The sequence below is a fragment of the Zingiber officinale genome, chromosome 4B (genome assembly GCF_018446385.1).
Source record: "Zingiber officinale cultivar Zhangliang chromosome 4B, Zo_v1.1, whole genome shotgun sequence".
Taxonomy (NCBI): domain Eukaryota; kingdom Viridiplantae; phylum Streptophyta; class Magnoliopsida; order Zingiberales; family Zingiberaceae; genus Zingiber; species Zingiber officinale.
In genome coordinates this window covers 70,619,072-70,907,429 of record NC_055993.1, presented here as the reverse complement: position 1 = coordinate 70,907,429, position 288,358 = coordinate 70,619,072, and the positions used below count along the sequence as shown (strand labels likewise).

General features: G+C 38.8%; 1 protein-coding gene and 1 pseudogene across 1 annotated transcript; one reads left to right on the top strand and one right to left on the bottom strand.

Annotated features, from left to right (window-relative positions):
* Positions 1 to 14,448: 14,448 nt before the first annotated feature.
* Positions 14,449 to 14,520, bottom strand: LOC121978932 (annotated as a pseudogene).
* A 1,093-nt stretch (positions 14,521 to 15,613) lies between these two features.
* Positions 15,614 to 16,312, top strand: LOC121978305. Its single transcript, XM_042530668.1, has one exon. It carries the CDS (start codon positions 15,614 to 15,616, stop codon positions 16,310 to 16,312), a length of 699 nt encoding a protein of 232 aa, XP_042386602.1.
* The last annotated feature ends 272,046 nt before the right edge of the window (positions 16,313 to 288,358 follow it).

The window sequence follows — 288,358 nt, the reverse complement described above, 5'->3', positions numbered from 1 at the left end:
CAACACTTTGTCTCCAACCTCTCAAGAACTAGCATCTTCAATTTCCTTTGAAACCCTATTTTAAATGTTGTTGTTTGAGCTAATTTTCATCTACCAATCGATTGCTAGATTTCATCAATCGACTGTCATGTCGGATACGACTATTTAAATCTATAGAACAACAATGTCCATGTAGTTTTACTGTTATTAGTTGATTGTTGAACGATAGCAATCGACTAGTAACCTCCTGTCAAATCGAACAAGAATGATCCATTTCACAACATTCTGTTCATTGCTACAGTGCTAGTAATAAATTACTTGAACTCAGCAACCGATTGCTACTATAGCAACAAACCCTAAACTTGGTACAGTAGCAAACCCTAATCATCGTAGTAAACTTTAATTTTTGGGGTCTACTATTTGCAACGAACTCTAGCTAATGTAGCAACACTAGTTATTGTAGTAGTAACCCTAATTATAGTAGTAAACACCTCAAACTCCAATTTTGGAGTTTAGAGTTCATCGATTGATTGATTCATCCAATCAATAGACTACTACTCATGTTTCAATCTTACCAAGGCTAAATTCTCATCTTTCCAGGTATTCGGTTGACCTCAACCTATTAGGACTTCCTTTTGTAATATACCAAAACTATAGCTAAGAATTTAAAATAATTAAAGGTTGATATAGTTAAATTATTTCAAGGAAAATAAATATATTTTAGTGGATAATATATTAGGAAATAAGTTTATATGAATTTATGAAATTTATTGAAATTTTTGTGGATTTTAAAGGAACCGTTTTAGGTTTCTAATATTATAAATGGGTAAGAAAAAGTCTATTTGAAATTTGATGTGTGTAGATATTATGATCGTTTATGCATGTTTTAATGCACATTCACTTGCTTTATTTGTATATATTCTTCGCACGATCATTTCTCCCATTGTTTATTTAGTAATAATTACTCTTTTATCGGAGATCTGCTCTTTGTTTGGTTTTGTGTTGATAGGGATAACTCTTGGAGCGAAAACGACGATTGTCGACGCATCGGAGCAAAAGAAGCAAGTTTGACACCGGTCGTGTAACCCTGCACAACTGTGTGGCCATTCCCGAGAGAGAGCAGCACACGACCATGCGACCTTGCACGACCGTGCCTCACGACCAGAGACAAAGGATGACATGGCCGTGCGGATCTCGCACGGCCGTGCCACTCTACCCAAAGAAGGAGAGGAGCTGGCCGTGCGGATCTCGCACGGTCGTGGCACGGGTCATGCGACACCCGTGCCCTAGCCTATAAAAGGGCTCTTAACCCTTCCCCTTTGGGAGAGAGACGGAAAAAGGGAGATACACCTTGCTGTTGTTCCATGTCGTCCTGAACCTCTGTTCGATGATCTGAGATCACCTCCATCACCGCATCAACTCCAGAAGCAAAGGATTGGAACCGAAGATCACTCGACGTCATTGAATAAGCATCTCTATTCCCTCTCTCTTCTTGCCTGGGGATTGAATGTTAAATTATACTATGTCTTTGGGTTTTTCTCCTATGTCTATGGAGTAGATTCTTTGTTTTAGGATCAGGGAGTAGTTGTGGATGAGTTATGATGTAAGATTCATGCTTATGCTTTCACTCTTTGAATGATTTCGCTTGTCTTGTTTCAATTTGATATGCATGAGACTTATTTGCCATGTCGTATTAATTAATTGTGTTGGGATTGCTAATTTTGTAAAGAGAGGATCTTAGATTGTATACCCAAGGGGCCCTAGTGACAGGTGTAAGGAACTATAGCGTTAAATACGTCGAAAAGCGCAGCGAAAAAATAAGTTCCTATCCAGAAGATCCATGCAAAAGGAAACCATATACTAAGTACTAATTTTCTACATGAGTAAGTTATACCTTTGTTGCGTGCCCTTCGCAATCCCGACAGCAACGTTTCTTTAGGATGTAGATCTCAGCACGATCAACACGTCTGCGCCTCTATGGTATCCACATGAACACATTCTCCGTCCATCTCATGAACTCACGAAATGGAGAAAGAAACAACCAAAGGTTGTGCTAGCAACCTCTTGTGGAAGTTTTGGCCAAGAGTGGAAGAAGGAAGAAGAGCAAAAGCCAAGAAGAGCACACCCACCCAAAAGGTCACTTCATCTATATAAGGTGACTTCACAAAAGGGTTACTTTACCAAATAGGTTACTTCACCAAAAAGGTTACTTTACCAAAAAGGTTACTTCACTTAAAGGTTACTTTTACAAATGACTTTTTGTATTCATCCAATGAATACAAAATATTTTTTTCTCTTGATCTTCCATTTGATTAATGATATATTAATCTCTATTAATATTCATTAATCTTAATGGGTTGGATTTATAATATTGGATTAAACATTAACTCAATAAGCCATTAACCCAATAAACCAATGAGTCTAACCCATTACTCAATAAGTCTAATCCGAATTCACTCGAGTCTAACTCAATGTGTATAATTCGAATTAAACTGAACCCCATAATCCATCTCCAAATCAACATGTTCTTTATGTGTGACTCAATAGGCTCTCATAACATTGGCAATGTATCTAAAACCATTTTAGAAACATAAGCAATGAGTGGCATCTATCAATGCATCATTGCTACTCAAGTGAAGAGAATGTCAAGATCCGACCTAACCTTTCTGTGTCTATTATCTTGTATGACTCAATCCTTTTATCCTTGATATCTAGATTGATCAATGAGGTATAGAACGTGTCATCCTCTTATCAATCTTTGTGTTTCTTGATCTCTAAGTAGACACACTCAATCAAATAAGCTCAATATCGTATATTTACTCATTTGAGCATGGCCATGCATTCTTTTGTCCTACTAATCAAGGGGCCCACAGATATCGCTTCCGTCATATGGAAGGGATAGATCTCATCTACATCACTCACATCCCTCCACATAATTCATTGCATACCCAGTGATCGACTTTATTGTCCACCTTGTTACAGGTGACGTTTACCGATACCAAAGTACACAACTCCTTTTGTAGGGAACTGTAGTGACTTCAGGTCTAAGGACTATTCAAACCAATAGCCACATGAGAATGTTGTAATGTATACTAAAAGCCTAGCTTTTGTAAATATTTATTTTGAAATAAAAAATCACATTGGTAAAAAATATCTACATTTATGTTAAGTGTAGTTATTCAATTAATTTATATCATAGATAACATGGTGTGTGGTGTCACACACAGAAGATCATGTTATCAGTTCTTTATAAATTATAAACAGTTGCTCACGACTAAGATGGAAAGGAACAAACCGTCGGTAAAGTCGTAGTGTGATTAGGGATTAGTTTATCTTGACTAATAAATTACACTAGTATACTCTAAGTGTATTGAGTAGGACCATTTTAGGTAAGTTCTTTTTATACTGACTTGATAAAAGAACTAGACCTTAGTTATTATGGAAGTGTGTGCTCTTAATCCTAATATAATAACAAACTATATATTTAGTATTTATTTCTTTGACTTATCAATGGGTGAGATTTAGCTCGATAAATCAATAAGCCCGATAAGTTGGGAAATGATATTACTTATAGTGTGTGTTGTTGATTATAGAAGGAAACTGTGTCCTAGTAATCTAGGTTGAGAATGACCCCAAGAGGAGCTCATAAGGATTGTCATGTTAAACCCTGCAGGTGGACTTAGTCCGACATGACGATGAGGTTGAGTGGTACTAGTCTTGGACTAAGATATTAATTAAGTGAGTTGTTAGTAACTCATTTAATTAGTGGGCATTCGACATCTTAAACACAGGGAGACTAACACACTCATAATAAGAAGGAGCCCAAAATGTAATTTGGGATTGGTGCAGTAGTTTAATAATAATTCTTTAGTGGTATGAATTATTATTGATGAAGTTGAGTTGTGTGTTCGGGGCGAACACGGGAAGCTTAATTTCATCGTAGACTAAAACCAATTCCTCCTCTCGGTCCCTATCGTAGCCTCTTGTATATAGAGATTTATACCCACCACATACCCACTTCTTACCCAACCCAAGGGGGCCGACCAAGCTAGGGTCGACCAAGACCAAGTGGTTGAGCCAAGTTGGTGGCCGGCCAATGCTTGGAATCCAAACATGATGTGGCCGGTCACATTACATTAAAAGGGATTTTATTTATAAATTTTTCTTATGTGGATTCCATGATTTTAAAAGAGAGTTTAAAATTTAAATCTTTCCTTTTATACCTTTCTACAAAAGATTAAGAAAAGATTTGAAATCTTTCCTTATTTGTAGATTGAAAGGTAGATTTTAATTTTAAGAAAACTTTCCTTTTTTAACTATGTTCATGATTTAAAAGAGAGTTTAAAAATTAAATATTTCTTTTATAAGTTTCTACAAAAGATTAAGAAAAGATTTGATATATTTCCTTATTTGTAGATTGAAAGGAGATTTTAATTTTTAGAGATAACTTTCCTTTTTGGAAATCATCCACATGTTTAAAAGAAAGATTTTAATTTATAAAATTTCCTTTTTACAAACCACCATGAAGGGAAAAATTATTGGAGAAATTTTTTATAAATTTCTGGAAACAAATTAGGAAGTTTTAATTCTTGTGTTAATTAAAACTCTCCTTGTTTTAGAGATTAAAGTGGCCGGCCATTATAATTAAGAAAAAGATTTTAATTTTAATTAATTAAATTTTACCTTTTCATGGCAAAAGAATTAAGGAAGTTTTTATTTAAATTTTCTTATTTGCCAAGACCAAGGATTATAAAAGAGGGGGTAGAGGTGCCTTCATGGTAACGACTCTATTCTTTTTCTTCCTCTCTTTTCCTCGGTGTGGCAGGCCGTAAAGGTTCTCCCTCTCCTCTTCTCTTCTTCTTTAGTGGCCGGTTTCATCCCCTCTTGGAGCTCTTGTTGGTGGCTGGTTCTAGCTAGGAGAAGAAGGAGAGAAAGGAGGCTTTGTTTCTTGCATCCCTTGGAGCTTGGTGGTGATGGCCGAAATTCTACATCCTTGGAGGAGTCTTGGTTTGGCCGAAACTTGCAAGGAGGAAGAAGAAGGACTTGGGTGGTTCTCATCTCGGTAGATCGTTGCCCACACAACGTCCGGGATAAGAAGAGGAATACGATAGAAGGTCAAGAGGTCATTGCATACAAAGGAAGGTATAACTAGTAATTATTTTCCGCATCATACTAGTTTTTCTTTTGTATGAATTCCAAACACAAGAGTCATTAGATCTAGTTTTTCGAATTAGTAATTCGTGTTTGTGTTTTTCTTTATTTTTCAAATTTGTGATTCGATTGTTCTTTTTGGTTAAACCTAGAGTTATATAAGGAAATTAAATATTAGCTTTCCTTAAAAGACTTTGTCTAGGAAGTGGTGGTTGCTCCCATATTCAAGAAGGCCTTGTGCCTCGCCATGTTTAACTTGGAAGCTAATTTTGGAAATTAATATTTAATGAAATTTATAACGTAGGTGGATTTGAATCAATAGTGTTAAGTTCCGCTTGTGATTCAAATCTAAACCATTAAGAATAGATAAGTTAAATTTGAAATCAATGATGTTAAGTTCCGTCTGCGATTCCTAATTTAACTTCTAAAGAACACAATAGGTTATTTAGGAAATGTTCGACACTTGTACAAAATTTTTGTATAGTGGAACCGGTACGATCTTCCTAGGACTAACCAACAGAGAATGTTTATGACACTCATATAACGATCCATGAAACATTCTCATGGCGGGTCATTCAGTATATATTCTCTAATATATACCCATGTGTCAACCTTATATCTCATATGCATGACTTGTGAGATTAAATCATTTGTTGACCTACATGCTAGTCTCAACGCATTAATATTGTCCTTGCATATTAATGCTTGACTAGGAATAGTTAAGAGTAGTGTTCCATGTATATCTACAATATCTCACTATCAATTCAACCAATTGATATGTTATAGATAAGAACCTACTACCCAAGGACATTATTTTACTTATTCAATTGGCACTGAACTGAAATAAATATAATAATCAACTTTGTCTTTTATTAATAATGATATATGATACAAAATGAGCCTTTTACAATCATCTCATAATTGGTACTAGGGCTAATACTAACAATCTCCCACTAGTACTAGTGTCAATCACTAAGATATCGAATACCCATTGACCTAGTGTGACCATCATGTTTCCTCCGTGCCAAAGCCTTGGTCAAAGGATTTGCAATGTTAGCATCGGTCGGGACTCTACATATCCTCACATCTCTTTTTTCGATGATCACTTAAATGAGATAGAATCGCCATAGTATATGTTTGGATCTCTGATGAGAGCGAGGTTCCTTAGCCTGTACAATAGCCCCATTATTATCACAATAGAGGTCTATTGGGTTCGCTATACTAGGAACAATACCAAGCTCTATGATGAACTTCTTGATCTAAACAACCTCCTTTGCTGCAGCTGAAGCAGCAATGTACTCGACCTCTGTTGTAGAATCAGCTATTGTGTCCTGCTTTGAACTCTTCCAACTCACAGCACTACTATTTAAGCAAAACACATACCTTGACTATGATTTGTAATCATCCTTGTCAGTTTGGAAGCTAGCATCGGTGTAACCCTTTACAACAAGCTCTTCACTGCCTCCAAAGATCAAGAAGTAATCTTGAGTCCTTCTCAAGTACTTAAGAATATTTTTGACTGCTGTCCATTGACCTTCACCTGGATCTGATTGGTATCTGCTCGTCATGCTTAAAGCATACGAGACATCTGGGCGAGTACAAAGCATAACATACATGATAGACCCTATAGAAGATGCATAAGGAATCTGATCCATACGATCCCTTTCTTTATTAGAAGAGGGGCATTGAGTCTTCGAAAGACTCACACCATATGACATCGGCAAGAATCCTTTCTTGGAATTCTCCATAGCAAAACGTTTAAACACCTTGTCAATATATGTACTCTGGCTTAGGCCAAGCAATCTTTTAGATCTATCTCTATAGATCTTAAGGCCTAAAATGTAGGATGTTTCACCTAAGTCTTTCATTGAAAAATAATTTCCAAGACAAGTCTTCACTGACTGAAGAGTAGGGATATCATTTCCAATGAGAAGTATGTCATCTACATACAATATGAGAAAGATGACTATGCTTCCACTAACCTTCTTGTAGACACAAGGTTCATCTTCATTCTTAATGAAACCAAACGTTTTGATTGCATCATCGAATCGAAGATTTCAGCTTCTAGAAGCTTGCTTTAATCCATAAATGGATCTTTGTAGCTTACAAACCTTTCCAACATTCTTTGGATCTATAAAACCCTCAGGTTGTGTCATGTACACATCCTCGAGTAGATTTCTGTTAAGAAATACAGTTTTGACATCCATCTGCCAGATCTCGTAATCATAGTAAGCTGCAATAGCAAGTAAAATCCGAATAGACTTAAGCATCGCAACTGGTGAAAAAGTTTCATCATAGTCTATACCATGAATTTGCTTGAAAATTTTAGCTACCAATCTACCTTTATAGGTATGCATATGCTCATCCATGTCAGTTTTCACTTTGAAGACCTACTTACACCCAATGGGTTTAATCCTTTCAGGTGAATCAACCAAAGTCCATACTTGGTTACTATACATGGATTCCATTTCAGATCTCATGGCCTCTAGCCACATCTCAGAATCTGGGCCCTGTACAATTTTCTGATAAGACATAGGCTCATTGAGACCAACTAGCACTATATCACCGTTGTCAGACAAGAGAAAAGAATATCTCTCAGGTTGATGACGGGCCCTATCAGATCTGCGTAGAGCTTATGCTACTTGAACAGGTTGTTGCTCCACAATTTCTTATGGTGTAACAAAATCATGATCCACAATATCTTGTGGTACCTATTCAGTTTCCATTAAGGCTTCGGTGCTAGTTTATGTATCTTGAATTTCTTCAAGATCGACTTGACTCCCACTAGCTTTTTCTAGAAATGAATTCCATTTCTAGAAAGACACCAGTTCTGGCAATAAACACTTTACCTTGTGTGAGATTATAGAAGTAATATCCCTTTGTTTCCTTGGGATATCCTACAAAGTAGCACTTTTTTGATTTGGGTCCTAGTTTATCTGAGACTTGCCATCGAACGTAAGCCTCACAACTCCAAATCTTCATGAAAGACATCTTGGGACTCTTCCTAGTCCATATTGTATATAGTGTCTTTATGACAACCTTAGATGGAACGCGGTTAAGTGTGAAAGCGGTTGTCTTTAGAGCATATCCCCAGAAGGAAGTAGGAAGTTTTGTTTGACTCATCATCGAATGTACCATATCTAATAAAGTATGATTTCTCCTTTCTGATACACCATTCCATTGTGGTGTGCCAGGTGGAGTAAGTTGAGATATGATCCCACACTCAACGAGATGGTCATGAAATTCTTGGCTAAGGTATTCCCCACCTCGATCTGATCGAAGTATCTTAATACACTTACCAAGTTAGTTTTATACTTCATTCTTGAATTCTTTGAACGTTTTAAAGGATTCTAACTTGTGTCTCATCAGATACACGTAGCCATATCTACTAATATCATCAGTGAAAGTAATAAAGTAATGATAGCCTCTTCTAGCTGCTATCTTGAAAGGACCGCATACATCAGTATGTATGAGTCCTAACAAGCCATTAGCTCTTTCGCTATGTCCACTAAATGGAGTTTTTGTCATCTTGCCTTGAAGACAAGATTCACATACTTCATATGATTCAAAATCAAATGAGTCCAAAAGTCCATCCTTATGGAGTTGGGATATGCGACTCTCATTTATGTGACCTAAGTGACAATGCCAGAGATATGTTTGGTTCAAATTATTAGACTTGAACCGTTTGGTATTTATGTTATAGATAGGATTGTCAAAGTCTAGAACATAGAGTCCATTCACGAGATGTGCACTACAATAGAACATTTCATTGAAATAAATGGAACAAGATTTGTCCTTTATTACAAATGAGAATCCTTGCTTGTCCAAACAAGAAACAACGATGATGTTCTTAGTTAAGGCATGCACATAACATCACTCTTCAAGTTCTAAAACAAGCCCAGTGGGCAAAGATAAGGAATATGTTCCTATAGCTATAGCAGCAACTCTTGCACCATTGCCTACTCGTAGGTCCACTTCGCCCTTTGTCAAAGATATACTATTTCTCAGCCCCTACACATTAGTACAAATGTGAGATGCACACCCGATATCTAATACCCATGAAGAAGAAATAGATAGATTGACTTCTATAACATTTATACCTGAGGCAGAAGTCTCACTTTTCTTCCGTTTTACTTCCTCTAGGTACAACTTGTAGTTCCGCTTCCAGTGTCCTTTTTCACCACAGTGGAAGCAGGTTCCTTCCTTAGCTACCCCACCTTTAGGTTTCAGTGTATGAGTCTTGCCTTTGCCTTTGGCTTGGGTTTTACCCTTACCTTTAGGCTTCCACTTGCCTTTTCCCTTTGGCACCATTAAAATGGTACTAGGCTTTATCTTCTTAAGGTTGAGTTCAGCAGTTCTTAACATGATCAACATCTCAGGCAATGCCTTGTCAATTTCATTCATGTTATAATTCATGACAAATTGACTATAGCTTTCAGGCAATGATTGCAAAATAAGGTCAGTGGCTAATTCTTGGCCTAGTGGAAATCCCAATCATTGTAGGTTCTCCACATACCCGATCATTTTGAGCACATAAGGCCCTACGGGGCTTCCTTCTTGCATTCTGCATTGAAATAAAGCCTTGGAGATCTCAAATCTCTCATGCCTTGCTTGTCCTTGATATAGTTATCTAAGATGTTCAACCATATCATAAGCATCCATATTCTCATATTGCTTCTGAAGCTTAGAGTTCATGGTGGCGAGCATAAGGCATGGTACATCTAATACATCATCATGTTGCTTCTTATAAGCATCCTTATCAGCTCTAGTAGCAGTTGTGGGGGGTGCTTCAGGAATGAGCTGCTCTAGGATGTACAATTTTTTTTCTTGTTTGAGAACTATTCTAAGGTTTCTATACCAGTTCAGGAAGTTAGCTCCATTGAGCTTGTCCTTATCAAGGACAGATCGCAGAAAGAGAGTATTTGACGTATTTGATAACATGGTGATCTACAACAATAAAATGTAGAAATAAGTATCATATTTTGATCATTTAACTAGGACTTTAATTAAATGATTCTTCCACTAAATTGTAAAGCTTTGGTAGAAGCAAGTCATGGATGTGGTTTTACCCACACCACCAACTTCAAATCCAATTGTATAATATTCATGTGGGACAAGATCCATATTATACCTCATCTTGAGTTAGCTTTGGCTAATCACCCAAGACTTAGTATAACTTAGGTAGGCAACGTGTACCAATTGGACAAGATCCATATTATACCTTTTCTTGAGCTAGCTTTGGCTAATCGCCCAAGATTTGTATAACTTAGGTAGACAACATTTACCAATTACATCCTATGTAACTCTTGTATCATTAGGTGAACAAGACTACTTGTTCATTTCCCCATCTTATGAAATCCACATTATAACACATCTTGAGTTAGCTTTGGCTAATCGCCCAAGACTAGTATAATTGAATTACATTGTATGGGATATGCCTCTAAGTTCTCAACTTAGTTAAGTCACACCCAAAGTTCAATAGTCGGACATCATTATTGTCCTATCGTACTCTACCAAGATAAAACGAGTCACTTTGCTTTGGAAAACCTTACTACAAATGATCGAGGTAGTAGTGAGTATCGAACTTTGGTAGGCATATTTAAAAAGACCTAATCATGATTAAACTACACATGCATCGCATACAAAATTAGCATATCATGGCATACATCTCATATATGCATAAAATAAACGTGACATGGTTATGACCCCATTTTTTATAATCTTCTCAAGCCAATGAGAAGATTGTAAGGTCAACCTAGGTCAAAGCATCTTCTTCAAGTGTTTCCTCGGTCGTCATGTGTTGTTGTCCTCCTCCCTTTTCACCGTCGTCCAGTAGACTTGTTCTTCTCTAATTTATACATTACAAAACCTAAAGAAACCTCGAGTTACATTCGAGGGTAGTCTAAATTTACAACAGGAGTGAAAGAGGAGAGGTACGACACGTAGGCCGTATTATGAATTACAACACACATCCAATCACATCGGGGTAAAGGGTCATAACCATGCACCATGTCACATATCATTCACAATATTTTATGACATAAAATCTACTATGATTTAAACAAAGACTTATGAGTCGCAACGCCACGACGGTCCCGCTAGCCAGTTAGCGGGTGGGTTCAAGGAGGCAGCGCCCCTTGCGAGGTGAGGGGGTAGCACCCCCAGAGTTGGATACTCATTGTATGAGTTGCTGCCATGCCCGAGACCCCACTACCCACAAAACTTTAGTCGAGACCATTGGCCTAAATCTTACTCATAATCATCTAAATCATAGTAAAATCTCATGCATTTCTATATCGCATATCAAAATCTAGTACAACTTAGTATATGCCTTTGCAAGTGGCTCTGATACCACTGTAAGGAACTATAGCACTAAACACGTCAAAAAGCACAGAGGAAAAATAAGTTCCTATCCAGAAGATCCATGCAAAAGGAAACCATATACTAAGTACTAATTTTCTACATGAGAAAGTTATACCTTTGTTGCGTGCCCTTCGCAATCCCGACAGCAACGTTTCTTTAGGATGTAGATCTCAGCGCGATCAACACGTCTGTGCCTCTATGGTATCCACATGAACACGTTCTCCGTCCATCTCACAAACTCACGAAATGGATAAAGAAACAACCAAAGGTTGTGCTAGCAACCTCTTGTGGAAGTTTTGGCCAAGAGTGGAAGAAGAAAGAAGAGCAAAAGCCAAGAAGAGCACACCCACCCAAAAGGTCACTTCATCTATATAAGGTGACGTCACAAAAGGGTTACTTTACCAAATAGGTTATTTCACCAAAAAGGTTACTTCACCTAAATGTTACTTTTACAAATGACTTTTTGTATTCATCCAATGAATACAAAATATTTTTGTCTCTTGATCTTCCTTTTGATTAATAATATATTAATCTCTATTAATATTTATTAATCTTAATGGATTGGATTTAGAATATTGGATTAACCATTAACCCAATAAGCCATTAACGTAATAAGTCATTAACCCAATAAACCAATGAGTCTAACCCATTACTCAATAAGTCTAATCCGAATTCACTCGAGTCTAACTCAATGTGTATAATTCGAATTAAACTTAACCCCATAATCCATCTCCAAATCAACATATTCTTTATGTATGACCCAATAGGCTCTCGTAACGTTGGCAATGTATCTAAAACCTTTTTAGAAATATAAGTAATGAGTTGCATCTAGCAATGCATCATTGCTACCCAAGTGACGAGAATGTCGAGATCTGACCTAACCTTTCCGTGTCTATTATCTTGTATGACTCAATCCTTCTATCCTTGATATCTAGATTGATCAATGAGACATAGAATGTGTCATCCTCTTATAAATCTTTGTGTTTCTTGATCTCTAAGTAGACACACTCAATCAAATAAGCTCAATATCGCATATTGACTCATTTGAGCATGTCCATGCATTCTTGTGTCCTACTAATCAAGGGGCCCACAAATATCGCTTTCGTCATATGGAAGGGATAGATCCCATCTACATCACTTACATCCCTCCGCATAATTCATTGCATACCCAGTGATCGACTTTATTGTCCACCTTGTTACAAGTGACGTTTACCGATACCAAAGTACACAACTCCTTATGTAGGGAACTGTAGTGACTTCAGGTCTAAGGACTATTCATACCAATAGTCATATGAGAATGTTTATGACACTCATATTACGATCCATGAAGCATTCTCATGGCTGGTCATTCAGTATATATTCTCTAATATATACCCATGTGTCAACCTGATATCTCATATCCATGACTTGTGAGATTGAATCATCTGTTGACCTACATGCTAGTCTCAACGCATTAATATTGTCCTTGCATATTAATTCTTGACTAGGAATAGTTAAGAGTAGTGTTCCATGTATATCTACAATATCTCACTATCAATTCAACCAATTGATATGTTGTAGATACGAACCTACTAACCAAGGACATTATTATACTTATTCAATTGACATTGAATTGAAATAAATATAATAACCAACTTTGCCTTTTATTAATAATGATATATGATATAAAATGAGTCTTTTATAATCATCTCATAATTGGTAATAGGGCTAATACTAACAACAGGGGTAACCCGTTCACGGACTTCTAGGATACTCCCTCGAAAGGAGAGGTAATTCCTCCACAAGGAAGTATGAAACCAAACCAAACCCCTATCTCTATCCTTAATGATACCGACCAGGTTTGCATTCTTGTGATCTACCGAGGCGCCCTAGTGACAAGGGTTAATCATAACAGGATTTTACAATGATCTTCTCTGTTTAGTGCTTAGGGGTAGTAGCTATAACTTCCGACGAGTACATGTTGATTGACAATGAGGAAAGGATTGAACATGATGCATTAGTTACCACCACAACGAAACTGAACTCCTAAAGCTCTTCCCTAACCAAGTAAAACTCTCTTTCTCTTGCCAGTTCTCACATATACTTCCCAAGTTCTTTTCTTCTCAAAAAATAATTCACTTACAACCATCGGGAGTTTAGCTAATTCTATGTGAACAATCACTAATGCTTATAACCAATCCTTGTGGGATCAATAATCTTTTATTACTGACGACGTATCCGTGCACTTGTGGAAGCATAATAAGTTTTTGACACCATTGTCGAGGACTGCTCTTATAACATTAGTGATAATCATATTGGATTAGACTATACCTTATTTTTTTTATTTCACTCTACTTTCTACATTTTTATAAAAAAATATATACATATATATATTTTAACTCTTTCTTTTATTCTGCACTTGGATTATTCAATATTCTTTTATATATACTTGTGCATGCGAAGAGCTAATCTTTCAAGAAAACTTCTGTCGTTTGATCCAGAAATTGATAGAACTTTCCTGAGGAGAAGAAACTTGCAAAAACTCCAAGCAGAACAAGAAACTTCAGAAATGGCTGACAAGCTTTTGAAGGACTATGCAACACCTTATGCACAAGGGCTTTGGTCTAGCATTACCCGACCACCAATTGAAGCTAACAATTTTGAAATCAAGCCTGCAGTGATCCACATGGTTCAGAAAAATCAATTTGGAGGAGGATCGCACGATGATCCAAATCATCACTTGGAGCTTTTCAATGAGATCTGTAGTAATATGAAAGTGAACGGGGTCCCTCCAGAAACAGTAAGGCTACTTCTTTTTGGATTTTCCCTGAAAGACAGAGCCAAGTAGTGGCTTAATTCTTTACCAGCAAACAATATTACATCTTGGGAACAGTGTGAGTAGAAATTTCTAGACAAATTTTACCCGGCAAGTAAAACTGCACACATGAGGAATTTAATTGCAAGCTTTAAACATGCAGACTCAGAATCGTTATTCAAAGCATGGGACAGATTCAAGAGTATGCTGAGATAGTGCCCCCATCATGGCCTCGAGAAGTGGTTGGTGCTACACTCGCTCTACAATGGAATCAATTATCACACGAAAGTATCCCTTGATTCTACAGCAGGAGGGGCGTTGATGAACAAGAGTTTTGATGAAGCTGAAGACATAATAGAGAATGTGGCCCAGAACCATCATCAGTGGGCAACCGAAAGATCTGGAGGTTCCTTTTCTGGGAATCCAATAAAAGCATCAAGAAAATTTGATGTAGATGCAGTCACGCTCATGTCTGCAAGGCTGATGCTCTGACCAAGAAGCTTGAGACCATGGGGAACAACATAGCCAATGCAATAGTGTGTGTATGCGAAACTTGTGGAAATTCGGATCATGCTCAAGATACTTGCCCCCTCGGGCCAATACAAGCATAAATACATCAACTTGAATGATGTGATGCGATAGTCGATTATAACCAAATGCAAAACAATCCCTACTCTAACACATACAACTCTGGGTGGAGGAACCACCCAAAATTTTCTTATCGGGGAAATCAAGATCAAGAACTAGTAAAGCCAAGCTACCAACCTGGGCAACAAAACCACCAATCTGGACCATAGACTTATCAGCAACAGCAACCTTCACAACTGTCCAGAATTGAAAAGATGCTTGAAGAAGCTCGCTTGGAGCAAAAAGAGATGAAGAATGAAATCAAGCAATTGAATCAAAGAATGGAGAATTCTGAAAAGCATCAAAAGATGCAAGATAGCCAAATCGCTTAGATAGCCCAGTCCTTTTCAAGAGCACCGGGAGCATTTCCGGGAAAGCCCAACATAAACCCGGTGGAACATTACAACCACATTGAGCTGAGGAGCGGGCGGACTTTGGGAGATCCCCAAATGGGTGCTCAGAAAGGAATTGATTCAGAAGAAGAGCTATCTCCTCTCATGCCTACTTTAGTCCAGAACAAGGATAGGGAGGAAATTACCAAGAAGGTTGGATGGACCCTTCCGCTTCCCCCCACAAAATCAGACGATTCCTTTCCCTCAAAAGCTAATAACATCCCAAAAAGATGAAGAGTTCCACCGATTCCTAAAGAAGATTAAAGAAATCTGCATTGAAGTACCTCTAAAAGACACACTACACCAAATGCCAAAGTTCGCCAAATTTTTAAAAGGTATTATTTCTAACAGACGACAGAAGAGTGACTTCGAGACTGTAGCATTGACGGAGAAGTGCAACACTCTTCTTACGGCAGACACTCCCCCGAAGCTTCAGGATCCAGGAAGTTTTTCTATACCATGTAAGATTGGCTCTGAGCTCATACACAAGGCTTTCTGCGACTTGGGAGCGAGTGTTAGCCTACTTCCATACTCGTTATGCAAGAAACTAGGACTCCAGAACATCAAACTTACTACTATAGCACTACAATTGGCTAACCATTCACGTAGACACCCAATGAGTATAGTGGAAGATGTGCCAGTAGAGATAGGTGGATGTATCGTTCCCGCAGATTTTGTTGTCCTGGATATGGAGGAGGATCCCAAGATTCCAATCATCCTAGGAAGACTATTCCTTTCCACCGCTGGAGCCCTCATCGATGTGAAACGTCATAATTTATCCTTGGAGATCGATAAAGAAAGGTTAGAATTCAATTTATCTGATTCTCCTAATTACATCTCTTCTTTTCAGGAAAATGCCAGCAAGTCAAATGTACACAAAGCTGAGGAATGCAGTTTCCATGGAAGGCCGCTGGACATGATGCATGATTCGGCAAAACTTGAGAGGTCACCCCCAACAAGCAATAAAAAGTATATTTGTCCTGCACGAGTGAAACTGAAGGCGTAAACTGGAGTACTAACCTTAGGAGGAGAGCCATGCTTCCATGGGTTTAGTACACATTAACTGATATGTGGTCGAACTAAAGACCTAAAATAAGTGCTTCTTGGGAGGCAACCAAAGAGTTTCGTTTCAATTCGTTATCCATCTGTCGTTCTAGTTTAGTTCAATCAAGTATTTTTATTCTTGGATCTTTATTTTTAGGGTGTGCATTAGCCTCCATGAACTGGCCGTGATCGTTTCATGGGTGTGGGGGCGTCGGAGGGGTTAAAAAGGAGGAGAGCGAGACACTACGTGCGTAAAGGAGTCGGCTATGTGACGTCACACGGCAGTGCGAAGCTGACAGAGGAGGAAAGGTCACAGGTCGTATGAACCCACACGACCGTGTGGCCTTTGTAGAGGAGGAACAATACACGGTCGTGCGGATCTAGCATGATTGTGCAAAGCTACCCGAGGAGAAGAGTGCACGCGTCGTATCGATTGACACAACCATGTGATCTGGGCCGAGAGGAGGAAAGAAGGGGTCGTGACAATAGGCACGGCCGTGCGGTGACCCCATCAACCAGGTCGTGTCTTTAAAACACGGTCGTGCCCTACCCATGTGCGCCGCCAACCACTCTAAATAACCCTACTTCCCATCTCTTTCTCTCCAATAAACCTTTTCTTTCCCACTACACCTCATCAACCTTCATTACCTACATCTAAAACACATCTTTACTGAGATCTAGATATAGATCTAAGTTTTCTTCAAGCCCCAAATCCGAAAAGAGAAGAGCAATTCCCCTATCCTTCTTCTCTCTCCTCCTCTATCTTCAAGATCCACATCCACCCACAAGAACGTCCTCAAATTCGCCTTGCATATCATGTCTCAAATCCTTAAGAGACTCCGACGAGGAAGCAGTGGAGCTGGTGAAGGAGATGCACCGGGAGGAGACAAAGGCAAGCAAAATGCTTCTTCATTCAAAGGCAAAGGTAAAAGGGTGGCACACGACGAAGGTAACGACAACGAATTTAATATTATTTTTAGAAATTAAGAACATAAAGCTAGATATGATATTCTTGTTGCTATGAAAATTGTCTGCACTAGATATATGGATCCAACCACCATGGATATGATAGGGATTAGAGATGACGTGGATTGGATGATTAACTCCTTTGATTGGTATGACATAATGTACACACGTCTACCGACTTACCCCCGCCTAGTCCTAGAATTTTTAAGTTCAATTGATGTTAAATTTTCTTCTGAGGATGTCTACATCGGGGCCATAACTTTTAGGTTGATGAACAAAGAAATTCGGTAGGCGTTTAGTGATTTTAATATTTATTTTGGTTTACCTACTGGAGGTGCTCGTGGATTTGATGGTATTATAGACTAGAATGGATTTTGGGCTTCAATCATGGAATCAAAGAACCCTAATGAACCCTCTAGAGCAAAGGCATCATGCATGCAAAACCCTACTTTTAGATACCTTCACCATGTGATGAGCAAAACAATCTTTGGTCGAGGTGAGAGTGATGGGGTGGTTCGGAAGGTGGAGCTTTATTCTCTTTGGGCGATGCTAAACAAAGTTAACTTTGATTCTGGGTTTCATTTCTTACAAAACTTGTTAAGAGCAGGTAAAACATCTTTGGGGATGATAGTGTTTGGTGGTTTAATGACCCAAATAGCAATAAATTTGGGTTATGAGCATAATGGTCTGGAGTGTTGGTTGGTCCTAGGAAGATCGTACTGGTTCCACTGTACAAAAATTTTGTACAAGTGTCGAATCTTTCCTAAACAACCTATTGTGTTCTTTAGAAGTTAAATTAGGAATCGCAAACGGAACTTAACATTATTGATTCCAAATTTAACTTATCTGTTCTTAATGGTTTAGACTTGGATCGCAAGCGGAACTTAACACTATTGATCCAAATCAACCTATATTACAAATTCAATTAAATATCTATTTCGAAAATTGGTTCCCAGGACAAACATGGCGAGGCACATGACCTTCTTGGGTATGGGAGCATCCACCACTTCCTCGACAAAACCTTTTAACGAAATTAAATATTTAATTTCCTAAAATAATATTAGGTTTAACCAAAAAGAACAATCGAATCATAAATTCAAAAAATAAAAAAACACAAACACGAATTACAAATTCGAAAAACTAGAATCTAATGCCTCTTGTGTTTGGAATTCTTATAAAGAAAAATAACTAGCATGATACGGAAAATAATTACTAGTTATACATTTTCTTTGTATGCTAATAACCTCGAGATCTTCTGTCGTATTCCTGGCCTCGCCTTGGATGTCGTGTGGGCAACGATCCTCCAAGATGAACACCACCCAAAAGTCTTCTTCCTCCTTCTCTAAAATCCGGCCACCACCACAAGAGAACAAAAGAGAGCAAGGGGAAAAAGAGAGGGAGAGGGCCGACCACAAGAGGAAGCACTAACTTGAGAATAAGAATTGATAAATCATGAGGCCTCTCCTCCCCTTCTTTTATATTACTTGCCCAAGGAAAATAATCAATGATTTTTTACAAAAATTAAAATCATCCGCTTGTTTTTCCTTTTCCCTTGTAATTTTTCCTTTTCTTTCCTCTTGATTGATTCAATCATCAATCATGGATTGATTGGCCGGCCCCTTGCTTGGGGTGGACGGCCACATCATCAAGGAGAAAAATAATTTTTATAAAATTTTATAAAAGAAGAAATCCTCTTATAAAATTTTACAAGCTCTCTTTCCTATTGTGGAAGTTAAAATAGGAAAGTTTTAAAAATTTAAAACCAAGTTTTAAAATTTAAAACTTCTCTTCCAAAATTTCCTTTTTTAACATGGTTACAAAAATAGAAAGTTTCAAATTTAAAACTTATCTTCCTTTTTTCTAAAAACCATGAGGATGGTTAAAAAAGGAAAATTTTCAAACTTTTAAACTTTCTTTTAAACCATGTGACCTAATTCAAATAAGGAAAGTTTTTAATTTTAAAATCTTTCTTTTAAAACTTGTAGATTTCTACAAAGAGAATATTTTAAAAATTTAAAACACCCCTCCTATTTGAATTTATTGTGGCCGGCCCCCTCTTTGCTTGGACACCAAGCAAAGGGCCGACCCCTTTGAGAAGGAATTGGCCTTTCATGAGTAGACTTGAGGCATTAATGAGGCTACGACAGGGACCTAGAGGAGAAATTGGTTTTGGCATTCCGATGAGCTTGAGTATCCCGTGTTCGCCCCGAACACATAACTCAAGTTCATTAACAATAACTCATTCCACTAGAGAGTTATTATTGCACTACCGCACCAATTCCAAATTACATTATGAGCTCCTTCTTATCATGAGTGTGTTAGTCTCCCTGTGTTTAAGATATTGAATGCCCATTAATTTAATTGAGTTACTGACAACTCACTTTAATTAATGTCTTAGTCCAAGAGTAAGACCACTCAACCTTATCGTCATGTCGGACTAAGTCCACCTGCAGGGTTTAACATTACAATCCTTATGAGCTCCTCTTCGGGACATTCTCAACCTAGATTACTAGGATACAGTTTCCTTCTATAATCAACAACACACACTATAAGTAATATCATTTCCCAACTTATCAGGCCTATTGATTTATCGAGCTAAATCTCACCCTTTGATAAGTTAAAGAAATAAATACTAAATATATGTGCTTGTTATTATATTAGGATTAAGAGCACACACTTCCATAATAACTAAGGTCTTGTTCTTTTATTAAGTCAATATAAAAAGAACTTACCTTAAATGGTCTTACTCAATACACTCAGAGTGTACTAGTGTAATTTATTAGTTAAGATAAACTAATACTTAATTACACTACGACTATTCCAACGGTTTGTTCCTTTCCATCTTAGTCGTGAGCAACTGTTTATAATTTATAAAGAACTGATAATATGATCTTCTGTGTGTGACAGCACACACCATGTTATCTGCAATATAAATTAATTGAACAACTACACTTAGCAAATAAATGTAGACATTTGACCAATATGATTCTTTTATTTCAAAAATAAATGTTTACAAAAGCTAGGCTTTTAATATACACTCTAACAATCTCCCACTTATACTAAAAAACTAAGCTGCCATATCTGTTGCCATATATCTAATTCCCATCCCCTCCACATGTCGATCAAAAGCTTTCGCTGGAAGGGCCTTAGTGAAAGGATATGCCAGGTTATCTGCTGATGCAATCTTAGCGACGACAACTTCTCCTCGCTTGACGATGTCTCGTATCAGGTGGTACTTGCGCTCTATATGCTTACTCGCCTTATGAGCTCGTGGTTCCTTCAAGTTTTCAATTGCACCGCTATTATCACAATAAATTGTGATGATTTTGGCCAAACCAGAAATCATGTCTAAATCCATCATGAAGTTTCTGAACCATTCATCTTTTATGGTTGCCTCAGAGGCTCCCACATACTCAGCTTGCATGGCGGAGTCCGAAAAGCATCTATGCTCAACACTCTTCCATTGTTATGACTTCACTTCTAAAGTAAACACAAAACCCCGAGGTCGACTTACTATTGTCCCTCTGGAATTCTAAAATCCATGTAACCTACAAGGATCAAATCTTTTACCTTGTAAACTAACATATAATCTCTTGTGCCTCTAAGGTACTTTAATATATGCTTTACGACAGTCTAGTGTCCCAGTCCTGGGTTACTTCGATATCTGCTAACTATGCCCTGGGCAAAACCGATATTCGGTCTCGTGAACAACATAGCATACATTAGGCTTCCGATAGCCGAAGCATAAGGAACTGCCTTCATGTCCTTTTATCTCCTTTGACATCTCTTTAGATAAAGCTACTCCATGCTGAAATGGTAAGAAACCTTTCTTGGAGTTTTACATGCTAAACGAGCTAGAATAGTACGAAGCTCGGGATAAGCACAATAATCTTTTCTTGTGATCATTTTGATCCCGAGAATATGTGCGCATTCTCCCATGTCTTTCATATCAAATTGCTTGGACAACCATACCCTTACTTCTGACAATACTTTGATATCGTTTTCAACTATCAAAAATGTTATCTACGTATAGTACAAGAAATACCACCACGTTTCCATCATACTTTTTGTACACAAGACTCATCCGATTATTAAATAAATCCATACGATTGGATTACTTCATTAAACCGGATGTTCCAAGACCTTGAAGCTTTGCTTTAGTCCGTAAGAAGACTAATTGAGCTTACATACTAGATGCTCTTTGCCCTTTGCAATGAACCCCTCTGGTTTCTTTATATGGATGTTTTCTTCAAGACTTCCATTAAGGAAAGCTATCTTGATATCAACTTGCCAAATCTCATAATCCATATAAGTAGCAATAGATAAAAGAATCTGGATAGACTAAAGCATGGCTACTGGTAAAAGGTTTCCCTTTTTTCAATAAGCCTTGCTTTGAAAGTTTAAACCTTCCCGTCTGTCCCTCTTTTTCTATTGTAGACTTATTTTCACCCAATGGCTTTTACACCATTTGGTGGTTCTATAAACTCCCAGATTCTTTTAGAATACCTAGATTCTAAATCTGTATTCATTGCTCTTCGCCAAGATGCTGCACCTTTATCTTGAAGTGCTTCGTCATATGTCCGGGGATCAGGTTCATGTTCACTAGGGATCAAGTCCGAAGACTCCCAAAACATGAATCTTTCAGGTTGCCTAACAACCCTCCCACTATGACGAGACACTGTCTGTAATTGTGTATCATTTATGATATGTGTTACAGTTTCTTGTGATATTTCACCTTGTACAGTTGGTACTAGATTAGATGTGTCCTCTATTATTTTCTTAAGAATAAATTTACTTATGAGCTTGTGGTTCATTACATGGTCCTCTTCTAAAAATCAGTCATTGATGCTAACAATGACCTTCTGATTTTTAGAACTATAAACCTCCTTTCATTTCTCTAGGATAACGCACAAACAAGTGAACTCCTATTCCAACTTATCAGTGTCTCCCTTCAGCACATGTGCTGGACTACCCCAAATATGAATATGCTTTTAGACTAGGCTTACGCCTATTCTACAATTCTATGGGAGTAGAGGGTTCTGACTTAGAATGTACTATGCTCACTTCCATTTTCAGTGTATATCCTCAAAATGAATATGGTAATTCTGAATAACTCATTATTGACCTAATTATTTCCATAAGAGTCCTATACTTTCTTACTACACCATTCTGTTGGGGTGTACCAGGTGAATTAGTTGGGATTGAACCCCGACTTCTGATAAGTGATTACTATACTCTCCCAAGAGGTACTTGCCACTACGATCTCAGCGTAGTGTCTTGATACTTTTACCTTGATGTTACTCCACATCAGCCTAATACTCTTTGAACTTATCAAAGCACTTAGACTTGCGGCGCATTAAGTAAATGTACCCGTATTTTGAATAGTTATCTATAAAATAGATGAAATATTCGAAACCACCTCTTTCCTGGATAGTCATAGATCCACACAAATCAGAATGAACCAATTCCAACACATCTTTGGCTCTATACCCCTTAGACTTAAAAGCATCTTGGTTATTATTCCTTCCAAGTAAGACTCGCAGGTTGGAAAAGTTTCCACTACCAATGAACCCAAAAGTTCATTGACTATTATCCTTTGAATCCTACTTAAGTTAATATAACCTAGCCTTAGATGCCAAAGATATGATTGGTTCATTTATGAAGGTTGCTTTCTCTTATTAGAGTTAGAAGATGTGTTATTAATTTCTAAGTTGTTGCATCGTGGAAGTTATCAATTGCCAACCAACGTACCAAAACAGATGACTTGCCTCTTTTTCTTGATAACAACTTTGTTATCTGATATGGGTTAGGTTTAGTAGGTCCCCAGAGAAAAGGGAAAAGAAAAAAGATAGCAGAATTAAGCAATGTAAATATCAGCCGGGATATCGGGCTTAAGAAAATATAGGCTAATATTGTCCGGGACAACATGCTTAAGGAAACATAGGCAAATATCGGGCGAGGTAACACGCTTAAAAAAATATAGGTCAACACCGGCCGGGATAATACCTTAAAGAAAAGATAGGCCAACACCGGCCGGGGTAATACCTTAAAGAAAAGATAGGCTAATATCGGTCGGAGTACATCTTGAGAAGGGTAGGCTAATATCGTCCAAGAAAGACAACATTCTTAAGAAAATATAGGCAAATATCAGACAAGGTAACACACTTAAGAAAATATAGGTCAACACCAGCCGGGACAATATCTTAAAGAAAGGATAGGCTAATATCGGTCGGGATATACCTTAAGAAAGAAAGGCCAATATCGGCCAGGATTGTCTGAGCTAGCACATGCGAATATAGACTAATATCAGGCGGATGTATATGATCGTCCGAGAATGAGCAACTACAAGACCGTTCAGGATTTATAATATATTATCAGACAAAGAGGACATGCGTTGAATAAAAATAATAACCCGCCTATACGAAACCTAGGGTCAATCCCGACCGATATAAACCATAGTAAAATATCGGGCTGTCCACAACATGGTGAAGACATGATAACCAAACAGGGGTGATAAAATATAACTTATAGGACAGGACGAGAATAAACATTTTAAGGATATTTATGGATAGCTTATGAAAATATTTGCTTTATGTAATCATATAACAGGTTGACTAACTTGGCAGGAAGAATATTTCTAGATTCTTCTGCAGGTACTAGACGAAAAAAAGGTATATCTGGGGTACAAGAAAGATTCCTTAAAAGCCATTTTCTGCAAGTACGTGGCTTACATCATCTCATAACAAACTCTAACAAACCGGAGTCCACTTCATGACTACGGAGGTTATATGAAGTTGTATAAAAGGGGGAATCCTCTCCGTTGGCCAGGTATGCTCGCGTTGAGGCTCACACTCACAACCCTAGTTTTCAACTACTGTTCATCTTCTTCTTCTTTCTGGTTTTTCTACACAAAAAAAGAGAGATCACTGACTTGAGCGTCGGAGGGCCTAGCTAGGGATTCCCACCCCGGTCTTAGGTCACTGACAATAGTGTTGGTTGGTCTCTTGTGCGTAGGAAGACTTGGAAGCTCCAGATCTCGGTTTTCTTCATCAAAGCTTTCCTTTCGTCTTCGGATCTTCACACAAGGAGGGCATCCTGTGACTTCATTCTCCCAGATCCACTTTGGGTTTCTCGGATCGTTATTCTACAGGTATTATTCTTTATCAATAGTAGGTTTTCTCCCAGCTTTTCGTTTTGTCAGGCTTCTCAGACAGGATCAAATTTGGCGTCGTCTGTGGGAACTTCACCTGAATCTGAGGCTGTAAGATTGAAGACACTGGAAAATCAAACTTACTCACCATTAGTCATGAAGATCTGGATTTCCTCATCAACACTCATGTACAGAAGGCTTTACAGCAACAACAGCAACAACAACAAGCTCATACTGGAGCTACTCTGCCAGTAGCTCATAATCCGGCAATCTCGACTACTGAGCACCGCAGGGGAAAGGAGCCGGAAGAAGAAGATCATGCATATTTCCCTCCGGCCACTGCTTTCCCGACTAGGCATCCTCGAGCTTTCCTTCGTACTCCTTTGGAACAGGGGGGACGAAGAGCTGTATTTCAGGAATCCTTTGGCCAAGCGCCAGACAAAGAAAAGCGCAAAGCTAAGATGATGGTAGCCAGTGATAGCTCGCCGGAAAAAGTCATTTCTCCATTTTCCCAAAGTGTACTAGATGATCAGTTTCCTAAGCGGTATCAAAATCTGCAGATCGACGAGTACACTGGGACTATAGATCTAGAGGATCATTTGTTGAAATTTAAGAATGTAGCGTTATTACAACAATTTTCTGACGGAGTAAAGTGTCAGTTCTTCCTTACAACACTAGGAGGAGCTGCACAATGTTGGTTCAAGAGATTGCCAGAAAAATCTATCCGAAAGTTTAAGGATTTCAAGAAGGTTTTCCTACTCCATTTTTCCAACAACAAAAGGTATCACAAAACTCCCTGGAGCTTATTTTCAATTAAACAAGCATCTAAGGAGTCCATCAAAGCCTATATTAAAAGATTCAACCAAGTAGCTATTGATGTGCCCAATGCTACCATAGAAATATTAGTAAGTGCTTTCTCTCAAGGCTTAAATGATAATGATTTCTTTAAATATCTGGTGAGAAATTCCCCTGCCAATTTCGACTCCTTAATTGAACATGCCACTGAGGTTATTAATGTTGAAGAAGCTCAGGCTGCGCGCAGAAAAGAAGGTACTACTTCTTCTCCTATCTCTGTTAAGGAGAAGGCCCCCGCTCTTGTTCCTCCACCGAGGGGACCTCGAGTAGTTCATCCGCCCCATCGTCATCCAAATTATCATCCACAAGCAGTACAACATGTGGAGATACAGCAAGAAGCACCAAGGAGATGGTGCACCTATCACAAGACTAGCAGTCATCACACAGAAGACTGTTTTGTTTTGAAAAATAAAAGAGCATATAGGGATCGATATCAGAGACGAAATTACTATCAGCAACAATATCCCAGGCAGCAAAGTCCTCTCAAATTAGAATATCGCTCGATCGAACCTCAGCAGGGTATATCATCAACCCCGGCCAGTACATCTCAAGTGCCTGAGAAAGCTCAGCCTGAAGCTATGACAGCTCGACAAGAAGAAAATAGGAGCAATGCCGCCCGAGGCAGCATTAATATGATAGCGGGCTGGCCCATTGATGGAGATTCCAACAGGGCCAGAAAAGCACATGCACAGAGACTCGAGATCCATGCCGTAGGATGTAGCATGGAGAGAGCAGCAGGGCCGGAGATTAGTTTTGGGCCCAGAGATCTTGAAGGGGTGGAAATACCCCATGATGATGCATTAATAATCAAGGCTGTGATAGCCAATTACACTATTTCTCGTACCTTTATAGATACTGGTAGTTCTGTAAATATTATCTTCAAAAAAGCTTTTGATCAACTGTAAATTGACCCAAGCGAACTTCAACAGATGATGACTCCTTTATATGGATTCACTGGCAACAAGGTACAACCTCTGGGTCAAATAAAGTTGGCCATATCTCTAGGGGAGGAGCCCCTCATGAGAACGAGAAGATCGTACTTTATGGTGGTGGATTCCCCCTCCTCCTATAATGTGATACTGGGTCGACTGACCTTAAATGAGTTTAGGGCGGTCGTTTCCACTTTTTGCCAGAAAGTCAAATTTCCTATTGAAGACCAAGTTAGGGAAGTACGTGGTGATCAGAAGATGACTCGCAAGTGCTATGTAGAAATCGTCAGAACCGAAGCCAATGCCGCCTGAAAGATTCAAAAAATGGAGGTTAATGCTATTCAAGAGAGACCCCCTGTCCTGGTTTACAAGGAGAAGGAAGAGATCCAGATACAGACCGGTCAACCTGAAGTTGTTACTTATGTTGCGGCCGATCTTGATCCTACGCTGAAAACCGAGCTGGTCCAATGTTTAAAGAAAAATAATGATGTCTTCGCTTGGACGCCTAAAGAAGTCATGGGCATTTCTCCTTCAGTGATGGAGCATTCTTTACATGTCTTCCCAAACGCTCGGCCTATCATGCAGAGAAAGAGGAATTTCAGTATTGAGCAAAATCAGATCATCAAGGGAGAAGTGGATAAATTGATGGAAGTCGGCTACATCAGGGAAGTGCAATTCCCTAGTTGGCTAGCTAATGTTGTCCTGGTCTCTAAACCAAGAAATAAATGGCGGGTATGTATTGATTTCCGTGACCTTAACAAGATTTGTCCGAAAGATTATTATCCTTTGCCCCGGATTGATCAATTAGTAGATTCTACGACCGGATGTGAATATTTCTATGCTGGATGCCTATCAAGGCTATCATCAAGTCCCTCTTGTTAAAGAGGATCAAGAGAAGGTCAATTTTATAACATCTAAAGGTACTTATTGTTATAATGTTATGTCGTTTGGACTAAAAAATACAGGAGTAACTTATCAAAGGCTTATGAATAAGGTCTTCCAGAAATAGATTGGAAGAAATATGGAAGTATGCGTTGACGATATTTTGATTAAGTCTCTTCAGGCTACTGATATATACAGGGATGTAGAGGAGACTTGCAAAACATTGAGGCAATATAGGCTCAAGTTGAACTCGGGAAAATGCTTGTTCGGAGCAAAGGGCGGAAAATTCCTGGGGTACTTGGTGTCTGAGCAGGGAATAGAGGCCAACCCGAGCAAGGTCAAAGCACTTCAGAACATGGAGCCACCACACAACATGAGAGAAGCCCAAAGACTCATCGGCCGGATTACCGCCTTGTCTAGATTCATTTCAAGGTCAGCTGATCGTAGCTTCCATTTCTTCAAAATACTCCAAAAGGCTAACAAATTTCATTGGAATGAAGAATGTGACAAAGCTTTCCAGGAATTAAAAGATTACCTGACCACCCTTCCTATGTTGGTGATGTGCGTAGATTATATACTCTTTTATGCATGTTTTTACGCACATTTACATATTTTGAGCATGCTTGATCTATGCATTTTTATACTTCCAGCTTTCCTTTTAGCATATTTACTCTTTTGGTTTGGAGATTTGCTTTTTGTGTATTTTCTGTACACAGGAGTCGATTTGGTGAAGAATCTACATCTTTGGGCAAGCCTTGGAGGAAACGTAGGGAGAAAGCACCGGGCCGTGTACCTCACACGGCCCTGTACTGGTATGGAGCTCGGGCCGTGTGCAGTTTGGCACCAACAGAAGAGGAAGATGACATGGCCGTGTGAACCTCGCACGACCGTGTCAAGATTTGAAGCCAACCAGAGCAGAAGCCTTACAAGGCCGTGTGGATCTACATGGCCGTGTGAGGTTTCCAGAGACCAAGCAGACTGTGGCCGTGTGCACCACACGGCCGTGTAGTATTTCCAGTGAGCAGAAGGGTTCTGGCCGTGTGGAGTCACATGGCCGTGCAGCTTTGGCAGAGAAGGAACTGGACATGGCCGTGTGAATCTCACACGGCCGTGTCACGGGGCCGTGTGGCGCCCGATTCCCTCCTCTATTTAAACCCTCCTTCATGAATTGAAAGGGGATCTCTCCCCCTTTGGGAGAAGGCAAGATTTGGTGGTTTCCTCCCAATCTTGGGAGGATTTCTGGGCGATTCAAGGGGAGCTCTTGACGATTTTGGCTCCGGAGCGAGGATTGGATCCGAAGACGAAGCTTCTTCGTAGATAAGTTTTCTCTTTCCCCCTTTTCTTGGTTTCTTGGATCGGGGATTTAAGAAATGCTTGTATTCTTTATTTCTTCGGATTTTCTTCCTCGATGCATGGAGTAGATCTTGTATTCTAGGATGAAGGGAGTATTTGTATGATGGATTGATGTAATCTCTTATGGATTTGCCATTTTCTTGTTTCAATGACATTATCTTGCTTGTATCGATTAGATCTTGAATGATTAATGGTGATTCGTGCATAATTCTCATTCTTGATTAATTGTTTGGATTTCTTATGGACTTTGTAAAGATAAACTCTCACTCGATCATCCGAGGGATCCACGTGACAGGTGCAAGCCCGTGTAAGGACGTTTGAGAGAAAATCTTGAAGAGGAAATAGGAATATTCAAGAGAGTAGGATGGATTTTGTGATTAGTTTCTTGTATCTTGATAGATTAATAAGTCATGGGCTTCTACGTTGATATCCGAGGAAGGCATAGTAATAGGTGCACTTCTGTGTAAGGACAACTTAGGTTCATGTCTAATTAATCCTATTTAGATACATTTCTCAGTCCTTAGCCGGTTGTCTATTGCAAGAGAGAACCGGCAACTTTCTACATGTTTGGCAATTGAGGGATAAGAATTGGTGAACCATTTACATTCGAGAAATCCTACAAAGAAACCGAAACTCCTAGAATCTCCCTTTATCATAACCCAAAACACTAAATTCTTGTTTGTTGATCTTTAAGATTAGATTTGTTTACCTTTACTTTGCTTTTGAAACGATTGGATAGTTGTTTAGCTAATTCGCATTGAGACATTTCTAGTGCTTATTCCAGTCCCTGTGGATACGATAATCTTTTATATTACTTGCGACATTTCCGTACACTTGCGGAGAGCGAACAAGTTTTTGGCGCCGTTGCCGGGGACTGCGCTATAACATTAGGAATTATCAATTGAGTTAGACTAAACATAACATTTGTTTTCCTTTCATATTGCATAGTTGTAACTAATCATTAGATTTCTGTTTTTACTTTCTTGTATAACTTTCACTTCTTGTTAATTCTTTTTGTACAAATTCAATTCTGCATTTTTGATTCTTCTATTTTTCTTTTTCTGTCGAATTGCTAGTGTCACGGGGCCGTGTGGCGCCCGATTCCCTCCTCTATTTAAACCCTCCTTCATGAATTGAAAGGGGATCTCTCCCCCTTTGGGAGAAGGCAAGATTTGGTGGTTTCCTCCCAATCTTGGGAGGATTTCTGGGCGATTCAAGGGGAGCTCTTGACGATTTCGGCTCCGGAGCGAGGATTGGATCCGAAGACGAAGCTTCTTCGTAGATAAGTTTTCTCTTTCCCCCTTTTCTTGGTTTCTTGGATCGGGGATTTAAGAAATGCTTGTATTCTTTATTTCTTCGGGTTTTCTTCCTCGATTCATGGAGTAGATCTTGTATTCTAGGATGAAGGGAGTATTTGTATGATGGATTGATGTAATCTCTTATGGATTTGCCATTTTCTTGTTTCAATGACATTATCTTGCTTGTATCGATTAGATCTTGAATCATTAATGGTGATTCGTGCTTAATTCTCATTCTTGATTAATTGTTTGGATTTCTTATGGACTTTGTAAAGATAAACTCTCACTCGATCATCTGAGGGATCCACGTGACAGGTGCAAGCCCGTGTAAGAGATAATCTTGAAGAGGAAATAGGAATATTCAAGAGAGTAGGATGGATTTTGTGATTAGTTTCTTGTATCTTGATAGATTAATAAGTCGTGGGCTTCTACGTTGATATCCGAGGAAGGCATAGTAATAGGTGCACTTCTGTGTAAGGACAACTTAGGTTCATGTCTAATTAATCCTATTTAGATACATTTCTCAGTCCTTAGCCGGTTGTCTATTGCAAGAGAGAACCGGCAACTTTCTACATGTTTGGCAATTGAGGGATAAGAATTGGTGAACCATTTACATTCGAGAAATCCTACAAAGAAACCGAAACTCCTAGAATCTCCCTTTATCATAACCCAAAAGACTAAATTCTTGTTTGTTGATCTTTAAGATTAGATTTGTTTACCTTTACTTTGCTTTTGAAAATATTGGATAGTTGTTTAGCTAATTCGCATTGAGACATTTCTAGTGCTTATTCCAGTCCCTGTGGATATGATAATCTTTTATATTACTTGCGATATTTCCGTACACTTGCGGAGAGCGAACAAGTTGGCTAACCCGTAGTCGGAAAAACTCTCTGGGTATATCTGTCAGCCAATGAAAATGTTGTAGGCTCTATGTTAATTAGACAGGAAGGGAAAGAGCAACAACCTGTATATTTTTCTAGTCATTTATTAAAAGGAGCCGAGTGTAGATATACTACACTCGAAAAGTTGGCTTATGCACTAGTGTTAACTGCCCGGAGGTTGCACCCATATTTTTCTAGCACATACAATTATTGTGTTGACCAACAGTATTCTCGGGCAGGTCTTGCTTAACCTAGAGGCATCTGGTCAGTTAATCAAATGGATGACCGAACTTAGTGAGTATGACATCCAATACCAACCTCGCTCGGCCATCAAGGCACAAGCTCTTGCAGATTTCATCATAGAAGTTCAAGGTCCTGAAGAAGAAAATACTTGAAAAATTTATGTGGATGGATCTTCAACCAGACAAGGTAGTGGGATTGGCGTTCTTCTTATATCTCCAAGAGAAGATAAGCTTCAACTTTCTATTAGGCTGAATTATAGGGCCATTAATAATGAAGCAGAATATGAAGCATTGATAGCAGGATTACAAGCTGCTCGGCATGTGGGAGCAGCCCGGGTTTACATTTATTCTGATTCTCAGTTAGCAACCCAACAATTATTAGGTAACTTCAAAATTAATAATGATAGACTCAAGTTATACGTTGAGGCATTTGATAAATTGAAGGCTCAGTTTCAAGAAGTAAATATACAAAAAATTCCTCGAGCTGAGAATCAAGTAGCGGATGAATTAGTTAAATTGGCCTCTGCTATAACGTAATAGAGTTTGGATCGGCCAGTTGAACAGACATTGTTAGTATCTTGTATTGAGAGACAGGCTGATGTAGAGATACAAGGTGACTGGAGGGCACAAATTATATTATATTTACAGCAAGGTATTCTTCCAATTGATGCAGAACAAGCAAGGATATTTAAGAAGAGGGCTGCTCAATAACTATGATAGGGGAGCAGTTATATAAAAAGGCTTTCTCTAGACCTTTACTTAAATGTATTGGGATGAAAGATATACAATATATCCTGCAAGAGGTTCATCAGGGCTCATGTGGTAGTCATATAGGTGGGAGGTCCTTAGCCCGTAGAATCTTATTAGCGGGATATTTCTGGCCTACTTTACAAGAAGATGCCGCTAAATTTGTAAGAGTTTGTATTTCTTGTCAGAAACATCAGAATATTCCACATCATCCTACATAATTATTAAGAACCTCTATAGTTTCCTGCCCCTTTGATCAATGGGGCATGGATATAGTTGGTCCATTTCCTATGGCAACTGCACAGAGAAGATTTTTATTAGTAGTAGTGGATTATTTCTCTAAATGGGTAGAAGCAGAATTACTAGCTTGAATTACTGAAGATGCGGTTATTAAATTTTTGTGGAAGAATATTGTTTGCAGATTTGGTATTCCCCATAAATTAGTCTCTGATAATGGAAGGCAGTTTCAAGGAGACAGAATCTTAGATTGGTGTAAAAGCTATGGTATCACTCAAGCATTCACCTCTGTGGCGTATCCACAGAGCAATGGCCAAGCAAAAGTAACCAACAGAGAGATTATCAGAGGTCTAAAAACCAAACTGGATCATGTTGGAGGCAGCTGGGTAGATGAATTGTCCAGTGTTCTTTGGGCATATCGTACTACACCCCGAGAAGCTACAAGGATTACTCCTTTCCAACTAGTTTATGGAGGAGAAGTTGTGATTCCTATAGAGGTGGGAGTAGAATCCGACAGAAGACAACTATATGATAATGAGAATGCAGGTAGATGACTTATGGAGCTAGATTTGATAGAAGAGATTCGAGACAAAGCTGTAACTCGTCTCACATCATACCGACAACGAATGAGGCAGAATTATAATAAGAGAGTCATCCCAAGATTCTTTCAGGTGGGAGATTTAGTATGGAAACGTGTCAAGCCTGCTGGCGATGTTAACAAATTGGCACCACAATGGGGAGGACCCTACAAGGTGGTAGAAAAACTTACATCGGGTTCATATTATCTCCAGGACACTGAAGGAAGAATTTTCGAGCGTCCATGGAGTGCAAATCATTTACAGCCCTACCAAACTTAACAAGCTCATATCAATCAAGAATACGTCCGAGAGAACAAATCAAATTTACTTGAAGTAGTTTCCCTGCGAACAAATAACAAGTATGCTCATAATTTATGTACTTTATTCAATTTGATAAATACAATGAAGACCAAGAATTGCCCAAAAAATAGACACGGTTTTAATAACATAATGATCACCAGATAAACCTTCTTACTCAGCTCAAGTAGCTGTTGATCGGGAGCATTAAGGAAGGACCTGCTAGGCTTCCTTAAGAAAATCTCAAAGGCATTAAACCATCATAAAGTTAGTTCCAGCATCTTAGTTTTACATAAAGCATAGTCGATCGGGAAATCTCTTGAAGTAATCCGGACGGGTCTTCTTGGGAGGAACCAGAGACTTTAAACTATCAAGAGCATAGTCGATCGGGAAATCTCTTGAAGTAACCCAGGCGTGTCTTCTTGGGAGGAACCGAAGACTCTAAACTATCAATAATATAGTCGATCTGGAAATCTCTTGAAGTAACTCGGACGGGTCTTCTTGGGAGGAACCGGAGACTCTAAACTATCAAGAACATAGTCGATCGGGAAATCTCTTGAAGTAACCCGGACGGGCCTTCATGGGAGGAACCGGAGACTTTAAACTATCATAAAGCATAGTCGATCGAGAAATCTCTTGAAGTAACCCGGACGGGTCTTCTTGGGAGGAACCGGAGACTCTAAACTATCAAGAACATAGTCGATCGGGAAATCTCTTGAAGTAACCTGGACGGGTCTTCTTGGGAGGAACTAGAGACTCTAAACTATCAAGAATATAGTCGATCGGGAAATCTCTTGAAGTAACCCGGACGGATCCTTTTGGGAGGAACCGGAGACTCTAAACTATCAAGAACATAGTCGATCGGGAAATCTCTTGAAGTAACCCGGACGGGCCTTCATGGGAGGAACCAGAGACTTTAAACTATCATAAAGCATAGTCGATCAGGAAATCTCTTGAAGTAACCCGGACGGGTTTTTTTGGGAGGAACCGGAGACTTTAAGCTATCAAGAACAGAGTCGATTGGGAAATCTCTTGAAATAACCCGAATGGGCCTTCATGGGAAGGAACTGGAGACTTTAAACTATCATAAAGCATAGTCGATCAGGAAATCTCTTGAAGTAACCCGGACAGGTCTTCTTGGGAGGAACCTGAGACTCTAAACTATCAAGAACATAGTCGATCGGTAAATCTCTTGAAGTAACCCGGACGGGTCTTCTTGGGAGGAACCGGAGACTCTAAACTATCAAGAACATAGTCGATCGGGAAATCTCTTGAAGTAACGCGGACAGGTCTTCTTGGGAGGAACCGGAGACTCTAAACTATCAAGAACGTAGTCGATCGGGAAATCTTTTGAAGTAACCCAGACAGGTTTTCATGGGAATAACCGGAGACTTTAATCTATCATAAAGCACGGTCGATCGGGAAATTTCTTGAAGTAACCCGAACGAGTCTTCTTGGGAGGAACCGAAGACTCTAAACTATCAAGAACATAGTTCATCGGGAAATCTCTTGAAGTAACCTGGTCGGATCTTTTTGGGAGGAACCGGAGACTCTAAACTATCAAGAACATAGTCGATCGGGAAATCTCTTGAAGTAACCTGGACGGGTCTTCATGGAAATAACCGGAGACTTTAAACTATCATAAAGCACGGTCGATCGGGAAATCGCATGAAGTAACCCGGACGGGTCTTCTTGGGAGGAACCAGAGACTTTAAACTATCAAGAGCATAGTCGATTGGGAAATCTCTTGAAGTAACCCATACGGGTCTTCATGGGAGTAACCGGAGACTTTAAACTATCATAAAACATAGTCGATCGGGAAATCTCTTGAAGTAACCAGGACGGGTCTTCATGGGAGTAATCGGAGACTTTAAAATAAAGCACAACCGATCGGGAAATCCCTTGAAGTAACCCGGACGGGTCTTCTCGGGAAGAACCGAGGACTTTGAACTATCATTAAAAAAGTCATGCAAGATTGAGTACCTAATTAAAATATGATAGAGCACAGGACGCTATTGACTCAAATTGATCGGGATTACACGCCCGACCGAAAACTCTAAGGTCGATTCTTCATATTAAATCGGTCGAGATTATACGCTCGACCAGAAGTTGCTGAAATTCTTCATATTAAATCGGTCGGGATTATACGCTCGACCAGAAGTTGCTGAAATTCTTCATATTAAATCGGTCAGGATTATGCGTTCAACTTGAGGTTGATGAAATTCTTCTCGTTCGGGATTATATGCCTGGTCTAGATTCAAAATCATCTGAATTTCTTTATAAAGATCATTTGGTATTACACTCCTGACCAAGATTCAAAGTTCAGAGGGAATTCTTTATATATATAATCCTTTAAAATTACATTCTCCATCAAAAGTCGCAATCATATGAAGTTCTCTATTTAAAATCGCTCGAGACTGTATGCACGATCGAGAATACATAAGTCCTATGGAGTTTTTCAGATAAAGTTACTCGAGATTACACATCCCTCGGAAGCACTGAGGTCTTTGAAATTCCTTATCTACAGTCAGGTCTTAATAGAGATCAAGGAGTTTATGGAAAGCCTCATTATTCAGAACTATAAGCTCCATGAAGATATCACAAAATGGATAATTCTTATTCTTAGCTCTCATATTCACTTCAGAGGAATCAGTAACAAAGATAGCACTTATTCTCGTCCCTCATAAGAGGCGATATCAAGCTAACAAAGGCTAGCAAAGCAAGTAAGTACAAATTTTTACAAATATGGCAAGTACTTAATTACAAGTCTTTTATTTACAAATATTGCAAGTACTTAATTACAAATCTTTTATTTACAAGTCTTTTTGAGTACATGATCATGCCTACCTAAAATCGCCTGTCAAGTCTTGGGGTAATTCATGATTAAGTCTGCGACGATTTATGAACTGAAGGGGAGGTTCGCCGGGTAGATAACCACCTTCCCTCAATTGTTGAATAACTCCAGTCACGGAATGGTTTAAAGTTCCTATGACCCGGCGGATATATTCATTAGTGAATGTTGGGGACCTTAGATAAGCTAAGTGCCTATCCTCCCATCGATCCTCCTCCTGCTCCCTATAACTTTGAAATTCGGTTTGTAGTGTGGCAGCTTGGGCTTTGAAAGCATCTCTGTCTGATTTAAGCTGCTCTATCTCCTTCTGAAGTGAGGATCTCTCGGCATCCTGAGCCTTTCTTTGTTCTTGCTCTTGTAGAATAGAAAAATCTCTTGAGGCTGAATCTTGAGCCTGATCAGAAAGAAAGATATTATGAAGCCTCTCTATTTTCTCTAGGACACGCTTTTATGAGAAATATCTGAGAGGGCATTTTCTTTCAAAGCGGTTTCCACCTGAAGGCTGGAATGTAATCGGTCCACTCGTAATTCCAAGGTTTTCCTTTCAAGCTCTTTGTTTAACAATAGCTGTTGCTGATGTTGCAGTTCCTTCTTCAGACCCTCTATTTGTTGGGTCTGCATGTCTATCTTCTCTCGCAATTGAGAAAGCTCAGTGTGTGAGAGAGGAAGATTGGCTTTTAATGCCTCCACTTGAGCTTTTAACTTGCTATTTTCCCGCTCTAGAGCAATGAGTAGATGGTTTAGGTGAAAACTTGAGGCGAAAAACTAAAACAATAATGCGGTTAGCAGGAAATAATAATACGACAACCATATATAATGAAAAACACTTACGGCAACAGCTTGGCGACTATGACTATCAACACGGTGGGACATACTCGTGCCCCTTAATAGTTCTTGGCTATGCTGCCAAGACTCAGCAAAAGGGCCTTGTAGTTGCAGAAAACCATAACTAGGAGGGTCCGAAGCTTGTCCCAGTTGAGAGGGCAAACCTAAAGCCTGCCTAAAAAGAGGTGTGGAGGCAGAAGGAGAAGAGGGTCGTGTAGAAGAAGATGGGAGAGAAAGGAGGGGAGTAGTAGAACCAGGAATGACAGAGGAAGAGCTAGAGGGGACGGAAGATGGTAGAGCAATGAAAGTTGATTCAGTTGTCGAAGCATGGATAACTGATAGTCCTAGACTCGGAGAAGATCTCCTGCAAGGCATTCTTTTAGCTCGGGGTATAGGAGCCAGAGGAGGCAAGGCCAAGGTAAGAGGTTGAGAGGAGGCCGAAGTAGTAGTAGCTATCTGAGGAGTAGAAGTAGATGAAATGATAGCAGAAGAGGAAGGAATGAGTAGATCTAGTCTTATCATTCTAAGAGAAAGATTGGAAATAATGTGGGTAGGGAGCATTGGCGCCTTACATCTCTCAAAAGAAATAGGTAAAGGAGCAACAGGAGTCTGCACAAAGGTACCAAAAGTGTCACGAAAGGGAACATCCTCAGTCAGCCTGGGTTTCTTGAGTAGGGTAACAAAAGGTTGTTCCTCTTCCTCTTCCATAGAAGCAATAGCTTCCGCCGTTTGTTCTTCTTTAGATAACAAACCCAAAGTAGAAGCAGTAGGATTGGCTCAACAAGCTTTCAGTAATTGCTCTCCAAGTTTATTCAAAAATGACTTGGTCATGGTGGTATTCTTGTACATGAAAGCGGATAGAAGAGCATCAGCTGAAACATAAAAATTGGGCATCATTATAGAAAATAATTAACAAATAGTTGATAAACATAGCCGAGAATGTTTAGACATACCAAAAGAGACATCCAAGGGAGTGTCGATGCAACTTATTCCAAAGGAAAACATTAAACCCTCCGCAATCAATGCCGATAAGCTGAATTTAGCCCCCTTTAGCTTGGATAAGGTAAGAGAGATAGAAGGATCATTAAGGAAGTTATTAGTGTTAGGAGCCTCGGGGATATTGTGTATCCAAGCAATAGGAAAAGGAACAAAAGAAGGGAGATGCATAAAGAAAAATTTGTGACGTCATTCCTCCTGAGGAGGAATCCTGCTAAACAAAAGGGCCTTAGGACGAGACTGAAATTTAAAGACACCAATGTCCACTTGGCGAGGAATGAAGAAGTAGTGAAAGAGACGAGGGTATAAGGGGAAATCTAGTAGTTTAGACACCCCAACAAAACCCACAAGGATAGAAAAAGACTGAGGAATAAACTAATTAAGAGGAATATCAAAATAAAGACTAATATCAGCAAAGAAAGGGATGGAGGGGAAATCAGAAACCTTGTAAGGCTTGAGCCTAGAAGATCGATATACTTCCTACAGGAGGAAGATGCGGACTATCATGAGGGGTAGGGCGAACTAGATAGGAAGGAAAACCATAGTTTACTTGTAACTCCAACTCCTCTGGCTCGGTAAGGCTAGAAGCGCACGAAAGAAATCACGCTGTGGAAGGAGTGGTCATGGCAGAATAGCAGAAGGGAAGCAAACAAAGGAAGAGGAAGGGATAGTCGGAGAGAAGAAGATAGCATTTTAAACCTTCTTTTCTCTCTCAGGGCCTTATACCCAAAAACCCTTAAATAGGGGAGGAAGAAGAACTGGAAAAGGGGAAACCCGAAAGCATAGGGATATATAAAATAATAAGATCAAAAATAGTTTGTGTAGAACTTAAGTATAAAAGTGGGTATGGAAAGAAAGAGTATGAATCCAATAAGGAGGAATACCCGGAATCATAACTGCCATAAAGAGGTAATGTCATCGAAGGATGGGATTGAATTCAAAAAGAAGGATGAATCCCACAAAAAAGGTTTTAAGTTTGGCGATCTTCCTCGAAAAACGTGACCAAGTTTTTCTCTCTCTCTATGCGCTTGATTCTTAAAGAATCAAAGAAGTATGAAGAAAATCAGTTGGGTACGAGGTTGATAGGATAGTTTCAGATTATCTATTTTATTAAAACAACAAACCCGGACGATCATACTGGACCGGACGAGATTTAGTTAAGTGGGAAGTACCGGATGATACTTGTAAGCCTAAGTATAAATCAAGCAGTTATGACAGACCGGTCGAAATGGATGATATTATAATATATTGATCATGGCTTTATAGTCGGATAGTTATACCGAATTGGGTAAAAACTAGTTAAGTATAAAGCACCGGTCGATATGTGCAAGCCTAATGGTAAATCGACCAGTTATAAAAAATCAAGCGATATTGAAAATATTATATTATAACGTACCATATTATATCGGACGAGACTTGGTTAAATACAAAGTACTGGACAATATTTGTAAGCCTAAGTATAAATCGAGCGGTTATGACAGACCGGTCGAAATGGACGATATTATAATATATTTATCACAACTTTATAGTCGGATAGTTATACCGAATTGGGTAAAAACTAGTTAAGTATAAAACACCGGTCGATATGTGCGAGCCTAATGGTAAATCAACCAGTTATAATAAACCAAGCGATATTGAAAATATTATATTATAACGTGCCATATTATATCGGACGGGACTTGGTTAAATACAAAGTACCGGACGATATTTGTAAGCATAAGTATAAATCAAGCGGTTATGACAGACCGATCGAAATGAACGATATTATAATATATTGATTACGGCTTTATAGTAGCAAACCGAGTGACATTCAACATGCTTGGATAAGATGAATGAAAAGAAGCAAATTTAGTGGTAGGAGGAGAAGTTTAACCTTACACAAACAAGCCAGATTGTCGTGACAAGTTCTAGTTAACTTTACAATGATCCAGACTCTAACGAAAAGATTACTCTAGAGATAGCTGAGGAAACAAATCAGCAGGCCTGTCATCCAGGAGCTTGCGTCGGTTCAAGAAGTTAGGAGGAGGATCACGAGATAAGAAGTTTTCTTCTCGCAATTGCTTTACTGCTCCTTCAGCTCCAACGGTATAGGCAGCCAAAATAGATTTTACGATCGACTTGTTGAAGTCAGTAGAATTGATCAAGGTGGTAGCCCGCTCCTTGAAGCGATCGTCTTCACCATTTTTGTAAACCACCAGAGCTGATTGGGAAGACTTCAACTCAGCATCTTTGGTGGAGCCCTCTGTCTTAGCCGTATTCAAGGAAGTGTTTAAGGAAGTTATTTCATCATCTTTCAGACGTAGAGCCTTTAGTTTATTAGCTAATGCCGACTTATAGTCAGACTTCAACTTGCTAGTCTCAGCAATCTGCTTCTCTAATTTGGAGGATAACTCAGTATTAAGATCTGTAGCCGATTTAAATTGAGTCTGAAGGCTCTCAACTTGAGCTTCATACTATTTTTTGGATTCATCTGAAAGCGTGGCAGAAGACAGCTCAACAACTTGTTGCTTCAGCTTCTCATTCTCAGAATATAAGTTATGCGCTAGGCGAGCTAAACCCATATTGACCATCCACCGCTACGAACATAAGAATGGGTCGTAAAACAGTCACGGATAAATAATAAATAAATAATAGAAAACATATCTTGGTTTCCTCATGCAAGAATTGGTCAATTGTCTTGGAAGGGGGAAGCTCTCCAAAGAGAGTGTGAATTTCCTCTCAAGCAGTAGCAAAAGAACCTCCCAGTAATACCGGGAGGACAGGAATGGTAGAAGAACTAGTGGAAAAAGGAAGAGGTTGGGATAGAAGGGGGAGCAAAAATCAAGTAAGAAGAAAAGGAAGAAGGCAAAGACCCAGATTCTGGAATAGATAGAGGGAAAGTAAAAGAAGCACTGCCAGGGGCAGTACTGCTGGAAGAAGGAGAGGAAGAAAAAAGAAGGGAAGGATATAAATCAGCCAAAGTAGGCTCATTAGGAGAAGGGGCAGCAGAAGCAAAACCTTCTGAGGTGATTCCTCAGCAAAAAGAGTGAGTCTCCTTTTTGAGGTGGGAGCTCTAGTGAGTTTGCGTCCCGGGCATTTACCAGGGGCAATCTCAGCAAGGGATCTTCCTGAGCTTACATGGGATGTAAGCTCGATAACAGGAAGGGAAGTGGCTAGTGGAGCAGCAACTGCCACTGATGAAGAAGCAACTGGCAAAGAGACAGTAGTAGTTTCTGCAAGAGGACCCTCAGAACTTCGGGAACCACCTGAGAGCTGGAAGCTTCAGTTGGAGGAGTTGGGACTTCAATTGACGAAGGCTGATTAAGTGCAGTAAGAAGCTCTTGTTCTTTAGCATGAAGGGCAACTTCTTTTAGACGCAACTCTTCATCAATCAAAGCAGCATAGAAATTTATCACTGTACAAAGGGAAGAAAATGTTTTAATTAGTAAAAATTGATGAAAGAGGAAATAGAACTTTACCTAAGGAGTCGCGTATCCTGCATTTGTCCGGGCTCAAACCAAACAAATATAGAAGATTGCTCCTTAGCCATGCGGTGATAGAAAGACGACGACAGAGCAACTTTTCACAATAAAGAGGAAAAGAAGGGTGAAGATGAAATTCCTTGACATCAGGTAAGGGAGGTAGAGAGGATCTTCAAGCATGAGACCAAGGAATAAGTCCCGAAAATTTACAAAAAGAAGCGAGACTTCCAAGCTTTAAGAGAAGAGGGCATATCATCAAACAGGACCATCTTAATCCGAGATTGAAAAAGAAAAACACCTGGTTCTACTACTTTTGGATAAGAAAACATGAAAATATTTTGAGGAGTAGGAGGAATATCAAGTGTGCGAAACAACAAGTATATGCCGTACAGATAACGAAAGGCATTAGGCACTAATTGTTGAAGAGGAATGTCGAAATATTGGCTTACCTCGATCAAAAAAGGAGGAATGAGAAACCTTAAACCCCCTATCAACTGATCCCTAAAGAAGGTTACACAGTTAGCAGGAGGGCGGTAAGGATGTTCATCTGGGTTAGGAATTATGATGTCATATTCCATAGGAATCTCATACTGCAGACGAATGACAAGCTGAGCATCCTTGTCGAAAGAGGATGAAATTTGAGTATACCAAGGAGCAATCGTCTCTTTAGCCATAGATAGAAGTAAGGGTTATCGGAACGACAGATTACTTACTAGGAGCTAAGAAAGATGATCACTGGAAGACGGTGAGCATGAGGATTGATCAAAGATGGCAGCAAAGAAGAAACGCCAAGGTAAGAAAAAAAGAACAAAGTCGACAAGAAGATGAAGGGTTTAGGGGAATGAACATATGGTCACCGTTAGATCAGAATGCCTTTTATCAACAGACATCGTTGATTACAGAAAGGTGCAAACGCTGGTGTTACGAGAGAGAGAGAGAGAAAAGACACATGTCATACAACCATAAATAGGCATTTATAATGGATGTGACAAATCGAATCGTGTAGGGGTTGGTGGCGCCTTGTCACGCACCCCCAACATTCTTTTACCGTTGAAGAACCAATCATAATCAAGGAAATTCTGAAAAGGCGTGGTTTACTATGTGTAATAAAAAAGGACGGACTAGATTTTATAAATCCCGGGCCAAAAATGGAAAATATGAAATAATAATAGTCAATCATGTGGGAAGCAATGTTTGAATTAATGTAACTATAGTAAACAGGATAATATCGGACAGGATAACAATTGTAACGCCCGCCCTCCCTGCTAACCCTAAGGGACGGGGCTACGATACTCCATGTACAAATTTTTCTTTTTAAGACAACGGAAGACTTAAAATAATTTTCTTAGTTTAATAAAACTTTTCTTTTGTTTTTCTTTTCATCAAATCCGAACTACACTATCATGGTATCAATAACATGATATCAAAATTAGTAGAAACATAACATCAAATCACACATACGGTACTACAATTCATGATACCAAAGCATAATTCTTTAAAAGTTTTTAAAGCAGGTTCTTATTTGGTTGCCTAGCCACTGCCACACACATCTCCTTGCCTCTCCTGCTGCTCCTTTAGCTCATCCAACTTTTTCCTTTATCTGTGGTACAAGGAAAGTAAGCTATGAGCACTCATGGCTCAGTAAGTTCCTTTACTACTCACTAAAACCAAAAATCATCACATGATCAAAGAATGTCTCAACATAACATGATCTCAACTAGTCATGGCATAACATATCATACTCTTTAAGCATATCATGCAACATAACAAAATCATAACTAGTCATGGCATATCATCTCTTAAAGCATAGCATGAAACATAACATAATCATATCTAATCATGGCATATCACAGTATCATCATAAGGTGGCATGGCATATCAAGCTCTTAAAGCATAGCATGAAACATAACATAATTGTATCTAGTCATGGCATATCATAAATCATAGCATCATCACAACATGATCATAAGGTATATGCAATATGATTTTGAAAACATGTATCCGAAAAACATGTGTATGTCTCATGACCTTTAAAACCATTTCTTCTTACATATATACTTGAATATAATATCAACATAATCAGGGCCCCGGCTTGTAACACACATAGATAAATCACGTAGATATGCGTGCTTCCTAAGTATATCCAAGGTAGCAAGTCTTGAATCATACTAGGAACCAGGTACGGATCACACAGCCATAGACCTAGGGGCGTACTAAGGAGCCCATCCCTTTGTTTTTACTAGGCTGGATCACACAGCCAAAGGCCTAGGGACTGATTAGGAGCCCACCCTTGGTACAAGCCTTACAAAGTAAAGTAGCATGTATAAAAATGCATCATTTAGTCACATAGCATATCATAGAAGTATGCATCACTTAGGCATACGTTATGTCATAAAAGTATGCATCACTTAGGCATACATCATATCATAAATAGTATGCATCACTTAGGCATACATCATGTCATAAAAAGTATGCATCACTTAGACATACATCATGTCATAAAAAGTATGCATCACATAGGCATACATCATGTCATAAAAGCATGCATATTTTCACCACATAGCATATCATGAGAGCATGCATATTTTAGGCACATAGCATATCATCAAAGCATGCATATTTCTATCCACATAGCATATCATGAAAGCATGCATATTTTAAGCACATAGCATATCATCAAAGCATGCATATTTCTATCCACATAGCATATCATGAAAGCATGCATATTTTAAGCACATAGCATATCATCAAAGCATGCATATTTCTATCCACATAGCATATCATGGAAGCATGCTTATTTTAAGCACATAGCATATCATCAAAGCATGCATATTCCTATCCACATAGCATATCATGAAAGCATGCATATTTCTAAGCACATATCATATCATGGAAAGTATAAATCACAAGCATACATGTTTAAGCATAAGGGTGTATCATGTGATTATACTATCATAAGAAACATGGTAACATAGTTAGCTTGGGTTCTAAGCTTCCTAATCCCTTGAGTTCTTATCATGGCCGAACCCCTTAGATCTCAATTTAGGTAAAAACAACCTCCAAGCATGTGGAACCTAAATTATCATCACATCAATTTCATAGGAAGCATTATAAGCATGATTAACTTGGTTACTAAGTTCTCCAAGCCCCTAAACTTCATGTGGTCGAACCCTATCAGGTGTGAAACAAGGTCCCAAATGTCATGAAAGCATGGAAACCTTAAACCATATTTATAGCATTTTTTTCAAGTAACATAGTAAGCATATTTGAGCTAGTTCCTAAGTTCTTCAAGCCCTTAACATATGTCATGGCCGAAATTTTACAAGTATTCATTAGGGCTAAAAGCAAGCATACAAGCATGTGAACTTGAACTAACATCATGTATAAATTCATAATAAGGCATCATACAATGGGTATGGCTGAAACTTACCCTAGCCTCATTTTAGGTCATTAAACAACATATAGCATGAGAACTTTGGCTTTCTACTTATCATATTTCATGTAGAGTGACATGAGCATATTTAATTTTTGTTCTAAGGGTTTCTAGGGCATCTATCCCTTCATGGCCGAAACATACAATGGTCCATTTAGGTCATGGAAAAATTATACAAGCATGTGACTCAATCAACATATTATCATATTTCCATAAGAAGCATTTCTAACACAATTGGTTTCAATTCTAAGGGCTCTAGGTCATTTAAACCCTACTTGACCGAGACTCATCAGTGTTTAAACTTGCTTCAAATAGCCTAAAAGCATAGGAAGTCATACAAGTTTCATAGCATGTACAAAGACAAGCATAATAAACATACATGTGAATTGTATCTTAGGCTTCCTAGGTTTCTTTCTTTTTTTTTTCTTTTATTTTTCCTCATGGCCAAAACCTACCAATCTCTAAACTAGGTTTTAAGTGGCCTAAAGCATGGAAAACCTAAGTAAGTTTCATGGCAAAAATTACTAAGAACATCATATACAAATTTGGTTCATAAACAAGCTAGGACCCTTGTGATCTTACATGTCATATATCATGTAACTAAATTCTCTATACCCTAATTAAGCATGAGAGCATTAAACAACTTTCATATCTTAATATCACAGAGGTCTTGAGCATGTTAAAATTTTGTTTAATCTTTTCTAAGCTATCCATCTTATCATGGCCGAAAATCTTAATGAAGAGTTCATGAATTTCTAGCAATATTCAACATGCAATTCTTTAAGAGAACTCTATATTCTATTATATAAACATGGTTACTTAAATTTAAAGGTCTTCCTTACCCTAAGCTCTTTTCTTGGCCGAAACATATGAGTGGATTTTCTTTTGGTTCCAAGTAACTTTTAAGCAAGAAAAACCAACAAAAGACCCTTAGTAATTCAAGGAGGGGATCTTGTACTAGTTTGGTTAAACAATGATTTCTCTAACCTCTTTAAAATATTTTTTTTGGCCGAAATTCTAGGGTTAGGTACTCCTCTGACCAAGCATCATATAGGTATAAAAACATGAAGGAAAACCTTCCTACATAGCATAGAAAAATATCATGAAATGAGGACTTGTTTAAACCTTCCTAGATTTGAAAACTCTTCTTTGGCCGAATTTTCTTAAATTCTATTCTAGGTTTTCTAATCCTCATAAAATCCGAAAAGCACATAAAACGCCTTGTACCACAGGTGAGGGGAAGCTTACTTCCTTTTCGCTTGTGGATCTAAGGTGTGGTGATGGAAGAAGTAGCCTCTTCTTCTAGTTCCCTTCCCTTGATTCCTTGCTAAGTCCTCCTTGTATCTTAGGCTTTCTTAGGAGAAAACCTTGGCTTGGGCCAAAGATGGAGGAGAGGGGACTGAGGTTCTCAGTGAGGGAGAGGGGAGAATGAGAGAAATGAGAGAAAAATCCAATCTTCTCTTCACATGTTCCCTTTTATGTTAAGGGAAAAGAGGTAGCAAACTTGGTTTTTGCTTTCCTTCTCCCTTAGCCCTTTTTTCATTTTTTTTATTTTTATTTTATTTATTTATTTGTTCTCATCATTCATGATGAAACAAGGGGGAATGAATCCCCTTAATGGTCCTCTTTAAGTCCACGGCAAAAAGAAGAAGAAGAGGGAGAGAAAAGAAGGAAGGCAAGTTGCCTTTCTCTTGCTCTTTTCTTGTTTTCTTTTGGCTAGCTTTTACTCTCACCCTTATCATGAGTTTCTCTCCTTTGCTATCAATATATTATTCCTATCCCAACTGGTTATTACCCATTAATCCTATCATTCACATCATGGGAGGTTCAAGGTTCAATCCTTGACCATTCCCTATTTTTATTTCTTTTTATTTCTTTTTGGTTCAACATTCTACTAATATTTTTGTATGGCAAATTCATCATTCTCATATTCATCTTAAAAGCTTAGTGGGTGTTACAGTACCCTGTACCTCATAAAAAGTTCATCCTCGAACTTTAAAATAGCTCCGGGTACTTTTGCTTCATATCGTCCTCGCGTTCCTAGGTGGCTTCTTCAAATCGTTGATTCCGCCATAGAACCTTTACTAAGGGTATTTCTTTGTTCCTTAACCTCTTGACTTCTCGGTCCAAGATCTGAATAGGTCTACTTTCGTAACTTAGGTCCTCTTGAACCTGTACCGACTGTGGCTCAATCACTTGATTTGTGCTGGGAGTACACTTCTTGAGCATCGATACATGGAACACATTGTGAATGGCTGCCATGTCTGGAGGTAGTTCTAGTCTGTATGCGACTTGGCCCACTCTTTCTAAAATCCGGTATGGTCCTACGTATCGTAGGCTTAACTTGCTTCTCTTTCCGAATCTCATTATTCCTTTCATGGGGGATACCTTAAGGAATACCAAATCTCCGATGTTGAATTCTAGCGGCCTGCGCCGTTTATCGGCATAATTCTTCTGTCGACTCTGAGCAGTTTCTATTCGTTGGCGGATCTTCTGTATAGCTCGGGTGGTGTCATCAATAAGTTCCGTTCGGAACCCCATTTCCTTCTTTTCACCACTTTCATACCAGCATATAGGAGATCTACACTTCCTCCCATACAGAGCTTCGTAAGGTGCCATTCCAAGAGTAGCTTGGTAACTATTATTGTAGGCGAATTCTGCCAGGTATAGATATCGGCACCAGCTTCCCTTGAAGTCCAGGGCGCAAGCTCTTAACATATCTTCCAATATTTGGTTCACTCTTTCAGTTTGCCCATCGGTCTGAGGGTGGAAAGTTGTACTAAATAACAACTTCGTGCCGAGGCCTTCTGAACGCACTCCCAAAAGTGCGAGACAAAACGTCCGTCTCTATCAGAAATAATGGTCTTAGGGATACCATGTAATCTGATGATTTCCTCAACATATATCTGAGCTAGTTGTTCAGTTGAATAAGTCATCTTGATCGCCAAAAAGTGTGCAGACTTCGTCAATCTATCCACGATCACCCATATATCATCTTATCCGTTTGTCGTCCTGGGTAGACCTGAAATAAAATCCATGGAGATTTCTTCCCATTTCCATTCTGGAATTTGGACAGGTTGTAGTAATCCGCCGGATCTCTGGTGTTCAGCTTTTACCCTTTGGCAGGTCAGACAAGTACTGACGTACTGAGCCACTTCTCTTTTCATACCGGACCACCAAAATTTCTTTTTCAAGCCCTGGTACATCTTAGTGGAACCCGGGTGCATTGCATAAGGCGTTGTATGGGCTTCTTCCAGTATCTTCTTTCGCAACTCTGGATCCTCTGGAATACATAATCGATCCCTGAGGTATAATATTCCATCGTCTGCGATACGGAACCCGTCATTCTTTCCTTCTGCGGTCTCTTGTTTAATTCTTTGAAGGCTCGGGTCCCTGGTTTGCTTCTCTATCATGTTCTCGAATAACGTTGGTGTTATGGTGAGGGTAGAGAGTTGTCCGGACATGGTTTCAACTAACGGATACGAAACATGTCTCAGTTTCTCGATGGATTCCCTCATCAGTTCGCTTTCAGCATTGAATAAAATTCTAGCATACTGACTGAAATTAGATAGCTGACCTGTGACGACAGTAGAGGCGTTCGCCACGTCTTCCTGGGTAAGGGAGTAGACTCTGGCATTTGTCACAAGGGGAGGGGCTTCCAATCTTCCTTGGCTGATTGAAGTCCCTTCTATGGCAGCTTGCATCTGGTGAAGCTGTGCGGGGGCACTCCTGTTCTGAAAGTTCTGCGGAGGTGGTGCCTGAGGCTGAGTTGGGCAATTTCTCGCTAGATGACCTTCCTTTCCACAGCTATAGCACTTCCTGGTGCTTAGGAGGCATACTCCGGAATGCATTTTTCCACAAGTGGTACACTGAGGGTATTTAGTTTGCTTATTGGCCGGACCACCTTTTGTGTTGTTCCACTGTTTCCTTTTTCCACCTGAGTTTCCTTTCCAGTCGGTTCTGGTATTGTGCGATTTTTGTCCTCCGGTCAGTGCTTGGTTCTTGCCCTTGTTCATTACTTTCTGGTAGTGCTCGGTAATCAGGGCACTGCTGACTAGCTCCTCTGCAGTCTGCGGTCTATTAACTCCGCCGGCTACGTTCAGAGCGATCTCGGGTCGGAGCATCTTTAACATTAACCGGACCCTTTCTTTTTCAGTACTGATCAGTTCTGGGCACAGACGTGCTAGGCGGTTGAACTTCTTGACGGCTTCGTTAACTGACAGATCACCTTGCCGGAACTCAGTGAACTCGTCATAGTGCTTGTTGGTCACTTGCATATGGAAGAATTCTTCTAAGAACTCTGTCTCAAAATCCGTCCAATACATCTGGTTTATTTGTCTTTTCGCTTTTACTCGGTCCCACCACATCCGGGCATCTCCGGTAAGGCAGAACGACGCGCATTTGACCTTCTCGTGTTCAGGCCAGTCCGGTAGTTCCATTATGCTCTCCACGGTCTTAAGCCAGGCTTGTGCATCCCATGGTTCGCAGTTTCCTGAGAATGCTTCCGGCTTAAGCCTTTGCCACTGAATCAGATAGGCCTCTTGTCGGACCATCGGAATAGGGGCTGCCGGGGGTACTGGCGCGGCTGTAGGTATAACCGGTAATGTATTCTGATTTGCCGGTGGGGTAACCGGGTTGCCTTGCTGACCCATTAAGGTAGTGATCAGCTGCTGTTGTTCTGTGATCTGATGCTGGAGGTCTACGACTACCTGTGTCAGGTCTGGTGGAGTCACTGTCCCCTCGGTTCGGGCATTGCGTGTCCTAACCATGTTGATCTAAATAATGACAAATAGACTAGTATAAGTGGTTATCATTTTTTAGCCAATCTAACGTACTGTTTTGTTTGTTTCTATCCATTTGTGAGATTGTTCTGGTATAATTCCTAACCTACCAAGATGCAATCCTAGTATAAAACTATGACTAAAAATAAAGAATAAGGTAGCAACCATGCATCATAAATAAAGCATAAGCAATATAATAAAGCAAAGAAATAAATAGCAAGCAAATAATATAACACAAGAAAATAAGCATGAGCATATAAAATTAAGCATAAACATTCTTACTTGGAGCCGCAGGTTGGAGGCTTGATGTGTGTGTAGTGAGCTGGCAAAAAAAAAAAACTTTGGCTCTGATACCAACCTGTAACGCCCGCCCTCCCTGCTAACCCTAAGAGACGGGGCTACGATACTCCATGTACAAATTTTTGTTTTTAAGACAGCGGAAGACTTAAAATAATTTTCTTAGTTTAATAAAACTTTTCTTTTGTTTTTCTTTTCATCAAATCCGAACTACACTATCATGGCATCAATAACATGATATCAAAATTAGTAGAAACATAACATCAAATCACACATACGGTACTACAATTCATGATACCAAAGCATAGTTCTTTAAAAGTTTTTAAAGCAGGTTCTTATTTGGTTGCCTAGCCACTGCCACACACATCTCCTTGCCTCTCCTGCTGCTCCTTTAGCTCATCCAGCTTTTTCCTTTATCTGTGGTACAAGGAAAGTAAGCTATGAGCACTCATGGCTCAGTAAGTTCCTTTCCTACTCACTAAAACCAAAAATCATCACATGATCAAAGAATGTCTCAACATAACATGATCTCAACTAGTCATGGCATAACATATCATACTCTTTAAGCATATCATGCAACATAACAAAATCATAACTAGTCATGGCATATCATCTCTTAAAGCATAGCATGAAACATAACATAATCATATCTAATCATGGCATATCATAGTATCATCATAAGGTGGCATGGCATATCAAGCTCTTAAAGCATAGCATGAAACACAACATAATCGTATCTAATCATGGCATATCATAAATCATAGCATCATCACAACATGATCATAAGGTGTATGCAATATGATTTTGAAAACATGTATCCGAAAAACATGTGTATGTCTCATGATCTTTAAAACCATTTCTTCTTACATATATACTTGAACATAATATCAACATAATCAGGGCCCCGGCTTGTACGACACATAGATAAATCACGTAGATATGCGTGCTTCCTAAGTATATCCAAGGTAGCAAGTCTTGAATCATACTAGGAACCAGGTCCGGATCACACAGCCATAGACCTAGGGGCGTACTAAGGAGCCCATCCCTTTGTTTTTACTAGCCTGGATCACACAGCCAAAGGCCTAGGGACTGATTAGGAGACCACCCTTGGTACAAGCCTTACAAAGTAAAGTAGCATGTATAAAAATGCATCATTTAGTCACATAGCATATCATAGAAGTATGCATCACTTAGGCATACGTTATGTCATAAAAGTATGCATCACTTAGGCATACATCATGTCATAAAAAGTATGCATCACTTAGGCATACATCATGTCATAAAAAGTATGCATCACTTAGGCATACATCATGTCATAAAAAGTATGCATCACTTAGGCATACATCATGTCATAAAAGCATGCATATTTTCACCACATAGCATATCATGAGAGCATGCATATTTTAGACACATAGCATATCATCAAAGCATGCATATTTCTATCCACATAGCATATCATGAAAGCATGCATATTTTAAGCACATAGCATATCATCAAAGCATGCATATTTCTATCCACATAGCATATCATGAAAGCATGCATATTTTAAGCACATAGCATATCATCAAAGCATGCATATTTCTATCCACATAGCATATCATGGAAGCATGCTTATTTTAAGCACATAGCATATCATCAAAGCATGCATATTCCTATCCACATAGCATATCATGAAAGCATGCATATTTCTAAGCACATATCATATCATGGAAAGTATAAATCACAAGCATACATGTTTAAGCATAAGGGTGTATCATGTGATTATACTATCATAAGAAACATGGTAACATAGTTAGCTTGGGTTCTAAGCTTCCTAATCCCTTGAGTTCTTATCATGGCCGAACCCCCCCTTAGATCTCAATTTAGGTAAAAACAACCTCCAAGCATGTGGAACCTAAATTATCATCACATCAATTTCATAGGAAGCATTATAAGCATGATTAACTTGGTTACTAAGTTCTCCAAGCCCCTAAACTTCATGTGGCCGAACCCTATCAGGTGTGAAACAAGGTCCCAAATGTCATGAAAGCATGGAAACCTTAAACCATATTTATAGCATTTTTTTCAAGTAACATAGTAAGCATATTTGAGCTAGTTCCTAAGTTCTTCAAGCCCTTAACATATGTCATGGCCGAAATTTTACAAGTATTCATTAGGGCTAAAAGCAAGCATACAAGCATGTGAACTTGAACTAACATCATGTATAAATTCATAATAAGGCATCATACAATGGGTATGGCCGAAACTTACCCTAGCCTCATTTTAGGTCATTAAACAACATATAGCATGAGAACTTTGGCTTTCTACTTATCATATTTCATGTAGAGTGACATGAGCATATTTAATTTTTGTTCTAGGGGTTTCTAGGGCATCTATCCCTTCATGGCCGAAACATACAATGGTCCATTTAGGTCATGGAAAAATTATACAAGCATGTGACTCAATCAACATATTATCATATTTCCATAAGAAGCATTTCTAACACAATTGGTTTCAATTCTAAGGCCTCTAGGTCATTTAAACCCTACTTGGCCGAGACTCATCAGTGTTTAAACTTGCTTCAAATAGCCTAAAAGCATAGGAAGTCATACAAGTTTCATAGCATGTACAAAGACAAGCATAATAAACATACATGTGAATTGTATCTTAGGCTTCCTAGGTTTCTTTCTTTTTTTTTTTTCCTCATGGCCGAAACCTACCAATCTCTAAACTATGTTTTAAGTGGCCTAAAGCATGGAAAACCTAAGTAAGTTTCATGGCAAAAATTACTAAGAACATCATATACAAATTTGGTTCATAAACAAGCTAGGACCCTTGTGATCTTACATGTCATATATCATGTAACTAAATTCTCTATACCCTAATTAAACATGAGAGCATTAAACAACTTTCATATCTTAATATCACAGAGGTCTTGAGCATGTTAAAATTTTGTTTAAGCTTTTCTAAGCTATCCATCTTATCATGGCCGAAAATCTTAATGAAGAGTTCATGAATTTCTAGCAATATTCAACATGCAATTCTTTAAGAGAACTCTATATTCTATCATATAAACATGGTTACTTAAATTTAAAGGTCTTCCTAACCCTAAGCTCTTTTCTTGGCTGAAACATATGAGTGGATTTTCTTTTGGTTCCAAGTAACTTTTAAGCAAGAAAAACCAACAAAAGACCCTTAGTAATTCATGGAGGGAATCTTGTACTAGTTTGGTTAAACAATGATTTCTCTAACCTCTTTAAAATATTTTTTTTGGCCAAAATTCTAGGGTTAGGTACTCCTCTGACCAAGCATCATATAGGTATAAAAACATGAAGGAAAACCTTCCTACATAGCATAGAAAAATATCATGAAATGAGGACTTGTTTAAACCTTCCTAGATTTGAAAACTCTTCTTTGGCCGAATTTTCTTAAATTCTATTCTAGGTTTTCTAATCCTCATAAAATCCGAAAAGCACATAAAATGCCTTGTACCACAGGTGAGGGGAAGCTTACCTCCTTTTCGCTTGTGGATCTAAGGTGTGGTGATGGAAGAAGTAGCCTCTTCTTCTAGTTTCCTTCCCTTGATTCCTTGCTAAGTCCTCCTTGTATCTTAGGCTTTCTTAGGAGAAAACCTTGGCTTGGGCCGAAGATGGAGGAGAGGGGACTGAGGTTCTCGGTGAGGGAGAGGGGAGAATGAGAGAAATGAGAGAAAAATCCAATCTTCTCTTCACATGTTCCCTTTTATGTTAAGGGAAAAGAGGTAGCAAACTTGGTTTTTGCTTTCCTTCTCCCTTAGCCCTTTTTTCATTTTTTTTTTCTTTTTATTTTATTTATTTATTTGTTCTCATCATTCATGATGAAACAAGGGGGAATGAATCCCCTTAATGGTCCTCTTTAAGTCCACGGCAAAAAGAAGAAGAAGAGGGAGAGAAAAGAAGGAAGGCAAGTTGCCTTTCTCTTGCTCTTTTCTTTTTTTCTTTTGGCTAGCTTTTACTCTCACCCTTATCATGAGTTTCCCTCCTTTGCTATCAATATATTATTCCTATCCCAACTGGTTATTACCCATTAATCCTATCATTCACATCATGAGGGGTTCAAGGTTCAATCCTTGACCATTCCCTATTTTTATTTCTTTTTGGTTCAACATTCTACTAATATTTTTCTAAGGCAAATTCATCATTCTCATATTCATCTTAAAAGCTTAGTGGGTGTTACAACAATGTTTATGATATACAAGTTAATATTGGTCGGGTCATCGCGTCTATTCTTATGAACCAGAAGGATTCAAGAAAGTCACCCAGTTCGATACAAAAGATCGTTCGATTTTACACTTAAAACATGATCAGATACATAACATTACATTTTCCTCTCAAAACATTAAACCTCGAAAGGTCAACAAAAGTTATAAACATGAGATCTTAGACTCCTTAGAAAACTTCAACCCCACTAAGTATAGATTTTACCAAGGCATGAAGGAAGCTTGCCCGGGTTGAAGAAGTGGAAATATATTACCCGGACGAAGAAAACTATGAAGCAGAGTGGTCTCATGAACAAGAAAGCACAAACTTGTTCATACCCTCTCCAACATGTGACTGAAAGGTCCACCTCCTGCCTGAGCCTTTTGAGCTCTAATTCCGGAACACCCACCTTAGCCTGAAATCAAAGCAACCTGGGCTGCGATGGCAACATTAACTGATCACTAATAGCAGGTCGGGTCATCAAGCCTTTCCACCCTGGGGTCTTACGCTCCGGATCCCGACAAACTTTATTCTTTAAGGTCGTTCTTGACCTTGTTTGAAACTGGGTGACCGACAGAAATACCTCTAACTCTCGTGCTTGAGAGTTAGCTGGGTCTGGAGTTTGAGCAACTGCATTGATAAATCCTATCTTCGCCAACAGAGGTTTCTCCCAAAGAGAGAGGCCTAAAGCCATACTCTCGGTAAGAGAAGACAAGCAAAAAGGAGAAGAACTGAAGTGAGTGAAGAAGAAAGGAAGGATCACAACCCTATTAAAAGGATCGAGGGACTCACGGGATCACTATACTTGGACTCACGGGATCACTATACTTGGGTTCACGGGATTGCTGTACTAGAAGTCACGAGGACTACTTCAGAAAAAGTCATGAGGCTACTGCAGAGACCATGGTAGGTACATGATCAAAAATAGGCAAAGAAACAAAAAATAGACTTAGTATAGTCAGTCGGCTACACCTCCTTTGACTAGACTTGGAAGGAAGGCTAGTGATATGGGTTAGGTTTAGTAGGTCCCCGGAGAAAAGGGGAAAGAAAAGAGATAGCAGAATTAAGCAATATAAATATCGGTCGGGATATCGGGCTTAAGAAAATATAGGCTAATATCGTCCGGGACAACATGCTTAAGGAAACATAGGCAAATATCGGGCGAGGTAACACGTTTAAGAAAATATAGGCCAACACCGGCTGGGATAATACCTTAAAGAAAAGATAGGCCAACACCGGCCGAGGTAATACCTTAAAGAAATAGGCTAATACCGATCGGAGTACATCTTGAGAAGGGTAGGCTAATATCGTCCGAGACAACATGCTTAAGAAAATATAGGCAAATATCAGACAAGGTAGCACACTTAAGAAAATATAGGTCAACACCAGCCGGGACAATATCTTAAAGAAAGGATAGGCTAATATCGGCCGGGATATAACTTAAGAAAGAAAGACCAATATCGGCTAGGATTGTCTGAGCTAGCACATGCGAATATAGATTAATATCAGGCGGATGTATATGATCGTCCGAGAATGAGCAACTACAAGACCATACAGGATTTATAATATATTATCAGATGAAGAGGACATGTGTTGAATACAAATAATAACCCGCCTATACGAAACCTAAGGTCAATCCCGACCGATATAAACCATAGTATAATATCGTGTTGTCCACAACATAGTGAAGACAGGATAACCAAACAAGGGTGATAAAATATAACTTATAGGACAGGACAAGAATAAACATTTTAAGGATATTTATGGATAGCTTATGAAAATATTTGCTTTATGTAATCGTATAACAGGTTGACTAACTCGGCGGGAAGAATGTTTGTAGACTCTTCTGCAGGTACTAGAAAAAAGGTACATCTGGGGTACAAGAAAGATTCCTTAAAAGTCATTTTCTGCAAGTACGTGACTTACGTCATCTCATAACAAAGTCTAACAAACCGGGGTCCACTTCATGACTACGAAGGTTATATGAAGTGGTATAAAAGGGGGAATCCTCTCCGTTGGCCAAGTATGCTCGCGTTGAGGCTCACACTCACAACCCTAGTTTTCAACTACTGTTCATCTTCTTCTTCTTTCTGGGGTTTCCACACAAAAAAAGAGAGATCACTGACTTGAGCGTCGGAGGGCCTAGCCAGGGATTCCTACCCCGGTCTTAGGTCACTGATAATAGTGTTGGTTGGTCTCTTGTGCGTAGGAAGCCTTGGAAGCTCCAGATCTTGGTTTTCTTCATCAAAGCTTTCCTTTCGTCTTCAGCTCTTCACACAAGGAGGGCATCCTGTGACTTCATTCTCCCAGATCCGCTTTGGATTTCTCGGATCGGTATTCTACAGGTATTATTCTTCATCAGCAGTAGGTTTTCTCCCAGCTTTCTTTTTTGTCAAGCTTCTCAGACAAGATCATTATCAAAAGAGATAGTATATCAATCCTTAAATAGTTTTAGAAACTGAAATCAAGTTCTTTCTAAAACTTAGTACGTCAAGACAATCAATGTTTTATTCCTTTCAAAGGATAAACATCTCCCACTACAACATCTGCTACTTTTTCAGTAGTGCCCATGTAGACTGTATTTTCCCTTTCACATAGTTGTCAAGTTTCCTAGAACCCCTGCAATGAATTGTAGACATGATCAGTGGCTCCCATATCTACATACCAGGTACCGATAGATAACACCACTAAACATGTTTCAACAACTAATGAATTAAATACACTTTTATTGTTCTCATTTCTGAGAGGACAGTCCACCTTAGAGTCCAAGTTTTGTTTCCAATCATAATTGGGACTACTAAGTCTATTCTATAGTATAACATCTAGGGGATTGACAAGCATTTGAAATCCTAAGAATCACAAAAATATTTAGTCAAGACCAACACCTCAAAATCCTAGTGATTTATCCATTAATTTTATTATCTTGTCAACCTAACTTTATGACAAATAAAATTAATAGTTGGTCTACCTTTGATCAAATATTTGGTTAAAACTTTTGAATTTAAAATAATATTGATTCCTCAAAATAATATCATTTAAATTCACCAACACCTCTAACACCGTGAATTTTGTATGCCACGTTAGTGTGGACGTATATAAAATCAAACATTTGTAAGAGGAGGGTCTTACTCATTAATTATCTTGTCAACCTTAAATTACCACAAACACCATGAATTTTATATGTCACGTTAGTGTGGACATATACAAATTCAATTGTTTGTAGGAGGAGGTTTTACCCATTTTATTTTGTCAACCTAACTTTATGGCAAATAAAATTACTTCAAACACCGTGAATTTTGTATGCCACGTTAGTGTGGACGTATACAAATTCAGACATTTGTAAGAGGGGATTTTACCTAGCTTTATGACAAATTAATAGTTGGTATTCCTTTGGTCCCGTAAAACAATAGCAGTGACTCCGTTGGGGAGGATACTATTGAATGCGTCTAAGTGTATATCATTACTTGATACTTAGTCGATTAAATAGGATTATGCCCCTTTAGTTGCAGAAGATCACACGCTCCTAAATAATTTCCTATAACCATCCATAAAGGAAGTTTGATCTAGTGATCCGCAACAAACCCATCCGTTGTGGAGGGAGGCACTTAGAGCCAACACACAAGCTTGTTGCATCACTTACAAACAAGTAATGGAGACTGTGGAATTTATTTAAAAACCCCTCTCCCACTTAGTTATTTAAGGTGAGGAATTTTAACCTATACTAGCATATATCACATGAACACACACACATCACAGTAAATAAAAGCAATAAATGTGAAAATTAATTTTTCAACTATTATGACCTTTTCCATCACTGTCCTCCATGTGTTCCAACCCTAGTTGCTGCCATCTTTAGCCACCGCCATCGGGTCCAGTCATCGCATCTATCTTGCTTCTTATTCCGCTGCACCTCTCGTCCTTCAATAGCACCACACCTCGGAAGGATATGATCCGCGACAAATATAAAATTTTACATATATCGATCATATATTCCATAAAGGAATATACATGTATTCTAGATTGAACAAAAAAGTAAAATTCTAAAACTAATACATCTCCTGCTGTATTTGATACATACAATCATGCACACACAAAATAATGCCCTTGACATGTCCAAGGGTCCAATCTCACACAACATCTATAAGCCATAATAGTTGGAGCCTGCAACAACAAAGTTAGCATATCCTACTATTATCCTGCCTAAATTATGTATGGCATGTGCATAATTAATTGAAAACCAAAACATATAGAGGCAAACCCTAACTCTGATACCAATTGTTGGTTGGTCCTAGGAAGATCGTACCGGTTCCACTATACAAAAATTTTGTACAAGTGTCAAACCTTTCCTAAACAACCTATTGTGTTCTTTAGAAGTTAAATTAGGAATCGCAAACGGAACTTAACATTATTGATTCCAAATTTAACTTATATGTTTTTAATGGTTTAGACTTGGATCGCAAGCAGAACTTAACACTATTGATCCAAATCAACCTATGTTACAAATTCAATTAAATATCTATTTCGAAAATCGGTTCCCAGGACAAACATAGCGAGGCACATGACCTTCTTGGGTATGGGAGCATCCACCACTTCCTTGACAAAACCTTTTAACAAAATTAAATATTTAATTTCCTAAAATAATATTAGGTTTAATCAAAAAGAACAATCGAATCACAAATTCGAAAAATAAAAAAAACGCAAACACGAATTACAAATTCGAAAAACTTGAATTTAATGTCTCTTGTGTTTAGAATTCTTACAAAGAAAAATAACTAGCATGATGTGGAAAACAATTACTAGTTATACCTTTTCTTTGTATGCTAATAACCTCAAGATCTTCTGTTGTATTCCTCGCCTCACCTTGGATGTCGTGTGAGCAACGATCCTCCAAGATGAACACCACCCAAAAGCCTTCTTCCTCCTTCTCTAAAATCCGGCCACCACCACAAGAGAACAAAAGAGAGCAAGGGGAAAAAGAGAGGGAGAGGGCCGGCCACAAGAGGAAGCACCAACTTGAGAATAAGAATTGATAAATCATGAGGCCTCTCCTCCCCGTCTTTTATATTACTTGCCCAAAGAAAATAAAGAATGATTTTTTACAAAAATTAAAATCATCCTCTTGTTTTACCTTTTCCCTTTTAATTTTTCCTTTTCTTTCCTCTTGATTGATTCAATCATCAATCATGGATTGATTGGCCGACCCCTTGCTTGGGCACCAAGCAAGGGTGGCCGGCCACATCATCAATGAGAAAAATAATTTTTATAAAATTTTATAAAAGAAGAAATCCTCTTATAAAATTTTACAAGCTCTCTTTCCTATTTTGGAAGTTAAGAAAGGAAAGTTTTAAAAATTTAAAACCAAGTTTTAAAATTTAAAACTTCTCTTCTAAAATTTCCTTTTTTAACATGGTTACAAAAATAGAAAGTTTCAAATTTAAAACTTATCTTCCTTTTTACTAAAAACCATGAGGATGGTTAAAAAAGTAAAGTTTTCAAACTTTTAAACTTTCTTTTAAACCATGTGGCCTAATTCAAATAAGGAAAGTTTTTAATTTTAAAATCTCTCTTTTAAAACTTATAGATTTCTACAAAGAGAAGATTTTAAAAATTCAAAACACCCCTCCTATTTGAATTTATTGTGGTCGGCCCCTCTTTGCTTGGACACCAAGCAAAGGGCCAGCCCCTTTGAGAAGGAATTGGCCGACCCCTATGGCTTGGTCACCAAGCTATGGGTCGGCCCCCTCTTGGACACCAAGAAGGTCTTTTCATGAGTGGACTTGAGGCATTAATGAGGCTACGACAGGGACCTAGAAGAGAAATTGGTTTTGGCCTTCCGATGAGCTTGAGTATTCCGTGTTCAAGTTCATCAACAATAACTCATTCCACTAGAGAGTTATTATTGCACTACCGCACCAATCCCAAATTACATTATGGGCTCCTTCTTATCATGAGTGTGTTAGTCTCCCTGTGTTTAAGATATCGAATGCCCATTAATTTAATTGAGTTACTGACAACTCACTTTAATTAATGTCTTAGACCAAGAGTAGTACCACTCAACCTTATCGTCATGTCGGACTAAGTCCACCTACAAGGTTTAACATGACAATCCTTATGAGCTCCTCTTGGGGACATTCTCAACCTAGATTAGTAGGACACAGTTTCCTTCTATAATCAACAATACACACTATAAGTAATATAATTTCCCAACTTATCGGGCCTATTGATTTATCGAGCTAAATCTCACCCTTTGATAAGTAAAGAAATAAATACTAAATATATGTGCTTGTTATTATATTAGGATTAAGAGCACACACTTCCATAATAACTAAGGTCTTGTTCTTTTATTAAGTCAGTATAAAAAGAACTTGCCTTAAATGGTCCTACTCAATACACTCAGAGTATACTAGTGTAATTTATTAGTTAAGATAAACTAATACTTAATTACACTACGACTATTCCAACGGTTTATTCCTTTCCATCTTAGTCATGAGCAACTGTTTATAATTTATAAAGAACTGATAACATGATCTTCTGTGTGTGACACCACACACCATGTTATCTATAATATAAATTAATTGAACAACTAAACTTAGCAAATAAATATACACATTTGACCAATGTGATTCTTTTATTTCAAAAATAAATGTTTACAAAAGTTAGGCTTTTAGTATACACTCTAACATGGAGATCGTTCATGGTAATGATAAGATCGACATCGACTCTTGTCTTGCAATGAAGATGATTTGTCGGGACAAAAATGGGTTTGCTTTCCCTAGGAACGATGGTTTCCCATTACCCCTTGCTTGTCCCAAGCGCACTTCAGTTCGCAACCCCGCGAACTGGGTGATCATTGATTCAGAACCCAAGTTTGTCCCCTCCCTTATAGAAGATACCGAGCACCATCAAGAACCCTCATCATCAAGACTCCCGCAACCCTCCGGATGTTCGTAACTTGGTAGGCACTCTTTCGCCTATGGTACGGGACCTTCAAGATTTGATTTTTCTGATTTCCGTGCTTCCTTAGACTCGCTTCATGAGAGGCACGCTACCCAACAACAATTGTTGGAGGGTTGCTTCAAGTTGTCTGACGACCAGTATACGGAGGTACAGGACCATTTTCAGTTTACTAGAGGCTTTCATAGCTAGGTAACAGGATTTGTTCAGGATTATAAGGTTGACCAGGAAAGAATGAGGAATTTCAGGGATGATATGGATATTACTAGACAATAAGTAGACGCTCTTTACCAATATCACCAGCACATTGGCCATCTCCCTGGTATGCCTAAATTTCCCTCCGACACACAACGGGGACCCCCTTATCCCCCTCCCCCGCCACCATTTTGATTTCATCGGGACGTTGAAAAGTCTAAATCTGGGGGGGGGGGGTGTTGTGTTTGCACAACCTGAGTCGAGTCGAGTCTTTTTCCTTGTCCTTCTGCATATTTATTTATTTTACTTTATCTACTTGCATTTCATTCTATTTTTCAGTTTCATATTGCACTTTCTTTTCCCACTTGTAGTTTTTCATCGTATTTATTTTGAATAGTTTTGAGGCATATTAGAGAGCATCGAACCTTCTACTTCTTCTGCTAACTCATCCAATAGCAAAATGACTAGCACGTGTATATTCTTAGTTCATGTGTCATAGAGATAGTATTAGTACGTTTGGTGTACCTCCTTTCTCTATCTTTAGTAGCATGAAATAAGCTAAGTATTGTACGGAGTTTAGTATAAGTTTTGGCCTAACCTTAAGGATCTTACTTTCACTTCACTTAAGCTTGAATAGTAGAAATAATTTGAAATAGTTATGATTCATCCAATTTGTTTAGTACTTGTGTTCCCATGGGGATTCCTTAGTTACATTTTGATTACCGGATGATCTCGGATCATGGAATCTCATTCGGAAAAATCTAAATCCCAACATTTGCATCTTGCATTTGTGATGAGTGCTTCTATAACACCAAAAATAAATAAATAAAAAAAAAGTTCAATAAGGGATAAAAAGCGGTTGTCGTGAGTGAAAACTAACAATTTATCTCTTTGAGACTGAGTTAAGTTACTGGAGAAATAAATGTTATGTTTCTCTTGATTCCGAGAAGTATCCTTTGAGACCTTGTGTAATTTAAGGGAAATGAACCAAGTGTGTGGCAGGTAAGTGCCTATCACCGGGAACATTAGGAACTCAATTGTATGACGACTTGACTAGGACAGAAAATTGAAACTTGAAGAGCTTGAGTCACTTATTACACCAAGCACAAAGAACTTAAGCTTAGGTCGTACTTAGGTTACTCCACAAACATACTTATCAATGAAACTAGTTGATCGAGTTAGACGAATGCACTAGGGATCATGATACACTATAGGAACTCATGAACATAGATTGCAGCGTTTTACTTGAGGACAAGCAAAAGTTCAAGTCTGGGGGTGTGATGTCCATAGATATTATGATCATTTATGCGTGTTTTAACGCACATTCATTTGCTTTATTTGTATATATTCTTCGCACGATAATCTCTCCCATTATTTATTCAGTAATAATTACTCTTTTGTCGGAGATCTACTCTTTGTTTGGTTTTGTGTTGACAGGGATAACTCTTGGAGTGAAAATCGCGATTGTCAACGCATTGGAGCAAAAGCAGCAAACCTGACACTGGTCGTGCAACCCTGCACAGCCTTGTGGCCATTCCCGAGAGAGAGCAGCACACGGTCGTGCGACCTTGAACGACCGTACCTCATGACTAGAGACAAAGGATGACATAGTCGTGCGGATCTCACACGGTCATGGCACGGGTCGTGTGGCACCCGTGCCCTAGCCTATAAAAGGGCTCTTAACCCTTCCCCTTTGGGAGAGAGCCGGAAAAAGGGAGATACACCTTGGTGCCATTCCACGCCATCTCGGACCTCTGTTCGATGATCCTAGATCACCTCCATCACCGCATCAACTCCAGAAGCAGAGGATTGAATTCGAAGATCACTCGATGTCATTGAATAAGCATCTCTATTCCCTCTCTCTTCTTGCCTGGGATTGAATGTTTAATTATACTATGTCTTTGGGTTTTTCTCCTACGTCTATGGAGTAGATTCTTTGTTCTAGGATCAAGGAGTAGTTGTGGATAGGTTATGATGTAAGATTCATGCTTATGCTTTCACTCTTTGAATGATTTCTCTTGTCTTGTTTTAATTTGATATGCATGAGACTTGTTTGCCATGTCGTATTAATTGATTGTGTTAGGATTGCTAATTTCGTAAAAAGAGGATCTTAGATCGTATACCCGAGGGGCCCTAGTGACAGGGGTAACCCGTTCACGGACATCTAGGATACTCCCTTGAAAGGAGAGGTAATTCCTCCACAAGGAAGTAAGAAACCAAACCAAACCCCTATCTCTATCCTTAATGATACCGACCAGGTTTGCATTCTTGTGATCTACCAAGACGCCCTAGTGACAGGTGTTAACTGTAATAGGATTTCACAGGGATCTTCTCTGTTTAGTGCTTAGGGGCAGTAGCTATAACTTCCGACGTGTACATGTTGATTGACAATGAGGAAAGGATAGAACATGATGTATTAGTTACCACCACAACGAAACCGAACTCCTAGAGCTCTTCCCTAACCAAGTAAAACTCTCTTTCTCTTGCCAGTTCTCACATCTACTTCCTAAGTTCTTTTCTTCTCAAGAAATAGTTCACTTACAACCATCGAGAGTTTAGCTAATTCTACATGAACAATCACTAGTGCTTATAACCTGTCCTTGTGGGATCGATAATCTTTTATTACTAACGACGTATCTATGCACTTACAGAAGCGTAACAAAATTTCCATTTAAGTTGGAGTTGATTGATTATATAAACCATAGTTCATCAATTAAACCCTAAGTTTCTTTTAATCTGCTGCATCTCTCTCTGTGTTCTTCTCCGTGCACACGTGATATTGTGATGCACACCACCGAAGACACCCAAATCACTCGACGATAGCCGTGGCCATAGTCGTCAGACTCCCATGTGTCTCTGGCCCCTCTCTAACCACGAGCAAGAGGTCGTGAGGCTATGTCGTGAGCCGATCGTCGTCTCCCATTCCACACGATGCTGACACACCACTGCTCGGAAGTTGCCGCTCGAGTAACCGTCATCAACACTGGTGTTGGTGCACTGATGATTGACGCTCGGAACCTAAAAGTCTATCTATAATGCACCCAACATCGCCTCACCAAGAGTTGCCTCACTCAGCGTCGCTGCACCAACCATCAACCTCCATTCTAGTCTTAGACAATGGACCGTCGTCAACTTCTAGGAGTCTCTGGAGAGTTGACCCGATGTTGGAGAGAAAGCCATGCATCTCACACCTACAGGTCAGAAGCAACAGCTTCCATTGCTATGAACCTGGCCTTTGACCAACGGAGGCCACTACTAGCAGATGGAACACCATCGCAACCTCCAGAGCCAATGCTGCCATGTCTGGCTATCACAACCTTCTCTACTATGAGTTACCGTCATAAAAGTCAAATAATAAGAAGAGAAGAGATACAAGTTAGAAATGGACCCTTTGATTTGAAGACGATCGAGATGAGCTACAATCGAGGTGGGTAGATCGTGCTTGTCTTCTTGAGAGCTTTGATTATAGTGCATTATGGTTTGCTTCCACGTTTTGATTAAGTCGTAATTACTCACTTACCTTAAATATATTTTATATTTCTCCTGAGTTTGATACATTATTGTTTATCCTTATATTGATATATTGTTGATAGCTATGTAGTTATATTTGTTATTCAGTCTAACAAATATATTGTCAAGAGATCAAAGGATGCAGTCTAAGGTAAACTGCTTACTAACCAATGTAAGTGTCTACCCTTGCTTTTCCTTTAACTTTCAGGTTAGCAGATAGATAAAAGAGGTGTTGTGTCTCCCAGCGGTCCTGGCTGCTAGTCCCCCTTGAGTTTTGATTTTAATATGAGTTGTTAGTTTACTTTTCGTGGCTTATAGTTTTGGATTTTCTTTTTGTATCGAATGTTTATGTCATTGGTTATGCTTTTGGTTAAATTAATATGTTACCATGTACATACATACACGCATTGGTATTTAATAAAGTTAACATGTTTTTATTTTGCATCGATGTTTAATTGGCTCGATCTAAGTTCGATATCGTATTTCTCATATTGTCACTAAGGGGTACCATCCGATTTAGCGGACAAATATACCCTCGGGGCATGATAATTTTATTGGTATCAGAGCATGGTTCGAGTTCGAATGTCAGGTTCTTGTGTTTTTGAGATTTCCATCTCATTTCGATTTATGATTTTTCAAGTTTGAGAATGCAAGGCAAGCCAAAGGGTATCTCTGAGCTATAAAAAAGTAAGGTATACCTCTGATGATTATCTTACCTTTTTGTGTTCACTACTTCATGTAGATTATTGTTAAACAAATTGAGTGTCATAAAAATTAAGATATGGTTGGTTAGACTCTCTTTCATTTAGTTGGATTGTGTAATTGTTTCTATACATTCTATTAGGTACTCACTGATTGAGTTTAACATGATAACACTTAGTGAACCAACCTTATTTGCAATCGTGGTAGGGGGGTTGACCATGTATACAACCAGTTGACACTAAGGACTCGAACATTATGTAGAGTATATAGATTCTTCTGTGCATCAATTGATATCGAGTTGGAAAGAAGGGGTCCAGCACTTCAATAACCTATTGAAGTTTAAGGAGTACAGTCTCGGGTATCTATTGGTGCAGCAAGCATCCAACGATTGAACCTGAGTTTGATAATGGCAAAGGGTTCAAAGTTAAGGTTATTTATGGTCTAACAAGTTTGAATGAGATTGCAGGAAAGTCCTAAGGGTTCTTAGGCAAAAGCCTTAACTGCGGTTAGGTAGGTGGAAAACCCTAGGGGGTGGTAACCCTAGGTCCTACGAGGTGGTAACCCCAGCCAGAAAGTCTTGGCGGGTCAAAGATTTCGGGTAAAATTCCTAGAGTCGGGGACTCTAGGTTGAAATCTTGGTGTCGCAAACCAGGTAAAAGACTGGACGGGTCATGGAGCGGACATCCAGCATGAAGCCTGGAAGCTTCGGACGCTGAGCAAAAGTCCAGTCGATCTGGAGGATCGGTCTGGTAACAGGTAAACTCTCCTGAGAGGAGTAGGTGAGGATGCATTCACCGGCGAGGGAACAGTAGACATTGGTTTGACTTAGGATTTCCAGAGGAAATCTGAAGTCAGAACCGGATAGTCTGATGACTGTCAAATACTTATATTATTTGTATTTTATTGTGCTAACTTAGTTATTTAGGGTATACTTTGTTTGTGGACTAATATGCTTTGCAGGAATGAAGTTGCCCAAGGGAAGCCTAGAATGAGCAATACCCAAGGTGCCCTCCATGGAGCTTGGAGGTGCCTGGGGTGCCTTGGATAAAAGTTTCACAGCAAGGACCGAAGGCACCTTCCAAGGAGATGGGAGGCACCTCGAACGCTGGATGGAGGGCGCCCTCCATGGAGCTTAGAGGTGCCTTCGGGTGGATAATCAGTGAACTTCGTGGAACTTATCAACGCGGCTAACTCAGGGCTGGAGGCGCCTCCTATGGAGGATGGAGGCACCCTCAACAGCTTATATAAGCCTAGTCTGAGCATATACCAAATAAAAATCCATACTCGGAATACTTCTTTCGTGTGTCGCTAACCAAACGATTCGAAGAAGCCGTAGCACTGCTCCGATAACCTGATGTCCGAATTTTCTCATTCTTAGTTGTTGGTATATTTTTCTGCACTTAAATTATATACTTGTAATTAATCTTGTTAAGATTCTCGAGCTTATAGTGATTGCCCACTGAAAGTGATCAACGATCGCGGACCTTGGAGTAGGAGTCAACACAGGCTTCGAACCAAGTAACCAAAAGTGTTAGCATTGCTTCTGTGTCTTTGCTTTTCTGCTGCGTATTTACTTAAAGTTTTTTGAAACGAACGAAATAGCCACGAGTGTTATTCACTCCCCCCCCCCTTTAGCACTTTTTCGATCCTACAATTGGTATTAGAGCTAAGTTGCTCTGAATTGGTGAAACTACCAATTGAGCAGAGGGGGCTCTTTTTGAAAATTAATAGTTTTTTTTTAAATTTTTATTAAATTATTGAATTACTAGTTTTACTTTTCTACCGTACTACTAATCCAAGACCAAGTCTTGGAACATTTGTTATTTTTCTTTTGTGTGCGAGATTCTTGTTTTAATGGTCTATCAAGAAGGCTATAGCACAGCTCGTCTGTCTCTCTTCTTTGGCGAAGATTTTGGCTACTGGAAGAGTCGAATGGAGTACTACCTCCAAACCCAACTCGAGATGTGGATGATAATCAAAATCGACATCTTACTCCCACTCGACGGCATTGGAAAACCAGTATCATGTGAGAACTGGGATGCATGTCTAATGAAGAAGGTCGAGGCCAACGCTAAAGCGACATGTACTCTTCAATGTGGTTTAACAAAGGAGAAGCTAAACCAAGTAGGCCCGTTCTCAAGCGCCAAAGACTTGTGGGAGAAGCTAATTGAGCTGTATGAAGGGTCCTCCGATACTAAGGTAAGTAAAAGAGATTTAATTTTAAATAAGTTGTATAACATAAAAATGTAGGATGGTGAATCTGCGATTCAACTACATGCACACATCCAAGACCTTCTCAATAGTCTCCACACAATCGAACAGAAGGTGAAAAATCGCGACGTCATTAGGTATGCATTAAATGTATTTCCTAGGAACACCTTGTGGGCATCAATGGTAGATACTTACAAGGTCTCTAAGGACCTTTTCTCTATTAGATTAGATGAATTATTCTCAGAATTTAAATTACATGAACAGACTAATACACCTATGGTCGAGAAAGGTATTGCTTTGATTGTAGGTATGAGTAGAACGTGGGAAGCAAAAGCAAAACGCAGAACTGAACCCGAGTTCAAAGAAGAACCAGACTCAGATGATGACAATGATGAAATCACAACTGAGCTGGTGAATCTGGTATGAAAACTCTACAAGAAAAAGAAAGGATTCACCAAGAAGGGCATCAAGAAGGTGATTCAGTCCAAGACGATACAAGCAAATCCAAAAACGAAGTTTGAGGTAACTTGCTACGGCTGCAACAAGAAGGGGCGCATCAAAGCCAACTGTCCGAACCAAAAAGAAACAAAGAAGCAAAGGAAGAAGAAATCATTGCAGGCGATATGGGATGAGTCTTCTTCAGAAGACTCTGACAAAGAGCTCGAATAGACGAGCTTCCTCGTGCTTACGGCCTGGGAACAAGTTGACGAATCAAAAATTGAGAGCGAGTTAGAAACAGAATCTGAGAGAAGCCACGGGGTTCGTATCTGTTTCCGAAGGACCTAACCCCACTGTAAGAACCTCTCAATTAAATAAATTGCATAATTTAGTTAATTATCTTATGCGTAAATTAGCCAAATCCAACCTCCAAGTCAATTCACTCCAAAAGGAGGTAACAATCCATAAGGAGGAGACTAAACTAAGTCCTTTGACTGAGTCGGTTCAAAATGGAAGTTCAACTCAAGTCCAACAACTTGAGGAAGAAAATTTCAATTTGAAAACTCAAGTTAAGAACCTAAGGACACGTTAGAATGGTTCACCTTGGGTTCCAAGAATCTTGATCTGATTCTTGGAAAATAAAGAGTCATCTACAACCGATCTGAACTTGAATTTAAGGCTAAACAAAAATACTAATCTTACTTATCGCTTGTAAATAGATCAAATTGAAAATTAGTCCAAGCATGGGTCCCCAAGTCAAACTTGATTAATCAAATTAGACTTGGTTAATATTGGGTCCCCAAGGATCAAATCCATTACCTTGATAGACCTTATTGAGCCTATGATCTTGTGGAGCCAATAGAAAAATCATTTTTATCAATAAATAGATTTGTTTGATGCTTGACTTACTGCTTTCATTATGCATGCTTAGACTAGGATACATAAGAACCTAGGCATGATTTACACTTGACTAGTTAGACCTAGGGGGAAAAAGGAAATTAAATATCCAATTTCTTTGAAAGGTTTTGTCTAGAAGTGGTGGATGATCCCATACCCAAGAAGGCCTAGTGCCTCGCCACAGCCTGGAAGCCAATCTTTGAAATAAATATTTAATTAACTGATTGTAAAACCTGAGTCTAACTCAAATGTAAATCAATCCTTAGATGATAATCTAAATCAAAGATAAAATTAACCATCTCACAAAAACCTATAAGATTCCCTGATTGATAATTTAGAAAAGGGTGAGATGGACTTAGGTAAAAATTTAGATTTAATAAATTTATAAATCTTAATTAATCAATTAATAAATCTTAATTAATTAATTAATATTAATCTTAATTAATTAATCTTTATTAATAAATCTTATTCATTTATTAAATCTATCCAATTCATAACTTAAATTAACTAAGCACAAAACTATCATACAGTCACTCATAGGAATAACATGTTTGACAATCTAGACTAGGTGAGATGGAATATTAAGGAGCCAATTTCAATCAAACTATTTTGATCCATCAAATTGAATCAAATCAAATACTTTATGTGTAGGAACATAAAGATTTGGATCAATAGATATTAGATAGTTGATGCTCCAGACACATGACTAGAGACAGACTGAAATTCACAAAGCTACAACTCAAGAACTTAGGGTTAGTTGCGTTCGGCAATGACAAAGAACTTAAAGTAATCGGAATAGGTAATATCGAAATGAGTTCCGATTTTATTATTCGAAAAGTATTATTGGTTGATAAATTGAATTTTAACTTACTTAGCATTAGTCAGTTATGTGACTCTAGGTACTTAGTCACATTTTCAAATACTAAGTGTTTAATTAAAAATGTTAAAAATCCTGAAATTACACTTAAGGGAATTATGAAACAAAACATCTACACAATTGACCTATCAACCTCCTCACTAAAGTGTCTCCTGACACAACAAGAGGAATCTAAGTTGTGGCACAGAAGACTGGGTCACACTCATACCAGACTCATTTCAAAATGAGTCAAAATGGCTTAGTTAGAAGTTTACCCAAACTAAAAATTATAGAAAATACAATTTGTAATGCTTGCCAATAGGGTAAGCAAACCAAATCAACCCACAAGTTAACCAACTTAAATAGAACTAACTCAATACTTGAGCTCCTACACTTAGACCTATTTGATTCACATGGAGATAAGTTACTAAGCAAACACCAATATTACTTAGTTATAATTGATGATTACTCAAGATTTACTTGGGTAAAATTTCTAAAAACTAAAGATGAAACTTATGAAATATTTAAATCCTTTTGCAAGTTGATAGAAAAATGAAAAAGATACTAAAATTAAAAGAATTAGAAGTGATCATGGAGGGGAGTTTGAAAACCATAAATTTACTAAATTTAGTGAAATTAATGAATACAAACATGAGTATTCATGCCCCAGAACCCTCCAACAAAGTAGTCTAATAGAACGAAAAAATAGAACCCTACAAGAAGCTGCTAGAACCATGTTAAATGAATAAGACCTAAATAATCAATTCTGGGTTGAGGCAATAAATACAGCTTGTTACATTCAAAATAGAATTTTAATCAATAAATTTCAAAATAAAACTCTATATGAAATATATTATAACAAAATACCCAACATAAATTATTTAAAAGTGTTTGGATGTAGAGTCCACATCCTAAACACTAAGGACTGCTTAGGAAAATTTACATTAAAATCAATCCTAGGAATCTTTTTAGGGTACTCTACAATCAGTAGGGCTTATAGAGTCTATAATAAAAATACCCTAAAAGTTCAAGAAACAACCAATGTGATTTTTGATGAAGAAAATAACTTACCTAATTCAATAAATAAAAATATCAATCTAAATACAAAAAATATTAATACAAGAAACATAGAAGATGATGAAGATATTCAAATTAAACCTAAAGAATCACAAGAACCAGTTGGTGATCCTGACAAGATCTTCAAGAATAAGTTCCAACCACCCATCTGAACAAATTTTGGATGACCCAACCCTAGGAGTACGAACTAGATCATTCTATAAAAACCTAAGTCAAATAGCCCTTATTTCTAAAATTGAACCCAAAACTATAGAAGAAGCCCTACCTGACCCAGATTGGATCTTAGCAATGCAAGAGGAGTTAGCCCAATTTGAGAGAAACCAAAACTCATAAGTAAAACCATAGTTGATACTAAATGGGTATTTAGAAATAAATTGAATGATAAGGGTGAAATAGTGAGAAATAAAGCTAGACTAGTAGCAAAAGGGTTCAGCCAAGTAAAAGGGTTAGAATATGATGAAACCTATGCACTCGTAGCCAGACTTGAATCCATAAGGATGGTGATAGCTTATGCAACACATAAAGAATTGAAGTTATACCAAATGGATATAAAATCTGCATTTCTAAATGGATTCATCAAGGAAGAGATGTATGTAAGTCAACCTCCAGGATTTGAGGATTTGGACCACCCAATCCATATCTTTAGGTTAAAGAAAGCCCTACATGGACTAAAACATGCACATAGGGCTTGGTATGAATGTCTATCAACTTATGTAATATCTAAAGGGTTTAAACAAGGTCAAATAGATCAAACTTTATTTGTAAAAATCTTAGAAAAAGACATCTTTATAGCCCAAATTTACGTAGATGATATAATTTTTTGCTCAACCAATAATAAATTTATAAAAGAATTTACCAAATTAATGGAAAGTGAATTTGAAATGAGCTTAGTTGGGGAACTTAACTTTTTCTTAGGCCTACAAATCAACCAAACCAAAGACGGAATATATATTTTTCAAACAAAATATGCTAAGGAACTAATTGGAAAATTTGGCATGGAAAATTCTAAAAATATAAATACCCTAATGACAACTAATGTTAAAATTGGCTCTGACTTAGAAGAAAATCAATAGATTTAAAATATTACCGAAGTGCTATAGGAAGTTTACTATACCTAATTGCAAGTCGACTTGATATTCTGTTTAAGTAGGTATGTATGCTAGATATCAATCTTGTGCAAAAGAATCACACCTAACAAATGTTAAAAGAATACTTAGATACATTAAGGGAACCTTAAATGTAGGACTTTGGTACCCTAGGACTAGCACCTTTGACCTAATTGGCTATTCTGACTTAGACTATGCCAGGTGCAAACTATATAGAAAAAGCACAAGTGGAAGCCATCAATTTCTAGGTCAATGTCTAGTAAGTTGGTCAAGCAGAAAGCAACAATGTGTTGCTTTATCCACTACTAAAGCAGAGTACATAGACATGGGGGAATGTGCATCTTAACTATTATGGATGATGCATACCTTAAAGGACTATCAATTAGAATATAAAAATATAAAAATTTTAATTGATAATGTAAGTTCTATTAACTTAACCAAAAATCTTATCCAACGCTCAATGACTAAACACATAGAAGTAAAACATCACTTTGTAAGAGATCATATAACTAAGGGTAACATTGTACTTACTATGTTAAGTTTAAGTCAAACCTGGCTGATATTTTCTCAAAACCCTTACCTAAACTTGAGTTTAGTGCACTTAGAAGATAAATAGGAATATGCTTAGTAGAATAGAGCTTATTTTTAAAAGATTTCTCTTTATTATTGTTTTTTTAAACAGTTTGGTTTTAAAACTCTAGGAAAAATCTTTTTAAAATTATAATTTTATTAGGTTTTCAAAATTTGGACTTAGCTTAGGTATTTACCACCTAAAAAAGCATGTTCCCCTAGGTCTCAGCCAGAGCATCTTACAAGCACACTAGGATTACCTTGCTTGTGTATAAAAAATACTTAGAATGGTGTGAGATGTATAGGGTACTGCCTGAACTTCAGAATGCTTATGTCTGTGCATCAACATAGGTATGGGCAATAAAAACCAAATTTAAATGAATCAAATTAAGTTATCCATGCTTAGTCAAACTAATTAGAACACTTACTTAATTTGACTAACAAAGTGAAAGCTACTACCTCATGGTAAACAGCTAATAGCTAACAGTTAGACATTTATTTAAAAGTAGATGTTTATGCTTGAAAATATGTTGTTACTCATGCTTGGACTCTAGGACTTTAAAACTTAAAGAGGTTTTTTGGCATTAATCAAGGGGGAGTGAAGTTAAACATCTTTGAAAGTTAAAATATTCTTTTTCAAACTTTCAAATTAAAAAGTATTTTTGAAAAAAAAATCAATTTTTATTTTTTTTTGTGTTTAAACAAAATTATTTTTAAGCTACAGTATTGTTATCAAAAGTTTTTTTTGGCTAAGTTATTACCTAAGTTTTTTTTAAGTACTTAACTAAGTTTTTTTATGAAAATTCTTTTTAATCTGAGTACTTAACTGAGCTTTTATCCACATCTTTTAAGCTAAGTACTTAACTAAATACTTGAAAAAGTTTTTTTAAAAAAAGGATACGTATTTATTTTCGAACACATTTCTAATTTTCAAAACCTAAGTGTTTTTGACTTAGCTAAGTGTTTTTCAAAATAATAATTTTCAAAACTTAAGTTTATCTAAGTTTTTTTTTAAAAAAAAAACTAAGTCATTTTCAAAGTTAAAATCTAGCTAAGGTTTTGGTAAACCCCAAATCACTTTCAAAGCTTATAAATTTCCTAAGTTTGTAAATTAAAGACTACTTTCAAACCTACGAACTTATCAATATTTTCTCAAGTAAGAGCTATCTTTTAGGGGGAGCTAAGAATTTCCTATCTTTACATCCTTCTCTCTGTTTAAGTATTTTTTGATATATAAAAAAGGGGGAGAGAAAAGTGAAAGTTAAGTAATTAAAAAGTGAAAGTTAAGTAATTAAAAAGTGAATAAGTGATTAAGGGGGAGCTACAACAAGTTGTTCTAAATATTGCATCAAGTTGTTCTAAATATTGTATCTTTTTAATTGCACTTGATATTGAATCTTGATATTGATATTGCATCTTTTTAATTGCACTTGATATTGAATCTTGATATTGCATCTTTTTAACTTGTATGCACTTATGTTCTTATAATCAAGTTATGTTTTACTTAACTTTGAATATTATTGTAATAATCAAAAAGGGAGAGATTGTTGGTGTGGGAAGCATCCGACAATCGAACCTGAGTTTTGATAATGGCAAAGGGTTCAAAGTTAAGGTTATTTGTGGTCTAACAAATTTGAATGAGATTGCAGAAAAGTCCTAAGGGTTCTTAGGTAAAAGCCCTAGTTACGGTTATGTAAAATATCGAAAAAGGGCGAAAAATAATAAGAGAATTTTCCGAAATTTTTAGAAATTTTTCGAGAATTTTTCAGAGCTCGTATGGACGAGTTTACGGGGATAAAAACGGGGCTCGGGAAGTCGATGAGTTTTATTTGGATTTGTTTTACTACATGTCTGCTGAGTTGATTTTATCGTCGGATTTGAGCTTTATGAGTGTAGTGGAGTAGGACATCAGTTTTGTGCTTTATGAGTGTAGTTGAGTAGGGTTGTTTTTGAGTCTTTTTATCACTGTTCTAGTTTGTTAATTATTAACTGCGTGGGTGATTGCCTTATATTATTGTTATTGTTCCGGCCGTGTTGGCTGATGTATATGTGGCCCTGAGGGCATTGTAGAAGTTTCAGATTGTCACCCGTACAAGGGAGGTGCTATCGAAATTTCTTCAGACAGGGACTCCCCCGGGACGTGACAGGTTAGGCAAGTGGAAAATCCTAGGGGGTGGTAACCCTAGGCGGAAAGTCTTGGCAGGTCGAAGGCTTCGGGCAAAAATCCTAGAGTCGGGGACTCTAGGTTGAAATCCTGGTGTCGCAAACTGGGTGGAAGACTGGTTGAGTCATGGAGCAGACGTCCAGCATGAAGATCAAAATGTTGAGTAAAAGTCCAGTTGGTCTGGAGGATCGGTCTGGCAATAGGTAAACTCTCCTGAGAGGGAACAGTAGGCGTCAGTTCGACCTAAGATTTCTAGAGAAAATTTAAAGTCAAAATCGGACAGTCCGATGACTGTCAAATACTTATATTATTTGTATTTTATTGTGCTAACTTGATTTTGCAGGGTATACTTTGTTTGTGGACTAATATGCCTTGCAGGAATGAAGTTGCCCAAGGGAAGCCTTGGATGAACAGTACCCGAGGCACCCTCCACGGAGCTTAGAAGCGCCTCGGGTGTCTTGTATAAAAGCCTCACAGCAAGGAGAGAAGGCGCCTTCCAAGGAGATGGGAGGCGCCTCGAACGCTGGATAGAGGGCACCCTCCATGGAGCTTGGAGGTGCCTTCGGGTGGATAAGCAGCAAACTCCGCGGAGCTTATCAACACGGCTGACTCAAGGTTGGAGGTGCCTCCTATGGAAGTTAGAGGCACTCTCAATAGCTTATATAAGCCTAGTCTGAGCTGATGCCAAATAACAATCCATACTCGCAATACTTCTTTTGTGTGCGGCTAACCAAATGATCCGAAAAAGTCGTACCATTGCTCCGACAACCTGAAGTCCAGATTTTCTCATTCTTAGTTGTTGCTATATTTTTTCTGCACTTAAATTGTTAGCTAGATCTCTAGAGCCAATCATTTGTTGATTGTATTTTGGACTTGTTGTATCATATTCTATATAAATAAAGGCATTTGGTTTTTGGTTATTATACTTACTTGTATTGGTGCCAAATAAACTAAGTATAATAACGTCCTTGAGTAGAAAGTTCTTACCTATATCAATCGGTTAGCTGAACCGATAGTAAGATGATATAGGGAACACTACTCTTAATCATTCCTAGTCGAGTATTAACATTCAGGGACAATGTTAATGCAATAAGACTAGCATGTAGTTCAACTCGATGACTTGATCTCACAAGTCATGGATATAGAGATATCAAGTTGACACATAGGTATACATTAGAGAATGTATACTGAATGACCCGCCATGAGAAAGTATCATGGATCGTTATATGAGTGTCATATACTTTCTCATGTGGCTATTAGTATGACTACTAGTCCTTAGACCTGAAGTCACCATGGATCCCTACATAAAGAGTTATGTACTTTGGTTTCGTCAAACGTCACCCGTAACTGGGTGGACTATAAAGGCGATTACTGGGTATGTAACAAATTATGCGGAGGGATGTGAGTGATGTAGATGGGATCTATCCCTCCTATATGACGGGAGAGACATCGGTATTCTTGATAGAGTGAGACCACGAAGTGCATGGCCATGCCCAAATGAGTCAATATAAGATATTGAGCTCATTTGATTTAGTGAGTCTACTTGGAGTTCAAGATTTAGATTGATCAGAGGATGACACGGTCTATGCCTCACATTGATCAATCTAGATGTCTAGGATAGAAGGATACTTGTCATATATTGTGAGGAGTTACAATTATTAGTCACAAGGTGATGTTGGATCTCAATATTCTTGTAACTTGGGTAGCAATGATGTATTGCTAGATGCCGCTCATTGCTTATGTATCTAAAGGAGTTTAGAAACATTGCCAACGTTACAAGAACCTATTGGGTTACACACAAAGAGCAAGTGGATGGAGATTAGGTTCATATGATGAACCAATTGGATTAGGTTCATATGATGCACCAAGGATTGGATTCGGATTAATTCAAATTAGACTTATTGAGTTAGACTCAATTAGATTCAATTGATGAATGAGTCTAATTTAAATTTGATTCATTGAGTCAATTCATATTAATAAATTGAGATTCATTAAATTGAAATTGACTTGAATCAAAGGTTGGAATTAACTCAACAAGGAAGAGAATTGGTTAATTTTGACTTGACCAAATGGAAGTTGAAACATCAAGTTTGAATTAGGTCCATTCGGATCATGCTTGCTATTGCAGCTTACCACGATTACGAGATTTGGCAGATGGATGTCAAAACCGCGTTTCTGAATGGAAACCTACTCGAGGATGTGTACATGACACAACCTGAGTGTTTTGTAGATCCACGACATACTAGCAGAGTATGCAAGATGCATAGGTCCATTTATGGACTAAAGCAAGCTTCTCGGAGCTGGAATCTTCGATTCGATGATGCAATCAAACAGTTTGGTTTCATCAAGAACGAAGATGAACCTTGTGTCTACAAGAAGGTTGTAGGGGACATAGTTGTCTTCCTCATATTGTATGTGGATGACATACTGCTCATTGGGAAAGACATCCCTTTACTACAGTCTGTCAAGACTTGGCTAGGGACTTGTTTCTTAATGAAGGACTTAGGTGAAGCATCCCGCATTCTAGGGATACAGATCTATAAAGATAGATCTAAGAGATTGCTTGGCCTAAGTCAGAGTACATACATTGACAAGGTACTCCTACGGTTTGCCATGTAGAACTCCAAGAAGGGATTTCTGCCGATGTCACATGGCGTGAGTCTTTCGAAGACTCAAGGTCCCTCTTCTAGAGAGGAGAGAGACCGCATGGATCAGATCCCTTATGCCTCAACCATAGGATCGATCATGTACGCCATGCTATGTACTCGACTTGATGTCTCGTATGCTTTGAGCATGACGAGCATATACCAGTCAGATCCAGGTGAAAGTCACTGGATAGCGGTCAAAAATATTCTTAAGTACTTAAGAAGGACTAAAGAATATTTCTTGATATATGGAGGCGATGATGAGCTAGCTGTAAAGGGTTACAGTGATGCTAGCTTCCAGACCGACCAGGATAACTATAGATCACAGTCGGGGTTCGTATTTTGCATTAATGGTGGTGCTGTCAGCTGGAAGAGTTCGAAGCAGGACATAGTAGCTGATTCTACAATAGAAGCCGAGTACATTGCTGCATCAGAGGCAGCAAAGGAGGCAGTTTGGATTCGCAAGTTTATCACTGAACTTGGGGTGGTTCCTAGCATTCCTGACCCCAGTGAGCTCTATTGTGACAACAATGGAGCTATAGCACAGGCGAAGGAACCTCGCTCACACCAGCGGACCAAACACATACTACGGCGCTTCCATCTCATTCGAGAGATCATCGAGAGAGGAATGTGAAGATTTGCAGAGTACCTACAGAGGCTAACATCGCAGATCCCTTGACCAAGGATTTGGCACAGAGGAAGCATGAAGGTCACACTAGGTCATTAGGGCTTAGAGCCTACACTATTGGCACTAGTGCTAGTGGGAGATTGTTAGCTAGAGCCCTAGAGCCAATCATTTGATGATTGTATTTTGGACTTGTTGTATCATATTCTATATAAATAAAGGAATTTGATTTTTTGTTATTATACTTACTTGTATTGGTGCCAAATAAACTAAGTATAATAACGTCCTTGAGTAGAAGGTTCTTACCTATATCAATCAATTAGCTGAACCGATAGTGAGATGATATAGGGAACACTACTCTTAATCATTCCTAGTCGAGTATTAACATTCAGGGACAATATTAATGTAATAAGACTAGCATGTAGGTCTACTCGATGACTTGATCTCACAAGTCATGGATATAGAGATATCAAGTTGACACATAGGTATACATTAGAGAATGTATACTGAATGACCCGCCATGAGAAAGTATCATGGATCGTTATATGAGTGTCATATACTTTCTCATGTGGCTATTAGTATGACTACTAGTCCTTAGACCTGAAGTCATCATGGATCCCTACATAAAGAGTTATGTACTTTGGTTTCGTCAAACGTCACCCGTAACTGGGTGGACTATAAACGCGATTACTGGGTATGTAACAAATTATGCGGAAGGATGTGAGTGATGTAGATGGGATCTATCCCTCCTATATGACGGGAGAGACATCGGTGTTCTTGATAGAGTGAGACCACGAAGTGCATGGCCATGCCCAAATGAGTCAATATAAGATATTAAGCTCATTTGATTTAGTGACTCTACTTGGAGTTCAAGATTTAGATTGATCAGAGGATGACACGGTCTATGCCTCACATTGATCAAACTAGATGTCAAGGATAGAAGGACACTTGTCATATATTGTGAGGACTCACAATTAGTAGTCACAAGGTGATGTTAGATCTCAACATTCTTGTAACTTGGGTAGCAATGATATATTGCTAGATGCCGCTCATTGCTTATGTATCTAAAGGAGTTTCGAAATATTGCCAACGTTACAAGAACATATTGGGTCACACACAAAGAACAAGTGGATGGAGATTAGGTTCATATGATGAACCAATTGGATTAGGTTCATATGATGCACCAAGGATTGGATTCGGATTAATTTAAATTAGACTTATTGAGTTAGACTCAATTAGATTCAATTGTTGAATGAGTCTAATTTAAATTTGATTCATTGAGTCAATTTATATTAATGAATTGAGATTCATTAAATTGAAATTGACTTGAATCAAAGGTTGGATTTAACTCAACAAGGAAGAGAATTGGTTAATTTTGACTTGACCAAATGGAAGTTGAAACATCAAGTTTGACTTGATGTATTGCCACATCATGAAGGTTTGACTCATCCTACATGGCATGACTAACCTTGCCACATCATCTCCACATCTTCATGGTGTGCCACCTCATGGAGGTTACACATCCCATGCCATTTATTGTGGTCGGCCACATTAATGAGGGAGGTTACAACATGTGGCCGGCCACACTAATGTGGTGAGGAGGTTTTGTTTTTGTGTATTGATGTGTATTCATGTATGGTAATTGCTTCTCCTTCTTCCTAGCTTCTTCCTCCTCTTTGCTTGCTGTTGCCGTGAGTTTTCATGGAAGGAGAATGTGGTTGAGTGAGTTCCAAGAGAATAAGGAAGAGTGAAGGTCACAAAGGAGGATACTACTTCTTGAGTGTATGAGATTCTTTTTGCATCCTCTCTTTTTCTTCCTTTCAAATCCTACCCGAGAGCCCTAGAAAGTGCTAGCACACTTGGGGTGCTCTCTTCTCCATCCTTGAGTGTTAGAGAACACATCTTGTTTGTGTGGATATCACTAGAGAGTTGTCTACGTTGACAACTTCGAGATCCGGCGTACCTTGGACTTGCGGGATTGCGAAGGGCACGCATCGAAGGTATAAATCTTTTTATGTAGATCTAGGAGTAGATCTAGTTTGAAACTCATATTCGTAGTTTTTTGAAATTTTTCTTTGCACAGATCCATTGGCTAGGGGCTTTCGGGGTTTCCGCGACGCGAAAACGCGATTTTCGCGGCCCGAAAAATCCAACAGTGGTATCAGAGCCACGTGCAAAGACGAATACGAGTTTATTTCATATTTTATGAAAACTTTTTAGTTCTGTAATATTCTGTAAATTTAGGATTTTTATAGTTTTTATGGGTATTTTTCTCGTAGAAGCGAAGCACAAGTGTTTCGACACTTGTAGGCTTCGACTACCGAGAAGAATTTTCCAAAACGGCCAAGTTTCGCCCCAAAACTTTTTGGGACTGTGGGCTAAGGCACTGTTAGATCGCAATGGAACCCTCGCGATGGTTAGATCGCGGATAGGGGCGCTACCCCTGGCCCCGCAAGGGGATTCGTTCTGCGATTGCGCCCGAAAACCGCTAAACGGAACCGCCAGGAAATTGTACTCGTAAAATTTGTAAAAATTATAGAAAAATTACATAAAATTATAGAAATATATAATTTTTAATTATATATTATTTTTGTGATAGTCATGGCCCAAAAACCTAATTCGATTGGATAATTCGTGTTGTAATTCATAATACGGCCTGCGTGCCGTGATGTGATGTGCGTGTTGTATTTTATTTTTTTTCGCGACCTGCACGTCGTGCCTTTCTTTTATTCTTGTTGTAAATTAGATTTAGACTCGAATGTAACTCAAGTTTCAAAATGTAATGTAAATTTTGAGGCGGTGGAAGGTCCACTCGAGACGGAGTTACGAGGAGGGCGCGAGCAACACGAGGTGGTCAAAGGAAGGAGCTTGAGAAGCTGTTGACTTTAGGTTGACCATCCGATCTTCTCATTGGCTTGAGAAGATCGTAGTAGGGCCATGACATAATCACAAAAATTATTTAATTAATTGCTTTTGTGTGTATGTGATGCATGCTAGTTAATTAAGTAATTAATTAGTGTCTAACGATTAGATTAGATCTAAGTCGTGCACATGATGCACCCTTCGATTAGATTAGATCTATCGAGTATATGATACGCATCATCGTTTAGATTAGATCTAAATCGCGTCAACTCGTAATGCCTACCATGCCGTGATACCTACCACTACCTCGATCGCATGTTGTTGTTGAATCTGCCAAAGCAGAGCAACACATACTATCTTGGTAGGGTACGGAGGGACAAGTTTGGTCCCGCCTATCAACGCATGGGTGAGTACAACTCAATTAGATTGAGTAACTAGTGAACTCAATTGGATCGAGTTTAACTATAGGCATTATCCAATGGTTGGTAGATAGGTCAAAATCACGTTTATATTAACTCTTGGGCGTATTAGCCAAAGCTAACTCGAGTTTTAATATAAATGCGGATTTTGATCCTATAAACAAGAGTTGCATAGAGATGTAATTGGTAATCGTTACCTACCGATCATATTAAGTCTTGGGCGTATTAGCCAAAGCTAACTCAAGGGTTAGTATGATGTGGATCTTGTCCCACATGAATTATAGAATTCAGTGGGAGCATCATTTAGTTAAAAGTCTAATTAAATGATTAAGAATATGATACTTATTTCTACATTTATTTCTGTTGTAGATTACCATGACGTCGAATACGAACACCTTCTCCCTGCGATCTGTCCTTATGAAGGACAAGCTCAAAGGAGCAAATTTCCTGGACTGGTACAGGAACCTGAGAATAGTTCTCACCCAAGAACGTAAACTGTACGTTCTAGAGCAGCCCATTCTGGAGGCTCCTCCTGCCACTGCCACGCGAGCAGACCGAGATGCTTACAAGAAGCATCAAGATGACGCATTTGATGTGTCCTGTCTTATGCTCGCGACCATGAACTCTGAGCTTCAGAAGCAACATGAGTTGATGGGTGCTTATGATATGGTTGAATATCTTTGTCACCTGTATCAAGGACAAGCAAGGCACTGGAAGAGGAACTTCAAAGAATACCTGGAAGATCTTAAGAAGAAGAGAAATAAGATTTCTACTTCAGGTATACATGTTATAGAAGTCAACCTCTCTATTTCTTCATCGTGGGTATTAGATACCGGATGTGCTTCGCACATTTGTACTAATGTACAAGCGCTGAGAAATAGCAGGGCATTGACGAAGGGTGAAATAGACCTACGAGTAGGCAATGGAGCATGGGTTACTGCTATTGCTGTAGGAACTTACCATCTATCTCTGCCCTCTGGGCTTGTACTAGAATTAGATGATTGTTGTTATGTGCCTGCCTTAACTAAGAACATTATATCTGTTTCTTGTTTGGACAAGAAAGGTTTTTCGTTTACAATAAAGAACAAATGTTGTTCTATCTATTTAAACGATATGTTCTATTGTAGTGCACCTCTGATAAACGGACTCTATATTCTAGATCTTGAGAGCCCTATTTATAACATAAATACCAAGAGGTTCAAGTCAAATGACATGAACCAAACCTATCTCTGGCACTGTCGCTTAGGTCATATAAATGACAAGTGCTTATCCTAGCTCCATAAGGATGGTTTGCTGGACTCATTTGATTATGAATCTTATGAGACGTGCGAGTCATGCCTACTAGGCAAGATGACCAAGACACCCTTTAGTGGGCACAGCGAAAGAGCGACTGATTTGTTAGGACTCATACATAGTGATGTATATGACCCTTTCAATGTCGCTGCTAGAGGCGGTTATAGATACTTCATCACATTTACTGATGACTTCAGTAAATATGGTTATGTGTACTTGATGACACATAAGTCTGAATCCTTTGAAAAGTTCAAAGAATTCAAGAATGAAGTACAGAACCAACTTAGCAAGAGTATTAAGATACTTCGATCAGATCGAGGTGGTGAATACCTTAGCCATGAGTTTCGTGACTATCTAGCTGATTGTGGGATTCTATCCCAACTCACTCCTCCTGGAACACCACAGTGGAATGGTGTATCCGAAAGGAGGAATCGTACCCTATTAGATATGGTACGATCTATGATGAGTCACATAGATCTTCCGACATTCCTTTGGAGCTATGCTCTAGACACGGCAGCTTTTATACTCAACCAAGTTCCATCCAAGGTTGTGATAAAGACACCATATAGGATATGGACTGGGAGAGATGCCCAGGTGTCTTTCATGAGGATTTGGGGTTGTGAGGCTTAAGTTAGACGTCAAGTCTCAGACAAGTTAGGACCCAAATCCGACAAGTGCTACTTTATTGTATATCCCAAGGAAACTAAGGGATATTACTTCTACATTCCCAGTCAGCACAAGGTAGTTGTGGCAAAGACTGGGTCTTTCTAGAAAGGGACTTTGTTTCTAGAAAGACTAGTGGGAGCACGTTCGATCTTGAAGAAGTTCAAGATGCGAACAATAGCACTGAAGCCTCGATGGAAGTTGAACTGGAACCACAAAGTGTTGTGGATGATGTTGTTCCACAAGGAGTTAAGGAACAACAACCAGTTCAAGTAGACATACCTCTTCGCAGGTCTGATAGGGTACGTTGTCAGCCTGAGAGATACTCATTTCTCTTGTCTGACCATGATGACATTGTGCTCATAGAGGATGAGCCTACCACCTATCAGGAAACTGTGATGAGACCAGATTCCGAGAAATGGCTAGAGGCCATGAGATCCGAGATGGAATCCATGTACACCAACCAAGTATGGACTTTGGTTGATCCACCTGAAGGGGTAAAACCCATAGGGTGTAAGTGGGTCTTTAAGAGAAAGACTGACATGGATGGACTTATTTATAAGGGTCGCTTGGAAGCTAAAGGTTTCAAGCAGATTCATGGTATTGACTATGATGAAACCTTTTCTCCAGTAGCGATGTTTAGGTCCATTCGGATCATGCTTGCTATTGCAGCTTACCACGATTACGAGATCTGGCAGATGGATGTCAAAACCGCGTTTCAGAATGGAAACCTACTCGAGGATGTGTACATGATACAACCTGAGGGTTTTGTAGATCCACGGCATACTAGCAGAGTATGCAAGCTGCATAGGTCCATTTATGGACTAAAGCAAGCTTCTCGGAGCTGGAATCTTCGATTCGATGATGCAATCAAATAGTTTGGTTTCATCAAGAACGAAGATGAACCTTGTGTCTACAAGAAGGTTGTAGAGGACATAGTTGTCTTCCTCATATTGTATGTGGATGACATACTGCTCATTGGGAAAGACATCCCTTTGCTACAGTCTGTCAAGACTTGGCTAGGGACTTGTTTCTTAATGAAGGACTTAGGTGAAGCATCCCGCATTGTAGGGATACAGATCTATAAAGATAGATCTAAGAGATTGCTTGGCCTAAGTCAGAGTACATACATTGATAAGGTACTCCTACGGTTTGCCATGTAGAACTCCAAGAAGGGATTTCTGCCGATGTCACATGGTGTGAGTCTTTCGAAGACTCAAGGTCCCTCTTCTAGAGAGAAGAGAGACCTCATGGATCAGATCCCTTATGCCTCAGCCATAGGATCGATCATGTATGCCATGCTATGTACTCGACTTGATGTCTCGTATGCTTTGAGCATGACGAGCAGATACCAGTCAGATCCAGGTGAAAGTCACTGGATAGCGGTCAAGAATATTCTTAAGTACTTAAGAAGGACTAAAGAATATTTTTGATATATGGAGGCGATGATGAGCTAGCTGTAAAGGGTTACAGTGATGCTAGCTTCCAGACCGACCAGGATGACTATAGATCGCAGTCGGGGTTCGTATTTTGCATTAATGGTGGTGCTGTCAGCTGGAAGAGTTCGAAGCAGGACACAATAGCTGATTCTAAAATAGAAGCCGAGTACATTGCTGCATCATAGGCAGCAAAGGAGGTAGTTTGGATTCGCAAGTTCATTACTGAACTTGGGGTGCTTCCTAGCATTGCTGACCCTAGTGAGCTCTATTGTGACAACAATGGAGCTATAGCACAGGCGAAGGAACCTCGCTCACACTAGCGGACCAAACACATACTACGGCGCTTTCATCACATTTGAGAGATCATCGAGAGAGGAGATGTGAAGATTTGCAGAGTACCTACAGAGGCTAACATCGCAGATCCCTTGACCAAGGCTTTGGCACAGAGGAAGCATGAAGGTCACACTAGGTCATTAGGGCTTAGAGCCTACACTGATTGGCACTAGTGCTAGTGGGAGATTGTTAGCTAGAGCCCTAGAGCCAATCATTTGATGATTATATTTTGGACTTGTTGTATCATATTCTATATAAATAAAGGCATTTGATTTTTGGTTATTATACTTACTTGTATTGGTGCCAAATAAACTAAGTATAATAACGTCCTTGAGTAGAAGGTTCTTACCTATATCAATCGGTTAGCTGAACCGATAGTGAGATGATATAGGGAACACTACTATTAATCATTCCTAGTCGAGTATTAATATTCAGGGACAATGTTAATGCAAAAAGACTAGCATGTAGGTCAACTCGATGACTTGATCTCACAAGTCATGGATATAGAGTTATCAAGTTGACACAAGGGTATACATTAGAGAATGTATACTGAATGACCCGCCATGAGAAAGTATCATGGATCGTTATATGAGTGTCATATACTTTCTCATGTGGCTATTAGTATGACTACTAGTCCTTAGACCTGAAGTCACCATGGATCCCTACATAAAGAGTTACGTACTTTGGTTTCGTCAAACGTCACCCGTAACTGGGTGGACTATAAACGCGATTACTGGGTATGTAACAAATTATGCGGAAGGATGTGAGTGATGTAGATGGGATCCATCCCTCCTATATGACGGGAGAGATATCGGTATTCTTGATAGAGTGAGACCACGAAGTGCATGGTCATGCCCAAATGAGTCAATATAAGATATTGAGCTCATTTGATTTAGTGAGTCTACTTGGAGTTCAAGATTTAGATTGATCAGAGGATGACACGGTCTATGCCTCACATTGATCAATCTAAATGTCAATGATAGAAGGACACTTGTCATATATTGTGAGGAGTCACAATTAGTAGTCACAAGGTGATGTTGGATCTCAACATTCTTGTAACTTGGGTAGCAATGATATATTGCTAGATGTCGCTCATTGCTTATGTATCTAAAGGAGTTTAGAAACATTGCCAACGTTACAAGAACCTATTGGGTCACACACAAAGAACAAGTGGATGGAGATTAGTTCATATGATGAACCAATTGGATTAGGTTCATATGATGCACCAAGGATTGGATTCGGATTAATTCAAATTAGACTTATTGAGTTAGACTCAATTAGATTCAATTGTTGAATGAGTCTAATTTAAATTTAATTCATTGAGTCAATTTATATTAATGAATTGAGATTCATTAAATTGAAATTGACTTGAATCAAAGGTTGGATTTAACTCAACAAGGAAGAGAATTGGTTAATTTTGACTTGACCAAATGGAAGTTGAAACATCAAGTTTGACTTGATGTATTGCCACATCATGAAGGTTGACTCATCCTACATGGCATGACTAACCTTGCCACATCATCTCCACATCTTCATGGTGTGCCACCTCATGGAGGTTACACATCCCATGCCATTTAATGTGGCCGGCCACATTAATGAGGGAGGTTACAACATGTGGCCGGCCACACTAATGTGGTGAGAAGGTTTTGTTTTTGTGTATTGATGTGTATTCATGTGTGGTAATTGCTTCTCCTTCTTCCTAGCTTCTTCCTCCTCTTTGCTTGCTGTTGCCGTGAGTTTTCATAGAAGGATAAGGTGGTTGAGTGAGTTCCAAGAGAATAAGGAAGAGTGAAGGTCACAAAGGAGGATACTACTTCTTGAGTGTATGAGATTCTTTTTGCATCCTCTCTTTTTCTTCCTTTCAAATCCTACCCGAGAGCCCTAGAAAGTGCTAGCACACTTGGGGTGCTCTCTTCTCCATCCTTGAGTGTTAGAGAACACATCTTGTTCGTGTGGATATCACTAGAGAGTTGTCTACGTTGACAACTTCGAGATCCGGCGTACCTTGGACTTGCGGGATTGCAAAGGGCACGCATCGAAGGTATAAATCTTTTTATGTAGATCTAGGAGTAGATCTAGTTGAAACTCGTATTCGTAGTTTTTTGAAATTTTTCTTTGCACGGATCTGTTGGCTAGGGGCTTTCGGGGTTTTCGCGGCCCGAAAAACCCAACATAAATTATATACTTGTAATTAATCTTGTAAAGATTCTCGAGCTTATAATGATTGTCCACTGAAAACGATCAACGGTCGCGGACCTTGGAGTAGGAGTTGACAAAGACTCCGAACCAAGTAACCAAAAGTGTTAGCTTTGCTTCCGTGTCTTTACTTTTCTGCTGCGTATTTACTTAAAGTTTTTCGAAAGAAATAGTCACGAGCGCTATTTACCCCCTCCCCCCTATAGCGCTTTTTCGATCCTACAATATCAACAACAATAATACCTCCGCCACTACCAATTAGGTAATGGATAAGGCGTGTATACCCATACTATCCTAGTTAATAGAGAATTGATATATCCTATTCCATGGGGATTTTGATCATGGACTACTCATACTTAGTTAGATAACCTAAAAGGTACATTCAGATATAAGACTTGCACCAATGTAGAAAAGATAGAAATACCTTATTATCACTTATGAGACCAGGGCACCACATGGTGGCAGACACAGAAAATGATTTTCGGGTAATAGATAATTACTTGGTGATTATTTTGAGATATTTTGAGAGATAGTATTTCTCTATCTCCTTATGTATAGCTTCTCTTCAAGAATTCCTGAATCATTAGTGGAAAGTTAGCTGAAAGGTGATGTGGTTTTATTATTTCTAAAGGAACTCTAAATGATTTCTAACACGAATAACTGAAAGAAAATTTCTAGCTCTCCTGAGCTAATGATACTAAGGTAGAGTGGGACTATAAGAAATTATCTTAATGATTTTCCCTAAACATAATATGGTATCAGAACTTATGCTTCTAATATGAGCTATCTTTTTTGTCATGTAGCTTTTCCTAGATCACAGTTCACAAACGTTGTTTCTGATTCCTAGAACATAGCATGTGATCTAATAACTCAATTCTTGCTGCTCCTGTAATATCCCGGTTCTGAGATTCTGGTTAAATATAGCTTAAAAGGTTAAATAGTACTATCCATATCATCAAGGTGCACCTTTCTTTTCGGAATCTTAAACTTAAGAACTTCAAAATTAAACGTGCTTGGCTTGGAAAATCTGAGGATGGGTGACCTCCTAGGAAGTTTTCTAGGGTGCGTGCGAGTAAGGACAAAGCACGCTGAAAGGATCTCCGGTGGTCTGTGGTGCTAGTCGTCAACTCGATTGGCAATTTTAGTGGTGTTCCCGATTCGGTCCAGGTGGGGCCCGCTCGGGCCAGGGCATTACAGATGGTATCAGAGCGACCTTGCGACCGTGAGTGCGCCTGTGGCAGGAGCACCCAGGACACCACCTAGTAAGGGAGATTCGTTTGTGGTGTGATTTGTGATTACACAACGAGGATATTGTGTCTTTAAGTGGGGGTTATTGTAATACCCCGGTTCTGAGATTCTAGTTAAGTATGACTTAAAAGATTAGATGGTACTTATCCATATCACCAAGATGAACCTTCCTTTTCGGAATCCCAAACGGGTGATCTCCTGCGAAATTTTCCAGAGTGCGTGCGAGTGAGGACAAAGCACGTTGAAATGATCTCCGGTGGTCTCTGAAGCTAGTCGTCAACCCAATGGACAATTTTGATGGCGTTCCCGATTATGTCCGGATGGAACCCGCTCGGGCCAAGGCATTACAGCTCCTTGGTTGGCCAATACCTCAGGGCAACTCATAGCTTAGCACATCTATCTCCAGCTCTTTTTAATTAAATCAACAATTTAATTATATGGGGTTCCAATTGCAAATTAACTTGCATCACTTCTTCATTATATCTAACTATCAATTAAGTAAACAAATCTCTTTTTGATGTTATTTCCTTTATTCAGTGGCGTGCTCTACCCATAAACATTATGATTTAGATTTCTCTTCTGTTCCAAGTGTCGAATTTTGAGTTCACCATCCTTTCAACTTGTGGTCTTTCTAAGCCTCTTGAGTTCCATGGTTATTACCACAGATTGGAGGAATTATGCTTCTGTGCTAAGTTGTGGTTTCTATTTCAATGACAGTCGAATCACCTAACAACAAGAGTTGTCAACCTTCTTAAGCCAACTATCGTTGTGGAAGAGGGTGGATTCACAACTGCTAGTCCTTTTATGGCCATTGATTAATCTAAGTCTCATGAGCATATGTTAGTACTTCTTTTGCTGTGAGACATGAGCACAGACATGAGATCACATATAGGTTCTTATTGCACAAAGAATGTAGGCAACACCTCTCAATCTCTAATGTGGAAGAAGAGGAAGAGAGAAAGAGATCGGGCGGAGCAACAAAGCAAAGACGCACAAGAAAGGAGCAAACACAAGGAAGGAGGAGAAGAAGAAGAGTTACCGTGGTTCGGCAGCGCACCTACTCCATAAAATTAATCGAAGTTTTACTACATAATTGAATCATATTGTATAATTCTTGTGATTGTATAATAGCTTTACAATAATCCTTATAAATAGTGCATAAATCTCAGACCCGGTAAAATTATAACATAATTTTATTATGAAAAATCATAATAGAATTCTGTTATGAAAAATCATAACAAAATTCGGTTATATAAAATTAAAATAGAATTTTATTACGAAAAATCTTAACAGATTTTTCTTCCATAACAACCATCGCATTAGCTTTTATCCAAATATGAGTCACCCGTCAATAGTTACATTTCACATGCTTTTGAGGTGATTAGTATCTTTTAGCTATGCCAATCCAAAAAGGTGATGCCTACCCATATTAGTTAGTTTTAAATTTATGTCATTGATTTTAGAGACTTGTTTTCACTATATATCGTATGTCGTTGGATGTTCTCATTATGCATAATTATGTTGATAAGTTAGAAGCTAGCTATTATGTTTTCTAGGTTGTATTCTAAGCCCAAACTTGTGAAGTGTTAGATTTTAGAAGCATGTCTTTTCCTTCCTATTTAACACTAGGTGTTGCATTAATTATGGGAAGCCTAGACATGTGAAAGAATTATACTACATGTTACATGGGTACCCACTTGGGTATCCCTTCCATAATGCTCATGTTGTCCTAAGTTGCTTCCACTGATTGAATCATCTACTAGCACTTAGTTTGATTTTGTCCCGATTGTCATTATTTGTGCCAAGGAATACCCTTGCTTCCTCTAGCTTCATTCCGTCATTTGTGCCAAGGAATACCCTTGCTTCCTCTAGCTTCATTCCGTCGTCAATTCCTCATTCCAACCTACCATGTATATGGCCATTAGAGTTGATGTATTGAACTATTAATGCATACCTTCAAATATTTGATTTTAGTTTCTTAGGATATATCCGGAATGATCTCCTCTCTCAGCCACAAACTAGTGGAGATCAGGCTCATCAATAAACTAGTAGAGATCAAGAAGCACAGTCTCAGGTTAAGGCTGCTGAGGACCTTGCAGTTTGATTCTTGGTGTGTCAATAAGTGAAGGCAGAATATTAGAGTGGCGCAGCGAAAGAATGGTGGACCCATAACCCACAAGGAGCGTTAGAGACTAGCAGGCTTACTTTAGAAGATTTTTGTACCTAAGTGGAAAGAGAAACATAGTACGATGGATTCGAATTGAGTGATCGTTGATCGATTAACTAAGTTTGACCATTTTCTACTGACACGCTAAACTAACTCTTTGAATCTCTTGGCAGAGTTTCCAATGAGTCATGTGTACACAACTTTTTTTTTGTGCAAAATGTTAAATATACAAATGGAATGCACTATTCGCTAACCGGAGGTTCTACTATGGACATGCATAAAGGATTTCGGAAGCAACTCATAGATCATGTAGTGTATGAGAGATCTTGTATCGTTATAGACTTTTCAAGATACTAGAATGGATTAGTATAGGTATGTATTACCCAATTATTACCCATAGATGGGGATATCTTAGTCTTACGACTTAAGTAAGAAATTTAAGTACCAAATTTTTATTAATGGGGAAGAATATAATATACTAAAAATATAGCTAAGGATTTAAAATAATTAAAAGTTGATATAATAAATTATTTTAAGGAAAATAAATATATTTTAGTGGATAATATATTAGGAAATAAGTTTATATAAATTTATGAAATTTACTAAATTTTTTTGAATTTTAAAAGAACCATTTTAAGTTTTAAGGGTATAAATGGATAAGAAAAAGTCTGTTTGAAATACCCATTTAAGTAGGAGTTGATTGATTATATAAACCAAAGTTCATAATTTTCTTTTAATCCGCTGCATCTCTCTCTGTGTTCTTCTATGTGCATGTGCAATACCATGTTGCCCACCACCGACGCAGCCCAAATCACCCGGCGCTAGTCGTGGCAATAGTCATCAAACTCCTATGCATCTCCGACCCCTCTCCGGCCACGAGCTTGAGGTTGTGGGGTTATGACCATGAGTCGATTACCCTCCGCATTCCACACGATGCTGACACACCACTGCTCATAAGTTTCCACTCGAGTAATCGTCATCAACATTGGTGTTGGCACACTAACGATCGACTCTCGAAGCTTGAAAGTCTGCCTGCAATGCAGCCGTCATCGCCTCACCAAGAGTCGCCTCACTCGACATCGTTGCACTGACCATCAACCTCCATTCTAGACTTGGATAGTGGACTGTCGTCAACTGCTCGGAGTCTCTAGAGAGCTGAGCCGACGTTGGAGAGTAAGCCATGCCTCTCACACCTACGGGTCGGAAGCAACAACTTCCATTGTTGCGAACTCGACCTTCAACCAATCGAAGCCACTACTGGCTGATGGAACACTGTCACTAGCTCCGAAGCCAACGCTGCCATGTCTGGCTATCGCGGCCTTCCCTGCTGTGAGTTACCGTCATAGAAGTCAAAGAAGAAGAAGAGAAGAGATACGAGTTAGAAATGGACCGTTAGATTTAAAGATGGCCAGGACGAGCTACAATCTAGGTGGGTAGATCCTGCTTGTCTTCTCGAGAGCTTTGATTATAGTGATGATGGTTTATTGTCATGTTTTGATTAGATCGCAATTACTCACTTTACCTTAAATCTGTTCTATATTGCTCCTGAGTTTGATACCTTATTGTTTATCCTTGTTGATCTATTGTTAATAGCTATGCAGTTATGTTTGTTATTCAAGATTGTATTTATATATATGCATGATATTACCATACCATAGTATAGAATGTTGGATATTCTGCTAAACCCCTTGGTAGATGATTTGAGTTTGTACTTATTGTTAGGACGATCATACCGTAGTATAGGATATCTAGCATCTTGCTAAACCTTTATTTGTTATTTCATACAGTAGTGTAGGGAATTGAGTATAGACCCTTGTTGTTATTTAGGTTTATGCCTATACGCTAGTGAGATTAGACCAAGGTGTGTCTATAGAGTATTATATCGGATGTGATTATATTTTTCTATTTGTTGTTACATTGTTATGTCCTAATGATCATTATCTCATAGTCATGGTTAAGAGAATCATTAATGATCGTTGGTATTTACCTTATCTGCCCATGGGATCATCCATGGTAGAGCGCTCTCGCGTAGACAGTAACTAGTTACATACCCTGACTACCAACGGGACCATCCGTTGTAGAGTGTTCTCCCACAGTCAGTGATAAGGGAGCCAGATAGCTACCTTATCCTGTCTGCCCATGGGATCATCCATGGTAGAGCATTCTCTCGCGGACAGTGACTAGTTATTTATCTTGTTCACCCATGGGACCATTCATGGTAGAGTGTTCTCCCGTGGATAGTAACTAGTTATTTAACCTGATTGCCCATGGAACCATCCATGGTAGAGCGTTTCTCTTGCTGTCAATATTTGTTATGTGCTTGCTATATGTCGGTCATGTATTTGTTCGTGTAGGTGTGGATGTACTGTAGGTACTCCCGATTTGTTGGTTATACTTGATTGAGCAGGTTAGTGAAGTGTTATGTTATTGGTTATACTTTTGGGTTAGTTGGTGATTATGTTGGGAAACTTACATTGTTAGTAAGCATTTTACTTGAGACTACATCCTTTGATCTCCAGACAGTATATTATCCATACACTATCTTCTTCTACCCATTGAGTTGTTGTACTCACTACCCTTTACTTTTCCTTTGACTTTCAGGTTAGCAGATAGAGGAGGTGTTGTGTCACTCAGAGGTCCTGGCTGTCAATCCCACTTGAGTTTGGATTTCTATATAAGTTGTTAGTTTATTTTCTGTTGCTTATAGTTTTGGATTTTTTTATCGAATATTTATGTCTTTGGTTATGCTTTTTGGTTAAATTAATATGTTATCATGTACATGCATACATACACGCATTGGTATTTAATACAGTTAACATGTTTTTATTTTGCATCAATGTTTAATTGGCTCAATCTGAGTTCGATATCATATTTCTCATATTATCACTAGAGGGTACCGTCCAATTTAGCAGACAAGTATAACCTCGGGGCGTGATACCTTTGCTCAGCATCTGATCAACCTTGACATGTCAAGACTTCCCATTGCTTGACATTCGGTCAACCTTAACCTACTAGACTTCCTTCATTACCAAATGTCTAGACTTCTATGACTCACTTGGACTTCACTTCTTATATCAAATGTCTAGTCCTTCATGGCTCACTTGGACTTCACTTCTTATATCAAGTGTCTAATCCTCCACAACCCACTTAAACTTCCCTTCTCATTTCAACTCTTTGTTGGACTTTCGACCATCAAGTGTCCGGACACCTATAACCCACTTGGACTTTTCGTCTCATGCCAACTCTATGTTGGACTTCCGACCGCCAAATCTTCAATCACCCATGATTCACTTGGACTTTTCGTATGTTGTCAAGTATCTGATTTATAATGACCTATTTAACTTTTCGCTCAACCAACTTAATATATTGATCAATTATTAAATATTTAGTCAACCTTAACCTAGTTGATATCTCACTAAACTAGCTAATATTGATTAAATATCAAAATCTCAATTTAAGTCAACTCCAACTTATCAATCTTGACTAAAGGTTGATGACACCTGACATAAGATTGTCCCACATATATATTAAACCTTCCTTATATTATACGTTTCGTTATTGAGATTTAATCTTGCCAATGTCGTGCGTAGTATAGACTGAGCACGTGCACACACATGTTGGACATTTTATGGCGCACTTTGCACGTACATGTCATTGCCACGAGCTTGAGGAGCTTTTCTTATTACATAAATTAGCTTTTGGGTTGACATGGTATGGATCAGTGATATGGCACGATCTGGGAATTAGTGGGCTAAGTTTGGATCAGTGACATACTTAATTTAGATTGTTAGATTAAGATGAACGCATCAAGTTCATCTTGATGAAGGATATACGTGCTTCTTCGAATGGCTTAATCTGAGCCAAGGAGTTCAAATTAAAATGGAAAACTCAGATGCATCTAGGAGAAGGGACAAAATGCTCATTTAGATGACACTCAATCTGAGCCATTAATTTCAAAATGAATGAATTAGATAAATACAAGTGAAGGGACAATGTGTTCCTTGGGAAGAGATATGATTTAGATCATTTAATTCAAGTTGGATGAGTTCGATCTGATAGAACTACGAGGTTCCTCTAACCCTTCACATAGTATAAATAAAGTCCCCATTTCGTCAATTCATTCATTGAAATCAGAATAGAAATATAAATATTTCATACTTGTATTTTGAAGAGTTCGAAAAATTTATTCTGTTCAGAGATTTTGTGATTTACAATGCTATTATCGTAAGATAAAATCATTATATTTTAAAAAATAATTATCATATTAATCCATGAACATCATATGTGAGATAAATTTATCTTAAAGAAATAAAATCCAATTCTAATCTCGACTTAGTCTAAATGATGTAATATCGTTGTTCCATGCTCAGATTACACCACCTTTATCAGCTCCAATAGTTTATGCATGAGTAATGGTTAATTATATCACCAGTTGGCTCATTCTACTTCACAGGAACACCAAAACAAGTTGATACAAAAAGTATTTCGTTCATTGCTCAGCAAGCCAAAGTGGGTGGCTTATCATTGCGAAAATGACTGAGGTCAGTACCGCATGCAACATGTTTATATATATCCTGATGTGGGAAATAGTAGATGACCTGGTGAATGGACAGAAATTATAGTTAAAAGGACATAATAATTAAAAGTCTACATGTCAAGACAATTCATTCTCCTAATCTTAGTTGACATCTTAGCCGGTTAAATTCAAGGCTCAGTTCCCTTCTTTTGGATATCATCCTAGTTCTAATCTGTTTGAATGTATACTAAAAGCCTAATTTTTTGTAAACATTTATTTTGAAATAAAGAATCACATTGGTCAAATGTCTACATTTATATGCTAAGTGTAGTTGTTCAATTAATTTATATTGTAGATAACATAGTATGTGGTGTCACACAAAGAAAATCATGTTATCAGTTTCTTATAAGTTATAAAAAGTAATTCACGACTAAGATGGAAAGGAACAAACCATTAGAATAGTCGTAGTATAATTTGGTATTAATTTATCTTAACTATAAAATCACACTAGTACACTCTGAGTGTATTGAGCAGGACCATTTGAGATATTTTCTTTTTATACTGATTATATAAAAGAACAATACCTTTGTTTTTATGGAAGTGTGTACTCTTAATCATGATATAATAACAAGCACATATACTTAATACTTATTTCTTTAATTTATCAAAGGGTGTGATTTAGCTCGTTAAATCAATAGGCTCGATAAGTTGAAAATGATATTATTTATATGGTGTGTTGTTGATTATAGAATGAAACTGTGTCCTAGTTGTTCGTGCGGTTAACATTAATGGTCTAACTCAGGTTTTGATGAATGACAAATTAGGTTAAGTTAGGTTTGTTGTTATCTAATACTCTGATCGAGTGTGTAGGCGAAGCTCAGACAGGTCGACAGGCTGACCGGATGTCTGGCACGAAGCCTAGCTAGGTCAACAAACCGACCGGATAGCTGGCGAGAAGTCCAAGCGGGTCGACGGGCTGACCGGACGCTTGGCACGAAGTCCAGCTAGGTCGACGGGCTGACCGGATAGCTGGCGAGAAGTCCAGACGGGTCGAAGGGCTGACCGGACGTCTGGCAGGTGAGTAAAAGTATGTCACTGGAAGAGAGTGACTGTGAGGACGCATTCCTGGGAAGGGAACTTAGGCGCCGATCCGACTTAGAACTATTTCGGAACTCTAAGTCGAGATATTGACTAGATTCCGGTCTCGGAGAGACGGAATCTAATTCATACTCCTCCTGTCTAATTACAAACTGTACTAACACTTTGTTTTACAAGATATACATCATTTATTTGCCTCGGACTAACCTTGTCTTGCAGGAGAAGATGTTCTCTAGAGAAAGGTGGTCCGGGCGCCCGGAGGTCCGGGTGCCTGGAAGGGATCCGGCCGTCCGGAGGCGAATTCTATCCTCTGACGCGACGTCTACACATGGAGCACGCTGGTTGGGTCAGGCACGCCATGATCGAGGCGCCCCGAAGGTTCCAGGTGCCTCGAACCCTCCTATATAAGGAGGGTCAAGGCTGAAGCTTCAACAACAACTCTAAGAATTGACGATTTGCTCTCCTGCGCTCCTGTGACGTTGCGACGCTACTCCGACAAAGCTCTGTTCTTTTCCTATTGTTTTATATTTGTCGGTATTTTATTTCTAGCTTTTTTGTACTTAATTCTTGTAATCAATTATTCTAATTGCTAGTGAATTGCCCAACGAAAGCACTCTATGAGTGCGGGCCTTGGAGTAGGAGTCGACACAGGCTCCGAACCAAGTAAAAAGAACCTGTGTTAGCCTTGTTCTTTTCTACTTTACTTTTCCTCTGCATTTACTCTTCTTGAACGTTTTTCATTATTCACCCCCCCTCTATCGACTTTCATGATCCAACAAGTGGTATCAGAGCAAGTACCGCTCTGATTTGGTGCAACCACCAATCAGACAAAGGGGGGATCTGTTTTAATTTTTTTTTCTTTCTTTTCCTTCCTTCGGCTTTCAGTTTTTTCGTATAATTCCAAACTGGTATTATTACCTTTTTGAAAATTTTTTTCGTTGCAGTTAATCTAAATTGGTGCAACACCAATTTAATATTCTTTATTAATTCTATTCCCTCCCACGCTACTAAATCCAAGACCAAGTCTTGGAATTTTTTTTGTCGCTACTCTCTTGTGTGTAGGATGTCTCAGATCGAACGCTTCAGCACAATGCGACCTCCCCTATTCAACGGGGATGATTTCCCGTACTGGAAGAAGCGGATGGACGTGTATCTCAAGACGGATTTCAACCAGTGGCTTAGCGTCACAAAAGCCTACAAACCGCCAGTTGACAACTCCGAAAATCTGCTTGATCCAGAACAATGGACAACAGACATAAAGAAGAAGGTGTCAACGGAGAACAAGGCGATCAATACATTACAATGCGGATTAACAAGAGAAGAGCTGAACTGGGTTGGACCGCATCAGAACGCTAAAGTGCTATGGGATAAATTGATCGAGTTGCACGAAGGAACTAGCGACGCTAAGGTAACAAAAAGGGATTTATTATTAAATAAAATATTTAATATAAAAATACAGGAAGGAGAAACAGCGAGTCAGCTGCACGCGAGGATCAAGGATATCCTCAACGGGCTCCACGCGATAGGCCACCAGATGGACAACAGAGACCTAATTAGGTATGCATTAAACGTGTTTCCACGTAATAGTTTGTGGGCATCCATCGTAGATGCCTACAAAATTTCTAAGAATTTATCTAAACTCAAATTAGATGAATTATTTTATGAATTAGAGCTACATGAGCAGATTAACGCTGGAGCCGAGAAAGGTGTTGCTTTATTTGCAGGTTCCTCCAAGAAGAACAAGCCTGAACCTGAAGAAGACTTTGACCATAGCTCTGAAGATGAAGAGCACCTGGTGAATCTTGTAAGGAAGATGTTCACCAGGAGAAAGAGAAGCTTCAATAAGAAGGATCTACAAAAGATCAGTTCTCCAGCCGATTCGAGGAACATAACATGCTTCGGATGCAACAAAAAGGGGCACTACAAGAACGAGTGTCCAAGACTGAAGATCGAGAAAATGAAGTTGATCGAAAAGAAGGCCCTCAAAGCGACGTGGGACGACTCCTCCTCGGACGAATCAGAGGTCGAATATCAAAAACATCAGAGCCACCTCGCGCTGATGGCCCGCGAAGCAGAGTCGGAAGACGAATCGGAAGATGGGTCCGAACCAGAATCAAGTCACGAGTCCGTACTCATTTCCGAAGGTTCCGAAGAGGTATACCTAAACTTAAACCGAAAGTTTTTTAAAATTATTTCTTGCTTTAATAATAAGTTAGTTAAATTAGAAAATGAAAACAAATTGCTCCTTGAGGAAAATCAAAACATCAAGGAACAAATCACAAATAACAAACCAACTCGAGATCTAACACTTGAGGAGGGGAATTCATCATTAAAATTAGAAATTAACAATTTAAAAGGTATGTTAGAAAAATTTACTACCAGATCAAAAAATTTAGACTTAATCCTAAATAATAAAAAAGCATGTTATAATAAAACCGGACTCGGATATAAGTCAAACTCAAATAAAACTTTTAAATCATTAATAACCCAATACAAACCAACGAGTAAAGCCTGGGTTCCGAAAGCATGTTTGATCACGCAAGTAGGACTTAACCAATACTATATATCTAAAGAAAAAATTGTTAGTTAGAGCCCTAGAGCCAATCATTTGATGATTGTTGTATGGACTCATTGTATCATATTCTTGTATATAAATAAAGACATTTGTTTTGGTTATTATACTTACTTGTATTGGTGCCAAATAATTAAGTATAATAGCGTCCTTGAGTAGAGCGTTCTTACCTATATCAATCGGTTAGTTGAACCGGTAGTGAGATGATATAGGGAACACTACTCTTAATCATTCCTAGTCGAGTATTAACATTCAGGGACAATGTTAATGCGACGAGACTAGCATGTAGGCCAACTAGATGACTTGATCTCACAAGTCATGGATATGGAGATATCAAGTTGACACATGGGTATGCATTGGAGAATGTATACTGAATGACCCGCCATGAGAAAGTATCATGGATCGTTATATGAGTGTCATATACTTTCTCATGTGGCTATTAGTATGACTACTAGTCCTTGGACTTGAAGTCACCATGGTTCCCTACATAAGGAGTTACGTACTTTGGCTTCGTCAAACGTCACCCGTAATTGGGTGAACTATAAAGGTGATTACTGGGTATGTAACAAATTATGCGGAGGGATGTGGGTGATGTAGATGGGATCTATCCCTCCTATATGACGGGAGTGACATCGATATTCTTAATAGAGTGAGACCACGAAGTGCATGGCCATGCCCAAATGAGTCAATATGAGATATTGAGCTCATTTGATTGAGTGAGTCTACTTGGAGTTAAAGATTTAGATTGATTAGAGGATGACACGGTCTATGCCTCACATTGATCAATCTAGATGTCAAGGATAGAAGGACACTTGTCATATATTGTGAGGAGTCACAATTAGTAGTCACAAGGTGATGTTGGATCTCAACATTCTTATAACTTGGGTAGTAATGATGTGTTGCTAGATACCGCTCATTACTTATGCTTCTAAATGGGTTTAGGAGCATTGCCAACGTTACAAGAACCTATAGGGTCACACACAAAGGGTAATTAGATGGAGATTAGGTTCATTTGATGAACCTAAAGGATTAGGTTCATGTGATGAACCAAATTGGATTAAGAGTAATCCAAGTTAGGCTAATTGGGTTGGACTTAATTTGGTTCATGTGTTAAGTGAGTTTAATTTGGACTTAGACTCATTTAATTAATTTAATTCAATGAATAGAGATTCATTAAATTAAAATTGACTTGAACCAATGGTTAGATTAGATCAACCAAGAGAGAGAAGTGGTCAAGTTTGACTTGACTTGAGAGGAAGATGAAGGGTCAAGTTTGACTTGACAATTTGCCACCTCATTGGTGAGTTGGCATTAAGTGGGCCAATGGTGATGCTCCACATCATCAATGTTACTTCATGGTGTGCCACCTCATGAGGGAGATCAAGAGTTTTTGACTCTTGAAATTCCATGGAGTATATAAACCTTTTCTTGAAAGTGGCCGACCACTTATGATTAGTGTGAGAGTTTCATTTGTGTTGTGAAACCTCCATCTTCTTCCTCAAACTCTTCTTTTCTCTCCCTCTCCTCCCTTGGCGGAACCCTAGAAAGGTGCTAGCACACCTTTTGTTTGGTCTCTCCATCTCTTGCTTGTGTGGATACACATAGAGAAGTATCTACCTTGATACTTTCGAGATCTGGCGAACCTAGGACGAGCGGGATTACGCGAAGGGCTTCGCTTCAAAGGTATACCCTCTAATCTTGTAGATCTAGTGTAGATCTAGGCTTTAGTAAAGTCGTACATGAAATTTTGTTTATAAACTTCGCACGGATCCGGTGGCATAGGAGATTTGGGGTTTCCGCAACGCAAAAAGACGGTTTTTGCGGCCCAAAAATCCCAACAAAAATATATTATATAAATCCGAATAAACCAAATCAAAACCCAAAATACAAACCTAAACCAAAAAATTCAAAATCTAAATATTTTAAAACTCACCAAAACTTAGACTATCACCAAGTAAATTATAACTATAAAAGAAATAGACATAAACCTAGAACTAAAAATTAAATTAACGACCAATAATTCAGGGGGAGGCTCCAGAATAACTGGCACCTCCAAAACTAACGTACCGGAAGGGTAACTCAAACTAATATACCCGGCAGGGTACCTAGGACCAATTAGGAAGGGGACTCAAGTTTAACTTGAAAAATGGTACTAGTGAAATTTTGGATGATAGTACGTTAGGGAAGCTTAGTCTATGCATGTCTAGGAAGATATGGCTTCAACCTGGTGCATTTGGCTAAGTGGAACTGACCGAAGCTACCCTTTATGGATCCTAACCAGTTAGACCAAGGTTTTATACTAAGTCCAGTGGATAGGACCATTTGGAAAACCACGAAGGCATGATTACTTTAATGATGTCCTAGTGACTCACCATAGCCCAGAAGTTTATCCAGAGAATGTCTATCTGTTGAACCCAAAGCTAAACCTGAATCTAACACAAGTTAAAATCAAACCCTAAAATTGAACCTAACTCATCTCATAAAATAATAGGATTCAATGATTGAAAACATAAATCGGATGAGATGACTAAGAAATTAAAAATATAATTAAATTAAATTAAACTAAAATTAAATCAAATTAAATGAGATTAAAATTAAATTAAATAAATTAAATAAATTAAATCAAATTAAATTAAAATTAAAATTAAATTGTTTTTAACTTAAAAATTTTACTTTAAAGTAAAATTTTCTTAAAAATTTATTATAAAAATTAAACTTAAATCTTTTTTAACTTAAAAATTTATTTAAAAAAAAATTAAACTTAAATCTTTTTAACTTAAAAATTTATTTTAAAAAATTTAACTTAAATTTTTTAAAACTTAAAAATTTATTTTAAAAAATTAAACTTAAATCCTTTTTAACTTAAAAGTTTAGTTTAAAAAATTAAACTTAATTTTTTTTTAACTTAAAAATTTAATCAAAAATTTTATTTTAAAAATTAAACTTAAATATTTTTTTAACTTAAAAATTTATTTTAAAAAATTAAACTTAAATCTTTTTTAACTTAAAAATTTATTTTAAAAAACTAAACTTAAAATTTTTTTAAAAAATATATTTTAAAAACTTAAACTTAAATCTTTTTTAACTTAAAAATTTATTTTAAAAATTAAACTTAAATTTTTTTACAAAATATTATTTTAAAAAATTAAACTTAAATTTTTTTTAACTTAAAAATTTACTTTAAAAATTAAACTTAAATCTTTTTTAAAATTAAAAATTTATTTTAAAAAAAAATTAAACTTAAATCTTTTTAAATTTAAAATTTTATTTTAAAAAATTAAACTTAATTTTTTTTAACATAAAAATTTATTATAAAAAATTAAACTTAAATCCTTTTTAACTTAAAATTTAGTTTAAAAAATTAAACTTAAATATTTTTTAACTTAAAAATTTACTTAAAAAAAAATTAAACTTAAATCTTTTTTAATTTAAATTTTTATTTTAAAAAATTAAACATAATTTTTTTTAACTTAAAAACTTATTATAAAAAATTAAATTTAAATCCTTTTTAGCTTAAAAATTCAGTTTAAAAAATTAAACTTAAATCTTTTTAACTTAAAAATTTATTTTAAAAAATTAAACTTAAATTTTTTTTTAACTTAAAAATTTATTTAAAAAAAAATTAAACTTAAATCCTTTTTAACTTAAAAATTTAGTTTAAAAAATTAAACATATTTTTTTTTAACTTAAAAATTTATTCTAAACATTTATTTTAAAAAATTAAACTTAAATATTTTTTTAACTTAAAATTTTATTTTAAAAAATTAAACTTAAAATTTTTTTAGCCTAAAAATTTAGTTTAAAAAATTAAAATTAAATCTTTTTTAACTTAAAAATTTATTTTAAAAATTAAACTTAAATCTTTTTTAACCTAAAAATTTATTTTAAAAAATTAAACTTGAATCTTTTTTAACTTAAAAATTTATTTTAAAAAATTAAACTTAAAACTTTTTTACTTAAAAATTTATTTTAAAAAGTTAAACTTAAATCTCTTTTAAGTTAAAAATTTATTTTAAAAATTAAACTTAATTTTTTTTACTTAAAAATTTATTTTAAAAAATTAAACTTAAATCTTTTTTTAACTTAAAATTTTATTTTAAAAAATAAAACTTAAAATTTTTTTAACTTAAAAATTTAGTTTAAAAAATTAAACTTAAATATTTTTTAACTTAAAAATTTATTTTAAAAACTAAACTTAAATTTTTTTTAACTTAAAAATTTATTTTAAAAAAATTAAACTAAAATCTTTTTTAACTTAAAAATTTATTTTAAAAATTAAACTTAAATCTTTTTTTAACCTAAAAATTTATTTTAAAAATTAAACTTAAATCTTTTTTAACTTAAAATTTTATTTTAAAAATTAAACTTAAAATTTTTTTTACTTAAAAATTTACTTTAAAAAATTAAACTTAAATCTTTTTTTACTTAAAAATTTATTTTAAAAAATTAAACTTAAAATTATTTTTAACTTAAAAATTTAGTTTAAACAATTAAACTTAAATCTTTTTTAACTTAAAAATTTATTTTAAAAAATGAAACTTAAATCTTTTTTAACATAAAAATTTATTTTATAAATTAAACTTAACTTTTCTTTTTAATTTAAAATTTTATTTAAAAAATTAAACTTAATTTTTTTTAACTTAAAAATTTATTTTAAAAATTAAACTTAATTTTCTTTAACTTAAAAATTTATTTTAAAATTAAACTTAATCATTTTTAAAATTTATTTTTTTATATACTTAACTTTTTGGTTATTCAAAAATTCCTTAAAAAAAAAGAAATGGGGCCGTGTCAAAAACCAGAGGCGGGCGCCCCTGGTATACTGACCCTGGTATACTGACCACTCTATATATGAGGGGCAGCGGGCGCCCCCTCCCCTTGCACCTCATCTCTTTCACTCTCGCCAAGTTCTAACCGAACTTCACTGCGAGAGCGATTAAAATCAAAATTTTCGTTCGGTTAATATGCTGCTGCGAATCAACCGAGGTCGTCATTTCTAAATAATATTTTGCGATGGCTCCTCGGTAAAATTCTTTCCCCTTGTCTAAGTATTTAATTTGTTGCATGCTAGTTTGTTGGTTACTTAAAAATATTTTTTATATAATGTAGAAAACGTTCTAGATCTGGCGCTGGGCCCTTGACTGCCAGCATAGATCCTAGGTTTCCCACCGACGAACTTAGGATTAAGTTTGAGTCAACTAGTTACATAGCCATTAGGACTAAGTGTCTAGATAACGCCTTCTTCCTACGTTCTTGTGTTCCAGTTATAGAAGTGATTAGCCACTATAACTTACGGAACCTTGTTTACTGTACCAATTCAGTAAACATAGATTTATGTGCTGAGTTCTATAATAACTTAGTAAGGGTAGATGATCTCACGTACGTTACTAGGGTAGTTGGTACAGATATGACCCTATCCCCTGCCATTATCCAGGACTTCTTAGGATTACAACCATCTACGTGTCGGTTTCAGTGTTACCCACTAGGGATCTACCATTTGGTGATCCCTACTCACACATCACCCTGGATACCATTCATTCGTATTTTTTTGGAGAGGAGCGTGTACCCACCATCACGATGTTTAGGACAGTTACACTTCGAGTTCATGACTATGCACTGTATAAGGTCTTAGTTTATTGCATTTTACCACTATCCACTCGGGACATTGCGATGATACGTCTATTCCACTCCTTTTTGTTGTACGTACTTTGTCATAGACTAGATATAGATATTAGTCTACATATATTTCAGACCATTATCTACGCAGCTGGATATGTCACTAGCGCTTGGGTTCATATGCCATATTTTCATATCTTGACGGCATATTTTGCTCACCGCGAGATTGATGTCACCCGAGGTAATGTTCGGGCCATGACTGAGTTCGACGTCATAGGATCTAGGAGCTTCTCATTAGCGGGTATCCACGTAGATGAGGATGACGATGTCATGTCTTGGCGGAGGGGGCCACAGCACCGGCCAGACCCAGATGCCCAAGAGGCAGCAGAGAATGATGAGTTTATGGTTGCATTGTTTGGCGACGACGCTCCAGCTCCAGCACCAGCTCCACTACCAGGCCGAGCACCCCGTCCTGCACAGCGCACTCTAGGAGATCGAGTTGCTGGACTCGAGTTATCCATGATGACTCTTCGGCAGGAGGTCTCGGACCTGAGATGAGACGCGAGATAGGACATCTCGGACCTGCGACGAGACGTGCGACAGGATATCGTAGATCTTCGACACGATCTATCTAGTTCCCGCGACGATGCCTTGACTCGTCACACTGAGTTGATCGAGATGTTCCGTTCCTTCGGAACCAGACCACCCGGATCACACCCATCCTCTTCTTCATGATAGACATCCCTACCATTATGTATATTTTATCATTGTACCTTGACCTTGAGTTATGACATTTTGGAATTCACCTACTTCGGTATCTCTTAATATAATTGATTTTGACTTGTCTTATAGACTACGAATTTCAAAACTATGTTCAAAAATGATTGTTTTAAATTCTAGGTTAAAATTGTTTTACTTTTCAAAACTTTCCTACTTTTAGAATTTCAAAACAATTTTAGCCTTAGACTAGAAAAATTCCCTTAGAAATCATGTTCCCCTAGGACTAGTACTTGGGCATCTCACCAACACCCTAGGTATACCTTGTTTGTGATTGACAAACATAGAAAGGGGTGAGATGCATAGGCCAGTTTCCTGGAATTAAGATGCTTATGTCAGTGCATCGATATAAGTCTGGGCGTTAAATACAAAACAGACATTGATCAAGTTAAGTTATTCAGTTTAGTCAAACACTGACTAATTACAATGAACTTAACTTGACTAACCAAGTGAAAGTTGTTATCTTCTGATAGTTAGTAAGTACCTAATTGGTTAGACAGCTATTTTGAATGTCAGGTTTAGGGGGAGGATTAAATCAACTTATTTTCACACTTAACGCCAAAATTATTTTCTCCGCCTTAAAAATAATATCTTCTCTTAAAATTTCTGTTTAAAATCTGATCTTTGGAAATCTAATTTGATATATCTATTTTTGAAAACTAGCTTGTATAAAAATAAGCTTTTAAATTAGATTTTATAAACTAAGTTTTTGAAAGTTGAATGTTTTGCAAACTTAGTTTTAATTAGTTTTGAAAAGTAGAGTTTTCAAATTTAGTTTTGAAATTTTGGTTTTGAAAACTCATGTTTGAAAAGTGTTTCAAAGTTGAAAATTTAAACCTTGATCTTGAACTTTGGTTTTGAAAACTCTTGTTTGTAAAGTGCTTCAAAGTTGAACCTTATTATGAAAATTTAAAATTTTTTTTATCTTGAAATTTGGAACTTAAACACTTATGTTTGAAAATTAAACTATCTAAACTTAGCCTTCCTAAAATTATACTTGAAAATTGGCTTTTAAATTTTTTCTTGAATTTGCAAATTCACCTAATTTTGCAAAAACAAATTATTATTCAAAATTACTCAAAATGTACTAAATACTAGGTTATGTTGCTAAATCAACTATTTTTCAAAACTTAGTTATTTTACAAAAGTTAAGAAATAAAAGCTAAAATGCTATTTGTTAAAATTTAAACTCCCCCAAGTTAACTTGACATCATTTCTTACAACTTTTACTTTGTCCTATATTATTGATTACTTGACTTATGTCCTGATGTGATGAATGCCAAAGGGGGAGGGATAAGTGGTTAAGTTAGAGCAACAAAATGTCAAATTTAAGAACTAACTTAAACCTTAAAAAACCATGCTTGTTTTTCACTTGCATATTTTGTTCACTAACTTAACCAGGTTGTCATTCCATCAAAAAGGGAGAGATTATTGGTGCGATTAGCACTAACGGTCTAACTTAAGTTTTGATGAATGACAAATTAGGTTAAGTTAGGTTTGTTGTTGTCTAACACTCTGATCGAGTGTCTAGGCGAAGTCCAGACAAGTCAACGGGCTGGCCAGATGTCTGGCATGAAGCCCAGCTAGGTCAACGGGGCGACCAGATAGCTGGGGAGAAGTCCAAGCGGGTCGACAGGCTAACCAGACGCTTGACACGAAGTCCAGCTAGGTCGACTAGCTGACCGGATAGCTGGCGAGAAGTCCAGACGGGTTGAAGGGCTGACCGGACGTCTGGCAAGTGAGTAAAGGTAAGTCACTGGAAGGGAGTGACTATGAGGACGCATTCCCGGGAAGGGAACTTAGGCGCCGATCCGACTTAGAACCATTTCGGAACTCTAAGTCAAGATCTTGACTAGATTCCGGTCTCGGAGAGATGGAATCTAATTTATACTCCTTCTGTCTAATTACAAACTATGCTAACACTTTGTTTTGCAGGATATAAATCATTTATTTGCCTTGGACTAACCTTGTCTTGCAGGAGAAGATGTTCTCTGAAGAAAGGTGGTCCGGGCACCCGGAGGGGATCCGAGCGCCCGAAGACGAATTCTATCCTCTGACGCGACGTTGATACGTGGAGCACGCTGGTTGGGTCAGCCACGTCATGATCGAGGTGCCCTGAAGGTTCAAGGCACCCCGAACCCTCCTATATAAGGAGGGTCAAGGCTGAAGCTTCAACAACAACTCTAAGAATTGATGATCTGCTCTCTTGCGCTCCTGTGACGTTGTAACGCCCGAAAATTCTCAAACTTGCATTAGAATTATTCTATGATTTTTCTGGAATTTTTAGATATTTTTCCGAAATTTTCCGAGTAGCGGAAGTGGCAAAAATAATTAGAAAATGAAAACGGCCTAAGCGGGGATTGAACCCGAGACCTATGGCTTGGGGATAATACTAGTAACCAGTTGAACCCAGCAGGGCCGTGCTGAAAGAGAAGGGAAACATTTATATTTATATTTGAGTTGGGCCTAGTTACCCACTTAATATAAATTAAAAACTTAAGTTGGTTTGGGTTATTTTATATTGTTTCGGCAACCTTCCTCTCCTCACCCTAACTCACGCCGACCCCCTCTCCTCCTTCCTTCTCTCGGCGCCAACACCCAAGCAAGCCTAGGGTTTCATCCCTAGGGCCATAGGAGTGCCTTCCGGTGACATCTCGGGCACAAGGACGTTCCCCTCCGCGAGTAGAGCACGTGGACGCGAGCGAATAGTCGAGAAGTCGTCTCCACCGGATGTTTTAGCGATTAGATTTGTAAGGAATCTAGCATACGAGGTAAGAGACCCCTCACCTGCAGTATAATAGCTTCCGTTTGAATTTTATGCTTTAGTTGTGATGTATGCAGATTTTTATCGATATCTAGGGTGTATTTAACTCTCTTCGAAGATTAGGGATTTAGATGAGCACCTCTAGATGGGCCAGGCACGTTTTCCCTCTTCAGATAGGAGGTTAGACGTTGTCGGGTGCCTAGAGGTGGTCACCCTAATAGGGAGAAGAGTTAGAACATCCTAGGTGCTCGATTAAAGGTCTAGCTCAGTAATAGACAGTTTAATTAACTTATTAAATGCACTAGAAGCATTTAAAACAGCAAATTAGTTTTATTTCAACTTATGTAGGACTACAGTCCAATGGGTGGGCTCCCACAGTCGCCTCTAGGTTCAGAAAACCTAGTTCTAGGTTCAGATAACCTAGATTCAGCTAATTAGCATTTCAGTATTTTACTTTCAGCAGCGGCACTGTATTGGATTAGATATCCACTGGGCTGGACTCCCATAGTCGTCCCTAGGTTTAGCTAACCTAGTAAACCCTACTAGATTCGGAACTTACAATCCCGGGTCTAGTTAGGGATGCAGTTGCCAGGGCCCTACAGCAGCATGTTTAGTATTTTTATCTACTATATATATAATAGTTTTCCAAATCAGTTTTGAAACATAATGGAATTCAGTATTAGCTCAGCTTCAGCTTAGCTCACCTTTGTATCAGCTCAGCTTATTTCAGTTGTTAAATATGATAGCTTCATATACAGTTATAGACATGTTATGATCAGTTTTATTTTATGCTCAGCTTATGTTATGCCATGCTTCGTATGATACCATGCCATGCCATGCTTGCATATTCAGTATGTTTTTCAAACAGCATGATTTAAAAGCATATTTGCATCGTATGCATGATTTAGTGAGGTAGATGGTTTCTTACTAAGCTTTAAGCTTACAGATACTATTTTTCCTTATACTGCAGATAAAGGTAAAGGAAAGATGGACTAGCAGAGGGAGCTGGAGGACAATGCAAAGGATGGTGTGTGTGGCCGGAACTGGAATCAAAGATCCTCTAGGGATGTAGCACCTACTATAGCATTATACAGTTCATTAGTTTTAACTTTCGTGTTTTTATGCACTTTTAAACATTAGAATGTTTAACTCATGGAAGTTTGGTTTAAGTTGTTAGTAATTATGTTAGAATACTAGTTTTATGTCATTAGAATGTTCCTCATGTAGTGTATAACTCATATGTGAAATTTCGGCACGCCCAAGTGCTGAAATCAGACCTTTGGCACGAAATCAGAAACTCGAATCGATCAGCTAATCGATTCGAGGGTTTCTGATCGATCGAAGGATCGATTGGGGAGTTCGTACCGCGAACAGTAGGCTTCTGGATCGATCAGCCGATCGATCCAGTAATTTCTGTAGCGAACAGAGAGCTCTGGGATCGATCACTGGTTCGATTGACCAGCCTAGATCGATCATCCGATCGATCCAAATTATTGCCCCGAGCACAGTAGCGTGCTGGATCGATCACTGGATCGATTCAACCCATGCTCCGCGTGCAGTAGCCGGCTGGATCGATCACTGGATCGATCCGACGTTCCAATCGATCAATGGATCGATCGGGAGGTCTGTTATCAGTGGGAAAATGTCTAAGTTCAGTTCCTTGACCATGGAAAAGGTAAAACAAGTCATGAACAGTTAGTTTACCTACCTTAGCACATGTAGAACCAAGAAATGATGATAGTTTAGCAAAAATTTCAATTAGTACAACTTCCGCATCTAGATTTAGTAATGGTCTTGGAATAGTTAGCACAGCATAACTGTAGCGATCGGCCTTACAGCCTAGTTAGTAGAAGGCGGGTCGTTACAGAGTGGTATCAGAGCAGGGTTCCATACTTCCTACACACACATCAGCATTGTACCTACAGCTTCCAAGTAAGAATACCTCTACTTAATTTATGTTCCTTGTTTTGTTATTACAGTTCATGTTTATATGCTTACTGTTTGTTAGCATGTGATAGTTTTTTTTTCATGATATCAGTAGTTATATAACTGTGATTACATTAGTTATGTTATGTTCTCTGTGTCTTTAGAAATGGCACGAGGACGCCCAGCTAGAAGGGTACTAGCTACTGAGCCCCAGCAAGAGGCAGGCAGTTCAGTGCCTCCTCCAGATCTTACAGCGTTAGTGGCTCAGTTACAGCAGCAGCTAGAGCCACCTTAAAGGCTAATCAGCAGAGTACCCCCACAGTCACCCCGGAACCGAATTTGACGACTCCGGTAGTCTTAGAGGTTCCACCAGCTCAGCCTACAGCACCAGCACCAACACCAGCACCAGCAGCCCCAGCAGCTGAGCCAAGAAAGGAAGCCTATCTGATCAAGTGGCAGCGGGTCAAGCCAGAGAACTTCTCAGGCACTAGTGAACCATGGGATGCACAAGCCTGGTTCAAAACACTGGAGAGCACGATGGAGCTTCTGGACTGGCCAGAACATGAGAAGGTGAAGTGTGCCTCCTTTTGCCTGACAGGTGTAACATCCCACCTTCCACTACTAGGCTGTAAGGCGAATCGCTACAGTTTTGCTGTGCTAAGCTGCGCGGAAAACTGATCTAACTTGAGTTTTTTTTTTTTTTGCTAACTATCTGATTAATGTTAACTCTGACACTAACATTCCGGGTGTACCTTGGAGTTGTACACATGCTAGGGGAGGTATTTACAACTGGTAACACCCTCCGGATCGATCCACAGACCGATCTGCTGATACTGGTACGGTCACAAGACCCTGGGTCGGTCGGTTGTCCGATCCCGAAGCTACATCGCTTCTGTCTACCGACCGATCCAGGTTGTCCTGATCGATCGGCACGACCGATCCAGGTATGTCTGGATCGGTCGACCGACCGATCCACAACACGGAAATCGGGGCAGAACCTTTGGATCGGTCGACCGATCCAGTCGGAAACCCGACTGGACTCGCTATCCTTGGATCGGTCGACCGATCCGAGGGATCAGTATCAGATCTGGGCGGATCGGTCGACCGATCCAAAGGTTCTGGCCCTGATCGGTCGGGAGACCGATCAGAGTCTGATTTCACCCGGGGAACTCTGATTTCCAACACTTTGGCGTGCCAAAACCCCACATAACATCTAACTAATGCATCATAAACTATTCTAACAACATGTAATAACATTTTAACGACATAAACTAGTAATCTAACTTAACATAGGGCATAGTTTAGGAATTCATGGCAACACACAACTAAAAGTGCCTAGAATATGAAAACCAAAACCAATAAATAAAATGCTAAAGTAAATGCTAAAGAGTCTAATGCTCAATTTGCTACGTCCCCTAAGGACCTTTGATTCTAGTTCCATACACACACTTCCTCATCTGCATTGACCTCCAGCCTCCACTGCTAGTCCACTTTTCCTTTACCTTTATCTGCAGTATAAGAAAAGTAGTATCTGTAAGCTAACAAGCTTAGTAAGAAACCATCTACCTCACAAAAACATGCGACGATGCAATATGATTTTTAAAGCATGCTATTTGAAATAAACCGACTAGGCTAAACATATAAACATGGCATATGATCATACAAGCATAGCAATCAAGAACTGAACATGAGCTATCATAATGTGTAAGCAAGGAAGAGCTAAACTGGTACTTAATTCAAACTCAACTAACATAACTGATTTTTTTTATGAGTTTTGAAAACTAATACATAGTAAGTGAAAATACATAATCATGCTGTTTGGGCCCGACAGCTGTACTTGCTGTGCGCGCACCCCTAACTAGACCAGGGTTTGCAAGTCCCGAATTTAGTAGGGTTAACTAGGTTATCTAAACCTAGGGACGACTATGGGAGTCCAACCCAATGGATATCTGATCCAGTACAGTGCCACTGAAAATAAAATACTGAATATAGCTAACTGTTTTAACTTGCTGTTTCTAGGTTATCTGAACCTAGAGCTAGGTTATCTGAACCTAGAGGCGACTGTGGGAGCCCACCCATTGGACCGTAGTCCCATAAAACTGAACTAACTAATGTGCTGTTTTAAATGCTTCTAATGCATTTAACTGAGCTTTTATACATAACTGAGGTGGTATTCAGCTACACTAACATTTTACCGAACACTTGGTGTGCTCCAACTCTCTCCTCTAATAGGGAGATCACCTCTAGGCACCCGACAACGTCTAGAATCTCCAACTAAAGGAGAACAACGTGTCCGGCCCGTCTAGAGGTGCTCAACTAGATCCCTAATCCTCGAGGAGGGTTTAAACACACCCTATGTGCCGAAAAAACTGAATATAGCTAAAACTAATGCGTAGGAACCCAAACGGAGCTATTATACCGCAGGTGAGGGGTTTCTTACCTCTTGATCGTAATTTCTTACGATTCTATTCGCTAGAGTTCCGGTGGAGATGATCCTCTCGACGATCCGATCACGTCTTCGCGTTCCTCTCGCGGAGAAGAACCTCTTTCATGTTGGAGTCGTCGCCGGAAGATGAACCTATGGACCCTTGCCTTGGTGTGCCGTGCGTGAGGAAGAGGAGAAGGAGGGAGAGGCGGCGGTGAGGTTTTGGAAGAGAAAAGTGGCGTGAGGTGAGGAGGTGCCGAACCAAAACTTAAACCAACCCAACTTAAGTTATTTAATTTATATTAAGTGGATACTAGGCCCAACTCAAATATAAACATAAATGTTTCCCTTCTCTTTCAGCATGGCCCTGCTGGGTTCAACTGGTTACTAACATTATCCCTTAAACCATAGGTCTCGGGTTCGATTCCCGCCTAGGCCGTTTTCGTTTATACTTATTTTTTCCACTTCCGCTACTCGGAAAATTCCGGAAAAATATCTAAAAATTCCAGAAAAATCATAGAATATTTATAATGCAAGTTTGAGAATTTTCGGGCGTTACAATCCCCCATACCTTATAAAAAGTTCGTCCTCGAACTTAGAACAATTCTGGGTACTTCTGTCTCTGTTGCCTCTTCTGTTGTGTGACTGTGCCAAATGACTTTGACTAATGGTACTTCCTTGTTCCGCAATTTCTTAACTGCTCGGTCTATTATCTGAATAGGCCGACTATCATAGCTGAGGTCTTCGCGGATCTATACCGACTGGGGCTCAATCACCTGGGTGGCATCTGGGGTATGCTTCTTCAGCATAGAGACATGAAATACGTTGTGGACTGCTGACATTTCCTGGGGTAGCTCTAGCTCATACGCTACCTTGCCCACTTTTCTGCTAATAAGGTATGGTCCCACATATCTGGGACTGAGCTTGCCCTTCTTCCCAAAACGCATCACTCCCTTCATGGGAGCTACTCTGAGGAACACCGATCCCCGATCGAGAACTCTAAGGGTCTGCTGTATCAAGATAGCTTTTGGCGACTGAGTGTCTCTATCCTCTCGGATCCGCTATATAGTTGTGGTATCTCGCTACTAGATGCATCAAGCTCTAGTCCCTTCGGTTCACCACTCTCATACCAACAGATTGGAGATCTACACCTCCGCCCATAGAGAGCCTCGTAAGGTGCCATGCCGATAGTGGCCTGATAGCTATTGTTGTATGCAAATTCTGCTAGACTCAGATATTTGCACCAACTTCCTTTGAAATCTAGGGCACATGCTCGGAGCATATCTTCGAGTACCTGATTTACTCGCTCCGTCTGACCATCCGTCTGAGGATGGAAAGCTGTGCCCAACGCTGACTGTACACACTCCCAGAAGTGTGATGTGAATCTGCTATCTCTGTCTGAAATGATGGTCCGTGGGACTCCATGTAATCTGACGATCTCCTGGAGATACAGCTGAGCTAGCTTTTCCATGGAGTAGGATATCTTGATAGCTAAGAAGTGGGCTGATTTAGTCAACCTGTCGACTATTACCCAGATGGCGTCAAAACCATTCGTGGTTCTGGGTAGGCCCACTATGAAATCCATAGAGATATCCTCCCACTTCCATTCTGGAATCTGTATAGGCTGCAGAACTCCACCTGGTCGCTGATGTTCCGCCTTGACCCTCTGACAGGTGAGGCAGATGCTAACATATCTGGCGATGTCTCGCTTCATCCCGGGCCACCAAAAGTGGTTTTTCAGGTCTTGATACATTTGGGTGGAACCTGGATGCATCGCATAAGGAGTCCTGTGAGTCTCATCTAAAATCTGTCTCCGTAGCTCCTCCTGATCTGGAACACAGAGTCTGTCACCAAAATACAACACCCCGCTATCGGACACTCTGAATTCTCTACTTTCTGATTCTGCTAGCCCTTGCTTGATTTTCTGAATTTCAGGGTCCTGCTCCTGAGCTGACTGAATATCACCAAACAAGGTGGACTCTAAGGTCATAGTAGAGAGCTGTCCCACGATGAGCTCGAGACCGAAATCTACGATCTCCTTCTGTAGGGGCGGTGACATGGCTGTAAGAGATAATAAGGTAGCACTGGATTTTCTGCTAAGGGCATCTGCTACCTTATTGGCTTTCCCTGGATGGTAGAGGATGTCTACATCATAGTCCTTGACCAGCTCAAGCCACCTGCGCTGTCGCATGTTCAGATCCTTCTGAGTAAAGAAATACTTCAGACTCTGATGATCTGTATACACTCTGCACTGAGCTCCATATAAGTAATGTCTCCAAATTTTGAGAGCGAACACTACTGCTGCAAGCTCAAGGTCATGAGTAGGGTAATTCTTCTCATAATCCTTGAGTTGCCTGGAGGCATAGGCGATCACCTTGCCATTTTGCATCAGTACTGCTCCTAGTCCCAACTTAGAGGCATCACTATAGATGTCAAAGCTGCTGGTGTCGTCCGGTAGAGCCAAAATGGGAGCACTGGTCAATCTCCTTTTGCTGAAGCTGTTCTCACAGTCCTCTGTCCACTGAAATTTCCTGTTCTTTCTGGTAAGAGCTGTCAGTGGGGAGGCTATCCTGGAGAAGTCCTCTACAAACTTTCTGTAATATCCTGCTAATCCCAGAAAGCTCCTGATCTCGCTGGCGTTCTTAGGTCTCTTCCAGTTACTTACTGCTTCTATCTTGCTGGGATCTACCATAATACCATCCTTTGAGATGATGTGACCCAGGAAGGACACCTGATCTAGCCAAAATTCACATTTCGTGAATTTGGCGTATAGCTGGTTCTGCTGAAGGGTCTGCAATACTAGTTTCAGGTGCTCTGAGTGTTCTTCCTGAGTTCCTGAGTAGATAAGAATGTCATCGATAAACACAATAACAAACTGATCTAAATACTCCCTGAATACTCTGTTCATGAGATCCATGAATGTAGCTGGAGCATTTGTCACGCCAAAAGGCATGACTACGAACTCGTAATGTCCGTATCTGGTCCTGAATGTTGTCTTCGGTATATCACCCTCCTTGACTCTGACTTGGTGATATCCTGATCTGAGGTCAATCTTAGAGAACACTGCTGCTCCCTTTAACTGGTCGAACAGGTCATCTATTCTGGGAAGAGGATACCTGTTCTTGATCGTGACCTGATTCAGTGCTCTGTAGTCTATACATAGCCGCATGCTTCCATCCTTCTTCTTCACGAACAGCACAGGCGCTCCCCATGGTGAGTGACTAGGGCGTATGAAGCCCTTGTCAAGTAGCTCCTGTAGCTGCTCATTCAGTTCCGCTGGAGCCATGCGGTAGGGCGCTTTGGAAATAGGATTGGTGGGAAGAGCTCTATCTCAAATTCAATCTACTGGTGCTAGGCCTGGTAACTCTTCAGGGAAGACTGCTGGGTAGTCACATACAACTCGGACCTCTGCTAGCTGTTGGTCCTCGTCCTGGCCGGTAGTGACTACATGTGCTAGATACCCCGTACATCCCGAATCCATCAACTTCTGTGCCTTCATAGAGAGAATTTTCGGCTTTTCTCTTTGGTTCTCCGATGTACTCGATCTGTGCTTCTGCTTCGGGTTGGAATACGACTTTCTGTTTACGGCACTCTATGGAAGCACCGTATCTGGTCAGAAAGTCCATTCCAAGGATGACGTCGTAGTCAGTCATTTCCAGCAGGATCAGATCACAAAAGAGTTCCCGGTCTGCTATAATGACTGGCACTGCTCTGAGCCAGTGCGTTGATGCCATGACCTCGCCTGAAGGTAGTGCTGTCAGAAACTGACCACTGAGTACCTCTGGGGGTATTTCTAATTTCTCGGAGAACATCCTGGCTATATATGAATGGGTTGCCCCTGTATCAAATAGAACAGTAGCACTATACTGAAAAATGCTAATCTAACCTGTGACGACTGTCGAGGCATTTGCTACGTCCTCTCTGGTGAGTGAGTAGATCCTCGCATTTGCCATAGCTGGAGGGGCTTCTAATCTGCCCTGGCTGATAAGTGGACCTTCTAGAGCGGCCTGCATATGATGTAACTGAGCTGGCTGGCCTGCATACTGAATCTGTTGGCGCACTGCTTGGCCATGTGCCCTTCTTGTCCACATTCAAAGCATCCTCGTGTGCCCTTGCGATAAACCCCTGGGTGAAATTTCCCACAAGTGGCACACTTTGGATAACTGGGTCGTTTGCTAGATGGTCCTCCTTTTGAGTCACTCCCTGATTTGCGCTTGCTGTTGGAGTTCCCTTTCCAGTTAGAGCTGTGGCCTTGCTGTTTTTGAGTGTGAGAGTTTCCTTGGCCCTTGGACTCTGAGAAGACTTGCCTCTGCTGCTTCATGCTGTTCTGGTAGTGCTCTGTGGTCAAGGCACTGCTCACCAACTCCTCTGTGGTTTGTGGCCTATGTATGCCACCAGCCACGTTCACTGCTATCTCTTGCCTCAGCATCTTGAGCATCAACCTAATCCGTTCCTTTTCTGTGCTGACCAGCTCTGGGCACAGACGAGCCAACCTGTTGAATTTCTTCACGGCTTCCTCAACTGATAGGTTGCCCTGGCGAAACTCAGTGAACTCGTCATAGTGGCGGTTTGTAACCCGCATATGAAAGAACTCCTCAAAGAATTCTTTCTCAAAGTCAGCCCATGTCATCTGGTTCACTGGGCGCTTCGTTCTGATTCTTTCCCACCACATGCGTGCGTCTCCTGTCAGGCAGAAGGAGGCACACTTCACCTTCTCGTGTTCTGGCCAGTCCAGAAGCTCCATCGTGCTCTCCAGTGTTTTGAACCAGGCTTGTGCATCCCATGGTTCACTAGCGCCTGAGAAGTTCTCTGGCTTGACTCGCTGCCACTGGATCAGATAGGCTTCCTTTCTTGGCTCAGCTGCTGGGACTGCTGGTACTGGTACTGGTGCTGGTGTTGGCGCTGTAGGCTGAGCTGGTGGAACCTCTAAGACTTCTGGAGTCGTCAGGTTCGGTTCCGGGGTGACTGTGGGGGTATTCTGCTGTTCAGCTAGCTGCTGCTGTAACTGAGCCACTAATGCTGTAAGGTCTGGAGGAGGCACTGAACTGCTTACCTCTTGTTGGGGCTCAGTAGCTAGTGCCCTTCTAGCTAGGCGTCCTCGTGCCATTTCTAAAGACATAGAGAACATATGTATAACTAATACTATCACAGTTATATAATTACTGATATCATGTTCGAAGACTATCTCATACTAACAGGAAGTAGGCATATAAACATGAACTGTAACTAGAAAGTGAGAACAATAAAGAGAGGGGAGGTATTCTTACTTGGAAGCTGCAGGTACAATGCTGATGTGTGTGTAGGAAGTATGGAACACTGCTCTGATACCACTCTGTAACGTCCCACCTTCCACTACTAGGCTGTAAGGCGAATCGCTACAGTTTTGCTGTGCTAAGCTGCGCGGAAAACTGATCTAACTTGAGTTTTTTTTTTTTTGCTAACTATCTGATTAATGTTAACTTTGACACTAACATTCCGGGTGTACCTTGGAGTTGTACACATGCTAGGGGAGGTATTTACAACTGGTAACACCCTCCGGATCGATCCACAGACCGATCTGCTGATACTGGTACGGTCACAAGACCCTGGGTCGGTCGGCTGTCCGATCCCGAAGCTACATCGCTTCTGTCCCCAGCTGGATCGGTCTACCGACCGATCCAGAAGTGTCCTGAACGGTCGGCACGACCGATCCAGGTATGTCTGGATCGGTCGGCTGACCGATCCAGGCACCTGGAACGAGTCAAACCTGATCCCGAGATCAGATGGATCGGTCGGCTGACCGATCCAGGAGGATACAGTAGCATACTGTATCTGGCTGGATCGGTCGACTGACCGATCCAGTGACACAGCCAGGCCCTGATCGGTCGGGAGACCGATCAGAGTCTGATTTCACCCGGGGAACTCTGATTTCCAACACTTTGGCGTGCCAAAACCCCACATAACATCTAACTAATGCATCATAAACTATTCTAACAACATATAATAACATTTTAATGACATAAACTAGTAATCTAACTTAACATAGGGCATAGTTTAGGAATTCATGGCAACACACAACTAAAAGTGCCTAGAACATGAAAACCAAAACCAATAAATAAAATGATAAAGTAAATGCTAAAGAGTCTAATGCTCAATTTGCTACGTCCCCTAAGGACCTTTGATTCCAGTTCCATACACACACTTCCTCATCTGCATTGACCTCCAGCCTCCACTGCTAGTCCACTTTTCCTTTACCTTTATCTGCAGTATAAGAAAAGTAGTATCTGTAAGCTAACAAGCTTAGTAAGAAACCATCTACCTCACAAAAACATGCGACGATGCAATATGATTTTTAAAGCATGCTATTTGAAATAAACTGACTAGGCTAAACATATAAACATGGCATATGATCATACAAGCATAGCAATCAAGAACTGAACATGAGCTATCATAATGTGTAAGCAAGGAAGAGCTAAACTGGTACTTAATTCAAACTCAACTAACATAACTGATTTTTTTTATGAGTTTTGAAAACTAATACATAGTAAGTGAAAATACATAATCATGCTGTTTGGGCCCGGCAGCTGTACTTGCTGTTCGCGCACCCCTAACTAGACCCGGGTTTACAAGTCCCGAATTTAGTATGGTTAACTAGGTTATCTAAACCTAGGGACGACTATGGGAGTCCAACCCAATGGATATCTGATCCAGTACAGTGCCACTGAAAATAAAATACTGAATATAGCTAACTGTTTTAACTTGCTGTTTCTAGGTTATCTGAACCTAGAGCTAGGTTATCTGAACCTAGAGGCGACTATGGGAGCCCACCCATTGGACTGTAGTCCCATAAAACTGAACTAACTAATGTGCTGTTTTAAATGCTTCTAATGTATTTAACTGAGCTTTTATACATAACAGAGGTGGTATTCAGCTACACTAACATTTTACCGAACACTTGGTGTGCTCCAACTCTCTCCTCTAATAGGGAGATCACCTCTAGGCACCCGACAACGTCTAGAATCTCCAACTAAAGGAGAACAACGTGTCCGGCCCGTCTAGAGGTGCTCAACTAGATCCCTAATCCTCGAGGAGGGTTTAAACACACCCTATGTGCCGAAAAAACTGCATATAGCTAAAACTAATGTGTAGGAACCCAAACGGAGCTATTATACCGCTGGTGAGGGGTTTCTTACCTCTTGATCATAATTTCTTACGATTCTATTCGCTAGAGTTCCGGTGGAGATGATCCTCTCGACGATCTGATCACGTCTTCGCGTTCCTCTCGCAGAGATGAACCTCTTTCGTGTTGGAGTCGTCGCCGGAAGATGAACCTATGGACCCTTGCCTTGGTGTGCCGTGCGTGAGGAAGAGGAGAAGGAGGGAGAGGTGGCGGTGAGGTTTTGGAAGAGAAAAGTGGCGTGAGGTGAGGAGGTGCCGAACCAAAACTTAAACCAACCCAACTTAAGTTATTTAATTTATATTAAGTGGATACTAGGCCCAACTCAAATATAAACATAAATGTTTCCCTTCTCTTTCAGCACGGCCCTGCTGGGTTCAACTGGTTACTAACATTATCCCTTAAACCATAGGTCTCGGGTTCGATTCCCGCCTAGGCCGTTTTCGTTTATACTTATTTTTTCCACTTCCGCTACTCGGAAAATTCCGGAAAAATATCTAAAAATTCCAGAAAAATCATAGAATATTTATAATGCAAGTTTGAGAATTTTCGGGCGTTACAACAGGAGACACACGCATGTGGTGGGAAAGAATTAGAACGAAACGCCCAGTAAACCAGATGTCATGGGCTGACTTCGAGAAGGAATTCTTCGAGGAGTTCTTTCACATACGGGTTACAAACCGCCACTACGACGAGTTCACTGAGTTTCGTCAGGGCAACCTTTCTGTTGAGGAAGCCGTGAAGAAATTCAACAGGTTGGCTCGTCTATGCCCAGAGCTAGTCAGCACAGAGAAGGAATGAATCCGGTTGATGCTCAAGATGCTGAGGCCAGAGATAGCAGTGAACGTGGCTGGTGGAATACATAGGCCACAAACCACAGAGGAGTTAGTGAGCAGTGCCTTGACCACAGAGCATTACCAGAACAGCATAAAGCAGCAGAAGCAAGTCTCCTCAGAGTCCAAAGGCCAAGGAAACTCTCACACTCAGAAACAGCAAGGTCACAGCTCTAACTGGAAAGGGAACTCCAACAGCAAGCGCAAATCAGGGAGTGACCCAAAAGGAGGACCATCTAGCAAGCGACCCAGTTATCCAAAGTGTGCTACTTGTGGGAAATTCCACCCAGGGGTTTGTCGCAAGGGCACACGAGGATGCTTTGAATGTGGACAAGAAGGGCATATGGCCAAGCAGTGCCCGAACAAGACCGGTCTTCCTCAGCCACAGCAGATTCAGTATGCAGGCCAGCCAGCTCAGTTATATCAGATGCAGGCCGCTCTAGAAGGTCCACTTATCAGCCAGGGCAGATTAGAAGCCCCTCCAGCTACGGCGAATGCGAGGATCTACTCACTCACCAGAGAGGACGTAGCCAATGCCTCGACAGTTGTCACAGGTCAGATTAGCATTTTTCAGTATAGTGCTACTGTTCTATTTGATACTGGGGCAACCCATTCATATATAGCCAGGGTGTTCTCCAAAAAATTAGAAATACCCTCAGAAGTACTCAGTGGTCAGTTTTTGACGACACTACCTTCAGGAGAGATCATGGCATCCACGCACTGGCTCAGGGCAGTGCCGGTCATTATAGCAGACAAGGAACTCTTTTGTGTTTTGATCCTGCTGGAAATGACTGACTACGACGTCATCCTTGGAATGGACTTCCTGATCAGATACGGTGCTTCCATAGAGTGCCGTAAATAGAAAGTCGTATTCTAACCCGAAGCAGAAGCACAGTTCGAGTATATCGGAGAACCAAAGAGAAAAGCCAGAAAATTTCTCTCAGCTATGAAGGTACAGAAGTTGATGGATTCGGGTTGTACGGGGTACCTAGCACATGTAGTCAATACTAGGCAGGACAAGTACCAACAGCTAGCAGGGGTCCGAGTTGTATGTGACTACCCAGCAGTTTTCCTTGAGGAGTTACCAGGCCTAGCACCAGTCAGGGAGATTGAATTTGAGATAGAGCTCTTCCCCGGCACCAATCCTATTTCCAAAGCGCCATATCGCATGGCTCCAGCAGAACTGAAGGAACTTCAGGAGCAACTACAGGAGCTGCTTGACAAGGGCTTCATACGCCCTAGTCACTCACCATGGGGAGCGCCTGTACTGTTCGTGAAGAAGAAGGATGGAAGCATGCGGCTATGCATCGACTATAGGGCACTGAATCAGGCCACGATCAAGAACAGGTATCCTCTTCCCAGAATAGATGACCTGTTCGACCAGTTAAAGGGAGCAGCAGTGTTCTCTAAGATTGACCTCAGATCAGGATATCACCAAGTCAGAGTCAAGGAGGGTGATATACCCAAGACAGCATTCAGAACTAGATACGGAAACTATGAGTTCGTCGTCATGCCCTTTGGCGTGACCAATGCTCCAGCTACATTTATGGATCTCATGAACAGAGTATTCTGGGAGTATCTAGATAAGTTTGTTATTGTGTTTATCGATGACATTCTTATCTACTCAGGAACTCAGGAAGAACATGCAGAGCACCTGAAGACAGTACTACAGACACTTCAGCAGAACCAGCTATACGCCAAGTTCACGAAATGTGAATTTTGGATAGATCAGGTGTCCTTCCTGGGTCACATCATCTCAAAGGATGGTGTCATGGTAGACCCCAGCAAAATAGAAGCAGTAAGTAACTGGAAGAGACCTAAGAACGCCAGCGAGATCAGGAGCTTTCTGGGATTAGCAGGATATTACAGAAAGTTTGTAGAGGACTTCTCCAGGATAGCCTCCCCACTGACAGCTCTTACCAGAAAGAACAGGAAATTTCAGTGGACAGAGGACTGTGAGAACAGCTTCAGCGAGCTAAAAAGGAGATTGACCAATGCTCCCATTTTGGCTCTACCAGACAACACCAGCAGCTTTGACATCTATAGTGATGCCTCTAAGTTGGGACTAGGAGCAGTACTGATGCAAAATGGCAAGGTGATCGCCTATGCCTCCAGACAACTCAAAAATTATGAGAAGAATTACCCTACTCATGACCTCGAGCTTGCAGCAGTAGTGTTCGCTCTCAAAATTTGGAGACATTACTTATATGGAGCTCAGTGCAGAGTGTATACAGATCATCAGAGTTTGAAGTACTTCTTCACTCAGAAGGATCTGAATATGCGACAGCGCAGATGGCTTGAGCTGGTCAAAGACTACGATATAGACATCCTCTACCATCCAGGGAAAGCCAATAAGGTAGCCGACGCACTTAGCAGAAAATCCAGTGCTACCTTGTTATCTCTTACGGCCATGTCACCACCCCTACAGAAGGAGATCGTAGATTTCAGTCTCGAACTCATCGTTGGACAGCTCTCTACTATGACCTTAGAGTCTACCTTGCTTGGTGATATTCAGTCAGCTCAGGAGCAGGACCCTGAAATTCAGAAAATCAAGCAAGGGCTAGCAGAATCAGAAAGTAGAGAATTCAGAGTGTCCGATAGCGGGGTGTTGTATTTTGGTGACAGACTCTGTGTTCCAGATCAGGAGGAGCTACGGAGACAGATTTTAGATGAGGCTCACAAGACTCCCTATGCGATGCATCCAGGTTCCACCAAAATGTACCAAGACCTGAAGAACCATTTTTGGTGGCCCGGGATGAAGCGAGACATCGCCAGATATGTTAGCATCTGCCTCACCTGTCAGAGGGTCAAGGCAGAACATCAGTGACCAGGAGGAGTTCTGCAGCCTATACAGATTCCATAGTGGAAGTGGGATGATATCTCTATGGATTTCATAGTGGGATTGCCCAGAACCACGAATGGTTTTGACGCCATCTGGGTAATAGTCGACAGGTTGACTAAATCAGCCCACTTCTTAGCTATCAAGATATCTTACTCCATGGAGAAGCTAGCTCAGTTGTATCTCCAGGAGATCGTCAGACTACATGGAGTCCCACGAACCATCATTTTAGACAGAGACAGCAGATTCACATCACACTTCTGGGAGTGTGTACAGTCAGCGTTGAGCACTAAGTTAAAGTTCAGCACAGCATTCCATCCTTAGACAGATGGTCAGACAGAGAGAGTAAACCAGGTACTCGAAGATATGCTCCGAGCGTGTGCCCTAGGCTTCAAGGGAAGTTGGTGCAAATATCTGAGCTTAGCAGAATTTGCATACAACAACAGTTATCAGGCCACTATCGGCATGGCACCTTACGAGGCTCTCTATGGGCGGAGGTGTAGATCTCCAATTTGCTGGTACGAGAGTGGTGAACAGAAGGAACTAGAGCTTCAGACAGATCTAGTCGCAGATACCACAACAGCCATACAGCAGATCCGCCAGAAAAGCTATGCTGATACACGACGTCGACCCTTAGAGTTTTCAGTTGGGGATTCAGTGTTCCTCAGAGTGGCTCCCATGAAGGGAGTAATGCGTTTTGGGAAAAAGGGCAAGCTAAGTCCCAGATATGTGGGACCATATCTTATTAGCAGAAGAGTGGGCAAGGTAGCATATGAGCTAGAGCTACCCCAGGAAATGTCAGCTGTCCACAACGTATTTCATGTCTCTATGCTGAAGAAACATACCCCAGATGCCACCTAGGTGATTGAGCCCTAGTCGGTACAGATCCGCGAAGACCTCAGCTATGATAGTCGGCCTATTCAGATAATAGACCGAGCAGTTAAGAAATTGCGGAACAAGGAAGTACCATTAGTCAAAGTCATTTGGCACAGTCACACAGCAGAAGAGGCAACTTGGGAGACAGAAGCCAGCATGAGACAGAAGTACCCAGAATTTTTCTAAGTTCGAGGATGAACTTTTTATAAGGTATGGGGGATTGTAACACCCGAAAATTCTCAAACTTGCATTAGAATTATTCTATGATTTTTCTGGAATTTTTAGATATTTTTCCGGAATTTTTCGAGTAGCGGAAGTGGCAAAAATAATTAGAAAACGAAAACGGCCTAAGCGGGGATTGAACCCGAGACCTATGGCTTGGGGATAATACTAGTAACCAGTTGAACCCAGCAGGGCCATGCTAAAAGAGAAGGGAAACATTTATATTTATATTTGAGTTGGGCCTAGTTACCCACTTAATATAAATTAAATACTTAAGTTGGTTTGGGTTATTTTATATTGTTTCGGCAACCTTCCTCTCCTCACCCTAACTCACGACGACCCCCTCTCCTCCTTCCTTCTCTCGGCGCCAACACTCAAGCAAGCCTAGGGTTTCATCCCTAGGGCCATAGGAGTGCCTTCCGGTGACATCTCGGGCACAAGGACGTTCCCCTCCGCGAGTAGAGCACGTGGACGCGAGTGAATCGTCGAGAAGTCGTCTCCACCGGAAGTTTTAGCGATTAGATTTGTAAGGAATCTAGCATACGAGGTAAGAGACCCCTCACCTGCAGTATAATAGCTTCCGTTTGAATTTTATGCTTTAGTTGTGATGTATGCAGATTTTTTTTGTCGATATCTAGGGTGTATTTAACTCTCTTCGAAGATTAGGGATTTAGATGAGCACCTCTAGATGGGCCGGGCACGTTTTCCCTCTTCAGATAGGAGGTTAGACATTGTCGGGTGCCTAGAGGTGGTCACCCTAATAGGGAGAAGAGTTAGAACATCCTAGGTGCTCGATTAAAGGTCTAGCTCAGTAATAGACAGTTTAATTAACTTATTAAATGCACTAGAAGCATTTAAAACAGCAAATTAGTTTTATTTCAACTTATGTAGGACTACAGTCCAATGGGAGGGCTCCCACAGTCGCCTCTAGGTTCAGACAACCTAGTTCTAGGTTCAGATAACCTAGATTTAGCTAATTAGCATTTCAGTATTTTACTTTCAGCAGCGGCACTGTATTGGATTAGATATCCACTGGGCTGGACTCCCATAGTCGTCCCTAGGTTTAGCTAACCTAGTAAACCTTACTAGATTCGGAACTTGCAATCCCGGGTCTAGTTAGGGATGCGCGCACAACAAGTACAGTTGCTAGGGCCCTACAGCAGCATGTTTAGTATTTTTATCTACTATATATATAATAGTTTTCCAAATCAGTTTTGAAACATAATGGAATTCAGTATTAGCTCAGCTTCAGCTTAGCTCACCTTTGTATCAGCTCAGCTTATTTCAGTTGATTATGATAGCTTCATATACAGTTATAGACATGTTATGATCAGTTTTATTTTATGCTCAGCTTATGTTATGCCATGCTTCGTATGATACCATGCCATGCCATGCTTGCATATTCAGTATGTTTTTCAAACAGCATGATTTAAAAGCATATTTGCATTGTATGCATGATTTAGTGAGGTAGATGGTTTCTTACTAAGCTTTAAGCTTACAGATACTATTTTTCCTTATACTGCAGATAAAGGTAAAGGAAAGATGGACTAGCAGAGGGAGCTGGAGGACAATGCAAAGGATGGTGTGTGTGGCCGGAACTGGAATCAAAGATCCTCTAGGGATGTAGCACCTACTATAGCATTATACAGTTCATTAGTTTTAACTTTCGTGTTTTTATGCACTTTTAAACATTAGAATGTTTAACTCATGGAAGTTTGGTTTAAGTTGTTAGTAATTATGTTAGAATACTAGTTTTATGTCATTAGAATGTTCCTCATGTAGTGTATAACTCATATGTGAAATTTCGGCACGCCCAAGTGCTGAAATCAGACCTTTGGCACGAAATCAGAAACTCGAATCGATTAGTTGATCGATTGGAGGGTTTCTGATCGATCGAAGGATCGATTGGGGAGTTCGTACCGCGAACAGTAGGCTTCTGGATCGATCAGCCGATCGATCCAGTAATTTCTGTCGCGAATAGAGAGCTCTGGGATCGATCACTGGATCGATTGACCATCCTGGATCGATCATCCGATCGATCCAAATTATTGCCCCGAGCACAGTAGCGTGCTGGATTGATCACTGGATCGATTCAACCCATGCTCCGCGTGCAGTAGCCGGCTGGATCGATCACTGGATCGATCCGACGTTCCAATCGATCAATGGATCGATCGGGAGGTCTGTTAGCAGCGGGAAAATGTCTAAGTTCAGTTCCTTGACCATGGAAAAGGTAAAACAAGTCATGAACAGTTAGTTTACCTACCTTAGCACATGTAGAACCAAGAAATGATGATAGTTTAGGAAAAATTTTAATTAGTACAGCTTCCGCATCTAGATTTAGTAATGGTCTTGGAATAGTTAGCACAACATAACTGTAGCGATCGGCCTTACAGCCTAGTTAGTAGAAGGCGGGTCGTTACAGACGTTGTCACGCTACTCCGACAAAGCTCTGTTCTTTTCCTATTATTTTATATTTGTCGGTCTTTTATTTCTAGCTTTTCTGTACTTAATTCTTGTAATCAATTATTCGAATTGCTAGTGAATTGCTCAACGAAAGCACTCGACGAGTGCGGGCCTTGGATTAGGAGTCGACACAGGCTCCGAACCAAGTAAAAAGAACCTGTGTTAGCCTTGTTCTTTTCTACTTTATTTTTCCGCTACATTTACTCTTCTCGAATGTTTTTCGATATTCACCCCCCCCTCTATCGACTTTCATGATCCAACACTAGCAATCTAGGTTGATGATGTCCCCTTGAGGAGCTCATAAGGATTGCCATGTAAACCCTGTAGGTGGACTTAGTCCGACATTACGATAAGGTTGAGTGGTACTACTCTTGGAGCTAGATATTAATTAAGTGAGTTGTCAGTAACTCATTTAATTAGTGGGCATTCAATGTAACACCCACGAAATTTTAAGATAAGTATATGGATAATATTTTCTTTAGAGCATGAAAGTAAGAGGAATCAAAAAGAAATAACAGAAATAAAAAGAGGTGAGGTCAAGGATTGAACCTTGAACCTCCCACAAATAATGAAGATAGATTGATGTATGATAATCACTAGGATAATGAATAATACATGGATAGGAAGGAATGAAAAATTTATTTAAAGGAGAGTTGAAAAATAAAAGAAAACTAAGAAAAGAGCAAGAGAAAACCAAGTGACTTACCTCCTCTTCCTCTTGGTTAAGAGAAGAAGCAAGCAAAAGGTGAATTGACTTCCTCTCCTCTCTCCCTTCTCATTTTCGTGGGAATTAAAGTGAAGTAAAGGGGGGGAATGAATGGGGACAATAATCCTTCCCATGTTGAATAAAAGGGATTAGAGGAGAAAAGAGAAAGAGAAATTCAAAATTTTCTTCTTCCTCATCCTCCTTCCTTTCTCCACCGAGAACTAGAGCCCTCCTCCCTCATCTCCAAAAGCCAAGTTTAGGTTTTCTCTCTAAGGGAAAACAAATACTAGCAAGGAGTCTCAAGGGCTACCTCATACAAGAAGAAGAAAAATAAAAAGGGAGATAAGGAAGAGAAACTTCTCCTCCCTCCTCACAAGGGTACCACTTCCTTAAGGATCAACAAGCGAAAACTAGGTAAGCTTCCCCTCACCTGTGGTACAATAGCTCATGTGGTTTTCATGAAGATAGATTGCTTAAAAACCTAGGGTTGCTTCATGGAGATTTCGGCCAAGACAAAAAGAAAGGATCTAAGGAATTTTAAAACCAAACTAGATATGCTCATCATATTCTTGTGACATGTATCTTATGGTAGGAGGTTAACTTAATGTTTCTATGCTAGAATGTTTAGTTAGAACTTAAATTCATGATCCTAGACTCTCGGCCAAACATGAACAAAAGAACTAGGTAAGCTTAAGACTCAAACTAAACATGTTCCCCTTTTGTTCTTATGATATGTACCCTATGTTAATGGTGTTGTTAACATTTTTTCCTACTTGTATGTTGATTAGAACTTCATTTTCATGCTCATGAACATTCGGCCATGGTAGATCTAAGGGCCTAAAAGAGTTTTAAACCTAAAACTAAGCATGCCATGATTTCCCTAAGATAAGATATGAAGCTAATATGATATGCCCATGTTTATATGTTGATTTGAACTCTATTCCATGCTTATGAAGATTCGGCCATGTTAAGATTTGAGGCCTAGGAAAGTTTAAAACAAGTCTAAGATGCTCATGACCTTCTTGATGAAATGATATGAAACTAACTTGATGTTCTTATGCTTGTTGGTTGCATAGAAATTTGGTTACATGCTCTATAACTTTCGACCACACAAGGTTTTAAGACCTAGGATGCTTAGAACTTAAACTAAGTTTGCTCATGATGTTCCTTGTAATAAATGCCATGCAATTTATGTAGGGTTTCCATGCTTTTTATGTCACATGAAAACTAGTCTATGTCTTACATGTTTCGGCCACCATTAGTTTAAGGGCTTAGAGAACTTAGAACCCAACTTAGATATGCTCATGATGTTTCTTGTAATAAATACTATGAAAGTTGTTGATGGTTTCCATGCTCTTATGCCACTAGAAACCTAGTTTCCATGCTTAACAAGTTTCGGCCACCTTAGACTTAAGGGTTTAGGAAGTTTGGAACTTAAACTAAATGTGCTTATGATGTTCCTCATGATATGTGTTATGATATTGATTTAAGGTTCAACACTTTCATGCTACTTGTAACCTAGAATCATGCTTGCTAGGGTTCGGCCATGATAAGGTTAAAAGCTTAGAGAACTTAGAATCCAAACTAAACATGTTTAAGTTGTTCCTTATGGTATATGATATGACATTAGTTTAGGGTTTACATGTTTGTATGTTGCTTATAATCTAATTTGATTTTTGATGAGTTTCGGCCATGATATAAGTAAAAGACCTAGGAAGCTTAGAACTCAAACTAAACATGCTCAAGGTGTTCCTTATGATATTTGATAGGATAATGGTTTAGGGTTCACATGCTTTTATGTTGCTTGCTAACCTAGGCTACAACTACATGTTTCGGCCACTACATGATATTAGGGTTAGAGACCTAATTATGATTTCCCATGTGCCTCTCAAGCAATGCTTTATGATATGATAAGAATATGCCATGCTGCTATACTCATTTATGTATGCTTATGACCTATGCATGATGATGTGCTATGTGCCCAAATTTATGATATGCTATGTGCCTAAATTTATGATATGCTATGTGCCCAATTTATGATATGCTATGTGCCCAAATTTATGATATGCTATGTGCCCAAGTTTATGATATGCTATGTGCCCAAGTTCATGATGTGCTGTGTGCCCAATTATGCATGTTATCATGATGTGCTGTGTGCCCAAATTCATGATGTGCTGTGTGCCCAATTATACATGCTTTATGTTATGCCTAAGAGTTGCTTCCCTATCTGTTGGGACTAGGAGCACTCTTCATGATATGAATATGACATGAATGATAGGTTAAGAATTATGATATGTATGACATGCTACTTTACTTTTAAGGCTTGTACCAAGGGTGGGCTCCATAAGCGCCCCGGGGTCGATGGACTAAGAAACGGGCCTCGTTAGGGATGAGCTCCTAAGTGCCCCTAGGTCGATGGACTAAGAAACGGGCCTAGTATATATGCCTTGTAGGGTTCAAGACTTGTTACCTTGGACCTACATAGGACGCGCGCATTTATGTATGTGGTACAAGCCGGGGCCCCCCTTATGTTGAGATTATGTTTAAGTATGTATATTATAAGTTTTCAACAACATGTTGTATATGTTTTCATGATCATGTTATGTTATACTATGATACCTTACGATTATGTTACGATATGCCATGATATTTATGATGATATTATGATATGTCAGGATGCATTTGATGATCATGTTATGTTATACTATGATACCTTACGATTATGTTACGATATGCCATGATATTTATGATGATGTTATGATATGTCAGGATGCATTTGATGACCACGTTATATTATGCCATGATACCTTACGATTATGTTACGATATGCCATGATATGCTGCATGATATGATGAATTTGTCTCTATGTGTTATGTCTTGTGATTTTGATATGCTATACGGTTTTTGTGAGTAGGAAAGGAACTTACTGAGCCATGAGTGCTCACAACTTACTTTCTTGTACCACAGATAAAGGCAAGAAATGGATGAACTAGGGGAGCAGCAGGAGGGGCTAAAAGGATGTGTGTGGTAGTGGCTTGGCTAAAGGAGAAAGACCTGCTTTTGTTTAATAAGAACTATGCCTAGTTTATGTTACTATTTTATGACTCCATGACATTTAATTATGTGTTTGGATATTATGACTTAAAAATCATGTTAAGTATGCTATGTGGTTTTATATGTCCAGGTGATTAGTCATGGTGATTTTAAAGAAAAGAAAAGTTTTTATTTTCTATAAATAAGACTTCCGCTGTAGTAAGTAGGTATGTATGTTAAAGTAACCCCCGTCGCCTTAGCAGGAGGGGCGGGGCGTTACAGGTTGGTATCAGAGCCAAGTTAGCCTTTTCACTACACACATGTCAAGCCTCCATCCTGCCGCTCCAAGTAAGAATTTATATGCTTAATTTAAATTTTCTTTTATGATGCTTTAATATTATGCATGTTTACTTATTCTTTTGATTTAGTTTAGGTATGCATGATGGTAGAATAGGAATAGTAATAATCTTATGACAGTTGAATAGGAATAATGATAATTTATTATTATGAAGATAAGCATGGCTAGGAGACGTACTACCCGAGCAGACGAGATAGTAACGCCACCAGATCTGACTCAAGTAGTTACCGACCTCCAATGTCAGATCACGGAACAACAACAGTTGATCACGACTTTAATAGGTCAACAAGGAACTCCTGCCACCCCGCCAGTAAATCAGAATGCAGTGCCCGTCGTGCCAATAGTTGCACCAGTACCACTGGTAGCCCCTGCCCCAGTGGTTCGACAGGAGACCAACTTGATACAGTGGCTGAGGATGATGCCGGAGAACTTCTCGGGTACTTGCGAGCCATGGGATGCCCAGGCCGTGTTCAAGACAGTAGAAAGCATAGTGGAACTACTGGACTGGCCTGAATCGGAGAAGATCAAATGCGTATCTTTCTGCTTTTCCAGAGATGCGAGAATGTGGTGGGAAAGAGTTAAAGCTAAGAGACAGATTAATCTGATGAATTGGACGGACTTCGAGACAGAGTTCTTCGAAGAGTTCTTCCATATGCAAGTGACGAACCGGCATTACGACGAGTTCACCGAGTTCCGGCAAGGTGACTTATCAGTGAACGAAGCAGTAAAGCGCTTCAACCGTCTAGCACGCCTTTGTCCAGAGTTGGTTCGCACAGAAAGAGAAAGGGTCAGACTGATGCTGAAAATGCTCCGACCTGAGATAGCACTGAATGTGGCCGGCGGAATTAATAGGCCGCAGACTACAGAGGAACTGGTCAGTAGTGCCCTAATTACAGAACACTATCAGAAAGCAATGAACGAGAATAAGAATCAGGCACGAGCAGAAGGACAAAGACCTCAGAGTACCAAAACAGGCTGGAAAGGAACCCCTACCGGGAAAAGGAAGCAATGGGACAATGCTAAAGGTGGTCCAGTGAATAAGCAACCGAAGTACCCTCAGTGTACTATTTGTGGGAAGCTGCATTCCGGTTTATGTCACAAAGGTACAAGAAAATACTATAATTGCGGATGGGAAGGACATTTGGCAAGAGACTGTCCTACTCAGTTTCAGGTACCACCCCAGCAGAATAATCAGAACAGGAGTGCCCCTCCACAGCTACACCAGATGCAAACTGCTATAGAAGGGTCTTTGATCAGCCAAGGGAGATTAGAAGCCCCGCCAACTACAACGAACGCCAGGGTTTTCTCGCTTACTGGAGAAGATGTGGCAAATGCCTCTACTGTCATCACAGGTCAACCGCCTATTTCTAGCCAATATGCTAAAGTTTTATTTAATACTGAGAAACCAGCGGTCGAATCTATCGGGAAACCGAGAAACATTTCGTGTCATGGGGTCGAGATTATGTCCGGGCAACTCTCCACCCTGACCATAGCACCCACCCTATTCGACAATATATTAGAGAAGAAAACCAGTGACCAAAGCCTCCAAAGGATTAAACAAGAGATCTTAGAAGGAAATAATGACGGGTTCCGAATAGCGGACAGTGGAATATTATACCTCAGGGATCGATTATGTATTCCCGAGGATCACGAGTTGCGAGGAAAGGTGTTAGAAGAAGCTCATTCAACGCCCTATGCAATGCATCCGGGATCCACCAAAATGTACCAGGATTTGAAAAAGAAATTCTGGTGGTCCGGTATGAAAAGAGATGTGGCTCAGTACGTCAGTGCCTGCCTGACCTGTCAGAGGGTTAAAGCAGAACACCAGAGGCCGGGAGGACTACTGCAGCCTGTCCAAATTCCAGAATGGAAATGGGAAGATATCTCTATGGACTTTATTTCAGGATTACCCAAGACAACAAACGGCTATGACGCTATATGGGTAATCGTGGATAGATTAACCAAATCCGCCCATTTTCTGGCAATTAAGATGACTCATTCAATTGAGCAACTGGCTCAATTATATGTCAAGGAAATTATTAGACTACATGGGACCCCTAAGACCATCATCTCCGACAGAGATGGTCGCTTTGTTTCGTATTTTTGGGAATGTGTTCAGAAGGCTCTTGGCACGAAGCTATTATTCAGTACTGCCTTCCACCCTCAAACCGACGGACAGACAGAAAGGGTGAACCAAGTGCTAGAAGACATGCTACGGACTTTTTGCCTTAGACTTCAAAGGAAGCTGGTGCCGATATTTATGCTTAGCGGAATTCGCTTACAACAATAGCTACCAGGCTACTATTGGGATGGCGCCCTACGAGGCTCTGTATGGTAGAAAATGTATATCCCCTATATGTTGATACGAAGGCGGTGAAAAGAAAGAGATGGGATTTCAAATAGAGCTTATCGATAACACCACCCGTGTTATACAGAATATCCGCCAATGAATAGAAACTGCTCAGAGTCGACAGAAGAATTATACGGATAAGCGACGAAGGCCATTGGAGTTCAGTGTCGGAGACTCAGTATTTCTCAAGGTAGCCCCCATGAAAGGAGTAATGAGGTTCGGTAAGAAGGGAAAGCTAAGCCCGCGCTATGTGGGACCATACCAGGTTCTGAAAAGAATCGGCAAAGTAGCTTATGAAATAGAGTTACCTCAAGAGATGTCAGCCATTCACAACGTGTTCCACGTTTCGATGCTAAAGAAATGTATTCCGAGCACGGACCAAGTGGTCGAACCACGGACAGTACAAGTGCAACAGGACCTAACCTACGAGAGCCGACCAATACAGATATTGGATCGAGACGTCAAAAGACTAAGGAACAAAGAAGTACCCTTAGTTAAGGTCCTGTGGCAAAATCAACAGTATGAGGAAGTCACGTGGGAACGAGAAGATGATATGAGACAAAAGTATCCGGAGCTGTTTTAAGTTCGAGGATGAACTTTCTATGAGGTATGGGGTACTGTAACACCCACGAAATTTTAAGATAAGTATATGGATAATATTTTCTTTAGAGCATGAAAGTAAGAGGAATCAAAAAGAAATAATAGAAATAAAAAGAGGTGAGGTCAAGGATTGAACCTTGAACCTCCCACAAATAATGAAGATAGATTGATGTATGATAACCACTAGGATAATGAATAATACATGGATAGGAAGGAATGAAAAATTTATTTAAAGGAGAGGAGAAAAATAAAAGAAAACTAAGAAAAGAGCAAGAGAAAACCAAGTGACTTACCTCCTCTTCCTCTTGGTTAAGAGAAGAAGCAAGCAAAAGGTGAATTGCCTTCCTCTCCTCTCTCCCTTCTCATTTTCATGGGAATTAAAGTGAAGTAAAGGGGGGGAATGAATGGGGACAATAATCCTTCCCATGTTGAATAAAAGGGATTAGAGGAGAAAAGAGAAAGAGAAATTCTAAAATTTTCTTCTTCCTCATCCTCCTTCCTTTCTCCACCGAGAACTAGAGCCCTCCTCCCTCATCTCCAAAAGCCAAGTTTAGGTTTTCTCTCTAAGGGAAAACAAATACTAGCAAGGAGTCTCAAGGGCTACCTCATAGAAGAAGAAGAAAAACAAAAAGGGAGATAAGGAAGAGAAACTTCTCCTCCCTCCTCACAAGGGTACCACTTCCTTAAGGATCAACAAGCGAAAACTAGGTAAGCTTCCCCTCACCTGTGGTACAATAGCTCATGTGGTTTTCATGAAGATAGATTTCTTAAAAACCTAGGGTTGCTTCATGGAGATTTCGGCCAAGACAAAAAGAAAGGATCTAAGGAATTTTAAGACCAAACTTGATATGCTCATCATATTCTTGTGACATGTATCTTATGGTAGGAGGTTAACTTAATGTTTCTATGCTAGAATGTTTAGTTAGAACTTAAATTCATGATCCTAGACTCTCGGCCAAACATGAACAAAAGAATTAGGTAAGCTTAAGACTCAAACTAAACATGTTCCCCTTTTGTTCTTATGATATGTACCCTATGTTAATGGTGTTGTTAACATTTTTTCCTACTTGTATGTTGATTAGAACTTCATTTTCATGCTCATGAACATTCGGCCATGGTAGATCTAAGGGCCTAAAAGAGTTTTAAACCTAAAACTAAGCATGCCATGATTTCCCTAAGATAAGATATGAAGCTAATATGATATGCCCATGTTTATATGTTGATTTGAACTCTATTCCATGCTTATGAAGATTCGGCCATGTTAAGATTTGAGGACTAGGAAAGTTTAAAACAAGTCTAAGATTCTCATGACCTTCTTGATGAAATGATATGAAACTAACTTGATGTTCTTATGCTTGTTGGTTGCATAGAAATTTGGTTACATGCTCTATAACTTTCGGCCACACAAGGTTTTAAGACCTAGGATGCTTAGAACTTAAACTAAGTTTGCTCATGATGTTCCTTGTAATAAATGTCATGCAATTTATGTAGGGTTTCAATGCTTTTTATGTCACATGAAAATTAGTCTATGTCTTACATGTTTCGGCCACCATTAGTTTAAGGGCTTAGAGAACTTAGAACCCAACTTAGATATGCTCATGATGTTTCTTGTAATAAATGCTATGAAAGTTGTTGATGGTTTCCATGCTCTTATGCCACTAAAAACCTAGTTTCCATGCTTAACAAGTTTTGGCCACCTTAGACTTAAGGGCTTAGGAAGTTTGGAACTTAAACTAAATGTGCTTATGATGTTCCTCATGATATGTGTTATGATATTGATTTAAGGTTCAACACTTTCATGCTACTTGTAACCTAGAATCATGCTTGCTAGGGTTCGGCCATGATAAGGTTAAAAGCTTAGCAAACTTAGAATCCAAACTAAACATGCTTAAGTTGTTCCTTATGGTATATGATATGACATTAGTTTAGGGTTTACATGTTTGTATGTTACTTATAACCTAATTTGATGCTTGATGAGTTTCGGCCATGATATAAGTAAAAGACCTAGGAAGCTTAGAACCCAAACTAAACATGCTCAAGGTGTTCCTTATGGTATTTGATAGGATAATGGTTTAGGGTTCACATGCTTTTATGTTGCTTGCTAACCTAGGCTACAACTACATGTTTCAGCCACTACATGATATTAGAGTTAGAGACCTAATTATGATTTCCCATGTGCCTCTCATGCAATGTTTTATGATATGATAAGAATATGCCATGCTGCTATACTCATTTATGTATGCTTATGACCTATGCATGATGATGTGCTATGTTCCCAAATTTATGATATGCTTTGTGCCCAAATTTATGATATACTATGTGCCCAATTTGTGATATGCTATGTGCCCAAATTTATGATATGCTATGTGCCCAAGTTTATGATATGCTATGTGCCCAAGTTCATGATGTGCTGTGTGCCCAAATTCATGATGTGCTGTGTGCCCAATTATACATGCTTTATGTTATGCCTAAGAGTTGCTTCCCTATCAGTTGGGACTAGGAGCACTCTTCATGATATGAATATGACATGAATGATAGGTTAAGAATTATGATATGATTGACATGCTACTTTACTTTTAAGGCTTGTACCAAGGGTGGGCTCCATAAGCGCCCCGGGGTCGATGGACTAAGAAATGGGCCTCGTTAGGGATGGGCTCCTAAGTGCCACTAGGTCGATGGACTAAGAAACGGGCCTAGTATGTATGCCTTGTAGGGTTCAAGACTTGCTACCTTGGACCTATATAGGACGCGCGCATTTATGTATGTGGTACAAGTCGGGGCCCCCCTTATGTTGAGATTATGTTTAAGTATGTATATTATAAGTTTTCAAAAGACATGTTGCATATGTTTTCATGATCATGTTATGTTATACTATGATACCTTACGATTATGTTACGATATGCCATGATATTTATGATGATGTTATGATATGTCAGGATGCATTTGATGATCATGTTATGTTATACTATGATACCTTACGATTATGTTACGATATGCCATGATATTTATGATGATGTTATGATATGTCAGGATGCATTTGATGACCATGTTATATTATGCCATGATACCTTACGATTATGTTACGATATGCCATGATATGCTGCATGATATGATGAATTTGTCTCCATGCGTTATGTCTTGTGATTTTGATATGCTATACGGTTTTTGTGAGTAGGAAAGGAACTTACTGAGCCATGAGTGCTCACAGCTTACTTTCTTGTACCACAGATAAAGGCAAGAAATGGATGAACTAGGGGAGCAGCAGGAGGGGCTAAAAGGATGTGTGTGGTAGTGGCTTGGCTAAAGGAGAAAGACCTGCTTTTGTTTAATAAGAACTATGCCTAGTTTATGTTACTACTTTATGACTCCATGACATTTAATTATGTGTTTGGGTATTATGACTTAAAAATCATGTTAAGTATGCTATGTGGTTTTATATGTCCAAGTGATTAGTCATGGTGATTTTAAAGAAAAGAAAAGTTTTTAATTTCTATAAATAAGACTTCCGCTGTAGTAAGTAGGTATGTATGTTAAAGTAACCCCCGTTGCCTTAGCAGGAGGGGCGGGACGTTACATTCAATATCTTAAACACAAGGAGAATAACACACTTATGATAAGAAGGAGCCCATATAGTAATATGAGATTGGTGCGGTAGTGCAATAATAACTCTTTAGTGGAATGAGATATTGTTGATGAACTCGAGTTGGGTGTTCGGGGCGAACGCAGGAAGCTGAAGTTCATCAGGAGACCAAAACCAATTCCTCCTCGCGGTCCCAGTCGTAGCCTCTTTTTTATAAAGTCTTATACCCACCTAAACCCACCTTCTTACCCATCCATAGGTGGCCGGCCAAGCCAAGCTTGGAGCCCAAGCAAGAGCTGGCCAAGATAAGCCTTGGATGGATCAATTGGTGGGTGACCCAAGCTTGGAGCCCAAGCTTAGGTGGCTGGCCAAAATAAAATTAAAAAGGATTTTATTTTAAAATCTTTCCTAATGTGGAAGACATGATTTTAAAAGAGAGTTTTAAAATTAAATTTTACCTTTTATAGTTTCTACAAAGGATTAAGAGAAAGGTTTGATATCTTTCCTTTTTTGTAGATTGAAAGGAAGATTTTAATTTTGGAGAAAACTTTTCTTATTGTAATCATCCACATGTTTTAATAGAGAGATTTTAATTTATAAAAGTTTCCTTTTATAACTAACCGTAAAGGGAATTTTTAAAAGAGAAATTTTTATTTTAAAAATTTCCGGAAATAAATTAGGAAGTTTTAATTTTGTGTTTAAAACTTTCCTAGTTTGGAGGACTTATAGGGGCCGACCATTAAAAGAATAAAAGGAAATTTTAGTTAAATTTTGCTTTTGTTCATTGGCAAGGGAAAATAAGGAAGTTTTAATTATGTTTTAAAACTTTCCTTATTTGCCAAAACCAAGGAATATAAAAGAGAGGGTAGAGGTGTCTCACCTTATAACAACACATCTATTTCTCTCCTCTCCTTTCCTTGGTGGTGGTCTGCCCTCTCCTCTCTTCTTTCTCTCTTCTCATTTTTTTGAGGCCGGCGGCACTTGGAGCTCTTATTTCATCTTGGTGGTCGGTTGCTTGTTGAGAAGAAGAAGAGAAAGAAAGCATCCCTTGGAGCTTGGTTGGTGGCCGAAGTTCTTCATCTCTAGGAGATTGTTGGTGGCCGAAACTTGTAAGGAGAAGGAGGCTTGGGTGGATTCTCATCTCGGTAGATCGTCGCTCACACGACGTCTAAGATAAGAAGAGGAATATGATAGAAGATCGTGAGTTCTATAAGCTACAAAAAAAAGGTATAACTAGTTGTCTTGTTCCGCATTATACTAGTTTTCTTTGTATGGATTTTGGAAATACCAAACATAAGAGGCTAACGATTCAAGGTTTCGAATTTATGATTCGATTTTGTATTTATTTTGTTTTTCGATCTTGTGATTTGATTGTTCTTAATGGTTAAACCTAGGGTTACTATAAGGAGATTAAATATTGAATTTCGTTGAAAGACTTTGTCTTGGAAGTGGTGGATGATCCCATACCAAGAAGGCGTAGTGTCTCTCCATGTTTAACCTGGAAGCTGATCTCTGAAATAAATATTTAATCAAATGTGTAACATGGGTGGATTTGAATTAATAATCTTAAGCATCGTTTGCGATCCAAGTCTAAACCTCTAAGAATAGATAAGTTGAATTTGGAATCAATAATGTTAAGTTTTGTTTGCGATTCCAAATTTAATTTCTAAAGAACACAATAGGTTGTTAGGAATGGTTCGGGACTTGTACAAAAATTTTAGTACAGGAGAACCAGTACAATATTCTGAGTAGCAACCAACAATTGGTATTAGAGCTAGGGTTTGCCTCTGTGTGTTTGGTTTTCAGTTTAATTATGCACATGCCATACATATTTTAGGCAGGATAATAGTAGGATGTGCAAATAGATTTAATTCTGTGGTTGCAGGCATCCTAGATCCAACTATTATGGCCCTAATGTGATTGTGTGTGATTGGACCCTCAGACATGTCGAGGGCATTTTATGTGTGTACATAATTGTATGTATTAAATACAGAAGGAGCTGTATTAGTTTTAAGATTTTACATTTTTGTTTCGATCTAGAATACGTGTACATTCCTTCGTGGAATATAGATCGATATATGTAAAATTCTATTTTTGTCGCGGACCGTATCCTTTCGAGGCATGGTACTATTTTATGGACCAAAGGCACAGTGGAAAAAGAAGCAAAAAAGATGTGGCGACTAGATCCGATTACGGTGGCTAAAGATGGTAGCAGCTAGGGTTGATAGCACACGGAGGACAATGATGGAAAAGGCTATAATAGATGAAAATTTGTTTTTCCATATTTATTGCTTTATTTGTTGTGATGTGTGTGTGCATGATAAAATCCTCATCTTAAAAAATTAAGTGGGAGAGGGATTAGTAAAAAAAAAAAATTCCACGGTCTCTATTACTAGTTTATAAGTGATGCAACAAACTTGCGTGTTGGCTCTGAGTGCCTCCCTCAACAACGGATGAGTTTTTTTGCGGATCACTAGATCAAATTTCCTTTATGGATGGTTATAGGAAATTATTTAGGAGCGTGTGATCTTCTCCAACTGAAGGGATACAATCCTATTTAATGGACTAAGTATCAAGTAATGGTACACACTTAGGCACATTTAATAGTATCCTCCCCAAGGGAGTCACTGCTATTATTTGTGTGACCAAAGGAATACCAACTATTAATTTTATTTGTCATAAAGTTAGGATGACAAGAATAAAATTAATGGGTAAAACCTCCTCTTACAAATGTTTGATTTTGTATACGTCCACACTAACGTGGCATGTAAAATTCACAGTGTTTTGAGGTGTTGGTAAATTTAAATAATATTATTTGAGTAATCAATATTATTCTAAATTTAGAGTCTTGACCAAAATTTTTTTTTTATGATTCTTAAGATGACTTTCAACCCACTGGCTATTATATTGAAAGAGAACAAACTTACTGGTCATAATTACATAAATTGGAAAAGAAATCTAGACATTGTCCTAACTGCTGAAGGCTATAAGTTTGTACTGTTAGAGGTCTGCCCTAATGTGCCTAATAGTGATTATAGTGAAGAGGAGATTGAGTATCATAAGAAATGGGTAAAGGTAGATGAGATGGCGCAGTGTTACGTTTTGGCTTCAATGTCAAATGTGCTGCAACATCAGCATCAGGATTTACTAACTGCTTATGACATGATGAGCAATCTCAAGGAACTCTTCGGACACCAGAATCGGGCTACTAGGCAAGAGGCAATGAGAAAATTAATGACAGCCACCATGTCAGAGGGGACACCCGTAAGGGATCATATCCTAAAGATGATGTCTTACTTGAACGAAATACAAATCCTTGGAGCTAAAATCGATGGGGAAACCCAGATTGATATTATTCTCCAAACGCTATCCAGAAATTCTGAGCAGTTCCGCCTGAACTATAACATGAACAAAAGGGCTTATACGTTGGAGGAACTTCTGACAGAACTTCAGGCAGCAGAAGGTATATTTCGTGATAGTTCTCAGATTCACTTTGCTGAAAATGTTTCTACTTCTAAGTCGTAAGGCAAGACTAAGAAGAAACAGGCTGGCTTAGCAAAGAAGGTGAATAGATCTCTAGGTACTGGACCTAAAGCTGGAGTGAAGAAGCCAAAGGGCAAGTGCTTCATCTGCAAGCAGTCTGGACATTGGAAGGCAGACTGTCCTCGAAGGAGAGAGAACAATAAAGGTATATCTTATTCTCTAGTAGTTGAAACATGTTTAGCTGTGTTATCTACAAGTACCTGGTGTGTAGATACAGGAGCCACTAATCATGTCTGCAATACATTGTAGGGGTTCCAGGAAACCTGACGACTATATAAGGGAGAGATAACTGTCTATATGGGCAATGCTACGAAAGTGACGGCTGTTGCAGTGGGGGACGTCTACTTATCATTCGACAGGAATAGAACTTTGGTTTTGAGAAATTGTCTTTATGTACAAACTTTTATAAAGAATTTAATTTCAGTTTCTAAACTATTTGTGGATGGATATACTGTTTCTTTTGATGACAAAGTGGTTGTCAAGAAAAATAAGGTAATTATCTATTCTGGTACATTAGCTAGCAATTTGTATACTCTAAATCCAATAACTCCCATAAAGAAAAAAATGGAAATTAATATCACATCTTCTAATTCTAATAAGAGAAAGGAACCTTCGGACATGAATCAAACATATCTTTGGCATCTAAGGCTTGGTCATATTAACTTGAGTAGGATTCAAAGGCTAATAGCCGATGGACTCTTGGGTTCATTAGTGTTGGAAAACTTTCTAACTTGTGAATCTTGCTTGGAAGGTAAAATGACCAAGAGACCTTTTAAGGTCAAGGGGTATAGAGCCAAAGATGTGTTAGAACTGGTTCATTTTGATTTGTGTGGTCCTATGTCTATCCAGGCAAGAGGTGGTTTCAAATATTTTATCTTTTTCATAGACGATTATTCGAGATATGGGTACATTTACTTGATGTGCCGTAAGTCTGAATGCTTTGATAAGTTCAAAGTGTACAAGGCTAATGTGGAGAAACGTCATGGTAAAATTATCAAGACACTACGGTTTGATCGTGGTGGCGAATACCGCTTTGGAGAGTTTAGGAATTACTTATCAGAGGCCGGGATTCAATCCCAATTGTCTACATCTGGTACACCCCAACAGAATGGTGTGACATAAAGAAGGAATATAACTCTTATGGAAATGGTTAGATCGATGATGAGTTATTCAGAATTACCAGATTCATTATGGGGATATGCTCTGGAAACAGCAGTGTACATTCTAAATATGGTACCTTCTAAATCAATATCCTCTACTCCCATGGAATTGTGGAATGGGCGTAAGCCTAGTCTAAGCCATATTCGGATATGGGGTAGTCCAGTACATGTGCTAAAGGGAGATACTGACAAGTTGGAATCACGTATAGAAGTTTGTCTATTTGTAGGATATCCTAAGGGAACGAAAGGTGGTTTGTTTTATAATCCTAAAAATCAGAAGATCATTGTTGGCACCAATGCTTGATTTTTAGAAGAAGATTATGTAATGAACCATAAGCCCATGAGTGAAATTGTTCTAGAAGAAATGCGAGAGGACACGCCTACTTTAGTACCAATAGTGCAAGATGAAATATCACAAGAAATTGTAACACGTATCACAAATGATACACAACTACAGATAGTACCTCGTTGTAGTGGGAGGGTTGCTAGGCAACCTGAAATATTCATGTTTTTGGGAGAGTCGTCGGACTTGATCCCAGGTAAACATGAACCTGATCCCCGAACATATGACGAAGCACTCCAAGATAAAGATGCAGCATCTTGGCAAAGAGCAATGAATTCAGAAATAGAATCTATGTATTCTAACAAAGTCTGGGAGCTAGTAGAACCATCAAATAGTGTAAAATCTATTGGATGTAAATGGATCTACAAAAGGAAAAGAGGGACAGATGGGAAGGTGGAAACCTTCAAAGCAAGGCTTGTTGCGAAAGGGTATACTCAAAAAGAAGGAATCAATTATGAGGAAACTTTTTCGCTAGTAGCTATGCTTAAGTCTATCCGGATACTCTTATCTATTGCTGCTCATATGGATTATGAGGTGTGGCAGATAGATGTCAAGACAATTTTTCTTAACGGAAGTCTTGAAGAAAACATCCATATGAAGCAACCAGAGGGGTTTATTACAAAGGGCAAAGAGCATCTAGTATGTAAGCTTAATCGGTCTATTTATGGACTGAAGCAAGCTTCAAGGTCTTGGAACATCCGGTTTAATGAAGTATTCCTGTAACGACCACCCTTCTTAACTATACTATTACACTCTAAGGATGATCGTTACTTGACTACTAACTCTACTTAACCGGTGTGATCGAAACCACGAAGAGTCTCTACCGAAAAATTTCGGCAGAGTCTCCCCTGTACCGGTGACCATAATCATTAATACATAACATAATATATACAGCCACAGGCGGCTGGAACATTTATCAAACAACCACGCAGTTTATAAGACACAACAACTAAAAAAAATTTTTCTAGCAATAACAAATGAATAAAACTCCAACAGTGGAAAATAACCAAACTAACAATGCGGAATGAAAATACAATCTAAAAAGACATAAACCATAAGGTACAACTCAACTATTTCTATCCACTAAACATGAAACTCAAAACTTCCCAGGTCTCTCCATAGTCTTGGCATCACACATCCATCCGCACCTCCTTATCGCCTTCCTTTGCTAACACTTTTCTTTTCCTGTATCTGCAGTAAGAGGAAATGCAAACTATAAGCAAAATGCTTAGTAAGCGCTATCTAACTCACAAAATCTCGATATGCATGTACATACATCCATAACATGATCTAACTGATTACTTACTGAAGACTACACATGCTCCTCTACTAATAAAAGAACAAGACATGCTGAAATGCTAAACATGTAAAGCTACTCATGCTCAGAAAATAGCAAAGAACAGTAAGCTAATCTAAATAACATGCTAGCATAAAAGAAAACTCAACTTCCTGATTTTAAAACAAAGTGAAACTTAATTCATCTGTTCTAAACTTATTCTTTAATTCACTTGTTTAAAACTTATTCTTTAATACTTTATACTTATGTAAAACTTACTTTACTTGTTCAAAAACTTATACTTATAATACTTCAAAATAGTAATCAACTTCTTCTTGGGCCCGGCAATTGTACTTGCTATGCGCGCATCCCTAACTAGACCCGAGATAGCTGGTCCCGAATCTAGTAGGGTTTACTAGGTTATCTAAACCTAGGGACGACTATGGGAGCCCAGCCCAAGGACAACTGAAAATCCTGCATACTAGGTTATCTAAACCTAGGGACGACTATGGGAGCCCAACCCAAGGACAACTGAGAGTCCAGTACAGTGCCACTGATAAAAGTAAAATACTTGTTATCTTTTAATACTTCTAATATATAATGCCTCGGCATTTTAATAAGCACCTTGTGTGCCACAAATCCCTAAAGTCTTGACTTTGGGATCTACTTAAGGCCTTGGCCTTTTCTTTCTTTTCTTTATCTTTCTTATACTTGTTAATGCCTCTAATAAAAGGATGTCTCATACAAATCTGCACTAATATGCTTATTAACACTGCACTAAAATGCTTAACAGAATTGTATGGAAATACTTAATAAAACTGTACTGAAACTAAATCTGCATACAAGCTTAATTAAATCTGCCTACTAACTCAATCAAAATTCTGCATACAAGCTTAATCAAAATTCTGCACTATAAGCTTAATCAAATCTGCTTACTATACTAACTAACTTCTGCATACTATACAAAAGAAATTAGAAATTGAATGCTTTAAAAAGGAAAACTGCTCATGCACATCTAATAACATAAAGAACTAGAAATCTAAATCTACTTATATTCAACTAATATCATAAGGAATTAGAAATCTAAATCTTTTCTACAAAATTATTGGTTGTCATGATTGGCTCTGATTAAGTTTAAGTTTCTATATTGGAATTGGCTTTAATCTTCTAAATTGCAGAATGCTTTCCTTCATACCAAAAATTTCTGCAAATAATGTGGAAAGATTTAAAGAAACTTATTCATTTGTAGAAGAGACATTTTCATAAAAACCTGTTACCTTTACTACCTTCACTAGCCATCTGCTGGAATTTAAAAGGAAACTAGGTGAAGCATTAACGTCAAAGGAAAACAACCTGCTAATTCTTTCTACTTCTAGATATCATAGCACCAAACATTCCAAGACCTTTAACCCTTACCTCATCGAATCCATACTAACATAAAGGAATGCGCTTACAAAACTTTATAACCAATCCTCTAACATGAACCTCAAGGCTGTGTAAACATACCAACACTAGAAATCTACAGTACTTAAAGCTTCTAACATCTCAAGAACAACTGAAAACGTTGTTAGATCTGTAGCTCTCACATAATTGACTCTATGCTCAATTTGAGTATTTACAAGGATCTGAAACCTACAACATAAACCAATTTCATCAAACTTCTATCTAGAAACTCGAACAACACAAAGAAACAGGGCAGCAACAAATTCAATCTCAAATCTTGTGCAGAACCCAAAACAGAAAGCATGCGATGGATTAAGCACAAGCAAGAACAATTAGAACATCTCTGAAACCTCAATCATAGCTCCAAACCTTTCAATTCTTCCATGACATTTGGCCCTCTCCTCATTGAATCCTTACTAACCTAACATAACACCCTTGCAAGATAAAATCATTATGGCACAGAAACACCCAAATTCACTGCATTGCAGTATCACAAAGCATAGAACTAAGTAGCATAGAATCTGATCAAAAGCACAAAGCACCTACAATCTGTCCCAAAGCTTTCGGGAAAAAAAAGAGAACAAGGAATAAAACCTTGGAGCTATCCCACTGCAGGTGAGTAGCAACTTACCTAGCGTTCTTGGACTTACAACCGAGAAGAAGGCTTCTAATGCTTCTAGGGCTTGCGGAGAACTCAACAATCCGGCTCCTCTTCGTGCCCACAAGCTCTCCTCGACGGAAGGATCGTGAGGAGGTGGAGAACTCTCAGAAAACTCCTTCAATAGACCGCCGGAGTGAAGCCCTAACCTTCCTTGCCTTCCGCCCGAGCACGACCGTCGCGCGCAGAAGAGAGACGCGAGAAGAGGAGAAAGGAAAAGTTAGGTCACAGGTAATCAATCAAGCCCTAAGTTCTCCTCTTTTAATTTCCCAAATTCTGTTAATTTAAGTAAATTTTCCTACCTTTTCTAACAGAACCGACGGCTGAACACCTGGTTAGTCGAGTTTTAACCGAGTCAAAAGGCCGCGGTTTCGATTCTCGGCTGCAACCATTTTTCTTCCTATTTATTCTCTATTCATTAACTACTGCTTAAATAGAATATTTCTCCTTCTTTAATAAGAAACGCCCACTGGAACAGTTGGCTGGCTGGATTCGGTTAAGGCTCGGCTCAGGTCCGAGGTCCACGGTTCGAACCTCGGCTTATTTTCTTTATTTTTTTTTCCAACTTCTTCCTTTTTGGTAAAAATACCAAACGAACTCCAAAAATTACATAAAAATACTCTATAAATTCCTAAAAATCTCTAGAATTTTTCTAAAGTATTTCTAAATATTTTAAATCACTTTTAGGACTCCTAATGGGAAAATTGGGTCGTTACAATTCCAGTCCTATGGATTTATTCAGTGTCCGGATGAGTCTTGTGTATACAAGAAGTGTGATGGAAATATGGTGGTATTTCTTGTACTATACGTAGATGACATTTTGTTAGTTGGAAACAATATCAAAGTGTTGTCGGAAGTAAGAGTATGGTTGTCCAAGCAATTCGATATGAAGGACTTGGGAGAATGTGCATATATTCTCGGGATCAAAGTAATAAGGGATCGCAAGAAAAGAATATTGTTCTTATCCCAAGCTTCATATATCGATACAATCCTAGCTCGATTTAGCATGCAAGACTCCAAGAAAGGTTTTCTACCCTTTAGGCATGGAGTATTTTTATCTAAAGAGATTTTTATCTAAAGAGATGTCTCCGAAGACATCAAAAGAGATAGAAGAGATGAAGGCAGTTCCTTATGCTTCAGCTGTAGGAAGCCTAATGTATGTTATGTTGTGCATGAGACCGGATATCTGTTTTACCGTGGGCATGGTTAGTAGATATCAAAGTAATTCAGGACAGAGACATTGGACTGTCGTAAAGTTTATATTAAAGTACCTGAGAAGGAGTAGAGATTATATGCTGGTATACCAAGCAGATGATCTGCTCTCTGTGGGTTACACGGATTCTGACTTTCAATCAGATAGGGACAATAGTAAGTCTACATCAGGCTATGTATTTACTTTAGGAGGTGGAGCCATAGCATGGAGGAGTGTTAAGCATAAATGCGTTTCAGACTCAACCATGGAAGCTGAGTATGTGGCAGCCTCTGAGGCAGCCAAAGAAGCTGTATGGCTTAGGAACTTCTTAATAAACTTAGATGTGATTCCTGATTTTCCCAAAATCATCACAATTTATTATGATAATAGCGGTGCAATAGCAAACCCGAAGGAATCATGAGCCCATACGGCGAGTAAACACATAGAGCGCAATACCACCTGATACGAGACATCGTAAAGCGAGGAGAAGTTGTTGTCACCAAGATTGCATCAGCAGATAACCTGGTAGATCCTTTCACTAAGGCCCTTCCGGCGAAAGCTTTTGATCGGCATATTGAAGGAATGGGAATCAGATGTATGGCAGCGTTTATGATAGCATAGTCTTTTAGTATAAGTGGGTGATTGTTAGAGTGTATACTAAAAGCCTAGCTTTTTGTAAACATTTATTTTGAAATAAAGAATTACATTGGTCAAATGTCTACATTTATATGCTAAGTGTAGTTGTTCATTTAATTTATATTATAGATAACATGGTGTGTGGTGTCACACACAGAAGATCATGTTATCAGTTCCTTATAAGTTATAAAAAGTAGCTCACGACTAAGATGAAAAGGAACAAACCATTGGAATAGTCGTAGTGTAATTTGGTATTAGTTTATCTTAACTATAAAATTACACTAGTACACTCTGAGTGTATTGAGAATGACCATTTGAGGTAGTTTCTTTTTATACTGACTATATAAAAGAACAATACCTATGTTATTATGGAAGTGTATACTCTTAATCATGATATAATAACAAGCACATATACTTAATACTTATTTCTTTAATTTATCAAAGGGTGTGATTTAGCTCGTTAAATCAATAGGCCTGATAAGTTGGGAAATGATATTATTTATATGGTGTGTTATTGATTATAGGATGAAATCGTGTCCTAGTAATCTAGATCGATGATGTCCCCTTAAGGAGCTCATAAGGATTGTCATGTAAACCCTGCAGGTGGACTTAGTCCGACATTACGATAAGATTGAGTGGTACTACTCTTGGAGTGTAACACCCATAGGATATCTAGCAAGTTTATGTATTTTTACCATGGTTAAAAATAGGCCTTATGTGGAAATTTGCAAAGAAAAATAATAAAATAGAACCAAAAAGAGATGACCAAGGTTTGAACCTTGGACCTCTTACTAGATACATGTATGTGATAACCAATGAATCAAGAGGAGATATTGTTAGAAAGAGAAGGGACAATATAGTTAAGAGTAAGAAAAGGTTTCTCTTATTTAGAAGGAGAAGTTGGAGTTGCCTTCTTCCTCCCAAATGAAAAGATGATTCTTGCTTTCTCTTTTCATTAAGGGATGAGTTAAAGAAAAGAGAAGGAAAAACCCATTTTCCCTTCTTCTTTTCAATTGGAATAAAAAGAGAAAATGAATGAAAATCTTCATTTTTGCTCTCTTCCTCCTCCCTCCTCCTCTCCACCGAAACCCCTCTCCTCTCCCTCACCATTGCAGAACCAAGCAAGAAGCAAGCTCTCTAGGAAAAGCTTCACAACCAAGGACTACTTCTTCTAGGAAATTAAGCGAGAGGATGTGAGTATCCCCTCACTGCAGTACAAGTAGTTATCGATTTTCCTTGTATGTAATTGTTTTTAAAACCTTAGAGATCTCCTTGCAAGTTTCGGCCAAGATAGATTGGTGGTCACTTAGGATAAACAAGTCTACAAGTTATGCTTTATGTTGTACAAAAAAAAAAGAATCTAGAACCTTACCTTGAAGTTTCGGCCAAGACAAAAAGAGAAGGTTTAGAGCAAATATTTCTTTTGGTAACATGCTTGTCTATGCTCCTTCCTGATATAGGATCTTTTACATGTTGTTAGCTAAGTTTAATACTTCATATGATATTAAAAAGTTTGAGAACCCTAACCTAATGTTTCGGCCAAGATGAGTTATAGGGTTTAAGGCAAAGCTTTAAAAAGGAAACATATTGTTTATGCTCCTAAACTTGTTAGACTTTCTTATATGTTGATAGCTTAGGTTTTCATGCTCCATGTTGTATAAAATTAGGAGAAATTTATCTTCAAGTTTTGGCCAAGAATAGGAATGAAATTTAGAGCAAGGTTTTTGAAATTTCAATGATAATACGTTATTTATGCTTCCTCATGATGAATGAACTCTTATGTGTTGATAGCTTAGATTTTTTTTTATGCTTCATGTTATATGAAAAAAAAAAAAGGAAATGAAAACCCTAATGAAGTTTCGGCCAAGATAAGATATGAGGCGTAGGGCCAAAATTTAAAACCTAAACATGCTTGATTATGTTCATTCATGAGGTATGATACTTTGTGTGAAGTTAGGTTAAGACTTTATGTTACATGTTGCACTAGAAGACTTGAAACCCTACTTGTAGGTTTCGGCCAAGGTAGAATGTAAGCTTAGAATTTAGTTTTTCTAACCTAATTATGCTTAGTTATGTTTCTACATGTTGTATGAGCTTTTGTATGAGATTAGATAAGTTTTCATGCTACATGTTATACAAATGAATCTTAGAACCTCACCTTAGGGTTCGGACAAGCGAGTATATGAGCTTAGAGTAAAGTCTTGAAATTTAACCATGCTTATTTATGCTTCTTTATGATGTATGATTATTTATCTATAGTTGGTTGAAGTTTCATGCTTCTTATGGTGGCCAAAGTTTAGAATTCATGCTAGTAAGGTTTCGGCCAAGATTGAAAGAATAGGTTTGGGGAAAAGTTTTGAATCTAACTATGCATGCTTATGTTTCCTCATAATGTATGATTCTTGATATATGGTTAGTTTAAGTTTCCATGCTTCATGATATGATATGCTATGCTTCATGATATGTTATATGCTATGCTTCATGATATGATATGCTATGTTTCATGGAATGATATAGGCTATACTTCATGATATGATATATGCTATGTTTCATGATATGATATGCTATGCTTCATGATATGATATATGCTAAGTTTCATGAGATGATATGCTATGCTTCATGACATGATAAATGCTATGTTTCATGTAACATGCTATGCTCTATGTTATGATAAGAACATGTTATGGTTTATGAGATATGTTATGAAAGGCTTAAGTAAGAAGAAAAGCCTAAGAGATGCTTCCCTTAAGTTGGGATCAAGAGCACTCTTCATGATACGACAAAGAGATGCTTCCCTTAAGTTGGGATCAAGAGCTCTCTTCATGATATGACATGTATGATAAGACAAGAACATGATATGTATGATGACATGATAAGAAACATGATACATGATATGTATGACATGCTATTTTACTTTTTGTATGGCTTGTACCAAGGGTGGGCTCCATAAGCGCCCCGAGGTCGATGGTCTATGAAACGGGCCTCGTAAAAAGGGATGGGCTCCTTAGTACGCCCCTAGGTCGACGGACTATGAATGGACCTAGATCCCTAGTAGGTTCAGGGCTAGCTACCCTGTCCTAGGGATTGCGCGCATTTATGTATGTATGTGGTACAAGCCGGGCCCTTATGTTGATATTATGTTCAAGTATGTATATGATATGTTTAAAAAAAAAACATGTTGCATATATTCATTTCATTATGCATGTTTTCAAAGGAACATCTTGCATCTACATGTACATGTTATATGATTCCCTTCACACTTATTAAAGATACTTTTGAAATCCTGTTTATGATGCTTGGATGATCATGTTATTAGTTCATGTTATGTACTCACATGCTATGATATGTTTCATGATATGTTCTCACATGCTATGATATGTTTTATGTTATGTTCTCACATGCTATGATATGATTGTGTTATGTTTTCACATGCTATGATATGTTTTATGTGTACATATGATTTATGGTTTTATCAGTAGGAAAGGAACTTACTAAGCCTTAAGGCTTATAGTTTTTATGTTTCCTTGTACTGCAGAGAAATGCAAGGAATGGATGAACTAAGGGGAGCAGCAGGAAAGGCAGGAAGTGTGTGTGGAAGTGGCATGGTGGATAGATCTAATTTAGTTTTTAAAACTTTATTTGGTTGAATTGTGCATGTGAGCTAAGTTTGGACCTTATGTTTATGATGATAACTTGAACTAGAATGTTATGCATTTATGATGTCTTATTTCATGTCAGTAGATTTATAAGGTCATGATTCATGTTCAAGTAGCAAATATAGATTAAGTTATGCATGAATATTAGTATGATTTATGGTTCACATGCCACGTTTAAAAAAAAAAAGGATGCATATGATAAAATAGAAAGAAAATTTTAATAAATATCTTCCGCTGCCATGAGATCATATGCACATGTATGTTAGGTAGGTGTAAGTAACCCCGTTCCTTAGGGTAGCCTTAGCACCCCCGGAAGGGGCGGGCGTTACATGGAGCTAGATATTAATTAAGTGAGTTGTCAGTAACTCATTTAATTAGTTGGCATTCAATATCTTAAACACAAGGAGAATAACACACTCATGATAAGAAGGAGCCCATATAGTAATATGGGATTGGTGCAGTAGTGCAATAATAACTCTTTAGTGGAATGAGATATTATTGATGAACTCGAGTTGGGTGTTCGGGGCGAACACGGGAAGCTGAAGTTCATCGAGAGACCAAAAACAATTCCTCCTCGCGGTCCCTATCGTAGCATCTTATTTATAAAGTCTTATACCCACCTAAACCCACCTTCTTACCCATCCATAGGTGGCCGGCCAAGCCAAGCTTGGAGCCTAAGCAAGTCCGACCAAGATAAGCCTTGAATGGATCAAGTGGTGGCCGACCCTAGCTTGGAGCCCAAGGTTAGGTGGCTGGCCACAATAAAAATAAAAAGGATTTTATTTTAAAATCTTTCCTAATGTGGAAGACATGATTTTAAAAGAGAGTTTTAAAATTAAATTTTACCTTTTATAGTTTCTACAAAGGATTAAGAGAAAGGTTTGATATCTTTCTTTATTTGTAGATTGAAAGGAAGATTTTAATTTTGGAGAAAACTTTCCTTATTGTAATCATCCACATGTTTTAATAGAGAGATTTTAATTTATAAAAGTTTCCTTTTATAACCAACCGTGAAGGAAATTTTTAAAAGAGAAATTTTTATTTTAAAAATTTCTGAAAATAAATTAGGAAGTTTTAATTTTGTTTTTAAAACTTTCCTAATTTGGAGGACTTGTAGGGGTCGACCATGAAAAGAATACAAGAAAATTTTAGTTAAATTTTCCTTTTATTCGTTGGCAAGGGAAAATAAATAAGTTTTAATTATATTTTAAAACTTTCCTTATTTTCCAAGACAAAGGAATATAAAAGAGAGGGTAGAGGTGCCTCACCTCATAACAACACACCTATTTCTCTCCTCTCCTTTCCTTGGTGGTGCCTGACCCTCTCCTCTCTTCTTTCTCTCTTCTCCTTTTGTTGAGGGCGGGGGCACTTGGAGCTCTTATTTCATCTTGGTGGCCAGTTGCTTGTGGAGAAGAAGAAGAAGAGAAAGAAAGCATCCCTTGGAGCTTGGTTAGTGGCCGAAGTTCTTCATCTCTAGGAGATTGTTGGTGGCCGAAACTTCAAGGAGAAGAAGGAGGCTTGGGTGGATTCTCATCTCGGTAGATCGTCACCCACACGACGTCCGAGATAAGAAGAGGAATATGATAGAAGATCGTGAGGTCTATAAGTTACAAAGAAAGCTATAACTAGTTGTCTTGTTCCGCATCATACTAGTTTTCTTTGTATGGATTTTAGAAATACCAAACACAAGAGGCTAACGATTCTAGGTTTCGAATTTATGATTTGATTATGTGTTTCTTTTGTTTTTCGATCTTGTGATTCGATTGTTCTTAATGGTTAAACCTAGGGTTACTATAAGGAGATTAATTATTGAATTTTGTTGAAAGACTTTGTCTAGGAAGTGGTGGATTATCCCATACCAAGAAGGCCTAGTGCCTCGCCATGTTTAACCTGCCGATCTCTGAAATAAATATTTAATTGAATTTGTAACATGGGTGGATTTGGATTAATAATGTTAAGCATCGTTTGCGATCCAAGTCTAAACCTCTAAGAACAAATAAGTTGAATTTGGAATCAATAATGTTAAGTTCTGTTTGCGATTCCAAATTTAATTTCTAAAGAACATAATAGGTTGTTAGGAATGGTTCGGGACTTGTACAAAAATTTTAGTACAGGGGAACCAGTACGATATTCTGAGTAGCAACCAGCATATTCTCGGTTAGCCCCTTAGTCGGTTGGACTCAAGGCTCAGTCCCCTTCTCCTGGGCACCATCATAGTCTTAATCCTGGCTTATCCCTTATTCGGTCAGACCTAGGGCTCAAACCTCTTCTCTTGGGCACTATCCCAGTCTTAATTATGGTCGTCCCTTTAGCTGGTTGGACCCAGAGTTAAATCCCCTTCTCCTAAGCACCATCCTATTCCTAATCCTGGCCATCCCCTTAGCCGGTAGGACCCAGTTCTTAGTCCCCTTCTCCTGGGTACCATCTCAGTCCTAATCTCGATCGGCCTCTTAGCCAATTGAACCCCTAGAGGGACAACACTGTCAAGGAATCACAATAAGTTTTTAGAAAGTAATAGATATTCATCAATGAATATTCCAATACTCTATCATACACAAACCGCAAAACCTTTCTCTACCCAATGGAAGTTCGTCATACAACTTCTTTCACCCAATGCCCTCCGACATACGACATTCTCTTAGGCCTTATGATTGCAGAGGTTACAAAAGACATTATAAAAAGGAAGATCCTCTCTGTTGGTGTAGAAAGCACCAGATGATCAAATTTAAGTTTTGATTATGGCAAAGGGTTCAAAGTTAAGTTGTCTTGTTGTCTAACAAGTTGAACTAAGTGTGTAGGAAAGTCCTAAGTGATCTTAGGCAAAGGAAAGTCCTAGCTGTGGTTAGGTAACGAAGTCCTAGTCCAAGAGATTGGGTGAAGTCTTAGTAGGTCGAGGACGTCAGGTGAAATCCTTGGATTATGGATTCTATGTGGAAGTCCTGAGGGTCACAGACACCAGGCAGAAGACTGGACGGGTTAGGGATCAGACATCTAGTGGAAAAGTCCTGAAGCATCAGATGCTGAGCAGAAGTCTAGACGGTCTAGATGACCAAACTGGCAAAAGATAATTTCTCCTGAGAAGAGTAGTATGTGAGAACGTGTTCCCTGAAGAGGGAACAGTGGGTGTTGATCCAACCTAAAATTTCAAAAACTCAAAGTTAAGATCGGGTAGTCTGAATGCTATCAAATATTGTCATTCTTTACATATTATTTGGACTAACATTGTTTTACAGAAAATCAATTTGGAAAAAATGGTGGTCCAGGCACCTGGAGCTAGTCCGGGCACCCAGACTAGCTTAAATTGTGAACAGCTCAGGTGGAACGCCTAGGTAAGTGCCCTGGCGGTCCAAGTTCCCAGACTGGCTTCAATGGCAAACAGCCTGGGCAGGGCACCTTGGCGGGTGCCTTGACCTAATCCGAGCACCCGGAAGGCCAAAACTTATCTTTCACCAAGCTAGACCGCGAGGGTTGGACAGGCCTACGTAACGGTCCAGGCGCTCGAGGGTGGTCTAGGCGCTCGAGGATGGTCCAGGTGCTCGAAACAGGCTATAAAAGAAGCCTTCACCAGTGGCTTAAAAACATCAATCCAAAGAAGTTCTTCTCTTGCGCTCTACTCAGAAAAAGAGTCCACGATGCCCGAAAGATGCTTCGACAATGACTATGCTGAAGATTTCATTCTCCAAAGTCGTCGGTATTTTTATTGTTCAAATTACTTGTAATCATTGGAAACTATATTTGTATTCTTTGATTGATTAGTGATTGCTCATCGAAAGCACTCTCACATGTGGGCCTTGGGTAGGAGTCGTCACAAGCTCCGAACTAAGTAAATCTTAGATTTGTTAGCATTGAATTTTCATCTCTTTATTTATTCCGCTGCATTCTCTCCGAAGTTTTTAAAACGAACATGAAAGCCACCAGTGTTATTCACCATCCCCCCTCCTCTAGCATGTCTCAATCTTGCACTCTCTGTTGGTTAGGTATGCACTAGACCGCAATCTTAGTTACGTGCACATTTACTGCTCTTCATTTTTTTCCACTAGGCCTCTCTTCTGACTTGAGCATCGGAGGACCTATGCCAAGGACCTCTTCCCTACTTCTCACTCTAACACTCTTGAGTGCTTGGTTTATGGTACTTGCAGGGTCATGGGTACTATCAGCGATCCTCCCCCTCCAAGGCTCAAATTCCCTCTTTATCAACGTTCTCTCCATCGTCACCAGTACACCCATCTGACCCAGCTTTCGAACAAGATCAAATTTGACATCGTCTGTGGGAACATATTCACTTGCTCTGGAAAGTGAAAATGGAGGACACCGGTAAAATCAATGTCACTATGACACCCAGGGAATACAAATTATTCGAGGCCAAGATGCGAGCGACCTCAGAAAAATAAACTATGGATTCTCTCCTGTGTCGGGCTTCTGTGGCCTCGAAGGAAGGGCTCTTCACCTTGGATGGAAGGTACAAGAGGAAGCAATTATGTGACTTCCCCCATGAATTGCATCGAGCCCTTGGAGAATGTGGCAGCACAATGGGGCAATCTTAGACCTCCTCAGCCAGGAACTCACCCTGAAGGGACCCAAAGAGGGGAAAATCTCCAACCATTTAGGAAACGCTTGAATAACTCAAGGTCCCTTTCTCACAAGGAGTGCTAGACGAACAACTCCCTAAGGGTTATAACCCATCTATTAGAGAGTACGTAGGTAACAATGACCCAGAGAATCACCTCCGAAAATTTTAGAACGCTTCTCTATTGCATCAGTACAGTGATGTAATAAAATGTTGAGTGCTTCTAAACACTCTCTCCAGCTCAGCACAAAGATGGTTCAATAGGCTGTCAATCGGATCTATACCTATTTTAAATAATTCAAAAATGTCTTCTTGCACTACTTCGCAGTAGCAAGAGATACCAGAAGACTAATCATAGTCTGTTTGTGATCAAACAAGGAGCTACTGAGTCCTTAAGAGCATACATTAAGCATTTCAACTAGGTGGCACTAGACATCCCGTTTTCCACCTCTAAGAAATTGATAAGCGCCTTCTCTCAAGGTCTGTTAGAGGAAGATTTCTTCCGAGCTCTCATCCAGAAACCTGCAAAGGACTTTGATGATTTACTAGGGAAAGTGACCAAAAATATTAATGTGGAGGAAGCTCAAGCTGCCCAAAAGAAAGAAATAAAAACCTCCACTCTAGCTGATCGGGTGGAGAGGAGGCCACCACCGCCTCCTGGCCATCCTAAGGATCCCTGGCCGAATTATTTGCTAGTTCAAGAAACAAGGGTCGTGTAGTGGGTTAGGGTTATTCGAGCTCCTATCAACCAGTCTGCCCCATGGGAGGTCCGGTATTGTACTTATCATCAGTCTCACACTCATGACACAAGAAGTTGTCTCCAGTTCGCTCGGGACTCTAGTCGAGCAGCCGAACTAGGCCTGCCTCCGCCTGAGATTGCGCCTCAACTTCTAAGATAGTAGGCCAGCAACCCTAACATCTTAGCCTGCTCAACTAATCCGCCTCAAGGAAAAGATAATTAGGGTGGCTCATCAAGCGATAGAAGAAAGGAATGAGGGAAATCTAGAAGGAGGAGAACCGGGGAAATGTTGTCATCTAAGACATTAGATAGATAGGTCCTCTACTCGTCTTGAGAGTCATGTAGTGCAAGTCAAAGATGTAACTAAGCTAGTACCCCATTGGGATGAGTCATAAAAACTCCTCAAGGGTCTGTGTCCAAAATGTTAAAGGTGAGAAGCTGGATCACCTACGGAGCGCGAATTACCTCCAACCTAATCATAATTGAGGAGTAGTCTCTATCTATATTGACTTTTATCTAATGAACATAATCCAGACTCTCACCCTTATGTGAGTTATAAGTGAGCAAAGATCTCGCGTCCTAATGACCATCTGGATAGACTCCATGCTCTCTCCCCCGTATGAGTTATAAGCGAGCAAGGTTCTCGCATCCCAATGGTCATCTGGTCAGATTCTAGACTATTACCCCCATGCGAGTTGTAAGTGAGCAAGGCTCTTGCATCCCAACAATCATCCAGTTGCATTTTAGACTCTTGCCCTCATGCGAGTTATAAGCGAATAGGGCTCTCGCATCCTAACAACCATGTGGTCAGACTCCAAACTCTCACCCCCATGTGAGTTATAAGCAAGCAAGGCTCTCGTATCCCAATGACCATCCGATCAGATTTCGACTCTCGCCCATGTGTAAGTTATAAGCAAGCAAGGTTCTTGCATCCTAACGACTGCTCGGTTAGATTCTAGACTCTCGACCCTAGTGAGTTATAAGCAAACAAGGCTCTCGCGTCCCAATGACCATCTAGTCAGATTTCAGACTCTTTTCCCTATGCAAGTTATAAGCGAGCAAGGCTCTCGCATACCAACAGCCATCCAGTCAGATATCAGACTATCATTCCTGTGCCATTTATAAGCGAACAAGGCTCTTACGTCCCAACGACCATCCAGTCGGACTCCAAACTATCACCCCTATGCCAGTTATAAGTGAGCAGGGCTCTTGTGTCCCAATGACCATCTGATTGGATTCAAGACTCTCGCCCCTGTATGAGTTATAAGTGAGCAAGGCTATCATGGCCTAATGACAGCCCGGTCAGACCCAGGATCTCACCCCTGCACGAGTTATATGCGAGCAAGGCTCTCGTGTCCTAATGACTACTCGGTTAGATTTTAGACTCTCACCCCCGTGTGAGTTATAAGCAAACATGGCTCTCGTGTCTCAATGACTATCCGGTCGGACTCCAGACTCTCACCCCTATGCGAGCTTTAAGTGAGCAAGGCTCTCACGTCCTAACGACTGCTCAGTCAGATTCCAGACTCTTGCCCCAATGCGAGGTATAAGCAAGTAGGACTCTCAAATGCCAACGACCATCCGATTAGACTCCAAACTCTCGCCCCTATGCTAGTTATAAGAGAGCAAGATTCTCACGTCCTAACGACCATCCGGTCATAATCTAGATGTTACGATTCTGCAAGTGCACGGATTTGTCGTCAGTAATATATAAGATTGTCGAACCACAGGGGTTGTTGATTAAGCACTAGAGATGTCACAAAGTAAGTTATCTAGACGGTCGAAAGTTGGCTTTGGCGCTTGCAAACTAACAAGAGTGATTGAAGAGAGAAAGAGAAGGATGAGAGAATCGATCTTTGAGGGAATTGAGCTTTGGGAAATGGATTCTAGGATTTCGGTTTCATTGTGGTGGAACCTGATGCATCATGTTCTATCTTTTACTCATTGTCAATCAACATACCTTCGCCGGAAGTTAAAGCTACTACCATTAAGTACTAATAAGAGAAGATCCCTGTGAAATCCTGTTATGATTAACCCTTGTCACTAGGGCGTCTCGGTAGATCACAAGAATACAAATATAATCGGTAACATTAGGAATAGAGATAGGAGTTTGGTTTGGTCTCTTACTTCCTTGTGGAGAAGTTGCCTCTCCTTTCAAGGGAATATCCTAGATGTCCGTGAACGGGTTATCCCTGTCACTAGGGCCCCTCGGGTATACGATCTAAGATCCTCTCTTTATGAAATTAGCAATTCCTACACAATCAATTAACATGACAAGGCAACAAGTCTCATGCATATCAAAGAGAAACGAAGCAAGAGAAATCATCCAACGAGTAAAGGTACAAACATGAGTCTTACATCAAATCCTATCCAAAACTACTCCCTACATCCATTGAAAAGGAGGCATACTCCATTGTGAGGGAAGAACAACCCCAAAACATAAAGTGGAGCATACTTACAACCCTTGATGTGAGAAGAAGGGGAAGAATAGATGCTTGTCGAGGTCTTCGATGTCTTGGGGATGCCTCCTTGCTCTGGAGATGGACGGAACGTCAAGGGATGGCGATGGATGAAGCTCTAGGGTTTCCCCCAAAGGGGAGAACCCTTTCCCAAGGAGAGGAACGAAGTCCCAAACCAAAGATCCCCTAATGAATAGGGTTCTTGACCCTTTTATAAGCTAGGGCATGGGCACCGCACGACCCGTGCCATGGTCGTGCGAGATCCGCACGACCCACTGTTGAGTGGCACGGCCGTGTGGGATCGCACGACTGTGTCTTCCTTTTATTCTGGCCACACTGCACGACTGTGCCAATTGGCACGGCCGTGTGGATCTGGAACTCTGCCTCTGGGGCACGACCATGCAGGATTGCACGGCCATGCACTGCTTGGTTGTGGTCGTGGGGGCACGACCGTGCAAGTTTGCACGGCCATGCATGGATCCTCCTCTGTTTGGCCGCACGGTCGTGCAAGAGTTGCACGGTCATGCCATGTTCTTCCTCTGTTTGGCCACACGGTCGTGCGAGGTTGCACGACCGTGTTCTCTGCCTCGTTACGGTGCGTCGACAATTGCTATTTTTGCTCCGAAAGTTGTCTCTGTCAACACAAAACAGAACAAAGAGCAGATCTCTGAACAAAAAAGTATTCATGATGAGTATGTGATAAAAGAGATGATCATGCAAAGAATATATACGTATAAAGCAGTGAATGTGCATTAAAGCATGCATAAACGATCATAATATTTACGCACATCACCAGACTCTTGCCTCTATATGAGTTATAAGTAAACAAGGGTCTCGTATCCTAATGACCATTTAGTCAGATTCCAGACTCTCACTCCAATGCGAGTTATAAGCTAACGGGGTTCTCGCTCCTATAACTATCCAGCCATGATAAAAATATGTCAGATTCTTATCTCCACAATTGCTCTATTTGGCTCTTATCTCTATAGCCATTTTGCCCAGTGCTTATCTCTACAGCCAATCTACCTGACACTTATCTCCACAATCAACTTGTCTAACTTTTATCTCTATAATCGCTCTACCTGGTGCTTATCTCCATAGCTACCCTGTACGGCTCTTATCTCTGCAGCTGCTCTGCCTGGCGCTTATCTCTACAACTGCTCTATGCGGTGCTTATCTCTTATCTCTACAATCGCTTTGCCCGGCGCTTATCTCCACAGTCGCTTTGTCTAGCTCTTATCTCTACAACCCCTCTACCTGATACTTATCTCAATAGCCGCTCTGCCCTACACCTAACATGATCATGGCGACACTCAACAATACATGCATGTTGTAATCCTTTAACACAACAACCTCGACCTCATGATTCGATCAATGCTCGAGCATGAGAGTTAATCACTCATCTATGAGAGAGGAAAAGAGTAAACTGAATGATGATTAAGGATAATAAAGTTAACATGAAGGTCAACATGTCATCAACAAGAACACAATACAAAGTCTGATTAATCAAAACCCAAAAAAGTAGTTTCTGGTCTTCCTCCAATAATTCTTTCATAGTACAAAATATTTATATAATGGACTAGTCATTAGGCGTCCTTCCTCGCTGGGGTGTCGGACTGCTCCTCCCACCCTAGATATGGGCAAGTCGCCGAACTACAGTTCGAGCATAAATAGGTCGCTTGCTCCATCCTCAAATGTTTGTTTGATTTATCCTTGTAAACCTACAAGGAAGATGTTAGCTCAGATTTGGTTCGGTCTAATTCGGCTCGTAAGGAGCTCATCTAGATCGCTCGTAGGTCCAGGTCCTACTGCTATTGTAGTATTGTTAGATCCTTAGCTTTTGCCTCCCTAGTCATGTGGGAGATCATGGGAGCATGCGTCATTTTCAAGTCATATAGTTTTGTAGTCCTTTATGCTAAGTCTATATAGGATTTTTTCTTCATGGCAAGTTCAGCTCGGTCTTTGGAGTGAACAGCAGACAAACATGCCTCAAGTTCCTTCCAAGTCGAGTGATAGAGGTTCAGGACTTGCAATGCCTCCACTAAGGATTCCTCTTTCTCAGCGAGTAGCTAAGTTCATTGTTATGCTTCTAGCTGTAGTTGTTGGATCTCTTTGATCAAGGTCCCAGGATGAGACTCTGACTTCATTACTTTGATGAATTCACTGAAAGATGGAAGAAGCACGATGAGGTTGTCAAGAGACAAAGACGTACAGCAAGAGAGGAAGGTGTTAGGAGTCAAGAGAGGGGGCCCCTTTTTAAAAGAATGATCATAGGACAAACCATACGAGCTCATTGGGAAAAGAGCCTCCTTTTAAAATCATTGGATCAAAGGTAGGTAGATCTTCATAAAAAGTTGCGCGTTGGCTAAATTGGGAAGGAGCGATAGGTATGTCAATAGTTGAGCACAAAAAAGCATGCCATCACAAGCAAGATAGTAAATAGACTATGGTCTAGTCAGTCGAACATGAGCCTCCTTCGACTGAGCTTGAAGGGGAGCTTGTGATGCGGAAAATAGTAGATGCCCCTATAAGGAACTATAGCGCTAAACACGCAAAAAGTGTAACGACCACCCTTCTTACTACTACTACACTCTAAGGATGACCGTTACTTAACTACTAACTCTACTTAATCGGTATGATTAAAAATCACATGGAAACCCTACCGAAAAATTTCGACAGAGTCTCCCTTGTACCGGTGACCATAAACCAAGATACAAGCATAGTATACATCAGCCACAGGCGGCTGGAACATTTATCAAACACCCACGCAGTTAAATAAGTATCAAACACACAAATATCTACTGAACTCATCCTACATGCAATCTAAACAGAATAATCTCAAATTACATGAACTTAAAATACAACTCAAATGTTTACAATATCTAAAATGCGGAAACTAAAATTAAAACTTCTTTCCTAGTCCCAAGGCTTCCATAGTCCTGGCATCACACATCCTTCGAACTACTCCTTGTCGCCTTCCTTTCTATATCTTTTCCTTTCCTGTATCTGCAGTAAGAGGAAGTGTAGTCTATAAGCAAAATTTGCTTAGTAAGCGCTATCTAACTCACAAAATTACGAATGTGCATGTATACGAAAAGAACTAGAAACTATATGCTCTAAAAAGAAATAAAGCATAAACATAACTGCTCATATCAAACTAATAGCAAAGAAAAGCTTAGGAATCTACTCATGTAATTCTAATAGATAATCATGCTGCTCATCTAATAGGTAAAGATGAAAACTACTCATCCACTAGATAAACATGGTAGAATAAAGAACTAAACTTATTGATTTTTAGAACTATATGAAACTTATTTCATTTGTTCTAAACTTAATCTTTAATACTTTATGTTTATGTAAAACTCATTTTACTTGTTCAAAAACTTATACTTATAATACTTTAAAATAATAATCAACTTCTTCTTGGGCCCGGCAACTGTGCTTTTACTTTTGTAACGACCCGACCCATTTGGCGACCCTCGGGTCGTCGACCGTTGACCGTCGGCCGTGCCGTTACTACTAGGTTATCTAAACCTAGGGACGACTATGGGAGCCCAACCCAAGGACAATTGAGAATCCAACACAGTGCCACTGATAAAAGTAAAATACTTGTTATCTTTTAATACTTCTATATAATGCCTCGGCATTTTAATAAGCACCTTGTGTGCCAAAAATCCCTAAAATCTTGACTTTGGGATCTACTTAAGGCCTTGGCCTTTTTCTTTCTTTTCTTAATCTTTCTTATACTTTTCTTATAAAAGGATGCTTCTTACAAAACTGAAATATTTAAACAAATTTTAACACTGCAATGCTTAAACAAAATCTGCATACAAGTTTAAACAGAAATCTGCATATTAAGCTTAACTAAAATCTGCATATTAAGCTTATCTAAAATCTACATACTAAGCTTATCTAAGATCTGCATACTAAGCTTAACAAAATCTGCATACTAAGCTTATCTAAGATCTGCATACTAAGCTTAACAAAAATCTGCATCTTAAGCTTATAAAAATCTGCATCTTAAGCTTAATCAAATCTGCCTACTAACTCCATCAAAATTCTGCATATTAATACTTTATAAAATCTACATTGATCAACATGTAAATCTCTTTTCTCATCGTCTAAACTAAACTTCTATCCTGAACTTATTACTTGCATAACTAAATCATTCACATACTTCTCACCTTTAGACTAAACTAACCTCAACAATCGGTACAAGAATTATCTTCCTAAATATAGAACCAAAGCTTATATCAAACCAATTCCTTTTTTTCTTTGAGTCTGCCAAGGAAGGAATATTAACAATAAAACCACCAATCAATGATGTAAGGAAGACTTCAAATCAAAAGCTACAATACTAATTTCAAAGCTTGAAGGAATCCAGAAAATTTCTACTAGAAACCAGAAATCTTAATTGTTCTTCACGCTAGGTACCACAGAAATCAAAAGAGAACAGAAATGTTGCTACTGGAAATCTAAAATCATAATTGTTCTTCATGCTCCTTGCCTAGGACATCAAAATCCGAATTCTAGCTACAAAGCTTGAGGTAAAACAGCCCGCATGCTCAAACCTTTTAAATTTGCCCACAAGATCATATCTAAATCAAAACCAAGGTTGTTCCTATTTGGCACGGCAGCAAGCACACAAAAGAAAAGAAAACCACTGCTGCCTATCTTATGCTAAAAAAACAACAAACAAACAAATCCTAACTAAACAAAGTGTTTTCTTCTCCCTTTCCCTCATGAAGACCACGGCAGAAAGCACCCAAGCCCCCAAATTCTATCATCTTCAGGCTATAATTCAGAAATATGCAGTAACAAAAGGAAACAAGGTCCAAAACAATTAAGCACAAGTTAAACAACAAAACCCTATTCCCTTTCTTTGAAGCACACGACAACAAGCACAAAATAGATCCGAACACTGGAAACGCAAGAAAATTCATGCAAAGCTTTGAAAACAAGGAGAGGATCAAGATTTAATCCTCGGAGCTATCCTACTGCAGGTGAGTAAGCACTTACCTTCGTTTCCTTGACTCACAGCCGAAGGAGGAACCTTCTAGTGCTTCTAGGGTTCGGGCAGCTTGAGATTTCTGGCCTCCTCTTGTGCTCACCGACCCTCCTCGACGAGAAGATCACCACTGCGTGAAGATCCCCTCGGAGAAACCCTCGCTGGCCGCCGAAGGAACCCTAGCTTCTAGCCGCGTCTTCGCCCGAGAGGAGAATCGCCGACGCTCGCGTGAGGTGAGGAAAGGAGAGAAAGGTTCGAGTTCCCCAAATACCTAAGTTCTCTTTTTCTTATAACTAGGGTTTCAATCATAACATATATATATATCTCGCACCCTACCTTTTCACGAAATACTCGCGGAAGAGTTGGTTGGCTGCGGTTTTGACCAAGTCAAGGGTCGTGGTTTCGAATCCTCCGCCGAACCCTTTTTCCAATTTATTTTCTGTTTTAATCATTGCTTAAATAAATTTCGCTTCTTATTTTACCAACAACGATCGCCAGCACACCTAGTCAGCCGGGTTTTGACCGAGCCAAAGGTCGGTGGTTCGAAACTCGGCTGCAATCATTTTTCTTCCTATTTATTTCCTATTCATTAACTACAGCTTGAATAGAATATTTCTCCTTCTTTAATAAGAAATGCTCGCTGGAACAGTTGGCTAGCTGGATTCGGTTAAGGCTCGGTTCAGGTCCGACTTGAACATTTTTTTTTTTTGTCAAAACTTCCTTCGTTTAGTAAAAATACCAAACGACCTCCAAAAATTATATAAAAATACTCTAAAAATTTCTAAAAATCTCTGGAATATTTTAAAATCATTTCTAAATATTTTTAAGGATATTTAGAACTCAAAATAGGGAAATTTGGGGTGTTACAAAAAGCGTAGCGAAAAAAATAAGTTCCTTTCCAGAAGATCTATGCAAAGGAAAACCACATACTAAGTTTAATGAAGGGAGTTATACCTTTGGTACATGAACACGAACTCCCGATAGCTAGGATCTCAACACGATCAAATGTTCGTGCCTCTTTTGGTATCCACACGAATAAGTCTTCCGTCCATCTCACAAACTCAAGAAGTAGAGAAGAAAAGCAACCAAAAGTTGTGCAAGCAACCTCTTTTGAAAGATTCGGCCAAGAGTGAGAGAGGAGAGAAGAAGAGCAAGAACACACAAAACTCATCATGAAAATGAATTAAAACCCCTTTTGTACTCATTCATGAAATTACCTTAATATCAAGACATTAATATTTGTCTTCATCAAATGAATCCAATGCATCCAATGCATGAGTAATTTAAAATTGACCACTCTTCATCCAATGCATGATCAATTCTAAATTGAGCACTCCTCTTCCTTCATGAATTCAAATTCATCAAATCACTCAATGAGTCCAACTCATTAATCATCAATTCGAATTGACTCAATGAGCCTAATTCAAATTGAACTCAATCCAATAGTTGGATCCAATTGAGTCTAACTCAATGAGTCCAATTTAAATTAGACTTAATTCAATGATCCATCATATGAACTTATCTCCAAATCAACTTGTTTTTTGTGTGTGACCCAATATGTTCTCGTAACGTTGGAAATGTCTCTAAAACTATTTTAGATACATAAACAATGAGTGACATCTAGCAAGGTATCATTGCTACCCAAGTGACGAGAATATTGAGATCCGACCTAACATTTCCATGTCTATCATCTTGTTTGACTCAATGCTTCTATCTTTGATATCTAGACTTATCAATAAGGCATAGGCCATGTCATCCTTTTATCAATCTTTGTGTCTCGTGATCTCTAAGTAGACACACTTAAATAAATAAGCTTAATATCTCATATTGACTATTTGAACATGGCCATGCATTCTTGTGTCCTACTAATCAAGGGGCCACTACAAGAAAAACTCTCATAGACATCGGTGGAACAACAACAGTTTTAAGCAAAAACCGATGTCTATGAGCGTAGATTTTCGCTCATAGACATCGGTTTTTTAGCCGATGTCTATGAGCGCCTTTTTTTTTGTTAATAGACACCGGTTTTAACAGCGGTTTTTAAAACCCGGTGTTAATGAATCAAAAGAATAATAATTTAATTTTTCCACCAGCCAAAATTTACAACACTTCACAAAGTTCCCTCCAAACCTAAACCAATATCGCGCCCCTTCTCTCAGCCTAAACCTAAACCTAAACCTCCGACCATCTCTCTCAGCCTTATCTCCCTCTTCCCCTTCTTGGATCAACGCCCCTTCCTCTCCCGATTAGGATCAAAACCACCTGCTTCGGTCCTAAGCAAAATCGCAGCATAAATCGTTCCATTCTGCCTCCTCGTCTGATCCTCTCTTCCTCGTCCTCCTTCCTCTCTTCGCTCTTCCCGGCTAAGGTAGGGGCCGACGAGATCCGAACAACGAGAGGACGCCCACAACCACCATGGCACGGTTGGTCGGCAACGTGAGGGAATCCGAAGGAAGAGAGAACAACACCGAGATCTCTGATCTTGTGTAAAGGGGTCTCCTTCTTCTGAAGCAATAGACAATTTCTCAACCGAACTGTTCAGCATAGACTCAGGAACCTCTTCCCCCTGATGGTGATGGATCCTATCTATATAAGGAAGGAGATTGTTGGGAGGGGAATTGAAGGGTGCCGTAATAGCGAAATATTTGCCGTGGGGAGCCGCCTTTTCTTCCTCTGGTTCTTCGTTCCTGGAGAAGCTCTTCTCCTTCCGCTTTTGGTTTTTTTTTCGTGCACAGGTCAAGGTAGGTTTAAGATCTCAGATTCTTTATTTATTTATTTTTTTGGCTTTCTTTTTTCACTCATCTTCCTTGATTGTTCTTCTTCGTTTCACTTTTGTTTGCTCTCGCTTCATTTATGTTTGATTTTTTCACGGTTTGCATTGACATTGGAGGACGAAAAGAAATCCTAATGGGATTTTGAACCGGGCCTTCTTGGCAATTTTGATTTGGCTTAAAGAAGCAAAATTTGATTCCTTGTCGAGGAGAAGATTGGATTTTTACCCATTGCTCTTTCCTATGATCCTAGGTTTTGTTCTCTGCGATATCGATTATGAGGATATAAGTAGTTCTAGTGGTGTACAGCTTGTAGAAGATTGGATTTTTATCTGTTTATTATTTTTGGTCGATATTCCATTTGTCTGTGCAAGTGGTTTATTTGTTCAAGAACTTGTTTTTGACTTTTCGAAAGGTTAAGTATTTACCTTTTTATTGGACATATTAGTCTTTCAATTGACTTTGCTACCATCTAACTTCATTCAGGCGCAGAAGATTTGTGGAAGAACTAGTACTTTGTATCAATGGTTAGTTCACATCCCATAAATGATCTCCCTGTCATGGTTGTTATGCTATCTGCGTGGTTGGCTATTCTAATTGTTTCTAAATGTTGTTTGTTTCGAAATCCATCACCATCTTGTGTAAATGGCTGCGACCGGCCTGCAAGTCTATTGGCGACCCAAAGATTTCGACTTTGTCTCATTACTTCAATCCTTCCCTCACCTCTCCTCTTACTTGCAAAACGCCTTCGACTTCTTCCTCTTTTTCTTATCATTTTTCGATTGTGGCCGGATCCTGTGGTATAGTTGTGCGTTTCTACCCCAGAGAGTGGTCTTCTGAAGCGGAGATTTTGGATTCTAAATTACCCTCCTTTTGGCCTCATCGAAATTTCTTTCTTATCTTCCTAGTCTATCGAATCTCTGTGTGTGTGGATGTTGAGTGCCCTGGTATGTGTTACCTTATTTGACTCAGAGATTTCATCGATTTGGCTCATCTGAAAGGGGGTATAATCGATCGGGAGCTTGGAGATGTTGACCTGCAAGTCAAATTAGAGGATCAAGGTTTGCAAGATGGACCGCCGTAGTTGGCTCTGGAGGTAAAAGTCGTTAGAAAAGAGCCCTGGAGTGACTGAGAGCTCCGGTTCTACATCGTCTGAGAGGCACTCTGGTGAACAGGTTTGCTCCATGTCTTGATCTTGTGGCCCAGTTTCAAATAGTTTGCTTGTTTCCATCTAAATGTGTGTTGAAAGTCTTAAAATCGGGTGTTGAAAGGCCAAACTTATTCAGCAAAAGGATATTAAATTCACATAACGAGTATTAAAAGAATTACTTTTTTTTCTTTTAGATAATCTGTGATGTTTGCAGTAAATTCAAACGTTTAAGCCACTAGAAGTTCATGTCTTCTACTATCAAATTTTTACTGTTTGAATTTTTGGTGTCAGCATCCTTGTCAAACTTTAGTACTTTCTCGAGTCGATTGTTCTTTAGAAAATAATTTACTACTGTACTTCAATTGGGATGATCGAGACATGCAATTCATCAATCTTTTCTCCAAACTGTTACCATTCTTAGGCAAGATCTTTTTTCCATCGGCAAGCATGATAGTTATATTCTAAAAAAACAAGTCTGCTGCTCTTATCTGAATCCTTTAATTTTTATGGTTAGTGCAGAGAATTTAATGCCACAAATTGAAGGTATGTATATACATCCAATTTATGTTCCTAGAATTCAGATCCCATTCTTAGGCAATATCCCAATTTAATGCACTTGACTCAAATTAGGGATATATTGAGAGAGAAAATTGACTACAGGAAAAATAGGGTCACAAGGGATATTGCCACTTACAGAATTCCCACATAGGAATGGAGATGAATAAAAGAACACTCTATACTCTCTTGTTCATTGATTCGTAAGTAGCTAATAGCAGCCTATCAAATCAGCTAAACTTACAAGTCCGAATGTTAGTGTTTCATATAACTTATCAATGTCTCAATAATTTGGTAAGGCAAGTAAAAATAATTCTCAATTCTTCCAAAAACAAATAAGAGATGAAGGCATGTTTTTTTGGTGACCGTAGTTTGTTGTCCTATTGTCATATGGAAAAGCTTTCTCTGTTTCTGACTCACCATTCAATGCAAGTGGGATTGATTATATCAATTGGGAGACAAATTTTTCTTTGACAAACTCAAAGTATTATATCCTCTAAGAGAAAGTTTCTTTAGTAGATAGATTTTATCATTGTTATCTTCCCAACTTCACCTACGAGCTCTCTGTTCTCTGCAACGTCGAACTCTCCCTCATCATCTTCTCCAGCCGTGGCAAGCTCTTCGACTTCTCCACCGCCTCCAAGTTTTTGTAATTTAATTTCCACCCTCTAGGTTTTTTTTTAAATTCAGTTTTCGATGCCTAATTCCACCCTCTAGAGTTCGTTTTCCTGGTACTGTCTGTTAGCCAAGAAAGACCCCCTTCCATCTCCTATCAGCCACTGCCCTCATCTTCCTTTTGTTCCGCTGCTTTTTTGATCTTGAATGCTTTTGGAATAATAGCATTTGCATTCAGGGGACACAATCTTGCTTTAGAAATCCAGGTATTTAGTTCCTGATCTCAAGTAATCATTTGAACAGATGGAGCTCTTGTTGCTTCAGTCACATTGCTTCTAGTTTTTTAGTAAAAGTGTGGTGGGATTGAAAGGTACAGATTCTTTACCCTCTTTACTGCCTTATAAAAATTGTTATATCTTGGTTTCCAGGCAACAATGGCATCAATTTTCAAACACCCTGCACATGTTCCAATGTGGAGGGGAGCCAAGGTCGCCTATCTTCTAATAGTAATGTGTTTATTCCCTATTGCCATTGGAGGCTTCTGGGCTTATGGTAACCTAGTAAGTATGCCAGTCGATAATGAATATTGCATCTTGTTAAAAGATTTTTTGAATTATGATTTGCCTCTTACACCTTTATATGTTTTCCAGATGCCTCAAGGAGGAATACTAAATGCCCTTTATATATATCACAGCCATGATATCCCAAGAGGGCTTCTAGCAACAACATTCCTCTTGGTTGTGTTTAACTGCCTCAGCAGTTTTCAGATATACTCCATGCATGTTTTTGATAGCTTTGAAGCAGGTTATACAAGCCTAACAAATCGACCCTGCTCGATTTGGGTTCGATCTGGCTTCCGAGTATTTTATGGCTTCATCTCATTCTTCATTGGAGTAGCACTTCCTTTCCTATATAGTCTTGCTGGCATCTTGGGTGGCCTCACTCTCCCGGTCAGTGTATATGTTAATTTTTCTAATTTTTATTAAAATATTTAATTTTGTTAGCATCGGTTATCAGTGTATGAGCTTTTATCTATTATTGCCAATGAAGGACTAACACTCTAATCATGTACCCATAGAATTTGCAGTTCATTTCTCACTGTATGTACAAGTGTTGTGCATTTGTAAATTTAATGAGGCTAGTGTGTCTGCAAACTTGAAAAAATGTTCTGATAATTTATAAGCTTTATGTATTTTTTTAGAAATGTCTTAAGGTACTTCTTAATGAATTTTCCCATGTTGTCCAGGTACTTCTATAGATTCTTCCTCATGATATTTTTGTTTAGTAGTTCGTAAATTTTAAAATCTTGCTATACCTTGATTCATCAGAGCATGGGAATGAAATTTGAGGTTTACAATCTTCGACTACCTGTTATCAATATGACCTCACTCAAAGTATTTTATTAAGATTTTTAAATTTATGCATCACCTTCAGATTTAAGTTAGTTATTTTATTTTCATTGTCTTTGAAAGACTATTGTTATTATATATTTTCCTGGTTTCTTGTCATGGTTATTCCTTATCCTCTATCATTTGTTGGATTTTTCGGGTCGCGAAAACCCTGAATCACCCTAGCCATTGGATCTCGTGCGAAGAAAAATTTCAAAAACACGAGTACGAGTTTTAAACTACGATCTACAGTAGATCTACAAAGGAAAAACATTTTTACCTTCGAAGCGTGCCCTCGCAAATCCCGCTCGTCCAACGGTACGCCGGATCTCGAAGTTGTCAACGTAGACAACTCTCTAGTGATATCCACACGAACAAGAGGTGTTCTCTAACACTCAAGGATGGAGAAGAGAGCACCCAAGTGTGCTAGCACTCTCTAAGGCTCTCGGGTAGGATTTAAAAAGGGAAGAAAGGAGAGAAAGAAAAGGGATCTCACATAATCCACTAGGTACCCTCCTTTGTGACCTTCACTTCACCCTTTTCTTGGAACACAACTCATACACCTTCTTGCCTCCCTTGAAACCCACGGCAACAGCAAGAGAAAGGAGGAAGAGAGCTAGGAGGAAAGAGAAGCATTCAACACACTTGAATGACACAAAATGAAAACCACCTACACCATTAGTGTGGTCGGTCACACACATGTAACCTCCCCATTTAATGTGGCCGGCCACATTAAATGGAATGGGAGGTGTAACCTCCATGAGGTGGCACACCTCATGAGGTGGAGATGATGTGGCTGACATGTAGGATGAGTCATCCTCCATGAAGTGGCAATACATCAAGTCAAACTTGATGTTTCAACTTCCCATTTTGGTCAAGTCAAAATTGACCAAATCTCTTCCATGTTGAGTTGAATTCATTCTTTGATTCAAGCCAATTTCAATCTAATGAATCTCAATTCATTAATATAAATTGACTTAATGAATCAAATTTAAATTAGACTCATTCAACAATTGAATCTAATTGAGTCTAACTCAATAAGTCTAATTTAAATCAATCCGAATCCAATTGGTTCATCATATGAACCTAATCCAATTGGTTTATCATATGAACCTAATCTCCATCCACTTATTCTTTGTGTGTGACCCAATAGGTTCTTGTAACGTTGGCAATGTTTCTAAACTCCTTTAAAAACATAAGCAATGAGCGGCATCTAGCAATACATCATTGCTACCCAAGTTACAAGAAATGTTGAGATCCAACATCACCTTGTGACTATTAATTGTGACTCCTCACAATATATGACAAATGTCCTTCTATCCTAGACATCTAGATTGATCAATATGAGGCATAGACCGTGTCATCCTCTGATCAATCTAAATCCTGAACTCCAAGTAGACTCACTAAATCAAATGAGCTCAATATCTCATTTTGACTCATTTGGGCATGGTCATGCACTTCGTGGTCTCACTCTATCAGGAATACCGATGTCTCTCCCGTCATATAGGAGGGATAGATCCCATCTACATCACTCACATCCCTCCGCATAATTTGTTACATACCCAGTAGTCGCCTTTATAGTCCACCCAGTTATGGGTGACGTTTGACGAAACCAAAGTACATAACTCCTTATGTAGGGAACCATGGTGACTTCAGGTCTAAGGACTAGTAGTCATACTAATAGTCACATGAGAAAGTATATGACACTCATATAACGATCTATGATACTTTCTCATGGCGGGTCATTCAGTATACATTCTCTAATGTATACTCATGTGTCAACTTGATATCTCTATATCTATGACTTGTGAGATCAAGTCATCGAGTTGACCTACATGCTAGTCTTATTGCATTAACATTGTCCCTGAATGTTAATACTAGACTAGCAATGATTAAGAGTAGTGTTCCCTATATCATCTCACTATCGGTTCAGCTAACCGATTGATATAGGTAAGAACCTTCTACTCAAGGACGTTATTATACTTAGTTTATTTGGCACCAATATAAGTAAGTATAATAACCAAAAACCAAATGCCTTTATTAATATAGAATATGATACAATAAGTCTAAAATATAATCATCAAATGATTGGCTCTAGGGCTCTAGCTAACAATCTCCCACTAGCACTAGTGCCAATCAGTGTAGGCTCTAAGCCCAAATGACCTAGTGTGACCATCATGCTTCCTCTGTGCCAAAGCCTTGGTCAAGGGATCTGCGATGTTAGCCTCTGTAGGTACTCTGCAAATCTTCACATCTCCTCTCTCGATGATCTCTCGAATGAGATGGAAGCGCCGTAGTATGTGTTTGGTCCGCTGGTGTGAGCGAGGTTCCTTCGCCTGTGCTATAGCTCCATTGTTGTCACAATAGAGCTCAATAGGGTCAGCAATGCTAGGAACCACCCCAAGTTCAGTGATGAACTTGCGAATCCAAACTGCCTCCTTTGCTGCCTCTGATGCAGCAATATACTCGGCCTCTGTCGTAGAATCAGCTACTGTGTCCTGCTTCGAACTCTTCCAGCTCACAGCACCACCATTAATGCAAAACATGAACCCCGACTGCGATCTATAGTCATCCTGGTCGGTCTGGAAGCTAGCATCACTGTAACCCTTTACAGCTAGCTCATCATTGCCTCCATATATCAAGAAATATTCTTTAGTCCTTCTTAAGTACTTAAGAATATTCTTGACCGCTATCCAGTGACTTTCACCTGGATCTGACTGGTATCTGCTCGTCATGCTCAAAGCATACGAGACATCAGGTCGAGTACATAGCATGGCGTACATGATCGATCCTATGGCTGAGGCATAAGGGATCTGATCCATGCGGTCTCTCTCCTCTCTAGAAGAGGGACCTTGAGTCTTCGAAAGATTCACGTCATGTGACATCGGCAGAAATCCCTTCTTGGAATTCTGCATGGCAAACCGAAGGAGTACCTTGTCAATATATGTACTCTGACTTAGGCCAAGCAATCTCTTAGATCTATCTCTATAGATCTGTATCCCTAGAATGAGGGATGTCTCACCTAAGTCCTTCATTGAGAAGCAACTCCCTAGCCAGGTCTTGACAGACTGAAGCATCGGGATGTCCTTCCCAATGAGCAGTATGTCATCCACATACAATATGAGGAAGATAACTATGTCCCCTACAACCTTCTTGTAAACACAAGGTTCATCTTCGTTCTTGATGAAACCAAACTGTTTGATTGCATCATCGAATCAAAGATTCCAGCTCCAAGAAGCTTGCTTTAGTCCATAAATGGACCTATGCAGCTTGCATACTCTACTAGTATGCTGTGGATCGACAAAACCCTCAAGTTGTGTCATGTACACATCCTCGAGTAGGTTTCCATTCAGAAACGCAGTTTTGACGTCCATCTGCTAGATCTCGTAATCGTGGTAAGCTGCAATAGCAAGCATGATCCGAATGGACTTAAACATCGCTACTGGAGAAAAGGTCTCATCATAGTCAATACCATGAATCTACTTGAAACCTTTAGCTACCAAGCGCCCCTTATAGATAAGTCCATCCATGTCAGTCTTTCTCTTAATGACCCACTTACACCCTATGGGTTTTACCCCTTCAGGTGGATCAACCAAAGTCCATACTTGGTTGGTGTACATGGATTCCATCTCGGATCTCATAGCTTCTAGCCATTTCTCGGAATCTGGTCTCATCACAGCTTCCTGATAAGTGGTAGGCTCATCCTCTATGAGCACAACGTCATCATGGTCAGACAAGAGAAATGAGTATCTCTCAGGCTGACGACGTACCCTATCAGACCTGCGAAGAGGTATGTCTACTTGAACTGGTTGTTGTTCCTCAACTCTTTGTGGAACAACATCATCCACAACACTTTGTGGTTCCAGTTCAACTTCCATCGAGGCATCAGTGCTATTGTTTGCATCTTGAACTTCTTCAAGATCAAACGCGCTCCCACTAGTCTTTCTAGAAGCAAAGTCCCTTTCTAGAAAGACCCCAGTCTTTGCCACAACTACCTTGTGCTGACTGGGAATGTAGAAGTAATATCCCTTAGTTTCCTTGGGATATCCAATAAAGTAGCACTTGTCGGATTTGGGTCCTAACTTGTCTGAGACTTGACGTCGTACGTAAGCCTCACAACCCCAAATCCTCATGAAAGACACCTGGGCATCTCTCCCAGTCCATATCCTATATGGTGTCTTTATCACGGCCTTTGATGGAACTCGGTTGAGTATAAAAGCTGCCGTGTCTAGAGCATAGCCCCAAAGGTATGCCGGAAGATCTGTGTGACTCATCATAGATCGTACCATATCTAATAGGGTACGATTCCTCCTTTCGGATACATCATTCCACTGTGGTGTTCCAGGAGGAGTGAGTTGGGATAGAATCCCACACTCAGCTAGGTAGTCACGAAACTCATGGCTAAGGTATTCTCCATCTCGATCTGATCGAAGTATCTTAATACTCTTGCCAAGCTGGTTCTGTACTTCATTCTTTAATTCTTTGAACATTTCAAAGGATTCTGACTTATGTGTCATCAAGTACATATAACCATATCTACTGAAATCATCAGTAAATGTGATGAAGTACCTATAACCGCCTCTAGCAGCGACATTGAAAGGGCCACATACATCACTATGTATGAGTCCTAACAAATCAGTCGCTTTCTCGCTGTGCCCACTGAAGGGAGTCTTGGTCATCTTGCCTCGTAGGCATGACTCGCATACCTCATATGATTCTAAATCAAATGAGTCCAGCAAGCCATCCTTATGGAGCTGGGATAAGCGCTTGTCATTTATATGACCTAAGCGACAGTGCCAGAGATAGGTTTGGTTTAGGTCATTTGACTTGAACCTCTTGGTATTTATGTTATAGATAGGGCTCTCAAGGTCTAGAAAATAGAGTCCGTTTATCAGAGGTGCACTACAATAGAACATATCGTTTAAATAGACGGAACAACATTTGTTCTTTTTATAAACGAGAATCCTTTCTTGTTTAAACAAGAAACTGAAATTATGTTCTTAGTCAAGGCAAGCACATAACAACAATCATCTAATTCTAGTACTAGCCCAGAGGGAAGAGATAGATGGTAAGTTCCTACAGCAATAGCAGCAACCCATGCTCCATTGCCTACTCGTAGGTCTATCTCACCCTTCGTCAATGCCCTGCTATTTCTCAGAGCTTGTACATTAGTACAAATGTGCGAAGCACATCCGGTATCTAATACCCACGATGAAGAAATAGAGAGGTTGACTTCTATAACATGTATACCTGAAGTAGAAATCTTATTTCTCTTCTTCTTAAGATCTTCCAGGTATTCTTTGGAGTTCCTCTTCCAGTGCCTTGCTTGTCCTTGATATAGGTGACAAAGATGTTCAACCATATCGTAAGCGCTCATCAACTCATGTTGCTTCTGAAGCTCTGAGTTCATGGTTGCGAGCATAAGACAGGACATATCTAATGTGTCATCTTGATGCTTCTTGTAAGCATCTCGGTCTGCTCGCGTGGCAGTGGCAGGAGTAGCCTCCGGAATGGGCTGCTCCAGAATGTACAGTTTACGTTCTTGGGTGGGAACTATTCTCAGGTTCCTGTACCAGTCCTGGAAATTTGCTCCGTTGAGCTTGTCCTTCTTAAGGACAGATCGCAGAGAGAAGGTGTTCGTATTCGACGTCATGGAAATTCTACAACAGAAATAAATGCAGAAATAAGTATCATATTCTTAATCATTTAATTAGGCCTTTAACTAAATGATGCTCCCACTGAATTCTATAATTCATGTGGGACAAGATCCATATCATACTAACCCTTGAGTTAGCTTTGGCTAATACGCCCAAGATTTAGTATGATCGGTAGGTAACGATTACCAATTACATCTCTATGCAACTCTTGTTTATAGGATGAAATCTGCATTTATATTAAAACTCGAGTTATCTTTGGCTAATACGCCCGAGAATTAATATAAACGTGATTTTGTCCTACCTTTCCAACCATTGGAAGAATGCCTATAGTTGTACTCGATCCAACCGAGTAAACTAGGAATACTCAATCTAATTGAGTTTGTACTCGCCCATGCGTTGATAGGCGGGACCAAGATTGTCCCTCCGTACCCTACCAAGATAGTATGTGTTGCTCTGCTTTGGCAGATTCAACAACATCATGCGATCAAGGTAGTGGTAGGTATCACGGCATGGTAGGCATTTTGAGTTGTCGTGATTTAGATCTAATCTAAATGATGTTGTATCATATACACGAAATAGATCTAATCTAATCGATAGAGTGCATCTTGTTCACGATGTAGATCCAATCTAATCGTAAGGGTGCATCTTGTGCACGATTTAGATCTAATCTTAATCGCTAGGCACTAATTAATTACTTAATTAAACATGCATCATATACACAAGTAATTAACTAAGTTTTGTGATTAGTCATGGCCCTACTATGATCTTTTCAAGCCAATGAGAAGATCGGATGGTCAACCTAAGGTCAACTTCTCAAGCGTCTTCCTTTTGACCACCTTGTGTTGCTCGCGCCTTCCTCGTAACTCCGTCTCGAGTGGACCTTCCACAACTCCAATTTTGTACATTACAATTTTGAAACTCGAATTACATTCGAGTCTAAATCTAATTTACAACCAGAATAAAAGAAAGGCACGACGCGCAGGTCGCGAAAAATAAAATAAAATACAACACGCACATCACATCACGGCGCGCAGGCCGTATTATGAATTACAACACAAATTGTCCAATCAAATTGGGTCTTTCGGCCATGACTATCACAAAATTAATATATAATTCAAAATTATATACTTTTCATAATTTTCTGTAATTTTTCATAATTTTACAGATTTTATGAGTAAAATTTTCCCGGCGGTCCCGATTAGCGATTTCGGGCGCAATCGCGGAGCAAATCCCCTTGCGGGGTTAGGGGCAGTACCCATACCCGCGATCTAACCATCGCGAGTTGCTCCTAAGCGATCCTATAGCACCTAAGTCCGCTGTCCCAAAACGATTTGGGTCGAAACATTGCCGTTTCGAAAATTCTTCTCGATAGTCGAAGCCTACAAGTGTAAAAACACTTGTGCTTCGCTTCTACGAGAAAAATACCCATAAAATCATAAAAATTAGGAAATTCACAGAATGTTACAGTATGCATATTTTTCATAAAAATACGAATCTAAACTCGTACTCGCTTCGCACGTGGCTCTGATACCATTGTTGGATTTTTCGGGCCGCGAAAACCGCCTTTTCGCGTCGCGGAAACCCCGAATCACCCTAGCCATTGGATCTCGTGCGAAGAAAAATTTTGAAAACACGAGTACGAGTTTAAACTAAAATCTATAGTAGATCTACAAAGGAAAAACATTTTTACCTTCGAAGCGTGCCCTCGCAAATCCCGCTCGTCCAACGGTACGCCGGATCTCGAAGTTGTCAACATAGACAACTCTCTAGTGATATCCACACGAACAAGAGGTGTTCTCTAACACTCAAGGATGGAGAAGAGAGCACCCAAGTGTGCTAGCACTCTCTAGGGCTCTCGGGTAGGATTTAAAATGGGAAGAAAGGAGAGAAAGAAAAGGGATCTCACATAATCCACTAGGTACCCTCCTTTGTGACCTTCACTTCACCCTTTTCTTGGAACACAACTCATACACCTTCTTTCCTCCCTTGAAACCCACAGCAACAGCAAGAGAAAGGAGGAAGAGAGCTAGGAGGAAAGAGAAGCATTCAACACACTTGAATGACACAAAATGAAAACCACCTACACCATTAGTGTGGTCGGCCACACACATGTAACCTCCCCATTTAATGTGGCCGACCACATTAAATGGAATGGGAGGTGTAACCTCCATGAGGTGGAGATGATGTGGCTGCCATGTAGGATGAGTCATCCTCCATGAAGTGGCAATACATCAAGTCAAACTTGATGTTTCAACTTCCCATTTTGGTCAAGTCAAAATTGACCAAATCTCTTCCATGTTGAGTTGAATTCATTCTTTGATTCAAGCCAATTTCAATCTAATGAATCTCAATTCATTAATATAAATTGACTTAATGAATCAAATTTAAATTAGACTCATTCAACAATTGAATCTAATTGAGTCTAACTCAATAAGTCTAATTTAAATCAATCCGAATCCAATTGGTTCATTATATGAACCTAATCCAATTGGTTTATCATATGAACCTAATCTCCATCCACTTATTCTTTGTGTGTGACCCAATAGGTTCTTGTAACGTTGGCAATGTTTCTAAACTCCTTTAAAAACATAAGCAATGAGCGGCATCTAGCAATACATCATTGCTACCCAAGTTACAAGAAATGTTGAGATCCAACATCACCTTGTGACTATTAATTGTGACTCCTCACAATATATGACAAATGTCCTTCTATCCTAGACATCTAGATTGATCAATATGAGGCATAGATCGTGTCATCCTCTGATCAATCTAAATCCTGAACTCCAAGTAGACTCACTAAATCAAATGAGCTCAATATCTCATTTTGACTCATTTGGGCATGGTCATGCACTTCGTGGTCTTACTCTATCAGGAATACCGATGTCTCTTCCGTCATATAGGAGGGATAGATCCCATCTACATCACTCACATCCCTCCGCATAATTTGTTACATACCCAGTAGTCGCCTTTATAGTCCACCCAGTTGCGGGTAACGTTTGACGAAACCAAAGTACATAACTCCTTATGTAGGGAACCATGGTGACTTCAGGTCTAAGGACTAGTAGTCATACTAATAGTCACATGAGAAAGTATATGACACTCATATAACGATCTATGATACTTTCTCATGGCGGGCCATTCAGTATACATTCTCTAATATATACCCATGTGTCAACTTGATATCTCTATATCCATGATTTGTGAGATCAAGTCATCGAGTTGACCTACATGCTAGTCTTATTGCATTAACATTGTCCCTGAATGTTAATACTCGACTAGGAATGATTAAGAGTAGTGTTTCCTATATCATCTCACTATCGGTTCAGCTAACCGATTGATATAGGTAAGAACCTTCTACTTAAGGACGTTATTATACTTAGTTTATTTGGCACCAATATAAGTAAGTATAATAACCAAAAACCAAATGCCTTTATTAATATAGAATATGATACAATAAGTCCAAAATACAATCATCAAATGATTAGCTCTAGGGCTCTAGCTAACATCCTTTATGTACTTTCTTTTGCTTTAGATGCTAGAACAAAAAGCAAACTAATGCTTTGATTGAGGTTATGAAAATTCATAATTTTTTGTGCTCCAGAGACAAATTAATTCTTAGCGATGGATTTGGGTTCAATTCCATCAATAAGAAAAATGAAAAACAGTACTAGACATGATTTTTGTTTAAAAATTCATGCGGGCTATGAAGAATGCTCCTAAACAAGGAACCAACGATGTTAAACAAACATGTTAACAACATTTAACATCAAAATAGTGTTGTAAATACAGAAATTGATTTTCCTCATTATTATTCTTCTTCTCTGAACTTGGGATAAAAGCTACTGAGGTTCCTACACAATTGGGAGACTTTGCAAAACCAAAGTAACTAATTTATTAGGTTGAAATGATAAATAGATGAATATTATGGATACTGTTGTAAGAAGAATATTTACAAAACTAACGTGTAAAATTCAACGTGTGTTGGAGCTAATATTTGTAAATATCTGAAGAGTTGAACTTCGCAATAAATTAGATGTGACGTGAATTGTGGTACTTGGTGCATCAAGTGGTGTATAAGTTATTTGACATATTACTGTTGAAGAGTCAAAGGATTTCTCAATTTCATTCTTAATTTAAACAAGACATTTTTTTTACTAGCCTCTTAATTCAAGCTCTTTCTATGTTTCAGCAATTTGTGGGAATCATGGAGAGCAAGACGTGGATATGGAATAGGAAGTCCACAGGGAAGAACATTGAGGTTAGCAGTAATCAAATCATCTTTTTGATGGTTTATTACTAATTTTTGCACAACTAATGTTTCAGTATAAACAATTCTTGGACTCAAAGATCGATATCTTCTATTACTGATTTTGATTGTTTATTACTATTTTTTTATTGTTAATTTTATGGATTATAAATAAAGAAGGCAACAACTCATCAGTACCAAACAAATTTTCAGCTCTTCTAGACTGAGCATATGTCTCTTCTTATGTTGGGAATCAATTTGTAAATGCCTATGATTTCTCTCAGAAAGGGAAGACCCTGGAGTTGGAGAAATCTGTAGAAAACTTGAACGAACAACTATCTTTTGTTCGCAGCGAGTCCAATGCTAAAGATGATCTTTTGGAAAAGCAAGAAAAAGTAGCTGAGGAAGCAATTTCAGGTTAGATTATTTTTTTTTCCTTTCATTTTCTTCCCAACATAGAAACTATGTTGTTTTAAGAATAAACAATGCATGATCTACTTATTAGGATGGGAAAAAGCAGAAGCTCGAGCTCTGGCTTTACAGAAACAATTGGATGATGCCTTGCTTCAAAAGAAAATGGTAGAAGAAAGATTAGTCGAACAGGATACAGAATTACAAGAATTCAGGCAGCAACTAATTTATTAGTTGTAAATATTGTTGTAAGAAGAATACTGTTGTAAGAAGAATATTAGTTACTTTGCAAAACCAAAGTAACTAATTTATTAGTGTGTGTATTTTATGGATACTGTTGTAAAAAGAATATTTATGTAATTTGTAAATATTTGTGTATTTTATAGATATTGTTGAATGAAGAATATTTGTGTAATTTGTGAATATTTGTGTATTTTTTTGTTACTGTTTCGGAAATCAAATTTGTACTGTTAAAAAATACTTATATTATATCGATTTTCCACCACTGCAAAACCGGTGTTATTAACTAATATTACATCGGTCGTATACCGCTGCCAAAACTGGTGTTATTAACATATAATATTACATCAGTTTTACACCGTTGATGAAACAGTGTTGTTAAGTGATACTACACCGGTTAATAATCGATTCGAACACCGGTGTCGTTAAGTGATACTACACCGGTTTTAAACCGATGTCTAAAATGGCAGACCTTTTACATCGGCTTCATAGACATCGGTCGAAAATGAAATAAACACCGGTGGAAAATCGATGTCTATGAAGGATTTTGTTGTAGTGGGCCCACAGATATCACTTCCGTCATATGAAAGGAATAGATATCATCTACATTACTCACATCCCTCTGCATAACTTATTGCATATCCAATGATCGATTTTATAGTTCACCTTATTACAGGTAACGTTTGCCGATACCAAAGTACGTAACTCCTTATGTAGGGAACCATAGTGACTTCAGGTCTAAGGACTATTCATACCAATAATCACATGAGAATATTTATGACACTCATATAATGATCCATGAAACATTTTTATGGTAGATCATTTAGAACATATTCCCTAATATATACTCATGTGTCAATCTGATATCTCATATCCATGACTTGTGATATTAAGTCATCTGTTGACCTACATGCTAGTCATAACGCATTAATATTATCCTTGTATATTAATACTTGACTAAGAATAGTTAAGAGTGGCATTATTTATATATCTGCAATATTTCACTATCAATTTAACCAATTGATATATTGTACATTAAAACCTCCTACTTTAGGATATTATTGTAATTATTCATTCAACACTAAATTGAAGTAAATATAATAACCAACTTTGCTTTTTATTAATAAGTGAAATATGATATATAAAGTGTCCTTGTCAATCATCTCATAATTGGTACTAGGCTAATACTAACAGACCCCGGTGAAAGGGTGGAAATGATAGTCAAGATGACATGGTAGTCAAAAGTCGATAGGAGGTGGCAGTCATGGTTAAAGACTACGTGTCCAGGCAGTCCACTCCCCTAATCTTGACAAGCCTCTTAGCTGATTGGACCTAGGGCTCAGTCCCCTTCTAGGCACCATCCCAGTCCTAATCCCAACCAACCTCTTAGCTAGTCAGACTCAAGGCTCAATCCCCTTCTCCTAGGCACCATCTCGGTCCTAATCCCAGTCGACCCCTTAATCGATTAGACCTAGGGCTCAGTCCCCTTCTCATGGGCACCATCCCAGTCCTAATCCAGGTCAGCCCCTTAGCTGGTCAGACCTAGGGCTCAGTCTCCTTCTCTTGGGCACCATCCCAGTCCTAATCTCGTCCAGCCCCTTAGTTGGTCAGACCCAGGGCTTAGTCCTATTCTCTTGGGTACCATCCCAGTCTTAATCTCGGCTGACCTCTTAGCTAGTTGAACCCCCAGAGGAATAATACTGTCAGGGAATCGTAAAAACTTGTTAGAAAGTAATAGATATTCATCAAGGAATATTCTAATATTCTGTCGCACACAAACCGCGAAACCTGTTGGGACCATTGGGTCGGCTAGAAGGGGGGGTTGAATAGCACTGAAAATAATTCAAAACAAACCCTTCTCGGACTTTAAAAGAACACTTGCATAAAACTAATTAAAATAGGAAATAAACAAAAATAGAGGCTTAAGGGATTTACTTGGTTACAACCGGGGAGGTTGTTAATCCAAGGAAATGAAGCGTACTAAAATACTCCTTCAGGTGGAGAAGCCTCTTACAGCAGTGAAAGCACAAAAATGAGGAAGCTAAACAGAAATGAAAAACACACAAGTGTTGTAAATGAAATTGCTTGTTCTTTTTAGCTTCTTGGACCAAGCCTCTATTTATAGCCTTGGTTGAGGTGTTTGGAAGGGTTCCAGGTGCCTGGAAGGGGATAAGACTTTATCCCCCTTCGTAATCGATCATGGTCAAACGTGATAGGGTCAATATCGCATTTCGGGCGCCCGGAAGGGTTCCGGGCCCCTAGACTGGTCCGGGCGCCCAGACTGATTCCAGGCGCCCGGACTAATTCTAGGCGCCCGAACCCTTAAAGTCAACAAGGTTGACTTTTTCGGTCCAAACTCTCTACTCCGGTACTGCTCGCCTTAGTCCGGGTCTTCCACTCTGGCTCCGCTTGTTTGGGTGATTTCGGCCATCCAGATTAGAGCTCACAAAAACCCAACTTCCGACCTTCTCCTCGAGCAAGCTTCTGCTCCCGCTTCTCATACCTCGGAATCATCGCATGCTTCCTTCTCATCTACAAGCTTACTCTTCCGTAGCTTCATCCCTCAGACGCACCGAGCCCGTCGACTCTCTCCCGTGCTGACATTCTTGCTAGCTGTGTCTTTTGCTCCCCAAGCAATCTTCCGCCTCAGCTTCTCGTCCCTCAAAAACATCACATAGTCCCTTCTCGTCCGCTGGTATACTCTTCCGCAACACCTTGTCCCTTAGACGCACCGAGCCCGTCGGCTCTCCCGTGTCATCCTTCTCGCTAGTTGCGTCTTCCGCTCGACTTCCTGTGCTTCTAAGCTCCTTCACACTTAGACACAAGGATCAAAAAATCACAGGATCTAACTTAACTTGTTTGATCACATCAAAACAACCTTGGGGTTCCAACAATCTTCCCCTTTTTGATGTGAAAACCCCAAGTTAAGCTAGGTAAACAGACATAAATTTAAAATAATAAATTCTATAATAAAGTGCAAAAATTAAAAAATTATCTACATCCCCCTAGACTTAATCTTTTCCTTCTCCCCCTTTGATCATATAAAAATAGGGTACAAAAAAAATCTAAGGGTAACTATTTTTGAAAACTTTAGAAAAATAATTTTGAAAATTATTTTGATATAAAAAAAATTGGCACTAATTTATAGAATATTTAAGTGTTGCAGAAAACAATTTCTAAGTAAGAAAATTTCAAGCAGAGAAAAAGTATTGTGCATCGTAAAAATAAAGTTTGATAAAGCAAAAAATAAAAATTTTCCTGAGTTTTACCAGTAAAAAAAATCCTAAGTTAAAGAAATTTGCAAAGGGAAAAAAATTTTAACTTAACTAAATTTAAAAAAAAATGAGGATTTTTCAAAAAAAAATTTAGTAACTATTTTAAGAAATTTCCAAGTAGAGAAAAAATATCTGAAAAACTTTTTAAAGCATTATCTAATTTCATTTTAATGCTTTATTAGTTAGTCAATTAAATATTTTATTTCAATATTTGACTTCCAGACTATGGCGAGGCACTAGGCCTTCTTGGTTATTGGATCATCAACCACTTCTAGACAAAGCCGCATAAGGAAATTAAACGTTTAATTTTCTTGCTGAAAGCTCTAAGGTTCAAGTTAGTCAAGACTTAGGAACCCAATATAGGTTCCAGCCAATTGAATTGATTAGGTATTTCTTAGGAACATATTTTATTTGAAATATTTCTAATTTTTTCCTTTGTGATATCTAAAATACCAATTTAGATTATTGAATTTCCTAAAACTTGTATTATATGAGCATGCATGGTTTTTCAAGTTACTTATTTCTTTTTGTAAAATTTTATTTCGTCAAACTCTTCTAATGGGCAAGATTTTACTAAAATTAATTTTTAATTTATTTTTCAAGTTTGCAACAATTTTTGGTTAATAATTTTACAAACTTAAATAACTTGTTAGGTGGGACAATTCATACCTGACTTACCTTATCAACCTCGTTATCCGTAGCTCCCCCTGAACTATTGTTTTCTTCTGATGTAGCTCCCCCTTCATCAATGCTCTCGATGCTCATTTCGGACGAGCTTACTTCGTGTTCATCTTCTCGATGACTTGCCATTAATGCAAGCTAAGTCCGGAGAAAGCCTCGACTTCCGATTTGGACAACATATCGTCCCAAGTCACCTTTAGAGTTTTGTACTTATTCACTTGGACAGACTTCTTTCCTTTGTCCTTGTCCTTGTTCCTTAGCTTGGGGCAGTTCTCTTTGACGTGCCCTTCTTTATTGCAGTGGTAGCATCTAATCATCCTTTTCTTTCTACCCTACGGATGGTTAGTTTTTCTTGAATTACATAACTTTTTAAAATGTCTTACCATCATCACCATTTCCTCATTGTCAATAGAAGATTCTGACTCATGTTCGTCTCTTGTTATCTTGAGGGTTGTTAGGATGTATACTAAAAGCCTAGCTTTTGGTATAAACATTTATCTAGAAATAAGAATCACATTGGTCAAATGTCTACATTTACGATAAATGTAGTTGCTCAATTAATTTATATTATAGATAACATGGTGTATGGTGTCACACACAGAAGATTATGTTATCGGTTCCTTATAAATTAAAAACAGTAGCTCACGACCAAGATGGAAATGAACAAACCATTGGAAGGTCGTAGTGTAATTAGGTATTAGTTTATCTTAACTATATAATTACACTAGTACACTTAGAGTGTATTGAGTTGGACCATTTGAGGTCGTTCCTTTTATACTAACTTTATAAAGGAACAAAGACCTCAGTTATTATGGAAGTGTGTGCTCTTAATCCTAATATAATAACAAGCACATATATATGATATTTATTTCTTTAATTTATCAATGGGTGAGATTTAGTTCGATAAATCAATAAGCCCGATAAGTTGAGAAATGATATCACTTATAGTGTGTGTTGTTGATTATAGAAGGAAACTGTGTCCTAGTGATCTAGGTTGAGAATGTCCCCAAGAGGAGCTCATAAGGATTGTCATGTTAAACCCTGCAAGTGGACTTAGTCCGACATGACTATGAAGTTGAGTGGTACTACTCTTGGAGCAAGATATTAATTAAGTGAGTTGTCAGTAACTTACTTAATTAGTGGACATTTGTTATCTTAAACACAGGGAGACTAACACACTCATAATAAGAAGGAGCCCAAAATGTAATTTGGGATTGGTGCGGTAGTTCAATAATAATTCTCTAGTGGAATGAATTTGTAACGACCCAATTTTCCTTACTTTGAGTTCTAAATATCTTTGAAAATGTCTGAAAATACTTTTAAAATATTCTAGGGATTTTTAGGAATTTTTAGAGTATTTTTATGCAATATTTGGAGTCCGTTTGGCATTTTTACCGGGAGGAGGAAGTTTAAAAAAAAAAAAACACAAAGTGCAAGAGCTAGGATTCGAACCCAGCTTCTCGGGCCCAAGTAGTAATCGGCCCAACCAACCGAGCTGAGCTCGTTTTATTAACTAAGTGTGTGAACAAATATATTTAAGTTATAGGTGGAACCGAATCGCCTAGGTTATTAAAGGAGGTTAATTTCTTTCCCGAAACCTAAAAACCCAAACCTCTCTCCCTTCTCACCCACGCGGCGCCGTCTTCTCCTCTCGGGCGAAACCGCAGCCAAGGCTAGGGTTCCTCCTCTCGACGTCGGCGAGGTGTTTTCCGGCTGGTCTCCACTCGTGGGTGATCATTCCGGCAAGGGGAGCTCGGGAAATACAAGGAAAAAGGTGGAATCGAAGCTCCACCGAAACCCTAGAGCATTTCTCTTCGGTTGTAAGTCCAAGAACCCGATGTAAGTGCTTCTCACCTGCGGTAGGAGTAGCTCTCGGGTTTTATTTTGTGTTTTGTTGTAAGATGAACAACAGTAGCCTTTTATCATAGTATGTGGTTTCGGATTTTGACCTTGATCTAGCAAATTGGTTTAGGTTTTTGGTTTAAATCTGTTGATGTTTTTTAGTGCACGAGCAGAAGTTTTTTTGGGGTTTTCCTTGATTACCACAGCATGCTAATTGGATGGATTACCTTACATTTCAAGCATGATTAAGTAGTTAGATTTTTCCTTCAAGTTACAGTATGATTAAGGGTCTGTTAAGAATTCAAAATGGGGTAGTTTTTACAACTTGTTGTGGGGAAAACTGTTACTGCCGTGAGCTGATTAAAAGTTGTTCCTTATGACCATGTATTCTTCTTTTAGTGGCTGTGGAATTCTGTTGAATTCGGTTTGAACATATCCTGTTACATTTCAGTGATATAGTTGTCCTTTTTTAAAATTATTGTGGAGTTTTTGTTTGAATATGTACTAGTTAATATTTTTATATCAGTGCCATATAGTTTAGAATCTCTTGTATGCTGAATAAATGAGAGAAGTACAAGTAAAGCAATACTAAGTCACAATCTGATCCTAAATTTCAGAATTTAGAATCAAAGCACACTAAGTGCTTAAATAAATGCCAAGGCATTTTATTAGAAGAAGTATTTAAAGAAGGATATAAAGAAAAGTATTTTACTTTTAAAGGGCATGTACCGGACACAAGGTCCAAGGGATGGGCTCCAAGTTGCCCCTAGACATAAGGTCTAAAAGTGTCTTAATAGTTTTGGGATTAGCTACCTCAATTCTCATTAAGAAAGGCGCGCAAAGTGGTACAATGCCGGGCCCAAGTAAAGTTGAATATTATTTTAAAGTATAAAAGTATTAATTTGGAAACAAACAGAACAAGTTCTTTTATCTAAGTTGCAAATTCTAGCAAGTTAAATGGTTGTTTCCTTTAGAGATGCATGATGTAGTTCTATATTGCTATTTTCATGATGAGCATGTACTCCCTGTTTTCTTTAATGCTTATGCATTCCTTATCGGATTTTGTGAGTAGAAAGCACTTACTAAGCTTTTAGCTTATAGATACTACTTTTTCCTCCTACTGCAGATATAGATAAAAATAAAGGAAAAGCTAAAGTGGTGTAGAAGAAGGCGACAAGGAGTCGTTGATGGTATGTGTGTGGTGGCTGTTATGAAAGTATGGGATCTTGCTAGAAGAGTTTGGAGATGTTACTTGCTAGTGCTCGTTTGATTTTTGCCATAGTAGAACTATATTGCTATGTTAAAAATTGTTAGATACTAGTATGCTATATAAGTTTGCTTTAATGGAACTGTCACATGATTTACTTCTGCTGTAGTGAAATTTGTTTTCAATTGCAATGAGTAGGATATATGAGTAGCTAGCGAATTCCTATGCTTAGTTTTCCTTTTGTTACTGCTAGAAATTTTAATCTGCTGTGAAATGCTAGAAATATTCTTATGCTCAGTACTTCCTTATAAATCTGCTGGAATGTTAAGTTGCTGGATTTATTCGGATGTTAAATGCATATAGTTCGGCTTGTTAGGTAATGAATGAGTAGTAGTTTATTTCACTTTCTCTTAATTACGGTTTGGTTGTAGAATGAATAACTACATTCTGTAACAAGGGATGTTAGGTAGGATTTCATGAATGCAAGTTAATAAAGGAAGTAGCAAACAGTAGAGATACTTAAGCTTCATTGCCTATATGTTACACTTGCTTGTGTTACACTTATTTGCATGTTTAAATAAGTAAGAAAGAAAAAAAAAACATCAGAGCAGTTTAAAGTTTTAGTTGATATGTGATATGTTTTAAACAAATAGATTAAAGCATTTCTAGTGTTAAAGTAGGTAGTACCAGTTATGTGTAGATAGTAGTTTCAGTAGCGGTCACCCTCAGAGTAGTAGTAAGGAGGGTGGCCGTTACAGTTGGTATCAGAGCAGGTCCATTTTCCAGCAACACACACACATCAGCATCATCCTTGCCGTCTTCAAGTAAGAAAGTATTTAAGTTCTTTCTTTAGTGCTTTCCTTTATTATTATTATTTGCAGTATGGATTGATTGTTTATAAGTGATTAAGTAAGATAAGAGTTTTTAGCTATTTCCTTTCTTAATATATAAATGTGTATGTTTAGAAAGGGTAGAGAAATTATCAAATTTTCTTATTTGTTTAACTAGATGTCGAGAAGAGGACGTCCCCGTACCGCTCGTATTGAGGACCAAGTACAGGAGAAAGAGGTGCCAGGCTCAACGGAGCCCAATCTTTCTGAAGTTGTTGCCCAACTTCAGAAACAAGTAGCTGAGCAGCAGCAAGTAATTGCCAATCTGATGGCAAATCAACAACCAGTTCCTCCTACTCCTCAAACAGTAACTGTGGAGACTCCAGTGGTAACTGAGGTTCCACCAGCTGCCCAAGGAGTCGTCACAGCACCCCAGAGACAAGAATCCTACCTCATTCAGTGGCTGAAACTGAAACCAGAGAGTTTCTCAGGCACAACTGAGCCCTGGGATGCCTAGGCTTGGTTCAAAACATTGGAGAGCACCATGGAGCTTCTTGACTGGCCAGAAGTCGAGAAAGTTAAGTGTGCCTCCTTCTGCCTGACTGGAGACGCACGCATGTGGTGGGAGAGAGTAAAGAGCAAGAGGGCAATCAATCAGATGAAATGGATTGATTTTGAGACAGAATTCTACGACGAGTTCTTTCGCCAAAAGATCACCAACAAGCACTACGAGGAGTTTATGGAGTTCAGACAGGGGGATCTGACAGTGGAGGAAGCAGTTAAGAGATTCAACAGGCTAGCTCGTCTCTGCCCAGAACTAGTAAGTACAGAGAAGGAGCGAGTCAGACTAATGCTCAGGATGCTGAAGCCTGTGATATCACTTAATGTGAGCAGTGGAACTCATCAGCCCCTGACTGGAGAAGAGTTAGTCAGTAGAGCCTTAGTAGCTGAGCACTATCTGAACAGCATGAAGGCACAAAGAGAGCAGCACAAGCCAATCAAGATGGAGACCAAGACTGGGGGAAATCAGAAACCCCAGTTAAATAATCAGAACTGGAAAGGCAAGGGTACTAAAAGGAAGCAGTGGGATTCAGGAAGTAACCAGAAGGGAGGACCAGAAACCAAACAGACTAAGCTCTTTCCCTGCCCCAAATGTGGGAGAACACATCCAGGAGCCTGCCTCTTGGGTAAGACTGGATGTTATTCTTGTGGTCAAGAAGGACACATGGCCAAACAGTGTCCTAACAAGTTCAAAGCACCCCAGCCACAGCCAATACAATATGGAGCCAAGCCTCAACTACATTATATGCCTGCAACTCTGGAAGGACCTCAGATCAGTCAAGGAAGGTTGGAAGCTCCACCAGTTCCAGCCTTTGACAATGCCAGAGTATTCTCCCTTACCAAAGAGGAAGCTGCTAGTGCCTCCACGGTCGTAACAGGTCAAGTAGTTATTTTTCAGCATATAGCTACTGCACTATTTGATACTGGGGCGACCCATTCTTTTGTATCCATACCTTTTGCCAAAGAACTACGGGTACCTACAGAAAACATGAATTTCAAGTTCCTGACAACTCTGCCTTCTGGAGACGTCATGGAATCCAGCCAGTGGCTTCGGTCTGTACCAGTCAGAATTTCAGACCGAGAGCTATGTGTTAATCTGGTAGTCCTCGCTATGCAGGATTTCGATATCATTTTTGGTATGGATTTCCTCAGCCAGTACAGTGCTTCAGTGGACTGCCGCAGAAGGAAGGTGATCTTTAGCCCAGAAGGTGAACCTTCCTTTGAATTTACAGGAGTACCAAAGAGGAAGACCCAGAAGTTCCTCTCTTCTCTCATAGCTCACCAGATGTTAGCTAAAGGGTGTGTTGGTTTTCTTGCATTCATTGTGAGTACCAAGGAAGAAGAAAGACCTAAGCAGGAGGAAGTTCGAGTAGTCTGTGAGTATCCAGAGGTATTCCCAGAAGAGCTACCTAGACTACCTCCCAATAGAGAAGTAGAGTTTGAGATTGAACTGGTTCCTGGTACCGGTCCAATTTCAAAAGCTCCATACCGCATGTCCCCAGCGGAGTTGAAAGAGTTACAAGAACAACTTCAGGAGCAGCTTGACAAAGGCTTCATCCGCCCTAGTCATTCACCATGGGGAGCTCCTGTGTTGTTTGTCAAGAAGAAGGATGGATCTATGCGAATGTGCATAGATTATAGAGCTCTGAATCAAGTGACCATCAAGAACAGGTATCCACTGCCCAGGATTGATGATTTATTTGATCAATTGAAAGGGGCAACAGTGTTCTCTAAGATAGATCTGCGCTCTGGGTACCATTAGTTAAAAGTAAAGGAGAGTGATATACCCAGAACTGCTTTCAGGACCAGATATGGACACTATGAATTCGTGGTTATGCCTTTTGGTGTGACTAATGCACCTGCAGTCTTCATGGACTTGATGAATAGAGTATTCAGTGAATACCTTGACAAATTTGTCATTGTGTTCATCGACGACATTCTAATCTATTCCAGAACCCCAGAAGAGCATGACACGCATTTGAGAATAGTCCTACAGACCCTTCAGCAAAGGTAGCTCTATGCTAAATTCTCAAAGTGCAAGTTCTGGTTGGAGCAGGTGGCATTTCTAGGTCATATTGTTTCAAAAGAAGGCATTCAAGTGGATTCGGCCAAAATAGAAGCGGTCAGCAACTGGAAAAGACCCAAGAATGCCAGGGAGATCAGAAGCTTCCTTGGTTTAGCTGGGTACTACAGGAAATTTGTGGAGGACTTTTCCAGGATAGCCTCTCCACTTACAGCCCTCACCAGGAAGGACAAGAAGTTTGAATGGTCAGAGAAATGTGAGCAGAGTTTTCAAGAACTCAAGAAGAGACTGACCAGTGCTCCTATACTGACTGTTCCAGAGAGCGACAAGAGTTTTGACATCTATAGTGATGCTTCCAAGATGTGCTTAGGAGCTGTACTCATGCAGGAAGGAAAAGTTATAGCTTATGCTTCCAGACAACTCAAAGACTATGAGAAGAACTATCCCACTCATGATCTAGAGCTGGCAGCTGTAGTCTTTGCACTGAAACTCTGGCGACACTACTTGTATGGAGTCCAGTGCAGAATCTTCACAGACCATCAGAGTCTTAAGTACATCTTCACTCAGAAGGACTTAAACATGAGACAGCGCAGGTGGCTAGAGTTGGTCAAAGATTATGACTGTGAAATCCTCTACCACCCAGGTAAAGCTAATAAAGTGGCAAATGCACTAAGCAGAAAGTCCAGTGCATCCTTGATGTCCTTATCATCATTAGCCCTGCCACTACAGAAGGAGTTGTCAGATTTCGGACTTGAAATTATTTATGGGCAACTTTCTGCATTGACCTTAGAGTCAACCCTGCTTGAGGATATACAGAAGAAGCAAAGCGAAGATCCAGATATTCAAAAGATCAAGCAAGGGATACAAGAAGAAGGAAGTTCAGAATTTCGAGTATCAGACAGTGGAATTCTTTATCAGGGAAATCGCCTTTGTGTTCCCAATGATGAAGGGCTGAGAAAGAAAATTTTAGAAGAAGCCCATAGTACACCATACTCCATGCATCCTGGTTCTACCAAGATGTACCAAGACGTGAAACAGAAGTTCTGGTGGTCTGGACTCAAAAGAGATGTAGCTAAATATGTCAGTACCTGCCTGACATGTCAGAGGGTCAAAGCAGAACACCAGAGACCAGGAGGAGTTTTACAACCTCTTCCAATACCAGAGTGGAAGTGGGAAGACATATCCATGGACTTCATAACAGGTCTCCCAAGAACCACAAATGGATATGATGTGATATGGGTGATAGTGGACAGATTGACCAAGTCTGCTCATTTTCTAGCCGTCAAAGTGTCTCACTCTATAGAGCAGTTAGCACAGCTGTATGTTAAAGAGGTGATCAGACATCACGGAGTTCCCAAATCTATTATTTCTGATAGAGATGGGCGCTTCACCTCTCACTTTTGGGAGTGTGTACAGACTACACTAGGCACCAAGCTCAAGTTCAGCACAGCCTTCCATCCTCAGACTGATGGACAGACAGAGCGAGTAAATCAGATCCTAGAAGATATGCTTAGGGCTTGTGCATTAGATTTTAAAGGCAGTTGGTGCAAGTATCTGTGCTTAGCTGAGTTTGCCTACAACAACAGCTACCAAGCCACCATCAGGATGGCACCATATGAAGCATTGTATGGCAGAAAGTGCAGATCACCTATATGCTGGCAAGAAGCTGGAGAAAGAAGAGAAATGGAAGTAGAGCTGGGCATTCAGACTGAGATGATAGAAGAAACCACTCAGGTTATTCAGAAGATCAGACAGAGGATTGAGACTGCCCAGAGTAGACAGAAAAGCTATGCTGACACACGCCGAAGGCCACTGGAATTCCAAGTAGGAGATTCAGTCTTTCTCAAGGTTGCTCCTATGAAGGGAGTGATGAGATTTGGCAAGAAGGGCAAATTAAGTCCTCGCTATGTAGGACCGTACCTGATTTCAGAAAGGATTGGTAAAGTAGCTTATAAGCTGGACTTGCCACTGGACATGTCAGCAGTACACAATGTGTTTCATGTCTCCATGTTAAAGAAGTGTCTTCATGACCCTAGCCAAGTGATTGAACCTCAGTCAGTGCAGATCCAAGAGGATCTTAGTTATGAGAGTAGACCTACACAGATAGTGGACAGAGCAGTCAAGAGACTAAGGAACAAAGAAGTGCCACTAGTGAAGGTCGTCTGGCAGAACCAGAAGCACGAGGAAGTCACTTGGGAATGAGAGGACAGTATGAGGCAGAAATATCCAGAACTATTCTAAGTTCGAGGATAAACTTTTTATAAGGTATGGGGAGTTGTAACGACCCAATTTTCCTTACTTTTAGTTCTAAATATCTTTGAAAATGTCTGAAAATACTTTTAAAATATTCTAGGGATTTTTAGGAATTTTTAGAGTATTTTTATGCAATTTTTGGAGTCCGTTTGGCATTTTTACCGGGAGGAGGAAGTTTAAAAAAAAAAAAACACAAAGTGCAAGAGCTAGGATTCGAACCCAGCTTCTCGGGCCCAAGCAGTAATCGGCCCAACCAACCGAGCTGAGCTCGTTTTATTAACTAAGTGTGTGAACAAATATATTTAAGTTATAGGTGGAACCGAATCGCCTAGGTTATTAAAGGAGGTTAATTTCTTTCCCGAAACCTAAAAACCCAAACCTCTCTCCCTTCTCACCCACGCGGCGCCGTCTTCTCCTCTCGGGCGAAACCGCAGCCAAGGCTAGGTTTCCTCCTCTCGACGTCGGCGAGGTGTTTTCCGGCTGGTCTCCACTCGTGGGTGATCATTCTGGCAAGGGGAGCTCGGGAAATACAAGGAAAAAGGTGGAATCGAAGCTCCACCGAAACCCTAGATCATTTCTCTTCGGTTGTAAGTCAAAGAACCCGATGTAAGTGCTTCTCACCTGCGGTAGGAGTAGCTCTCGGGTTTTATTTTGTGTTTTGTTGTAATATGAACAACAGTAGCCTTTTATCATAGTATGTGGTTTCGGATTTTGACCTTGATCTAGCAAATTGGTTTAGGTTTTTGGTTTAAATCTGTTGATGCTTTTTAGTGCACGAGCAGAAGTTTTTTTGGGGTTTTCCTTGATTACCACAGCATGCTAATTGGATGGATTACCTTACATTTCAAGCATGATTAAGTAGTTAGATTTTTCCTTCAAGTTACAGTATGATTAAGGGTCTGTTAAGAATTCAAAATGGGGTAGTTTTTACAACTTGTTGTGGGGAAAACTGTTACTGCCGTGAGCTGATTAAAAGTTGTTCCTTATGACCATGTATTCTTCTTTTAGTGGCTGTGGAATTCTGTTGAATTCGGTTTGAACATATCCTGTTACATTTCAGTGATATAGTTGTCCTTTTTTAAAATTATTGTGGAGTTTTTGTTTGAATATGTACTGGTTAATATTTTTATATCAGTGCCATATAGTTTAGAATCTCTTGTATGCTGAATAAATGAGAGAAGTACAAGTAAAGCAATACTAAGTCACAATCTGATCCTAAATTTCAGAATTTAGAATCAAAGCACACTAAGTGCTTAAATAAATGCCAAGGCATTTTATTAGAAGAAGTATTTAAAGAAGGATATAAAGAAAAGTATTTTACTTTTAAAGGGCATGTACCGGACACAAGGTCCAAGGGATGGGCTCCAAGTTGCCCCTAGACATAAGGTCTAGAAGTGTCTTAACGATTTTGGGATTAGCTACCTCAATTCTCATTAAGAAAGGCGCGCAAAGTGGTACAATGTCGGGCCCAAGTGAAGTTGAATATTATTTTAAAGTATAAAAGTATTAATTTGGAAACAAACAGAACAAGTTCTTTTATCTAAGTTGCAAATTCTAGCAAGTTAAATGGTTGTTTCCTTTAGAGATGCATGATGTAGTTCTATATTGCTATTTTCATGTTGAGCATGTACTCCCTGTTTTCTTTAATGCTTATGCATTCCTTATCGGATTTTGTGAGTAGAAAGCACTTACTAAGTTTTTAGCTTATAGATACTAATTTTTCCTCCTACTGCAGATATAGATAAAAATAAAGGAAAAGCTAAAGTGGTGTAGAAGAAGGCGACAAGGAGTCGTTGATGGTGTGTGTGTGGTGGCTGTTATGGAAGTATGGGATCTTGCTAGAAGAGTTTGGAGATGTTACTTGCTAGTGCTCGTTTGATTTTTGCCATAGTAGAACTATATTGCTATGTTAAAAATTGTTAGATACTAGTATGCTATATAAGTTTGCTTTAATGGAACTGTCACATGATTTACTTCTGCTGTAGTGAAATTTGTTTTCAATTGCAATGAGTAGGATATATGAGTAGCTAGCGAATTCCTATGCTTAGTTTTCCTTTTGTTACTGCTAGAAATTTTAATCTGCTGTGAAATGCTAGAAATATTCTTATGCTCAGTACTTCCTTATAAATCTGCTGGAATGTTAAGTTGCTGGATTTATTCGGATGTTAAATGCATATAGTTCGGCTTGTTAGGTAATGAATGAGTAGTAGTTTATTTCACTTTCTCTTAATTACGGTTTGGTTGTAGAATGAATAACTACATTCTGTAACAAGGGATGTTAGGTAGGATTTCATGAATGCAAGTTAATAAAGGAAGTAGCAAACAGTAGAGATACTTAAGCTTCATTGCCTATATGTTACACTTGCTTGTGTTACACTTATTTGCATGTTTAAATAAGTAAGAAAGAAAAAAAAAAACATCAGAGCAGTTTAAAGTTTTAGTTGATATGTGATATGTTTTAAACAAATAGATTAAAGCATTTCTAGTGTTAAAGTAGGTAGTACCAGTTATGTGTAGATAGTAGTTTCAGTAGCGGTCACCCTCAGAGTAGTAGTAAGGAGGGTGGCCGTTACAGTTGGTATCAGAGCAGGTCCATTTTCCAGCAACACACACACATCAGCATCATCCTTGCCGTCTTCAAGTAAGAAAGTATTTAAGTTCTTTCTTTAGTGCTTTCCTTTATTATTATTATTTGCTGTATGGATTGATTGTTTATAAGTGATTAAGTAAGATAAGAGTTTTTAGCTATTTCCTTTCTTAATATATAAATGTGTATGTTTAGAAAGGGTAGAGAAATCATCAAATTTTCTTATTTGTTTAACTAGATGTCGAGAAGAGGACGTCCCCGTACCGCTCGTATTGAGGACCAAGTACAGGAGAAAGAGGTGCCAGGCTCAACGGAGCCCAATCTTTCTGAAGTTGTTGCCCAACTTCAGAAACAAGTAGCTGAGCAGCAGCAAGTAATTGCCAATCTGATGGCAAATCAACAACCAGTTCCTCCTACTCCTCAAACAGTAACTGTGGAGACTCCAGTGGTAACTGAGGTTCCACCAGCTGCCCAAGGAGTCGTCACAGCACCCCAGAGACAAGAATCCTACCTCATTCAGTGGCTGAAACTGAAACCAGAGAGTTTCTCAGGCACAACTGAGCCCTGGGATGCCCAGGCTTGGTTCAAAACACTGGAGAGCACCATGGAGCTTCTTGACTGGCCAGAAGTCGAGAAAGTCAAGTGTGCCTCCTTCTGCCTGACTGGAGACGCACGCATGTGGTGGGAGAGAGTAAAGAGCAAGAGGGCAATCAATCAGATGAAATGGATTGATTTTGAGACAGAATTCTACGACGAGTTCTTTCGCCAAAAGATCACCAACAAGCACTACGAGGAGTTTATGGAGTTCAGACAGGGGGATCTGACAGTGGAGGAAGCAGTTAAGAGATTCAACAGGCTAGCTCGTCTCTGCCCAGAACTAGTAAGTACAGAGAAGGAGCGAGTCAGACTAATGCTCAGGATGCTGAAGCCTGTGATATCACTTAATGTGAGCAGTGGAACTCATCAGCCCCTGACTGGAGAAGAGTTGGTCAGTAGAGCCTTAGTAGCTGAGCACTATCTGAACAGCATGAATGCACAAAGAGAGCAGCACAAGCCAATCAAGATGGAGACCAAGACTGGGGGAAATCAGAAACCCCAGTTAAATAATCAGAACTGGAAAGGCAAGGGTACTAAAAGGAAGCAGTGGGATTCAGGAAGTAACCAGAAGGGAGGACCAGAAACTAAACAGACTAAGCTCTTTCCCTGCCCCAAATGTGGGAGAACACATCCAGGAGCCTGCCTCTTGGGTAAGACTGGATTTGATATCTTTCCTTTTTTGTAACTTGAAAGGAGATTTTAATTTTTAAAGATAACTTTCCGGAAATTATCCACATGTTTAAAGAAAGATTTAATTTATAAAATTTCCTTTTAACCAATCATGAAGGGATAAAAATTATTGGTGAAATTTTTTATAAAATTTCTAGAAGCAAATAAGGAAGTTTTAATTTTAGTTTAAAATTTTTATTTGCTTGGAGATTTGGTTTCGCCGGCCATTATAATAATGAGAAGAAAAATTATTTTTAATTAAATAAAAGTTTCCTTTTCATGGAAAAAGAATTAAGGAAGTTTTTATTAAAATTTCCTTATTTGCAAGACCAAAGATTATAAAAGTGGAGGTGGAGGAGCCTTCATGGGTGAACAACCTTTATTCTTTTCCTCCCTCTCTTCCTTGGTTTTGGTGGCCGGCCCTATTTCTCTCCTCTCCTCTTGTTGGCCGAAACCTAACTTCTTGGTGGAGCTCTTGTTTGTGGCCGGATCAAGGAAGGAGAAGAAGAAGAGAAAGCAAGCCTCGACTCTAGCATCCCTTGGAGCATTGGTTGTGGCCGAAATTCTTCATCCTTGAAGAAATTTATTGTGGCAGAAATCTAGAAGAAAGAAGGAAGGTGGAAAGGTGGTTCTCATCTCGGAAGATCGTTGCTCACACAACGTCCGAGGTTAGAAGAGGAATACGGTAGAAGATCAAGAGGTCTTTGTCTTCAAAAGAAAGGTATAACTAGTAATGTTTTTCCACATCATGCTAGTTTTATTTCTTTGTAAAAATACCAAATACAAGAGGCATGCGATTCTAGTATTTCGAATTAGTTTTCGATGTGGTGTTCTTTTGTTTTCTTTTCGAACTTGTGCTTCGATTGCTCTTTTTGGTTGACCTAGAGTTATTTAAGGAAATTAAATATTAGCTTTCCTTAAAAGGCTTTGTCTAGTCGGTGGTGGTTGTTCCCATATCCAAGAAGGCCATGTGCCTCGCCACGTCAGTACTGGAAGCCAATTTTGGAAATAGATATTTAATTATCTTCGTAACCTAGGTGATTTGGATCAAACGTGTTAAGTTCCGCAGGAGATCCAAGTCTAAATCTAAAAGAACAAATAAGTTAAACTTAGGATCAAACGTGTTAAGTTCTACAGGCGATCCAAGTTTAATTTAAAAGAACACATGGTGGCTAGGAAAAGGTTCAGACCTTTGTACAAAATTTTTGTATAGTGGAACCGTTAGGCTTTCCGAGTAGCAACCAAAAATTGGTATCAGAGCTAGGGTTTTGCCTCTGTGTATTTGGTATTAGTTTAATTATGCACATGTCATACATAATTTAGGCAGGATAATAGTAGGATGTGCTAACTTTGTGGATGCAAGATCCAACTATTATGGCTTATAGACATTGTGTGTGTGATTGGACCCTTGGACATGTCAAGGGCATTTTATTGTGTGTGCATGATTGTATTATAAAATACAGCAGGAGCTGTATTTAGTTTTATTATGATTTTATTTTTTGATCTAGATACATGTACATTCCTTCGAGGAATATAGGATCCAAAAATGTAAAATTCTATTTATGTCGCGGATCGAATCTTGTAAGGCGTGGATCCTTTTGAGGATCAGAGGCACAGCGGAACAAGGAGCAAGATGGATGCGACAACTAGACCCGGTGGCGGTGGCCAAAGATGGCAGCAGCTAGGGTTGGCGACACACGGAGGACAGCAATAGATAAAAGCCATAATAGTTGAAAAAAATTAGTTTTTCTATTTATTGCTTTTTATGCTGTGTTGTGTGTGCTTGTTAGTATGCATGTTAAGTAGGCTAGCATAGTCAAAATTCCTCACTTTAAATAACTAAGTGGGAGAGGGATTTATTTTAAATAAATTCCACGGTCTCCATTACTGGTTTATAAGTGATGCAACAAGCTTGCGCGTTAGCTCTGAGTGCCTTCCTCCATATCGGATGAGCTTGTTTGCGGATCACTAGATTAAACTTCCATTTTGGATGACTATAGGAAGTTAATTAAGAGCGTGTGATCTTCCCCATCGGAAGGGGCGCAATCTTATTAATGGACTTAGTGTCAAGTAATGGTATACACTTAGGCACGTCTAATAGTATCCTCCCCATCGGAGTCACTGCTATTATTTGTGTGACCAAAGAAAACCAACTATTAATTTGTCAAATAAATAGGTTGACAAGATAATAAAATTAAAAACCCCTCTTACAAATATTTGATTTTGTATACGTCCACACTATCGTGGCATACAAAATTCACGGTATTTGAGGTAATTTTATTTGTCATAAAGATTTATTGACAAGATAATTAATGGGTAAACCCTTCCTCTTACAAATGTTTAATTTTGTATACGTCCACACTATCGTGGCATGCAAAATTCATGGTGTTTGAGGTGTTGGTGAATTTAAATAATATTGTTTGAGGAATCAATGTTATTTTAAATTCAAAAGTTTTGACCAAATATTTGATCAAAGACAGATCAACTATTAATTTTATTCGTCATAAAGTAAAGTTGACGAGATAATAAAATTAATGGATAAAATCTCCTCTTTGTCAATCCCCTATCATGGCATACAAAATTCATGGGATTTTAAGAAGTTTATCTTGACCAAATATTTTTATGATTCTTAGGATTTAGAATGTTTATCAATCCCCTAGTTGTTATACTATAGAAAAGACTTAGTAGTCCCAATTGTAATGATTGGAAATAGGACTTGGACATTAAGGTAGTCTGTCTTCTTAGAACTAAGAACAATATAGGTGTATTTAATTCATTAGTTGAAACATGTTTAGTGGTGTTATCTACCAGAACCTGGAGTGTAGATACAGATGTCATTAATCATGTCCGTAATTCATTGCAGGGTTCCAGGAAACCCGACAACTAAATGAAAATAAAAACACCGTCCACATGGGCACTGCTGTAAAAGTGGTAGCTGTTGCAGTGGGAGATGTTTATCCTTTGATAAGAATAAAATATGGATTTTAAGTATTTGTCTTTACGTACCAAGTTTAGAAAGAACTAGTTTTCAGTTTCTAAACTATTCAAAGAACTTGATATTCTGCCTCTTTTAATAACAAAGTTGTTATTAAGAAAAAGAGGAAAGTTATCTATTCTGGTATGTTGGTTGGCAATTTATAAATCCAATAACTCCCACGATGCAACAAATGGAAATTAGTAACACATCTTCTAACTTAAAGAGAAAGCAACTTTCAGAAATGAACCAATTATATCTTTGGCATCTAAGGCTAGGCTATATTAACTTGAGTAGGATTCATTGGTAGCTGATGAACTTTTGGGTTCATTAGTAGTGGAAATCTTTCCAACCTGCGAGTCTTACTTGGAAGGAAAAATAATCGAGAAGCTTTTAAGTATAAAGGGTATGGAGCCAAAGATACATTGGAATAGGTTCATTCTGATTTGTGTGATCCTATGACAAGAGTTAGTATCGAATATTTCGACTATTCAAGATACAAATACATTTACTTGATGTGCCGCAAGACTAAGTGCTTTGATTAGTTCAAAGAGTACAAGGCTGATGCAGAGAAATGTTAAAGTAAAAGTATCAAGTCACTATGGTAAGATCGTAGTGACAAGTATCTCTTGGACAATTTAGGAGTCACTTATCAGAAGTCGGGACTCAATCCCAACTAACTGCACCTAGTACACCCCAACAGAATGGTGTAGTAGAAAGAAGGTATAGGACTCTTATGGAAATAAGTAGATTGATGATGAATTAATTACCAAATTCGTTTTAAGGATATACACTAGAAACAGAAGTGAACATAATACCTTCTAAAGTCAAAACTCTCTACTCCCATAGAATTGCAGAATGGGCGTAAGCCTAGTCTGAAGCATATTCGGATTTGGGTGGTATAGCACATGAGAGACACTGATAAGTTGGGCAGGAGTTCACTTGTTTGTGAGTTATCCTAGAGAAACGAAAGTAGGTTTATAGTCTTAAAAATCAGAAGGTCATTATTAGCATCAATGATCGATTTTTAGAAAAGGACTATGTAATAAACCACGTGCCCATAAGTAAATTTGTTCTTAAGGAAATAATAAAGGACATGTCTAATCTAGTACCAACTGTACAAGATGAAATATCACAAGAAACTGCAACACGTATCATAAATGATACACAATTACAGAAAGTGCCTCATCGTAGTGGGAGGGTTGTCAGGCAACCTAAGAGATTCATGTTTTGGGAGAGTCTTTGGACTTGATCCCAAATGAACATAAGCCTGATCTCGGACATATGATGAAGCACTCCAAGATAAAGATGCAGTATCTTGGCAAAGAGTAATGAATAACAGAATTAGAATATATGTATTTTAATAAAAATCTGGAAGCTTGTAGAACCACCAGATGGTGTAAAAGTCATTGGGTGTTAAATAGGTCTACAATAGAAAAGGAAGGACAGACGGGAAAGTGTATACTTTCAAAGCAAGGCTTGTTGAAAAAAGGGAAACCTTTTATCGGTAGTCATGCTAAAGTCTATCCAGTTTCTTTTTAGCAAGTGGATGTCAAGACAGCTTTCCTTAATGGAAGTCTTGAAGAAAGCATTCATATAAAGCAACCAGAAGGGTTCATTACAAAGGGAAAAGAGCATCTTGTGTGCAAGCTCAATCAGTCTATGGACTAAGGCAAAGCTTCAAGGTCTTGGAACATCCGGTTTATCAAAGTAATCCAGACCTGTGGATTTATTTAGTAACTGGATAAGTCTTGTGTATACAAAAAGTGTGATGGAAACGTGGTAGTATTTCTTGTACTATATGTAGATAACATTTTTGGTAGTTGGAAACAATATCAAAATGTTGCCAGAAGTAAGGGTATGGTTGTCCAAACAATTCGATATGAAGGACTTGGGAGAATGAATATATTCTTGGGATCAAAGTAATAAGGGATCGCAAGAAAAGAATATTGTATTTATCTCAAGATTCATATATCGAAAAGAATCCTTACTCGTTTTAAGCATGCAAAACTCCAAGAAAGGTTTCTTACCTTTTTAGCATGGAGTAACTTTATCTAAAGAAATGTCTCCGTAGACATCAAAGGAGATAGAGGATATGAAGGCAGTTCTTTATGCTTCGACTGTCGGAAGTCTAATGTATGCTATGCACGAGATCAGAAATCTGTTTTGCCAAGGGCATAGTTAGTAGATATCAAAGTAATCTTAGACAAGGACATTGGATTGTAGTAAAGCATATATTGAAGTACCTTAGAGACACTAGAGATTATATGCTAGCTTACAAGGCAGTTAATTTGGTCCCTGTGGGTTGCACAGATTTTGACTTCCAATCGGATAGGGACAATAGTTAGTCAACCTCGGGGTTTTATGATTATATCAGGAGGTAAAGTCATAACTATGGAAGAGTGATAAGCATAGGTGCTTTTCGGACTCCACCATAGAAGCTGAGTATATGGCAAACATTTGAGGTAGTCATAAAAGCTGAATGACTCAATAACCTCAAGATAGACTTAGATATGATTTTTGGTTTGTCCAAAGATTATTACAATTTATTGTAATAATAGTGGTGCAGTAGCAAACTCGAAGAAACCATGAGTCTATAAGGCAAGTAAACACAATAGAGCGCAAGTACCACCCAATACGAGAAATCGTATAAACGAGGACAAGTTGTTGCCGTCTAGATTGCATCAGGAGATGACCTATAGATCCTTTCACTAAGGTCCTTAAGGCAAGAGCTTTTAATGGGCATGATGAAGGGTTGGGAATCAGATGTATGGTAGCAGATGTGGCAGCTTAGTCTTTTAGTATAAGTGGGAGATTGTTAGGATGTATACTAAAAGCCTAGCTTTTGGTATAAACATTTATCTAGAAATAAGAATCACATTGGTCAAATGTCTACATTTACGATAAATGTAGTTGCTCAATTAATTTATATTGTAGATAACATGGTGTGTGGTGTCACACACAGAAGATTATGTTATCGGTTCCTTATAAATTATAAACAGTAACTCACGACCAAGATGGAAAGGAACAAACCATTGGAAGGTCGTAGTGTAATTAGGTATTAGTTTATCTTAACTATATAATTACACTAGTACACTTAGAGTGTATTGAGTAGGATCATTTGAGGTCGTTCCTTTTATACTGACTTTATGAAGGAACAAAGACCTCAGTTATTATAGAAGTGTGTGCTCTTAATCCTAATATAATAACAAGCACATATATTTGATATTTATTTCTTTAATTTATCAATAGGTGAGATTTAGTTTGATAAATCAATAAACCCGATAAGTTGGAAAATGATATCACTTATAGTGTGTGTTGTTGATTATAGAAGGAAACTGTGTCCTAGTGATCTAGGTTGAGAATGTCCCCAAGAGGAACTCATAAGGATTGTCATATTAAACCCTGTAGGTGGACTTAGTCCGACATGACGATGAAGTTGAGTGGTACTACTCTTGGTGCTAGATATTAATTAAGTGAGTTGTCAGTAACTTACTTAATTAGTGGACATTTGTTATCTTAAACACAGGGAGACTAACACACTCATAATAAGAAGGAGCCCAAAATGTAATTTGGGATTGGTGCGGTAGTTCAATAATAGTTCTCTAGTGGAATGAATTATTATTGATAAAATTAAGTTGTGTGTTCGGGGCGAACACGGGATGCTTAATTTTATCGGGAGACCAAAACCAATTCCTCCTCTCGGTCCCTATCGTAGCCTCTTAATTATAGAGTACTATACCCACCTATACCCACCTTCTTACCCATCCCATAGGGGCCGGCCAAGCTAGCTTGGAGACCAAGCTAGGGTCGGCCAAAGTTTGGTTCATGGGTGCTTCAAGGTGGCCGGCCCTAGCTTGGGTTCAAGCCTGGCGTGGCTGGCCCAAATTAAAATAAAAGGATTTTTATTTTTTAAATTTTTCTTATGTGGATAACATGATTTAAAGGAGAGTTTAAAATTTTAAATCTTTTCTTTTATTAGATTCTACAAAAGATTAAGAGAAGAGCTAAATCTGTTTCCTTATTTGTAGATTAAAAAGGTTGATTTTAATTTTGGTAAAAACTTTCCTTTTAACCATGTTCATGATTTAAAAGTTTAAAAAATTAATAATTCTCTTTTATTAATTTCTACAAAAGATTAAGAACAGATTTGATATCTTTCCTTATTTGTAGATTGAAAGGAGATTTTAATTTTTAGAGATAACTTTCCGGAAATTATCCACATGTTTAAAGAAAGATTTAATTTATAAAATTTCCTTTTAACCAATCATGAAGGGATAAAAATTATTGGAGAAATTTTTATAAAATTTTCGGAAGCAAATAAGGAAGTTTTAATTTGTGTTTAAAATTTTTATTTGCTTGGAGATTTGGTTTGGCCGGCCATTATAATAATGAGAAGAAAAATTATTTTTAATTAAATAATTTTTTCCTTTTCATGGCAAAAGAATTAAGGAAATTTTTATTAAAATTTCCTTATTTGCCAAGACCAAGGATTATAAAAGTGGAGGTGGAGGAGCCTTCATGGGTGAACAACCTTTATTCTTTTCCTCCCTCTCTTCCTTGGTTTTGTTGGACGGCCCTATTTCTCTCCTCTCCTCTTGTTGGCTGAAACCTAACTTCATGGTGGAGCTCTTGTTTGTGGCCGGATCAAGGAAGGAGAAGAAGAAGAGAAAGCAAGCCTCGGCTCTAGCATCCCTTGGAGCATTGGTTGTGGCCGAAATTCTTCATCCTTGAAGAAATTTATTGTGGCAGAAATCTAGAAGAAAGAAGGAAGGTGGAAAGGTGGTTCTCATCTCGGAAAATCGTTGCCCACACAACGTCCGAGGTTAGAAGAGGAATACGGTAGAAGATCAAGAGGTCTTTGTCTTCAAAAGAAAGGTATAACTAGTAATGTTTTTCCGCATCATGCTAGTTTTATTTCTTTGTAAAAATAACAAATACAAGAGGCATGCGATTCTAGTATTTCGAATTAGTTTTCGATGTGGTGTTCTTTTGTTTTCTTTTCGAACTTGTGCTTCGATTGCTCTTTTTGGTTGACCTAGAGTTATTTAAGGAAATTAAATATTAGCTTTCCTTAAAAGGCTTTGTCTAGTCGGTGGTGGTTGTTCCCATATCCAAGAAGGCCATGTGCCTCACCACGTCAGTACTGGAAGCCAATTTTGGAAATAGATATTTAATTGTCTTCGTAACCTAGGTGATTTGGATCAAACGTGTTAAGTTCTGCAGGAGATCCAAGTCTAAATCTAAAAGAACAAATAAGCTAAACTTAGGATCAAACGTGTTAAGTTCTGCAGGCGATCCAAGTTTAATTTAAAAGAACACATGGTAGCTAGAAAAAGGTTCAGACCTTTGTACAAAATTTTTGTATAGTGGAACCGTTAGGCTTTCCGAGTAGCAACCAACAAGGGTGATGTTGTGCTTCAGCTCCTTCGTACCTGCACATCTCGATTTATGCACTTCAAAAGTTGAAAAGAATTCTTCTAAGGTAATAGATTCGAAGTCCTTAGAGATATAGAAGGCATCTACTAATGATGCCCATTTGATATTCCTAGGGAATGCATTAAGAGCGTACCTTAGCGATCTCGGTTACTTACCTTTTCTCTGAGATTCGAAAGTCCGGTGATGAGCTCCTTAGTCCTCGAGTGAAGATATGCAATTGTTTTGTCTTCTTCAAGCCATAGATTCATCAGCTGGTTGTGGAGTAAGTCTCGTCTCGCGAGCTTGGCCTCGGACGTCCCTTTGTGTAGCTCAAGGAACTTCTCCCAAAGCTCCATTGCTAAGTTGTAGACACCGATCCGGTTGACTTCTTGTGGCGAAAGGACGCTCAGCAGATGGAATTCTGCTTTGTCGTTTGCCATGTAGTCGGCCTGCTCTATCTTTGTCCACTAGTATTCTTCCTTACCTTCGGGTGTTACAAAACCAAACTTCATTATTAAAAGTAATTCAAAGCCGATTTTAAAGAATGCCTGCATTCGCTTATTACAGCTATCAAATTCCCCCTCGAACTTCAACGGGTATATGCTCGATCCGGCCATCGTCTTTGCTTCGATTGGCGGTTAGTCCTCCTGAAGCGTCTTGGCTCTGATACCACTTGTTGGGACCGTTGGGCCGGCTAGAAGGGGGGGTTTAATAGCCTTGAAAAAAAATTCAAAACAAACCCTTCTCGGACTTTAAAAGAACACTTGCATAAAACTAATTAAAACAAGAAATAAACAAAAACAGAGGCTCAAGGGATTTACTTGGTTACAATCGGGGAGGTTGTTAATCCAAGGAAATGATGCACACTAAAATATTCTTTCAGGTGGAGAAGCCTCTTATAGCAGTGAAAGCACAAAAATGAGGAAGCTAAACAGAAATGGAAAGTGCATAGGTATTGTAAATGAAATTGCTTGTTCTTTTTAGCTTCTTGGACCAAGACTATATTTATAGCCTTGGTTGGGGCACCTAGAAGGGTTCCAGGTGCCTGGAAGGGGATAAAATTTTATCCCCTTCATAACGGATCATGGTCAAATGTGATTTGGTTAATATCGCATTCTGAGCACCCAGAAGGGATTCGGGTACCCTTAAAGTCAACAATGTTGACTTTTTCCAATCCGGACTCTCTGCTCAGGTGCTGCTCACCTTGGTTTGGGTCTTTCGCTCCGGCTCTGCTTACTTGGGTGATTTCGGCCATCCGGAATAGGGCTCACGCGAACTCAACTTCCGGCCTTCTCCTCGTGCAAGCTTCCGCTCCGGTTTCTCGTACCTCGGAATTGTCGCATGCTTCCTTCTCATCCGCCAGCGTACTCTTCTGCATCTTTGTCCCTCGAATGTACCGAGCCCGTCGGCTCTCTCCCGTGCTGATCTTCTTACTAGCTGCGTCTTTTGCTCCCCAAGCAATCTTCCACCTTAGCTTCTCGTCTGTCAGAAACATCGCACGGTCCCTTCTCATCCACCGATGTACTCTTCCGCAACACCTCGTCCCTCAGATGCACCAAGCCCGTCGACTCTCTTCCGTGTCATCCTTCTCGCTAACCGCGTCTTTCGTTCGACTTCCTGTACTCCTAAGCTCCTGCACACTTAGACGCAGGGATCAAAAAATCACAGGACCTAACTTAACTTGTTTGATCACATCAAAATAACCTTGGGGTTCCAACAAAACCTTTCTCTACCTAATGGAAGTCCATCATACATCTTCTTTCACCCGTCACCCTCTAACATGCAATATTCTCTGAGTCCTTATGATTACAGAGGTTACAAAAGGCAATATAAAAAGGAAAATCCTCTTCATTGACTAGATATACACTAGATTGCAGTCTTACTTATGTGCACATTTACCACTCTTCATCTTTTTCCTCTTGGCCTCTCTTCTGACTTGAGCATCAAAGGGCCTATGCTAAGGACATCTTCCCTAGTTCTCGCTTTAATGCTCTTGGGTGCTTGGTTTGTGGTACTTACAAGATCATGGGTACTATCAGTGATCCTCCCCCTCTAGGGCCTAGATTCCCCTCTTCATCAATATTCTCACCATCTAACTCATCTTATGGACAAGATCATATCCCATGAATGTTTATTGGACACTTATTGACGATAGTCATTGAATCCTCATGTGATTAGGTCTACATTTAAGTGCATGCTAGGACGAAGATATTGGTAATCAATTTGTGGCTTAGGTTAGGTCTAACAGTGGTAGAAAAAGGTGGAATTTGTCACCCCGGCGATCCCATATAGTCAGTCCCATGACTATCTGTGAGGAGGTAAATCAGAAAATTATAGTTGGCCAATGCAAGAAGGGCTTAGGTTAGACCTAATAATGTGGCAAAAGGTAATTTGCTCGCCCTCAGCGCCCCCACAAACCTGTCCCGATGCTAATATAGAGGAGGTAAATCATGGGTAGTTACTAGCCATTAGTGCAATGGCTAAGGTATAAGGGAAGACACCCTCGGACACACCAAGTTTCGATCCCATGTTAGGTTAGGCCTAAAAATGTGATAAAAGGTGATTCGCTCGACCCCAGTGCCTCCGCCAACCCATCCCTAGGTCATCATGGAGAAGGTAAATCACGGATGACTACTAACCATTAGTGCAGTAGCTAAGGTATGGGAGAAGACATGCTCGGACGTGTCGAGTTTCGACCCATGACCTAATATAGTAACACCCTATGTTTTAACCACCGCACCGCTTTAAGGGGACTATATTAGGCCTAACAAGTTTCATGACTAAGTTGTTATTATCCATGCCCCTTTTGATCTTCTCCATTTTTCACTTGGCAACCTTATTGATTTTAGTATCGGAGAGCCTACGTCAGAGACCCCTTCCTAGTTTTCGCCCTAACCTTCTATTTGTTCTTTCAAATGTGTGCAGAAAGGAGCTAAAATGAGTGCCCAACGTCATTGTTCTTCCCTAATAGAATCATCTCCCAGTCAACGTCAAAACCACCTACCCAACACACCATTTCCGCTACTTTCAGGCACAGCCATTGTGATCAAAGCACACTAAGACAACTAAAATTCAAATTTTTTTTTTTGTTGCTCCGATCCCAACCATAATATAATGTTAAACCAAACTCAAACAAAATACAAATATAGAATGCCAACAACTGGATCTAACGTGAGATCTAATCTTAACTAATTTACAATTGGATTAAATAATTTAGAACAGTATTAAAGTAAATTCAAGTTAATTTATTTTTATCCAAATTAAGTTTAAAAAAATTAAAAAGTTTCAATTCTTCTAATAATAATTTTATAACTTTTGTGAAATTAATTTAAAACTATAGTTTGCTTCAAATTAATTATTACAATTCCTATAAAATTAATTTAAGCAAAACTGAGCAAGAACACACACCAAGTAACCATTAGTTTTTCAAGAGCTCTTCCAATTTAATTAGATAAATTAACCATTAATGCATCCCAATTAAATTCCTCATTATTAAAATCAATTAGTTACTTAATTATTTGATTACATTGAAGATAATTAATGCTTAATTTATCTCTCATCCTTCCTCAATTACCACATCTACAATAGTATAGTGATAATGTATCTAAATGATCAAACCATTTGATCTCCCCACGAATACCATCTTTGTCAGTCAAACACACAAGAGTTGGTTCGTCTCTAGAAAAATATCAAATATACCCACTATTTTACATGTGGTGGGTTCTATAAAAGTCTTTTTGCAAAGTGAAACAATTTTCTTATCATCCTTATGTCACAACTTGTGCCTAAGACTTGGAGTTATATTTGTCCTTATAAGTCACAACCAAGAAGACATTATATATGATCCTACTTGAGAATCATTCTCAGCTAGTGCTAATTTAGTGGTTACTGATTAAATCGATCATGTGATATAATCTTCGATTAGCAAGAGCGATAAGTGGTGTAGTTCAATGAATTTGAATGCTAAAGGCAGTAAATAACTTCTGAAATAAAAATATTGTATTTATCTTGCACTTTCGCAATGTCAAATAAACCGTGATCCATTATAAAGATATGTGATGTGTGTGTTTCATGAATATATTTCTGATATTATTTAGTATACATTATTTGATTACATGAGTATATTTTGCATAGTTTCTTATCTTTTGTATTACTTTTATCTTTTAGTTCGAAAAATTGCTCTTTGTGCATTTTATTGATAGGACATGAAGTTGGAGTTCAATTTGAGATGAAAAACCTTGAAATCATGCATTTCAGCATGATGTATGATTTGGTCATGTCCCCTAACACGACCATGCATCACCTTGGAGTAGAACAAGCCTCAAAGCTTCAACAGGAACTTCCAGCACAGAGCACGGTCTAACCGTGTCTCCTAACACGACTGTGTACTTCTACATTGATGTCTATCGAGGAGATTTCTAGCACCAAATACTATTTGATCATTCCCTTGACAGGACCATTTTCAATCAACTATAGACATCTAGCAGCCAACACGGTCAGGCCATACTTCCTGATATGGACAAGGTACAGTAGTGGCGCCCCCAAGTTTTTAGGAAAGTTCATTAATATTTGATGATTTTGGAGGCTATAAAAGGACTAAGGGGGCTTCTATTTGATCATCAAGGGATTTTCCATGATAGGGAACCCTAGGAGAGAATTGTCTTCCAAGGAGCCACAAGGATTCAGTCCACTGAGGAGGCTAGGAGATCTTCTAAAGACGACATCGACACCTACAATTGAGCTTTCTTACTAGTATGCTTCATTTCATGTCTTCGACTTGTATCACCATCACTATGAAATAGTTTCCTTAATTCTATGATTAGGGAGTAATCCGATATTGATTTGATATTTGTGATTCAATATTTATCTCTTTTATTACATGATGTGTTGATCCTTGATTTAGTTGTTAGTGTAGTTAACATTTTAATAGAACTTAATGGGCATTATCACATTTTCTAGGGTGAGGAGGAAAAATCGAAAGGCAAACTCCAATCCTAGACCTATAATAACTAGACTTAAGGGGTTGCTCACAAAAGTAGTCCAAACCCTCCTAAGAATTCCATTGTCTGCCACAAAGAATAAGGGGTCTACCCTAATTCAACGTCACACAGTAACGGTTGCGATTTAGGGGTTTGCGGGGTTCTCATGACAGGTGCCTCCAATAGAAAGTGATCACCTAATACACCTCCATAAAAGTAGGGGTTGCGTTTGAGTAGATACATTGGTGTAAACTCAAAAGAGAGCACAGTTACCTCATAGTAAACCACCTTCAAACTTGATCAATATTGAGGTAAAAGAGAGATCATGACTATAATATTAAGTATAATTGTGGTAAAATTGAAATCCAAGAATTGCTCTTTGAGACAGATTTTCTAACAACTTCACTCTTGCTTTCTTAAATTGATTTCTTTCACAATCAATTCTCTCAATTTCTCATTTAGATAGTCTACTTTGTATTTGGACTAGTATGCGACTTCACGGTCCTAGATTTTGATATTTTATTTCTTAATGATAACCGTGCACTTACGAAAATTGCACATCAATATGCAATGAAAATAAAAGACAATAATAACATAGTTTAGATGTCTAACTATAGTTCATAGTCTATTAACTTATTAGGTGAGTCACTTTATGGAAAACCTACTATAAATTTGTTCTCCATTAGGGTGTAACCATAAAGGAAATATTGTGTAAGCGAACCGTACAAGAGTTTGAAGATTATAGATCTTAAGCTCTTGGAGTTTTCAAGAGAGCACAAAGGTGTTGGTGTGGGAAGTCTCGGACCATCGAATCTGGGTTTTAATTATGTCAAAGGGTCTAAAGTCAAGTTGTCTTGTGATCTAAAAAGGTTGATTGAGCTTGCAGGAAAGTCCTAAGTGTACTTAGGCAAAAGTCCTAGTGCATTCTAGGAAGGTGGAAAACCCTGGGGGGAGGTAACCCTAGTGTTAGTGAGAGCCCTAGAGCTGATCATGTGATGATTGTTGTATGGACTCGATGTATCATATTCCTATATATATTTATAAAGGCATTTCTTTATGGTTATTATACTTACTTGTATTGGTGCCAAATAACTGAGTATAATAGCGTCATTGTGTAGAAGGTTCTTATCTATATCAATCGATTGGTTGAATTGATAATGAGATGATATAGAGAACACTACTCTTAATCATTCCTAGTCAAGTATTAACATTCAGGGACAATGTTAATACGATGAGACTAGCATGTAGGTCAACTCGATGACTTGATCTCACAAGTCATGGATATTAGATATCAAGTTGACACATGGGTATGCATTGGGGAATGCATACTGAATGACCCGCAATGAGAAAGTATCATGGATCATTATATGAGTGTCATATACTTTCTCATATGACTATTAGTATGACTATCAGTCCTTGGACCTGAAGTCACTATGGTTCCCTATATAAGGAGTTGCATAATTTGGCTTCGTCAAACGTCACCCGTAAATGGGTGGACTATAAAGGTGACTACTGGGTATGTAACAAATTATGTGGAGAGATGTGAGTGATGTAGATGGGATCTATCCCTCCTATATGACAGGAGTGACATCATGATTCTTGATAGAGTGAGACCACTAAGTGCATGGTCATACCCAAATAAGTCAATATGAGATATTGAGCTCATTTGATTAGAGTGAGTCTACTTGGAGTTCAAAATATAGATTGATCAGAGGATGACACGGTCTATACCTCAATTGATCAATTTAGATGTCAAGTATAGAATGATATTGTCACATATTGTGAGAGTCGCAATTAGTAGTCACAATGGTGATGTTGGATCTCAACATTCTTGTAACTTGAGTAGTAATGATGTGTTGCTAGATATCGCTCATTGCTTATGTTTCTAAATGGGTTTAGGAGCATTTCCAATGTTACAAGAACCTATAGGGTCACACACAAAGGGCAGTTAGATGGAGATTAGGTGATTAGGTTCATATGATGTGTTGGTTGCTACTCGGAAAACCTAACGGTTCCACTGTACAAAAATTTTGTACAAAGGTCTGAACCTTTTCCTAGCTACCATGTGTTCTTTTAAATTAAACTTGAATCGCCTGCGGAATTTAACACGTTTGATCCTAAGTTTAATTTATTTGTTCTTTTAGGTTTAGACTTGGATCTCCTGCAGAACTTAACACATTCGATCCAAATCACCTAGGTCATGAAGACAATTAAATATCTATTTCCAAAATCGGCTTCCAGTACTGCATAGCGAGGAATATGGCCTTCTTGGATATGGGAGCAACCACCACCGACTAGACAAAGCCTTTTAAGGAAATTAATAATTTAACCTTCCCATAGTAACCCTAGGTTAACCTCTAAGAACAATCAAATCACAAGGAAAAGAAAAAAAATAAAAGAACATAATTTCGAAAACTAATTCGAAAAACTAGAATCGCATGCCTCTTGTATTTGGTATTTTTACAAAGAAACAAAACTAACATGATGTGGAAAACAATATTAGTTATACCTTTCTTTGTGAATAATGACCTCTTGATCTTCTATCGTATTCCTCTTCTAATCTCGGACGATGTGTGGTCAACGATCTTCCGAGACGAGGACCACCTAGCACCTTCTTCTCCTTCCTTCAAGTTTCGTCCAAGCACAAAGGTTCCAAAGGATGAAGATCTTTTTCCACCAACCAAGCTCCAAGGGATGCAAGCTTTCTCTCCTTCTTCTCCAAGCTAAAATCCGGCCACCACTTGATCTCCAAGGAAGATGAGATGTTCGGCCACACCAAGGAGAGGAGAGAACTTGAAGGGGCCGGCCACACCAAGGAAGAAAAGAGGGAGAAAATAGAATAGAGGTTGTTACCATAAAGGCACTTAAACCCCCTCTTTTATAATCCTTTAGCCTTGGCAAATAAGGAAAATTTAATAAAAACTTCCTTAACTCTATTGCCATTGAAAAGGAAAATTTTAATTAATTAAAAATAAAAATCCTTTTCTTAGTGTATATGGCCACCTCAAATAAGCAAACAAGGAAATTTTTTGCTAGAAAAATTAAAGCTTCCTAATTTGCTTCCGGAGAAATTTTAAAATAAAATTTCTCTTTAATAATCCCTTCATGATTGATGCTATAAAAGGAAATTTCTATAATTTTAAAATTTAACTTTTCAACATGTGGATGATAAATAAATAAAGTTTTTACCAAAATTAAAATCAACCTTTTAATCTACAAATAAGGAAAGAGATTTAACTCTTCTCTTAATCTTTTGTAGAATCTTATAAAAGAAAATATTTTAATTTTTAAACTCTCTTTTAAATCATGTATTCCACATAAGAAAATATTTAAAATTAAAATTCCTTTTGTATTTTTAATGGTCGGCCACCTAGACTTGGGTTCAAGCTAGCTAGGGCCGGCCACCCATGGACTAAGGCTTGGCCGGCCCTAGCTTGGTCCCCAAGCTAGGTTGGCCGGCCCCTATAACATGGGTATGAAGGTGGGTATAGGTGGGTATAGTACTCTATAACTAAGAGGCTACGATAGGGACCGAGAGGAGGAATTGGTTTTGGTCTCCCGATAAAATTAAGCATCTCGTGTTCGCTCCGAACACTCAACTTAATTTTATCAATAATAATTCATTCCACTAGAGAACTATTATTAAACTACCGCACCAATCCCAAATTACATTTTTAGGCTCCTTCTTATTATGAGTGTGTTAGTCTCCCTGTGTTTAAGATGTCAAATGTCCACTAATTAAGTGAGTTACTGACAACTCATTTAATTAATATCTTAGTCCAAGAGTAGTACCACTCAACCTTATCGTCATGTCGGACTAAGTCCACCTGCAGGGTTTAATATGACAATCCTTATGAGCTCCTCTTGGGGACATTCTCAACCTAGATTTCTAGGACACAGTTTCCTTTTATAATCAACAACACACACTATAAGTGATATCATTTCCCAACTTATCGGGCTTATTGATTTATCAAACTAAATCTCACCCATTGATAAATTAAAGAAATAAATATCAAATATATGTGCTTGTTATTATATTAGGATTAAGAGCACACACTTCCATAATAACTGAGGTCTTTGTTCCTTTATAAAGTCAGTATAAAAAAAATGACCTCTAATGGTCCTACTCAATAGACTCTAAGTGTACTAGTGTAATTATATAGTTAAGATAAGCTAATACCTAATTACACTACGACATTCCAATGGTTTGTTCCTTTCCATCTTGGTCGTGAGCTACTGTTTATAATTTATAGGGTACTGATAACATTATCTTCTGTATGTGACACCACATACTATGTTATCTACAATATAAATTAATTGAACAACTACAAACAAATGTAGACAATTTGACCAAATGTGATTCTTTATTCAAAATAAATGTCTACAAAAGCTTTGACTTTCAGTATACACTCTAACAATCTCCCACTTAGACTAATGGCTAAGCTGCCATACATCTGATTCTCATCCCCTCCACATGCCGATCGAAAGCTTTTGCTGGAAGGGCCTTAGTGAAAGGATCTGCCAGGTTATCTGCTGATGCAATCTTGGCGATGACAACTTCTCCTCGCTTCACGATATCTCGTATCATATGGTACTTACGCTCTGTATGTTTACTTGCCTTATGGGCTCGTGGTTCCTTTGAGTTTGCAACTGCACCGCTATTATCACAATAAATTGTGATGATTTTGGGCAAACCAGGAATCACATCTAAGTCCATTAGAAAGTTCCTAAGACATACTGCTTCTTTAGCTGCCTCAGAGGCTGCCACATACTCAGCTTCCATGGTTGAGTCCGATATGTATTTCTGCTTAACACTCCTCCATGCAATGGCTCCACCTCCTAAAGTAAACACATAGCCTGATGTAGACTTACTGTTGTCCCTATCTGATTGGAAATCTGAATCCGTGTAACCCACAGGGAGCAAATCGTCTGATTGGTAAACTAGCATATAATCTCTAGTCCTTCTCAGGTACTTTAATATATGCTTTACCACAGTCCAATGTCCTTGTCCAAGGTTACTCTGATATCTGCTAACCATGCCAACGGTAAAACAGATTTCAGGTCTCGTACACAGCATTGCATACATAAGGCTTCCTACAACCGAAGCATAAGGAACTGCTTTTATGTCCTCTATCTTCTTTGATGTCTTTGGTGACATCTCTTTAGATAAAGCTACTCCATGCCTACAAGGTAAGAAACCCTTTTTGGAATTCTGCATGCTAAAACGAGCAAGGATTGTATCTATATATGAAGCTTGGGACAGACACAACATTCTTTTCTTGCGATCCCTTATAACTTTGATCCCAAGAATGTGTGCACAATCTCCTAAGTCCTTCATATAAAATTATTTGGACAACCATACCCTTACGTCTGATAATACCTTGACATTATTGCCAATTAACAAAATATCATCTACGTATAGTACAAAAAATACCACCACATTTCCGTTACTCTTCTTGTATACACAAGACTCATCCGGACACTGAATAAATCCATATGACTGGATTACTTCATTAAACCGGATGTTCCAAGACCTTGAAGCTTGTTTCAGTTCATAAATAGACCGATTGAGCTTGCACACTAGATGCTCTTTGCCTTTTTCAATGAACTCTTCTGGTTGCTTCATATGGATGTTTTCTTCAAGACTTCCATTAAGGAAAGCTTTCTTGACATCCATTTGCCAAATCTCATAATCCATATGAGTGACAATGGATAAGAGTATCCGGATAGACTTAAGCATGGCTACTGGTGAAAAGGGTTCCTCATAATTGATTCCCTCATTTTGAGTGTACCCTTTCTCAACAAGCCTTACTTTGAAGGTTTCTACCTTCCCGTCTGTCCCTCTTTTCCTTTTGTAGATCCACTTGCATCCAACGGCTTTTACACCATCAGGTGGTTCTACAAGCTCCCAGACCTTATTAAAGTACATAAACTCTATTTCAGAATTCATTGCCTTTTGCCAAGATACTGCATCTATATCTTAGAGTGCTTCTTCATATGTTCGGGGATCAAGTTCATGTTTACCTGGGATCAAGTCTGAAGACTCTCCCAAAAACATGAATCTCTCAGGTTCCCTCACAACTCTCCCACTACGACGAGCCACTGTCTGTGGTTGTGTATCATGTGTGACACGTGTTGCAGTCTCTTGTGGTACTTCATCTTGTACTGTTGGTACTAAAGTAGACGTGTCCTCTCTAAGTTCTTCTAAAATAATTTTGCTACTGGGCTTGTGATCCATTATATAGTCTTCTTCTAAAAACTGGGCATTGGTGCTAACAATGACCTTTTGGTCTTTAGGATTATAAAATAAACCACCTTTCGTTCCTCTGGGATAACCCACAAACACGCGAACTTCTGTACGAGATTCTAACTTATCAGCATTTGGTTTCAGCACATGTGCTGGACTACCCCAAATCTATGTATGTCTTAGACTGGGCTTTCGCCCATTCCACAATTCTGTGGGAGTAGTAGATACAGATTTAGAAGGTACTAAGTTCAGAATGTGCGCTGTCATTTTCAGAGCGTATCCCCAAAATGAATTTGGTAATTCTGAATAACTCATCATCGATCTAACCATTTCCATAAGAGTCATATTCCTTCGTTCTGCCACACCATTCTGTTGGGGTGTACCAGGTGCAGACAATTGGGATTGAATCCCGGCCTCTGATAAGTAATTCCTAAACTCTCCTAAGAGGTATTCGCCACCACGATAAGACCGCAGTGTCTTGATACTTTTACCTAGTCGTTTCTCCACATCAGCCTTGTACTCTTTGAACTTATCAAAGCACTTGGACTTGCGGCGCATTAGGTAAATGTATCCGTATCTTGAATAATCGTCTATGAAAGAGACAAAATATTCAAAACCACCTCTCGCCTGGATAGACATAGGACCACACAAATCAGAATGAACCAATTCTAATGCTTCTTTGGCTCTATACCCCTTGGCCTTAAAAGGCCTCTTGGTCATTTTACCTTCCAAGCAAGATTCACAAGTTGGAAAATTTTCCAACTCTAATGAACCCAAGAGTCCATCAGCTATAAGCCTTTGAATCCTACTTAAGTTAATATGACCAAGCCTTAGATGTCAAAGATACGCTTGGTTCATTTCCGAAGGTTGTTTTCTCTTATTAGTGTTAGAAGATGTGTTATAAATTTCCATATTTTTCTTTGTGGGAGAAATTGGATTTAAAGTATATAAATTGCCAACTAATGCACCAGAACAGATAATCACTTTATTTCTCTTTATAACTACATTGTTATTAAAGGAAACAGAATATCCATCCAAATACAGTTTAGAAACTGAAATTAAATTCTTTCTAAAACTGGGTACATAAAGACAATTTCTTAAAACCAATTTTCTATTCCTATCAAAAGATAAGTAGACGTCTCCCACTGCAACAGCCGCCACCTTAGTAGCATTGCCCATGTAGACGGTTATCTCTCCTTCATATAGTCGTCGGGTTTCCTGGAACCCTTGCAAAGAATTGCAGACATGATCAGTGGCTCCCGTATCTACACACCAGGTGCTGGTAGATAACACCGCTAAACATGTTTCAACAACTAGAGCATGAGATATATCTTTATTGTTTTGATTCCTACGATGATAGTCCGCCTTCCAATGTCCTGACTGCTTGCAGATGAAGCACTTGCCCTTCGGCTTCTTCACTCCAGCTTTAAGTCCTGTACTCTGAGATTTATTCACCTTCTTTGCTGAGCTAACTTGTTTCTTCTTCTTCTTTCCTTTCGGTTTAGAAGTAGAACCATTTTCAGCATAGTGAATCTGAGAATTGTGACGAAACAAACCTTCTACTACCTGAAATTCTGTCAGTAGTTCCGCCAATGAATATACCCTTTTATTCATATTGTAATTCAGACGGAATTGCTCAAAACTTCTTGGTAGCGTTTGGAGGATCATATCGATCTGGGTTTCCCCATCAATTTCTCCTCCAAGGATTTGTATTTCATTTAGATAAGCCATCATCTTTAGGATATGATCCCTCACAGGAGTACCCTCTTGCATGGTGGCCGTCATTATCTTTCTCATTGCTTCTTGCCTAGAGGTCCGATCCTGTTGACCAAAGAGTTCCTTGAGATTGTTCATAATATCATAAGCTGTTGGTAAATCTTGATGTTGATGTTGCAATACATTTGACATTGAAGCCAAAATGTAACACCGCGCCATCTCATCTACTTTTACCCATTTCTTATGATATTCAATCTCCTCTTGGATAGATTCACCAGTGGGTGCATCAGGGCAATGCTCAGTCAGTACAAACTTATAGCTTTCAGCAGTAAGAACAATGTCCAGGTTCCTTTTTCAATCTATGTAGTTAGGACCAGTAAGTCTGTTCTCTTTTAGTATGATGGCCAGTGGGTTGAAAGTCATCCTAAGAATCACAAATAACTTTTGGTCAGAACTCTAAATTTAGAATAATATTGATTCCTCAAATAATACTATTTTAAATTAACCAACACCTCAAAACACCGTGAATTTTGTATGCCACGATAGTGTGGACGTATACAAATTCAACATTTGTAAAAGGAGGGATTAACCCATTAATTTTATTATCTTGTCAACCTAACTTTTTGACAAATAAAATTAATAGTTGGTTTCCTTTGGTCACACGAATAATAGCAGTGACTCCGATGGGGATGATACTATTAGACGTGCCTAAGTGTATACCATTACTTGATACTAAGTCCATTAATAAGATTGTGCCCCTTCCGATGGGGAAGATCACACGCTCTTAATTAATTTCCTATAGTCATCCAAAATGGAAGTTTGATCTAGTGATCCACAAACAAACTCATCCGATATGGAGGAAGGCACTAAGAGCCAACGCGCAAGTTTGTTTGCATCACTTACAAACCAGTAATGGAAACCGTGGAATTTATTTAAAATCCCTCTCCCACTTAGTTATTTAAAATGAGAAATTTTGACTATGCTAGCCTACTTAACATGCATACTAACAAGCACACACAGCACAGCATAAAAGCAATAAATAGAAAACTAATTTTCAACTATTATGGCTTTTATCTATTGTTGTCCTCCGTGTATTGCCATCCGTAGCTGCTGTCATTTTTGGCCACCGGCACCAGGTCTAGTTGTCGCATCCATCTTGCTCCTTGTTCCGCTGCGCCTCTGGTCCTTTAAAAGTTCCACGCCTTGCAAGATTCGATCCGCGACATAAATAGAATTTTACATTTTTCGATCCTATATTCCTCGAAAGAATGTACATGTATCTAGATCAAAAAATAAAATCCTAATAAAACTAAATACAGCTCCTGTTGTATTTTATAATACAATCATGCACACAAAATAAAATGCCCTTGACATGTCCAAGGGTCCAATCACACAAATAATAACTATAAGCCATAATAGTTGGATCCTACATCCACAAAGTTAGCACATCCTACTATTATCCTGCCTAAATTATGTATGACATGTGCATAATTAAACTAATACCAAATACACAAAGTCAAAACCCTAGCTCTGATACCAATTGTTGGTTGCTACTCGGAAAACCTAACGGTTCCACTGTATAAAAATTTTGTACAAAGGTCTGAACCTTTTCCTAGTTACCATGTGTTCTTTTAAATTAAACTTGGATCACCTGCGGAACTTAACACGTTTGATCCTAAGTTTAATTTATTTGTTCTTTTAGGTTTAGACTTAGATCTCCTGCGGAACTTAACATGTTCGATCCAAATCACCTAGGTCACAAAGACAATTAAATATATATTTCCAAAATCGGCTTCCAGTACTGCATGGCGAGGCACATGGCCTTCTTGGATATGGGAGCAACCACCACCGACTAGACAAAGCCTTTTAAGGAAATTAAATATTTAACCTTCCCATAGTAACCCTAGGTTAACCTCTAAGAACAATCAAATCACAAGGAAAAGAAAAAAACAAAAGAACGCAATTTCGAAAACTAATTCGAAAAACTAGAATCGAATGCCTCTTGTATTTGGTATTTTTACAAAGAAACAAAACTAACATGATGTGGAAAACAATATTAGTTATACCTTTGTTTGTGAATAATGACCTCTTGATCTTCTATCGTATTCCCCTTCTAATCTCGGACGTTGTGTGGGAAACGATCTTCCGAGACGAGGACCACCTAGCACCTTCTTCTCCTTCCTTCAAGTTTTGGCCAAGCACAAAGCTTCCAAAGGATGAAGATCTTTTTCCACCAACCAAGCTCAAAGGGATGCAAGCTTTCTCTCCTTCTTCTCCAAGCTAAAATCCGGCCACCACTTGATCTCCAAGGAAGATGAGAGGTTTGGCCACACCAAGGAGAGGAGAGAACTTGAAGGGGTCGGCCACACCAAGGAAGAAAAGAGGGAGAAAATAGAATAGAGGTTGTTACCACAAAGGCACCCAAACCCCCTCTTTTATAATCCTTTAGCCTTGGCAAATAAGGAAAATTTTAATTAATTAAAAATAAAAATCCTTTTCTTAGTGTATATGGCTGGCCACCTCAAATAAGCAAATAAGGAAATTTTTTGCTAGAAAAATTAAAGCTTCCTAATTTGCTTCCGGAGAAATTTTAAAATAAAATTTATCTTTAATAATCCCTTCATGATTGATGCTATAAAAGGAAATTTCTATAATTTTAAAATTTAACTTTTCAACATGTGGATGATAAATAAGTAAAGTTTTTACCAAAATTAAAATCAACCTTTTAATCTACAAATAAGGAAAGAGATTTAACTCTTCTCTTAATCTTTTGTAGAATTTATAAAAGAAAATATTTTAATTTTTAAACTCTCTTTTAAATCATGTATTCCACATAAGAAAAAATTTAAAATTAAAATTCCTTTTGTATTTTTAATGGCTGGCCACCTAGACTTGGGTTCAAGCTTGGGTCGGCCACCCATGGACCAAGGCTTGGCTGGCCCTAGCTTGGTCCCCAAGCTAGCTTGGCCGGCCCCTATAACATGGGTATGAAGGTGGGTATAGGTGAGTATAGTACTCTATAGCTAAGAGGCTACGATAGGGACCAAGAGGAGGAATTGGTTTTGGTCTCCCGATAAAATTAAGCATCCCGTGTTCACTCCGAACACATAACTTAATTTTATCAATAATAATTCATTCCACTAGAGAACTATTATTGAACTACCGCACCAATCCCAAATTACATTTTTAGGCTCCTTCTTATTATGAGTGTGTTAGTCTCCCTGTGTTTAAGATGTCAAATGTCCATTAATTAAGTGAGTTACTGACAACTCATTTAATTAATATCTTTGTCCAAGAATAGTACCACTCAACCTTATCGTCATGTCGGACTAAGTCCACTTGCAGGGTTTAACATGACAATCTTTATGAGCTCCTTTTGGGGACATTCTCAACCTAGATTTCTAGGACACAGTTTCCTTTTATAATCAACAACACACACTATAAGTGATATCATTTCCCAACTTATCGGGCTTATTGATTTATCAAACTAAATCTCACCCATTGATAAATTAAATAAATAAATATCAAATATATGTGCTTGTTATTATATTAGGATTAAGAGCACACACTTGCATACTAACTGAGGTCTTTGTTCCTTTATAAAGTCAGTATAAAAAAAATGACCTCTAATGGTCCTACTCAATACACTCTAAGTGTACTAGTGTAATTATATAGTTAAGATAAACTAATACCTAATTACACTACGACCTTCCAATGATTTGTTCCTTTCCATCTTGGTCGTGAGCTAATGTTTATAATTTATAGGGTACTGATAACATTATCTTCTGTATGTGACACCACATACTATGTTATCTACAATATAAATTAATTGAACAACTACAAACAAATGTAGACAATTTGATCAAATGTGATTCTTTATTCAAAATAAATGTCTACAAAAGCTTAGGCTTTCAGTATACACTCTAACATGATGGACCAAGAGGATTAGGTTCATGTGATGAACCAAATTGGATTAAGAGTAATCCAGATTAGACTAATTGAGTTGAACTCAATTTGATTCATGTGTCGATTGAGTCTAATTTAGACTATGATTCATTGAATCAATTTAAACCAATAAATAGAGATTCATTAAATTAAATTGATTTGAATCAAAGGTTAGATTTGATCAACCATGGGAGATAAGAGGTCAAGTTTGACTTGACTTGAGAGGGAAGATGAAGGGTCAAGTTTGACTTGACTAAATGCCACTTCATTGTGACTTGGCATGGGTCGGCCAATGATGATGTTCCATATCATCAAGGCTACATCATTATGTGCCACCTCATAAGGAAGACCAAGAGCCATGACTCTTGGTATTACATGGAGGTATAAGATGCTCCATTAAGTGGCCGGCCACATTAGATGTGCATTCAAGACTTCTTCTTCTTCTTCCTCTCTTGATCTTTCTCTCCTTCTCCTCCATTTCCGAGACCTCTCAAGGGTGCTACCACACTCTAAGTGGTTCTCTCCACCTTTTTCCGTGTGGATACGTGTAAAGGAGTGTACCCTTGATACTCTACGAGATCCGGCAACCATTTGGACGAGCGGGATAAGCGAAGGGCATCGCTACAAGGGTAAAACCTTTTTCCATGTAGATCTAAGGTATATCTAGTGTAGACAAACATGTACATGAATATTTTATTTATCTTCGTATGGATCCGTGGCTAGCTTCGAGGTTTCTGCAACGAAAAAAGTGATTTTTGCGGCTCGAAATTACTAATAGTAGTATCAGAGCCACGTGCGAAACTTGTACATGTTTGTATTTGTTATTATGAAAAGGTTTCAGATCTGTAAGTTTCTGTAATTTTTCTACTTTTATAGATTTTGTGAGTATTTTTCTTGTAGAGGCGAAGCAACAAGTGCTTGGACACTTGTAGGCTTCAAATACCGAGAAAAACCTTCTGAAACGGCAAGGTCTCGCCCAAACAAAATTATGTTTTTTGAGACAGTGAGTTAAGGCGCTATTAGATTAGTTTGGGACACTCGCGATATTCATTTCGTGAGAACGGGTGCTACCCCTAACCCCGCAAGGGGCATTGTCTCATGATCGCGCCCGAAAATCGCTAAATGGGACCGCCGAGGAGTTGTGACTCATAAAATTGATAAAATAGTAGTAAAATTATAGAAATTTATGTAAAATATATAATTTAGAATTATGTATGATATTGTGATGGTCATGGCCCAAAAACTCCAATGTGATTGGTTAAAATTGTGTTGTAATTCATAATATGGCCTGCGCACCATTTTTGTATTGTGCCTGTTGTATATGATATGCGACTTGCGTGTCGTGCCTCCCTTATTATGTTCCTGTTGTAAATAGATTTTAGACTCGAATGTAACTCGAGTTTCATATTTGTAATGTACAAAATGAAGCGATGGAAGGTCCACTCAAGACGGAGTTACGAGGAGAGTGCTGTCAACACATGGCGGTCAAAAGGAGGCTCTTGAAGAAGTCGTTGACCCTAGGTTGACTGTCCGATCTTCTCATTAGCTTAAGAAGATCGTAGTAGGGTCATGACCTCATCACAAATTAATTAATCAGTATATATGATTGCTTGTGTGTATGTGATGCATGCTAATGTAGGGTAATTAGTGCCTTAATGTGTATATAATACACATTCATGATTAGATAAGATCTTAATCAAGTCAACTCGAAATGCCTACCATGTTTTGATACCCATCACTACCTTGATCATTTGTTGTTGTTAAATCTGCCAAAGTAGAGCAACACATATTATCTTGGTGGGGTGCGGAGGGACAATCTTGGTCCCACCTATCAAAGCTTGGGTGAGAACAAACTCAATTAGATTGAGTATAACTAGTTAACTCAATTGAATTGGGTAAAACTATAGGCATTTTCCAACGGTAGGGAAGATAGGATAAAGATCACATTTATCTTGATCCTATAAACAAGAGTTGCATAAAGATGTAATTGATAATTAGTTATCTACCGATCATACTAAGTCTTGGGCGATTTAGCCAAAGCTAACTCAAGGCGTAGTATGATGTGGATCTTGTCCCGCGAGAATTATAGCTAATTGGTATGAATCTAGTAGTGTGGTTTGACCACATCCATGACTTGATTCTACAAAAGCCCTATAATTCAGTGGGAGCATCATTTAGTTAAAGGTCTAATTAAATGATAAGTGGAATATGATATTTACTTTCTGCTTTATTTATGTTGTAGATTGTCATGTCGATGAACACGGGCATTTTCTCCCTGTGTTCTGTCCTTGACAAGGACAAGCTCAATGGAGCTGATTTCTTGGACTGGTACAGGAATCTGAGAATCGTTCTCACACAAGAAAGAAAACTATACGTCCTAGAGCAGCCCATTCCGGAGGCACCTCCTACCACTACCACGCGAGTCGATCGAGATGCTTATAAGAAGCATCAAGATGATGCATTAGATGTGTCATGCCTCATGCTCACAACCATGAACTCTGAGCTTCAGAAGCAACATGAGTTGATGACTGCTTATGATATGGTTGAACATCTTCGTCAACTATATCAAAGACAAGCAAGGCACGAGAGATTCGAGATCTCTAAGGCACTGTTTCAGTGCAAGACGCCAGATGGGACTCCCGTAGGTCCATATGTCCTCAAGATGATTGGGTACATAGAAAACCTACAGAGGTTGGAATTCTCACTTGGCCAAGAACTGGCCACTGACTTGATCATGCAATCCTTGCCAGAAAGTTACAGTCAATTTGTCATAAATTACAACATGAACGAAATTGATAAGCCACTGCCTGAGCTGCTAAGCATGTTGCGAACTACTGAGCTCAACCTTAAGAAGGTAAAGTCCAACCCCATTTTGATGGTGCAAAAGCATAAAGGCAAGGGCAAGCCTAAAAGTAAGGGAAAGTCCCAAGCCAAGGGCAAATGCAAGGTAATGAAACCTAAAGGAGGGATTGCCAAGGATGCTACCTGCTTCCACTGCGGTCAGACCGGGCACTGGAAGAGGAACTGCAAATGATACCTAGAAGATCTTAAAAAGAAGATAAATGAAATTTCTACTTCAGGTATATATGTTATAGAAGTCAATCTTTCTATTTCTTCATCGTGGGTATTAGATACCAGATGTGTTTCTCACATTTGTACTAATGTGCAGGCGCTGAGAAATAGCAGGGCATTGACGAAGGGCGAGGTGGACCTACGAGTAGGTAATGGAGCATGGGTTGCTGTTGTTGTTGTAGGAACTTACTTTCTATCTCTGCCCTCTGGGCTTGTACTAGAATTAGATGAATGTTGTTATGTGACTGCTCTCACAAAGAACATCATTTCAGTTTCTTGTTTAGACAAGAAAGGCTTTTCATTTATAATAAAGAACAAATATTGTTCCGTTTATTTAAATGATATATTCTATTGTAGTGCACCTCTGATGAACGGACTTTACATTCTAGACTTAGAGAACCCCCATCTATAACATAAGTACCAAAAGTTTTAAGTCAAATAAAATGCACCGAACCTATCTCTGGCATTGTCGCTTAGATCATATAAATGAGAATCGTTTATCCCAGCTCCATAAAGATGGTTTGCTGTACTCATTTGATTTTAAATCATATGAGACATGCGAGTCATGCGAGTCATGCCTACTGGGCAAGATAACCAAGACTCCCTTTAATAGACACAGCGAAAGAGCAACTGACTTGTTAGGACTTATACATAGTGATGTATGTGGCTCTTTCAATGTCACTGCCAGAGGTGGTTATAGATACTTCATTACATTTACTGATGACTTCAGTAGATATGGTTATGTGTATCTGATGACACATAAGTCACAATCCTTTGAAAAGTTCAAAGAATTCAAGAATGAAGTACAAAACCAGTTAGGTAAGAGTATTAAAATACTTTGATCAGATCGAGGTGGTGAATACCTTAGCCATGAGTTTCGTGACTATCTAGTTGAGTGTGGGATTCTATCCCAACTCACTCCTCCTGGAACACCATAGTGTAATGGTGTATCCGAATGGAGGAATCGTACCCTATTAGATATGGTACGATCTATGATGAGTCACACAAATCTTCCTATATCTTTTTAGGGATATGCTCTAGACACAGCAGCCTTCACACTTAACCGTGTTCCATCCAAAGTTGTGATAAAGACACCATATAGGATATGGACTGGGAGAGATGCCCAGATATCTTTTATGAGGATTTGGGGTTGTGAGGCTTACGTTCGACGTCAAGTCTCGGACAAACTTGGACCTAAATCCGATAAGTGCTATTTTATAGGATATCCCAAGGAAACGAAGAGATATTACTTCTATATTCCCAGTCACCACAAAATGTTTGTGGCTAAGACTGGGGTATTTTTAGAAAATGACTTTGTTTCTAGAAAAACTAGTAGGAGTACGTTCGATCTTGAAGAAGTTCAAGATATGGACCATAGCACTGAAGCCTTGATGGAAGTTGAACTGGAACCGTAAAATGTTGTGGATGATGAGATTGTTGCACAAGGAGTTGAGCAACAACAACCAGTTCAAGTAGACCTACCTCTTCGCAGGTCTGACAGGGTACGTCGTCAGCCTGAGAGATACTCATTTCTCTTGTCTGACCATGACGAAGTTATGCTCGTTGAGAATGAGCCTACCTCCTATCAGGAAGCTGTGATGAGACCAGATTCTGAGAAATGACTAGAGGCCATGAGATCCGAGATGGAATCCATGTACACCAACCAAGTATGGACTTTGGTTGATCCACCTGAAGGCGTCAAACCCATTGGGTGTACGTGGGTCTTTAAGAGAAAGACTAACATGGATGGACTTATTACCTATAAGGGTCGTTTGGTAGCTAAAGTTTTCAAGCAAATTCATGGTATTGACTATGATGAAACTTTTTCTCCAATAGCGATGTTTAAGTCCATTTGGATCATGCTTGCTATTGCAGCATACCACGATTATGAGATCTGGTAGATGGATGTCAAAACCATGTTTCTGAATGGAAACTTGCTCGAGGATGTGTACATGACACAACCTGAAGGTTTTATAGATCCACTGCATACTGGCAGAGTATGCAAGCTACATAAGTCCATTTATGGACTAAAGCAAGCTTCTCGAAACTTGAATCTTCGATTCGATGATGCGATCAAACAGTTTGGTTTCATCATGAATGAAGATGAACCCTGTACCTACAAGAAGGTTGTTGGGAACACAGTTTTCTTCCTTGTATTGTATGTGGATGACATACTACTCATTGGAAATGACATTCCTTTGCTGTAGTCTGTAAAGACTTGGTTGGGGAATTATTTCTCAATGAAGGACTTAGGTGAAGCAGCCTGTATTCTAGGCATAAAGATCTATAGAGATAGATCTAAGAGATTGCTTGGCCTAAATCAAAGTACATATATTGACACGATATTACTACGATTTGCCATGCAGAATTTCAAGAAAGGATTTCTGCCGATGTCACATGGTATGAGTCTTTCGAAGACTCAAAGTCCCTCTTCTAGAGAGGAGAGAGACCGCATGGATAAGATCCCTTATGCTTCAGCCATAGGATCTATCATGTACACCATGCTATGTACTCGTCCTGATGTTTCGTATGCTTTGAGCATGACGAGCAGATACCAGTCAGATCCAGGTGAGCGTCACTGGATAGCGGTCAAGAATATTCTTAAGTACTTGAGAAGGACTAAAGAATATTTCTTGATATTTGTAGGTGATAGCGAGCTAGCTGTAAAGGGTTACAGTGATGCTAGCTTCCAAACTGACCAGGATGAATATAGATCACAGTCTGGGTTCGTGTTTTTCTTGAATGGTGGTGCTGTGAGCTGGAAGAGTTCGAAGCAGAATACAGTTGCTGATTCTACAACAGAGGCCGAGTATATTGCTGCATCAGCAAAGGAGGCAGTTTGGATCCGCAAGTTCATTATTGAGCTTGGGGTGATTCCTAGCATAGTTGATCCTATAAAGCTCTATTGTGACAACAATGGAGCAATTGCGCAGGCTAAGGAACCTCGCTCATACCAGCGGACCACACACATACTACAGTGCTTCCATCTCATTCGAGAGATCATCGATAGAGGAGATGTGAAAATTTGTAGAGTACCCACAGAGGCTAACGTCGCTGATCCCTTGACCAAGGTTTTGGCACAGAGAAAGCATGATGGTCACACTAGGTCATTGGGTGTTAGAGCCTACCTTGATTGGCACTAGTGCTAGTGGGAGATTGTTAGTGAGAGCCCTATAGCCGATCATGTGATGATTGTTGTATGGACTCGATGTATCATATTCCTATATATATTTATAAAGACATTTCTTTATGGTTATTATTCTTACTTGTATTGGTGCCAAATAACTGAGTATAATAGCGTCCTTGAGTAGAAGGTTTTTATGTATATCAATCGATTGGTTGAATTGATAATGAGATGATATAGAGAACACTACTCTTAATCATTCCTAGTCAAGTATTAACATTCAGGGACAATGTTAATGCGATGAGACTAGCATGTAGGTCAACTCGATGACTTGATCTCACAAGTCATGGATATTAGATATCAAGTTGACACATGGGTATGCATTGAGGAGTGTATACTGAATGACCCGCCATGAGAAAGTATCATGTATCGTTATATGAGTGTCATATACTTTCTCATGTGACTATTAGTATGACTATCAGTCCTTAGACCTGAAGTCACCATGGTTCCCTACATAAGGAGTTGCATAATTTGGCTTCGTCAAACGTCACCCGTAAATGGGTGGACTATAAAGGAAACTACTGGGTATGTAACAAATTATGTGGAGGGATGTGGGTGATGTAGATGGGATCTATCCCTTCTATATGACGGGAGTGACATCATGATTCTTGATAGAGTGAGACCACTAAGTGCATGGTCATGCCCAAATAAGTCAATATGAGATATTGAGCTCATTTGATTAGAGTGAGTCTACTTGGAGTTCAAGATATAGATTGACCAAAGGATGACACGATCTATGCCTCAATTGATCAATTTAGATGTCAAGGATAGAAGGACATTGTCACATATTGTGAGAGTCGCAATTAGTAGTCACAATGATAATGTTGGATCTCAACATTCTTGTAACTTGGGTAGTAATGATGTGTTGCTAGATACCGCTCATTGCTTATGTTTCTAAATGCATTTAGGAGCATTGCCAACGTTACAATAACCTATAGGGTCACACACAAAGGGCAGTTAGATGGAGATTAGGTTCATATGATGGACCAAGAGGATTAGGTTCATGTGATGAACCAAATTGGATTAAAAGTAATCCAGATTAGACTAATTGAGTTGGACTCAATTTGATTCATGTGTCGAATGAGTCTAATTTAGACTATGATTCATTGAATCAATTTAAACCAATAAATAGAGATTCATTAAATTAAATTGATTTGAATTAAAGGTTAGATTTGATCAACCATGGGAGATAAGAGGTCAAGTTTGACTTGACTTGAGAGGGAAGATGAAGGGTCAAGTTTGACTTGACTAAATGTCACCTCATTGTGACTTGGCATGGGCCGGCCAATGATGATGTTCCACATCATCAAGGCTACATCATTATGTGTCACCTCATGAGGAAGACCAAGAGCTATGACTCTTGGTATTACATGGAGGTATAAGATGCTCCATTAAGTGGTCGGCGACATTAGATGTGCATTCAAGGCTTCTTCTTCTTCTTCCTCTCTTGATCTTTCTCTCCTTCTCCTCCATTGCCGAGACCTCTCAAGGGTACTAGCACACTCTAAGTGGTTCTCTCCACCTTTTGTCCGTGTGGATACGTGTAGAGGAGTGTACACTTGACACTCTACGAGATCCGGCAACTATTTGGACGAGCAGGATAAGGGAAGGGCATCGCTATAAGGATAAAACCTTTTTCCATGTAGATCTAAGGTAGATCTAGTGTAGACAAACATGTACATGAATATTTTATTTATCTTCGCACGGATCCGTGGCTAGCTTCGAGGTTTTCGCAACGTAAAAAGCAGTTTTTGCGGCTCGAAATTGCTAACACCTAGGTCCTAGGGGGCAGTAATCCTAGGTGATGGAAAGTCCTAGCTGTGGTTAGGCAGGTGGAAAACCCTAGGGGGTGGTAACCCTAGGTCCTAGGGGTGGTAACCCTAAGTTCTAGAAAACCCTAGGGGAAGGTAACCTTAGGTCCTAGGGGTGGTAACCCTAAGTTATAGAAAACCCTAGGGGGAGGTAACCCTAAGTCCTAGAGGGTGGTAACCCTAGGCGGAAAGTCCAGTCGGTCTAGAGGACCTGTCTGGAAACAAGTTTCTTCTCCTGAGAGGAGTAGGTGAGGACGCGTTCCCCAGTGAGGGAACAGTAGGCGTCGGTTAGACCTAGGGTTTCCAGAGAAAATCCGAAGTCAGAACCAGACAGTCCGAAGGCTGTCAAAAGTTATTTTACTTAATTAATTGTTATTTATCTGACTTTGATTTACAAGAGACTAACACTTTGTTGCAGAGTTAGATTCGACCTTTATCGGTCGACTGAACGTCTGAATCGATCGACTGAATGTCTGGATCGGTCGACCGAACCCCAGTACAGCAGGATCAGATTTTCAGAGATTCGACTGAGTTCAACCGAGGCATCATTCGACCAAACCTCGGGATCGGTCGATCGAACCGAGGATAAGCGGTGACATGGTCGAGCTGAGTTGATCAGACCAGATGAGCTGGAGATAGGTCGACCGAACGGTGGGATCGGTCTATCGAACGAAGAAACTCTATCCAAGCAGCAGAACCAGGATTGGAAGGCTGACCGATTCAGGTGGGATCGGTCGACCGATCCGGGTCGAGTCAAGAATTAATCCCGAGATCAAGGGATCTAGATCAAGTTTGAGGAGACTATAAAAAGGGATCTCGGCCAGCACTTCAAGACAACCGAAAATCATGTTGAACCCCGCGAGTGTTTTGATGTGATCAACCAAGTTGGTTAGGTCCTGCTTTATGTTTGACCCCTGTGTCTGAGTGTGCAGGAGCTTAGGAGTGCAGGAAGTCGAGCGAAAAACTCAGCTAGCGAGAAGGATGGCACGGGAAGGGAGCCGACAGACTCGGTGCGTCCGAAGGACGAGAGAGCTGCGGAAAAGTACACCGGTGGGCGAGAAGAACATGCACAGCGTTTGAGGAACGTTAAGCCAGGAGGAAGACTGCTCGAGGAGAAGGCCGGAAATTGGGTTCGGGTGAGCCCTATTTCGATTGGATGGAATCACCCAAAAGAACGGGACTTCGGAAGACGTAAGCAAGCTGGAAAAAGCTGCCAGCCAGCTTGGAGGCGCCTCCATCAGGCTTGGAGGCGCCTCCAGCTTAAAGGCGCCTTCAATGCCTGTTGGAGGCACCTCCGACCTGGCAGAAGTGAATGTTGAGCTTTCGGATAAAGTTTTATCCACTCTCTCGATGGAGGCGCCTTGGACCTCTATTGAGGTGCCTCGGACATCTGAGATAGAATTTCCAGAGGCTATATAAAGGCCTCTGGAACTAGGAATTAGACATCAATTGTTCCATCAACTCTGTAATCAATTCCTAGCAATAGTTCTGAGTTGTTAGAGTGTAAAAGGCTTCTCCGCCTTCAGAGAAGGAGATTTTTTGGTGCGCGCTTTTCATCGCCCTGGATTAACAACCTTCTTGGTTGTAACCAGGTTAACTCCCGATCTTCTCTATCCTTCTATTTAGCTTTATTGTTTTAGTTATTTTATTATTTACTATTGCTTTTATTTTGAGTTGAAAACTCCGAGGAGAGTATACTTTATTTTTTCAGAAGCAATTCACCCCCCTCTTGCTGGCCTCCGCTGCACCTACAATTGGTATAGAGCCAGACCGCCTCAGAAGGAATAACCGCCGACTGAAGCACAACGATCAAGACGATGGCCGGAGCGAATATTCATCCCCCGAAGTTCGACGAAGACTTCGCAACGTGGAAACGCCGGATGGAGGTATTTTTCAAGACAGAATTTGACATTTTCTTAATTATGAAATATGGCTATGCAGTTCCAAAAGATAAAGAAGAAAATACGTAGAGCAAGAAGGAGCAAGCCGATTTTGTCGCCAACGGAAAGGCAGAATTCCATCTGCTTAGCGTGCTGCCACCACAAAAGGTAAGTCGAATCGAAAGATACGACTCCGCGAAAGACCTCTGGGAAAAATTCCTGGAGCTTCACGAATGTACCTCAGAAGCAAAGCTAGCAAGGCGCGACATCCTCCGGACTCAACTTACGAACCTCCGGATGAACCAAGGTGAGAAGGTAGCGCAACTCCAAGCAAGGATCAAAGAGTTGATCACACAACTAACCAATCTCGGAGAAGAAGTAACGAACCAGGACTCGATCCGGTACGCGCTCAACGCCTTCCCCAGAACTCCAGAATGGGCGTCCTTAGTAGATGCATATTACATCTCTAAGGACTTCGAGGTAATTACTTTAGAAAATCTATTTTCTACTTTTGAACTTCATGAATCTCGAGTTACAAAGCCCAATGGAGTAGAGAAGACTAGTCAAACATTGCCTTAAAGTTAAAAACAAACGCTTCTGACTCTAACGCATCGATTGACAAAAACGAAGCTACGTTAATGGTAAGACATTTTAATAAGTGTTTTAAATCTAACAAATTTAGATTGCAGTCAAGTAAACGTCATCAAAAGACAAGGACAGTCCGTTGCTCAATTGCAATGAAGAAGGGCACATCAAGGATGACTGGCCGAAATTGAAGAGCAAACAGAAAGAGAAAGAAAAGGTAAAGTCCAAGAAGTCAGAATCCTCCAAATACAAGAACCTAAAAGCGACATGGTCAGACTCATCCTCCGAATTAGACCTCGAAGAATTCTCGGGGTTAGCGCTAGTGGCAAGCCATCAGCTGGAAGAAGAGTCAAGCTCAGAGATGAGCATAGATGAAGTGGGAGGAACATCAGAAGAGGAAAGCTGCAGTGAAGGAGGAGCATCACCAAATCAAATAAGAAAGGTATGTGCTCTAACCCCTACTCAGTCGTTTAAATTTATCAAATCTCTTTCTAAAGATTTGTTTAAATTAGAAAAAGAAAATACTGAATTGAAAATAAAATTAGCAAAAGCATGTCCACTTGAGATGTACGATAATCTAAAATCAGAAAATGAAAAATTAAAAATTGAAGTTGAAAAATTAAAAATTAATGCATGTTTAAATAAATTTCCAAAATAAAAAATTAGAATTTATGGAAAATTGAATTGGTACATTAGAAACCATCAGGGTCAACTTAGAAGAGTGTCCAAGAAATATGTACCCCCTAAATTTTTGAATAATCCTGTAGGAAGGAACCTCTATTGGGTTCCGAAATATATGCTAAATTAATTTGTTTAATTAAAGCTTTCAAGAGAGAAAATTAAATAAAGAATTTCTTTATGAAGCTTTATCTAAGGAAGTGGTTGTTGCTCCAATAACCAAGAAGGCCTAGTGTCTCACCACGACCTGGAAGCTGAAATATTGAAATAAAATATTTAATTAACTTTCTCAAAAAACATTAAACTAGAATTAAATAATGTTTTAAAAGTTTTTTAACATTTTTGAAAAATTCTAAAAATTCAGTTTACTTAGAAAATTTTTTTGGAAAATTCTAAAAATTAATTTTGACTTAGAAATCATTTTGAAAAATTCCATTATGTTTAGAAAATTTTGGAAAATTCATCTTACTCAAAATTTGTCTAACTTAAAAATTGGCTAAATATTTTTTTAAATATCATACTCTTACCCCGTTTTGCTGTGATCAAAGGGGGAGAGATTAGTACAAGTCTATAGGGAGATAATTTTTTTTCTTAAACTTTTATTTAGTTGCAATTTTAATTTACTTATTACAAATTTATGCTTAAAATGTCAATTTAGTAATTCTCTTTAAAATTACTATTTGTCTATTTTTTTACCCTAACTTGAACTTGAGTTGATGCACATCAAAAAGGGGGAGATTGTTGAACCCCGCGGGTGTTTTGATGTGATCAACCAAGTTGGTTAGGTCCTGCTTTGTGTTTGACCCCTGTGTCTGAGTTTGTAGGAGCTTAGGAGCGCAGAAAGTCGAGCGGAAGACGCAGCTAGCGAGAAGGACGGCACGGGAAGGGTGCCGACGGGCTCGGTGCGTCCGAAGGATGAGAGAGCTGCGGAAGAGTACACTGGTGGACGAGAAGAACGTGCGTGGCGTTCGAGGGACGTTAAGACGAGAGGAAGACTACTCGAGGAGAAGGCCGAAAATTGGGTTCGGGTGAACCCTATTTCAGTTGGCCGGAATCACCCAAAAGAACGGGACTTCGGAAGACGAAGCGAAGACACAAGCAAGCTGGAAAAAGCTGCCAGCCAGCTTGGAGGCGCCTCCATCAGGCTTGGAGGTGCCTCCAGCTTGAAGGCGCCTTCAATGCCTGTTGGAGGCGCCTCGGACCTGGCAAAAGTGAACGTTGAGCTTTCAGATAAAGTTTTATCCACTCTCTCGATGGAAGCGCCTTGGACCTCTATTAAGGTGCCTCGGACATCCGAGATAGAATTTCCAGAGGTTATATAAAGGCCTTTGGAACTAGGAATTAGACATCAATTGTTCCATCAACTCTGTAATCAATTCCTAGCAATAGTTCTGAGTTGTTAGAGTGTAAAAGGCTTCTCCGCCTTCAGAGAAGGAGATTTTTTTGGTGCGCGCTTTTCATCGCCCTGGATTAACAACCTTCTTGGTTGTAACCAGGTTAACTCCCGATCTTCTCTGTCCTTCTATTTAGCTTTATTGTTTTAGTTATTTTATTATTTACTATTGCTTTTATTTTGAGTTGAAAATTCCGAGGAGGGTATACTTTATTTTTTCAGAAGCAATTCACCCCCCCCCCCTCTTGCCGTCCTCAGCTGCACCTACAAATTAGACTACTTATGCTCCTGTGCGCTGCGACGAAACGCTTCAACAACGCTTAACTGCTACGCCGACAATTGACGTTCATTTCCAACATCTTTATATTGTCGATAACTTAGTTTTAATATTAAAATTGTAATTGATCTTGTAAAGATTTCTCGAGCTTATAGTGATTGCCCATTGAAAGCACTCTTACGTGCAGACCTTGGAGTAGGAGTCGGCACAGGCTCCAAACCAAGTAAAAGAAACTGTGTTGCATTACTTTTGTCTTGTTCTTTATTTCGCTACATTACTTTGAGTTTTTCAAAACGAGTGAAAAAGCAACGAGTGTTATTCACCCCCTCCCCTCTAGCACGTCATCGACTACAAAAGGAAGTACAACAATAATTAGAAAGAGTATACTAATGTGTATTGATATCAATTGTCCTTGAGATTCCCTTTTTCTCCCTATTTAATTTGTAGCCTTTAAATTCAGTATAATTAAGTTTCACATAGTTGTTCTATTCGACTCAACTTGGCTTTAGTCAATTAAAATGTTGATCATAGAAGTCTTATTTAATTACCAATGACTATTATTCAATCAAGACAATCCTTTTCCAATCAACTCAAAGCCACCATAGTTGATTAAGGCCTTTTTTAGTTGACTCAACCAGATAAGATTGCAGACTTATGCTTATTTGGTAAGCATACCATCTTTAGTCGGCTCAAACTAGGATGAGTTGACTCAAATTCTTAATTTAATTGGTTGTTACAATAAATATATCCATTCGATAGATACTTGTTGAGTTGAGAATTTTTTTTAGTTGACTCAATTCAAGTATAGAGCAACTTTATCCCAATCAAAGAGTTTTTAATTAGTTGACTTAGTAGTAGACTCAACACTCTAATTAATTAGAATAAACATCAAACAACTCAATCTTCTCAAGCATCCTGACTTTGCTTAACTTACACCCAAAGCCCTTGAATCAATCTTAAGTCATAGAGTATGACCAAGAACTCATTCTTCCTAAGTTGAAGATTCTCTACAAGACTAACTACATAGCCGCTATCTAGTTAACCCACATCATCTCCCGATGATGTTATCCAAAACTCTGAACCCAAATTATAAGTCACTTACAATCTCTAATGGCTCATCATCTTCTAAGTCTTACTTTAGCGTAGCTTTACATTGCTCAAGAGTTCACTTCACATTAGGTCCTTAGTCCTTTAGATGCATCAAGCACTCCAGGTTTGTTCAACATGCCATCCTTCGTTTGTTGAGCTATCCTTGAATTCTCCTCAACGTCAAGTCCTCAGTTCTTTGTATGCATCTAAATTTTATCCTTCACTAGGTCAACTACAAAACTCTCCTTCGACACCATCAATGCTCTTGACTCATCAATAACTCCAAGCTTAGAACATTATTGTTCTAGAGTCCGCCTCATTAGGATTTTTTTTTAATCTCTCAAATGTCTCATAGCATTACAAGAAAAAAAAGCTAAAAAATAACTCTTTTTATGAGTTGTCTATGTGGTTGAAAAAGTATTGTTAAAAGTACTGATATAAAATGTCCACTCAAAGACAACGCTTAAAAAGTCTTGTTATTTTTTACAAAGACAACGTTTTTATAATACTTAAAAAGCGTTGTTGTTGTTATTATTATTATTATTATTATTATTATTATTATTATTTTGCAAAGATAATGTTTTTGCAACACTTAAAAAGTGTTATCATTTTTTTGTAAAGATAACGCCTAAAAAGCGTTGTCTTTTTTAGCAAAGCTAACATTTTAGAAAGGCATTGTTTTTTTTTAAATATAACTTTTTAGCAAAAGATAAATTTATTTACAAACAGAAAATATGAGTGTCTATAAATTTTACAAGTAGAAAATATGAGTATCCGCAATCTTTTTTAAAATACAACTATTTAACAAAAGATATAACTTTGTATAATTCAAAAAGAAAATATATATCCATAATCCATAAATTAACTTTGTATATATGTTAAGTCTATATAAAAGTAAAAAATCATTCTTAAATTATATGAAGGAAAATGAACTCACAGAAGTGTCTATTTTGTCCTTCATAATGAGATCATCATCCACTAATTTTGTGCCTATTTTGTCCTTTATAACAAGATCATCATTCACTAAGATTTGTAAAATATCCTTCGTTGGTTGACTTATGACACTTTTTTTTGGGATCAACTCCTCAAGATCTTTAAGCTAAAAACATAAAGATAATTGAAATAAGTAATTCAATAGTGTTTAAAGACGAGCATAAATACAAAGTTCTAAGCAATGACTGCCTCTCACATTATAAAGCAAGCAAGCACAAGGTCAACTCCTCAATTCTTTGTATGCATCCAAATTTTATCCTTCACTAGGTCAACTACAAAACTCTCCTTGTTTGACACCATCAATGCTCTTGACTCATCAATAACTCTAAGCTTATTGTTCTAGAGTCCGCCTCATTAGGATTTTTTGATCTCTCAAATGTCTCATACTATCCTTCATTGCTTACCTTTAAGCCCTCTTTGTACCAAACCTTCGATTCATCAATCTAAATGAAACCAACTTGGCCACTCTAGTTGGAGGAACGAGAGAATGAGCTAAAGAGGGTGAATAGTGAACTTTACCCAAATAAGGCTTAAACAATTCTTGCTAATTGTTTAACAAGATAAGAACATAATAAATTGCAGTAGCAAATAAATAAGAATAATACAAAGACAATCAAACTAGGTGCCATAAGATTTATTGTGGTTCTCATCTTCCCATGAACTACTACATCCTGGGCTTAAGTTTTTGAATTGCACTATTTTTCTCCTCCTTTATTAAGTTTTAGGTATGGGAAAGCCACAGATACTTGAGAAAAATTACAAGTAAAAGCTCTCAAATGTTAGTTCTTCAAACTCCTCATTGAGCTGCCTTTATAACCTTCATTCAACCTCTTTACCATTGTTGCCTTAGGCGATCAGTCGACTGAGATTCTTCATTAGCTAGCTAGTCAACAATTGCTGTTAGTCAATCCTACAATAGATTTGTTCTCAATCGATAGATTAAGGTCAAACGACTCAACAATTAACTTGGCCATGAACAGAAAATTTCTATTCTCTGGCCATCCAACCCTAATCAACTATGTTAGTGTAATTAACCTTTGGTCAAGGTTCATTAAGTTAATTAAGCTCTAATTAACACGAGTTGAGTTTCGATATTCGATCAATATGTTTATGTTTGTTGCCTAGAGCGAAAAGTCAAGTAAATCAAAGTTGATTAAATACTTGATAGTGAAGAAGTCCAAGTGGATCGTGGTTGATCAGATACTTGGTAGTCAAAAGTCCAATAGGGAGTTGACAAAATAATATTTAACTGAGTCATGGTTAACTGAACACTTGGTGGTCGAAAGTTCAATAAGAAATTGATATGACGTTTAAAATTCAAATGGATCAAGATTGATTGCATATATGATGATCAAGGAAGTCCTGACAAGTTAAGGATGACTGGATGCTACACATAGGAAATTCTGACAAGTTAAGAATGACCGAATGCTAATCTACAAGAAGATATAATAGGTTAAAGTTGATCGAACGCTAAGCAAAGAAAGTCTTAGTAGGTTGAATTCAATTGAATACTAGGTAAATATGAGGCCCTACTAAATTATTGTTGACTTGTATTAATAATATAAAGAAGTTTCAGAGACATGAGGGCCCCTTGACATAAATGTATTCGGTGTGAATAGTATTTTTTGACATTATAAAAAGTATTTCAGGTCCATTTAGGATTTCTAGTATAGTGTTTAGGGCTTAGTGTTTCTGCTACAATAATAATTGATTGATGAACAGTAACAATCAATTATAGCAAATAAAAAGTTTAAAGCTTGATTAATCAACTCGACTGATGTTGATCAATCTAGTTGGGTGCGACTATTGTTATTATAGCAAGTAGAAAGTTTGAAACTTGATGATTAACTCAATTAATTAAGATCAATCGAGTTGATTAGTCAACTGATGCCACAATTCAAGAGAATATAAAGTTTAGAACTCGACAAATTACCCATCAATTAATTGTTGAGTTTGATCAGTCGACTGATGGAAACATAAGGTTTCTGAGTTTGCAGTGGTACTCGACTATTTGAGAATTAATTGACTAATGAACGGTAATAATTGACTATTCATGGTCAAATCAGAGTTGGAAAGAGTCATTCTACAGCAATAATCGAATTCAATAAAGCAATTGATTGATGGTAATAAACAGTCGACTGATAAATGAAAATCATTCCCGACCCGAAAGCTATGAAAGAAGGATTTCAAGAATATTTTCACAGTCAATTCATGGAGATTTTGGAGGATAATGTTACTATATTTTCAAACTTCAAGAGACATTCTAAAGCAATCACAACACTCAAATCAAAATTCCTTTCATGTAAATTACTTCATTTGCATATCTTTATTTTGTTTTTGTATTGCTTGTATAATAATAGATGTTGTAAGAAGTTTCTTCACCTCCATAAGGTAGCATGCAAGGAGAAAGCTAGTGGTGATTTCTCTAGGACCGTAGGTCATAGAGTAGGAATGGGGGGTTCCCAATCATATTAAATAAGTGTATTGTGAATGTGTTTTACCTTTTGTTTCTATTCATTTTGTTGCATATTACACATTGTAGATGAGCATGATGATCAAGAATGAACACAAAATTGTTAAATCGTTAGGAATTTTCTAATTGACTTATACCATTCTTCACCTCAACTCTACCTCAATATAGACCTTCAAACATCGAGCCACTTATCTATGTCAAGTTAATCATTAACCTAATTCAACCACACTAAGTCACGAGTTCTCTAATCTCTTTGTGCACTTTGTCAACCTATACACTCAATGTTGTTGGTGCGGTTAGCACTGACGGTCTAATTCAAGTTTTGATGAATGATAAAATAGGTTAAATTAGTTTCGTTGTGATCTAACACTTTTATGAAGTATGTGGGAGAAGCCCAACTAGGTTGACGGGCCGACCGGATAGCTGGCACGAAGCCCAGCTAGGTCGACGGGACGACCGGATAGCTGGCACGAAACCCAACTAGGTCGACGGGCCGATCGGATAGCTGGCATGAAGTCCAGATAGGTCGATGGGTTGACCAGATGTTTGGCACGAAGTCCAGCAAGGTCAACGAGATAACCTGATAGCTGGCACGAAGTCCAGACAAGTCGACGGACTGACCGAATGTCTGACAGGTAAGTTAAGGTAAGTCACTGAAGGGGAGTGACTTGGTGAGGACGTGTTCCCCATTCGAGGGAACAGTAGACTTAGAACCATTTCAAGAATCTAAGTTGAGATCGTGAATAGATTTCGATCTCGGTGAGACGGAATCTAATTACTACTCTTTTACTATAATTGTGCTAACTTCTATTTTGCAGAGTAGCTTAGCTTTTATTTTGCCTCGGACTAACACTTTCTTGTAGGAAAAGGACTTTTTGGAGAAAGGTTGTCCGAGCGCCCGGAAGGCAAAAGTTATCTTGACATTTAGGCGAGCGCTGATTGGATGGTCGACGTTACGGTCTAAGCGTCCGGAAGGGATCCGGGCGCCCGGAGCATGCCTATATAAGAAGGCCTCCACGGAGCATCAAAAACAATAACATCTTCCAACGACTGCTCTACTGCGCTGTGCTTCTGCGACGCTACGAAGCCTCTCCGACAACTTGCGGCTCAAGTCTTCTTTTTCAATTGTTGTCAGTATTTCGTTGTAAGCATTTTTGTGCTTAGATCTGTAATCCCTCTTTCGAACTGCTAGTGAATTTCCCAACGAAAGTACTTGACGAGTGCGGGCCTTAGAGTAGGAGTCGACAAAGGCTCCGAACCAAGTAAAAATAATTTGTGTTAGCATTGTCATTCGTATTTCCGCTCCGTACTTAATTCAAAATTTTAGATCGCTATTCACCCCCCTCTGGCGACTTCTACGATCCAACAAATGCATATATCAATATTATAGGTAAACATAACTTAAATCTTAGGTCAACACATCAAATAAATTTAAGTGCACTAACCCAATTGAGAGCACTATTGCATCAATAATTTCTCCCTTACAATTGAAAGTATTACTACACCAACAATATCTCTTATTTTGATGTTTGATGAACCATTTATATTAAAGTAAAAATTAAAATGAGATAATATAAGATAGATAAATAATTGAAAACTCAAAATCTTCCCCTCAACTTAAACTCCTTGATTAGTAATATCTTTTTTTATAAACTATAATGATGTCAATAGTAAGTAAGGATCCACGTGGCGGACAATTGACTCGATCAACAGGGAATCAAGGTGGCATCCTCCAAGACTTGGTAAACATAGGGGTTATGTGGCAGTATCCTACCCTCTGAGTAGGTTCGATCTCCTGAGCCAGTCTGATCTCCGGAGTTGCAGACTCTTCGACTTACTGACTTTATGACTACCAAGCTGCCAACCTTTATGTTGGTAAAATTTATACTAACAGACTAACTTAGGTTTTAATGATCGATAAGTGAGTTAAGTTAGGTAATTTTATAATCTAATGTATTTACTGAGAGTGCAGGGATTGACAGGTCTAGGGGACCTAACACCAATATGAAATCCAACTAGATCTGAGGCCCCGATAGTAGTGTAAAGCCTAGATAGATCAAAGGGCCAATCTAATATCTGGCGGAAAGTCGGGTTGGGTCTGCGGGGCTTGATAGCTGCCCGAAATCCAGTTGGGTTTGCAGACTTAACAATTGGTGAGAAAAATTGGTGGGTCGAGAGGGTAGTTAATAGACTGCAAATTGATAAGTGAAGGTAAGTCATCGAAGGAGCGTGATTAGTGAGGATGTGTCCTGATTGAGGGGCAGTAAGCATCGATCCAATTTAAGTCCATTTTAAAAACCTAAATTGAGACTTTAACTAGATCCTGGTCTGGAGGACGAGATGTCATAAATTAATCATATTATAATTATGTTAACTTTATTTTGTAGGTTAAATATTTTTGTGTTAGACTAACATATTTTCTAGGATAAAGAGAGCACAGAAGGCCTTGGGTGAACAGTGCCCGTGGCACATTCCAGGAGATGGAAGGCGCCTTCAGGAGCATAGAAGGTGCCTTTGGTCCGATAAGACAGAGATGTCGTCGACGATAAGGAGTTGCATTTTAAGGGGATAGAACTTGGCATTGAAGGTGCCTTCAATGCTATGGAAGACGCCTTCCATCCCTTATAAAAGAGCATTTCGACCCAAGGTTTTTCATCATCAATTCTATAAGCTTCTACGTGTCCGTTTAGCGTTCCAACTACTTTGGCTTCCTATTGCTGCTCTACTATGACACTACTGCACCTGACTACTACTGAGAAGTTGACCAACACTGAGCCTGATCTAATTATCAACAAGTGTTAGGTAACAAAGTTCTTTTCATGTACTTAATTATTGCATAAGAAAGTGTAGCGTGCTACACTGTTCCTATTATTCTTTCGTATTTGATCCCCTCTTCCGACAGTTCTGGAAGAGGCATTAGTGAATTACCCATCAATAGGTCCATGAGACCTGGGTCTTGGAGTAGAAGTCACCGACGGCTCCGAACCAAGTAAACCGCTTGCATACTTGTGTTTTGGATTTTTGTTTCTGTACTTTAATTCTGCTGCATACTCGCTTTCAAAACAAAAAAAAAATAAAACCACGTGATTCATCCCCCCCCCCCCCCCCCACCTCTCACGTGTATCTCAATCCAATAAGTGATACCAGAGCCTAATTTGTTCTGAATTGGTGCAACCATCGATCGAGCAAGGGGATCATTGCTTTTTCAATTTTTCAATTTCTATCGCTTAATTATAACTAAAATCTCTATTTTTTTCATCCACACTACTTACCCTAAGACTAAGTCTTGGTATCTATCTTAAGTTCTCCTTTCAGTAAATTAATGGCCCAAATTAAGGGATCCAGCATCGTTCATCCCCTTCTATTCAAAGGAGACAACTTCCCCCTACTGGAAGAGATGAATTGAAGTATACCTAAAGATTGACTTCAACCAATGGTTCAATGTCACCAAAAGATACAAGGCGTAGTCAACCTCAACACTAGAAATCTAATTGATCGAGAAAATTGGAATCTAGAGATGAAGAAGAAAGCCTAGATCGACTTCAAGGCCCTCAACACAATTCAATGTAGTTAAATAAAGGAGGAGATGAACTATGTCGGACCACACGAGAATGAAATGGAGCTGTGAGATAAGCTCATAGAACTACATGAAGGGACCAACGATGCCAAGATAACTAAAAGATATTTATTTTTAAATAGGCTATTTAATATCAAAATACAGGAAGAAGAGACTACAAGTCAGTTGCACGCAAGGATCAAGGACATCCTCGATGAGCTCCACACAATCGGCTATCAGATGGAAAATCAAGATCTAATAAGGTATACTCTAAATGTATTTCCTTGAAATGTACTGTGGGCATCCATCGTGAATGCCTATAAAATTTTGAGGAATCTATCTAAATTAAAATTAGATAAACTTTTCTGTGAACTAGAACTGCATGGACAAACTAATGTCAAACCAATCGAAAAGGGTATTGCTCTCATTACAGGATTATCCAAAGAAAAGTCTAAAACCAAACAAGAACCAGAAGATGAGTCCGACCCAAACTTAGATGACGAAGAACACCTAGTGAACTTGGTAAGAAAAATGTTTACTAGGAGAAAAAAAACTTTACCAAAAAGGATCCGTAGAAAAAAGTCCACTCCCAACAATAAAGTAAATATCACAAACATTGGATGCAACAAGAAGGGGCACTACAAACACAATTGTCCGAATCTCAAAAATAAGAAAGCCCTTAGGGTGACTTGGGATGAATCGTTCATGGAAGAATCAAATAATGACGAACCAAAACACACCAACTACCTCGCGGTGATGGCATACGGACCAGAATCATAAAGTGAATCGGAGGATGGGTCCGAACTCGAATCAAGCCACGAGTCCGTACTCATTTCTAAAGGTTTCGACAAGGTACAATATATTTTAAGCAAAAAGTTTTTTAAAATAATTGCATGTTTACATAGGAAATTGACTATTTTTGAAAATCAAATAAATGAACCAAGTATAGAAAATAAAACACTTAATGAACAACTAAAATTAACCTCAACGACTGAGCCGATTCAAGCTAGAATCTCAACTCAAGTTTGAAAACTTGAGGAGGGTAATTCCAAATTAAAAGGTGAAGTAATTGAACTAAAACAACTTCTAGAAAAATTTACAACTAGATATAAGTATCTTGACATGATATTTGGATCATAAAGAACTGTGTACAATAAGTTCGGACTTGGATACAAGTCTAGCTCAATTAACAAAACCTTTATATTTCTAGTCACCCAAAATAAAAATTAAACTAAAACTTGGGTTCCAAAATCATATCTAATCATGCAAGTAGGACCAAATCAGTATTATGTACCTAAAAATAAAACACACTACCTAAAATCAAATCAGAATAAGCCAAGTAACTCAACCTTAATCTCAAAAATTAAACCCTCTAAGTTAAATTCAATGAAATCAAAAACTAAACTTAAATTAAATAACTATGAAATTAATCTAAACCTAAATTATAATTAAATTTATTATAACTATAAAATAAATTGACACAAACCTAAAACTTAAAACTAAGTTCAATAATTCAGGGGAGGCTCTAAATCAATTAGCACATCTAAAATAATAATTTATCTGGCTGGGTAATTAGGACTAGTTTATTTATGGATAAAGTTTTAACTTGACTAATAGTACTGGAGAAGTTTTGGATGATAGTAAGTTAGGGAAGTTCGTCTATGCATGTCTAAGAAGATATGACTTCGGCCTAATTTATTTGGCTTAGTGGAACTAACTGAGCTACCCATTGCTAATCCTAGCTAGTTAGACCAAAGTTTTGAATTAAGTTCAATGGACAATGTTGGATCATAAAGATGCTAGAGGGGGGTGACTAGCGATCATAGATTTTTTAAAAAATCGAGAGTTAGTAGCGGATAAAAAGATAGTGAGAAAGAAGCTAGAAGGAAGAAGACAAGCGATCGCTAACACAAGTAATTTTTTACTTGGTTGGGAGTGTTCGACGACTCCTACTCTAAGGCTCACACTCTTTGAGTGCTTTTGATAAGCAATTCACTAATAGTTCAAAAAATTACAATAATAAAGTACAAGAACTATAATGAAAGGTTACCGACAATAAAGAAAACTAAGTAGAGCTTGATGTCCGGTTATCGGTTGAGCATTATAACGTCGTAAGAACTTTTTTAGAGTTGCACGCAAGAATGAAACTTGTAGCAGGTGTTATTCTAAAGTTGTTGGTCGAAGGCCATTATATAGGCCCATTCTGTGTGTCTGGAACCCCTCCAAGCACCTGGACCATTGCTAGCATGATAATCTTTCGTTGAAACTTGATCTGTCAAGTTTATCCTCCTTCGAGTGTCTGGACCATTGACATGGGTTCGGCCAGTCATCGCTCTCCAACTCAGATTCTCGATGATTTTCTAGTATGGGCACTAGACTAACCCCGAGCGCCCGAACTGCCTGGGTGTCTGGCCAGGCCACCTGGGCAAAGCTGGTATGAGCTCCCAGACCAACTCCGGGTGCCCAAAGTCTGGGCGCCCGGATCCCTTTCGAGCGCTTGGACTCCCCTTTTTTCATCATCTTCTTCCCTGTAAAAAAAGGTTAGTCCAGCCAACAAAAATAAGTTTATCCTACAAAATAAAGTTAGCACAATACAGCATGATAGTAGTAGTAATTAGATCCTGTCCAGGATCTAGTCAAGGTCTTAGCTTAGGTTTCCCAAATAAACCTAAGCTAGACCAACACCTACAGTTCTCTCTATCGGTAACGTGTCCTCACTAGATCTCTCCTTTAGTTCCTTTCCTTTTACTTACCAACTGTAGTCGCATGACTTGCCTTTGACCTACCAAGTCTTTCCACCAATTATCAGGTCTGCAGACCCAACTGAACTTTAGATGATTGTCAGGTCTCATGGATCCAACCAGACTTTTCGTCAGATATCGAGTTCTGCTGACCTATCTGGACTTCGTATCAACTATCGGGTCCCACAAATCTAGCTGGATTTTAGCCTAGTGTCAGGTCCTTCAGACCCGTCAACTCCTATACACTTGGTAAAGCAATTAGATCACAAATACTCTAACTTTAATCCACTTATCATTCATTAAAACCTGAGTTAGATCATTAGTATAAATTACACCAACCCCTTTTTGATGCAATGACAACCTGGGTTAAAGTTAGGAAAAAATAATATTAAAATATAATATGTAAAATGCAAACAAATGATCTAAGTTAGTTTTACATTTGATTTACTTGATCAAGTTTGTTTGTTATTTTTCTATATTAACCCTTACCCTCTCCCTTTGGCATTCATAATAAAAGAACTAAGGTAAAAGAAATACAAGCATAAGATAAGTAATGTGAGATATTAATGCTAAAAGTATGCACTTTGTATGTGTCAGACTTAGGGAGAGGCTTATACAAAAGTTTAGTATAAAAAAAAATCACAAATATTTTTAAGAGCATTTTTTAATTCAAAATTGTGTTCCAAATAATGCCTTAAAAAACTTATTAAGTAAACTTTTTCAAAAATTTTTGAGTAAACTTTTTCAAAAATTTCAAAGTAAACTTTTTCAAAAATTTCAAAGTAAACTTTTGGAAAAAAAAATGCTAAGTAAAATTTTGCAAAGTAATTTCAAAGAAAAATTTTCTACCCAAAATTTTCAATGTGATTTTAACAAAATAATTTTCTAAGAAAGATTTTTAAAGTAATTTCTGGGTAAAGTTTTTTTTAAAAAAATTATTTAAGTAAATATTTTAGAATTTTTGATAAATGATTAAATCTTCCCCCTGAATCTGATATCGTTATTTAACACAATAAACATATAATAGCTTAAGTGGAAGATAAGAAATATCAAGCATAATGTGATAAGTGAAATAAAAATCTAGTAATCAAAGTGAAGATCAAATAACATCAAGTCAGGAAAACATAGTAGAAAATGAACTACAGAGAAGGCAGGGAAGAGGGGTCTGAACCCCAAGATCGTAACATGTCCATCAACTAAGTATGACGAGCCTTCCCCTCCTCTCAAAGACTAGAAACATCCTATCGAAGACCGGAGACCTCTTGTCAAAGACTCGCCATGGACTCCTCAAGTCCTATAACTCTGTCGTCTAAAGTAAGAGGGGCTAGAGGTGCATGTTGGAGCAATCTGGGTATCCTAAGTTTTGATATTTGGGAAAAGGTTTAAGTTAGGTTTATTATTGTATTTGATATGTATTGTGAGTGTGTAGGATACAGGTACAACAAGGAAAGTCCAAGGGTGATCTTGGCAAAGGAGGAAAGTCCAAGGATGAGTCTTGGCGGTGTAAGTCCAAGCATGTAGTCTTGGTAACGTAAGTCCAAGTATGACTTGGCAATAAATGAAGTCTCGGAGGCGCGACCTCTTGGCAAAGGAAGACCCGACAATAATGACAAGGCCGATGGAAGCTCCAGAAGGAAAGACGTGAACGATGGGGAGACATTCGAGGGGCGCAAGGCTGATGGAGGAAGCTAGAAGGCTAGGTCTAGGTTGGTCGGCCGACGACGAGTGCTGAGCGAATATACTCGGGGGTTAAATCCTAGGATTAGGGTTTTACTATAGTGTTACTGTAGCGGTACTGTAGCAGCCAACTGATTTTTCATCAGTCGACTGGTAGCCGATCGTTGGCTCGTAATGGTCGAATTTCACTTAGGACCAGTTGACTGGTGGCAGGGAAAATAGTAGGTGTTTTCCTCCCGAGCTCTATTTAATAGAGCTCGGAGTGCTTGGCCAAGGTTGACAAAATTAGTGGTGGTTAACTCTAATTAGAGTCTCCAAGTGCCCAAGTGATCTAGCGTGCTTGTACGAGGTTGTGGCAAGGTTTCTCCACCCACAAGGAGCTACGCGAGCTAGCCAGAAGTTCTCCAGAGAATCATCCACCGATGAATCAGAATTGTCCACCTTACGGAAAACCATAGAGTAGGAGCTTTATCTCCGAACCATGTTAAATCAACATGTTAGGTTTGCTTTCTATTGTTAGTATTTGTTTTTTTATTCCGTTGTGCATACTAACCATTGTAGGAAGTGACGATTTGGGTGAGACGCTATTCACCCTCCTCTAGAGGTATCAAGGTCTCAACAAGTGGTATCAGAGCTAGGTTATCTCTTGTTGGACTAATCACCAAGAGAGCAGCTAGAGGAAGAAGATGGAGTCGGAGGGTCCTCTCAGATGGGACATCCGAATCCCACCTCCATATGAGCGCGAGGACTTCGACTATTGGAGGAAGTGCATGGAGATGTGGTTCCAAATGAATTGGAATCAACGGATTGTGTTGCAGGAACTATTTAAAGCTCCAATGGATAAGAAGGGAAAGCGTCTCTGACCTCGATATTGGACCGAGGAGCAAAGGGAGCAATCGGAGACGGACAAGGAGGTAACTAGAATTTTAATTAATTTATTACCTCCTAATGTAATATTGAATGTAGGTTAATACGAGAACGCAAGCGACCTTTGAAAAAAGATAATTACGCTTCATGAGAGTCCTACACAAATCTAAGAAAAGGGGGAGCCCAAGGAGAAGGACTCATTGGTCCAAGAAGAGAAAGACCAATCGGATGTTGACACAGGTTCAACATCCGAGGAGAAAGAAGATGAGGAGGTATCATCCACATCTTCAAGGGATGGCGAAGTGGAACCATCTACATCTTCAAGTGAAGAAGAAGAAGAGCAATCCAAGGATGAGGAGGTCTTGGAATCTCAACCCTCAACCTCAACTACCAAGAAGAGCGAGAAGAACTGTTGGTTGGTCCTAGGAAGATTGTACCAGTTTCACTGTACAAAAATTTTGTACAAGTGTCGAACCTTTCCTAACAACCTATTGTGTTCTTTAGAAATTAAATTCGGAATCACAAACGGAACTTAACATTATTAATTCCAAATTTAACTTATCTATTCTTAATGGTTTAGACTTAGATCGCAAGCGGAACTTAACACTTGATCCAAGTCCGACCTATGTTACAAAGTTGATTAAATATTTATTTATAAAATTGGCTCCCAGGTCAAACATGGAGAGGCACTAGGCCTTCTTGGGTATGGGATCATCCACCACTGCCTCAACAAAGCCTTTTATAGAAATTCAATATTTAATTTCCTAAAATAACATTAGGTTTAACCAAAAAGAACAATCGAATCACAAATTCGAAAAACAAAAAAAACATGAACTCGAATCACAAATTCGAAACCTAGAATTATATGCCTCTTGTGTTTGGAATTCATACAAAGAAAAACTAGCATGATGCGGAAAATAATTACTAGTTATAACTTTCTTTGTATGCAACGACCTCTTGATCTTCTACTGTATTCCTCTTCTTATCTCGGACGTCCTGTGGGCGACGATCTACCGAGACGAGAACCACCCAAGCTCCTTCTTCTCCAAGCTAGTTTCGGCCACCACAAAAAACTCCAAGAGATATGAGGTTCGGCCACCACCACCAAGCTCCAAGGGATGCTCGAAACAAAGCCTCCTTTCTCTCCTTCTTCTCCTAGCTAGAACCGGCCACAAAGGACTCCTCTTGTGTTGATGTCGCCGGCCACAATGGAGGAAGAGAAAAGGAGAAGAGCAAGAAGCAAGGACCAGGCACCACCAAGGATGAGAGGGAGGAAAATAAAATAGAGTTGTTCCCATGAAGGCACCCCTACCCTCCCTTTTATAATCCTTGGTCTTGACAAATAAGGAAAATTTAAATAAAACCTTCCTTAATTTCTTTGCCATGAAAAGGAAAATTTAATTAATTAAAATCAAATTTCTTTTCTTAAATCATATGGTCGGCCACCTTAAAGCTCCAAACAAGGAAAGTTTTAACAACACAAGAATTAAAACTTCCTAATTTATTTTCAGAAATTTTAATAAAAATTTCTCTAATAATTTTTCCATTCATGGTTGGTTATAAAAGGAAATTTTATAAATTAAAATCGTTATTTTAAACATGTGCATGATTTTCAAAAAGGAAAGTTATCTTTAAAATTAAAATCTCTTTTCAATCTACAAATAAGGAAAGATATCAAATCTTTTCTTAATCCTTTGTAGAAACTTATAAAAGGAAAATTTTATAATTTTAAAACTCTCTTTTAAATCATAAACATGGTTACAAAAAAAGGAAAATTTTCTCAAAATTAAAATCTTCCTTTCAATCTACAAATAATGAAAGATATCATATCTTTTCTTAATCTTTTGTAGAAAGCTATAAAAAGAAAAGATTTAAATTTTAAACTCTCATTTAAAACCATGGAATCCACATAATAAAAAATTTAAAAATAAAATCCTTTTAATATGATGTGGTCGGCCACCACTTGGTTCATCCAAGGATTAACTTGGTCGGCCCCTTGCTTGGGCTCCAAGCAAGGCTTGGCTGGCCACCTTAGGATGGGTATAGGTGGGTATAGGTGGGTATAATACTTTATAAATAAGAGGCTACGATAGGGACCGAGAGGAGGAATTGGTTTTGGTCTTCCGATGAAATTAAGCTTCCTGTGTTCGCACGGAACACCCAACTTAATTTCATCAATAATAATTCATTCTACTAAAGAATTATTATTGAACTACCGCACTAATCCCAAATTACATTTTGGGCTCCTTGTTATTATGAGTGTGTTAGTCTCCCTGTGTTTAAGATATCAAATGTCCACTAATTAAATGAGTAATTGACAACTCACTTAATTAATATCTCAATCCAAGAGTAGTATCACTCAACCTTATCGTCATGTCGGACTAAGTCCACCTGCAGGGTTTAACATGACAATCCTTATGAGCTCCCCTTGGGGACATTATCAACCTAGATTAGTAGGACACAGTTTCCTTCTATAATCAACAACACACACTATAAGTAATATCATTTCTCAATTTATCGAGCCTATTGATTTATCGAGCTAAATCTCACCCTTTGATAATTCAAAGAAATGAATACTAAATATATGTGCTTGTTATTATATTAGGATTAAGAGCACACACATCCATAATAACTAAGGTATTGTTCTTTTATCAAGTCAGTATAAAAAGAACTTACCTTAAATGATCCTGCTCAGTACACTCAAAGTGTACTAGTGCAATTTATCAGTCAAGATAAACTAACACCTAATTACACTATGACTATTCCAATGGTTTGTTCCTTTCCATCTTAGTCGCGAGCTACTGTTTATAATTTATAAAGAACCGATAACATGATCTTCTGTGTGTGACACCATACACCATATTATCTACAATATAAATTAATTGAACAACCACACTTAGCATAAATGTATACATTTTTAACCAATGTGATTCTTTATTTCAAAATAAATGTTTACAAAAGATAGGCTTGAGTGTGGTAAGATGGGACACTACAAGAGTAGGTGTCTGTTAGTTAGAGCCCTAGAGCCAATCATTTGATGATTGTATGGACTCATTATATCATATTCTTATATATTAATAAAGGCATTGGTTTGGTTATTATACTTATTTGTATTAGTGTCAAATAGACTAAGTATAATAGCATCCTTGAGTAGAGGGTTCATACCTATATCAATCGATTAGTTGAATCGATAGTGAGATGATATAGGGAACACTACTCGAAATCATTCCTAGTCGAGTATTAATATTCAGGGACAATGTTAATGCAATAAGACTAGCATGTAGATCAGCTCGATGACTTGATCTCACAAGTCATGGATATAGAGATATCAAGCTGACACATGGGTATACATTGGAGAATGTATACTGAATGACCCGCCATGAGAAAGTATCATGGATCGTTATATGAGTGTCATATACTTTCTCATGTGGCTATTAGTATGACTATTAGTCCTTTGACCTGAAGTCACCATGGATCCCTACATAAGGAGTTATGTACTTTGGTTTCGTCAAACGTCACCCGTAACAGGGTGGACTATAAAGGCGATTACTGGGTATGTAACAAATTATGTAGAGGGATGTGAGTGATGTAGATGGGATCTATCCCTCCCATATGACGGGAGCGACATCAATATTCTTGATAGAGTTAGACCACGAAGTGCATGGCCATGCCCAAGTGAGTCAACATGAGATGTTGAGCTCATTTGATTGAGTGAGTCTACTTGGAGTTCAAGATTTAGATTGATTAGAGGATGACACGGTCTATGCCTCACATTGATCAATCTAGATGTCTAGGATAGAAGGACAATGTCACATATTGTGAGGAGTCACAATTAGTAGTCACAAGGTGATGTTGGATCTCAACATTCTTGTAACTTGGGTAGTAATGATGTATTGCTAGATACCGCTCATTACTTATGCTTCTAAATGAGTTTAGGGGCATTGCCAACGTTACAAGAACCTATTGGGTCACACACAAAGAACATGTGGATGGAGATTAGGTTCATATGATGAACCAATTGGATTAGGTTCATATGATGCACCAAAGATATGATTCAAATTAGACTTATTGAGTTAGACTCAATTAGATTCAATTGTTGAATGAGTCTAATTTAAATTTGATTTATTGAGTCAATTTATATTAATGAATTGAGATTCATTAAATTGAAATTGACTTGAATCAAAGGTTGGATTTAACTCAACAAGGAAGAAAATTGGTCAATTTTGACTTGACCAAATGGATGTTGAAACATCAAGTTTGACTTGATGCATTGCCACATCATGTAGGTTGACTCATCCTACATGGCATGACACATAGTTGCCACATCACCTCCACCTCATGAGGTGTGCCACCTCATGGAGGTTAAACCTTCCTCTTTGCATTAATGTGGCCGGCCACATTAATGAGGGAGGTTTTCATTGTGTGGCCGGCCACACACTTTATGGGAGGAGTTTTTATTTTGTGGTAATTATGTGTGTTGAATGCTTGATTCTTCTTCTTCCTTGGTCTCTTCTTTCTCCTTCTCTTGAGGTTGCCGTGTACTTTTCATGGTGGAAGAAGGTGGGTGAGTGAGTTAATCCAAGAAGTCCAAGAAGAAAGGTAATATTTTAGAGGAGTGTATTGTATTCTCCTCTTGGCTTTCCTTTCTTCTTCCATTCCCATCCGAGAGCCCTAGAGAGTGCTAGCACACTTGGGGTCTTTCTTCTCCATCCTTGATGCTAGAGAGCATTCCTTGTTCGTGTGGATATCACTAGAGAAGTATCTACCTTGATACTTTGGAGATCCGACACGTACCTTGGACGAGCGGGATTTTGCGAGGGCACGCTTCAAAGGTAAAACTTTCAACACATAGATCTAGGAGTAGATCTAAAGTTTTGAAACTCGTATTCGTAATTTTCATTCGGTTTTCCTTGCACGGATCTACGGCTTTGGATGATTCGGGGTTTCCGTGACGCGAAAAGCGGTTTTCGCGGCCCGAAAAACCCAACAGTGGTATCAAAGCCACGTGCAAGGCTTGTACGAGTTTAATTTTTAGTTTTATGAAAATTAAAGTTTCTGTAATTTTATGTAAAATTATGATTTTTATAGTTTTTATGGATAATTTTTCCGTAGAAGCGAAGCACAAGTGTCTCGGCATTTGTAGGCTTCGGCTACCAGAAAGATTTTTCCAAAACGGCTTCGTTTTGCCCCAAATCCGTTTGGGACAGCGGGCTTGGGTGCCATTAGATCGCAAAGGAGCAACTCACGATGATTAGATCGTGGGTAGGGGTACTGCCCCTAACCCCGCAAGGGGATTTGCTCCGCGATTGCACCCGAAATCGCTAAAAACGAACCTGCCAGGAAGATTTTTCCGAAACGGCAATGTCTCGACCCAAATCGTTTTGGGACAGCGAGTTTGGGCGTTGTTGGATCGCAAAGGAACCCTCCCGATGGTTAGATCGCGGGTAGGGGCGCTGCCCCTGGCCCCGCAAGGGGATCCGTTCCGCGATTGCGCCCGAAACCGCTAAACGGGACCGCCGGGAAATTTTACTCGTAAAAATTGTAAAAATTATTTTTAAAATTATAGAAAATTATGAAAATATATAATTTTGAATTATATATTAATTTTGTGATAGTCATGGCCCAAAAACCCAATATGATTGGATTGTGTTGTAATTCATAATACGGCCTGCGTGCCGTTATGTGTTTGCGCGTGTTGTATGTTTTTATTTTTCCGCGACCTGCGCGTCATGCCTTTCTCTTATATTATTGTTGTAAATTAGATTTAGACTCGAATGTAACTCGAGTTTCAAATTGTAATGTACAAATTGGAGCGGTGGAGGGTCCACACGAGACGGAGTTCCGAGGCGGGCACGAGCAACACAAGGTGGTCAAAGGGAGGAGCTTGGAGAAGCTGTTGACCCTAGGTTGACCATTCGATCTTCTCATTGGCTTGAGAAGATCGTAGTAGGGCCATGACTAAATCACAAATAGATTAATTAGTTAATTGCTTATGTATATGATGCATGTTTAATAAGTAATTAATTAATTAGTGTCTTACGATTAGATTAGATCTAAGTCGTGCACATGATGCACCCTTGCGATTAGATTAGATCTAAGTCGTGCACAAGATGCATCCTTTTCGATTAGATTAGATCTCGATCGAACCAACTCTAAATGACTAACCGTGCCGTGATACCTATCACTACCTCGATCACATGTATTGTTGAATCTGCCAAAGCAGAGCAATACATATTATCTTGGTAGGGTACGGAGGGACAATCTTGGTCCCGCCTATCAACGCATGGGTGAATACAAACTCAATTAGATTGAGTATTCCTAGTTACTCGGTTGGATCGAGTCAACTATAGGCATTCTTCCAATAGTTGGAAAGGTAGGACAAAATCACGTTTATATTAACTCTCGGGCGTATTAGCCAAAGCTAACTCGAGTTTTAATATAAATATGGATCTTGATCCTATAAACAAGAGTTGCATAGAGATGTAATTGGTAATCATTACCTACCGATCATACTAAGCCTTGGGCGTATTAGCCAAAGCTAACTCAAGGGTTAGTATGATGTGGATCTTGTCCCACATGAATTATAGTATTCAGTGGGAGCATCATTTAGTTAAAGGCCTAATTAAATGATTTTAAAAAATATATATATGATATTTATTTCTGCAAATTTTCTGTTGTAGATAACCATGACGTCGAACACGAATTCCTTCTCCCTGCGATCTATCCTTGAGAAGGACAAGCTCAACGGAGCGAATTTCCTGGACTGGTACAGGAACCTGAGAATAGTTCTCACTCAAGAACGTAAACTGTACGTTCTGGAGCAGCCCATTCCGGAGGCTCCTCCTGCCACTGCCACGCGAGCAGACCGAGATGCTTACAAGAAGCATCAAGATGACGCATTAGATGCGTCCTGTCTTATGCTCGCAACCATGAACTCTGAGCTTCAGAAGCAACATGAGTTGATGAGCGCTTACGATATGGTTGAACATCTTTGTCACCTATATCAAGGACAAGCAAGGCACTGGAAGAGGAACTCCAAAGAATACCTGGAAGATCTTACGAAGAAGAGAAATAAGATTTCTACTTCAGGTATAAATGTTATAGAAGTCAACCTCTCTATTTCTTCGTCGTGGGTATTAAATACCGGATGTGCTTCGCACATTTGTACTAATGTACAAGCACTGAGAAATAGCAGAGCATTGACAAAGGGCGAGATAGACCTACGAGTAGGCAATGGAGCACGGGTTGTTGCGGTTGCTGTAGGGACTTATTTTCTATCTCTGCCCTCTAGGCTTATACTAGAGTTAGACGATTGTTGTTATGTGCTTGCATTGACAAAGAACATTATATTAGTTTCTTGTTTGGACAAGAAAGGATTCTCGTTTATAATAAAGAACAAATGTTGTTCTGTCTATTTAAACGATATGTTCTATTGTAGTGCACCTCTGATGAACGGACTCTATATTCTAGACCTTGAGAGCTCTATCTATAACGTTAGTACCAAGAGGTTCAAATCGAACGATATGAACCACACCTATCTCCTCTCGCTTAGGTCATATAAATGACAAGCGCTTATCCCAGCTCCATAAGGATGGTTTGCTGGACTCATTTGATTTTGAATCATATGAGATATGCGAGTCATGCCTACGAGGCAAGATGACCAAGACTCCCTTTAGTGGGCACAACGAGAGAGCGACTGATTTGTTAGCACTCATACATAGTGATGTATGTGGCCCTTTCAATGTCGCTGCTAGAGGCGGTTATAGATACTTCATCACATTTACTGATGACTTCAGTAGATATGATTATATGTACTTGATGACACATAAGTCCAAATCCTTTGAAAAGTTCAAAGAATTCAAGAATGAAGTACAGAACCAGCTTGGCAAGAGTATTAAGGTACTTCGATCAGATCGAGGTGGTGAATACTTAAGCCATGAGTTTCGTGACTACTTAGCTGAGTGTGGGATTTTATCTCAACTCACTCCTCCTGGAACACCACAGTGGAATGGTGTATCCGAAAGGAGGAATCGTACCTTATTAGATATGGTACGGTCTATGATGAGTCACACAGATCTTCCGGCATATCTATGGAGATATGCTCTAGACACGGCAGCTTTCATTCTCAACCGAGTTCCATCCAAGGCCGTGATAAAGACACCATATAGGATATGGACTGGGAGAGATGCCCAGGTGTCTTTCATGAGGATTTGGGGCTGTGAGGCTTACGTACGACGTCAAGTCTCAGACAAATTAGGACCCAAATCCGACAAGTGCTATTTCATGATATCCCAAGGTGGGATATTACTTCTACATTCCCAGTCAGCACAAGGTAGTTGTGGCAAAGACTGGGGTCTTTCTAGAAAGAGACTTTGTTTCTAGAAAGACTAGTGGGAGCGCGTTCAATCTTGAAGAAGTTCAAGATGCGAACAATAGCACTGATGCCTCGATGGAAATTGAACTGGAACCACAAAGTGTTGTGGATGATGTTGTTCCACAAAGAGTTGAGGAACAACAACCGGTTCAAGTAGACATACCTCTTCGCAGGTCTGATAAGGTACGTCGTCAGCCTGAGAGATACTCATTTATCTTGTCTGACCATGATGACGTTGTGCTCATAGAGGATGAGCCTACCACCTATCAGGAAGCTGTGATGAGACCAGATTATGAGAAATGGCTAGAGGCCATGAGATCCGAAATGGAATCCATGTACACCAACCAAGTATGGACTTTGGTTGATCCACCTGAAGGGGTAAAACCCATTGGGTGTAAGTGGGTCTTTAAGAGAAAGACTGACATGGATGGACTAATCTATAAGGGTCGCTTGGTAGCTAAAGGTTTCAAGCAGATTCATGGTATTGACTATGATGAAACTTTTTCTCCAGTAGCGATGTTTAAGTCCATTCGGATCATGCTTGCTATTGCAGCCTACCATGACTATGAGATATGGAAGATGGATGTCAAAACCGCGTTTCTGAATGGAAACCTGCTCGAGGATGTGTACATGACACAACCTGAGGGTTTTGTAGATCCACAGCATACTAGCAGAGTATGCAAGCTGCATAGGTCCATTTATGGACTAAAGCAAGCTTCTCGGAGCTGGAATCTTCGATTCGATGATGCAATCAAATAGTTTGGTTTCATCAAGAATGAAGATGAGCCTTATGTCTACAAGAAGGTTGTAGGGAATATAGTTGTCTTCCTCATATTATATGTGGATGACATACTACTCATTGGGAAGGACATTCCTATGCTTCAGTCTGTCAAGACCTGGCTAGGGAGTTGCTTCTCAATGAAGGACCTAGGTGAGGCATCCCGCATTCTAGGGATACAGATCTATAGAGATAGATCTAAGAGATTGCTTGGCCAAAGTCAGAGTACATACATTGACAAGGTACTCCTACGGTTTGCCATACAGAACTCCAAGAAGGGATTTCTGCCGATGTCACATGGCGTGAGTCTTTCGAAGACTCAAGGTCCCTCTTCTAGAGAGGAGAGAGACCGTATGGATCAGATCCCTTATGCCTCAGCCATAGGATCGATTATGTACGTCATGCTATGTACTCGACCTGATGTCTCGTATGCTTTGAGCATGACGAGCAGATACCAGTCAGATCTAGGTGAAAGTCACTGGATAGCGGTCAAGAATATTCTTAAGTACTTAAGAAGGACTAAAGAATATTTCTTGATATATGGAGGCAATGATGAGCTAGCTGTAAAGGGTTACAGTGATGCTAGCTTCCAGACCGACCAGGATGACTATAGATCGCAGTCGGGGTTCGTATTTTGCATTAATGGTGGTGCTGTCAGCTGGAAGAGTTCGAAGCAGGATACAGTAGCTGATTCTACAATAGAAGCCGAGTACATTGCTGCATCAGAGGCAACAAAGGAGGCAGTTTAGATCCGCAAGTTCATCACTGAACTTGGGGTGGTTCCCAGCATTGCTGACCCCATTGAGCTCTATTGTGACAACAATGGAGCTATAGCACAGGCGAAGGAACCTCGCTCACACCAGCGGACCAAGCATATACTACGGCGCTTCCATCTCATTTGAGAGATTATCGATAGAGGAGATGTGAAGATTTGCAGAGTACCTACAGAGGCTAACATCGTAGATCCCTTAACCAAGGCTTTGGCACAGAGGAAGCATGATGGTCACACTAGGTCATTAGGCCTTAGAGCCTATACTGATTGGCACTAGTGCTAGTGGGAGATTGTTAGTTAGAGCCCTAGAGCCAATCATTTGATGATTGTATGGACTCATTGTATCATATTCTTGTATATTAATAAAGGCATTGGTTTGGTTATTATACTTATTTGTATTAGTGCCAAATAGACTAAGTATAATAGCGTCCTTGAGTAGAGGGTTCATACCTATATCAATCGATAGTGAGATGATATAGGGAACACTACTCTAAATCATTCCTAGTCGAGTATTAATATTCAGGGACAATGTTAATGCAATAAGACTAGCATGTAGGTCAGCTCGATTACTTGATCTCACAAGTCATGGATATAGAGATATCAAGCTGACACATGGGTATACATTAGAGAATGTATACTGAATGACCCGCCATGAGAAAGTATCATGGATCATTATATGAGTGTCATATACTTTCTAATGTGGCTATTAGTATGACTATTAGTCCTTTGACCTGAAGTCACCATGGATCCCTACATAAGGAGTTATGTACTTTGGTTTCGTCAAACGTCACCCGTAATAGGGTGGACTATAAAGGCGATTACTGGGTATGTAACAAATTATGCAGAGGGATGTGAGTGATGTCGATGGGATCTATCCCTCCCATATGACGGGAGCGACATCAATATTCTTGATAGAGTTAGACCACGAAGTGCATGGCCATGCCCAAGTGAGTCAACATGAGATGTTGAGCTCATTTGATTGAGTGAGTCTACTTGGAGTTCAAGGTTTAGATTGATTAGAGGATGACACGGTCTATGTCTCACATTGATCAATCTAGATGTCTAGGATAGAAGGACAATGTCACATATTGTGAGGAGTCACAATTAGTAGTCACAAGGTGATGTTGGATCTCAACATTCTTGTAACTTGGGTAGTAATGATGTATTGCTAGATACCGCTCATTACTTATGCTTCTAAATGAGTTTAGGGGCATTGCCAACGTTACAAGAACCTATTGGGTCACACACAAAGAACATGTAGATGGAGATTAGGTTCATATGATGAACCAATTGGATTAGGTTCATATCATGCACCAAAGATTGGATTCAAATTAGACTTATTGAGTTAGACTCAATTAGATTCAATTGTTGAATGAGTCTAATTTAAATTTGATTTATTGAGTCAATTTATATTAATAAATTAGATTCATTAAATTGAAATTGACTTGAATCAAAGGTTGGATTTAACTCAACAAGGAAGAAAATTGGTCAATTTTGACTTGACCAAATGGATGTTGAAACATCAAGTTTGACTTGATGCATTGCCACATCATGTAGGTTGACTCATCCTACATGGCATGACACATAGTTGCCTCATCACCTCCACCTCATGAGGTGTGCCACCTCATGGAGGTTACACCTTCCTCTTTGCATTAATGTGGCCGGCCACATTAATGAGGGAGGTTTTCATTGTGTGGCCGGCCACACACTTTATGGGAGGAGTTTTTATTTTGTGGTAATTATGTGTGTTGAATGCTTGATTCTTCTTCTTCCTTGGTCTCTTCTTTCTCCTTCTCTTGAGGTTGCCGTGTACTTTTCATGGTGGAAGAAGGTGGGTGAGTGAGTTAATCCAAGAAGTCCAAAAAGAAAGGTAATATTTTAGAGGAGTGTATTGTATTCTCTTCTTGGCTTTCCTTTCTTCTTCCATTCCCATCCGAGAGCCCTAGAGAGTGCTAGCACACTTGGGGTCTTTCTTCTCCATCCTTGAATGCTAGAGAGCATTCCTTGTTCGTGTGGATATCACTAGAGAAGTATCTACCTTGATACTTTGGAGATCCGACACGTACCTTGGACGAGCGGGATTTTACGAGGGCACGCTTCAAAGGTAAAACTTTCAACACATAGATCTAGGAGTAGATCTAAAGTTTTGAAACTCGTACTCATAATTTTCGTTCGGTTTTCCTTGCACGGATCTACGGCTTTGGGTGATTCGGGGTTTCCGCAACACGAAAAGCGATTTTCGTGGCCCGAAAAACCCAACAGTGTCCTTCGCTCAAGAAGGTAAAGGAGGTAAATTTTAAACTCACTAAAGTTAATTTAGAAACTAATGTGAGTTGTAGGAAGAAGAATGAGAAGAAACATATTAGATGCTTCACATGTGGTGAGTATGGTCACTACCACACAAAGTTGCCAAGGAAAGGAGAGCTCATGAAATTGGTGCACTTGAAGAAGTAGGAGAAAAAGAGAGCTTCAAGGGTAAGGGAGGTAAACCCTAACTTGAATTCAAGTTCAAATTTAAATTCTTCTATGCATTCTAGAAATAGTTTTCATTATTTACCCAAGCATAATCATGGATTTAGATATAATGATAGAAATATGGGTAATATAGGAGATAACCCTAGGAGACCTATTCATGCTAAATCTAATAAGAGTAGATCTAATAAGACCTAAATCACTTTGTCAAAGGGAAGGAAAGTAGGTGAAAATCTAAGCATTAATCCTAATAAAGGGAGGCATATGCCTAGGAAGATGGGTAGGTCTAGAGATGTCCAAGGTGGATATGTTGACTCTAGGGTTAGAACCCTAGTGTTGGAAAATCAAGCCTTGAAGGCAAAACTTGAGGAAATGGAGAAAGTCCTAAACAAGTTCATTATTGGACCTAAAGGACTTGACATGTATTTAGGTGGTCAAAGACCCAAAAATGTCAAATTAGGTCCCTCCAAGACCAAAAGGAGGTCAAGTGCTAAGGTAGCACATGACATTGGTAAGAGATGTGTGACCAAGGAACAGGGAGAGTCATCCAAAGCTAATAAGAAAGAATATGTTAGGGTGACAAATAATTATGGCAAAGATGAGGTGTCCAAGATTAAGGACAAGAAGAAATTAACCAAAGACAAAGTGTCTAAGGTTAAGAAAGTCATGTTTATAGGCCAAGTGTCACCTATGGTGCACCATGTGGGTATAGTCATAGTGGATGAGTCACCAAGGGAAGTGACTAAGGTTAAGATTTCTAAGGTTAGGAAGATCCTTTGGGACCCATGGTAGATGGGTTATCAAATGTGCCAAGTGGTTAGGAGACGGACTTGAGTTTCTACCTAGTGGGTTGGCACAATTAGGATGGTATCATGCATGAAAATATGATATTGGGGTTATATTGCATGAAAATTAGTTTTTGATGTATAGATGCCATATAAACCCATGTTAAGGATGCATTGTGGTTCAATATAGGCAAATACATCAAGAGGAAGTCAAAACTAGAACTTTAGGTCAAGGTTCAATTGAATCATTTAGATAGTTTTGAATTTTGTATCATTCTTGGGATCCGTGATAAATATATTTTTGTATATATTTTTTCCAAGTAAACATTGGTAAAAAATACCTCTCCTTTAAATTTGAGAATTTTTGGAGATTTGTGAAATTTTTGGTGCATTTCTGAAGTTGGATGAAAAAGACCAATTTTTATTGAAATAGTGTACCAGTCGAATGGTACAGTTACCAGTCGATTGGTAATAGTGGTTTTGAGAATAGAAGGTCTCTGTGAGCTCATTTTGATGAGAGCAGTCGACTGGGGCTTATACCAGTCGATTGGTAACACTCTTCATGAGCACAGAATGTCTCTATAAGCTCGTTTTGCTAATGTCAATCGACTGATATAATATGAATATATTTTTCAACATTAGAAAATGACCAAAAAAATTAGTGAATATGTATGTAATCTTATGGAGGATTAATACATGATGTTTATGGTCATTAAAGGTCAAAGAGTCTAATAATTGGGATATTGTTGGAGCACATTTTGATATATGGCAAAGGGGAAGAAGTTTAGATTTAAGTGAGAAACCTACACATCTTTGCAAGAAATCCTAGCTCAAGGGGAGCTTAGGTGAAAAGGGGGGGTGATTGCTCATTTATTAGCAAAGGGCGAGAAGTTTACCTTTGCAAGAAATCCTAGCTCAAGGGGGAGCTTAGGTAAAGGGGAGCCTAGGGATTTAGGTTCCATTATTTATGAATGAGTTGATTTGCATATTTATTTGCATATGTATTATTATATTATTTTCCTAACTTAAACGGGTTGTCAAACATCAAAAAGGGAGAGATTGTTGAAGCAATCTGGGTATCCTATGTTTTGATGTTTGGGCAAAGGTTTAAGTTAGGTTTATTGTTGTATTTGATGTGTATTGTGAGTGTGTAGGATGCAGGTACAACAAGGAAAGTCCGAGGGTGATCTTGGCAAAGGAAGAAAGTCCAAAAATGAGTCTTGGCGATGTAAGTCCAAGCATGTAGTCTTGGCAACGTAAGTCCAAGTATAACTTGGCAATGAATGAAGTTCCGGAGGCGTGACCTCTTGGCAAAGGAAGACCCAACAATAATGACAAGGCCGATGGAAGCTCTATAAGGCAAGATGTGAAGGATGGGGAGATATCCGAAGGACGCAAGGCTGATGGAGGAGGCTAGAAGGCTAGGTCTAGGTTGGTCGGGCAACGACGAGTGCTGATCGAATGTACTCGGGGGTTAAATCTTAGGATTAGGGTTTTACTATAGCATTACTATAGCAGTACTATAGCACTCGATTGGTGTTTTCATCAGTCGACTAGTAATCGACCGTTGGCTCGTAACGGTCAAATTTCACTTAGGACCAGTCGACTGGTGGTTGTACCAGTCGACTAGTGGCGGGGAAAACAATAGGTGTTTTCCTCCCGAACTCTATTTAATAGAGCTCCGGGTGCTTGGCCAAGGTTGACAAAATTAGTGGTGGTTAACCCTAATTAGAGTCTCCAAGTGCCCAAGTGATCTGGCGTGCTTGTACGAGGTTGTGGCAAAGTTTCTCCACCCACAAGGAGCTACGCAAGCTAGCCAGAAGTTCTCCGGAGAATCATCCACCGACGAATCGGAATTGTCCACCTTACGGACAACCGTAGAGTAGGAGTTTTATCTCCGAACCACATTAAATTAACGTGTTAGGTTTTCTTTCTATTGTTAGTATTTATTTTTGTATTCCACTGTGTGTACTAACTATTGTAGGAAGCGACATTTTGGGTGAGACACTATTCACCCCCCTCTAGCAGCGTCAAGGTCCCAACAGTGGGGGCAGTCCAAAAAGCCTGGCAGTGATATCAGGTATCTCTACCTCGTCAGGCTGGGGCTGGGCTATAGGGTCAGGCTGATACTCGGCCTTTCTCCTCTAAGATATGACATCCTGATCATCTATATGGACACCAACTAAGGACAGGTTCTTATCTCCTACTATGTCAAACTCATTTAGGACTCTAATATCACCCATGGTGACATCAATACCTAATGATGCTAAGTAGGAGGTCAAAATAAGAAATAAGGCATATAGATTCACCGGATAGTGGTAATACCTACTGAATAAATGATGGTATGAAATATATGCAAACTGATATATATGTCTAGCCTCTAACATAATGCATAAAGAAGGAATGAGTGAAATGGACGCGTCATAGCTACATCACGGGTAGTCAGAGGCAAAATGCGTATGACTAGGACCCTAATGAGAACATAGCCCTAAATCCTCAGGGTGACAGATCTAAACTGAGTCACAGTAGGTACGCATTGTCCCTTAAAAAAATATGAATATATCATATTGAGAGTGATATGTGAATAAGGATCACCAAATGATAGATCCCTAGGGGACACATGCCTATGTTTATAGAACTAGAACATGTAAGTATCTCGTGGTAGTTTTGATGTGTCCAACCAAGTCAAGTTAGATTTTGTTATATTTTTATGCCCTATGTCTGAGTTTGGAGAAACTTAGGAGCTCAGGAGGTCGAGCGAAAGATGCAGCTAGCAAGAAGGAGGACACAGGAGAGAGTCGACAGGCTTGGTGCGTTCGAGGGATGAGGTGTTGCGGAAGAGTACACTAGTGGATGAGAAAGAGGCACGCGACATTTCTGAGGGATGAGAAGTCGGAGCAGAAGGTTGCTCGAGAAGACATGAAAATGGATTTGGATAAGCCTTATTCCAGATGGCCGAAATCACCTAAATGAACGGGGCAAGAGCAGAAGTTGGATGAAAAGTCAACTAGCTATTAACTGTGGTTCGCGTGCTTGGAGAGATTCCAGGTGCCTGGAGCGATTCCAGGTGCCCTAAGTCCTGGTGCCTAAACCACTTCGGGTGCCAAGGGCACCCCGAGGGTTCCCTCGACTAACAGGGTCTCGGCGCCTGAAGCGGGTCTAAGCGCCCAGATCAGAAAGTTTATCGAGACACCACCTGTTGCGATCTAGTGCGACGTGAATAAAGTTTTATCCACGTCTAAGCTTCTGGAACCCTTCTAGACGCCCCAATCGGGGTTATAAATATAGCCCTCATCCCAGTAGCTAAACAGAACACTTGTAAATGATTCTTCTTCTATCTAGCATTGTAATTGAGTGCTTTAACTATTGTAAGAGACTTTTCTACCTGAAGGAGATTTATAGTGAACTTTCAACGTCTTGAATTAGCAATCCCCTAATTACAAACCAAATAAATGATCAACATCTTCTTTCTTTTTGTTAATTAGTTTCTTTTTATACAAGTGGTTTATTATTATTTCCAAAGTCGAGAAAGATGTTTGTTTTAATTATATAGGGCAATTTACCCCCCTCTTACCGATCGCAAGGGACCAACATAACAATACACTAAACTCTGCAACGTATAATAGTCAATAACCTCTACACAAGGAATGCATGATCATAAGAAGAACCCCCTATCTAGATATCAAGAATGCAATGGAGTATATGTAATTGAAGAAAATCTAGTCCTAAGTTCTTCTATTGGAAACCTAAGGCCCATACTAGGAGTTGAAGGACCAACACCAGTATTTGGTCTTTTCCTAATTAATAATAAAAAATTCTAAAAATAAAATTCTAAATTAAACAAATAAAAAGAAAAGTTTAAATTTAAAATATTACTGATGCATCGTGAATATCTATAAAGAAGTGATGATCTCGATTGATCCCAACAACATAGCTTGAGAATCGGAGGAGAAAATTTAAGATTTCTGGGGGAAACACACAAAAAAATAATTTTCCACCTTTATTTTTTTTTTTTTTTTACTTTTAAGAGTTCAGTGAACTCTCGGCAAAAACAAAGTGGAGATGGGCAAGTGTAAGGGGTGCCCGTTGTCCCTTTTTTTATAAGCAGGGGTGTCCAGGCGACTGGATCGTAAGGCGATGCGGGGTGCTCGGACCCCTATACCAGGGGCCCCAACTAAAATCAGGGCTACTCCGATGGGGCGCCTGGATGGTGTCCAAGTGCTTGTTTTTTTACATAAACAAATTTTAATTAAGTAAAAAAATTGATTAAATCTTAATTAATTTAATTAAGTTGTTTTTTTAAAAAGTATGTTAAAAATTAATTTTAGTTGTTTAAAAATTAAGTTAAGACAAATTTTAATTAACTTAACGAAACAATTTAAGTTAAAAATTTTAATTAAGTTGTTTAAAATTTAAGTTAAAATTAATTTAAGTTATTTTAAAAATTAACTAAGGAAAATAAATAAATTAAATTGTTTAAAATAAATTTAAGATAAAAATTAATTTAAGTTGAAGAAATTAATTTAAGTTAAAAATTAATTAAGTTGAAAATTAATTTAAGTTAAAAATTAATTTAAGTTAAGAAATTAATTAAGTTAAAAAAGACAATTTAATTTAAGTTAAAAAATTAATTAAGTTGAGAAATTAATTTAAGTTAAGTTAAAAATTAATTTAAGTTAAGAAATTAATTAAGTTAAGAATTAATTTAAGTTAAGTTAAAAATTAATTTATGTTGAGAAATTAATTTAAGTTAAAATTTAATTAAGCTAAGAAATTAATAATAATAAAAACTCAGTTTAAAAATACTCATCTAAAAATGATCTTTAAATGTCTAACCTTTAGTTACTAGCTAGCTATACAGAAGATAGTAATTCTCACTTAGTTAGTCAAGTTAAGTAATGTTGTCCAATTAGATATTTGCTGAAAAATGACTACTTAACTTGATTAATATTTTGTTATATTTTTTGCCCAGACATATGTTGATGCACTGATATAAGCATCTGAAGTCCAAGCAAAATGCCTATGTATCTCACACCATTCTAAGTTTTTGAATACACAATCAAGGCAAACCTAGTGTGTTTGTGAGATGCTCGATTCCTAGATCTATAGTATCATGCTTTTTATGGGCTCGATTTAGGCTAAGGCCAAAATAATTTTAAAACACTAAGAAAATAAGAATTTTTAGAAAATATAAGTAAATAATTTTCCTAGAATTTAAAAATTATGCGAATAAATATCCCCCCTCCCTTAACCTAAAATCTTAGTTTTCAAGTAAAAGTAATATACTTATAATTATTTGCAAATACGATAGATTAATAAGTTTAAAGGAATTAATTATTGAATTTCAGATTGATTAGTTAGAATTGATCATAATTTAATTTAATTTTATTTAATTTCTGTTAATTTAATTTATTTTAAATAAACTTAACCTTATTCATCTCACCAGTGTAAGTTTTCAGACAAAGGGATCTTATTGTTTTATAAGATCAGTTAAGTTGAATTTCAGGATTTGGTTTAACTTGTGTTAGATTCAAATTTAACTTTGGGTTTAATAAATAGATATTTTTTTGATAAACTTCTAAGCTATGGTGAGTCACTTAGATACTATTAGAGTAACCACATCTTTAAAATTTTTCAAATAGTCCTATCTACTGAACTTAAAACAAAACTTTGGTCTAACCAGCTAGGATTAATAAGAGGTAGTTTCAGTTAGTTCCACTAAGACAAATGCACTAGGTCGAAGTCATATCTTCCTAAACATGTATAGATAGAGTTTTCCCCTAATTAAGCTAGTCTTAATTATCCAACCGGGTAAGTTATTATTTTGGAGGTGTCAACTAATTTAGAGTCTCCCCCTGAAGTATTAAACTTTAGAGTTAGATTTTAGGTCTATGTCGATCATTTTTATAATTATAATAAACTTGACTGTAAATTGAAATTAAATTAACTTTATAGTTATTAGATTTAGTTTTTCAATTTGAGTTTGATTTGTTTGATTTCATTTTACTTTTTAGATTTGAATTACTAGGTTTAGATGAATTTAGCTTTAGGTAATGAATTTTATTTTTAGGTACATAAAATTGATTGAGTTTTACTTGCTTTGTTAGACAAGCTTTCAGAATCCAAGCTTTGGTTTGTTTCTTGTTTTGGCATATAAGTGATATAAAAGTTTTATTTGTGGAGCTGGACTTATATCCGAGTTCAGATTTATTATACATAGCTCGTTGTGATTCAAGTATCATGTCAAGGTACTTAGATCTTGTTATAAATTTTTCTAATAATTCTTTTAGATTAGTTACTTCAGTTTTCAATTAAGAGTTTTCTTCCTCTAGTCATTCGACTTGAGTTGGGTTCATGTTTTTAGTTTGGGAATTAAATTATTCCTTAAGGTGTTGATTTTCCTTAAGAAGTGTTTCAGTCTATTTTTCATATCTAATTACTTTTTTATTTAGACATACAATTATTTTAAAAAAATTAGTAGTTAAGATAAACGATACCTCGTTCGAACCTTCAGAAATGAGTGTGGACTCGTGGCTTGATTCATCTTCAGACTCGTTGTCTTGTTCCATCTCACTTTCTAATTCTGGTCCGGATGTTATTAGCACAGGTAGTTGTGATGCTTCTGAACTTCGACATGTGATTCTTCCGAAGACTACTCGTCCCAAGTCGCTTTGAGTGCCTTCTTTTTTTTTGTTGTCTTGGGTTTGTCCTCTTTTATTTTTGAGCATTCATGCTTGTAGTGTCCTTGTTACACCCGTAGCATGTGATCTTTGCCTTCACGTCGTTTGATTTGATCACCTTTTGTAAGTCCTTCTTTGTGAAGTTGGTCTTCCTTCTTGTGAATATTTTTTAGACTAGGTTCACGAGTTGTTGTTCTTCATTAGCTTCTGAGTCAGATTCATCTTCTGACTCAGGCTTGCCTCTAGCTCTAGTCTTTGTTTCTTTTGATGAACCTACAAGAAAAGTCACACCTTTCTCGACCTATTTTAAGTTAGTCTGTTCATGAAATTCAAGTTCACAAAATAGTTTATCTAATTTTAATTTATTTAAATTTCTTGAAACTTTATAGGCATCTACTATAGAAGCCCATAGTGCATTTTGAGGAAAAGAGTTCAAGGCATACCTGATTACATCCTTGTTCTCTAATTGGTGACCGATTAGGTGGAGCCCATTCAAAATATCCTTGATTCTTGCATGAAGTTGAGTAGTTGTTTCTCCATCCTGCATTTGAATTTTAAATAAATTATTTAATAATAGTCACATTTCGTTACCTTTGCATCACCCGTACCTTTACGCAGTTCGATTAGTTTGTCCCAAAGCTCCTTGGCATTCTTGAATGGGTCAACGTGGTTCAGTTCTTTCTTAGTAAGTCCACACTAGATTGTGTTAGTTGCCTTTAAGTTGATCTAGGCCTTTTTCTTATCTTCCGAATTCCATCTTTCTAGGTCGGCTGGTACTTTTGTTGCTTCGTCTATTGGTGCCCTGTATCCTCATCGGATGGTAAACTATTGATCAATATCGATCTTTAAATACACTTCCACCCGCTTCTTCTAATATAGAAAGCCATTGTAACGCCCCGGCCCGGGCGGCCCCACCCGGACTAAACCGAGAACGCCACCAGAATTATCCATCGGGTTGACGACTAGCTCCACAGACCACCGGAAGTCCTTTCAGTGTGTTTTGTCCTCACTCGCACCACCCTGGAAAACTTCCCAAGAGGTCACCCATCCTCAGATTTCTCCATGCCAAGTACGCTTAACTTTAGAGTTCTTAAGTTTGGGCTTCCGAAAAGGAAGGTGCACCTTAGTGATATGGATAGTACCATCTAACATTTTTAAGTCATACTTAACCAGAATCTCAGAACTGGGGTATTACAATCACCCCCACTTAAAGACACAATGTCCTCGTTGTGTAACCACGAATCACACCACATACAAATCCCAGAATCTCCCTCGCTAGGTGGTGCCCTGGGTGCTCTTGCCATAAGCGCACTCACGGTCGCAAGGTCGCTCTGATATCATCTGTAACGCCCCGTCCCAGGCGGACCCCACCCGAACCGAACCGGGAACGCCACCAGAATTGCCTATCGGGTTGAGGACTGTCTCCATAGACCATCGTAGGTCCTTTTAGCGTGCTTTGTCCTCACTCGCACGCGCCCTGGAAAACTTCCCAAGAGGTCACCCATCCTCAAATTTCTCCAAGCCAAGCACGCTTAACTTTGAAGTTCTTAAGTTTGGGCTTCCGAAAAGGAAGGTACACCATGGTGATATGGATAGTATCATTTAACTTTTTAAGTCATACTTAACCAGAATCTCAGAACCGGGGTATTACAATCACCCCCACTTAAAATTGTCACGCCCCCAGAGAAGTTCCTACCGAAAAATTTTGACAGCATCTCCCCTGTACCGGTGATAATCTGAAGCAATAAATATATACATACTCAACATATAAACATAATCCACAGCCCACACGGCTGGATATAAGCACACAACAACGTAGTTTAAAAGATACAGCCGACTCGGTTGGACAGAAATGAAAAATACAACTACGCAGTATAAAAAGCAGCCTACACGGCTGAAAGTAAACTCAGCGAAAAAACGCAAAATATTACGAATGAAAGACCAGCAAAGTCACTAACTAAAATATTTGTAACGACCAGACTAGACTCCAAAATCCACATCAACTTCTTGGAAAGCAAATACGTAAAATCACTATACCACTAAACAGAAATAAAACCGAAAAGGGACTGTCCTCGAGTGTGATGTGGGACTAGCAGCCGAGACTCTCCAAGCAACTTCTCAATCATCTACCTGTCACCTGGCGAAAGAAAATCAATTTGTGAAGTGGTGAGTATTGGAACTCAGCAGGTAAGGAAAGATAGTGCATGAACATAGTATACAAATAGGAAGTGAGATAAGAGTATACAGTCTTAAAAGAAGAATAGCAGATACTAAAACAAAACCATAATAAATGCTCATACCTGAAACCATATCATAGGCTAGGTATAGAAGGTCAGAAATGGTACTAATCTGCTACAGTACTACTCATAACTACAAAGGTAATAAGTAAGGTGTATACAAATTTCCAATAAATAAACCAATGTCTAAACATCTACAATGAGGGTATATCTCAACATAAGTAAGCATATCAGCATATGTGAACAACAGCAGTAAGTAAGCAATAACAGCATATGTAAACAACAACAGTCACAACAAGTATAATAACAGCGTTTGCACGGATGGTCACTCCCGCTCACCCCTCTGCACCATGACCCCTGTATGGTTGAGAGGTCGGGTTAGTGACAGACTGTACACCACTCCAGCTACCACTCTCTCGAGTGGCCGAGGGGATAGTTGCATAGTAGATAACTAGCTACATCTGCGACGGGGGGCCCTGCTGCTCGCAACTCCAGCTATCACTACCTATGAGTGACCAAGTGGAAGCACGACAGGACAAGCGACATCAACTCCAGCTACCACTCTCTCGAGTGGCCGAGGATGCGGCCCTGGTCAACGACTCTCTGGACCGCAAGGGAGAATTGATCGTTGACATGCATGTCATGATATGATGCGCCAAATGCAACAGTCATCATACAAATATAAGCAGAAATTAGGTATGCTGCATGAAGCCAACATGCTCAATATAGTACATAAATAAACAACAGTCAAAGCATATAATCATGGTATCTAGTATCTGCTACCTATCATGAAACAAGAGACTGTATAGATATAGAAACGAATATCTCAAAGATCGAGTGGAAGTATCAAATGCAGGAAAAATAAGAGTGGAGTCAAGGTAAAAATAATTTCTTATCCAAAATAGTTCATGCACCAAGGTCAAAGTACTAAAAGAAACAAAACAAAAAGTACCCGCCTTTATACGTAGACTGAACCAAATCACGCCCCGTCACGTCAACTGTCTCAATCAACGTCCTACACCAGCGCACATAAATTATCTATCTTCATATGAATCAAATAGCTAATACCAATTCTCAAACCCTATCTAACCCAAATCCTAAAACAACCCTCAAAACCATCACAACTTCAAAAATTAACTCAGGAATTCTGAATCTATCCTGAAATTTCAGTAATCACAAGAAAATCGTCTCAGCTTCAAATATTGACTTAATATTTCTAAATCTGTTACAAAATTCCAAAAAATCACAACGAGATCACCACCGCTTCAAAATCAACTTGAAAATTCCAAATCTATCACAGTTTTCCAGTAATTGCAGAAACAACCCTATAACACAACGAACACAATCCTTTCATCCGTTCAATCAAAAATAGAAGATCATTCCAAGAGTAGGTGCTTAAAACAAAAGAACCCAATTACCTCTGCCATACTCGAAACTGAATCCATCACAGTGCATGGATACAAAACCAAAGCTTGGCACCTACACTACATCTGCCCTGACTCCTTAAATTCACGGATCGAAAACCTCTCAAAGATAATGCAAGAACGACAGAAAATTGGTTTACAAACTCTTGAATCTGTTCGATGAATCAACCCATTGAGAGAAGGAAAAAAAAAAAAACACTCGAAACCAACCAAGCTCTCACAAATCTGGAGCAACAAATCAAGAGCCGTTGTTGCCGAAACAAAACATCCAACATCTACAAAATCCGAAATAGAGCACAGGGAACAAGAAATGTTAGATCAAAGGAAGCAATTAAGCACACCCTCTTGCCCCAAATCAAGCTCAACATCGAATTCGATTTACAAGCAACCAAGATGAACCTGTAGTGCCCGAAAATTCTAAAAACTATTTTAGAAATATTCTATGATTTTTCTGGAATTTTAGGATATTTTTACAGAATTTTTAGAGTAGCGGAAGTAGCAAAAACAAATAGAAAATGAAAACAACCTAAGCGGGAATGGAACCCGAGACCTATGGTTTACGGATAATTCTAGTAACCAGTTGAACCCAGCAAGGCCGTGCTGAAAGGAAAGGGAGGCAATTAAATTTATATTAGAGTTGGGCCAAATTACCCACTTAATATAAATAGAGAATTAATAAGTGAAGAGTTATTTTTAACGTAACTTTTTACCTCTTCACCCTAACCTCACGCCGCCCCTCCCTCTTCTCCTTCTTCCTTCGGCGCCAACCACAAGGAAGACCTAGGGTTCCATCCCTAGGGCCATAGGAGTAGTTTCCGGCAACGTCAAAGGCACGAGGACGCTCCTCTCCGCGAGAGGAACGCATAGACGCAAGGAGATCGTCGAAGGGATCTTCTCCACCGGAAATCTAGCGATTAGAATCGTAAGAAACTTCGAGCAGGAGGTAAGAAACTCCTCACCTGCAGTATAAGTAGCTTTTCGGATGATTGTATGCTTTTAATGTAGGGATATGTAGTTTTCCGACACAAAGGATGTGAACTAGCGCATACCAAGTGTTCGATTAAATTAATAGCACAGTCAAAATGTAATTTAGGCATTTTATTAGCCTAGATGAATGCCATAGAAGCATTTTTTTTACAGCTTATATAGTCTTGCTACAGCTTTTATGGACTAGACGTCCAATGGGTGGGCTCCCGCAGTCGCCTCTAAGTTCAGACAACCTAGTTCTAGGTTTAGATAACCTAGTAAAAGCAAGACAAGAAATATTAGCTATGTTCAGTATTTTACTTTTCAGTGGCACTGTACAGGATTAGATATCCATTGGGTTGGGCTCCCATAGTCGTCCCTAGGTTCAGCTAACCTAGTAACCCTACTAAATTCGGGACTTGCAAACCCGGATCTAGTTAGGGATGTGCGCACAGCAAAGTATAGTTGTCGGGCCCAAACAGCAGCTTGATTATTATTTTAATCTACTTATGAATATAGTTTTCAAACATCACAAATTAGTCATGTGAGTTCAGTCAGCTTTAGCATCAGATTAGTATTAGCTTAGCTCAGTTTTATATCAGTTTAGTTTTCTGTTAATACAACATGACAATTTACGATTAGTTCTATTGCTATGATCAGTTTTATTTCTATGTGTTGTATGTCATGTCATGTTTAGCATGTTCAGTATGATCTTTTCAAATAGCATGTTTTCAAAGCATGATTTGCATCGATTGCATGTTTTAGTGAGGTAGATGGTTTATTACTAAGTGAAAGCTTACAGATACTTCTTTTCCTTATACTGCACATAAAGGTAAAGGAAAGATGGACTAGCGGAGGCTGGAGGGCAATGCTACGAAGATGTGTGTGGATAGAACTTGGAATAAAGATCTTAGAGAATTTTAGCAAATTTTTTGTTAAGCATTAGAACCTTTTAGCATTTTATTGTTTTGCAACTTAGTATGTTAATTGCTATGAATTAGTTAGTCTTGCACCCTATCATGCTTAAAATACTATTTGTGTGATGTTAGAATGTTTTACATTTAGTTGAGAATTGACATGGGAAGTTTTGGCACGAACAAGTGCTGAAATCAGACTTCTGGTATGAAATCAGAAACCCCAATCGATCGGCTGATCGATTGGAGGATTCTCAATCGCTCAGCCGATCGATTGAGAAGTTCGTACCGCGAACAGTAGGCCTCTGGATCGATCAGCCGATCGATCCAGCAAATTCTGTCGCGAACAGAAGGCTCTGGGATCGATCACTGGATCGATTGGTTAGCCTGGATCGATCAGCCGATCGATCCAGAATATTGCCCGAGCACAGTAGCGTGCTGATCAATCACTGGATCGATCCAACCTAAGTTCCGTATACAGTAGCGTGCTGAATCGATCACTGGATCGATTCGACCATTCCAATCGATCTGTGGATCGATTGGGAGGTCTGATAACAGCTGGGAAAGGGTTTAATTCAGTTCCTTGACCATAGGGGAGGTAAGATATGTTATGAGTAGTTAGATTACACCCCTTAGCACATGTAGAACCAAGAAATGATGATAGTTTAGCAAAATTTTAATTAGTACAGCTTCCGCACTTAGATTTAATGATGCTCATGGAATAGTTAACACAGCATAATGTAACGATCGGCCTCACAGCCTAGTCAGTAGGAGGCGGGTCGTTACAGAACCACACATCTCTACTAGGAGAAATCTACCTAACGACTAGCTCCACAGACCACCGGAGGTCCTTTCAGTGTGTTTTGTCTTCACTCGCACGCACCCTGGAAAACTTCTCAGGAGGTCACCTATCCTTAGATTTCTCCAAGCCAAGCACGCTTAACTTTAGAGTTCTTAAGTTTGGGCTTCCGAAAAGGAAGGTGCACCTTGGTGATATGGATAGTACCATCTAACCTTTTTAAGTCATACTTAACCAGAATCTCAGAATCGGGGTATTACAATTGTCCTCATTTTGTGTCATTTAAGAATGGAACCTTGCACACAAAGAAAAGGAGAAAGCAATCCCAAGACTAGGTCTTGGATTAGCAGTATGGGAAATAATAAAAGTATTAAAACTCGATTGGTGTTGCATCAATTCAAAGTATTTTGTAACGAAAAAAAAGAATTATCTAAAAGAGGTGATTGCACTAATTTGAACTTATATCGAAAAGCTCAAAACCGAAATAAAAACTTAAAAGAAGTTTTTGAAAGTCACCCCCTTGCCTGATTGGTGGTTGCACCAATTCAGAGTTAACCTTTCTCTTATACCACTTGTTGGATCAAAAAGACGCTAGAGGTGGGGTGAATAGTGATCATCAATTTTTCATAAAAATGAGAGTAAGCAGTGGATAAAAAGATAGCAAAAAAGAAGTTAGAAGGAAGAAGACAAGCACGCGCTAATACAAGTAAGTTTTTACTTAGTTGGGAGTCTTCGACGACTCCTACTTCAAAGTCTGCACTCGTTGAGTGATTTTGTTGGGAAATTCACTAATAGTTCTAACAGTTACAATAATGAAGTATAAGAACTATAATTAAAGGTTACTGACAATGAAGAAATCTAAGTAGAGCTTGATGTCCGGTTGTCGGTGGAGCGTTACAATGTCATAAGAACTTTTTCAGAGTAGTGCGTAGGAATTGTTGGGACCGTTGGGCCGGCTAAAAGGGGGGAGGGGGGTTGAATAGCCCTGCACAATATAAAAACAAATACCCTTCTCGGGCTTTTAAAAGAACACTTGCATAAATTGAAATAAAGAAATAAGCTAAAAGAAGAGGCTCATAGCTTTTACTTGGTTACAACCATGGAGGTTGTTCATCCAAGGAAGTAACACACTAAGTATCTCCTTCAAGCGGAGAAACCTCTTACAGCAATAAAAGCACAAAATGAGAAGCTAAACTAACAATGAAGAGTGCACAAGTGTTGTATTACAATTGCTTGTTTATTGAAAAGCTTCTGGACCAAGGTTGTATTTATAGCCTTAGTCGGAGCGCTTGGAAGGGTTCCAGACGCCTGGAGGGGGATAAAGTTTTATCCCCTTCACAACGGATCACGGTCAAACGCAATTCGATCAAAGTCACATTCCGGGCGGCCGAAAGGTTTTCGGCCGCCCGGACCTCAAATTCAACCCTATTGACCTTTTCAATCTGGGCTTTCTACTCCAATTCAGCTCGTCTCGGTCTGGGTCTTCTGTTCTGGCTCAGCTCGCTTGGGTGAGTTCGGCCAATCGAAATAAGGCTCACCCGAACCCAATTTCGACCTTCTCGAGGAACCTTACGCTCCGGCTTCTCGTCCCTTAGAACGTCGCACGCTTCCTTCTCGTCTGCCCACGTACTCTTCTGTTGCACATCGTCCCTTAGACGTACCGATCCCGTCGGTTCTCTCCCATGTCGTCCTTCTGGCTAACTACGTAGTTTGCTCAACTTCTTATGTTCCTAATGTAAAATACCGAACTAAATAATAATTAAATAATAAGGTTTAATAGGCTAATAGCCTTTTAGGAATTTTTAGAAACTTTTCTGGAATTAATCGGAGCTCGTATGTCGTATTTAGAGGGGATGCACTAATGGGCCCGATAAAAGCCTGTTAGGAATACCTGGAAGTAGGAGTTGATTAAGGAATCAACTTAGGATTTAATTGTCTCTAAGCTTAAGTTTTTTTTTTTATAAAAGCCCTCCAACCCTAAATTTCCTACCTGACACCTCCTTTTCCTCTTCAGCGCCGAGCTTCTTCTCCCGAGCCACCTCGCGACACCGCCGACTTCATCCTTCCCCTCTCCCTAGTCCTCGAGCCCTCACCCTCGTCGGCCTTCCTGCCCTCTTAAGTTCTCGGACGCCGTCGGCCTCTCCTCACGCCAGCTCCCGAGACGCCACACCACCGCCGGTCACGACGAGCCCCAGCTGCCGACCTTTCCTCCCCACGCGGATAGCACAGCGACGATCCTTCTCCCTCGCACGAGCACCGCGGACCACAGTCGCCGATCCTCTTTTCTCCGAGCCGTGCTCCGACTGATCCGGCAAGTACTCTGTAATATGTGGGTATAGGATCTGGGAGGTAAGGGTTAGGGCATGGAGTAGTTGATGAACTAATTGAAGATGATAATCTACTGGGATAAGCTGCGATATGTGGTTTTTGTGATGTTTTTACGGTTCTTGCTTGTTCATACTTCGTTGAATGCTGTCGATTTGATTTTCGCAACGAATTTAGGGATTTTAGTTTTTTTTTTTTTGTCGCTCTGTTGTTTTTGGGGCGATCTAGTTGGGATGCTATTGAATTCGGAATTTTCTCAGTTCTTCACACTATTTTGGGTTTTGGGCTGATTGTTCATGCTTTAAGCTTTGATCGGTGATACCATGTTTAATTTACTTCTCTGATGCTTTTGAAATACTAGATTAATGTGAGTGTGTGGATACAAGAGGAATGTTCTGTTCTTTGATTTGCTGGGATTTGGTGTCGGTTCTTTTGAAAAGGTTGTGGTGTGAGATGGAATTCGGTTTCCAATCTCAGATTCGGTGTGAGTGACTGTAATTGGTGGTGTTTTATTCCTTTTGGATTGCTCAGGAGAATACCTCTGGATTTGCACGTTTTCTCATGACGGTGAGTTCCGGGTTCTGGTTTTGATGTCTTGGTTAATTGGTTAAAGCTTTGTTTCCTTCAAATGGCCATGGAGGTCACGACAGATTATGATGGCTTTGTTTTCTTGTTCGAAAGGGTTTCCGAATGTTAACCAGTTTAGATTTAGATGGTGTGGATTTTAATTAAGGATTTATTCATTGGATTTGGGTGAATCGAGGTTCATAGTTAGATTAGGGTTTTCCCCTAATTAAGTTGGGTTTGAGTTTAGCTAGTTGTTGTTTATGAAATTAGCTAAGTTGTACAGTATATGATTTGCAGGACGTTATTTCGAGACGAGCACTTTGATGTGGGTTTGTTTAGCACGATCGACAGAAAAGGCGGTACTTCTTACTCTGTCTCTTTAGTTCTTTGAACTTAGTGCATGCGCTATTTTTTGATAGAAACTGCTTTTACCTTGACTCCACTCTTATTTTTCCTGCGTTTGATACTTCCACATGATCTTTGAGAAATTCGTTTCCATATCTATACAGTCTCTCGTTGTTGTTCATAATAGGTAGCAGAAACTAGATATCATGGTTGTATACTTTGATTGTTGTTTATTTATGTATTATATTGAACATGTTGGCTTCTTGTAGCATACCTAATTTCTGCTTATATTTGTATGATGACTATTGCATTTGGCGCATCATAACATGGCATCCATGTCAACGACCAATTCTCCCTTGCGGTCGAGAGAGTCGTTGACCAAGGCCGCATCCTCGGCCACTAGAGAGAGTGGTAGCTGGAGTTAATGTCATTTGTCCTGTCGTGCCACACTCGGCCACGCATGGGTAGTGGTAGCTAGAGTTGCGAGCAGCAGGGACCCCCCCCCTTCGATGTGTAGCTAGTTAGCTACTCAACACCTGTCCATCCGGTCACTCGAGAGTAGTGGCCGCCTTTGGGTGGTACAGTTGTCATCGATCCGGCCTCTCGATCATACAGGGGTCATGGTGCAAAGAGGTGGGCGGGGTGACCATCCGTGCATACGCTGTTATTATTATATCTGCTGATGCTGTTTTTGCTACTTTTGCAGCTGTTACTAGCTTATGTTGTTGTTGTTTACTTCTGCTGCTGACACTAGTTTATGTGGTTGTTGCTTACCTATGCTGAGATATACACTTGTTGTAGGGGTTTAGACTTTGGTTTATTTATTGGTGAAATGGATACATCTCACTTATTACCTCTGTAGTTATGAGCAGTATTGTAGCAGGTTAGTACTACTTCTGACCTCCTATTACCTAGCCTAGGATATGGTTTCAAGTATGAGCATATATTGATTATGATTTAATTTAGTATCTGCTATTTCCTTATGAGACTGTATTCCTTTTGACATTCTCTATTTGTTTATATATGTTCATGCACTATCTTTCCTTACCCGCTGAGTTCCAATACTCACCACCTCGCAAATTGATTTTCTTTCGCCAGGTAACAGTAGATAATTCGTGGATGCTTGGAGAGATGTCGGCTGCCAGTCCTGGGTCCTGCGTGATATCGGTTTTATTTCCGCTTTACTTGTATTTTTAGTATATTGGTCTGTGTTTAGAGTTTGATTCGTGGTGTTTTGTTTTCGTAATCTTGTGGTTGTGTAAGCCTAATTGGCTAGTAAACTTTAGTTGTGGATTGTGAGTTTTCTCTTCATTTTTCCGCTATGTTTTTGATACAACCGTGTTGGCTAAATATTAACTGTGTGGTTGCTTAATTCATTCATGTCCAGCCGGGTAGACTGCGTATATTAACTGCGTGGTTATGTCGTTTTATATATGTTCCAGCCATGTAGGCTGATGATTATGTTTATATGTTGTGATGTATGTATATATGTTTCATATTGTCACCGGTACAGAGGGGATGCTGTCGGATTTTTGTCTGGCAGGGACCCCTCTGGGGCGTGACACCTAAGCTCCTGCACACTTAGACACAAGGTTAAAACACCACAGGATCTAACCTAACTTGGTTGATCACATCAAAACAACCTTGGGGTTCCAACAATCTTCCCCTTTTTGATGTGAGCAACCCAAGTTAAGATAGGGTAAAAAGATATAAAGTTAAAATAATAAATTCTGCAATAAAGTACAAAAATAAAAAATTTGAATCTACCTCCCCTTAGACTTAATCTTTTCCTTCTCCCTCTTTGATCACATAAAAATGGGCTACCAAAAAATTTAAGGGTAGAAAATTTTTGAAATAACTTTATCAAATTTTGAAAACTTTGAAAATTTTGATAATATTGAAAAATTTGTAAAAATTTCTAAGTAAAAAATTTCAAATAGAAAAATATTTTTGACTAACTTATTTAAATCAAAAAATATTTTTTTAAGAAATTTTGCTAAGTTTTTGGCAAGCAAAAAATATTTTTGAGACTTTTCTAAGAGAAAAAAAAAATTCAAGCCGAAAAATTTTCCAAGTAAAATAAAATCTAAGTTAGATATTTTTGAAAAATATTTTTGAGACATTTCCAAGTAAGAAAAATATTTGAAATTTTTTTTTGGTTAATCAATTAAATATTTTATTTCAATATTTTGGTTTCTAAGCTGTGGCGAGGGACTAGGCCTTCTTGATTATTGGATCATCAACCACTTCTAGACAAAGTCTCATACAAAAATTAAACGTTTAATTTTCTTGCTGAAAACGCTAAATCTAAATTAAGGTTCAAGTTAAACAAGATTTCGGAATCCAATATAGGTTCCAGCCAACTGGATTAATTAAGTATTTCTTAGGGACATATTTCTTTGAAATATTTCTAATTTGTCACTTGTGATATCTAAACCAATTTAGATTATTGAATTTTGTAAAACTTATATTAGATGAGCATGCATGAATTTTTAAGTTATTTATTTCTTTTTGCAAAATCTCATTTTCTACTTTTATTTTGTCAAATTCTTCTAATGGACAAGATTTTGCTAGAATTATTTTCAAATTTCTAATTTATTTTTCCAATTTATAGCAATCTTTAGTTAATAGTTTAACAAATTTAAATAATTTATCGGGAGAAAGAGATTGTACCTGACTTACCTTGTCGATCTTGTTTTCTGTGGTTCCCCTTGAACTGCTGCTTTCTTCTAATGTAGCTCCCCCTTCATCGATGCTCTTGATGCTCATTTCGGATGAGCTTGAATCATAGTCCTCGTCTAGATGACTTGCCATTAATGCAAGTCCGGAGAAGGCCTCAACTTCCTATTCGGACGACATATCGTCCCAAGTCGCTTTTAGTGTCTTTAACTTGTTTGTTTGGATAGGCTTCTTTCCTTTGTACTTGTCCTTGTTCTTTAGCTTGGAGCAGTTGTCTTTGATGTGCCTTTCTTCGTTGCAGTGGTAGCATCTGATCATCCTTTTCTTTCTATCCTGCGGATGGTTAGATTTTCTTGATTTAAATAATTTTTTAAAGCGTCTTACCATCATTATGATTTCCTCGTCGTCGAGAGAAGATTTTGACTCATGTTCATCTCTCGATGCCTTGAGGGCGATATTGTGCTTTGGTTCCTTCATACCTGCACATCTCGATTTATGCACTTCAAATGTTGAAAACAATTCTTCTAAGGTAATAGATTCTAAGTCCTTAGAGATATAGAAGACATCTAATAGTGATGCCCATTTTGTATTTCTAGGGAATGCATTGAGTGCGTACCTTAGCGAATCTCGATCACTTACATTTTCTCCGAGATTCAAAAGTCTGGTGATGAGCTCTTTGATCCTCGAATGAAGGTGTGCAATCGTTTCTGTTGGTGCGGTTAGCACTAACGATTTAACCCAGGTTTTGATGAATGACAACCAGGTTAAGTTAGTTTTGTTGTTGTCTGACACTTTGATCGAGTGTGCAGGAGAAGTCCAGCTAGGTCGACGGGCTGACCGGATAGCTGGCGAGAAGTCCAAGCGGGTCGACGGACTGACCGGACGCTTGGCGAGAAGTCCAGCTAGGTCGACGGGCTGACCGGATAGCTGGCGAGAAGTTCAAGCGGGTCGACGGGCTGACCAGACGCTTGGCAAGAAGTCCAGACGGGTCGACGGGCTGACCGGACGTCTGGCAGGTAAGTGAGGTAAGTCACTGGAGGGGAGTGACTGTGAGGATGCGTTCCCGAGAAGGGGACATTAGGCGTCGATCCGGCTTAGATCCATTTCGGATGTCTAAGTCGAGATCGTGACTAGATTCCGGTCTCGGAAAGACGGAATCTAAGTCATACTCTTTTTATTTATCTGTTGAACTTTAACTGTGCTGACAATCTGTTTTACAGGATATACATTTGCCTCGGACTAACTTTGTTTTGCAGGAAAAGGGAGTTTTCTGGAACAAGGTGGTCCGGGCGACCGGAGGGGATCCGGGCGCCCGGAAGGCGAATTCTATCCAGCCGAGTCGTCGCCACGTGGAGCATCATGGTTTGTGCAGCTACGTCACATTTCAGGCGCCCGGAAGGGATCCAGGCGCCTGGAACAGCATATAAAAGAAGCCCCAGACAGGAGCTTCAGAATCAATCAATTAAGCTAAGAACTCGTCTACTGCTGGTCTTGCTGCTCGACGTCCAGTGCGACGCCAACAAAGCTCCGACACTACGCTCCGTTCTTTTCCCTTTTTGTCGGTATTTGTTTTTAGTTTTCATTAGCATTCCCTGTAAGGTTCTTTTGTAATCATCATTTCGAATTGCTAGTGATTGCCCAACGAAAGTGGTCAAGGACCACGGGCCTTCGAGTAGGAGTCGTCACAGGCTCCGAACGAAGTAAAACCATTGTGTCTATTTTACTTTTCCGCTGCGTTTAAACTCTTATTTTTCGAATCGATATTCACCCCCCCCCTCTATCGAATCTAACGGTCCTACAGATGTGGTATCGAGGTACCGCTCTGATTTGGTGCAACCACCAATCAGACAGGGGGTGAATTTTTTTTTCAATAATTAATTTTAAAACTGGTGTTTCGTTAACTTAATATTTCTCTAATCAATTTAAATTAGTGCAACACGAATCTAGATTTTTTTCTCTTCCCGCACTACTAATCCAAGACCAAGTCTTGGGATATTTTTTTTGGTTATTTACCTGTGCACAGAATGTCCCAACAAGAAGGATTCAGCACAGTGCGACCTCCACTCTTCAACGGGGACGACTTCCCTTACTGGAAGAAGCGCATGGAGGTCTACCTCAAAATAGACTTCGACCAGTGGATGAGCATTACGAGACCTTACAAAATTCCAGTGGACAACGCCGGGAATCTAGTGGATCCTGAAGACTGGACAGCAGATCTCAAGAAAAAAGCATCAACAGAAAATAAAGCGATCAACACTCTACAGTGCGGATTGACAAGAGAAGAACTGAACAGAGTCGGTCCACACAAAAACGCTAAAGAGCTATGGGACAAGCTGATCGAACTGCACGAGGGAACGAGCGACGCTAAGGTAACAAAACGAGACCTGCTTCTAAATAAAATTTTTAATATAAAAATGCAGGAAGGAGAAACAGCGAATCAACTACACGCGAGGATCAAGGACATCCTCAACGGGCTTCATGCGATAGGCCACCAAATGGAGAACAGAGACTTAATAAGGTACGCATTAAACGCCTTTCCACGTAATAGTTTGTGGGCATCAATAGTGGATGCCTACAAAATTTCTAAGAATCTTTCTAACTTAAAATTAGACGAGCTGTTTTGTGAATTAGAATTACACGAACAAACTAATGCTGGAGCCGAGAAAGGTATAGCTCTATTTGCAGGTTCCTCCAAAGAAAAGAAAAGCAAGCCTGAACTTGAAGAAGACTCCGATCAAGATTCTGAAGACGAAGAACACCTGGTGAACTTGGTAAGAAAAATGTTCACCAGGAGAAAGAGGAGCTTCAGCAAAAAGGATCTTCAAAAGATCAGCTCTCCCTCAGAACAAAAGAACGTGACTTGCTACGGCTGCAACAAAAAGGGACATTACAAGAACGAATGTCCAAAACTGAAGTTCGACAAACCAAAGCCAACCAAAAAGAAGGCACTCAAAGCAACGTGGGACGACTCCTCGGACGAATCGGAGGAAGAAGAGCAGAAACATCAGAGCCACCTCGCACTGATGGCCCGCGAAGCCGAAACAGAAAATGAGTCGGAAGATGAAGACGGGTCTGAACCCGAAACAAGCCACGAGTCCGTACTCGTTTCCGAAGGCTCGAATGAGGTATATTTTAATTTAAACAAAAAGTTTTTTAGAATCATTTCTTGTTTAAACAGTAAATTAACTAAAGTAGAAAATGAAAACAAATCACTTCTTGAGGAAAATCAAAACCTCAAGGAACAATTAAAGAATTCGAATCCAACTCAAGATCTAACACTTGAGGAAGAGAATTTATCATTAAAAAATGAAATAAACAATTTAAAGGAGATGTTAGAAAAATTCACAACAAGATCAAAAAATTTAGACTTAATCCTAAATAATCAAAAAGCATGTTATAATAAAACCGGACTAGGATATAAGTCGAATTCAAATAAAACTTTCAAATCATTAATAACCCAATACAAGTCAACCAATCTAGCTTGGGTTCCGAAAGCGTGTCTGACCACGCAAGTAGGATTTAATCAATATTATATACCTAAAGAAAAAATACATTATATAAAAGTGTATAAACCAAACCAAAAGCCAAAATACAAACCTAAATCAAATTCAAAATCTAAACAGTCTAAAAATAAACAAAATTATCACCAAGTTAACTATAACTATAAAAAGAATCGACACAAGCCTAAAACCAAAATCTAAATTAATGGCCAATAATTCAGGGGGAGGCTCCAGAATAGCTGGCACCTCCAAAACTAACCTACCCGACAGGGTAACCCAAAACAAACTAACCCGGCAGGGTAATTAGGATTAGTTAAAAAGAGACCAAGTTTAACTTAAATCATGGTACTGGTGAAATTTTTGGATGATAGTACGTTAGGGAAGCTTGGGCATCGCATGTCTAGAAAGATATGGCTTCGATCTGGTGCATTTGGCCAAGTGGAACTGACCGAAGCTACCCTTAAATGAATCCTAACCAGTTAGACCAAGATTTAGTACTAAGCTCCGTGGATAGGACTATTCGGAAAACCTCGAAAGGTTGGTTACTTCTAATGATGTCCATGTGACTCACCAAGCTTAGAAGTTTATCCGAAGAATGCTTACTTATGGAAACCAAAACTAAATCTGAATCTAACACACGTTAAACCAAAACTCCATAATTAAAAATCCAATTTCATCTCACGAAATCATAGGATTCCCTGATTGAAAATATAGATCGGGTGAGATGAATAAGCCTTCAAAATTTTAATTTTAAACTTAAAAAATAATTTTCAAAATTTTAATTTTAAACTTAAAAAATTATTTTCAAAATTTTAATTTTAAAACTTAAAAAATTATTTTCAAAATTTTAATTTTAAACTTAAAAAATTATTTTCAAAATTTTAATTTTAAACTTAAAAAATTATTTTCAAAATTTTAATTTTAAAACTTAAAAAATTATTTTCAAAATTTTAATTTTAAACTTAAAAAAAAATTTCAAAATTTTAATTTTAAACTTAAAAAATTATTTTTAAAATTTTAATTTTAAACTTAAAAAATTATTTTCAAAATTTTAATTTTAAAACTTAAAAAAATTATTTTCAAAATTTTAATTTTAAAACTTAAAAAATTATTTTCAAAATTTTAATTTTAAACTTAAAAAAATTATTTTCAAAATTTTAATTTTAAACTTAAAAAATTATTTTCAAAATTTTAATTTTAAAACTTAAAAAATTAATCTCAAAATCTTAATTTTAAACTTAAATTAATGCATGCTCAAAAGACTAACTTTAAATCCTACTTACTGTAGGAAACCAACTGGATTTTGGACAGTGGTTGCTCTAAACATATGACTGGAGATCACACCAAGTTCACTCAACTCACTTACAAAAGCTTAGGAACAGTTGCCTTTGGAAACAACGGCAAACTCAAGGTAATTGGTATAGGTAATATTGAATTAAAATTAGACTTTATAATTACAAATGTCTTACTTGTTGAAAACTTTAAATATAATCTTTAAGTATAAGTCAATTGTGTGATACTAGGTATAAGGTCAAATTTCTATCTACAGAATGCTCAATCAAACATCTAGATAATCCTACCATAAGCCTAAAAGGTTTTAGAAAAGACAACATCTATGTCATCAACTTAACCATTTCTTCCATTAAGTGTTATTTAACACAAAAAGAAGAAACTTGGTTATGGCATAGGAGGATGTCTCACACCAACTTTAGAAATATAAGTAAACTAATGGACTTGTAAAAGGCTTACCAAAGTTACCTAACTTAGATTCAACCATATGTAATGCTTGTCAACAAGGCAAACAAACTAAATCAACCCACAAACAAACAAATCAACCACAAACTACCTCAATCTTAGAACTTCTACATTTAGACCTTTTTGACTCCCATGGAGTCAAATCTATAAATGGAAACTTATATTGCTTAGTAATTATAGACGATTATTCTAGGTTTACTTGGGTCAAATTCTTAAAACATAAAGATGAAACTTTTGAAAAATTTTCAAATTTTTGCAAACAGATTGAAAACGAAAAAGATATTAAAATTAAAAGAATTAGGAGTGACAACGGGGGAGAATTTAAAAATCACCACTTTAACAGTTTTTGTCTAGAAAATGGTTACCATCATGAGTTCTCATGCCCTAAAACCCCACAACAAAATGGAATTGTAGAAAGAAAAAATAGAACCTTACTTGAAGCTTCTAGAACAATGTTAAATGAGTATAACCTACCTAAATACTTTTGGGCAGAAGCCGTTAGTACAGCCTGCTATGTACAGAACAGAACAATAATAAATAAAACTCATAACAAAACGTTCTTCGAACTGTTCTATAATAAACAACCAAATATAAAATATTTTAAGGTATTTGGGTGCCCAGTTTTCATCTTAAATACAAGAGAACACTTAGGAAAATTCACCTCTAAAATTGAAAATGGAATTTTTGTAGGATATTCCCTAAATAGTAGAGGCTACAGAATTTACAATAAGGTTACCTTAAAAATTGAAGAAACTACTAATGTAAAGTTTGAAGAAACTAAACAAGACATAGGATCTACACAAACACCTGAGTTTGTTCCAGAAACCAACCAAACTCTAAGTCATGAAGAAGAGGAACAACATCAAGAGAATCAACCTCCTAGAACAATAAGGGTTAACCCAAATCATCCAATTGATCAAATAATCGGTGACCCAGACTTAAGAGTTCAAACCAGATCATCCTTTAGAAACCTAAGTCAAATTTCATTAATCTCAAAAATTGAACCCAAAACTGTGGATGAATCCCTACTAGACCCAGATTGGATAATAGCTATGCAAGAAGAACTAGCCCAATTTGAGCGTAATGAGGTCTGGGACCTAGTTCCACCACCTAAGAATAAGAAAATAATAGAAACAAAATGGGTATTCAGAAACAAACTAAGTGAAACTGGGGAAATTACTAGAAATAAGGCTAGGCTGGTTGCCAAAGGATTTAGTCAAGTTGAAGGACTTGACTATGATGAAACATATGCCCCAGTAGCCAGATTAGAATCCATTAGAATGTTACTAAGTTATGCAGCCCATAAAGGGTTCAAACTATACCAAATGGATGTTAAGTCTGCCTTTCTTAATGGACTAATAAAAGAAGAAGTTTATGTAGGTCAACCTCCTGGGTTTGAAAGTCTAGAACACCCTGATTATGTATTTAAGTTAAAGAAAGCATTATATGGACTTAAGCAAGCACCCAGGGCATGGTATGAAAGGCTAACATCCTACCTAACATCTAAAGGATTCAAACAAGGTCAAATTGACCCAACCTTGTTTGTTAAATCATTAAATTCAAACATATTTATTGCACAAATTTATGTAGATGATATAATATTTGGTTCAACAAATTCAGATTTTTTAGAGGAATTTATTAATCTAATGGAAAAAGAATTTGAAATGAGCCTAGTAGGAAAATTAACTTATTTCTTAGGATTACAAATCAAACAAACAAATGAGGGAAATTACATTTATCAACACAAATACACTAAAGAATTACTTAAAAAATTCGGAATGGAAAATACAAAAGAAATAAAAACACCTATGGCAGTAAACACAATCTTAGATAATGACCCAAATGGAAAATCAGTTGACCTAAAATATTATAGGAGTGCAATAGGTAGCCTACTGTACTTAACTGCAAGCCGACCTGATATTTTATTTGCAGTTAGTATGTGTGCTAGATACCAAACTTGTGCTAAGGAATCCCACTTGACACAAGTTAAAAGAATTTTTAGATATCTTAAAGGAACAATAAATGTAGGAATTTGGTATCCTAGAACCAATAATTTTGAACTAATAGGGTATTCTGACTCAGATTATGCTGGATGTAAATTAGACCGCAAGAGCATAAGTGGAGGATGCCAATTATTAGGTACATCACTTGTTAGCTGGTTTAGTAGAAAGCAACATTGTGTTGTTCTATCTACAACTGAGTCAGAATACATAGTTATAGGTGAATGTGTTGCACAATTACTATGGATGATACATACTCTAAAAGATTTCAACTTAAACATTACAAA

Bases quoted from the DNA above. Each gene is read 5' to 3' on its own strand.
- LOC121978305 (XM_042530668.1), top strand. From the start codon at position 15,614: ATGCCAAAGTTCGCCAAATTTTTAAAAGGTATTATTTCTAACAGACGA.